Source organism: Jaculus jaculus, chromosome 9 (assembly GCF_020740685.1).
Source record: "Jaculus jaculus isolate mJacJac1 chromosome 9, mJacJac1.mat.Y.cur, whole genome shotgun sequence".
In the NCBI taxonomy this organism is placed as follows: Eukaryota; Metazoa; Chordata; class Mammalia; order Rodentia; family Dipodidae; genus Jaculus; species Jaculus jaculus.
In genome coordinates this window covers 76,079,255-76,323,888 of record NC_059110.1, presented here as the reverse complement: position 1 = coordinate 76,323,888, position 244,634 = coordinate 76,079,255, and the positions used below count along the sequence as shown (strand labels likewise).

Here is a 244,634-nt window from a genome sequence, read left to right as displayed (position 1 = left end):
CTGAGATGGGAGGATTGTGTGTACCAGTTCAGCATAGGCCATTATACAGTAAGGTTTTGCTTAGAGTTTTTAAATAGAAAAGCACACACATTTCTCAGAGAATGTTTTAACCCAGAAAAGACCAAATGTACCCTTCTTGTTGTGCTTAATTGGTCCAAATACTTCTGTGCTATTAGTATTTTCTCATTTATAAGATGAATAGTACTGTTATTAGCAGGGGACCAAACTGCATACAAGGTAGTTTTTTCACTCTGGGTTCAGCAAGCTCTTTTCAGAGACATAGCCTAATTGGGCACTTTTTTTTCTGGTATCTTGCTGTTTCTCAGTTGTGTGAGTGTGGCACAATCTTTATTATAGCTCTAGCTATGGTTTTAAGTAACCAAACTGTTAGCCAACATTTAGGATTTTCTGGGAACTTGTGATTTATTTCTGTGAGAAATAGTTACATTTCAGCTAAATGGGATGTGTAAGATCCCAAGGACCAGATCTTGTGGAATTCTTAAACTTTGAACTGGTTTTCCCAGACATAAGTTTGTTTTTACCATTTACTGACTTTGTAAAAAAAATCTCTAGAAAGTTTCTTATGTGTATTTTCTTATTTGTACTCGGGGGCTAAGAAGTCTAGCTTCACTTGGTAAAAGAATATTTTGTACTTTTAATAGAACATTCATTGTGCTGGTTAAAACAAACAAACAAACAAAAAAGCCTTGGGTGGACAATGTATTCCTTAGTAATTTACAATTTATGCTCCAGCAACTAGAGGTATTCTGTGGGTCAAGGAAAACTTGAAGTAATTTGTGTCCATTTAGTACCTGAAAAGTTTGCAGAAATATATATTCTTTTTCAAGGTGTGAAGGATACAGTTTCTGATTAGCTTTAATGTTTGTACAGAACTGTGTTCATCACTGTAACATCATGGTACAATGTTTAATTTTAATACAATATTTAGGTTTTTAACGAGCTTATGCTTTTTAACTGTGCTTTTTAACATAGCTGCTCAGGGATTAAATCAGATGGAAACCATTGTGACTCCACAAATTACTACAAATTAATGATTATCTTGAGCTGCAGGGATAGTACACTTAAACTCAAGCTTTCGTAAGAGTGCTAAATATTTCACAATTTTATTGCAATACAACATTCAACCAGTAGAATCCATATCTGGATGAATAATTAGCTCCACGAGCAGCTTCATGTAAACAGATGTGCTCCCAACAGCTTTGTATGCCTCAAGTATTTGTCTTCTCTGGTTTGTAATCATGGAGTGTCAAACAACTAAACATCTCATGACAAGAGGAAGTACTACAAACACAGGCCTTAGGCGAAAACCTTAATGCTGCATCTCTGCTAACTGTAAAGAGGTCCCAGAATAGAAGCAAAACATTTCCTGTGACAAATCCGTGCAAACCATCTCACCAGGAACTGCCTGGAACTGTGGCCACACACTTCTAAGATGCCATTCCTTGAGCACTTAAGCTACACTGTACCTGCAAGGAAACCAGTTAATGTTGTATTTGATCAGAATGCTATAATGCAGAAAAAGGAAATCAAGTTGATTCAAACCTATGCTGGAATTCTGAGACTGGTCTTAGATACTACTGAAAGCATCAGTTCTTGTAATTTGAACTTGACTATCAAATTCATTAAAAAAAAATTGTAAGTCACCCATGTGGCTTCTTTGTTGGGGCTCCCCTATTTGTAGCAATCTGTTTAATATTGAATATTAGTCACCGCCATTAATTAGTAAGACTTTGTATCCTGGGAATTAGGAATTCTTGATCCTTAACCTAACTGATGTGTAAGCCATGGCTTCTTGCCCTAAGGGAAATGCACAGTTGGAGGATATCAGTTGCCAAAAAGAATAACTGATCCTGCCCTACAGGATCTCTGGTGGAGAGGCAAGCTTGCCAGGTAAACCAGCAGTGCTAAAGGGAGAATGCACACCACCAGGTACACACAGGCCTGAACAAGGAAAGTAAAAAGCCTTCAGGAGACAGAGGTAGTAGGATCACCATGAGTTCGAGGCCGCCCTGAGACTATATAGTCTTATACATAGTGAATTCCGAGTCAGCCTGGACTAGAGTGAAACCCTATCTCGCAAAACAAAATACAATAAAAACCTTCAGGGCCGGGCATAGTGGTGCAAGCCAGTGGTAGTAGGCTGGAGAGATGGCTCAGAAGTTAAGTACACTTCCTATGCAAGCACAAGAGCCTGAGGGTGGCTGAAATTGTTCGAGTCTGCAAATCCCACATAAACAGCTGGGTGTGATACAAACACCCGTACATCCTGACCCACAAAGGAGAAAACGGAATAGCCCATGCTCACAAAAGCAGCAAGCTCTGGTATCAATATAAGACTTCTCGCGGGTGTGGTGGCGCACGCCTGAAATCCCAGCACTTGGGAGGCATAGGTAGGAGGATCACTTTGAGTTCAAGACCACCCTGAGACTACATAATGAATTCCAGGTCAGCCTGGGCTAGACAGAGACCCTGTCTCTGGAGCCCCAGGCAGGGTCCCTCCAAGGGACGTGACCTTGGAGTCTGATCTGGAGGAAGTTGAAGGGAGTCTTGAGTGCGTTTCACAAAACTAATCGGTGGCCCAGCTAGAGAACCTCACGGGGAAAGCGGGGAAAAGAGCAGCTACAATTCGAGGCCTTCCTCCCCGGGACCGCCCTGGCGGTTCCCAGCAGAGGGCGCCATGCCCGGTGCCTGCGGCGCGCCGGCGTCGGAAGCGCTGCTCTGAGGAGGGCGGGGCTTCCGGCGGCGCGCGAGGTCGCAGGGCTCCTCGGCCTGGGTCGTCTTTCCGTCGGCACGTGTCCGCCGCGTCCGGGATGCTGCCTCTGCTGCGCTGCGTGCCCCGAGCCCTGGGCGCCGCTGTCACCGGCCTCAGGGCCGCGGCACCCGTGTCCGCGCAGCCGCTGCGGCAGCTGCTGCAGCCCAGGCTCCGGCCGTGCCTGCGACCCTTCGGGCTGCTGTGCGTGCGCGCGGGGTCGGCGCGGCGGTCCGGCCTCCTGCAGCCTCCCGCGCCTTGTGCCTGCGGCTGCGGCGCGCTGCACACCGACGGTGAGGTTCGCGCGCGCTCGCGCCGCCCGGGTGCGGGGCCGACGGGGAGCCCTGATCGCAAGGGGGACAGTCAGGACCGGATCGCTTTGCCATTGATTGATGACCCCCCCTCCCCGCGTGATCACGTTCCTTCTCTGTCCGCCGTAGGTTTTCTTAAGAGGCAGGGTTCCTTACTCTATGGAACGTAGCTCTGGGCTGGAGTGATGGCTTAGCGGTTAAAGGTGCTTGCCGGCAAAGCCAAAAGATCTACGTTCGATACCCCAGGACCCACGTGAGGGAGCTGCACAACGTGACACATGTGCCCGGAGTTCGTTTGCAGTGCCCACTCTCGCTCTCCCTCTTTCTCTCTGCTTGAAAATACTTTAGAAAAAGAAAGAAAGAAAAGAATGTAGCTCTGAGAAGGCCCAGAGTCGTAATTTGAAATCATGGCTCTGTTGGCAAGTGGAAAAGAGTAGAGTATTCTTTTGCTTTATAAGGAAAGGTGATAAATTCACTACGAGAGTTAACTTTTCCAGAATCGAGCTTAGCCTCTAACTACTAAATAGATCATGGCTTTTTTACAGAGGAAACTGGAGCTTTAAGGCATGAGTCGGACTAAGGCTCCAGAGCAACCACAGTAGCAGAAATTAGTCCAATTCCATGTTAGACCGACTGGCGCCTCTCTTTCTGAGGTACTTGGATTTTCTTTTTAGGAGACAAAGCTTTTGTTGAATTTCTGACTGATGAAATTAAGGAAGAAAAGAAAATTCAGAAGCATAAAGCTCTTCCAAAGATGTCTGGAGGTTGGGAGCTGGAAGTGAATGGGACAGAAGCTAAATTAGTGCGGAAAGTTGCTGGTGAAAAGTAAGTACTTGTCTAGGGAACTGAAGGGAGGGCTCCAGGAGACCCATGACCCTGCAGGATCTTTCCTGGGTCATCCTCAAATACTTTGTTTCTTTGCAAAGAGAGAACCCTAAGTTCTAGGTAGCGACATTTACTGAGTACAAATTTACTGTGCCTTGGTTGCTAAGGAGACAAGTAGTGGCTTAAATATGTAGAGGAGTCTTAGAATGGTAAAGATAGTCATTTGGCTTTTGATGAGGAATGCTATCCCTGACTAAATTCAGATACAAGAATTTAATAAATTTCAAAGTGCTGACGAAATCAATTTGATTTCTGGTTTAGTTCTGATAAAACAGGCCCCTTTGGAGTAATACAGGTGAGACTGAAATATAAGTAACAGAATGAAGTTACATTGTATTTATAAGGCCATCAGAAAGCTGGAGAGACATGAACCAAATCCTGTTACCCACTGCCTGCCTCGAACTTTTCTTTACCTCCCTCCCCGATCCTAGGCAGGGACTTGCTCTAGCCCAAGCTGACCTGGAACTCACTCTGTAGCCCCAGGCTGGCCTTGAACTCACATCCATCCTCCTACATCTATCTCATGAGTGCTGGGATTAAAGGCATGGGCAATCTCGCCCAGCATCTTCATAGTGTCTTTTGACATGTTTTTTGTTTGTCTCTTACCATAACAAAATACCAGAGAAAAGCTACTTTGCCAGCATGTGCAGGGTACCATGGGCATGAAATCTCAGCAGTAGGAAGCAGATATGGAAGAATAGAAAATTCAAGGCTTTCTCAGGCTGCATAGTGAAGTGAGACACTACCTCAAAGGTAAACAGTTTTTGAAACCTGGGCCTGATGATGTACACCTTTAATCCCAGCATTCAAGAGGCAGAGGTAGAAGGATCACTGAGTCCTAGGCCAGTCTGGGCTAGAGTGAGACCCTACCTCAAAAAAATAAAAAGGCAAGGCTGGAGAGATGGCTTAGTGGTTAAGGTGCCTGTGCAGCCTAAAGACTGATACCCATGTAAGCCAGATGCGCAAGGTGGGGCATGCATCTGGCATGTTTGCAATGGCTACAGACCCATTATCTCTCTCAACTAAAAAAGGAAACATTCTCCAGGCATGTTTTGTTGGATCCTCCTACCTTGGCCTCCCAAGTGCTGGGATTAAAAGTTTAAAAGTGCTTGCCTTATCATGAGAGTGGATCTTGAATACAATAAACAGTTAATGCTTTGGGATGTGTTTTTTTTTTGTTGTTGTTGTTCATTTTTAATTATTTGAGAGCAACAGACAAAGAAAGAGAATGGGCGCTCCCGGGCATCCAGCCACTGCAGTTGAACTCCAGATGCATGGGCCACCTTGTGCTAAGCCATCTCTCCAGCTACAGAGGGTGTTATTTTTAAGAAACAATTGCCTAACCAAAAGTTGCAAAGATTTGAGCCTACTGGATTGGTTTGTTTTTTTTTTTGAGAGCGACAGACACATAGAGGGAGAGAGAGAATGGGCGCGCCAGGGTTTCCAGCCTCTGCAAACGAACTCCAGACGCGTGCGCCCCCTTGTGCATCTGGCTAACGTGGGACCTGGGAAACCAAGCCTCGAACTGGGGTCCTTAGGTTTCACAGGCAAGAGCTTAACCGCTAAGCCATCTCTCCAGCCCTGTTTTTTTTTGAGGTAATGTCTCACCCTAGTTCAGGCTGACCTGGATTTCATTCTGTACTCTCAGGGTGGCCTCCCAAATGCTCTTGATTTTTTTTTTTTTTTTGAGAACGACAGAGAGAAAGAGGCAGATAGAGAAGAGGGAGGGAGAGAATTGGTGCACCAGGGCCTCTAGCCACTGCAAACAAACTCCAGAAACATGCACCCCCCCTGTGCATCTGGCTTACATGGATCCTGAGGATTCAAGCCTTGAACCTGGGCTCTTAGGCTTCACAGGCAAGCGCTTAACTGCTAAGCCATCTCTCTAGCTCTGATTTGTTTTTTTGAGGCAGGGCCTCACTCTAGCCCAAGCTGGCCTCTCACATGCTGGGATTAAGGGCCTGAGTCACCATACCTGGTGAGTTTGTGTATTTGTTTAGCTGTTCTGTTGAGGTTTATGATTCATGTGCATTATTTAGTGAGTTTTTCGTCATACATATGTCTCTTGTATATTCTGTTACTTCACCTACACCATTGGGTTAGGGTTTTTTTGAGGTATGGTTTCCCTGACCTGAAATTCATTCTATAATCCCAGGCTGGCTTTGAACTCAATGTAATTCTCCTACCTCTGCCTTCCTAGTGCTGGGATTAAAAGCAGGTGCCACCATGCCCGGGCTCTAGGGGCTTTTTGTTGTTGTTTTAGTCAGTTTAAGCCATTGTAAATAATGTTCTGATAAGTGATCCCTGCAGTTCTGTGCCCAGGGCTTTGTTTGGTCAGCATAGCTGCAGATTAGACCTGTTCTGGTTTTTTTGTTTTGTTTTGTTTTGTTTTGTTTTTGATAGTTCAGCCTGTGTCTGAGTGGCTTCTTGGCATGGTAGCTGGTTTAGCTATTTTTATTTATTTGAGAGAGATAATGGGTGCATCAGGTCCTCTAGTAACTGCACATGAGCTCCAGAAGCATGTGCTACCATGTTCATCTGGGTTATGTTGGTACCGGGTCCTTAGGCTTTGCAAACAAGTATCTTAACTCCTGAGCCATCTCTCCTGTCCCCAGCCCAGCATTTCTATTTCCAAATCTTTTGGGTTTTTTTTTTTTTTTTTTTCAAGGTAGGGTTTTACTCTTGTCCCAAGTGCTGGGATTAAAGGTCTGCGACACTACAACCGGCTTTCTCCGTCCAAATCTTTTTTTTTTTGGAATTTTATCTCCAAGTTTAGGAGTTTAATTTGTTAGGTGAGGCATTTTACAACTTCATGAAAGAGCTGGTGATACAGTTTACAGTAGATCATCTGCTTAGCATACATGCATAAGGCCCTGGTTTTGAGTTCCATGATTCCCCCGCCCCAAACAAAAAAAGAAAAGAAAGCCAGTCATGGTCATGGTGGCACATGCCTTTAATCCCAGTACGGGAGGCAGAGGTAGGAGGATCACCGCGAGTTCAAGGCCACCCTGAGACTCCATAGTGAATTCCAGGTCAGACTGGGCTACAATGAGACCCTACCTCAGAAAACCAAAAGAAAAGAAAGAAAGAAAGAAAGAAAATGTTGCTAGTTGTGTTTCTGTCCTGTTTTGTGATTATATAGAGTGAACCTTCCAGCCTGAGAAAGACAGGATTAGAAGGGAAGGTGTAAATTGGGCATGGTGGCGCATACCTTTAATCCAGAGGTAGGAGGACCACCTTGAGTTAAGGCCACCCTGAGATTATATAGTGAATTCCAGGTCAGCCTGAGCTAGAGTGAGACCCTACCTCAAAACACGCACAAATACACACAAAAAATGAATCTTCCTCAGCATGTTCCTTGTCAGGCCTTTTGCTTGGGCGGATTCTTCTCAGCTGCTCACCTCCTCCCACCCCCAGGAGTTCCCTAGAACCTTGCAGTGCTGGGCCTGTGGCCATATTCCCAGAGCATATTTAACTTCAACAGTTGATACACAGTAGGCTCACTTCAAGCTTGAAGCTCTACTGATAATGGAAGTACACAGCCAGCTAGATAGATAGTGTTTCAGTGTACCTTTAGTTAAAATATGCCATAACTCTTCGGTTTTCTCTTGTCTTTTTAGGATCACAGTCACTTTCAACATTAACAACAGCATCCCACCAACATTTGATGGCGAGGAGGGGCCTTCACAAGGGCAGAAGACTGAAGAGCAGGAGGTAAGCTCATGACAGGTTAGGCAGCCATTTGTGAAGATTAAGAGGGAAAAGGCAGAAGGGAGGGGAGTAGAACTCCTCTTTAGTTCTTTTTAAAATTCTTCTAATGCTAGGAGGCAGCAAAGACCAGCCACCTGGGAACTTGATGAGCTGCACAATCAATCAGTAGTTTGGATCTTTAGCCCCAGAGTACTTTGCCACCTACATGCTTAAGTTCTCTTGCTGAGCTTGTCTTAATGAAAAGGGACTGCAACATTTCATCCTGTTCTGTGGTAGGGGATGTTTAATATTGTATCTTACTATCATTTGAAATGATTGTAGCCTGAGAAACATTCCTAATCTGTCACAAGTAGACAGCAAACAGCAGCCATTTTACCAAGATGGGAACACCGGAGACATGGGTGGCTAGATGACTTTTCATTTGCAATTATTGGCCCTTCTTGGCTGGATCAAGATGGCACCTTTAAGCATTTTAGGAAGTGGTGTGGCTGGCCTGGAAAACCAACCAACATGAGGGCCATAGGGTTCCCAGGCCCTCTGGCTAAGCAGGCATCAGTACTGTCCTATGACCTGGTGTGGAGAGCAGTCTTTGGGTGCTTCTGTCTTGGTTACCCTGGACTGACATCTGTTTGACCTTGGCCTCAGTCTATCCTTAGGATGGCTACAATGGGGAGGAGGTCTTAAAGCTTTAGGCTACCACTGCAGCATAAGGAAGCAGTAAGTACCCGGCCCAGAAAGGTTAAGGGACAGGTATAGATCTCAGTTAACCGTGGCTAGACTTAAGAATTCTTCATTCTAAACTTAGTGTGTGTGTTTTTTTGTTTGTTTGTTTTTCAAGTTAGGGTCTCACTCTAGCCCAGGCTAACCTGGAATTCACTATGGAGTCTCAGGGTGTCCTCGAACTCACAGCGATCCTCCTACTTCTGCCTCCCAAGCACTAGGATTAAAGGCATACATCACCACACCCAGCTTTCAGTGTGTTCTTTTTAAAGATAGGATGATACTAAGTGAGGTAACCCAGGCCCAGAAAGATAGGATAACACAAGTCACAGTGTAAAGATGCTAAGCTTCTTATTTGGAACACTGCATAAGACTATATAAATAATATTCTAATGGTGGCCATCAGACATTCTGAACTACTCAAGGCCATTGGTCCTTTCAACACTGGCATTTGCTAACTTGTTCTTGTTTCCCCAGCCGGAACTGACGTCAACTCCTAATTTTGTGGTTGAAGTTATAAAGAACGATGGGGGAAAGGCCCTTGTACTGGACTGTCACTATCCGGAGGATGAGGTTTGTAGGGTGGGGTACCTCCTGGGACTTTTATGGTCTATGTTAGTAGATGCTTTAAGACTTTCTAGACCATGGCAGAGGAGACTTACTCTAGAAAGCTTCACGTACCCTACCTTCTGGATCTTAGATTGGACAAGAAGAAGAGGCCGAGAGTGACATTTTCTCTATCAAGGAAGTTAGCTTTCAGGCCGCTGGTGACTCAGAATGGAAGGATACTAATTACACACTCAATACTGATTCTCTGGACTGGGTGAGTGCTGGATAGGATGGAGAGGGGTGGTGTAGCTGGGGCTTTACAGGAAGGACAAGTTCAAGGAGAGGAAAAAGCATTTTGATTAGTAAGCATCATATATAGCTGGTTGTCTTTTGAAACAGTAAATGTTCTTCCTAGGCTCTGTATGACCACCTAATGGATTTCCTTGCGGACCGAGGGATAGACAACACATTTGCAGATGAGTTGGTAGAGCTCAGCACAGCCCTGGAGCACCAGGAATACATCACCTTTCTGGAGGACCTCAAAAGTTTTGTCAAGAGCCAGTAGGACTGTCAGAGGCACTGAAGACCTTACTTTTATGGCAAGCTTGAGCCAGTGAACAAAACCTACCCTGATACCAGTATGTGCTTTGAAATGGTTGTCATCCTATTATCATGGAAAAAAATATATACAACTGGTTTAAATTATTACTCCTATGCTGTCATTACTATTCATTTAGAACTTTTTCCTGTACAAATCTGTTATTTCTAGATTTTTATATAACATGATGGATAATAAAATTAGCTTCATCTCCTCCAAGATAGTTTGACTTTTTTTTAATTTCCCATTACCCTGCATCAAAACACCAACAGCAGAAATGTTTGACAAGTTTTAATACAAAATAAATTATAAATAAAAGACTTGAGCTGGCCATCAGGAGGCAGAGGGAGGATTGCCAAGAGTTTGAGGCCACCCTGAGACTATAGTAAATTCCAGGTTAGCCTGGGCTACAGTAAGACCCTACTTTGAAAAACAAAAAGAGGGGGAGCTTGTATATACAAGGCCTCTACCCAAAAGTAATGAGTTGTTGCCATCTTAGTAGAGTGATGTGAGTCCAGTCTGACTTTTTAGAGGATCGTGACCCAAGTATCACAAGCCTAGATTAAAAAGAATAAGAGCATGAATGTAGTTACAAAATGTTAGGTCAACATATGGCTAAAAGTTTTGATAATGACATTTACACTACAAGCAGAATTCTAAACGTCAGATGGTGTCACTTGAATTTAGATAACATTTATCAAGGAATCTCTGTGTTGCAAACAACCACCTCTAAAGCCATCCACAGCAATGCAAGTGACCAGGGCTGGAGAGATGGCTCAATGGTTAGAAGAATTTGTTCACAAAGCCTTGATGGCCTGGGTTCAATTTCCTAGAACCTACGTAAAGCCAGATGCATAAAGAGGTGCTTCTGGAGTGGTTTCCAGGAGCAAGAGTCCCCGTGGCACCCCTTCTCTTTCCTCTCAATGCTCAATGCAAATAAATAATAAAATATTTTAAAGAAAATTAGGGACCAGGAAGACCAACACTTGACAGGTTGGACCTTTTCTGACACACAAGTAAGACTTTTTCAACTTAAGATTTTAACTAGCAAAGGGGAAATTAATTGAGACCCACTCCATGTATCTTCCCTTGATCTGTAATACGCTGGCAAGTATGAGCATGAAACTGATTCCTTGATAGCTCCACTACAAGGCTAAGGAATCCTGTGGCTCTCTGCCTCCCGAGTGCTGGGACTAAAGGCATGTGCCACTGCATATGGCTCATTTGATTTTGAGAATAAGGTCAATGTAGCCAATTCTCGCCTTGAACCCTTTCTTCAGCCGCTATAGTACTAGGATTACAGACATGTACCACTACATACCTAGCCAACTTACACTTTTCTATGAAGTAAATTGCTCAGAAAATACATTAAGCCTCTGCCTGCTTTTAAGACATTATTCCTACAAAGGTGGGAACAAAACCAACTGCTGATACATGCTTCATATTGCCTAGGTACCACAGGAGGCTTACCGGACAGCTCATGAGAAGACTGGGCTTGTCTTCTACTCCATCAGTGACTGAAAATTCAGGGGTGTGGGAGCAGTGTACACTGTGCTCATTGACATTCTCCTCTAAATAGGCACGAAGCTTCGGCTCTGTCAACTCTCTATACTAAAAAAAAAGTTCAATCACAAACTAATATTTTTTTTTAAGTTTTTTTTTTTATTTATTTGAGAGTGACAGAGAGAAAGAGGCAGGCAGAGAGAATGGGCACGCCAGGGCTTCCAGCAAATGAACTCTAGACGCATGCGCCCCTTGTGCATCTGGCTAACGTGGGTCCTGGGGAATACAGCCTCAAACCGGGGTCCTTAGGCTTCACAGGCAAGCACTGAACCGCTAAGCCATCTCTCCAGCCCCACAAACTAATCTTAATTACTTCATAATCAACATGTTGAAAATCTTGAATCCTCCTGTTAATCAGTGTAATAGGCTTACTTGGAGCTTTACAAATACTGTTAGGGCTGGAAACAACTCAGTTTGTAGACTGCTGAGCATGCACAAAGTGGGGGCTTAGTCCCCAGCATCACATAATGGCATAGTGGCTCACACCTGCAATCCTAGAAGTAGAGGCAGGAGGATCAGAAGTTTAAGGTCATCCTAAACTACTAGCAAGTTTGAGATCAGTCTGGGTAACATGAAGCACTGTCTCAAAAAAGTAAAAAGAACCAGGCAATAGAGCACAGCACTTGGGAGGTAGAGGTATGAGCATAGCCATGAGTTCAAGGCCAGCCTGGAACTAGAGTGAGACCCTATCTCAAAAAAAAAAAAAAAAAAAAAAAGCTGGGTGTGGTGGCACACACCTTTAATCCCAGCACTGTGGAGGCAGAGGTAGGAGGACTGCCGTGAGTTCAGGGCCACCCTGAGACTCCATAGTGAATTCCAGGTCACCCCGGACTAGAGTGAGACCCTACCTCAAAAAACAAACAAACAAAAAAAACCTGTTACAGCTAAAGTCTCTTAATTTCCTTTTTCCATTTATCCACATTAATCCATGTTCTCTGTTGCTGTGACAAATACCAACTTGCTATCCATAGTAGAAAGTACATTCGGAGCCAGTAGGCTTTCTTCCTTCTGAGTTTGCTTCCACCAGCTACTATATCTTTTTTAAAAGCAGCAGCACTGTCTACACCTATCTATTTATATTAATTAAACTTGCTACTGTAACTGATTTAATTACATATTATGCAAAAATAATAGCATATAGGGGAATGAAAATAAAGTTTCTTTCTTTCTTTTTTTTTTTTTTTTTTGGTTTTTCGAGGTAGGGTCTCACTCTAGCTCAGGCTGACCTGGAATTACTATGGAGTCTCAGGGTGGCCTCGAACTCACAGCAATCCTCCTACCTCTGCCTCCCGAGTGCTTAAAGTTTCATTTTTATGATAAGTAGAAAGTTTACGAAACACAACAAAAAAAAGGCAATTAGCCAGGTGTGGTGGGCCATGCCTTTAATCTCAGCCCTTGGGATCCTGAGGTTGGAGCTCAAGGCCACCCTGAGACTGCAGAGTGGGTCAGCCTGGACTACAGCAAGACTCTACCTCAAATGAAAACAAGACAAAAATAAGGCTTCTGAATTAAGGAAAACAGGGAGAAAAATCCTAAAGTTACATAGCTTCTTATACATGACTTCACTATGTAGTGCAAACTGGTCTGTTTATGTAGCTGAAGCTGAGTTCAAACTTGCAATCCTGCTTCAGCCAAGATTACAGGCATGTGCCATCAAGCCCGTCAAGCCTGACCAATCTTACAGAAACAAAACTGGAAACTGAGCTTTTCAGAGTTATCCAAAACATACCATAAAGTGTTTTGTTTTTATAATTTGCTACCTTAACCAGCTAGTTTATAAACTAACAAACAAACAATATCCATGTGAGAAAAGAGATGTCCTGTACTTAATGATCAATGAAGCTTACATTCTGAATGCTGGTGTATCTTTGTATAGTTTTTTTGTTTGTTTTTTGTTTTTCGAGGTAGGGTCTTGCTTCCCAAGATGTTGGGAAGTCCTACCTGTATGCTCCTGCCTCCATGGTGTGCCCTCTGAAACCACAAGCCAAACTAAAAACTGTTGTCTCATGTTTTGAGAGTGACAAGTAACTAACAAATATTTTGAGAGAGACAAGTAACTAATACCATCAGCTTCAACCCACCACTGGAGGGTCTTCAGAAAGCACACAGATATATGTCAGAAAAGATGGCACAAAATTCTTATATGTGGAACACTTACATGCAATGGGATGTACAGGCCACACTGACATAGGACCACACCACTTGTTATTCTCAGGTTGTACCTAGAAATAGAACGTTGATCCCAGATCATGGTGGCTACGAGACCTGACTCTCCAAACCCTTTCATGCAATGTCATAGGCTGAAGGGGAATCCCACTCACCTTGTAGTAGGGCATGAGAACCAATAATACTAAAAAGGTTTTTAAAAATTCTTACTTTGTACATACAGGGCAGATGAGGGCATTTGCTTCCCACTCAGCCAGCAAGATGCTGAGACATTTTTCATCAAACTGTATGCTCTTCTCGTACTCGTTGATAATGGACGTTTCTAAAAGGCAAAAGACCTGGAGTTGCCCTGTACTTACAGCAGGTCTATTATTTTTGTTTTACAAATGAACATGAAGCTTAGCCAAGACAAGGCTATGTGGAATAAAATGCCCACTTTATAAGATGCTAAATCATGTACTCTATACACTGCTGCAGACACCTCAAGGACTGGATGCTCAGAAAAAGGAATCTGAACAATCAATAATGAATGGATGCGAGAAATGGAACTTGAGTAGAACAAGACACCTGACCATATACTGCAACAAGTAGACTATAAAACTAATTCAAAGAGACAGGTCTCTATGTTTCCCTGGCTGGCTTGAAACTACTGGGCCCAAGCATCATTCTGCATGCATTCCCTCCTGAATGAGCATCCCAAATAGCTGCTAATATAGCATATGCTACAGAGCTCAGCTTAACTTAAGAGAGGCAGGATCAATAAACATGGGAACAGGATTCACAAAGTTAAATTTGCTGCCCAACTCCACCATTTAATAATTATGTGAGCTGTATGAGAATGCTTTTTTCTATTCTATCTTTTCTAGTAGTCAAAAAGGAAGAAACTATTATGGAACAGGTTATTGGTACAAAACAGAGAACTCTAGAATCTCTTATGGCTGTGAAGACTGAAGTCAAAACAGATTTCTTGGGCTGGAAAGATGGCTAAGCAGTTAAGGCGCTTGCCTGCAAAGCCTAACAGCCCTGGTTCAATTCCCCAGTACCCATGTAAGCCATATGCACAGAACAGCACACGTGTCTGGAGTTTGTTTGTAGTGGATGAAAGCCCTGGGATGCCCATTCTCACTCTCTCTCACACTCTCTGTCTCTGTACTTACAAATAAATAAAATAAACAGACTTAGGGACACTTGACTGAAACTGAAGGTAGAAAAAAAGGAATTAAGAACTCATCCTAGTGCTCAGGATATAGCTTAGTGTTTGCCTCCTTACAAAGGCCCTGGGTTCAACCCCAGAATTGGGTCCTGATTCAAGGAAAGGCCAGCCTTAGAGTTTAGAGGAGCTAAATATAGGTAGGAAGGACTACCCCTTGGAGTTACCTTCATCAGCCAGATCCTGTTGGATTTCCTCCAGCACATCTAGGTCCAGTGGCAACCCCAACTATTAAAGAAAGCATAGAGCTGACGATCATGTAAGGCTCTGGGTTCAATTCCCCAGCAGGCAGAAGACAGGAGACACTTAAAGTCCCAAGTACTAGCTGTAACAAGTCCAGGGATGGCTTGAAGATTCCATATTTACCTGACAAAATCAGTACAGTCTTCCTGCAGAATCAGTTGACAATGGGGTAATGTGGTCACACTAAGCTATCAGCAAATGACCAAACTACCTAGCAACAGAATAACGGCACCAAATTTAGGGGACAGAATACAGGGTAGCACTTAAGTAAGTGTACTTCTAAGGTGACCACAGGGAAATACCTACTCTTTATAAAGCTCAGTTTCAGTCTCTGAGGGGGCTAGTGTGAGCACTGGTTGTCATTCGTACAGCCAAATTTTTAGCATACTGCAGGACATATGTGTGACACAGAAAGAGTCATTTTTATATAGTACATTGACGGTTTCAACGTTGTGTCATGTTTTGCTGCACTGTCCTTACAATCTTCTCTATTCTGTACATGTGGCAGCTAAAGCTCAAAGCAGCAGAGTGAGGCCGTGAGCCAGCTACAAAACCAGACTTAGCTCTCCAAATTCCTGCTCTCCAATCCAGATACTTCCCTGACACTGAAATGGTCTCCTTTCTACACTCAGCTCTAAACTCTGACTGAGATTGGAAATAGAATGTTCCTGGAGACATTTTTAGAAGAAAGGTTGCTGACACATGCCTACTGAGTCAATATTTCCAAGGGAGGAAGCAAAAATTGAAATTTCTTACTTTTGTTTCCTAAGTGACTAATGTTAAAGGATACAGCAGGCCTGATTTAGCAGAACCATCAATATAAAAAGTTTTAACATAAGCCGGGCATGGTGGCGCATGCCCTTAATCCCGGCACTTGGGAGGCAGAGGTAGGAGGAGTGCCGTGAGTTCAAGGCCACCCTGAGAATACATAATGAATTCCAAGTCAGCCCAATCTAGAGTGAAACCCTACCTTGAAAAAAAAAAAAAAGTTCTAACATGAATGGCACAAGAGCCTAGGCCAAAGGCTGTAGAATTCTGCTGGGACTGCAAAGTGGGTAGGTTTAAAGAACTTGGATAAACAGAAACAAAGAGGACACCAGGAGTCATTATACTGTGGTCCCCTCTCTGAAAACATATATTGTAGACTGACCTGAGCCAAAGCCTCTGGACAGTTCTCCACTGACTGCAAATAATTCCACTCTTCCTCCATCACTTCTTGTACTAGCAGCCTGTGTGAAGCTCTCCCTGGCATGCTGTTTCCAGTCTGGCGGTACTTGTTCAGAAGCCTGTCCCGGCTGTTTCTCATTCTCTCCAAACATCCCTTTGGGGAGGGGAGGTAATATAAAAGATGGGGAGGAAGGCTGTTAATTCCACAAATATAAAAGAAAAAACTTAGTTGGAAAACACTAAAGAGCACCATAGTGCTGAGAGGACAGAGGAGTGCTCAGCACTGAAACAATCACACCTTTCAAGGCTCAAGGTATATTATGGAAGAGGTGGCAGAAAGAATGTAAGAGCCAAAGAAGGGTAGAACTCCTTACAATGCACTCTTCCAGACACAAAATGGCCTGGATATCCATGAACACACAGTACCTGACATTACCTATACAAGACGATCATAATGGGAGGAAAGATGGTAACATCAAAAAAAAAAAAAAAATGAGGACTTCTGGTTAACATGGCAGCATAGGAACCACGCCAAAGCAACCTAGGGGAGAAAAAGAAATGCAAAATATACTCTTCTACGAAAACGTGAAGTGTATGAGAAATTACCAATGGCAGCAGAGAAGTGGGAGAGATCCAGCACATCTAGAGCCCATTCAGGCAGGCAGAAGCAGCACTAGCAGAGGCAGCACCAGGTCCATGGGGCCACAGCTGCAAGGCTTGGCTTGAGCCACAGGAAGAGCCGGGTGATGGGATTTTCCACTCACACCACAGCTCCTCAGCGCCTCACAACTTCAAGAAATGTGAAAGTGGGTAGGGGGAGGGAGGGTATTACCATGGGATATTTTTTATAATCATGGAAAATGTTAATAAAAATTGTGAAAAGAAAAAAAAAAAGAAATGTGAAAGGAGGACCACAACAAACAACAGAAGAGCAGATCACGAGGTAGAGGATCACATGGACCAGCAGGAGAACTTGAGCACCATCTAGAGCCTCCCCTCCTCCACTGCCAGCGCAAGCAACAGGGACCTGGGGAAGGGAGATCACAGCATCCAGCACTAGTGACCAGAGCAGATATCCAGCGACCCAGCCAGCCTACTTGAACCCACAGTGCAGGATCCTTCAATTTTTTTGCCTCTAAGAAACTTACCTTTCTATAAAGGGTGAACATTATCTTAGGGTAAAGGTTGGAAAATATAGTTTCAAGCAAATGGGCCTAGATAACAAGCAGGGGTTGCTATCCTAATATCTGACAAGGTAGACATCAGTCCAACATTAGTTAGGAAAGATAAAAAAGGACACTTTAGTGCCTGACACTACCTACACAAGACCATCATAAGAGGAGGAAAAGATCATGACATCAAAACAAAAAAGAGACTGATTGAGATGGGTAGGGGATACGATGGAGAATGGAATTTCAAAGGGGAAAGTGGGGGTGGGGAGGGAGGTATTACCATGGGATGTCTTTTATAATCATGGAAAATATTAATAAAAATTGAGAAAACAAACAAATAAAATTAAAATTTAAAAAAGGACACTTTATATTGATTAAAGGCACACTCCAACAGGAGAACATTACAATACTAAATATATATGCACCTAACATGGGGCTCCTAACTTCATCAAGCAAACACTATTAGAACTAAGGTCACATATAACACCAAACACAGTGGTAGTGGGTGACTTCACCACCTCACTCCCATCAACTGACAGCTCATACCAGCAAAAAAATAAACACAGTGACATCTGGATTAAATGAGGTCACAGAAGGAATGGACCTAACAGACATACACAGGACATTTCATGTAAATGCTGCAGAAAACATATTCTTTTCAGCAGCACATGGAACATTCTCAAATTTTTTATTAACATTTTCCATGATTATAAAAATAACCCATGATAATACCCTCCCTCACCCCAATTCCCCTTTGAAATTCCATTCTCCATCATATCTCCTCCCCATCTCAATCAGTCTCTCTTTTATTTTGATGTCATGATCTTTTCCTCCTCTCATGATGGCCTTGTGTAGGCAGTGTCAGGAACTGTGAGGTCATGGATATCCAGACCATTTTATGTCTGGAGGGAGCACGTTGTAAGTAGTCTTACCATTCCTTTAGCTCTTATATTCTTTTTTTTTTTTAATTAATTTATTTATTTATTTGAGAGCGACAGACACAGAGAGAAAGACAGATGGAGAGAGAGAGAATGGGTGCGCCAGGGCTTCCAGCCTCTGCAAACAAACTCCAGATGCGAGCGCCCCCTTGTGCATCTGGCTAACGTGGAACCTGGGGAACTGAGCCTTGAACCGGGGTCCTTAGGCTTCACAGGCAAGTGCTTAACCGCTAAGCCATCTCTCCAGCCCCTAGCTCTTATATTCTTTCCATCACCTCTTCTGCATTAGACCCTGAGCCTTGGAAGATGTGATCGAGATGTTACTCAGTACTCCAGTCACTTCTTCCCAGCACTATGATACCTTCTGAGTCGTCCCAAGGTCACTGCCATCTGAAAAGAGAAGATTCTCTACCCAAAGTAAGAGTAGCATTAATATAAGGGTATGAATATTAAGAGAAGTGCCTACTGGGCAGTTTGATAAGCATAGTATATATATTTAGCCAGACAGTAGCAGATGTTACACCCCTAGGGCTCATGACTACCCCTGTTTTAAGTTTTCAGTATCAGCGATGTATTCCCTCCCACGGAGTGGGCCTCCAGTCCAATTAGAGAGAAGAGACACAAAGTAAAAAAATTAGAGATGAAAAAGGCAGCATCACAACAGATACAAGAGAAATTCAAAACATCATAGGGACATAATATTAAAACAAATACTCCACAAAGTATAAAAATCTGAAAGAAGTAGATGATTTCTTTGATTTATATGACCTACATAAATTAAATAGGGAAGAGATTAATCACTTAAATAGACCTATAACAAGTATGAAGATCCAAGCAGTTATCAAAATACAACCAACTTGGGCTGGATAGAAGGCTTATCAGTTAATCACTTGCCTGTGAAGCAAGTTCGAGGCTTGATTCCCCAGGACCCACAAGAGCCAGATGCATAAGAGGGTGCAGGCGTCTGGAGTTCATTTGCAGTGGCTAGAGGCCCTGGCATGCCAATTCTCTATCTCTCTGCCTCTTTCTCTCTCTGTTTGTCACTCCCAAATAAATAAATAAAAATGAACAACAACAACAAAAAATCTAAAAAAAAAAAATAAACAACCAACTAAAAAGAGTCCAGGCCCAGATGGATTCACTGGTGAATTTTACCAGACCTTCAGGGAAGAACTAACACCACTGCTTCTTAAAATTTTCCATAAAATAGAAAAATAGGGAATCCTACTAAACTCCTTCTATGAAGCCAGTATCACCCTGATACCAAAACCAGGCAAAGATAGAACAAAAAAAGAAAATTACAGAACAATCTCCGTCATGAACATAGATGCAAAAATTCTCAACAAAATATTGGCAAACAGAATACAAGAATATATCAGAAAGATCATTCACCCTGACCAAGTAGGCTTTATCCCAGAGATGCAGGGATGGTTCAACATATGCAAATCAACAAATGTAATACATTATATAAATGACTGAAGGACAAAAATCACATGATCATCTCATTAGACACAGAAAAAGCATTTGAAAAAATCCAACATCCCTTCATGATTAAAGTCCTATAGAGAGTGGGAATAAAAGGAACATATCTCAATATAATAAAGGCTATTTATGACAAGCCTACAGCCAACATATTACTAAATGAGGAAAAACTGGAAGCTTTTCCACTAAAATCAGGAACAAGACAAGGGTGTCCACTGTCCCCACATTCATTTAATTTAGTACTGGAAGTCTCAGCCTTAGCAATAAGAGAAGAGACACACATAAAGGGATACAAATTGGAAAGGAAGAGATCAAGTTATTATTTGCAGATGACATGATTCTAGACATAAAGGACCCTAAAGACTCTACCAGCAAACTGTTAGAGCTGATAAACACCTACAGCCATGCAGCAGGATACAAATAAATACACAGAAATCAGTAGCATTCCTATATGTTAACAACAAACACACAGAGGATGAAATCAGATGATCACTCCCATTCACAACTGCATCAAAAATAAATAAATAAATAAAATACCTTGTAATAAACCTAACCAAGAAGCAAAGGATCTCTACAATGTAAACTTCTCAATGAAAACACTCAAGCAAGAAATTGCAGAAGACACTAGGAAATGCAAATGCATCCCTTATTCCTGGATCAGAAGAATCAAAATTGTGAAAATGTCAATCTTACCAAAAGCAGTCTACACATTTAATGCAATCCCCATCAAAATTCCAATGGCAGGTGTTGGGGATTTAGTTCGGTGGATGAGCACTTCCCTAGAAAGCGCAAGGCCCTGGGTTTGGTCCTCAGCACCGATTAAAAAAAAACAATCCCTGGCATTCTTCACGGAAATAGAAAAAACAATCCAAAAATTCACTGGAAGCATAAAAACCCTGAAATATCTAAAATAATTATGAGCAACATAAATAAGGCTGGAGGTATCACCATACCTGATTTAAACCTATAGTACAGAGCCATAGTTAGAAAAAACAACATGGTACTGACACAAAAACAGACATGTAGATCAACGGAACAGAATAGAGGACCCAGATGTAAGTCCAGGTAGCTATAGCCACATGATATTCAATAAAAATGCCAAAAATACTCAGTAAAGAAAAGCCTCTTCAGCAAATGGTGCTGGCAAAACTGGATATGTATCTGTAGAAGGATGAAAATAGATTCTTCTCTCTATGCACAAGAATTAAGTCCAAATGGACTAAAGACCTTAACATCAGACCTGAAACTGCTAGAGGAAAAAGTAGGGGAAACCCTTCAACATATTGGTCTTGGCAAAGACTTTCTGAATATAACCCCAATTGCTCAGGCAAGAAAATATAACACAGATTAACCGCTAAGAACTCAGGAAATTACAAAGACTTTGTATGGCAAAGGACACTTTGAATAAAGCAAAGAGGCAACCTACAGAATGGGAAAAAATCTTTGCCAGCTATACATCTGAAAGAGGATTAATATTTAGAATATACAAAGAACTCAAAAAATTAAGTAAGAAGAAATCAAACAAGCAATTTAAAAAGTGGGCTGTAGCTCGGCATGGTGGCACACACCTTTAATCCCAGCACTCGGGAGGCAGAGGTTAGAGGATCACCATGAGTTCGAGGCTACCCTAAGACTATATAGTGAATTCCAGGTCAGCCTGGACCACAGTGAGATCCTACCTCTAAAAACAAACAAACAAACAAACAAAAGGGCTATGGAACTAAATAGCAATTTCCCAAAAGAGAAGAAATACAGATGGCATCTAAGGATCTAAAAAAATGTTCTACATCCCTAGTCATCAGGGAAATGCAGATTAAAACTACGTTGAGATTCCATCTCACTCCTGTCAGATTGGCTACCATCAGGAAAACAAATGACCACAAATGCTGGCATGATATGGAAAAAGAGAAATCCTTCTACATGTTTAGTGAGAATGCAATCTGGTCCAACTATTGTGGAAATCAGTGTGGAGGTTCCTAAGACAGCTAAAAATAGATCTACCATATGACCCAGCTATACCACTCCTAGGCATATATCCTAAGGATTCATTTCATTATCTTAGAAATTCTTTCTCAATCATGTTTATTGCCACTCAATTAGCTGGGATATGGAACCAACCTAAATGTCCCTCAACTGATGAGTGGATAATGAAGATATGGCACATTTATACAATGGAGTACTACTCAGCAGTAAAGAAAACAGAAATCATGAAATCTGCAGGAAAAGGGATGGATCTGGAAAGGATTATACTAAGTGAGGTAACCCAGGCCCAGAAAGCCAAGCGTCACATGTTCTCTCTCTCTTATGTGGATTCTAGCTACAGAAGACTGGACTTCTGTGTGAGTAGGAAGAAAACTCAATAGCAAAGACCAGTAAGCTAAAAAGGAGATTGTGGTGGTTTAGTTCAGGTGTCCCTCCATAAACTTAGGTGTTCTGAATGCTAGGTTCCCAGCTGATGGAGATTTGGGAATTAATGCCTCCTGGAGGCAGTGTATTGTTGGGAGCAGGCTTATGGGTATTATAGCAAGTTTCCCCATGCCAGTGTTTGGCACACTCTTTTGTTGCTATTGTCCACCTCATGTTGGCCAGGGGGTGATGTCCACCCTCTGCTCATGCCATCATTTTCCCCTGCCATCCTGGAGCTTCCCCTCAAGCCTGTAACCCAAAATAAACCTCTGTTTCCCATAAACTACTCTTGGGTGGTTGATTTCTACCAGTAATGTGAACCTGATGGCAACAGAGATATAAAGGGAAAAGAAAAGAAGGGCATACTTAATAGTATTGTATATATGTAAGTAGAAGAATAGATTAATAGGTGTGAAAAGGCCCAAGTGAGGTCAAGGGAAGAGATTGAGTAAAGGAAAGGTGGAGGGAGGGCTAATCAAAATCTGAGAGGATATAAATAAATCATATGGAAACCTACTTTTTTGGACAATGGAACACTAAGGAGCCACAGATTGTTACTATAAAATTTATAGTGCCAGGGATGGGATACCTTCCAACGAATTATTGGCCAGGGAGGTCCCTGATGACCCCAAAACATTATAGGCCATTGGCAAGGCTCTTGGTTTCCTACCAGGAATAGATGGTAAGACCCTATTGCTGAAGACTCCACATACTTGGCCTGCAAGTCCACTGAGAAATCCTGCTTGAACTGAGCTGGTAACCTCCTCCATGTAGACAAGCTGACAAAAAGCTGGAAGAAGCCATTCTGTATGCAGTTCAATGGGAGAGAAAGAAATCACCAGTGAAGATATTCAACAGTGGGCACTACAAGCCTTAAATTTTGCCAGCCAGGCCAAATGAGCCAATGGGTGCAATCGTAGCACGTCTGTCATGCCCTCTAATTGGACTGGGTCCCGCTCCATGACAGGGAATACATCTCTGATACTGAAAACCTGAAACGGGTATTCATGAGCCCTAAGGGTGTAACGTCTGCTGCTGTCTGGTAAATGGGTATGCTATGCTCACCAAACTGCCCAGTAAGCACTTCTCTTAATGTTCTTACCTGTATGTTAATGCTACTCTCACTTTTTGTAGAGAACTTTCTCTTTTCAGATGGCAGTGTCTTTAAGATGACTCAGAAAGCACCATGCTGTTAGAAAGAGGTGACAGGAGTGCTTAGCACTGCAACATCTCTATCACACCTTCCAAGGCTCAGGGTCCATTGTGGAAGAGGTGGTGGAAAGAATGTAAGAGCCAAAGAAAGGGTAGGACTTCTTACAACATGCTGTCTGCAGATACAAAATGGTCTGGATATCCATGACCTCACAGTGCCTGATACTACCCACACAAGACCATCATAATAGAAGGAAAAGATCATGACATCAAAATAAAAGAGATGAGTGAGAGGGGGAGTGGATATGATGGAGAATGGAGTTTCAAAGGGGAAACAGGGGGGGGTGGAGGGAAGGCATTATCATGGGATATTGTTTACAATCATGGAAGTTGTTAATAAATATAAATAAATAAAAATGAGACTGATTGAGAGGGGGAAGGGATATGATGAGGTGTGAAAGGGAATGTGGGGGGGATTACCATGGTTTACTGTCTATGACTGTAGAAGTTGTCAATAAAGTAAAATAATAAAAAAAAAAAACTTCATATTCCATTTAAGTCCTTATCTGCAAATAGGTACAATTACAATGCTTTTTTTTTTTTGTTGTTTTTTGGTTTGTTTGTTTTATCAAGGTAGGGTCTCACTCTAGCCCAGGCTGACCTGGAATTCACTATGCATTCTCAGGGTGGCCTTTAACTCACAGTGATCCTCCTACCTCTGCCTCCTAAGTGCTAGCATTAAAGGCATGCACCACCATGCTCGGCTTTGTTGCCTTTTATAATTATTTTTTTTTTTATTATTTATGAGAGAGAGAAAAAAACAAAGGGCGAGAATTGGTGTACCAAGGCCTCTATCCACTGCAAATGAAGTCCAGATGCATGTATGACCTTGTACATCTGACTTGTGTGAGTACAGGGAAATCGAACTTGGGTCTTTAGGCTTTGGAGACAATTGCCTTAACAACGAAGCCATCTCTCCGGCCTTACAATGCTTTCTTCATGTATATTCATATCACCATATTTCAGATTTCATCTTTTTTTTTTTATTTTAGAAAGAACTGGCACAACAGGGCCTAAACCACTGAAACTGAACTCCAGATGCTTGCACCACTTAGTGGGCATGTGCAACCTTGCATGTGCCTTACCTTTTTGCTTCTGGCTTACATGGGATCTGGAGAATAGCACATGGGTCCTTAGGCTTTGCAGGCAAGCACCTTAACCACCTACCCATCTCTCTAGCCCAGATTTCATCTTTTGATGCAAACTTCCTTAATCCTTGAGTGCATACTATCTCAGCATATAGAGACCAATTTGAGATTATATATATATATAAAATTTTGCAAATTCTTTCTCCTGTACATATGGCTGTAATGATGGCCTTCCTGAACAAAAGTATTTCTTTCTCAACCCAGGGTAATTTTTGTCCCTTAGGAGACATATGACAATTTCTGGGGGCATTTTTGATTGTCACAACTCTGACTGTAGAACTGTTGGCATCTAGTATGTAGAGGTCAACAATGATATACAATACATAGAACAATATATATTTGCAGTACAATATATAGAACACAGCTCCATAACAAAGAATTTTCATCAAAATGGGGGCTAGTGTGATGCTCAGCAGTGAAGGTACTTGTGTGCAAAGCCTGCCAGCCTGGGGTTTGATTTCACAGCACCCACTTAAAGATGGATATAAAGCTGGATGCAAAGTGGAGCATAAGCCAGGCATGGTAGCACACGCCTTTAATCCCGGCACTTGGGAGGCAGAGGTAGGAGGATCTCCAAGAGTACTAGGTCACCTTGAGATTACATAGTAAATTCTAGGGCAGCCTGAGCTAAAGTGAGACCCTGCCTTGAAAAACAAAAGCAAACAAACAAAAAAAACTGGAGCATGCATCTGTGATACCAATGCACCTTCACGATGGGAGGCACAGCCAGGAAAATCCCAAGCACCAATGCAGCTCATCTGCAGCAGCAAGATTTTTTCATAGACAGTGTAATACCTTGTCCTCTGGTGGTCCTCTGACCTCGTTCATGGCACATGCACACAATGTTCAATTTTTTTAAATGCCAAAATCCACAGTTGAGAAACCCTGCTACAAAGGCATTAAGTTATTTTCCTAGTATATGCCCATCACTTTAGCAACTGAAGAAACAAGACAGTATTTCTTTTGTTTTAAATGCTTTTATTAATGATTTGAGGGAGAGGATGGGCACGGCTTTTGCTACTGCAAATAAACTCCATGTACACGTGCCACTCTGTGCATCTGGCTTTAACCTTGGGTTCTGAGGAACTGAGACCTTGCTGGCAGGCTTTGCAAGCAAGTGCCTTTAACCACTGAGCTATGTCCCCAGCCAAAAACATTTCTTACTAGTATTATTCTGACTTTAAAAGAGGCCAGAACTGAGGTGAAGTAACTGTAATCCCAGCCTTATGACTCCTTTCTAAGATAGAAATAACTTCTTTGGGCTGGAGAGATGGCTTAGTAGTTAAGGTGTTTGCCTATGAAGCCAAAGGACCCAGATTCAATTCCCCATGTAAGCCAGATGCACTGGAGCTCATTTATAGTGGCTGAAGGCCTTGGTGTGCCTATTCTCTCTCTCTGCCCCTTTCTGTCTCCCTCCCTTCCTCCCTCCCCCGCAAGATAAAATAAAATTTAAAACAGAAATAACTTATTTTTTTTTTTCAAGGTAAGGTGTCACTCTAGCCCAGGCTGATCTGGAACTCAGTTTGTAGCTCCAGACTGGCATCGAACCCACAGCGATCCTCCTACCTCAAACTCCGGAGTGCTGGAATTAAAAGCATGTGCCTTTGCAGAACTAACTTCCTTTTAAAATTTCTATCAATTTATTTAGTGGTACACGTTAATGGGTGTATATGTATTGGTGCGCCCAGGCCTCTTCCCCCTGAAAAGGAACGCCAACAACTTGCATTGCACCACGGCTGGCTTATGTGAATGACTTGGAAATTGAACCTGGGGCCTGCAGGCTTTGCAAGCAAACGCCTTTAACCACTGAGCCATCTTCGCTAGCCCCAGTATAGAAATAATTTTTCATCTCACATGGCATATGTATACAAAATGGTTCACTCGGTGGGCGGGTAGTCTTATCTTAAGATGCAGGGAATGCGGTCATATTTCAAATTTGAAATAAACTCGAACACAAAAACAAAACTTCCTAGGATTGGCCCACCTGGGTTAACCCACACTCAAAGGACCAAAAGACCCGGAAGCGGCGTGGCGATGGCCAGACGCCAGGAGGCTTGCATTCGAGTCCACTTTAATAGCCAAGTAGTCGCTGCTAACATCTGCTTTTGAAGCACTGAGAAGGCGAAGACACAGAGGGAGTTATTGGGACGGATTAGTGGACTGTCTGTGGCCCAAGACCCGCACTCACCTGCCTGAAAGACTCTTTCCATGGCGGAGAGCCCACAAGTTTGTACAGCAAGCGGTGAGGAGATCCTGAAGGCTCAGCCATCCCTTAGCCAGACTTCGCCTAAGCCCCGCCCCTGGGGGCGCGCACAGGACCCTGGGAGTTGTAGTTTCTGGTTGTTGCTTCCACTTTAAGTCCTAGAGAATTCGGAGAAGTGTCCTAGGAGCAAATCCATCACGAAGACAGATCTGAGCTCTTAGGCCTGGTCCTCCCCCAGAGTGCTTCCGAGGAGGTCTGCTCGATGATTGGCTACAGATAATTGGTACAGACGTCCGCGGATTGGTTGCCTTCAGCGGGCGGGCTGAGCAACTGGAGAGGGAAGCAGTTGAGCCAAGATGGCGGCTGCCGAGGGTCCTGTGGCTGATGGTGAGCTGTGGCAGACCTGGCTTCCTAACCACGTCGTCTTCTTGCGGCTCCGGGAGGGCCTGAAAAGCCAGAGTCCAAGCGAAGTTGAGAAGGCATCGCCTTCATCCTCGTCCACGCTACCGCCTCAGCCACCGCAGTTACTGACGAGAAACCTGGTGTTCGGCCTCGGAGGCGAGCTCTTCCTGTGGGACGCCCAAGACAGCTCCTTCTTGGTGGTTCGTCTTCGGGGACTCGGCGGCGGCCGGGAAGAACCGCCCCTCTCCCAGTACCAGGTACGGCCTTGCCACGTCGGAAGTGACCCTTAGCTGGCACCTCAACTCGTTTTTTTCCCATCTTGTCTGCTATTATTCTAGTGCATTGGGTGTGCTTTTGGGACTACTAAGCAGATGTCCTTTTGGGAACATCCCACTTCGCGAAGAAAAGGCCTTCCATCTCATTAATATTTTACATATTCATTTATTTGGGGGAGAGAGGCAGATAGAGAGAGAATGGGCGCGCCAGGTCCTCCAGCCACTATAAATGAGTTCCAGACGCAAGCATCACCTTGTGCATCTGACTTATCTAGGTACTGGGGAATCAAACTTGGGTCCTTAAGCTTCGCAGGTAAGCAGCTTAACCGCTAAGTTATCCCTCCAGCCCCATCTCATTTAAAAAATATATATATATTTATTACAAGCTGAGAGAAATAGAGAATGCTAGGACCACCAGCTACTGCAAACGAGTCCAGACACATGTGCCACTTTCTACATCTGACTTTACGTGGGTACTTGGGGAATCAAACCCTCTTCTTAGGGCTTTGCAGGCAAGCGCTTCAACCGGTGAGCTATCTCTCCAGCCCCTTCCCTCTTATTTTTCTTTTCCACATCCTCGCCAGCATTTATGGTTATTTGTTTTCATGATGGTGTTGTGCCAAGACCCCTGACCAGGAGCCAAGTCACCCAGGAGTCACCCAGAGAACCGCCACAGAAGCCTAGACACTCGAATGCAAAAGCAACAGGTTTCTTTATTGCAACCCTAGCCCTGGGCTCCATCCCCACAGTCCAGCACAGCGGTAGTGAGGGACAGAGCCCCTTTCTTTTGGGGGAAGGGGTTCATATAGGAATTCGAACAAAGAAATAGGGGATAAATACATGATTGGTTGATTTAAACAGTTCTGATTGGCTTGGGGTTTCAGCGGGCAAAGTTGGGGGCCAGAGCTAGGGGCACTCCAGGCAGATGAAGTCATCTCCATTGTCCTTGAAGTGGAGATTCCTCAGTTTCTTATCTAAGCAGGTGGTCAGGAGGCCCCCACCTCCCCCAGTGGAGTGTTTCTGCAGTGTCCTTGAAGTGGAGATTCCTCAGAAACATTAGGGGGCAAGGCAGCAATTAAACCAGCAAAGTTTACAGAAGCAAAAGGTCAGCACATTGGCCGGCTAGTTCTCTAAGTCAGGCCTGGGCTTTTTTTTTTTTAAACTTAAAACGGTTATATTTGGGCTCACAATGGTAGCCAATCTAACAGGAGTGAGAGGGAATCTCAACATAGTGTTAATTTGCATTTCCCTGATGACTAGGGATGTAAAACATTTTCTTAGATGTTTATATGCCATCCCTATTTCTTTTGAGAGCTCTCTATTTAGTTCCATAGCCTATTTTTTTAATTGGGTTGTTTGATTTCTTATTATTTTGAGTTCTTTATATGTCCTACATACTAATCCTCTTTCAGATGTATAGCTGGCAAAGATTTTCTCCCATTCTGTAGGTTTCCTCTTTGCTCTATTCACAGTGTCTTTTGCCATAAAAAAGCTTTGTAATTTCATGAGGTCCCAGTGGTTAATCAGTGGTTTTATTACCTGAACAATTGGGCTTATGTTCACAAAGTCCTTGCCAGTACCAGTATGTTGAAGATTTTCCCCTGCATTTTCCGCTAGCAGTTTCAGAGTTTCAGGTCTGATATTAAGGTCTTTGATCCATTTGGACTTAATTCTTGTGCATGGAGAGAGAGAAAGATCTATTTTCATCCTTCTACAGATACATATCCAGTTTTGCCAGCACCATTTGCTGAAGAGGCTGTCTTTTCTCCACTGAGTATTTTTCGCATTATTATCGAATATCAGGTGGCTATAGCTACCTGGACTTACATCTGGGTCCTCTATTCTGTTCCATTGATCTACATGTCTGTTTTTGTGCCAGTACCATGTTGTTTTTCTAACTATGGCTCTGTATTATAGGTTAAAATCCGGTATGGTGATAACACCAGCCTTATTTTTGTTGCTCAAAATCGTTTTAGATATTTGAGGTTTTTTTTTTAATTCCAAATGAATTTTGGATTGTTTTTTCCATTTCCGTGAAGAATAGCTTTGGAATTTTGATGGGGATTGCATTAAATGTGTAGATTGCTTTTGGAAAGATTGTCATTTTTACAATATTGGTTCTTCTGATCCAAGAACAAGGGATGTCTTTGCATTTCCTAATGTCTTCTGCAATTTCTCGCTTGAGTGTTTTAAAGTATTCCTTATAGGGATTCTTCCTTGTTTAGGTTTATTCCAACATACTTTTTTTTTTTATGTAATTGTGACTGGGAATGATTCTCTGATTTCATCCTCTGTGTGTTTATTAAATAAAAGTGGGAACAGTGGAAACCCTTGTCTTGTTCCTGATTTTAGTGGAAAAGCTTCCACTTTTTCCTCATTTAGTAATATGTTGGCTGTAGGCTTGTCATAAATAGCCTTTATTATATTGAGTTATGTTCCTTCCATTCCCAGTCTCTGAAGGACTTTTATCATGAAGGGATGTTGGATTTTATCAAATGCTTTTTCTGCATCTAATGAGGTGATCATGTGATTTTTGTCCTTCAGTCCATTTATATTATATATTACATTTACTGATTTGTGTATGTTGAACCATCCATGCATCTCTGGTCAGGATGAATGGTTTTCCTGATAAATTCTTGTATTCTGCTTGCCAGTATTTTGTTGAGAATTTTGCATCTATGTTCATGAGGAAGATTGGTCTATAATTTTCTTTTTTTGTTCTATTTTTGCCTGTTATTGGTATCAGGGTGATGCTGGCTTCATAGAAGGAGTTTGGTAGGATTCCTTTTATTTCTTTTTGTTTTGTTTTGTTTTGGGGGGGGTGTTGAGGTAGGGTCTTACTCTACTAGCTCAGGCTGACTGGAATTCACTCTGTAGTCTCAGGTTGGCCTTGAACTCATCGCAATCCTCCTACCTCTGCCTCCCAAGTGCTAGGATTAAAGGCATGCACCACCATTCCTGGTGGATTCCTTCTTTTTCTATTTTATGGAAAAGCTAAAAAACATTGTTATTAGTTCTATTAAAGTCTGGTAAAATTCACCAGTGAATCCATCTGGGCCTGGGGTTTTTTTTTAGTGGGGAGATTTTTGTAGATAATTTTTTTGTTCATTTTTATTTATTTAAGAGTGACAGAAAGAGAGAAAAAAAGAGGGGGAGAGAGAGAGAGAGAGAGAGAGAGAGGGAGAGAGGGAGAGAGAATGGGAGCGGCAGGGATTCTAGCCACTGCAAGCACTTAACCGCTAAGCCATCACTCCAGCCCTAGTGGGGAGATTTATTGTTTTTACTTTTTTTTATTTATTTGAGGGCAACAGGCAGAGAGAGAGAGAGAGAATGGGCGCACCAGGCCTCCAGCCACTGCAAATGAACTCTTAGACGCGTGCGCCCCCTTGTGCATCTGGCTAACATGGGTCCTGGGGAATCGAGCTTCGAACTGGGGGTCCTTAGGCTTCACAGGCAAGCACTTAACCACTAAGCCATCTCTCCAGCCCTAGTGGGGAGATTTTTGATAACTGCTTAGATCTCCATACTTGTTATAGGTCTATTTAAGTGGTTGATTTAATATAGGTAGGTCATATAAATCAAGGAAATCATCCATTTCTTTCAGAGTTTCAAACTTAATGGAGTATATGTTCTTATAGTATGTCCCTATGATTTTTAAAAATTTCTCTGGTATCTGTTGTGATGGTACCTTTTTATCTCGAATTTTATTAATTTGTGTCTCTTCTCCCTTTCTTCTGGTTAGATTTGCTAAAGGCTTATCAATTTTGTTTATCCTTTCAAAGAACCAACACTTTGTTTCATTGATTCTTTGAATTATTATTTTTATGTTTCTATTCCATTAATATCTGCCATAGTCTTTATTATTTCTTCTGGTCTACTAATTTTTGGTTTGCCTTGTTCTTCTTTTTCCAAGTTTTTAAGGTGAAGCATTAAGTTGTTTACTTGTGATCTTTCTAATTTCTTAATATATGCACTTAAAGCTATAAATTTCCCTCTTAGGACTGCCTTCATTATGTCCCAAAGGTTTTGGTATGTTGTGTTCTCATTATCATTTGACTCTTATGAATTTTTTGATTTCCTTCTTGATTTCATCATTGACCTATCCATCATTTAGTAGTGCATTATTTAGTTTACATGATTTTGTGTATGCTTTATAGCTTTTCTTGCTATTGATTTGTAGTTTGATCCCATTGTGATCAGATAAAATGTGAGGAATTATTTCAATTTTCCTGGATTTGTTAAGATTTGTTTTGTGTCCTAATATGTGGCCTATTTTAGAGAATGTTCCATGTGCTGCTGAAAAGAATGTGTATTTTGCAGCATTTGGATGAAATGTCTTGTATATATCTGTTAGGTCCATTTGTTCTATGACCTCATTTAATCCAGATGCATCTTTATTTTTTGCCAGGACGACCTGTCAATTGATGAGAGTGGGGTGTTGAAGTCACCTACTACAACTGTGTTTGGTGTTATCTGTGACCATAGTTCTAATAGCATTTGTTTGATGAAGTTAGGAACCCCCACATTAGGTGCATATATGTTTGGAGTGTAATGTTACTCTGTTGCAGTGTGCCTTCAGTAAATATAAAGTGACCTTCCTTATCTTTTCTAACTAATGTTGGGCTGAAGTCTACCTTATCAGATATCAAGATAGCAACTCCTGCTTGTTTCCTAGGCCCATTTGCTTGAAATACTGTTTTCCCACCTTTCACCCTAAGATAGTGTCCATCCTTTGTAGAAAGGTGAGTTTCTTGGAGGCAACAGATTGAAGGATCCTGCTGTTTAACCCAGTCTGCAAACCTATGTCTTTTGGTTGGGGCATTGAGGCCATTGATATTAACAGTTATTATTGATATATTTTATTATTATTGATGTATTATTTTGCCATTTTTCTTGTTTTGTAGTTCTTCCAGTTTTACCTTTGCTGCCTTGTATTAACTAGTATTTGAGTATGGCTTGTTTTTTCCAGGTTCTTTATATTTGTTCTTTTCTTTCTATTCAGCATGTAGGATCCTTTCAAGTATTTTCTGTAGAATAGGTTTTGTCTTCAAATATTCCTTTAGCCTGCTTTTGTTATGGAATGTCCTTATTTCTCCTTCTATTTGAATGGATAACTTTGCAGGATAAAGTAACCTTGGTTGACAGTTGTTATCTTTCAGAACATGGAATACATCATTCCAATCCCTTCTGGTTTTTAACGTTTGTGTTGAGTATACTGTGATCCTGATGGGCTTGCCTTTGAATATAACTTGATTTTTCTCTCTAACTCCTTTCAATATATTTTCTTTGGTTTGTATGTTTGGTAGTTTAGTTATAATATGGTGCAGATTATAATATGGCGCAGAGAGGTTTTTTCCAGGTTTTGTCTAGTTGGTGTTCTAGAGGTTTCCTGTATCTGTATTGGCGTGTGTTTCCCAATTTGGGGGAAGTTTTTCTTCTGTGATTTTGTTGAAAATACCTACTATGCTTTTGGAGTGAAATTCTTCTCCTACTATACCCTGAATTCTTATGTTTGATCTTTTCTTAGTGTCCCGAATATCTTGAAATTCGCATTCATACTTTCCTATTAGTTTGTCTTTCTCTTTGTTGGACTGTATTAGCTCTGCCACCTGGTCTTCTAGTTTAGATATTCTGACCTCCCCTACATCCATCCTACTGGTGAGATTTTCTACAGAGTTTTTTATTTCATTAACTGTGTTCTTCATTGCTAGTAATTCTGGCTGGTTTTTCTTTATTATTTTTATTTCCTTATTTATGTCTTGTATTGACTTTCTTATTTCATTAAATTGGTTTCCTGTGTCTTCTTTCATTTCCTTGATTTCCTCTTTTATTTCTCTGAACACATTTATAATCATTCTTTTGAAATCTCAGGCATTTGCTCTAAATTATTCTCACTGGGGGTCATTTTTGATGCATTAATACTTTTTGGTGGATTTATATTGTTTTGATTTTTTTGTTTCTTGGGTTATAATGTATATATTTTTGCATCTTAGATTAATTTAATGCTGGGGCATTTTAATTATCTGCAGTCAGTCTGATGTTATATAACTTCAGTGTATAAGCTTAATTTACTAGGTGTGGCTCTAAAGACTCTCACAGTACCTACACAAGTGACCCTGGATATTGGGTTTGCCTGCTATGAGAGTATTCAAGTAGGCTGAGTGGAACTAAATACAGGCAGATTCTAAAATTTAAGTAAACAATTACACATTTAGTGAAAAACAGCGCAGAGTATTTGTGCAACTCTAGATATTATGACAACCAGATCCTCTAACAAAGTCACAGTCCCTTAGAAAAAAAATTGAATTATGCCAGGCATGGTGGTGCACGCCTTTAATCCCAGCACTTGGGAGGCAGAGGTAGGAGGATCGCCCTGAGTTCAAGGCCGCCCTGAGACTACATAGTGAATTCCAGGTCAGCCTGGGCTACAGTGAGACCCTATCTTCAAAAAACAAAACAAACAAACCAAAAAATCTGAAGCATAACTGGTTTTTTCAGTAATTCATTTATAGGTTCATTTAAATTAACCATTTTGACCAATTTGCTTTAATTTTCAGAGGTTGCTTTGCATAAATCCACCCCTCTTTGAAATTTATCAAGTCTTGTTAAGTCCAACACAACATCATGTAGCACTTATAGGAATAAAAGGACTTATGGTATTGGAATTACCTAAAAGATGGGGGAAGAATTCTGAATTCGAAGGCGGAAAAACAACAGTGAATTGTAGGTAAGTTGTTTTTCTGTTTCGTGTTTACCTGTGTAAGTTTCAACACGTAATTAAAATTGCTCAGTGCCAGGCGTGGTGGTGCACCCCTTTAATCCCAACATGTGGAAGGCAGTGGTAGGGGGATCGCCATGAGTTCGAGGCCACCCTGAGACTACATAGTGAATTCCAGGTTAGAATTCCCTGGCTAGAACGAGACCCTACATTAAAAAAAAAACAAAACAAACAAACAAAAAAAACTCTTTATGTACTTTTATTCTGCCTGGAGTTTTACATTGTTGTCTCATTGGGGAAGCTCTTCTTTCAGTTTGGTAGATTCACAATTTTTCTTTTCTTTTTTTCTTTTTTTTGTTTTTGCATGAAAGGTGTGCATGTGTGAGTATACATATGTTTGCATATGTAGAGGCAGAGGTTGACATTGGGTGTCCCCCTCCACCATAGTATTGAGATAGGGTCTCACTGAACCCAGAGCTCACAAACTCAACTAATCTAACTAGTCAGCTTGCCACAAGGATCCACCTGCCTCTGCTGTCCAAGGGTATACCTCCATGCCTGGCATTTATGTGGGAGGTGGGGAACTGAGCTAAGATTCTCATGCTCTCAGGGCAAGTTCTTTTTCCCATTGAGCCATCTCCCCAGTCTCAAGGTTTTTTCTTAACTTTTTATTTTTTATTATTGATCACTTCTATAACTACAGACAATAAACCATGATAATTCCCACCCCATTTTTCCCTTTACCACTCCACTCTCCATCATATTCCCTCCCACATTCAATCACTCTCTCTTTTATTTTGATGACATATTTTCCTCATTTTGTACTGGTCTCATGTAGGTAGTGCCAGACACTGCAAGGTCATGGTTATCCAGACCATTTTGTGTCTGGAAGAGTCCTATCCTTCCTTTGGCTCTTACGTTCTTCCTGCCACTTCTTCTACAATGGATCCTGAGCCTTGGTAGGTGTGATAGAGATGTTTCAGTGCTGAGTACTCCTCTGTCACGTCTCAACACTGTGATGCCTTTTGAGTCATCTTAACAGGTCACCACCATCTGAAAAGAAAAGCTTGTCTAACCAACAGTGAGAGTAGCATTAATGTATGGGTATGAACATTAAGAAAAGTGCCAAGAGCTGGGCGTGGTGGCACACGGCCTTAATCCCAACACTCAGGAGGCAGAGGTAGGAGGATTGCCATGAGTTCAAGGCCAAGTGTTTGCTGGGCAATTTGGTGATCATTATGTATACGTTTAGCCAGACACAGACTGGCATTACACCATTAGGGCTCGTGACCATCACAGGTTTTCAGTATCAGGCATGTATTCCCTCCTGCAGAGTAGACCTCCAGACAATTAGAGAGCGGTTGGTTTCTCTCATAACAGACATGCCAGTATTGCACCCTTTGGCTCATTTGGCCTGGCTGGCCAAACTTAAGGCTTTCAGTATCCACTGTTGTTTATCTCCACTGATGACTTCTGTTCCATGGAACTGCTTGCAGTGTAGCTTTTTCCAGCTTTCTGTCAGCTGGTCAACAGGGAGGAGGTTTTCAGCTCAGCTCCAGGAAAAATTTTCAGTGTCCTTGCAGCCCAAACATGTGGAGATTTCAGCAATAGGGTCTTACCATCTATTCCTGGTAGGAAACCAAAGCCTCAGCAATGGCCTGTAATGTTTTGGGGGCATCGGGGACCTCCCTGGCCAACAGCTCAGTGGAAGGTATCCCATCCCTGGCACTGAAAATTTTGTAGTAATAATCTATGGCTTCTGGATGAGCCATTGTCCAAAAAAGTAGGTTTCCATATGACTTATTCATACTCTTAGATTTTGATTAACCCTCTCCCCACCCTTCCTTTCCTCAATCTCTTTCAAAATTTTTGAAAATTAATTTATGTGGTATGGGGTGCACACATGATATTCACACACCACTTTGCACCTGGCTTTACATGGGTTCTGGGGAATTGATCCTGAGCTCATAGGGTTTTCAAGGAAGTGCCTTTAGCCACTAAGCAATATTACCAAGCCTTCAACTTTCTTAGGTTTTTTTTTTGAAGCAGACTCTCACTGTAGCCCAGGCAGGCCTCAGACTCACAGCCATTTTCCTACCTCAACCTCCCAGGTGCTAAGATGAAGGTGTGTGCTGCTATGCCCATTAGCATTTTTAAAATATCCTTTTATTATTTGAGACAGAGTGAGTTGGGCCTCCTGCCACTGCAAATGAACACAGGTGCTTGGGCCATTTTGTGCATCTAGCTTTATATGGTCCTGAGTAATCAATCCAGGCCATCAGGACTTGAAGCAAGTACCTTTAACTGCTGAGCCATCTCTCCAGTGCTGTTTTTATGAAATATATTTAATTTATTGGAGTGAGTAAACATGGGTATGCTAGGACCTCTGCCACTGCAAACAAACTCCTCCAGGTGTATGCACCACTTTGTATGTCTGGCTTTACATGGGTACCAGGGAATCAAACCCATGCCACCAGGCTTGCAAGCAAGTGCCTTTAACTGCTGAGCTATTTCTCCCACCCCACCACCACTTTTTTTGTTTGTTTGCTTTTTTGAGGTAGGATCTTGCTCTAGTTCATTCTGACTTAGAATTCACTATGTAGTCTCAGGTTGTCCTCAAACTCACAGTGATCCTCTTACCTTGGCCTCCTGAATCCTGGGATTAAAGGCACGTGCCACCAGGCTTGACCCAATTTTATTTTTAAAATATTTTCTTTATTTGAGAGAGAAAGAGGTGAACAGAGAGAAAGAATGGGTGTACCAGGACTTCAGCCACTGCAAACAAACTCCAGACACATATGACACCTTGTGTATCTGGCTTACGTGGTTACTGAGGAGTCAAACCTGGGTCCTTAGACTTCACAAGCAAGTGCCTTAACTGCTAAGCCATCTCTCCAGCCCCCATTTTTTTTAAAGTATATATTGGGCTACAGAGATGTCTCAGTAGTTAAGAACACTTTGTATAAGCATGAGGGACTAAGAGACCATTGAAATTTTGTCCCCAGGACCTTCATAAAGAGCTGGCCATGGTCATGTACCTCTTTAACCCAATCATGTAGGGGAGCAGAGAACCAAGAGTTCCTGGAGCTCATAAAAAAAGAGCAAGCTCCAGGATCAGTGAGAGATTGGCTCAAAAAGAACTGGTAAAGAACAACAAAGTAGGTACCCAGTGTTCTGTTTCAGCCATCATAGGCAAGCACACTCTGCCACATGTAAGCACACGGCATACTGCATGACCACATTCATGTGCATACACCACAAACCACATTACACAGGCACACAGCAAGATCTTTTGGAGGCAGGTCCTCACTCTAGCTCAGGTTTACTAAGAACTCTATAGCCCCAGGCTGGCCTTGAACTCATGGTGATCCTCCTCAGCCTCTTAAGTGCTGGGGATAAAGGCATGTGCCACCACACGTGTGCAACTAACAAAGTCCCCCCTTCCCCTCTGCCAGGTAGTCTTTAGCCAGGCTGACCTGGAATTCACTGTGTACTTTCTCAGGCTAGTGTCAGACTCACAAAGATCCTCCTCCTCTGCCTCCCGAGTGCTGGGATTAAAGGCATGCACCACTACGCCCAGCAAAACCCACTTTTAATCTACCCGAATTCCTTAATATTTTTCTAAACTTGTTTCCTGATTTTCAAAATAATCATGATGGTATCTGCCCTTGCTTCCTTACTCTATTAGTAAAAGAATTAAATAAGACACCATATCAAAGAACTATTTATTTATTTGTATTTTTTGGGTTTCTGAGGTAGGGTCTCACTGTAGCCCAGGCTCACCTGGAATTCACTATGTTGTCTCAGTCTGGCCTCGAACTCACAGTGATCCTCCTACTGGGATTAAAGGTGTGTGCCACCATACCTTGTTCTCAAAGAATTATTTATATGTGGTAGTATATGCCTATAATCCCAGAATTCAGGAGGCTGAGACAGGAGGATTACTGTGAGTTTGAGGCCAGCCTAAGGTACATGCAAGACCCTATCTTAAAGCAAAATCCAAACAGGAAAAAACTGTATATAATATGCTGCTTCAGGACTGGAGAGATGACTTAGCAGTTCAGACACTTACCTGCAAAGCCAAAGGGCCTGTGTTAGATTTTTCAGGTCCCACATCAGCCAGATGCACAAAGGAGAAGCAAGTGCAAGGTCGCACATACCACTAGATTTCACAAGTGTCTGGAGTGTGATTGCAGTGGCTGAGTCCCTGGCATTCCATTTCTCTCCTCTGTCTCTCAGTCTCTTTCTCAGTCTCTCTTTCTCTTTCTCTCTCTCTCTTTCTCTCTAAAATAAAAAACAATTTTAAAAATATGCTACTATAATTTAGAAAATATTTTAACTTTAATTCCTTGATCAATCTCAATCTTTGATAGGATTTTTGTTCTCAGCAAAATTTAAGAGAAAGAAATTTGGCAGAAAGAAAACCTATAAATGCTAAAATAGATTTTCCTTTAGGATTTTTATCCAAGTTCTATTAATCTTTTCAAAAATTATCTTTATTGTAGTATCACTCCAGTTGCTGAAAGATTTTTCACTAGTTCTACCTCTCTGACTCTGAAGCATGCTGCCTGGTATCCAAGTGAAATACTAGATCCCCACATAGTATTGTTAACATCAGACAATGTAATAAGGTAAGGCTTATATTTATATCCTTTGTACTTTTGTGACTGGAAAGCTGTTCTTGTTTGCCCATTTGCTGATTAATAACTAATGTAACACCAAGTAAGTCAACTAGGTGTTAGAATGCTTTTAGCTTCTATAAACCATTCTCAATGATAAGAACTAAATGCCCTTACTTGGGTTCCTTAATTACTACTATTCCTTATCAACTGTCTTTCTACCTCCAGTCTCCAAATCTGACCTTTAAGTGCTATTGCAGTAATATTGCCTAAATTCTTCACCACTTTGACAATAATGTAGCACAAGGAAAGAAGATTTGAATTCATAGTGCTCCAATGACATTTCTATTGTCTTTGAAATCTAGCCCAGGCTGAGCTGGAATTCACTTCATAGTCTCAGGGTGGCCTTGAGCTCACAGCAATCTTCCTACTTCTGCCTCCCTATTGCTGGGATTTAAGGCATGCACCTTTTGAAATCTTGAGTTGTTTTTTTTTTGGTGGGGGGGGGGGAAGGCAGAGAGAATGGATGTACCAGAGCCTTTCAGCCGCTGTGAATGAACTCCAGACTGTGTGCCCGTTGTGTGCATGTGTGACATTGCACACTTGTGTCACTGCATCTGGCTACATGGGACCTGGAGATTTGAACAGCAGTTCTTAGGCTTGGCAGTCTAGCACCTTCATTGCTAAGCCATTTCTCGGGCCCTTAAACTTTTGCTGTGCAAAAGAGCCCAGTTTCCAATCTGTAGAAAGGGCAAGTTTGAGTTGATAATTTCTAACATAATTTTTTCTTTTTTCTTTTTTCTTTTTTTTTGTATTGACCATCAGACATACTAGGCAAGCACTCTACCCCTACCTTCCCAGCTAATTTTTTTAAATTAAATTACTATATTTATTTAGAAAAGGCACCCACGTGGCTAGAGATCCCATGTGGAAGTCCTAAGAAAACCATGGTGGTGTATTTTTGTTTGTTTATGATTACCAAACCCAGGGCCTTGCACTTGCTAGGAAGTATTCCACTAAGCTAAAATTCCTCAGACCCTGTTTGGTTTTTTAATCTCATAATTAAAACAATTTTTTTTGTTTATTTTATTTATTTATTTGAGAGCAACAGAGAGAGAGAGAGAGAGAGAGAGTGAATGAATGAGAATGGGTACACCAGGGCCTCTAGCCACTGCAAACGAACTCCAGACACGTGCGCCCCTTGTGCATCTGGCTAACGTGGGTCCTAGGGAATCGAGCCTTGAACCAGGGTCTTTAGGCTTCACAGGCAAGTGCTTAATTGCTAAGCCATCTCTCCAACGCTTTAATCTCATAATTTTAATACTATATGATTTTCAAAAAGTTAGAAATAGTGATTAATATGAATGTACAGAAACATATCAAACATTTATTAACTTATTGGTAAAGGAAGTAGAGGGTGCAAAACTTACGTCCAAAGGCAGAAGCAATAAAAACCAGCAGTCCAGATATCAAAAACTTGTTCATTTCAGTGGTCATAAAGTATTTCCCAATTCACTTAAGCTCAAAAACAATGACACCAAAAAAAAAAAAAAATTCCCAAAGATCATTCATAGAGACTAAGGAATGTTTGTGTAGCAGACAGCCTCAGGTCGCTGAGATGAACTTCTAAACCTGGCACAGTTAAGGAGGAAGGGATATTTATTGAAGTTTACAGATCCAGAGTAGTTCCATAATAGCTGAGGAAACAGGCCTGCTTTCACATGTCAAAGCAAAAAGAGGGAAGCCCAAGGCAAAAAACTCAAAAGCTACACTACACATAAATACTCTTAGGAACTCCTGGCAGAACTTAGGCATTTTGTATATCTTTAGGTTCCACCATACCTTAGGGCTGGAACCCTAAGATCTGCCCAGTGACACCTCCTCCAGCCAGGTGGCTGGAAATCTAAGAAGTTTTTTGGGTGGTGGGGCAGGGTTCAAGGTTGGGTCTTACTCTAGCCCAGGCTGACCTTGAATTCACTCTGTAGTCTCAGGGTGGTCTTGAACTAATGGCGATCCTCCTACCTCTGCCACCACTCCAGCTTCCAAGAAGTTTTAAATAAACTCCTAAATAAATGGGGGGCATCTATTCAAACTGCCACATTCCTCCCCTGGTCCCCAATAGATTCATAACCATCTCATATTATAAATTGTATTCAGTCCACATTTAAAAAATTTTACAGTCTGTACTAACTTTGGATAGTCCACAAGTCCCAAATCTCTGAGATTTAAGATTTTCTCTTAGCTGTGAGAATTGTAAAATCAAACAAATTTTATACTTTCACTCTATAAAGGCACAGAATAAATATAAATAAATATATAAATATATATATGAATAAATATAATTTAGCTATTATAAGGTATATCACTCAACAACCATCAAGCAAACATCAAAATTTTTTAGTTTAGGTCCAATGTAGCCAGTGACTGAGAGTCTCTGGATTTTCCAATCCTTTCTCCCCCCCCCCTCTCCCCCCCCCCCCCCCCTCCTGCAATCCAGCTGGGCTGAGTCATTGGATTGTAGATGTGAGCTGCTACACTTAGCTTAATTTATAATTCTAAAGCCCCTTCCAAGCTTTCTCTATATTCTGTGAATAAATGCTGTTCTATTGTTAGTTTAATTTCTAGATTTGCCTTATGTTAAGTTTATTGGGAGGGCTCAACAAAGGTATAAATACCTTCAGGTTAACTTTGCCTAATCACTTCTCCTTTTAAAAAATAATTTGTTTATTTGCAAGCAGAGGGAAAGAGAAAATGGGTGTGCTAAGGCTCTTGCCACTGAAAACAAACTCCAGAGGCATATACCATTTTGTGCATCTGGCTTTACATGGGTACTGGGAAATTGAACCCTGGCCATCAGGCTTTGCAAGCTAGCGACTTTTAACTGCTGAGTCATCTCTGCAGTCCCTCTAATCACTTTATTGTTTGTTTTTGTTTTTGTTTGGTTTTTTGAGGCAGGTTCTTACTATACCCTAGGCCAACCTTGAACTCATAGTGATACTCTTGCCTCAACCACCCAAATGCTGAGATTGCATGTGTAAGTTACTATGCTGGGCTCAAAAGAGAATTTAAGTGCTGGTTTTGTTTATTGCCAGAATTTACTCTCTACGTGAGCCCCAGACACCCACTAAGGTGATTGTACTTTCAGAGACTGAAGAGGAAAGTTTAATACTCAATAAAGGGTAAGTTTCTATTTGTGACAAAAAAAAAAAAAAAACCACTTCATTTATCATTATAAATGCAGTTTTAACAGTCATTGCAAGGATTTCCAGAGGTGAGTTTTAACATGCTTTGGATAATATGGCAAGTACGCAGAGTAAATAAGTAGTTGGTTACAACTCTGAATGTTAATTACTAGCTTTTTCTCTTGTTGGGGAAGTTCTAAAATATGAATGGCAGAAATTAATTTTTCTTTTTGTTTTTTTGAGGTTGGGTCTCACTCGAGCCCAGGATGACCTGGAATTCACTGTGTAGTCTCAGGGTGGCCTGGAACTCAAGGCAATCCTCCTACCTCTGCCTCCTGAGTGCTGAGATTAAAGGTGTGTGCCACCCTGCTGAACCAAAACTTGATTCTTTATAACTTGGATAAGTGCAAATCCTGGTTTGTTTGTTTGTTTTGGTTTTTCAAGGTAGGGTCTTACTCTAGCCCAGGCTGACCTGCAGTTCCCTATGTAGTCTCAGGGTGGCCTTGAACTCATGGCGACCTTCCTACCTCTGCCTCCCAAGGGCTGGGATTAAAGGCATGCACAACCAAGCCTGACTTTTTTTTTTTTTTTTTTTTTTTGAGGTAAAGAGTAAGGAAGGTGGCTCACTGAATAAAGCACTAGCAAGTGAGTTCTAGAGTTCCCACTACACCTGACTGGCCAACAGTTGTTTCTTTTTTTAAAAAGAAAAAATTTATTTATTTATTTGAGAGTGACAGACACAGAGAGAAAGAGGCAGATATTGAGAGAGAATGGGCGCGCCAGGGCCTTTAGGCACTGCAAACAAACTCCAGATGTCTGCGCCCCCTTGTGCCTCTGGCTAACGTGGATCCTGGGGAATTGAGCCTCGAACCCGGGTCCTTAGGCTTCACGGGCAAGCACTTAGCCGCTAAGTCATCTCTCCAGCCCCATCATTTATTTGTTTGTTTTGTTTTGTTTTTGTTTTTTATGTACAAGAATGTTTATTACAACACTGCTTGAAATAGTAAAATAGTAAAAACAAAAAACCAACATTTCCCCCCCCCAAAAAAAAAAAAACTATTGCTTATTGTAGAGGGAGCAGGCTTGGAAGGGGACTGGAACCCCAAACTTTTTCACTATCATAGGCAGCTATTACTTTTATTTGAAAAGGGCAGGCATGTGCACCCACCAGCCTTTTTGTCCTCAGGAGGAGCCCCTTTGCCCCTACAGTACAGCCCAACATCCAGCCAGAGGGAGTATGCGTCCAAGCAGCCAGCCAAAACCACCTGTCTTACCCCCATCCTGGTGGCACACTCCCACCTCCAGCCAGTCAGCATGTGCCAGGCCAGAGTGCAACAGTTTTTAACATGGGTACTGAGGATCAAACTCAGGTCCTCATGCTTGCACAGAGTACTTTACCAACTGTGCTATCTCCCCAGCCTGATGCTAGGCTTTTTTTTTTTTTTTTTCTGTTCTCGTACTTAGAAAAAGGGCACGCTCCTGTGCTGTGACCACTAGAGAGTCATCCTTAGAAGTTACAAGCTTCATTCCTCTGGCTTCTTTATTATCCTTTCTAGTGATGACCACACTAGTCACACCTAGTGTGTTCATGTAGACTGAAACTTGTTGCAGTGTTACTGTTACTTTCCTGTTACTTCCATGTCTCTAGTGGTCATATATAACTGTCTTGTTTAGTTTTTCTTGTTCTAAACTTTATTTCTTTAATGTTTTATAAGTAGTTATTCTATATTCAGTAGTTTTAATATCTGAAGGTCTTGGTGGTGGTGGTGGCATTTAAATGTATATTTGTTAGCCAGGCATGGTGGCACACGCCTTTAATCCCAGCACTTGGGAGGCAGAAGTAAGAGCTCACTGTGAGTTCAAGGCCACCCTGAGACTACATAGTGAATTCTAGGTCAGCCTGGGCTAGAGTGACAGCCTACCTCAGAAAAACACCAAAAAAAATGTATATTTGTTATTTCCTGACCTTATTAGTGCTGACCTCTTAACTGTGAACTTATATTTATTCAATCATAATGTTTGGAAATACATCCTGAATTGGGCTATATTTCCTCAGAATGGATTTGCTTCTGCTTGGAGCTTGGGATTGCATCTTACATGGATGTGACTACTTTATTCTTCTTTGGTTCTTAAACCAGTTACAAGACAAAAAGTCCAGTACATCTGTCTCCATGATGGGAAAATTACTGCCTCTGGGATTGATATTATTCTTGAGTTAGTACATTTTCTCTTGGGCAGTATGTTCCCAGAGGGGTTTTTGTTGTTGTTGTTGTTTCTTTGAGGTAGAGTTTCACTCTAGCCCAGGCTGATCTGTAATTCACTATGTAGTCTCAGGATGGCCTTGAATTCATGGCAATCCTCCTACCTCTGCCTCCTGAGTGCTGAGATTAAAGGCATGTGCCACCATGCCCAGCTTTTTTTTTTTTTTTTTTTAGATAGGGTTCATCACTAGCCCAGGCTGAATTGTAATTCACTATGTAGTCTTAGGGTAGCCTTGAACTCATGGTGATCCTCCTACCTTTTCTTCCCAAGTGCTGGGATTAAAGGCATGTATCATCATGCCTGGCTTTTTTTTTTCCCAGAGATTTTTTTTTATATATTTTATTTATTTGCAAGCAGAGAGGTGGAGACAAGAGAGTGTGTTTATATGTGCACTAGAACCTTTAGCCACTGCAGACAAACTCCAGATTCATACACCACTTTGTGCATCTGGATTAATATGAGAACTGGGAATCGAACCCAGGCCATTGGGCTTTGCAGGCAAGTGCCTTAACCACTAACCTACCTCCCCAGTCCCTAGAGTTTTGTTTTTTTTTTAAGTTACTTCATCAGACTTTTGTTTTTTTCTGGGCATTGTTGCACATGCCTTTATGAGAGAGAGAGAGAGAGAGAGTTAGAGTTGGCACACCGGAGCCTCTGGCCACTGCAGTTGACGTGTGCGCCGTCTGTGTGCACGTACAACCTTGTGCACTTGTGTCACCTTGTGCATCTGGCTTACATGTGATCTGGAGAGTCAAATGTGGGTCCTTTGGCTTTGTAGGCAAGCACCATCTCTCCAGCCCAACTTTATTTTTTTAATATTTTATTTATTAGAGAGAAAGGCAGATAGAGAGAGTGGGCCTGCCAGGATCTCCAGCCCCTGCAAACAAACTCCAGACACATGTGCCACCTTGTTCATCTGGCTTACATGGGCACTGGGAAATCAAACCTGGGTCCTTAGGTTTCTCAGGCAAGTACCTTAACTGCTAAGCCATCCAGGCAACATGAGATTTTTTTTTTTTTTTAATAGGCACAACATCAAGGTGAGAGGCAACAGAGCAAATGCAGTGTTAAAACAGCTCTGCTGTCAGTCAACTTACCTGGGTTCTAATCTAAGATCTATTACTTGCCTGATACAGTATCTAGACAAGTTTTCCAATTGTGCCAAGCTTCATTTCCATGCGTATCGAAAAATTGCATTGTTCATTTCTTAGGATTATTGAACAGAATCAATATGATAATGTATAAAAAATGCATAGCGCCCAGCACTCGGCAGGCAGAGGTAGGAGGATCACAGTGAATTCGAGGCCACCCTGAGCTAGAGTGAAACCCTCCCTCAAAAAAAAAAAAGTGCATAGCAGGCTGAGGGTACAACTTAGTAGTAGAGTGTTTGCTTAGAATTCATGAAGCTCTGAGTTTAATGCCCAGCACCACAAATAAAGTGCTTAATATTAAGCTTAGCTTAAGTATGAGTACTTACTGATACTTACTGCCTGTCTGTCTCTGAAATAATCTCACACGAGCCTACTCACTTATGTAGCCCTGGCTGGCCTCACTTCTTTTTCTTTTGGTTTTTCAAGGTAGAATTTTGCACTAGCCCAAGCTAACTTGAAATTCACTATGTAGTCTCAAGGTAGCCTTGAACTCACAATGATTCTCCTTCCTCTACCTCCCAGCTGCTGGCATTAAAGGTGTCTACCAACACGCCCAGCTCTCATGCTTTTTTTGTTTGATTTTATTTTTTAATGTGGATTCTTATATTTCACTACCTCTTCTAGAAGGTACTTATGAATGTGCTAAGCTTCTCTTTGAACTAAGGGAATCACCTAAGACTGCACAATGCAAATAAACTAGTAGGGACAATCTAACCAGAAAGATAATAACTTAATCTTGGACTACCTTACCAGAGGTTATGGCACTGGGCAAAATGTAAATACCTTTAAGCTCCTGTTTCTTCATGTAGGAATATTTTCCTGTAGACATAATTAAGGTAAAGGGTAGGAAGTGATCCCTGAAGCTATTGGCTACAGCATGGATGATAATCTAGAGTGAATATATAAATTATCTGCCGATATATGCATGAACGTGGCAGTAAAGTAGAAGTAAGGTTTTTTTGTTGTTTGTTTGTTTTTTGAGGTAGGGTCTCACTCTAGCTCAGGCTAGCCTTGAATTCACTATGGAGTCTCAGGGTGGCCTTGAACTCATGGTGATCCTCCTACCTCTGACTCCCAAGTGCTGGGATTAAAGTCATGCACCACTACACTCGGCTTAGAAGTAGGTTTTTTTCCCATTGTATTCCAACCTTTTTAAAAAATTATTTATTTGATACTGACTTGTTTGTGCACATTCGTATATATGTTTGTTTATATGAGTGCAGTCATGTACATTTTGGCTTCAAACTTTTGGCAAACCTCTTGCCTCAGCCCTTTGAGTACTAGGATGACATGCAAGAGCCACCATACCTGACTCCTGTCATCATTAGATATAATATTTATTAAGGTTCATTTTTAAAATATTTTGTTTATTTACTTATTTGAGAGAGAGAGAAAGAGGCAGATAGAGTAGAAAATAGGCACACCAGAGCCTCCAGCCACTGCACATGAACTCCAGACACATATGCCAATTTATGCATCTGGCTTATGTGGATACTAGGGAATTGGACCTAGGCCCTTAGGCTTTGCAGGGAAGCACCTTAACCACTAAGCAATCTATCCAGCCCTCAGTTAAGTTTTTATTGCTTTTGTTTATGTTACTTTATTTTTTTGAAGGGTCTCACTCTAGCCCAGGCTGACCTGGAATTTACTATGTCGTTTCAGGATAGCCTCGAACTCATGGCAGTTCTCCTACCTCTGCCTCCCGAGTGCTGGAATTGAAGGTGTGCACCACCACACCCAGCTTATTTTATTTTCATTTATTTATTTATTTACTTATTTGAGAGAGAGAGAGAGAGAGAGAGCGAGAGCGAGAGAGAGCATGCCAGAGCCTCCAGCCACTGTAAATGAATTCCAGATGCATGTACCACCTTGTACATCTGGCTTTATGTGGGTCCTGAGCAATCCAACCTAGGACCTTTAGCTTTGTAGGCAAGTGCCTTAACCACTAAGCCATCTCTTCAGCCCTTGAGAGGTTTTTTGCTTACTTTTTTTTTTTTTTTTTTTTTTTTTTGAGGTAGGGTCTCACTCTAGCCCAGGCTACCCTGGAATTCACCATGTTGTCTCAGGATGGCCTCAAACTCATGGCAATCCTACTACCTCTCCTTCCCAAGTGCTGGGATTAAAGGCATGTGCCACCATGCCTGTTGAGAGGTCCTTCTCCCTGTTCCCCCTCCCCCCCAGGGTCTCACTGTAGCTCAGGCTGACCTGGAATTCACTATGTAGTCTTAGGCTGGCCTGGAAGTCACAAAAATACTCCTATCTCTCTGCCTTCTGTTTTGTGGGATTAAAGGCATCTGTCACCACACCGAGCTTCTCCAGAGTTTTTGTACATCTCATTAAACTTCTGTTTGTTTCCATTATCTTGATTTTTTTTTTTTTTTAGTTTTATTCTATTTGTGATTTATTGTTCTTTTGTTTTGTTTTGTTTTGTTTAGGGTCTTACTGTAGCTCAGGCTGACCTCAAATTCACTATGTAGTCTCAGGGTGGCCCCAAACTCACAGTGATCCTCCTACCTCTGCCTCCCCAGTGCTGGGCTTAAAGGCATACACCATCACATCTGGCTGAGTAATTGTTCTTATCTTTTGATTCCATATACCTTTCTGTGTCATAAACTAAGGTATACTATTTATTCTACCTTGCAGTGATAATAACTGTTTAAACTATATGGAGCTTTTTTTGATCCCGTGAGCTAGGGTCTCACCCTATAACTGGTCTAGGAACTCTTAATGATCCTTCTGTCTCTGCCTCCCAAGTGCTGGGATTAAAGATGTGCACCACCAAGCCCACCTTGCCCCACTGTATTTTCTTTAACATAATGTTTTGTCAGGTGTGATGGCTTATGCCTGCCCCAGTACCCAATGGGGTTGGTTGAGACAAAATTGAGAGCTTGCAGCCAACCAGAGCTATATAGTAAGATGCTATCTCGAAACCAGCAACATGTAGGAGCTCAGGCTTTTAATCCCAGCACTTCAGGAGGCTGAGGCAAGAGGATTGCCATTAGTTCAAGGCCTGCCTGACTTAGAGTGTATGACCCTAACTCCATAAAACTAAAACTGACAAATCATTTCCTGAGTTTGTGTTACATGTTTATTTATTCTGTTTATTATTTGTCTCTCACTGTAAAGAGCATGACCTTTGTTTAATTTGTTGATATATTATTATTCTCAGAACCTAGAACAGTGCCTGGCACATAGAAGTGGTTAGTAAATAGTTGTGGAACAAATTGTGCTGCTCATCCTGCTTTCATGTGTTTTCTTATTTCTATGTGAATGTATACATGTGTGTGTTGTGTGTATGTGTATATATATATATATATATAGAGAGAGAGAGAGAGAGAGAGATTGTATATCTGTTTAACCTTTCAAAATTGAAGTAGCACCAAGTAATTTATTTTTTTTAATTTACTTATTATTTATTTTAATATTTCAAGGCAGAGTCTCACTGTAGCCCACACTGACCTGGAACTTTTTTCTTTTTTCTTGTTTTTGGAGATAGGTTTTTCACCCTAGCTCAGGCTGACCTGGAATTCACTATGTAGTCTCAAGCTGGTCTCAAACTCACAGCGATCCTCCTACTTCTGTTTCCCCAGTGCTAGGATTAAAGGTGTACACTACCACACCCAGTTCTGGAACTCATTCTTTATCCCCAGGCTTACCTCAAACTCATGTCTAACTCCTACCTCCAGCCTCCCAGTTTGCTAGGATTAAACCCATGTGCCACCACACGAGGTTAGCACCAAATAATTTTATGGCCTGCTTTTTGTTTCCCCCTGAAGTACTGTTTCACTCTAGCCCAGGCTGACCTGGAAGTCGCTCTTACTTCAGCCTCCCCTGAAATTAAAGACTTGTGCCACCATGCCCATCTGGCTGCTTCTTCTACATACTTTGATGAGAATTCCAAGTCAGCATCTTAATCGCTTTGCTTGCTTCCTTTGACACTGTTGCAGTCAGTTTAGCATTGCTGGCAGAAATCACCCAACCAAGAGCAGCTTTTGGGGAAAAGGGGGATTATTTTGGCCTACAGACTGGAGGGGAAGCTCCACTATGGCAGGGGAAAATGATAGCATGAGCAGAGGGTAGACTTCAAGCCCTGGCCAGCATCAGGTGAACAATAGCAACAGGAGTGTGTGCCATATGCTGGCAAGGGGAAACTGGCTGTAACACCCATAAGCCCACACCCAAAAATACACTGCCTCCAGGAGGTGTTAAGTCCCAAATCTCCATCAGCTAGGAACCTAGAATTCAGAACACCTTAGTGTATGGGGGACACATGAATCAAACCACCACAGATACCGATTCTATACATACTCATTTCTTATTAGTAGAGATTCGTTTTTGTTTTCAACAGATTTTTCTTTGCTTTTTCAAATCTTTTTGCAGAAGGGCATATACAGCATCTCTAGGAGAAACAGCAGTTGCATTTGACTTTGGGCCATTGACAGCAGTCCCAAAGAATATATTTGGACAAAAAGGCAAAGATGAAGTAGTGGCATACCCTCTGTATATCTTATATGAGAATGGGGAGACCTTCCTTACCTATGTGAGTCTGTTACACAGGTAAGTTGAGGTAGTGACCACCTGAAATGAAATTTCCATGTATTCCAGCAAAGATTGTCATGATTGGACATTTTTGAGTTTGTGGAAGTAAGCAGCCTTTAGACATTTGGTTTGCACAATTTGGAGAAATTTGAACCTATCATTTGACTTTGATTTCCTTATGGTATTTGGATAATTTGTATAGTTTAAGATAGGACCACATCTGGTTCACAAAGTTTAGTTAACTGAAAAAGAATTGCTTATCTTACTTGAACAAGGCACCGTGGTGATGATTAGGTATAATCCTTGTGTCTTACGTCCCAAGTATGGGTTAAGGCATGCATATACATGAACATACACTCACCCATTCCACAGTACCTGGGACACAGTAGGAACCCAAAGATCATTTTGACTGGAGAAGTTAAGGGTATTTTCAGAGAAGGACTGATGTAATGTGGAACTTAACAGTTGAAGCAAGATTAAATGAAGTATCAAGGAAGGTTAGACCATTTTAGACCTAAGGGTAGTAGGGTATGCAAATAAGCAAGTACAACTGCTTTTCAAGGTTCGGTGATTAGACATCTTTGTCTAGGGCAGAGGATTCGTGTAAGGACCATTGAATAATGAAGCTGGGATTATCTGCTGAGAGAAAATTGGATGGAATTACATACCTAGCTAATAAACATGGGTTCTAGCCTATAAGAATAGGGTAGTAATAGCCAGTGATAATTTCTGAGCAGGAGAATGATAGTTAGGGATTAGACTGGGCAGAGAGTTATTCAAAGACACTCTTGAGGAATTGAACTTATAGACTAGGGGAGTTTGAACTAGGGTGGTGTTAGTGCACATGAAAAGTTAAATCAAATAGACACTACAAAGGAAGGATCAATAAGTTACTTTTTCTGCAAGGTAGGGTCTCACTCTAGCCCAGGCTGACTTGGAATTCACTATGTAGTCTTGAATTCATGGTCAACCACCTACCTCTGCCACCTCCCGAGGGCTGGAATTAAAGGCATGCGCCACCATGCCTGGCTTCAGTAAGTTATTTTGAAATAAGGGCATGAACCATTAATAGACAGGTTAGGGATGCAGGTAATATGAGAAGATTTATTTTTATTAATGACCAATGTAAGTTTTAAAACAAATATTACATGAACATTTAGAAATAGATGTTAGAATAAATAAAAGTAGCCAGGCATGGTGGTGCATGCCTTTAATCCCAGCACTTGGGAAGCAGGGGTAGGAGGATCACTGTGAGTTCAAGGCCACCCAGAGACTACATAGTGAATTCTAGGTCAGCCTGTACTAGAATGAAACTCTACCTTGGGTCAGGGGGTGGGGAGAAATACAGTACAGTGAGAGACAGTGACAAAAAGGTATAAATAGAGATATGAGAATCATCTGTCACGATGAAAGAGTAAACACAATGAGAATTTGAGGAACAAAAACAAAACAAAGCCCCCAAATCCAGAATGTCTTAAGACATTGCAAATGTCTCCTCAAGGGCAAATTATTTCTTAGAATCACTAGATTAGGAATATAAATGGGAAAACATAAAAGTCAAGACACTGGGATTATACTAAATAGTAAAGTTGTGACTGAAGGAAGAGAAAAATAATAAGAGCATGATTATCTTGTGTCAACATTTTCTAGACATTTCCATTCTTTCTTTAGCCCTGGGAATATCGGAAAGCTGCTGGGCCCGTTGCCTATGCATCCTGCAGCTGAAGACAACTACGGTTATGATGCTTGTGCTATACTCTGCTTACCCTGTGTTCCCAACATCTTGGTGATCGCAACAGAATCAGGAATGCTATATCATTGTGTTGTGCTCGAGGGGGAAGAAGATGATGATCAAACAGTAGGTGACAAGCTAGTGTTCTCATTTGTGTAGTATATTTCATCTTTTTTTTTTTCCTAAGGTAGGGTTTCACTCTAGCCCAGGCTGACCTGGAAATGTTTCATATTTCTAATATCAGGTGTATTTCTAGACCAATTTGAATGCATAGTACAATGAATTTTAGTTTACATGTGACAACTCTGATATTTTGGTAATTAACCATTTAAAAACAATGGAATAGGGCTGGAGAGATGGCTTAGCAATTAAGGCACTTGCCTGTGAAGCATAAGGACTCATGTTCAACTCTCCAGGTCCCACATAAGCCAGATGCACAGTGATACAAGTGTGCAAGGTCACACAAGTGCACAAGGGGGCACACACATTAGAAGTTTGATTGCAGTGGTTGAAGGCCCTGGCATGCCAGTTCTCTCCCTCTGCTCCCCCCAACCTTGCATAAAAAAAATAATAATGGGAGCTGGGTGTGGTGGTGCACACCTTTAATCCCAGCACTCAGGAGGTAGAGGTAGGAGGATCACTGAGTTTGAGGCCACCCTGAAAATTCCAGGTCAGCCTGGGCCAGAGTGAGACCCTACCTGGAAAAACAAAAACAAATAATAATAATGGAATACACTTAGAAGTCTAAAGGGAAAGAAGTTAGAAGTTGCCAAGTTTATTTGGTTACCAACCTGCGTATTTGTTTCTGAATTCTGTCAGAAGAGTTTCACACCAAACCGTCTGCCATTAAGGTGAATCCTACCAGTAGTCTCTTCAGACTACACTTATTTATATTCTTGGCTTCTGAGGCAAGTCCTCAATATATAATTGATACTGGTCTTGAACACAGGATATGGCCCATACTAGACAGCCTCTAACTTGAGATCCTCCTGTTTCAGCCTCCCCAGTCAGTGCTGGGATTACAGGTGTGCATGCCAGCCACCACTGTGCCCAGTTTCCCAACCATTTATTAACATTACTATTAGTTGTGTTTCTGACTGTTGCAGTCTGGTTCGCATTGCTGGTAGAAATCACCCAACCAAGAGAAGCTTCTGGGAAAAAGAGATTTATTTTGGCTTACAGGCTTGAGGGGAAGCTCCACGATGGCAGGGGAAAATGATGGCATGAGCAGAAGGTGGACGTCACCCCCTGGCCAACATAAGATGGACCACAGCAACAGGAGGGTGTGCCAAACACTGGCATGGGGAACCTGGCTATAAAGCCCTTAAGCCCGCCCCTAACAATACACTCCCTCCAGGAGGCATTAATTCCCAAATCTCCATCAGCTGGGAACCTAGCATTCAGAACACCTAAGTTTATGGGGGACACCTGAATCAAACCACCACACTGACCTTTATATTGTCCTTGGTTACAAATATAAAGAACCTTTGAGTCAGTGGACGACTTCCCAGAATTTTTTTTTTAACTTTAACAATGTCATTGTGCACTATTAGGAGGTGGAATTAAAAATAATTTGAAAATGTTGTTTGAGGGTTAGAGAGATGGCTCAGTAATTGAAGATGCTTGCTTGCAAAGGCCAACCATCTGGGTTCTATTCCCTAGTACCCACATAAAGCCAGATACAAAAAGTGATGCAAGTGGCCTAGAGAGATGGCTTAGCAGTTAAGGCATTTGCCTGCAAAGCCAAAGGACCTAGTTCCATTCCTCAGAACCCATGTAAAGCCAGATGCACATGGAGGCACATGTGTGTGGAATTCATTTACAACAGCTGGAGGCCTTGGCATGCCCATTCTCTTTCTGTCCATCTTCCTCTTTCTCTCAAATAAATAAAAAATGTCTTTTAAAAAAAGTGATGCATGGATCTGGAGTTCGGTTGTAGTGCAAGAGGCTCAGGCATACCCATATTTTATCTGTCTCTGTGTTTATCACTCTCAAATAAATAAAACTCTTTGAGCCAGTCATGGTGGTACATGCCTTCAATCCCAAATGCAGAGGTAAGATCACCATGTGAGTTCAAGGCCAGCCTGGGACTAGCATGAGTGCAAGTTAGCATATGCTACAGTGAGACCCAACCTCGGGGGTAAAAAACAAATACAAATATAATTGTGTGTGTGTGTGTGTGTGTAATGTTTGACTTAGAGTTTTTGCTTTTGTGTTTGATTGTGTACCTTTTCAAATGAATATGCAAAGGCAAAATAATGATACCCTTTTTTTTTTTTTTTTTTTTTTTTTACAGTCAGAAAAGTCCTGGGATTCTAGGGTTGACCTCATTCCTTCTCTGTATGTATTTGAATGTGTTGAGCTGGAGCTTGCCCTGAAACTGGCATCTGGAGAGGATGATCCCTTTGGTTCTGACTTTTCTTGTCCAATTGAACTTCACAGAGGTAGAGTATTCACTAAATTATCTGTTGTATTCATACCAATATTATCACAGGCTATTGCATGCAATTTATTTGTTTTATGGTTTCATCCTTTTAAAAGGTTGACTGGGTGCACTGTACCGTATATCAAGTTTTAACATACTGATCTTCAGTGTGGATTCATCTCTGGGACTCAGTGACAGACAGCAGCTCCAGGTTGAGGGGAAAAACCCTGTCTCAAGGAAAAATATGGATAAGCCATAAGAGAAAAATAACCTGATTTTCTCCTCTGTTCTTCACACTTGAGGTGTATAAATTTGCACAGACATGCATACATCACACATATACTCTATACACATGTACACAAAAACAAACCATTGTCTTCATATATTATTGCTTTGGTTTTTTATTTTTGCTGGTGTGTGTTGCATGCCCAAGTATGTGCCCATGTAGCACCCCAAGCACTTGCCTCTGTGGTGGCCAGAGCAGAACAGAAGTCCCATTCCTCACGCTTTGGCCCATAAGCATTTAAGCCAGAGTTGCTTATTGGTCCTGGAGTTTCTTGTTTTATTCATGAGCCCCAGGTCTCTGCTCTCCTATGGGGCTATGGCCATACCCAACTGTTTATATAGGTCCTTGCAATCAAACTTGGGCCTCCTCAGGCCCTTGGGCTTGCACAGAAAGTGCTCTTGACTGCTAAGCCATCTCTCTAACCTGTCTTGTTATACTTGCACTCAGTTAGAATGATATCCTCTCAAATCTCTACTTGTTCGTTTTTGTTTTTTCGATTTTTCGAGGTAGGGTCTCACTTTAGCCCAGACTGACCTGGAATTCACTATGTAGTCTCCAGGTGGCCTCAAACTCTTGGCAATCCTCCTACGAAGTACTGGGATTAAAGGTGTGTGCTGCCATCAGGCTTAATCTCTATTTTTTCCTTTCCTTATTTGGTGGTGCTGAGAATCAAATCCAGGACCACCCATATTTACAAGGCAACTCAGACATACTCAGCCACTAAGCTCTTTGACTACCTTGGTACCAGATCTATATCTTAACTTATCTCCATTATCTAGGGAGATCGTGGATTGTTAGTACAAAGAATGTATTACTCAGATATACATTGACTGAGTGGAAGGGGTTTGTGACCAGAAATCTGGAGTAGCTTAGTTTTTTTTTTTTATAATTTTTTTTGTTCATTTTTTATTTATTTATTTGAGAGCGACAGACATAGAGAGAAAGACAGAGGGAGAGAGAGAGAATGGGCACGCCAGGGCTTCCAGCCACTGCAAACGAACTCCAGACGCATGCGCCCCCTTGTGCATCTGGCTAACGTGGGACCTGGGGAACCGAGCCTCGAACTGGGGTCCTTAGGCTTCACAGGCAAGCGCTTAACTGCTAAGCCATCTCTCCAGCCCTGGAGTAGCTTAGATTTTAATTCTAATTCTACCATTAATAGACTTTATAGTCTTGGGCATTATTCAGTTTCTCTCATCTTTAGGGATTTTTTGTTTGTTGGTTGGTTTCTTTTTTATTCAAGGTAGGGTTTCACTCTAGCTCAGGCTGACCTGGAATTCACTATGTAGTCTCAGGGTGGCCTCGAACTCATGACGATCCTCCTACCTCTGCCTCCTGGGTGCTGGGATTAAAGGCGTGCACCACCACTCATCTTTAGTTTTGATACATGAAAAAAGACCTAATAGTAGGTTATAGATTCTAGTGTGGTGGCACACATCTATAATCCCAGCACTCGGGGTGCTAAGGCAGGAGGATCCTTGAGTCTGTCTCAAAAGGCAGATAAACAGAATATGACCTCTAAGGTCCCTTCTGAAATGAACATCTTGTCATTTGTATGCCATTCCTCAACTTTGTTTTTAGATTTCCTCCTAGCGTCTTGTCTTTCTCCCAGTATAGAATAAGGAAGTAAAACATATTCATCCTAGAATAACTAGGGGTACCTTTCATGGATTTTTTAAAAAAAATTTTTTTTAAGGTAGGGTCTCACTGGAGCCCAGACTGACCTGGAATTCACTATGTAATCTCAGAACTGCCTTGAACTCACTGTGATACTCCTACTTCTGCCTCCTGAGTGCTGGGATTAAAGGAGTGTGCCACCACATTTATTTGTTTTCTTACTTTTTTTTCTTAAAAATGTTTTTGTTGTTGTTTTGTTTTGTTTCTTTTTTGTTTTTCTTTTTGTTTTTCAAGGTAGATTCTCACTGTGGCCCAGGCTGATCTGGAATTCACTATGTAGTCTCAGGGTGGCCTTGAACTTATGGCAATCCTCCTACCTCTACCTCCAAAGTGCTGGGATTAATGGCATGCGCCACCACACCTGGATCATTTGTTTATTTTCTTTGCAAGGAGAAAAAGAGAATGAATTAAGAATGAGAGGAAATGAATGCACCATGGCTTCTTACCACTGCAAATGAACTACAAATGCATGTGTATCTAGTACAGAGAATAGGATTCCAATCTTGTAGCTTATAGTTTTACCTGATCTGATGACAGCTCATTAGCCAGTTTGTCTTGGTTTGGTAATAATGGCTTCAATTCTTCACTGAAGTATGGCAAACATTTAAACATGAAACATTAAGAAATTCCTTATATTATAAGCCAGCAAATACCACTCACTGGGCATGTCTAATGAAGGCATTTTGAGGGATAGAAACATTACAGATATACAGACAGATCTAGTAAGGTAAAGAAATAAACAACTATTTGGTTTCCTCATAAAGACACAAATCATCCAACCTTTGGTTCATTTTCATGTTTCAAAGAAATTGACTTGTTCATATTTGTTCTTTTTAAAAATTACTTATGTTGGGCTGGAGAGATGGCTTAGCGGTTAAGCGCTTGCCTGTGAAGCCTAAGGACCCCGGTTCGAGGCTCGGTTCCCCAGGTCCCACGTTAGCCAGATGCACAAGGGGGTGCACGCGTCTGGAGTTCGTTTGCAGAGGCTGGAAGCCCTGGCGCGCCCATTCTCTCTCTCTCTCCCTCTATCTGTCTGTATCTGTCATAAATAAATTTTAAAAAAAATTACTTATGTGAAAGAGACAAGAGAATGGGCATGCCAGCACCTTCTACTGCTACAAATGTACTTTAGACATAAGCCTACTTTGTGTAACTGGCTTTATGTGGGTACTAGGGAACAAACTCTGGCTGTCAGGCTTTGCAAGCAAGTACCTTTAACTATCTCTCAAGCCGTTATGTTTGTTCATAAGGCATGCAAGCACTGAAACATACCCAGAATTTTTTTTTAATTTTTGTTCATTTTATTTATTTATTTGAGTGTGATAGAGAGAGAGAAAGAGACACACAGAGAGAGAGAGAGAGAATGGGCATGACAGGGCTTCCAGCCACTGCTAACGAACTCCAGATGCATGTACCCCCTTGTGCATCTGCTAACATGGGTCCTGGGGAATCGAGCCTCGAACCGGGGTCTTAGTCTTCATAGGTAAGCGCTTAACCGCTAAGCCATCTCTCCAGCCCACATACCCCAGGATTTTAACACTTTCCTTCCTCCCTCCCTCCTCCTCCTCCTCCTCCTTCCTTCCTTCTTTCTTTCTTTCTTTCTTTTTGTTTTTTTGAGGTAGGGTCTTGCTATAGCCCAGGCCTAGAATTTTGTAATAAAAGTAAAATGCCTACCAACTAATAAGTGTGTATGGGATTCTACACATTTTCTATTTCAGTGACTTAAATATGAGCTATATGAGCTATTTTTCATAACATAGATCTGTTGCAATATCAAAATTTGTTTTCTGTTGACTTTAACATCAGAAGTATTTTGGGAAACTATTTTAAGCAAAGATCGATCAGATAAGATGATTTGAGGCTTAATTCCTATTTTTGTTTTGGTTTGGTTTTTCAAGGTAGGGTCTCACTCTAACCCAGGCTGACCTGGAATTCATTAGGTGGGTTTGAATAATCCTTTTACCTCTGCCTCCAAAGTGCTGGGATTAAAGGTGTGTGCTACCACGCCCATCAAGGCTTAATTCTTTCTTTATTATTTTTATTTTTTTTTGTTATTTTATTTATTTGAAAGCAAGAGACAGAGAAAGAGGCAGATAGAGAGAGGAAGAGAGAATGGTCGTGCCAGGGCCTATAGCCACTGCAAACAAATTCCAGACACGTGCTCCCCCTTGTGCATCTGGCTAACGTGGGTCCTGGGGAGCTGAGCCTTGAACCGGGGTCCTTAGGCTTCACAGGCAAGCACTTAACTGCTAAGCCATCTCTCCATCCCCAGGCTTAATTCTTAAACTTGGGCACATGAAAGGAAATTTTTCAGTATTTTATTGTTCAAACTAAGGAATTATTCCTGTAGGCCAAGATGGGTTTCTTTGCTTACTTGTGATTGCTTTCATTGCTTTGCTTTTGTTTTTGTTTTTTGGTTTTTTGAGGTAGGGTCTGGCTGTAGCCCAGGCTGACATAGAATGCTCTATATAGTCTCAGGGTGGCCTTGAACTCAAGGCAATCCTCCTACCTCTTCCTCCCAAGTACTGGGATTTAAGGCATGTCCCACCATGCCTGGCATTTTTAAAAAATATTTTTATTCATTTATTTGCAAGCAGAGAGAAGAAGAGAGACAGAATAGGTGTGCCAGGGCCTCCTGTTACTGCAAACAAACTGAAGATGCATGTGCCACACTATACCTCCAGCTCTACATGGGTACTGAGGAATCAAACCCAGGTGGATAGGCTGTGCTGGCAAGAGCCTTGACCACTGAGTCATTGCTCCATCTTTTTTTTTGTTTGTTTTTTGTTTTTTTTTTTTTGTTTGTTTTTCAACTAACTCTAACTCTAGCCCAGGCTGGTCTGGAATTCACTATGTAGTCTCAGGGTAGCCTTGAACTCACAGGTATCCTCCTACCTCTGCTTCTCCAGTGCTGGGATTAAAAGGGTGAGCCATCACACTCTACTAATATTTTTAAATATAATAATAGGAATTCAAGAAGAGCCTAACTTTTTTTCTTGTTTATTTGAGAGAGAAAAGCAGATATAGAGAAAGAATGGATACTTCAGGCCCTCCAGCCACTGCAAATAAACTCCAAACACATGCTCCAGTCAGTGCCTCTGGCTTATGTGGAAATTGAACCTGGGTCCTTAAGCTTTGCCAGCAAGCTGCTTAACTATTAAGCCATCTCTCCAGCCTAACTTATTAATGTGCACTATAATCACAGATATTCTGGAGGCTCAAGTAGGGGGATAATGATATCCAGGCCAGCCTGGATTATATCATATCAAAAGTTCTTTTTTTTTGGCCTGGAGAGGTAGCTTAGTGGATAAGGCGTATGCCTGCAAAGCCTAAGGACCCAGGTTCAGTTCTCCAGGTACCATGTAAGCCAAGTGCACATGGTAGCATATGTGTCTGGAGTTTGTTTGCAGCAGCTGGAGGCCCTGGCATGCCCATTCTCTCTCAAACTCTCTCTCTCTGCCTCTTTCTATCTCAAATAAATAAATAAAATGTTTAAAACTATATCTTTTTTTTAGTATCCATCTTTAAAAAAAATTTTTTTTGTTCATTTTTATTTATTTATTTGAGAGTGACAGAAAGAGGCAGAGAGAGAGAAAGAATTGGCATGCCAGAGCCTCCAGCCACTGCAAACAAACTCCAGACGCGTGCACCCCCTTGTGCATCTGACTAACATGGGTCCTGGGGAATCAAGCCTTGCACCAGTGTCCTTAGGCTTCACAGGCAAGCGCCTAACTGCTAAGCCATCTCTCCAGCCCTAAAACTGTATCTTTAAGAAAAAGATTCGAGAAACAAAAGTTCATTTTTTTAGGGGTAGAGAGATGGATTACAATCAAGGCACTTGTCTATGAATCTAAGGACCTATGTTCAACTCCCCAGATTTCATGTAAGTCCAGTATACAAGGTGACACATGTGCAAGGTCATGCACGCACACCAATTTTCTCCCTTTCTCTCTGTCTATCACGCCTTTACTGCCAGCATTCAGGAGGCAGAGGTAGGAGGATCACGGTGAGTTTGAGGCCACCCTGAGACTCCATTGAATTCCAGGTCAGCCTGTACCAGAGTGAGACCCTACCTTGAAAAACCAAAAAAAAAAAAAGAAAAGAAAAGAAAAAAAAGGTCTCAGGATTATTTTGTTGATGAGTCTGAAAGGAAGTTTGTAAGTTCTTATTTCAAAGCCAGTTAATTAAATAAAAACTGCTCAAAGGCTAGAGAGATGGCTTAGGGGTTAACACACTTGCCTATAAAGTGAAAGAACCCCAGTTTGATTCCCCAATACCCATATAAGTCAGATGCACAAGGTGGTGGATGCATCTGGAGTTTGTTTTCAGTGGCTGGAGGCCCAGCATGGCCATTCTCTCTCTCTCTTACTACCTCATTCTTTCTCTTGCTCTCTCAAATAAATAAATATATTAAAAAAATAGAAAATAGCTGTTTATATGCCAGCATTTTTATTTATTGTTTTAATTTTTCAGGGTAGGGTTTCACTTGAGCTCAGATGACATGGAATTCACTATGCAGTCTCAGGATGGCTTCAAACTCACAGCAGTCCTACCTCTGCCTCCCAGGTGTGGGGATTAAAGGCATGTACCACCATGCCTGTCTTTTTTTTATATTTTGAGACAGGGTCTTACTCTAGCCCAGAATGTCCTGGAGCTATCTATAGCCTAGGCTGGCCTTGAACTCCCAGCAATCCTCCCACTTCAGTCTTCTGCATATTGGGAGCTACCACTTTTAATCATTCATTTTGTTGTTGTTGTTGTTTTTGTGGGGTTTTTAAAATTTTTTTATTTTATTTTATTTTATTTTATTTTATTTTATTTTATTTTATTTTATTTTATTTTATTTTATTTTATTTTTGAGGTAGAGTTTCACTCTAGCCCAGGCTGACTTGGAATTCACTATGGAGTCTCAGGGTGGCCTCAAACTCACGGCAATCCTATTACCTCTACCTCCCAAGTGCTGGAATTAAAGGCGTGCACCAACATGCCTGGCTTAATCGCTCATTTTTAATAACTTTATCTTTTTAAGTATTTATTCACTTATTTGAGAGAGAGAGAGGTGCAGATGGGGGGGGGGTGAAATTGGCGCACCAGGGCCTCCAGTCACTGCAAATGAACACCGAATGCATGCCCACCTTATACATCTGGTTTTACATGGGACCTGGGGAATCCAACCTAAGTCTTCTGGCTTCAGGCAAGCGCCTTAACCACTAAGCCATCTCTCCAGCCCTTTAATAACTTTAAATAAATGTGAAAGGCATAAGTAATTTACCTGAAAACATGAATTCATATAACATAGCATTTAGATTGTGTTTATTTTTAATATTTGTAATATTTGAAAATTGAACACAGATTAGAAACTGAAGATTCCTGACACAGTGGACAACTATAAAAATACCTATTACTTCTGTGAACAAATGTGTATACAAGCTACTGGGGTAAATAATTTTAGATTTTTAAGAGGGGAGGGGTTGAGGTAGAGTTTCGCCCTAGCCCACCCAGGCTGACCTGGAATTCATTATGTAGTCTCAGGGTGGCCTTGAACTCATGATGATCCTCCTACCTCTGCCTCCCAAGTGCTGTGAAAGGCATGTGCCACCACACCCAGCTAATTTTACATTTCTAATGATACTTTTCTGTCATCAATGATTTCCTTTATAGATCCCAAGTGTCCTTCACGATATCATTGTACTCATGAAGCCGGTGTACACAGCGTTGGGCTAACTTGGATTCATAAACTTCACAAGTTTCTTGGATCAGGTAAGTTTAGTAACTTTCTGTAATTTCAGTAGGTTTGTGAGATTCAGCCGAAAAAGTAGTTTGCATATTTAAAAATAAAGACAGTGAAATCAGAAGGTCTTCGGAAAGATCAGCAGAAGTGATAAACCTAAACAGCTAGATGGACCAAAAACTGAACAAAAAGAAAATTATAATTACTACACTCTGAACAAAATGGGATATTATTGCCAGGATCACAGAAGTTTAAAAATTCCTTATAATTAAAAAGTTTTCTTTTTTATTTTGAGAGGGTCTGCTGCTGCTACCAAATAATTTGAAAAGCACTTTGTTCATCTGGCTTTGTGTAGGTACTGGGGAATTGATCCCAGGTTGGCAAGCTTTGCAAGTAAGAGCCTTTAACTGCTGATCCTTCTCTAGCCCTAGAAATTTTAAATTGATTCTAAGGGAATACTATATGCTGGGTAGATAAGCAAGATGAAATGGATAAACTCTTAAGAAATGTACAAGGCTGGAGAGATAGCTTAGTGGATAAGCACTTGCCTGTGAAGTCTAAGGACCCTGGTTCAAGGCTCGATTCCCCAGGACCCATATAAGCCAAATACACAAGGTGGAGTTTGTTTGCAGTGGCTAGAGGCCCTGTTGTGCCCACTCTCTCTCTCTCTCTCGCTGTCTGTTGCTCTCAAATAAATAAGTAAAAATAAAAATAACAACAAAAAAGGAATACACAAACTATGAAAACCAACTTGAAAAAAATTCTTTTTGCTAGGTATGGTGACACATAGCACTTGGGAGACTGAGGTAGGATTGCCCTGAGTTTGAGGCTACAATGAGATCCAACCTAAAAAAAAAAAAATTTTTTTTTTTTTGTCTTTGCAAAGTAGACCTACAGATTGATTAGAAAAGGAGGGAAGCCTGCCCAATAAGCTATGCCCAACACCCAGTGACTTCATGTCTAAAGAATTAATACCTAGGCTGGGTGTGGTGGCACACACCTTTAATCCCAACACTTGGGAGGCAGAGATAGGAGCATCGCTGTGAGTTCAAGGCCACCCCGAGACAAGAATGTTAATTCCAGGATAGCCTGAGCCAGAGTGAAACCCTACCTCGAAAAAAAAAAAAAATTCTTACCAGTTCTTTACAGAAGGGGCCACTTCTTTCTTACCCCAGTCTATGGTGCCAAAACCAGACAGCACACATGAAAACTACTGGCAATTACATCTTACTAATATGGACAAAAATTTTCTCAACAAAATACTAACAAATCCAGCAACACATAAAAAGGATTATAAAGTACAATCAAATGGTATTTATTCCAGAAACTTACTCCAGGAATCTTAACATCAAAAATCACTACTGTGTTGATGTATGACTACAATATATATGAAAAGCCAAATGATCATCTTAGTAGATACAAAAAACATTTAAGAAAAGTTAACAGCTGTTGATGTTAAAAACAATCAACAAGGGCTAGACAGATGGCTTCGTGGTTAAGGTACTTGCTTGTAAAGCCTGAGGACCAGGGATTGATTCCTCAGTGCCCATGTAAAGCCAGATGCAGAAGGTGGTACATGCATCTAGAATTTGTTTGTGGTAGCTAGAAGCCCTAGTGCACCTATTCTTTCTGCCTCTCTCTATGTCTCAAATAAGTAAATAAAATATAAAAATAATCAACAACATTTGGGGATATAGCTCTGTGATCATTTGCCTGCCATGTGCAAGGCCCTGAGTCCATCCCTAGCAGTGAAAAAAGAAAAAAAAAGTTAACAGTTTAGTAATAAAAGGAACTTTCTAAATCATGTTTAATAGTAAAAGACTGAATGTTTGCTATATTGACTTTTTTTTCCCCCTGACATAGGTTCTTGCTCTAGCCCAGGCAAGCCTCGACCTCCCAAGTGCTAGGATTAAAGGCATGTGCCACCATGCCTGGCTTTTATGTTGACTTTTTTTTTGGTTTCTCGAGGTAAGGTCTCACTCTAGCTCAGGCTGACCTGGAATTCACTATGTAGTTTCAAGGTAGCCTTGAACTCATGGCAGTCCACCTACCTCTGCCTCCTGAGTGCTGGGATTAAAAGCGTGCACTACCACACCCAGCTCATATTGACTTTACTGCTAACTTAATTTATCACAAACTTAGTAATTAGAACAAAATTTATTATCTTAGGGCTAGAGAGGTGGCTCAGCAGTTAAGGTACTTGCCTGTAAAGCCTAAGGAAAGACCCAATTCAATTCCTCAGTGCCCACGTAAAGCCAGATGCATTAGGTAGTACATGTGTCTGGAGTTCGTTTGCAATGGTTAGAGGCCTTAGTATGTGTGTATTTTTTCTCTCTCAAATAAATAAATAATTTATTATCTTGCAGTGTGTCAGAAGTCCAGTGAGTCTTACCGAGCTCAGGTTAGCAGAACAGTTTTTTGTTTGTTTGGTTGGTTTTGTTTTTTGTTCTTGTTTGAGGTAGGGTATTCCTCCTGCCCAGGCTGACCTGGAATTCATTATGTAGTCCAGGGTATCCTCCAACACACAATGATCCTCCTACCTCTGCCTCCCAACTGCTGGGATGAAAGGCATGCAACACCACACTCTGCAGCAGATCAGTTTTTCTTTCTGGAGATCATGGTAGACTCTTTATTTCCTATCATTTTATACCTTCTACCATATTCCTAGACTTAACCTCCAATTCCTTCGTCTTAAGAGCCACCAATAGTTGGATTATTTATTCTTTATTTGAGAGAAAGAGAATATGAATGGGCATGCCAGAGCCTCTTGCTGCTGCAAATGAATTCAACATGCAAACACCACATTTTGCATCTAGCTTTAAATGGGTACTGGGAGTCATCAGGCTTTGTAGGTATGCACCTTAACTGCTGAGTCCTCTCTCCAACCCCATCTTTCATTTTAATTTAATTTTATCTTTTCAAATTTTTTTTTACTTTTTTTTTTTTTAATCTATCCAGGCCAGGTATGGTGGCACATGCCTTTATGGTTATTTTTTTTTCATTTTCATTTATTTATTTGAGAGTGAAGGATAGAAAGAGAGAGAGAATGGGCGTGCCAGGGCTTCCAGCCACTGCAAACAAACTCCAGATGTGTGCACCTCTCTATGCATCTGGCTAACATGGGTCTTGGGTAATCATTCCTCGAACCAGGGTCCTTAGGCTTCACAGGCAGTTAAGGCATCTCTCCTGCCCATTTTTTCAAATTTTTATTAACAACTTCCATGATTATAAAAAATATCTCATGGTAATATCCCCACCCCCCACTTTCCCCTTTGAAACTCCATTTCCATCATATCCCCCCCCATCTCAATCAGTCTCTCTCTTATTTTGATGTCATGATCTTTTCCTCCTATTATGATGGTCTTGTATAGGTAGTGTCAGGCACTGTGAGGTCATGGATATCCAGGCCATTTTGTGTCTGGGGGGAGCACATTGTGAGGAGTCCTACCCTTTCTTTGGCTCTTACAGTCTTTCCGCCACCTCTTCCTCATTAGACCCTAGGCCTCGGAAGGTATAATAGAGATATTATAGTACTGAGCACTCCAGTACTTCTTTCCAGCACCATGATACTTTCTGGGTTATCCCCAGGTCACTTCCATCTGAAGAGAGAAGAATCTCTACCAAAAGTGAGAGTAGCGTTAATATAAGGGTTTTAACATTAAGAGAAGTGCTTACTGGGCAGTTTGATAGGCATAGTATATACACTTAGCCAGACAGCAGCTGACATTACACCCCTAGGGTTCATGAATACCCCTAGTTTAAGTTTTCAGTATCAGGGATGTATTCCCTCCTATGGAGTAAGCCTCCAGTCCAGTTAGAGAGCAGTTGGTTTCCACCATGACAGACATGCCACTGTTGTACCTGTTGGCTCATTTGGACTGGCTGGTCAAATATAAGGCTTGCAGTGTCCACTGTTGAGTATCTTCACTGGTGATTTCTCTTTCTCCCATTGAACTGCATGCAGAATGGCTTCTTCCAGCTTTCTGTCAGTTAGTCTACATTGAAGAGGTTATCAACTCAATTCCAGCAGGATTTCTCAGTGACCTTGTGGCCCAATTATGTGCAATCTTTAGCAATAGGGTCTTACCATCTATTCCTGGTGGGAAACCGAGGCCCTTGGCAATGGCTTATAATATTTTGGGACATCAGGGACCTCTGGGGCCAACACCTCACTGGAAGGTATCCCATCCCTTGCACTGAAAATTTTCTAGCAACAATCTATGGCTCCTGAGTGTTTCGTTATGCAAAAAAGTAGGATTCCATATGACTTATTTATATCCTCTTAGATTTTAAAAAATATTTTATTTTTATTTATTTATTTGATGGAAAGGAGAGAGGAGAAAGAGAGAGAATGGGTGTTCTAGGGCTCCAGCCACTGCAAACAAACTCCAGATACATGTGCCCCTTTGTGCATCTGGCTTATGTGGGTCCTTGGGAATCGAACCTGGTTCCTTTGGCTTTGCAGACAAATGCCTAAACTACTAAGCCATCCCTCTAGCCCCTCCTCTTAGATTCTGATTAGCCTTCCCTCTACTCATTCTCTTCCCCTGACCTCACTTGGCCCTTTTCACCCCCATTAATCTATTCTTTTACTTATATTAATACAATACCATCCTACTAAGTACGCCCCTCCCTTCCTTTCTCTTCCCTTTACATTTCTTTTCTAGTTTACTGGCCTTTGCTAGTGATTTTTCTTCCTATTCACAAGAAAGCCCTAGGGTCCACATATGAGGGAGAACATGTGACGCTTGGCTTTCTGGGCCTGAGTTACCTCACTTAGTATAATTCTTTCCAGATCCATCCATTTTCCTGCAAAATTTAATAACTTCATATTTTTTTACTGCTGAGTAGAACTCCATTGTATAAATGTGCCTGTCTTCATTATCCACTCATCAGTTGAGGGACATCTAGGCTGGTTCTATTTCCCAGCTGTTGTGAATTGAGCACCAATAAACTTGGCTGAGCAAGTGTATCTAAGGTAATGAGATGAGTTCTTAGGATATATGCCTAGGAGTGCTATAGTTGGGTCATATGGTAGATCTATTTTTAGCTGTCTCAGGAACCTCCACACTAATTTCCACAGTGGCTGGACCAAATTGCATTTCCACCAACAGTGTAGAAGGGTTCTGCTTTTTCTGCATCCTCGCCAGCATTTATGGTCATTTGTTTTCATGATGGTAGCCAATCTGACAGGAGTGAGATGGAATCTCATCGTAGTTTTAATCTGCATTTCCCTGATAACTGGGAATGTAGAACATTTGTTCAGATGCTTATACGACATCCATGTTTCTTCTTTTGAGAACTGTCTATTTGGTTCCATAGCCCATTTTTTAAAATTATTTATTTATTTATTTGAGAGCAACAGACACAGAGAGAAAGACAGAGGGAGAGCGAGAGAATGGGTGCGCCAGGGCTTCCAGCCTCTGAAAACGAACTCCAGACGCGTGCACCCCCTTGTGCATCTGGCTAATGTGGGACCTGGAGAACCAAGCCTCGAACCGGGGTCCTTAGGCTTCACAGGCAAGCACTTAATCGCTAAGCCATCTCTCCAGCCCCATAGCCCATTTTTTAATTGGCTTGTTTGATTTCTTATTATTTACCTTTTTGAGTTCTTTGTATATCCTAGATATTAATCCTCTATTAGATGTATAGCTGGCAAAGGTTTTCTCCCATTCTGTAGGTTGCCTCTTTGCTTTATTCACAGTGTCCTTTGCTGTAGAAAATCTTTGTAATTTCATGAGGTCTCAGTGGTTAATCTATGGTTTTATTGCCTGAGCAATTGGGGTTATATTCAGAAAGTCTTTGCAAAGACCAATATGTTGAAGGGTTCTCCTACTTTTTCCTCTAGCAGTTTCAGAGTTTCAGGTCTGATGTTAAGGTCTTTAATCCATTTGGACTTAATTCTTGTGCATGGAGAGAGAGAAGAATCTATTTTCATCCTTCTACAGATACGTATCCAGTTTTCCCAGCACCATTTGCTGAAGAGACCGTCTTTTATCCAATGATGTTTTTTGGCATTTTTATTGAATATCAGGTGGCTATAGCTACCCAGACTTAGATCTGGGTCCTCTGTTCTGTTCCATTGATCTACATGTCTGTTTTGTGCCAGTACCATGGTGTTTTTGTTACTGTGCCTCTGTACTATAGGTTAAAATCAGGTGTGATGATACACCCGCCTTATTTTTGTTGCTTAGTATTATTTTAGATGTTTGAGTTTTTTTTGTGATTCCAAATGAATTTTTGGATTTTTTTTTCTATTTCCGTGAAGAATGCCATTGGAATTTTGATGGGGATTGCATTAAATGTGTAAATTGCTCTTGGTAAGATTGTCATTTTCACAGTATTGATTCTTCCGATACAGGAACAAGGGATGTTTTTCCATTTCCTAGTGTCTTTTGCAATTTCTCACTTGAGTGTTTTAAAGTTTCATTGTAGAGATCTTTTACTTCCTTGGTTAGGTTTATTTGAAGGTACTTTATTTTCTTTGATGCAATTGTGAATGGGAGTGATTCTCTGATTTCATCCCCCATGTGTTTGTTGTTAGCATTAGGAAGGCTACTGATTTCTGTATATGTATTTTGTATCCTCCTACATGGCTGTAGGTGTTTATCAGCTCTAACAGTTTGCTGGTAGAGTCTTTAGAGTCCTTTATGTCTAGAATCATGTCATCTGCAAATAATAACTTGATCTCTTCCTTTCCAGTTTGTATCCCTTTATGTGTGTCCCTTCCCTTATTGCTATGGCTAAGATCTTCAGTACTGTATTAAATAAAATTGGGGACAGTGGACACCCTTGTCTTTTGCCTGATTTTAGTGGAAAAGCTTCCAGTTTTTCCCCATATAGTAATATGTTGACTGTAGGCTTGTCACAAATAGCCTTTATTATATTGAGATATATTCCTTTTATTCTCAGTCTCTGTAGGACTTTTATCACGAAGGATATTCGATTTTGTCAAATGCTTTTTCTGCGTCTAATGAGATGATCATGTGATTTTTGTCCTTCAGTCCATTTATATAATGTATTACATTTTACTTGTTGCATATGTTGAACCATCAGTGCATCTCTGGGGTAAAGCCTACTTGGTCAGGGTGAATGATCTTTCTGATATATTCTTGTATTCTGTTTGCCAATATTTTGTTGAGAATTTTTGCATCTATGTTCATGACGGAGATTGTTCTGTAATTTTCTTTTTTTTTTTTTTTTTCTATCTTTGCCTGGTTTTGGTATTAGGGTGATGCTGGCTTCCTTGATGGAGTTTGGTAGGTTTCCTTCTTTTTCTATTTTTGTGGAAAATTTTAAGAAACAGTGGTGATTGTTCTTCCCTGAAGGTCAGGTAAAATTCACCAGTGAATCCATCTGGGCCTGGACTTTTTTTAGTTGGGAGATTTTTGGTAACTTCTTGGATCTCCATACTTGTTATAGGTCTATTTAAGTGATTAACCTCACCTTGATTTAATTTAGGTAGGTCATATTAATCAAGGAAATCACCTATTTCTTTCAGATTATCATACTTAGTGAGTAAATATATGTTTTTATAGTATGTCCCTATGATTTTTTTGAATTTTTCAGGTACTGTTGTGATGTTCCCTTTTACATTTCTAATTTTATTAATTTGTGTCTCTTCTCTTTCTTTTGGTCAGATTTGCTAAGGGTTTATCAATCTTTTTTATCCTTTCAAAGAAAAAACTCTTTGTATCATTGTTTCTTTGGATTGTTTTTTTGGTTCCTGTTTCATTAACTTCTGCCCTAATCTTTATTTTCTGTCTACTGATTTTTGGTTTGCCTTGTTCTTCTTTTTCCAAGGCTTTAAGGTAAAGCATTAGGTCGTTTACTTTCGACCTTTCTAATATCTTTTTTTTTTTAAATTTTTTTTTAATATAGTTATTTGAGAGCAACAGACAGAGAAAGAGGCAGAGAGAGAGAAAGAATGGGCGTGCCAGGGCCTCCAGCCACTGCAAACGAACTCCAGGCGTGTGCGCCCCCTTGTGCATCTGGCTAACATGGGTCCTGGGGAATCAAGCCTCGAACTGGGGTCCTTAGGCTTCATAGGCAAGCGTTTAACCGCTAAGCCATCTCTCCAGCCCCTCTAATTTCTTAATATAGGCACTTAAAGGTATAAATTTACCTCTTAGGACTGCCTTCATTGTGTCCCAGAGATTTTGGTATGTTGTGTTCTCATTATGTATAACCTTGGGTCCATCAGGTTAATCCCGGGTAATGTTCGTGTCTTAATTTTTTGATAATCTCATATATATTCATAATGTGTTTTCTTCATATTCATCCCCATTACCATTTTATCCTCCTCACCCACTCCTTCTATACCTTTTCTTCCCAACTAGTCCCCTTCCTGCTTTCATTTCTTTATTTTTCCCCCTTTGGAACTCACTTAAATTTAATTATGATTGATTGCATAAGCATAGTTGAGGAATGATTTACTGGAGTAAAGTCAACTTTCTATGGCTAAACCACTGAACATAACTTCCCATCCCCTAGCTACTAATTGCCAATAGCTTCTCCGGGAGGAGGTCTTGTGAACCCCTCTATCACCCATGATGCAATGTTGATAGGCTTAGTCTTATGCAGGAAATCACAGGTGTTATGAGTTGATGAGTATAATGCCTAGGTTTTGTCCAGAAGAAAGTGTATCACAGCATTTTCCCCCATTCCCTGGCTCTTACATTCTTTGCACCTCTTCTGCTGTGATATTCTTGAATCTTAGAAGGGGTGATCCAGATGTCTTGTTAAGGGCTAAGCACACAATAGATGCACTTGGTACTTTCACCAGATACGCCTCTCTGCATTGACCTCTGCCCACTGCAGAAAGAAACTCCTGTGATGAAGGCTTAAGAATAGTAGCAGTAGGGCTGGGACATGGCTTAGTATTAAAGGAACTTGCTTACAAAGCCAGCCATCCCAAATTTAATTCCCAGGACACACAGAAGCCAGATGCACAACATGGTGCATACATCTAGAGTTCATTTGCAACAAGAGGCCCTGGCATGCCTATATTCTGTCTCTCTTCTGTCTTCCTCCTTTCCTTGCAAATAATTTTTTAATGTTTTATTTACTTACTTGAGAGACAAAGAAACAGGCAGGAATATAACGAGAATGTGAAATGTCCAGAATAGTCATGTTCATAGCAACAAAACTGGTCAGGCTGATAGAATCTGGAGAGTAACCACTAATGGGTCTAGAGGTTTCTTCTCGTTTGTTGTTGTTTTTCAAGGCAGATTCTGTAGCGCAGACTAACCTGAAACTCACTCTGTAAGCTGCTGGCCTCAAATTCATGACAGTCCTCCTACCTCAGTCTCCCAACTGCTGGAACTAAAGGCGTGCACCAAACCGACCTGGCAAGGTTTCTTTTTGGGAAATGTTTTATGTGCTTGTGGTAATTACAGCAGTTATTTTGTTTACTTATGGCTTAACGGTTAAGGCACTTGCCTGCAAAGCCTAAGGACCCAGGTTCAGTTCCCCGGTGCCCACATAAGCCTGATGCACAAGGTGGCACAGGTGTTGGAGTTTATTTGCAGTGGCTGGAGGCCCTGGCACACCTATTCTCTCTTTCTTTTTTCCCTCTATCTCTGTGTATGTGTTTTTCTCTCTGTGCCTCTTTTACTCACACTGTCTTTCAAATAAATTAATAAGATATTTAAAAAATCAGCATAGCTATGGAAGGAACTAGAAGAAAATAATTGCTGGAGTTGTTCTCAGTGAAACATTTCTGCATTTAGAAACCTGACCAAGGGGCCAGAGAGATGGCTTATCGGTTAAGGTGCTTGCCTGCAAACCCTAAGAACACATCTTTGAATCTCCAGGTCCCACAATGCCAGATGTGCAGTGATGCAGGCATGCAATGTCACACATGCATGCAAGGGGGCACACATGTCTGGCATTTGTACACAGCGTCTGAAAGGCTCTGGTACATCTGTTCTCTCTCTCTCAAAAATTTAAAAAAAAAAAAAAAAAAAGGAAAACCCTGCTTTCTTGAGGGCAGAAGTCTAGATGATTTGAGGGTAAGGGTATTTTTAGGAAGCATCAGTTTTTAAGAAACCTTGACTTGAGGAAAAATTCTCAGTTGCATTGTTATTAAAATAACACTATTCTGCCAGGTGTGGTGGCTCACACCTTTAATCCCAGCACTCAGTAGGCAGAGGTAGGAGGATTGTAGTAAGTTTGAGGCCACCCTGAGACTACATAGTGAATTCCAGATCAGCCTGGGCTAGAGTGAGACCCTACCTCAAAAACCCAATAAAATAAAATAAAATAACACTATCCTGGGGCTGGAGAGATTGCTTAGTGGTTAAGGCATTTGCCTATGAAGCCTAAGGATCCAGATTTTCAGAACCCACATAAGCAAGATGTACATGGTGGTGCATGCTTCTGGAGTTTGTTTGGCTAGATACTCTGGTGCACTCATTCCTTTCCCCCCCCTCTCGTAAATAAATAAGAATAAAATTGTTCATAAAAAATTTAACAGTAGGGTTGGAGAGATGGCTTAGCGGTTAAGCGCTTGCCTGTGAAGCCTAAGGACACCGGTTCGAGGCTCGGTTCCCCAGGTCCCACATTAGCCAGATGCACAAGGGGGCACACGCGTCTGGAGTTCGTTTGCAGAGGCTGGAAGCCCTGGCGCGCCCATTCTCTCTCTCCCTCTACCTGTCTTTCTCTCTGTGTCTGTCACTCTCAAAAAAAAAAAAAATAACAGTATTTTATTTTACTTAAGAGACTTTTCTAATGCCCAGTTAATTTATATCCCTTCTTTCGTAGATGAAGAAGATAAGGATAGTTTACAAGAACTTGCTGCAGAGCAGAAATGTTTTGTAGAGCATATTCTTTGTACAAAGCCACTGCCATGCAGGTAAGGACTCCCTCTGTCTGTATACTCAGGAAACATCTGTTTGTTTCAACAATTCAGATACATACTCTTTACCCATAAGTGCCTTTATCTGATGTTCATCAAAAGATATCCCCACCTTGCTGTCTTAGTCTTTCTATTCTTTTTTTTTTTTCTTAAACTTTATTTATTTGAGAGAAAGAGGCAGAGGAGAGGGAGAGAGGATGGGTGCACCAGGGCCTCCAGCCACTGCAAACGAACTCCAGATGCATGGGGCATATCTGTGCATCTGGCTTATGTGGGTCCTGGAGAGTTGAACTGGGATCCTTTGGTTCTGTAGGCAAGTGCTGTAACTGCTAAGCCATCTCTCCAGCCCCAATCTTTCTGTTCTTGATGCTACATCTGCAAAGGAAACTCCCTTTGTTGCCCACTTAAACTTAGGTTTCTCCTGTTCTTTTCTATGTATGTATATATATGTATGTCTACAAAGGTAGAGCCTCTGTTTCTTAATGTACTCTGTTGTCTTCATGTTTGTTTATTCTCTGTGTAACAAGAGTTTCACTTAGAGGAGGATACTTAATAGGTTGATATTGTATATATGTAATTACAATGATTGTAATGGGGAGGTAATATGATGGAGAATGGAATTTCAAATGGGAAAGTGTGGGGGTGGGGAGGGAGGGAATTACCATGGGATATATTTTATAATCATGGAAAATGTTAATAAAAATTTTTTTAAAAATAATAAAGTCAAAAAAAAAAGAGTGCCACTTAGCAAATACTCAGTAAATATTTGATGAATAGACTCCCAGCTTTCTTCCTGGGATGAGTGAGTAGATGTAGAACCCTTCAGAAAAATGCTAACATGGGAGAAAGAACAGATTTTGGAAAGACAGAGGTGACTTAATAGTGGCAGCTAGTTGTTTGTTTGTTTGTTTGGTGTGTATGGTTTTTTGAGGTAGGGTCTCACTCTAGCCTAGGCTAACCTGGAATTCACTAAGTAGTCTCAGGGTATCCTTGAACTCACAGTGATCCTCCCACCTCTGCCTCCTGAGTGCTGAGATTAAAGGCATGCACCACTACACCCAGCTTTTATTTATTTATTTTGTCGAGGTAGGGTCTCTAGCTCAGGCTGACCTGGAATTCACTATGTAGTCTCAAGGTGGCCTCATACTCACGGTGATCCTCCTACCTCTGCCTTCCGAGTGCCAGGATTAAAAGTGTGTGCCACCACACTTGGCCGAGTTTTATGATCCTCTAAGTTTAGGACTTCTAAGTGGAAAAGTCTAGTAGGCAATTGTGTCTGTAGGTCTGAAGTTTTCAGTGGTTTGGGATAAGCCAGTAGAGGTGTGGGACTTGGAACAGTGATTCTGACCAGGGTTACTCAGGAAAAGTTCTGAAATGGGTAAAAGGGACCTGAGGAAAAAGAAGAGAACAACACTCATGACCAGTGAGTGGAGGCAGAGGAGCCCCAGCCAGGAAGAATACTTGAGTAAAGGGTAGCCAGAGAGTAAAGTTGAACCTGGAGGGAAAGGAGATGTCATTGATGCCAAGGAGGAGCTATTTCCAAAAGGAGGCCATGATGAGCAGTAACGTCCACACTTGGAATATGTTTGTGGGGTTGTAGAACGATAGCCAGCTGCAAGTATGAAAATACAAATAGCCAGGAAGGGAGTGGGTCTGAGGCCACTACATGCCTGTTTGTTTTTCCTAGAAATTGAACCCAGGGCCTTGTGCATGGACACAAGCATTCTACCACCCATTCTTGCCTTCAAATTCTTGATCTCGTACTATTTACATACAATATATACACAGTTTCACTGCATATGAATTTTATACTGATTACATAAAGTTGTTGAAACTCCCAGGTTTGCCCCTCAGTCCCCCGAAAAGGTGAATTGTTTGGAGATATGTAAAGGGAACTAGTATTGTTGGCTACTATTGCTAAAGTTCAAAAGGGAGAATAGATTAGGTAGAGCTGTGTATTGGCATACAGTATAGTTCTCCGTGGAGTTGGCAATGGGAAATGTTTGAATGGAAAAGACATGATCTTTTCTCTAAGCCAAGAAGAAATACATATGGGGATAGTCTGGAATTATTCCATTGATCTTCAGATGTGGCAGGAGGTGGCATTAACATTTAGGGACAGACTATGTGTTATGGGCACAGGTAGAATGTAGTGGAGTATGTTGGTGGGAGCAATTCTCATTTGAGGACCACAGCTCAGTTTCTTCAGTAAATGGAAATGAGAAATAAATAATGCTTTGCACACTGAATGAGGCCTGTGACAAGTGTTGGAGTTGACTTGATTTAAAATGTGAAAGGTTCTAAAGCCCTGTTGATTTAGGTTTCTGGGCAGTTTGTAGGCTCTGAAGTAGACTCACTGAGATAGCTGGGCTTCAAGTGTTACACACGGAGTCCATTTGATTATAACTGTAAAGATGATAATCTGCCTGTTGCAGTCAGGTTGGCATTGCTGGTAGAAATCACCCGACCAAGAGGAGCTTGTGGGAAAAAAGAGGCATGTTTTGGCTTACAGGCTCGAGGGGAAGCTCCATATTGGCAGGGAAAATGATGGCCTGAGCAGAGGGTGGATATTACCCCTGGCCAACATCAGGTAGACAATAGCAACAGGAGAGTGTGCCAAACACTGGCATGGGGACACTGGCTATAACACCTATAAGCCCGCCTCCAACAATACACTCCTTCCAAGTGTTAATTCCCAAATCTCCATAATGTGGGAACCTAGCATTCATAACACCTAAGTTTATGCTGGACACTTGAATCAAACTACCAGTGCCCATGAGGTTGTGGGTTCCTGAGTGACTTGATAAATGACCTCTAGACGGCTAAGTGGCAGATTGGTTTAAACTGATCAGTGTTTCCAAGTCAACAGTGTTTGTAGTGGTAACCACATTGATAGGATACCCTAAGCAGTTGTCTACCCAGGCCTGAAAAGGCTTTGGACCTCAGTCATACCTTTGCAGTTGGTTCTATGCATGTGCTGATTTGTAACTTACCTCTCTCCAGGCAGCCAGCTCCAATTCGAGGATTCTGGATTGTCCCAGACATACTGGGTCCCACAATGATCTGCATCACCAGCACCTATGAATGCCTCACAAGGCCGTTATTGTATGTCCTGCTTTGTATCTCCACACATTCTGCAAAAAACTCACAGTAACTGGTTTGAAGCTGCCTGGTTGGTTGGAAGGGTGGCTATATATGTTTGTTGTTTTTTTGTTTGGCATTTCTAAAGGTTTTTGTTGTTATTAATTTTTTTTAGCAAATAGCTAAGAATGAGAGCTTCTTTTTTTTTTTCTCCCTTCACTTTTTTTTTTTTTTTAATGTTTATCTGAGAGATGGAGAGAGAATATGGTAACGTAAGGACCTATTGCTGTGGCAAACAAACTCCAGATGCATGTGCCAATTTGTGCATCTGGCTTCACATAGGCACTGAGGAATCAAACCTGGGGCAACAGGCTTTGCAAGTAAACACCTTTAACCACTGAGCTCTCTCTCCAGCCCCTGGTGTTTTGTTTCTTGTTTTTTTGGGGTATGTGGTGTGTGTATGAATGTGTTTATAGCAATGCATAAGCCCTGTGTGCATGCATCTAGAGACCCAGAGAACATCCAGTGTCTTCCTATTTCACTCTGCTGCCTTATTCCCATGGTTAAGCCTGGCTGGTACTACCGATTTTCAGTTACAATGGTTGCCCTGGGTTTTTACTTGGATGCTGGCAACAAAGTTCAGATGCTCAGACATTTTCTTTTTTTCTCATGACTCAACCTTCCTTCAGCTGGGATTACAAGCATGGGCCACCACACACAACTTAGAGTTTTTCTCTAAAGTACAGAAAGTAATACTAAACTATTATTATTACTGTGAAATAAGTTTAATGATTAGCATATGTCAGGCTCCAATGTAAGCTATTTTCCTGCTTTCCCTCTGGCATCACCAGAGCTCCCCCTGAGGAGTGTCAATGCAGAGTTTGTGCTTCTATATATAGACTAGCATTAGTTTGCTACCTTTAAAAAGTCACAGCTTGGCCGGGTGTGGTGGTGCACGCCTTTAATCTCAGCACTCAGGAGGCAGAGATAGGATTGCCATGAGTTCGAGGCCACCCTGAGACTCCATAGTGAATTTCAGGTCAGCCTGGGCTACAGTGAGACCCTACCTCTAGGAAAAAAAAAAGCCACAGCCTGGCCAGGCATGGTGGCACACACATTTAATTACCGTGGATTCAAGGTCAGCCTAAGCGAGAACAAGATCTAGCTCAAAAACCAAAGAAGAAGGGAGGGAGGGAAGGGAGGAAAAAGAAGGAAAGGAAGGAAGGAAGATCATACCCTGGCACACGGTTAAGTAGGATGCTGTAAATTCAAGGCCAGCCTAGGCTACAGATTGAGTTCCTTGTGCTGCCTTGTACATTTGGCTTACATGGATCCTGGGGAATTGAACCTGAGTCTTTAGGCTTTGTAGGCAAACACCTTAACTGTTAAGCCATCTCTCTAGCCCCCTTTCTTTTCAAAGAGAACTTTAAGTGGCAGAGTCCAAAGTGCCTTCAGAAATGGCAAGACAGGTAGAGCTTCCAAAGATAACATTTGTAGAAAACACTTAAATTTATTTATTTATTTATTTATTTGAGAGCGACAGACACAGAAAGACAGATGGGGGGGGGGGAGAATGGGCGCGCCAGGGCTTCCAGCCTCTGCAAACGAATTCCAGATGCGTGCGCCCCCTTGTGCATCTGGCTAATGTGGGACCTGGGGAACCGAGCCTTGAACCGGGGTCCTTAGGCTTCACAGGCAAGCGCTTAACCGCTAAGCCATCTCCCCAGCCCTGTAGAAAACATTTGCTCTCATGCTTTTACAAAGTAATACTTTATAGGGGCTGGGGAGATGGCTTAATGGTTAAGCACTTGCCTATGAAGCCTAAGGACCCTGGTTCGAGGCTCGTATTCCCTAGTACCCTTGCAAGCCAGATGCACAAGGTGGCACATTCATCTAGAGTTTGTTTGCAAGTGGCTGGAGGCCCTGATGTGCTTTTTTTTTGAGGTAGGGTCTCACTGTAGCCGAGGCTGACCTGAAATTCACTAGGTAATCTCAGGGCGTCCTTGAACTCATGGTGATCCTCCTATCTCTGCCTCCCAAGTTCTGGAACTAAAGGCGTGCGCCACCACGCCAGGCTTCTCTGTCACTCTTAAATAAATAAAAAAAACAAAAGTAGTACTTTTTAGTTATGTTCTCAAAGTCTGGGGTAAATGTGCTTTATTTTTCTTTTATCATAATAAAGAACTCACTGGTAGACTTTATCTGTTTATTTTTCAGAAGTGCAGTCCATCCAGCATCTCCTCCCCTGTTATGTACCCGAGAAGATGTTGAAGTGGCAGAGTCTCCGCTTCGGATTCTGGCTGAAACGCCAGATTCTTTTGAAAAGCATATTAGAAACATTCTGCAACGTAGTGTGGCCAACCCAGCATTTCTGAAGTATGGGATCATGGGTTCTTTTTTTTTTCTTCTTTGAGGTAGGGTCTCACTATAGCCTAGGTTGACCTGGAATTCACGATGTAGTCTCAAGGTGGCCTCGAACTCACAATAATCCTCCTACTTCTGCCTTCTGAGTGCTGGGATTAAAGGCATGTGCCACCACACCCAGCATGTGTTCTCTTTTTTCTTTAAGATATGAAATGGAGCCTGGAGTTTTATGCTTAGTAGACAAACTCTCCTTTTGTTTATACATATTTAGTTATTTGAGAGAGGTAGAGAGAAAGGGGATGGGTGTGCCAGGTCCTCTTAACACTGAAAACCCACAGGCACACACTATTTGGTATATCTGGCTTTACTTGGGTACTGAGGAATTTAACCTAGGCCAACAGGCTTTACAAGCAAGTGCCTTTTAACTGATGTGCCATATCCACAGCCCTAGACAAGCACTCTTCTACTGAACTATATTCCCACTTTTTCTTACTGTTCAACCCTTTTCATTCTTTTTCTGTACAGTTGGAAGTGACATGTAGTCAGCAAGTGAGGAAAATGGTGCCTGGGAATGTGCTTTTATTTATTAGAGAAGGGGGGAGGGAGAGAATGGGCGTGCCAGGGCCTTCAGACTCTGCAGACAAACTCCAGACACGTGCACCCCTTTGTGCATCTGACTTATGTGGGTCCTGGGGTATCAAACCTAGGTTCTTTGGTTTTGCAGACAAACACCTTAACCACTAAGCCATCCCTCCAGCCCAGAATATGCTTTTAAATAGGGGATAAAGCAGCTGTCACTTGAATTTGTTTTCAGTTAAATTTGGTAAGGAAAATAATTGTAGAAGTTGTTTTTAAGATCTTCTGAAAAGGATTTGGCTCCTCCTCCTGAAGAATGTCTTCAGCTTATCAGCAGAGCCACCCAGGTGTTCAGAGAACAGTACATTCTTAAGCAGGACCTGACCATGGATGAGATTCAACGCAGGTATGTGGAAGCCCTGTGTTTACCCATCACAATTCTGTGGCTGAGACTGTTGCTGCATAATACACTGCACCTGGCCTCTTTTCACACTTCTTTCTTCTTGAAGGGTCAAGTTATTATGTGACCAAAAAAGGAAACAACTAGATGATCTTAATTATTGTCGAGAGGAGAGGTATGTGTGGAAACCAGAGACTGCATCTCACTCTTAGGATGCAATGCTATATCAGACGGCTTCCACATCAAGGTGGACCCCAATAGTTTTTACTCCTTTAGGAAAAGCTTGCGGGAAATGGCTGAACGATTAGCTGACAAATATGAAGAAGCCAAAGAAAAACAAGAAGATATCATGAACAGGTCAGTTAGTAGGTGTAAAACATTCTGTTCCTTACTAGAGTATTTACAATCTTACTACGTACTGGTGCCGCCAGTGGTAATAGACCTTAGCAGATATACACAGACATAAAGAATTGAGTGGATCCTCCCTTCATCTCTGAAGCATATTTCAGAGAACACTATGCTGTTGCCAAATCTATCCTATGGGGTGCCTCCTCAGACAAAACATTTATAAATTCTGAACTTTCTTGTAAGCATGTTTCTGTACTAATCAGCTTAAGCTGTGTTTGCTTCCTTTTTTAAAGGATGAAAAAGGTGCTTCACAGTTTTCACTCTCAGCTCCCAGTTCTCTCTGACAGTGAGAGAGACATGAAGAAAGAATTACAATTGATACCTGATCAACTTCGACATTTGAGCAATGCCATCAAACAGGTATGAATAGGTGCAAGGCAGCCAGATTGTCTTTAAGAACTGCTTATCATAGAAAATAATTTTATAGGCCACCCTGAGACTCCATAGTGAATTCCAGATCAGGCTGGGCTAGAGTAAGACCCTCCCTCGAAAAACCAAAAAAAAAAAAAAAAAATTTATAAAATGTGAAAGGAACAGACTAAGTACTGTAAAAATGTGTGGCAAACCACAGCCAAGATATGTCTTCTGTTTGATACTTGAGGTGACTATGAAAAAAGATTATCAGCAGCGAAAGATGGAAAAATTGCTGAGTCCTCAGAAACCCACCATTACTCTCAGTGCCTATCAGAGAAAATGCATTCAGTCCATCCTGAAGGAGGAGTAAGTAAATGCTTTCTTTCTAGTAAGCAACTATTGTGAAATGTTTTTTCAATGGCAGTATGTCAAAAGCAACTTCAATCTGCCTGGATAAGAATCCTGAGCCTTGGGATTTCTATATGATGGATAGGTCTCACTCTAGCCCACGCTGACCTGGAATTCACTATGTAGTCTCAGGCTGGCTTCAAACTTACAGTGACCTTTCTACGTCAGCTTTCTTAGTGCTGAGATTAAAGGCATGTGTCACCATGCCTGGCCAAGCTATTCAATCCTAGTAAAGCATTTCTTGAGATTATTTCAACCTTAATAGTTTGAATTCTAAAGACATTCTACTAAAGGCTTAATTCATTTTTAAAACTGACTGACATTATGATTTTTACAGGGGTGAACACATAAGGGAAATGGTGAAGCAAATCAATGATATCCGGAATCATATAAACTTCTGATAGCACCAGGAACAGATTCACACCTGATATTAACACAACAGGCTTCATTAAACCTGTATCATAAAATAAAAAGGTAGCCTTCCTAATTTATAAAGAATCATTTTGGACAAACTTTTGGTGTGGTTATTTGTTCTTAATATTTATGTTTGTTGAATAAAATGTTTTTATTTAAAATGTGACTGTGTTTTAAAGTACACAGTTGTATTCAGGAAGGGCCCAAGATTGTTTTCAACAAAGTTGTGAGACACAGGCTTCAGTGACACACACTGCTATATATCAACATTTGAACAAAAAGAAAAGAGGTGAATTTTAAGCAGTAACACTACAGTTTACCTCCAAAGGAAGCCAGAACCCTGCGATACAAAGGAAAAGTCCACACAGTGTACTCAGCAGCAGCTCTTTTAATTTGAACACTTTCTTGAGAACATGTCTTCATTACAGTTAACAAATGGTTACACCTGAGCAGAGCTCAAGATTTACAATTGCAAAGCCCACTGCTGGATCATGTCTTCACAGGCACTATTACCTTTCAGAGCTGAGTTTGGCTGTGCTCTAGGACTACTGAGTGGGTTTGAGGTGCAAGTTTTAGCACCTAAGAGGGAAAAAGAAATATTGTGATATGCAGTATATAAACCTCCACTTTAAGTTATCTTTTTTATACCTGCCAATTAGAGTTCTGAAAGGTAGTATTGTACCTGCCTAGAATGATTGAATGATTGCCAATTAGAAGCCACATTGTAAGGTATGTTACAGTTAAGAGGTAAAACCAGGTTAGACATGCGAGAGAATGGGTGTATAGACTGAACACAGCACAGAAACACTTGTGAAACCAACTGATCTTTCATCTAACAAAGATAAATCCCATCTTCTAGATAAGGTCCAATTTATGCAGAAAGCCAAGTTTAAAGAATTGTTTACTACCTGGTAGTGTTGCTGTAGCTTATTTCACACCAGAAACAGGTTGCTGAGCCTTAGCTTGTTTGTTTTTCTAGGTTATGTTTCTCAACTGAATGGATTCTAATAGCTTCCATTGGCTACAGTACAGACTAAACAGTTCCCCTAATTATGATGCTTTTATTACCTCTGCACTGCCTTCTGGAGAAAAGTGTCTGTAAGATGCTCAGTCTTGGCACACCACTGAATAATTCAGAAAGATCAGGAATTACTCATCCTAACTGACAGTGATTTGAAACAAATTATATAGGACCTCTCCAAGGACTAAGCCTAATCACATTTAATAATAGGTATGTGTTTCCTGTGAACCAAGCAGTACTACATACAAGGGGACTAAACCAAACCAATTTATTATGGTTCATGCATGTCAAGTCTTTAGCGCACTATTTTCATAATTAGTAGACTATAAAAATAACCCGTAGGATGAGGTAATATAGTCCTTTATTATTTATTCTATGGAGAAAGTAGTAAAGATATTTAGGGTAAATTCATGATGACTCATTTATGACAAGGTCAGTCTACTTAAACTTCAAGTTGATGGTGGCTTTAAGTGAACCAAGAGTCTACTTAGCTCACTAATCCACTTAAAAGTTCCTTTGGGTACTGGCTGTTAGACAACACCTATCACAAAAATTACTTGAAAACAATTTTTTTTTTACTTTGAAACCATATATATATATATATATATATATATATATATATATATATATATATAGAATTTAAACAATATGGCTGTCCTGTGGCTGCTCTCAGAATAGTCAGTCTGCAGTAGGCAACACAATCCATTCTCTTGTGATTTCTGTTCTACTTCATAAAACTGGGAAAGAACCTGTTCTGATGTTTTCTCCACATAGGAAAGGAATCTCACCTTTTAGAAAAGAACAAAGCAAGCTGACAGTACACTGACTGGTTTTTCCAACTTCACTGTAAGCATAGTGCTCACACTGGGTCTAACTTATAAAAGAATATATAGAGAGAATAATGTCAAACCACTTTGTCATGTCTGTAACACCACTGATCCAAGCTGAAAATAAGCAGACCTATACATTTTATACTGGATGTTATCAGACACAGCTTTTTTATTAATACTTTTTCCATTGATCCAATAATTAAAAACAGTTTTAAAAAACGTATATGACATCAGCTCACTTTTACTCTAGTACCTGTGGGCCTACAAGATCATCCAGGTATGGAGAAAAAAAAAAAGTGCTTCCAAAGTTTCTTGTGCTTTTCCTTTAAACTCAACTTCCAACATATATATGGCTTCAGCCAAGAGTTCAAATTCTAATTCTGTTCTTGAATTGTTTTTGTTTGCCACATTCTGTGGTTCTTGGGCGAGTTTCAATAGCATTTAAGGTCGTCCAATGAAAGAGAAAATGGTAAAAAAAAAAAAAAAAAAAAAAAAAAGAAAAGAAAAGAAAGAAAACGTACTGAGTGAGGGAAATACAGTCAGTAGCCAACGGGTGGGCCTGCTCTCACACTTCATATTTTAATATAAAATACTCATACAGCACACTACACCTCTGTCTGCTAGCTGAACACTGCTACTGACAGGCTCTAGACAACAGAAAAGAAAAAAATAACTCTTCCCCAGGATTTGAACAGAAAACATAATTCCAAACACTATTGGGAAGTTGCTTTCAGATAGGAAAATGTGTTCCAAACTCTGTTGGAGAAAGCAAGCAAGGAAACAGCACATTTTTCATCACCAAATCGGATCCCACACCTGTTGGAATCAAGTCTGGTGTCCCTTTAGTGTTCCCATTTGAAAGGTCTGGTGGCTGTTCCCTGTGTTGCAGTCTTCTCCCAGCCGACAAGTGTTTCTCCGGAGTCTTCCTTTTGCTGTGAGTTCTGCCTCTTTAGTTAAGAGTTAAATAATAATTAATGTTGCTCTAAAGATGAGTTAAAAACCCAAAGTGCAGGCTGTAATCCTGCTATTACGGTGTCATGTCTCAGGGAGCTGGTTAATGTCTGTCAGTTTGGTATCGTTCAGAATCGCCCGGATTCTTTCCAAGGAGTCTGCTTGCCGGATCCGCTCTAACTGCACCTGAAGAAACAATGGTGACATTAGTGCAAGGAGTTAGCTGAGATGCTGCAGATTAACTCACAGGAGTAGGTACTTCAAAGAAAGGAGACAGAAATATCTCTGAAAAATTCACCATAGCTGCTATGTAACAGATTGGGATAGTGAGCTGTAAGTGCTCAGATGACGAAGATGAACAAGACTTGAACCCTGAGAAGCTGCAGTTCAGATGGGGGAAGAGGAAATGGGCTGACAGTTTTAGCTGGCAAAACCTAAATGTGAGTAGGCCTGGTGGTCGTATACCTTCAATTCCAGCACAGGGAAGCAGAGGTAGGAGGATCACTGAGTTCAAGGCCAGCCTGCAACTACATAATGAAATCCAGGTCAATCTGAGCTAGAGTGAAACCCTATACCTCAAAAAACAACAACAAAATCTACTAAGTGTGACCAGTCATTCAGAGTGCCAAGGGAGTGTGGTAAAGGACAAGGTACTTGAGCCTAACTCCACGTAGGGCAGACATAAGCTTGCCCATGAAAGAAATGAGTCAGGAGAGAAGACAACGATGCTCATCAGAGGAAACATTACATTGTGGAAAGGGAAACATAAGCAGTTTAAAAAGAAGTGTAAGGGAGGAAATGTTTTAAATACAAGTTTATTCCTTTGTGTGGGGGGGGCAGTTTTTCAAGGTAGTCTTGTTCTAGCCCTGGCTGACCTGGAAGTCACTATGTAGTCTGAGGGTGGCCTCAAACTCACAGTGAGTGATCTTCCTACCTCTGCTTCCCTAGTGCTTGGATTAAACGCATGTGTTACACACCCAGTTTAAATTTATTCTCTTAAGACAAAACTGGCAAGGAAAGGGAAGAGGGTGAGGTCTGCGGAACAAAACAGACCAAAGCTCCTAGCTTAGCAGATAACCTGCAGTGGGATGGGACAGTCACAATTGTTGTATCTCAAGCTACTTCAGTGTTCCCTCTCCCAGAGACAGGTAGTGGTTCCCAAAATGCCTCACCTGAAGGGTCTGAGAAAGCTTGACAAAATCTCTCTGGACTTGTTCGCTGACATCTAATTCTGTCTGTAATCTCTGAGCTTTGTTCTTCTCTTCAAACATTAGTTGTTCAACAGTAGCCTAGAAAAGATGAATTTTGAGAGAGGATTAATTCCACAGCAGCAGAGTTCCAAAATTACATAGGAACTTGACTATAGCAATTTGTAAGGGTTTTGTTTGCATGTTTTCTTCTGGTCCTGGGAATTGAACCCAGGGCCTCCTGCATGGTAGAAAAGCATTCTACCAGTGAGCTATATTCCCAACCCTTTCAACTACTAGAGCAGAGAGCTGGATATTTCTGTATGCCATTAGTCTATTATCTCCCTCACTCCCCACCCCTAACTTATATAGCTGAGGACCCTGAACTTCTGGTGCTCTGCTCCATCTCCTGAGTGCTGGGATTACAGAGGTGCACCATCACACCCAATATGTTTTCTCTGCTTGCAAACAAAAATATTATTTTAAAGTTCTGAGTAAATATGCCCCATGAAGTTGCAACTGAGTATGAAAGCCTTTCTAAAGATAAGCAGGTAGGGCTAGAGAGATTGCTTAGCAGTTCAGGAGCGTGCATGTGAAGCCAAAGAACCCAAGTTCGATTCCCCAGGATCCACATAAGCTAGATGCACAAGGAAGCACGTGAGTCTGGATTTCATTTGCAGTGGCTAGACACTGCATCTCCTCTTGCTCTACTTGCAAATTTAAATTTAAAAAAAAAGATTTTAATAGATAAGCCGCTAATGAACAACACAGCCTTAATAGTCTGACCACAGTTAGGCAACTTCCTCCACAGTTAGCCACCAAAACTTTTGTTCTCACTGGACATAATGGAAGTAATCAAAAAATCTGGTTTAGTAAAATTTTACATAGGGTTTGGTATGTTGGTTCTCCAAGATAAGGGCTCGTTCTAGCCCAGGCAGACCTGAAATTCACTCTGTAGTCTCAGGATGGCCTCAAACTCAGTGATCCTCCTACCTCTACCTCCCAAGTGCTGGGATTAAAGGTATGTACCACCACACCCTGCTAATATTTTCAGTGTAGTTTCTCTTTTATTTTTTTCCCCAGGGCTGGGGATTGAACCTAGTGTCTTGTGCATGCTAGGCAAGTGACCAACTGATCTAACACTGAACTATACCCCAACCCTTTTTTTTTGTTCTAGGCAGGCCTGGAGTTCACAATCCTCTTAAGTAGCTGGGATTGCAAGCCTGCATTATCAAACCTAGCTCAAAGTAGTTTCTGAGTGTTACCTAAACTAGGTACAATGTTTGCTAATCTTCTACTGCCTAAGGCTACTAAAGCCTACGACCCATGCCTCCAGAGCTAGCAGAATGAAGACTTGAATCAACATTCAGAGTATGACTGCAAAGCAGCAACATTTTGTCTCTAAATAAATGAGATCTATATAGCATATAGATAGCCTTGTTTTCATTTATTTATTTATTTATTTATTTATTTATTTATTTATTTGAGAGCACAGACACAGAGAGAAAGACAGATAGAGGGAGAGAGAGAGAATGGGCACGCCAGGGCTTCCAGCCTCTGCAAACGAGCTCCAGACACGTGCGCCCCCTTGTGCATCTGGCTAATGTGGGACCTGGGGAACCGAGACTCGAACCGGGGTCCTTAGGCTTCACAGGCAAGCGCTTAACCGCTAAGCCATCTCTCCAGCCCAGCCTTGTTTTTTTAAATAACCAACAAATATAATCACCTTAGCAGCAGTCTCTTTCTTTATCTGTTCTTCCAAGTTGACCTTTATTTCTTGGAGACTCTCGAGCTGTTGTGACTTCTCTCTTAATGTAGATTCCAACTAAGAAATCAAAATGAAAAGCTGAAACTCACAGAAAAGCTGTAGGTCATAGCACACTGCTTAGAGAAACATGTAGCCTAGAGCATCATGCCCTAACTTGGGCCTTGCCCTTGGCTATGCCTGGAATGCCTTCCTAATGTTTAACATGTGGGTTCAGTTTATTCCTCCAGACCTAATCTTTCACTAACCACTTATTAGGTATCTACTGTATTCTAATCCAAAATCCTGGAGATGGAGAAACAAAGGCATAAAAATAGCACATAAGGGCTGGGCAGATGGCTTAGCAGTTAAGGCATTTGCCTGCAAAGCCAAAGGACCAAGGTTCGATTCCCCAGGTCCCACGTAAGCCAGATGCTCAAGGTGGTACATACGTCTGGAGTTCATTTGCAGTGGCTGGAGGCCCTGGTTTGCCCATATTCTTTCTCTCTCTCTCTCTCTCTCTCTCTCTCTCTCTCTCTCTCTCTGTGTGTGTGTGTGTGTGTGTGTGTGTGTGTGTGTGTGTGTTTCCCTCTTGCTCTCTCAAATAAATTTTTAAAAATAGCATTTAATTCTGCTTTAAAAAATCAGGAAGTGTTTTCTAGAAGAAATGATGTTTGGTGTGTGTGTGTGTGTGTTTCACTGGAGATTAAACTTGGATCTTACACATGCTAGGCAAGTGCTGTACCACTGAGCTGTATCTCCAGCTCTCTACATTTTGAGACAGGGTCTCATTTTATCACCCCAACTATCTCTTAAACTTGTTCTATAACTCAATCAGGCCTTGAACTTGGAATACTTTTTTTTATTTTATTTATTTTTCTTTTTTCTTTTTAATTTTTAAATTTTTATTAACATTTTCCATGATTATAAAAAAATATCGCATGGTAATTCCCTCCCTCCCCCACCCCGACACTTTCCCCTTTGAAATTCCATTCTCCATCATATTACCTCACCATCTCAATCATTGTACTTACATATATACAATATCAACCTATTCAGTACCCTCTACTTTTTTTATTTTATTGAGTGAGAAAGGCAGAGAAGACAGAATGGGTGTGCCAGAAAATTCAGCCACTGCAAATGAACTACAGGGAATGTGCACACTCTTGTACACATGTGCAACATGGTATGCTTATATCAATATGTGTCTGGCTTATGTAGGATCTGGAGATTTGAACATTAGTTCTCAGGCAAGCCAAATACTCTTGCCTCAACCTCCTGAAAATTTAGGATTATGGCACTTCACTAACAGGCAAAGACAGCTCATTTGACTCTGAAGTTTTAGTCAGGCATGGTGGTTCACACTTACAATCTCAGCACTTGGGAGGCTGAAGTAGGAAGATCACCATGAATATAAGGACAGCTTGGGCTACTGAGTTAGTACAAGGTCACCCTGGGATAAGTGAAATACTGTCTCAAAAAAAATTTTTTTTTAGGGATGCCTTGTGAGGCAAAGAGATCTCTGCACAAAGGACTATGGGCCTGCTCCTCCCATACATGAAGGGAACCCATGGAAGTGTTTCAAAAAGACTGAAACAGCTTGGTTTCAATTTAAAGAGGCCATAGTTCATAGGCAAGGAAACAAGGACTATTACAATAGGCCAGGTGGACATGCAGTATGAATCAAAATAGTGGCTGTGGAGGGAAAGATGAGATGCATCTGAACCCTGGTTATTTTTCTTTTAGCAGTGCTAAACAAGTTCTCTAATACTGACCCAGAACATTGGGCATCTTTGAGTGCAATCGCTACGGAGACCTCTACAGTAGATGATCCTGGGAAAATAGAAGTATCTGGAAGGCCAGGCAGAGGAAAGCACTTTTCCAAGAACCTTAGCAAACAAATGATGATGAAGGAGTTTAACCCAAAAAGACAGCTGGTCATTTCTTTTGAAAGACAAGGTCTCCTTTGTAGCTCAGGCTAGCATCATCCTCAGATCCTTAGCATCCTGAGTGCTAGGATCATAGGCATGTGCCACCACTTACTTTTCCATCTCAGTGGAAGACAACTGGGCATGTTTGTATAATTAGTAAAGAAGTAGGCACTGGAAAAATGGCTCAGCAGTTAAGGCACCTGCACACATGCGTCTGGAGGAATGGAAGAGGCATATGTCCAGACAAATGAAAGTCAGCCAGGACTACAAGGACATGCTGGCAGCATCAGCATCTGAATACCAGGCCTAATCCAGAATTGGGCAATAGTTGAGTGAAGACAGCAAAGAGGAAGAATTAGGGGACATGAGAGTCTACATAGGATGCCAGCTAAAGAGGGAAATACTAAGATGCAGCTTAGGGAGAAAGAAAGCAAAGTTATGAGGAAGTTGCTGGGGAAAGTGCAGGGACCCGTGGCAGTGAGGACAGACATTGGGGTCAAAGAATGAAAGGCTGGAGTGACATCAGAAGGGCAAGGTATAGCCAGCAGTATGGAAACCTGGGCAGTATAGACATGAAGGCCTTTGATTAAGGTCAAGGCCAGGGAAGAGTGTGGATCATCTGCAAGAGGACTTGAAGCCAGGTCAGGAAATAGTTTGTGGACATGTTTCCATAGCAGTGTTGAACACATCATGTTATAACCATCCCACATCAGGCTACAGATGCACTTTCATCACCTTTATGCTTCTGCTTGTAACATAAGGCCTCACAACATTGCAGTCTCAGTAAACATCCTCTATCATTATCCCTGTAGTCCCACTAGACCAAAGTTTCTTAAAGACAGGGACTGCTTCAGCTATTTTTTATTTCATGTCTCTAGCACAGTAGGATTCCATAAAGGCACTGACTGATAAAAGAATTAAATTCAAACCCATGACTCACCTGTATTTTTTCGACTTTTATTCTTTCTGATTCAGCTTTTAGACTAGAAATGGAAGCTAGGAGAAAAGAAAGAAATATTAGCAAAATTTATTATTTACACATGCTACAAACAAACATACATGCACCAATTTCTGTGTTAAGCTTACATTGGGTGTCTTAAGAATTAAACTTGGGTGAGCAGGCTTTGCAAGCAAGCACCTTTAGCCTCTGAACCATCTTACCAGATCCAAAATTTATTACTTTGCATTTCTTTTCTTAAAATAGCCCCAAAGGATTCAAATGTTATATACTGAGTATGGAGGAAAGAGCTGTTAATGCATCAAAGACCAAGTGTGTATGTTAGTAATAGCCAAAGACAGACCATCTGGACTCCTAAACGGGCAATGAGGTTTTGGGGTTTTTTTTTTTTTTTTTTTTTTTTTTAAATTCCAAATTACTGGATATATCTGAACATGTGGAAAAATAAGCTAGGTTATCTCCTATACTTTTCTGGAAAGTTTTATTTACTAATTCTAAACTACATCACTTTTATCTTCACCTATTTCTTCCTTGCAGTTTTCTATTTCTAGTTGCAGAGTTTCCTCGAGGTTTTCTTTTAAACACTGTTCTGCTTGTATCTGCTCTTTTAGGAAAAGTATTTCAGCCTTCAGCTTCTCTTCCATGTGGTCAGCTGATGTCCGCACATGGATGATGTTCTCACGGTACTTTAACACCAGCTCCCGGAGCACCTGGATTCAAGAAAAGAAGTTGTGAGGGGGAAAGAAACTCAAAATTTTTAACAATCAAAATTTCACATGTTTCAAGTAATTCAAAACTCAAGACTTTGAACTTTAAACTACATACTGCTTTGAAAAACACATGCTTTGTCATATTAACATGTAATCTGTTTCAGCCAAAAATATATTGTGAGCTATATCATTCTACCTCAGAACTTTCATGGGTTGGGGGTATGGCTCTATGGGTAAAGTGCTTGTATTAGCATACACACCTAAATCTCGATTCCTAGTACCCAAGTGAAAATGCTGTGCATGGTGGTATGCACCAGTGATACCAGCACACCAGGGAGGTAAAGGCATAATCCCTGACGTTCACTGGCTAGCTAACCTAACCAGTCTAGCCATTTGGGGGAGCTCTAGGTTTAGCAAGAGACTCAGTCTCAAAGAACTAGGTACAGAGCGATATAGGAAGACATCTAACATCCACCTCACTTTTTTTTCTTTCATAATTTCATTGGTACTAAGGAACAGTACACAGACAGTTCAATTGTAAACAAGTCTTAACACACATACCAAAAATCTAAAGTCTGGGTATTGTTTCTTTAAAGTCATTCCAGTGACACCCTGCTTCAATCTTGGAGGCATTTTTCCTTAAGAGGCTCTCATGTACAAGCATCTTTAGATGCTCACAATCTCTGCTCAATTCCCACTGCTTCACAATATAGTATACATAATGCAAACATAAATTTTTCATATTTCACAGTACATGATCAAAATTATTAGAACACTAGACTACTGTGACCAGAGATGGCACAGAGGCACACAATGCTGACACTGCCGTGAACAAGGAGTGTTGTTGTGGGTTTCGTTTCTTTTGTTTTTAAGGAAATGGCTCTTTAAAAACACAGACTAAAGTGTGGGGGGGGGGATTAACATGGGATTTTTTTATAATCATGGAAAATGCTAATAAAAATTTAAAAAAATAAAAATAAATAAATAAAATTTAAAAAAAAACACAGACTAGGAGTAATTGAAAATATTCAAATGTATTAAATGTACAAAGGTGACTCCAAATTGCCATTTGGTATGCTTTGTACTGTAGGACATAAAACTAACCCCCATCTATGCAACGTTAAGCTGACACCCAAGACAGTCAAAGCCTCCCATAATTCCATACCCACTATTTTATGGTTGTGCCAAAAAAATAAACAACCGGCAAATGATTTTACCTCTTTTCTTTAAAAAAAAAAAGTCATTTACACTTAAAAAATGGGATGGTGGGAGAGGTGGGCTGGAGAGATGGCTTAGCCGTTAAGCACTTGCCTGTGAAGCCTAAGGACCCTGGTTTGAGGCTCAGTTCTCCAGGATCCACATAAGTCAGATGCACAAGGGGCGCATGCATCTGGAGTTCGTTTGCAGTGGCTGGAGACCTTGGTGTGCCCATTCTCTCTCTCTCTCCCTCCCTCCCTCCTTCTTTCTGTCACTCTCAAATAAATAAACAACAACAACAACAACAAAGGGACAAGGCCAGGCATGGGTGACACACACCTTTAATCCCAGCACTCAGGAGGCAAAGGCAGGAGGATCGCCATGAGTTTGAGGCCACCCTGACACTACAAAGTGAATTCCAGGTCAGCCTGGGCTAGAGCGGAGACCCTATCTCAGGCAAAAAAAAAAAAAAGGAAAAAAGAAAAAGAAACATGGTGTGTGGGGACAAGGTGGGATCCCCTCCTTTTAAAAAATGTTTCTAGAGCTACTAAAAAACTTGCATTTACAAAACAATTGATAAAAATATTTCTGTGGCTTATTCCAGAAGGGAGACAGGGAAAAACTGATGAATATGGTGGATGACTGGTCAGACTTGGCTCCTTTCTCTTCCACTTCCTCAGAGGCTGGACCCTCTTCGCTCTTTCAACTCTCCACCCTCCTCAGGTAGGTCTTCTTTAGTCTCCTCCTTAGTCACTCTGGCCTGCTTGCCCTTTGCTCCCCTCTTCCCTTCTGCTTGTACTTTTTTGTCTGAAGATTTATCCTTTCCCACTGCTTTCTATGAGGCCTTGCTTCTACTTTTGCAGGTGCTGGTTTTGTGGACATCCTGGCTGACCTGCACTTGGGCTCATCCTTCACTACACCTTAGGCCCAGCTGACCTTCCTCTTCGGCATCTTGATGGCATATGGGGGTCGGGAGGCGTGCAGATGCTGTGGGCCTAAGCAAGAAAAGCTTCCTGAAGTTACACTGTCTGGCCACCCTAGTGGCTAGGCCACCTCACTTTTAAAATTTTTGTTTATTTTTGTTTATTTATTTGAGAGCAACAAAGACAGTAAAAGGCGGAGAGAGAAAATAGGCGCACCAGGGCCTCCAGCGACTGCAAACAAACTCCAGATGCATGTGCCACCTTGTGCATCTGGCTTACACGGGTCCTGGGGAATGAAACCAGGGTTCTTAGGCTTCACAGGCAAGAGTTTAATTACTAAGCCATCTCTCTAGCCCCACTTTATTTTTAAAAACCTGAGAACAGCTGGGCGTGGTGGCACACACCTTTAATCCCAGTACTCGGGAGGCAGAGGCAGGAGGATTGCTGTGAGTTCGAGGCCAGCCTGAGACTACACAGTGAATTCCAGGGCAGCCTGGGCTAGAGACCCTATCTCGAGGGAAAAAAAAAAAACAAAAACCTGAGAACAAGCTGGACAAGAATGGACAAGCATTCCTATGGCAAGATTGGAGATAGGAGAATCCCTGAGAGCCTGTAGACCCAAACACAGCTATGAACAGTGTGCGCATGCACGCACACATGAGACAGAGATTTAAAAACAACAAAGTCCACAGCTATAACGTAGGAGGGGGAGCAAGACAGTGGTAGAAACGGAGCAAGTACAAGTTGTTACTAATGGGATTCTTTTTCTCCTCTTTTTAAAAAACTTTTCTTTTTTTTTAAATTTATTTATTTGAGAGCGACAGACACAGAGAGAAAGACAGATAGAGGAAGAGAGAGAGAATGGGCACGCCAGGGCCTCCAGCCACTGCAAACGAACTCCAGACGCGTGCGCCCCCTTGTGCATCTGGCTAACGTGGGACCTGGGGAACCGAGCCTCGAACCGGGGTCCTTAGGCTTCACAGGCAAGCGCTTAACCGCTAAGCCATCTTTACAGCCCCAAAACTTTTCTTTTTAAAAAATATTTAGTTACACCCCCACTACCAGCTTGGGGCTACCATCCACAATGAGCTTTTGATCAGAGAAACCTACAAGGTTTCCCAAAACAATGACAGTCTTCTGTCAGAGTACTTGATGACCCACCAAAGGTTAGTGGTAAAACCCTATTGCTGAAGACTCCATATGCAGCTGACACATAAAATGGAACGGCATGGCTGGAAGCCAGGAGAGAGTCAGTCCCCAGACAGTCAGCGTGTCTAGTGCCAGAAGGTGCTACATGGGCAACTGGGGGAAATGACCAATATTTGTCCAAGCAACTCATGGTCTAACCTAATTAGCAACAAATAATCTGATGTGATGCCCACACAAGTGCAATAGTGGCACACAGCCATGGTGGGGAACCAACTGCTCTTGGTTTGGCTAACTGATCCCCTCAGTGGTACGAGACCCATAGCTGGAACTGGAAATAAGTCAGAACCATACCCAAACATAAGCCTATTCTCCAATATCAAGCTACCATCAATCATGGGGTACAAGAGGGCCTACACCTATTAAATGCTCTATCAAAAAAGTGTTATCTCAATTTTCCGGGTGCTAACTTACTCTCTGTTGGAGAATCTGCTTCTCTTTTTCAGATAGATGCAGATCCTAAGGAGAGAGCTGCCCCAACATACCTCAAAAGGGGCCCGACTGAAACTAAGGATAATTGGCAAAACAAGCAAGGGTGCTGTTTTCCTGACGAACCGGATACCAGCACAAAGGGGAAGGAGACCAACACAGAGAAAAATCAACTTCTACCAAATCAGAGAGCCAGAGCCTCAGAGGCCCCCAACACCTTAGCACTGAAGCAGACCAAAAATGAACCCAACATGGCTCAGGGAAATTTTGTGGAAGAGGGGGCGGAAAGAATGTCAGAGTCACATGTTGGGGCATGATATGCAGAGACATTTATCGTACCAATAACTGTGGGCTAACTCCACAATGCACAACCCATTTACATCAACAAGTAGGGTCCATTGGGAGGGGGTAGATCATGGATGAGCCTAAACAATGGTACCAAACTGCCTGTATTTGCTGAAAAGAAAACTAATAAATTAAATTTAAAAAAAAATTAGTTATAGGTTGCAGAGATGGCTTAGTGGGTAAGGCACTTGTCTGGAAAGGCTAATGACCAGAGTACCCACATAAAGCCAGAAGGTGGCATGTGTGTGTACTACACAATGCCACATATACTCTCTCTCTACATATACATACAAACACACACACACTGCAGCATGCATGTGCATCTGCACATACATGTGCATGCACTACACATGACACCACATATCACACACACACACTGGCCTTGGCATGCACGTGCACAGACTGTGTATCTGCATGCAAACATGCACACACTACACATGACACCACATATCACACACCACACATACTCTCTCCACACAAATAAATTTATTTATTTATTTTATTTTTTTGGTTTTTCAAGGTATGGTCTCACTCTGGCTCACTCTGACCTAGAATTCACTATGTAGTCTCAGGGTGGCCTTGAACTCTCGGCGATCCTCCTACCTCTGCCTCCCGAGTGCTGGGATTAAAGGCATGCGTCACCACGCCCAGTCACACAAATATATTTAAAAAATCAGACTAAGGATATATTTACAGGCAGAAGGTAGGTAGGTCTGTGGTACACTAAGGGTGGGAATGAAGGGAATAGGAGTAACGGCTAAAAGGCGGGGGATGCTTTTTGAGGTGATGAAAGTACTCAAAAAGTGTAGAGGTGGACACCTATAATCCCAGCACTAGGAGGCAGGGGCAGCATCTTGAATCTGAGGCTAACCTGCACCACATAGTCAGACTCTCTTTCAAAACAAAAACAAATTTTATAACTGACTGGTAGTAGCTGCATTTACCTGTCACTATATTTTTAAAAACTTGTGCCTTTAAAGATTGAATTACTTGGCATATGAATTTAATAAATTTCAATAAAGCTGGTTTTTTTTTTTACTTTTTATGAGAAACATTGGAGCACCAGGGCCTCTACCCACTGTAACTGAACTCCAAACGCATTTGCCGACCTTGTGTGCATGCATAACCTTGTGGATCTGGCTTACGTGGGTTCTGGGAACCTGGGTCCTTAGGCTTTGCAGGCAAGCACCTTAACTGCTAAACCATCTCTCTAGCCCATAAAGGGGTCTTTAAAAAGTAACTTACATCTATTTCACAAAGACATCAAACACACACATACACACATACGAAGGGCATATACTTGTATGAAAAATTTTTTTCTAGCCGGGCATGGTGGTGCACGCCTTTAATCCCAGCACTTGGTAGGCAGAGATAGGACCACCATGAGTTCAAGGCCACCCTGAGACTATATAGTGAATTCTAGGTCAGCCTGAGCTAGAATGAGACTCTACCTGGAAAAAACAAACAAACAAAAAAATTCTTTCCTTTCTTTCTCTCTCTCTCTCTTTTGTTTGTTTGTTTGTTCGTTTGTTTTTCGAGGTAGGGTGCCAGCACACTCAGCTTCCCAATTTTCTTTTTTTGTTTTTTTGAGGTAGGGTTTCACTCTAGTCTAGGCTGACCTGGAATTCACTATGTAGTCTCAGGGTGGCCTCGAATTCATGGTGATCCTCCTACCTCTGCCTCCCGAGTGCTGGGATTAAAGGCGTGCACCACCACGCCCGATTTCTTTCTTCCTTTCTTTCTTTTTTTAAAGGTGGGGTCTCTGTAGGAGTTTACTATGTAGTCTCAGGCCGGTCTCAAACTCACAGCAATCCTTCTGCCTCCTGAGTGTGAAATTAAAAGGTGTGCACCACCATACAAAACTTGTTTATGTTTTTGATAATGAGGGAAATATATTACCTCTATAGTGTCTGGGAGGATGAAGTCTTCTGCTTGCTGTAATGATGCATGCAGGCTATGCTTGCCTTGGAGGCTGTCATTGTCCTTCTGTAACCTCACCAGCTCTTCTGAAACATGTTCCCGTGATTGCATAAGCACTGCCTGAAACAGAAATTGAAGATGAAAAGTAATTCTAGTTTAGTGGTGGTTCACCAGAGAAAAACAAGGCCAAACAAAATGATGTTTGAAGATGGAGGGGTGCACAATAAAGCTGTGCAAAACTTAGGGAAAAAGCAGCACAAAACCTTTTCTCTTTGATTTGCAGACTTAATATACGTTCCACAAGGAGATGGGCAATAAGACAAAGCATTAAGCTCATTCACCAACTTCTTTCCTCCATCTCATAGAACACAGTAGGACCAGAATTCTGGCTCAGTGGAGTTGATGGGCACAATGAACCTACATCAAATAGAGCATGTATTCAAATCAAATCTTCCATCCTGAGCTGGAAAGATGGCTTAGTGGTTAAGTGCTTGCCTATGAAGCCTAAGGACCCCGGTTCGAGGCTCAATTCCCCAGGTCCCACGTTAGCCAGATGCACAAGTGGGCGCACGCGTCTGGAGTTCGTTTGCAGTGGCTGGAGGCCCTGGTGCGCCTCTTCTCTCTATATATCTGCCTCTTTCTCTCTCTGTTCGTTGCTCTCAAATAAATATATAAAAATAAAACAGAAAAAAATCTTCCATCCTTATGACATACATTCAAGCGTGCCATGTAGTAGGGCAAAACAAAAAAGTAATGTCTCCATCATCCATTATACCCATTACCTACACATCTATTCAAACCCAGGGTAAGCATGAACAGGCCAGCAGTCCCCATGCTGCAAACCATCAAAGAAACCTAAAGCTGAATGTGGTGGAGCCTCCTGTGATCCCAGCATAACGGAGCAGAGGCAAGAGGATCAGGATAGCAAGGCCAACCACAGCTGCATGGCAAATTCACAGCCCGTCTTGGCTATATGAGCTCCTTTCTTTTAAACAAAAGGAACTATGCTCAAATCACACAAGTCTTAGGAATGTTATTCCTTTTGTTTTATGTCTGTTGTTGTTGCTGCTATTGCCTTGGTGTTTTTTTTTTTTTTTGTTTCATGACAGCAAGAGAGGAAGAATTAGGACAACAAGACCTGCAACTACTGAAATCTAACCCCAGATGTGTGCGCCACCTTGTGCGCATATGCAACCTTGCACCTGTGTCACCTTGTTCATCTGCCTTCCGTGGGATGTGGGAGTTGAACATCGGTTGTTAGGCTTTGTAGGCAAGCACATTAACCACTAAACCATCTCCCCAGACCTGTTTTGCTTTGAAACAAAATCTCATTGTAGACCAAGATAACCTGGAATCCTTATAACCCAGCCAGGCCTTAAACTCATATTTCAACACCCTGAATACTGGAATTATAGGTACGAGCCACAATACCTAACTAAGAAGGTCATGCTTAAAATGGGACATTCTTGTATTTCTTTTTCTTTTTAAGTATTTTTATTTATTTACTTGGAAGCAGAGAGACAGAAAGGGAGAAGGGGCATGCCAGGGTTTCTTGCCACTGCAAACAAACTCCAGATGTGCATCTGGTTTTACATGGATACTGGGGAAACTGAACCCAGACCTTTAGGCTTTGCAACCAAATACCTAACCCACTGAGCTATCTCTCCAGCCCATTTTCATATTTCTTTGCTTGATAATGTGTAAAACAATTTTAGATATCATGCATTAATTACAAGTTATATCAAATTATTACAGCTAAGTTAAATTAAAACAAAAGTATTTATGCTAATTTTTAATATAAGTAATTTGCTATAAAAGTTTATATACCCAAATGTATACTACTCACTTGGACAACATTCATTTGGCAGCTACTACTAGATAGCAGGTATTTTCTGACCATCAAGAAGAGAGAGACATAAGAGAGATTTTACCCTGGAAAAGTCTAGTAGAGGAGAAAGACAAGTAAAGCAACAAGTACTTCCAGTGTTACAACGCTTTAACAAAGACTGACTCCTACGGCATAAAAGAGCAAAGTAGTACCCGATTAGAAAAGTGATGTCAGGGACAGGGTTAAAGAGTATTCCCCAGGGCTGGGAGATGGCTTAGTGGTTAAGGCAATTGCCTACAAGGCCTAAAGACCTAGGTTTGTTTCCCAAGGACCCATGAAAGCAAGATGCACAAGGTGGGTGGAGGACCTGGCATGTCCATTCTCTCTGTCTTTCCTCCCCCTTCTCAAATAAATAAATATTTTTTTTAATAAAAAAGGAATACTCCCCAGAGAGGATGACAAACAAGCTATATCTTAAAGGACACATGGGCTGTGGGTGAGAAATCAAGATCGTATACACATCTGGCTATGCTTCAATGGCTATTAGGTTGGGCTTTATGATTACTTCCAAGTCACTTAACAACACCTATTAGGATTATAATACCCTTTTGGATAGGAAAAAAGGAAAGGAACAATATATATGTCTTCCTACTTTCCTTCTTCCCTCCCTCCCTCTCTTCCTCCCAATTTTGGGCTTTTTTTTTTTTTTAAATATACAATTTTAGAGAGAGTGAGAGATACAAAAAGATAGAATGGATGTGCTAGTCGGGCATGGTGGCGTACGCCTTTAATCCCAGCACTCGGGAGGCAGAGGTAGAAGGATCAACGTGAGTTCAAGGCCATACTGAGACTCCATAGTGAATTCCAGGTCAGCCTGGGCTAGAGTGAGACCCTACCTCAAAAAAAAAAAAAAAAAAAAAAAAAAGCAAAACAAAAGAATGGATGTGCTAGGCCTCAGCCACTGCAATTGCACTCCACATACTTGCACCACCTAGCATGCATGTGCGACCTTGCACTTGCCTCACCTTTGTGCATCTGGCTGATGTGTGATCTGGAGAGTTGAACATGAGTCCTTAGGCTTTGCAGGCAAGTTATCTAAAAGACAGCTAAGCTATCTCTCCAGCCCTGGGCTGTTTTGTACAATGAAAAATGAAAGGCTAAACCAAAAATAAATTTAAATAGCTACATGAGGAATAGGCTGGAAATAGGAGAAAAGGAAAGGCAGGAAGAGAATTGATAGCTAAACATATGCACTTAAATTTTAGTTTAGTAATCATGCTAAATATTCAGGGGAAAAAAATAAACACAAACAGGAACAAAGGGAGCTGTATATCAAGTTGGTAATTTTTGGTTTTGTTTTCCAAGGTAGGGTTTCACTCTAGTCCAGGCTGACCTGGAATTCATTCACTATGTAGTCTCAGAGTGGCCTCAAACTCACGGTGATCCTCCTACTTCTGCCTCCCTAGTACTGGGGTTAAAGGCATGCACCATCATGCCTGGCTTATGTTGGTAATTTTTAAACACAATTCCCAAACTAATCTCTTAGCCAGGATGTATTCCAACGGCAGAAACAACTACAAGGAAATAATGAGCATTGCTCAGTGTTCACCTAACAGCAATACTGATATTCTGAAAGGCTTTTGTCCCCCATCTTACCAAGTAATCACACTTAACATCACAAATATTGGAGCCACCAATCATTATTGTACCTTCTTTTATGCTGTGGCCATTGAATCATTTCATCTATGAAGAATTCCTTCCAAAATGTCTGACCTTGATTGCATCATGTGGGAACAATTAGACAGACACATTTTCAAAGTCCCAAGCATCCTATAAGGCAACTAACTAGCCAGGATATTAAAAAAAAAAAAAAAATCAATGCCTAAAAAAGTGGGAGTAAGCTGATCCCAGCACTTGTAGGCTGAGGTAGGAGGATCACCGTGAGTTCAAGGCCACCCTGAGACATCACAGTGAATTTCAGGTCAGCCTGAGATAGAGCAAGACCCTACCTCAAAAAAAAAAAAAAAAAAAAAAGTGGGAGTATTGAACTACATTAAAGAAGACTAAAGTGACATGTCAACAAAATGCAGTATGATCTCTCACTAATTACTGTAAAAAAAGGAAAATGATAACTATAAAAAATAACTCAGGCTGGAGAGATGGCTTAGAGGTTAAGATACTTGCCTACAAAGCCTAAGGACCCAGGTTCAATTCCCCAGTACCCACATAAGGTCAGATGCACAAAGTGGCACATGCATCTGGGAATTCCTTTACAGTGGCTAGAACCCCAAGTGTGTCTATTCTTCTTCCTCTACTTACAAATAGAAAAATAACCAAGGAATTTTTAGGACAAGTTTATTTTTTTGGGGGGGGGGGCTTGATTTTCAAGGTAGGGTCTCACTCTAGCCCAGGCTGACCTAGAATTCACTATGTAGTCTCATGGTGACAATCCTCCTATCTCTGCCTCCTGAGTGCTGGGATTAAAGGCCTGCGCCACCATGTCCAGCTAACAAGTTGTATTTTAAGGATGTAATGAGTATTATGGGGCTCAGGAGATGGATCAGGGGGTAAAATGCTTACTGCTCAAGCTGGAGTCCCTGAGTTCAATCCTCAGACCCTATATAAAATCTGGAAGCCATGGCAGGCTTCTGTAAGCCAGCATGCTGACAGTGGTGGTGTGATGGGAGACGACAGGAGTTTCTCAGAATCAGGTGGTACCCAGCAAAGCGAGAGTGCACAAGGAGAAATCCTACCTAAGATGAGGTGGACAGGACCTACCGGCAAGTTGTCCTCTGACCTTCACATGTGTTCTGTGGCATGTATGCACCTTAAATACAAATGAACATGCAAACACACATACATGTGCATGTGTACACAAACACAATAAAATTTAAAAAAATTAAAATGGGGCTGAAGAGAAGGCTCAGCAGCAGTCAAGACATTTGCCTACAACTAAGGACGCAGGTTTGATTCTCCAGTACCCATAAAGTCAGATGCACAAAGTGGCACATGTGTCTGGACCTCATTGGCAGTGGTTAGAGTCCTTGGTGTGCTCACACACATGCTCTCTCCTTCTCCCTCTCCCTCTCTCTCTTCCTGTCACTTTCATTCTCTCTGTTAAATAAATTAATAAAACATTTTTAAAATTTGTTTTAATCTGTTGGGCGTTGCAGCGCATGCCTTTAATCCCAGCACTCGGAGTTTGAGACCACCCGAGACTACATAGTGAATTCCAGGTCAGCCTGAGCTAGTGTGAGCCCCTACATCAGAAAACCAAAAAAAAATTAAAATGATTATTTTGGGCTGGGTGTGATGGTGCAAGCCTTTAATCCCAGCACTGGAGAGTCAGAGATAGGAGGATAGCTGTGAGTTCAAGGCTATCCTGAGACTACAAAGTAAATTCTAGATAAGCCTGGGCTAGAGGAAAACTCTACCTTGAAAAACCAAAAAACAGGGCTGGGAGATGGCTTAGTGGTTAAGGCATTTGCCTATGAAGCCTAAGGACCCGTGTTTGACTCTCCAGATTCCACGCAAGGCAGACAAACAAACGTGGGGCAAGCACAAGGTCACACATGCCCACTAGGTAGTGCAAGCACCTGGTGTGCAACTGCAGTGGGTGAGGCCCTGGCATACCAATTCTCTGTTTCTCTCTCTCTCCCTCTAATTTTAAACAGAGTGAATATTGTGATCATACAGAACATCTTTGTTTTTAGGATATACATGATGAGATTTTTTTCTTTTCAATTTTATTTTATTAACAACTTCCATGATTATAAAAAAATATCCCATGGTAATACCCTCCCATCCCCCACTTTCCCCTTTAAAATTCTATTCTCCATCATATCCCTTCCACATCTCAATCAGTCTCTCTTTTATTTTGATGTCATGCTCTTTTCCTCCTATACTGTGAGGTCATGGGTACCCAGGCCGTTTTGTGTATGGGGGAAGCATGTTGTAAGGAGTCCGTCCTACCCTTCCTTTGGCTCTTACATTATTTCCGCCACCTCTTCTGCAATAGACGCTGAGTCTTGGAAAGTGTGTCAGACATATTACAATTGAACACTCCTGTCACTTCTTTTTAGCAGCATGATCATGCTGAGATATTTAAGCATATCTACACTTTTATTCCAAATAGTTAATCAGAAATAAAATATACATATATAACATAATTAATATAATATAATGTAATATAAAATAATATGTCTATATGTACACAGCAGGAGACTCATAGAGCAAACATAAGAAAATTTGTAATAGGAGAATTGAAGTGAAACTTTTTCAAAGTTGATTCCATAAACTTTCCTGAATGTATAAAACTTTAAAAGAAGAGAAATAAAATAAATAAAGAGAAATGAAAATAAATAAATAGATAAATAAATAAATAAAAGGAAGAGGTGGAGTTAAGATTCTCAACCCTACCACAGTCATTTTCAACAGAACCATTTTTTAATAGAATCAACCAACAAAGTGTCTCCAAGGCAGAGAGGCTTTAAACGATAACAACAACAACAAAATAAAAAAGTGTAAGGAAACAATTCCATCACATACTGGCAACTCAAAGCACTTTGTTACAATTTAACAAATACATTTTGATTTCTACAATGGTCATTCCTGGAAGAGCTGAGTAAGTTGAAGCTAACATGATCATCACAGAATGAACAATTCTGCCATAACTGACTCAGGGACATCAGATACAGGATTTCAACTTTAAAGAAAATGACAAATGCAGCCAGAATGGTGAAGATAAAGGCCTGAGCCTCAAAACTACTTCACAAAGGCTCCTGCCACCTCTTGTTCATGAAGCTCTCTACCTCCACTGAAGTGATAGCCTTCTGGAAGGTTCCCAGGTCCATGATGCTCATAATATATTTGTTTTTCATAAGCCCAGGGAAATAAGGTTATTCTAAGTAATAAGTGTAATTTTTCAAGAACTCTACCACTGGAACTTGAAAGATCAATTCTTTTAGGTTGCATTTTGAACTGAAAATTAAATATTGGTCTTTCATAGCTTATTCTGCTTAGGTTTCCCAAATCAAAAAAAAAAAAAAAAAAAAACTAAAGGTAAAGGTAAAGCTGAGATTAGTATACGATGACAACAAAGTTGGTTTAAAAAGAAATGGTGTCTAAATAATCACATGATCATCTCATTAGACCCAGAAAAGGCATTTGACAAAATCCAACATCCCTTCATGATAAAAGCCTACAGAGACTGGGAATAGAAGGAACATATCTCAATATAATAAAGGCTATTTATGACAAGACTACAGCCAACATATTACTAAATAGGGAAAAAAATGGAAGCTTTTCCACTACAATCAGGAACAAGACAAGGGTGTCCACTGTCCCCATTTTTATTTAATATAGTACAAGAAGTCTTAGCCATAGCAATAAGGCAAGATACACACATAAAAGGGATACAAATTAGAAGGAAAGAGATTAAGTTATCATTATTTGCAGATAACATGATTCTATACATAAAGGACCCTAAAGACTCTACCAGCAAACTGTTAGAGCTGATAAACACCTACAGCAATATATCAGGATACAAAATACATACACAGAAATCAGTAGCCTTCCTATATGCTAACAACAAACACACAGAGGATGAAATCAGAGAATCAATCAGAGAATCACTCCCATTCACAATTGCATCAAAGAAAATAAAGTACCTTGGAATAAACCTAACCAAGGAAGTAAAGGATCTCTACAATGAAACTTTAAAACACTCAAGTGAGAAATTGCAGAAGACACTAGGAAATGGAAAAACATCCCTTGTTCCTGGATCGGAAAAATCAATATTGTGAAAATGGCAATCTTACCAAAAGCAATCTACACAATTACTGCAATCCGAATCAAAATTCCAATGGATTCTTCACGGAAATAGAAAAAACAATCCAAAAATTCATCTGGAATCACAAAAAACCTCGAATATCTAAAATAATATTGAGTGACAAAAATATGGCTGGTGGTATCACCATACCTGATTTTAACCAGTACTACAGAGCCATAGTAACAAAAACAGCATGGTACTGGCACAAAAGCAGATATGTAGATCAATGGAACAGAATAGAGGACCCAGATGTAAGTCCAGGTAGCTATAGCCACCTGATATTCGATAAAAATGCCAAAAATACTCATTGGAGAAAAGACAGCCTCTTCGGCAAATGGTACTGGGAAAACCGGATATGTATCTGTAGAAGGATGAAAATAGATTCTTCTCTCCATGCACAAGAATTAAGTCCAAATGGACTAAAGACCTTAACATCAGACCTGAAACTGCTAGAGGAAAAAGTAGGGGAAACCCTTCAACATATTGGTCTTGGCAAAGACTTTTCTGAATATAACCCCAATTGCTCAGGTAATAAAACCACAGATTAACCACTGGGACCTCATGAAATTACAAAAATTTTGTACGGCAAAGGATATTGTGAATAAAGTGAAGAGGCAACTTACAGAATGGGAAAAAAATCTTTGCTAGTTATATATTTGATAGAGGATTAATATCTAGGATATACAAAGAACTCAAAAAATTAAATAACAAGAAATCAAACAAGCAATTAAAAATGGGCTATGGAAATAGACAGTTCTCAAAAGAAGAAATACAGGTGGCATATAAGCATCTAAAAAAATGTTCTACATCCCTAGTCATCAGGGAAATGCAGATTAAAACTACTTTGAGATTCCATCTCACTTCTGTCAGATTGGCTACCATCATGAAAACAAATGACCATAAATGCTGGTGAGAATGCAGAAAAAGCAGAACCCTTCTACACTGTTGGTGGAAATGCAATCTGGTCCAGCCATTGTGGAAATCAGTGTGGAGGTTCCTGAGACAGCTAAAAACAGATCTACCATATGACCCAACTATAGCACTCCTAGGCATATATCCTAAGAACTCATCTCATTACCTTAGATACACTTGCTCAACCAGGTTTACTGGTGCTCAATTCACAACTGCTGGGAAATAGAACCAGCCTAGATGTCCTTCAACTGATGAGTGGATAATGAAGAGAGGCACATTTATACAATGGAGTTCGACTCAGCAGTAAAGAAATATGAAGTTATTAAATTTGCAGGAAAATGGATGGATCTGGAAAGGATTATACTAAGTGAGGTAACCCAGGCCCAGAAAGCCAAGTGTCGCATGTTCTCTCTCATATGTGGATCCTAGGTACAGATGATTGGGCTTCCATGTGAGTAGGAAGAAAACTCAGTAGCAAGGGCCAGTAAACTAGAAAAGAATATAAAGGGAAAAGAAAGGAAGGGAAGGGTTACTTAATAGGATGGTATTGTATATATGTAAGTAGAAGAATAGATTAATGGGGGTGAAAAGGCCCAAGTGAGGTCAGGGGAAGAGACTGAGTAAAGGAAAAGGAGGAGGGAGGGCTAATCAAAATCTAAGAGGATATAAATAAATCATATGGAATCCTATCTTTTTGGACAATGGAAGACTCAGGAACCAGATTGTTGCTAGAAAATTTTTAGTGCCAGGGATGGAATACCTTCCAGTAGTTTTTGGCCAGGGAGGTCCCTGATGCCCCCAAAACATTATAGGCCATTGCTGAGGCCCTTGGTTTCCCACCAGGAATCAATGGTAAGACCCAATTGCTGAAGACTCCATATACTTGGGTTGCAAGGCCACTGAGAAATCCTGCTGGAACGGAGCTGTTAACCTCCCCCATGTAGACCAGCTGACAGAAAGCTGGAAGAAGCCATTCTGCATGCAGTTCAGTGGGAGAAAGAGAAATCACCAGTGAAGATACTCCACAGTGGACACTGCAAGCCTTATATTTGGCCAGTCAGGCCAAATGAGCCAATGGGTGCAAATAGTGGCACATCTGTCATGGTGGAACCCAACTGCCCTCTAATTAAACTGGAGGCCCGTTTCATGGGAGGGAATACATCCCTGGTACTGAAAACCTAAAACGGGTAGTCATCAGCCCTAGAGGTGTAACACCTGCTGCTGTCTGGATAAATGTATATACTAGACTTATCAAACTGCCCAGTAAGCACTTCTCTTAATGTTCATACCCTTATATTAATGCTACTCTCATGTTTAGTAGAGAATCTTCTTTTCAGATGGCAGTGACCTTGGGATGACTCAGAAGGTATCATGGTCCTGGAAAGAACTAGCCGAAGTGCTCAATACTGTAATATCTCTATCACACCTTCCAAGGCTCAGGGTCTAATGCGGAAGAGGTGGTGGAAAGAATGTAAGAGCCAAAGGAAGGGTAGGACTCCTTACAATGTGTCCCCCCCAGACACAAAATGGCCAGGATATCCATGGCCTCACAGTCTGACACTACCTACACAAGACCATCATAAGAGGAGGAAAAGATCATGACATCAAAATAAAAGAGAGACTGATTGAGAAGGGGAGGGGATATGATGGAGAATGGAGTTTCAAAGAGGAAAGTGGGGGGAAGGAGGGTATTACCATGGGACATTTTTTATAATCATGGAAGTTGTTAATAAAAATTTGAAAAAAAGAAAAAAGAAATGGTGTCTGTACAGTATCTTATCCACCCACTAATGTTCTATAGAACATTAAAAAATAAACAATAAAATTAAACAATAAAAGAATGTAACAGTAACCACTTGCAGCAGAAATTAAGCTGTATTTATTGTAGATGACCTCAGAATAGAACAAATTGATTCCAGGTCAGCCTGAGCTAGAGCAAGACCCTACACCAGAAAAAAAAAAATTAATTAAATTAAAACAATAAAATAAAATGGTAACTTACCATCTGCTCCTGAACATCTCTCTTTGCCTGGGAAAAGCCTTGTTGTAACTCTTCAAGTAACACCTCAGATGCTTGAGCTCTTAGGACAAGTGCAGAGATCTGAACAACAAAAACAACAAAAAAATGCATACATGGAAAATATACAGTTAGCAAACTGGTTATCAGAAACTAACACTGCCATTTCATTACTGCATGTCTACAACTGGTGTTTTCTACTTCACAGACAGAAACCACTCATGTCTCATTCAACAGATATGTGTGCATCTGCCATATGCCAAGCCTTTCAGATAACCTGGGCATTACTAAAGCCTAAATCCAATGCTGCCACACACCAACAAATAGTAGTAATTAGTCCTTTAAAGGTGAGAACCACACAGACAGGTTAAATAGTATTTTTAAGTGGCTAAAAATATTGAAACCCTGGGGCTGGGCACCTGGCTCAGTGGTTAAAGATTTTTGCAAGCCTGCTCATGACCTGAATTCTATCCTCAGTGCCCATATAAAGCAGGACACAAAGGGGAACATGTGCCTGTAATCCCTACATGCCTGTAGCAACTGGAAGCCAAGCCAGGAGAACTGGGAGGCTGGCAAGTAGCAACAGCAAGAGAGACTCAAGTCTCCAAAAGGTAGAAAGAGAGAACACTCAAGGTTGTCCTCGGATCTCTCCATGCACAACATGGCCCAGGTATGCCATCCACACACAGCATACACAGATATACACACAATACACACACACATATAAATAAATGGCTAAATAAACAATAAAAAAGAAAAATTCTAACAATTGGAAGCTTAATTTTTTAAAAAAGCATACCTGTAAAATAAATGAATGGGAACTAGCCACAAGCATCTAGTGGTAGTGAAAAGTAACACATACACTATTAAAGTTACATAACTCTAAACTCATTTGAATTAGTTTTAATATTCCTGGGCTGGGAACTTTGAAAATTGATGATTCACATACAAAAACTATAATATGAATAGAAATTTTGTCAGGGCTGGGCATGGTGGTGTATGCCTTTAATTCCAGCACTCAGGAGGCAGAAGTAGGTATATCTCTATGAGTCCAATGCCACTCTGAGACTACATAGTGAATTCCAGGTCAGCCTGAGAAAGAAAATTAGACCCTACCTTGAAAAACCAGTAATAATAATTTTGTCTAAACATTTTTACATATTTTTCATTTAATTAATTTGAGAGAGGGGAGAGAGGGAATGGGCACATCAGGACCTCCAGCCTCTGCAGATGAGCTCCAGGTGCTTGCACCACCCAGTGAATCTGGCTTTTACATATATACTGGGGAATCAAACCTGGATCTTTGCAAGCAAGCACCTGAACCACTAACCCATCTCTATAGCCCTTGTCTAAACATTTTAAAAACAACTATTAATTCACAGCAGTTCTTCTACCTGTGCCTCCCAAGTGCTAGGATTAAAGGTGTGTGCTACCATGCCTGGCTTTTATTCAGCTTTTCTAATCTCAATAGCTTGGTTCCTGTCACCTAATATGCCACTATAGAAGTAGAATTCTGACAGTAGCTGTGAATTTGAGACTACCCTGAGACCACATAGTGAATTCCAGGTGAGCCTGGACTAAAGTGAAACCCTACCTCAAAAAAAAGAAAAGAAAAGCTGGATAAAAACACGAAATATGTGCTGAAGAGATGGCTCAGCAAGTGGGAGTGCTAGTCGTGCAAGCAGGAGGGCCTGAGTTCCATACACACACACATATAACCAAGTAAAAAGCCATGCATGGCTATGCATGCCTGAAACCCCAGTGTGGAGGTGAACAGAGCCAAGAGGCTCTATTGCTTGGCAAGTCTCAAGAAAATACAGTGGGAGAGTATTAGATGAGGATACTTGATCTCCTCTGACATCCACACGCATGTGCACAGGGCATGCATATGTATATACACCACATACACACCCACTAAACATAACGTATAATGTATCTTTTGGAGGTACTGGAGAACTAACAAAGCAAAAAGGAATTGCAGAGTAGGAACCAAGACATGTAGAGTAGAACAGTATTTAAAACGGCTCTTTTTAAAAAATTATTTATTTGCATTATGTGTGTATGGGCAGTGGTGCACAAGGGTCTCTTGCCTCTGTGTACAAATGTCAGATGCTTGTATCACTTTTCCACTTTTGGTATCTGCTTTACATACAGACCAGCTTTGTAAATAACCACTTTTAACCATGGAGCCATCTCCCCAGGCCCCCAAACAGTTCTTTAGAAGCAAATGCAGGACTGGGGAGCTGGCTCAATGGTTAAAACACTTGTTAGAAAACCCTGCCAACCCGGGTTCGAGTCCTCCATACCCACGCAAAGTGGTGCATGCATCTAGAGTTTGTTTGAAGTAGCAAGAGGCCCAGGCTTCTCTTCTTTCTCATTCTCTCTCTCCCCTTGCAAATAAATAAACTATTTTTCCAACACCTATAAGCACGTGGCACATGCCTTTAATACCAGCACTTGGGAGGCAGAGGTAGGAGGATTGCCGTGAGTTCAAGGCCATCCTGAGACTATATAGTGAATTACAGGTCAGCCTGGGCTAGAGTGATACCCTACCTCAAAAAAACAAAAATAAAAAAAGCTAGAAGCATATGCAAATTCCAAAGAAAACAGATGTAACAAAGAGCCAAGCAGGGTACTTGAACATCCAAACTAGGGCGCAAAGTAAAGCATTCAGAATCCACCAAGCAAACAACTGGCACTCTGAGTTGGGTCCACATAGGACCACATTTGAGGAAGGGAACAATTAAATAACTTCGTGCTCATAACTATGTAATCTCAACCCCTGTAATGGCATTAAAATAATTCAAGGCTGTGAGTACCACTAGCAGCTTGCCACTCATAAGGAAAACATCATCATCTTGGGCTTTTTAAAAATAATATACAAGCCAGGCGTAGTTGCACTGCCTTTAATCCCAGTACTCAGGAGGCAGAATTAGGAGGATCACCATAAGTTTGAGGCCACTCTGAGACTACATAGTTAATTCCAGGTCAGCCTAGGCCAAAGTGAGGCTCTACCTTGACCACGCCCAAAAATAAATAAATAATAATGTACAACCGTTAAATACACACATAAAGGTATTTTTTAAAATGACAATACAAACAAATCTACAATGAATCTAGATATGTGAGTTATTAGATACTTGACCTATTTGGCTTAAAAGACTAAATACGGGAGGGCCAAATACTTAGAAATAATGGATAATAATAACCAAATGTGAAAAAAAAATCAATTGTCTAAACTAAAATTAGATGGCTAGGTTTATAGGTAAGATATATTTAAAGAAAAAAATAGTAAACTGAAAGACACTTTTCAAGAAAATAACATAAGAAAAATAGTGGAAAATATAGAAGTAAAATTGAATGGCATATAGATGCAGTGAAGTCTAATTGTCAATAAACAGCTGACAAAATAATGGCTATGGAAATGCCTACTGAAACTGAAAAAAGAAAGCTATGCAACAACCTCATAGATGGATACAACACATAAGTACATGTGTCCACCAAAAGATATGTACACGGACATTCATAGATAACTTGCTATTGCCAAAACTAGAAATAGCTAAATGTTTGGATAAACAATTGTATATCCACACAAAAGAAAATTCAAAGCATTTAAAATACTGCCAACATAGAGAACGGTATGGATGAATTTCAGAAATATAATGACAATCCAAATATAAACACAAAAAGCTACATAATGTATGATTGCAGCTATACAAAGTTAGGAAGTGAGTAATAGCCAGATAGTGTTGGAAACTCAGAAGCAAAGTTACCTTTATGTACCATCAAGAAGGGTACATTCTAACCAAGAAGGGCATACATGTACAAGAGATGATATGAACCTTTGTCAGAGTGATGATCACCTTGGTAAAATTTCTCAAGCTATACTCTTGCAATGTGTCACTTTCTAAGTGCATATTTCAGTAAAACAAGCTCCAAAGGAGCCACAATAACCAAGAACTTTCCAACTGTGATTATAAGACATCTAATAAGAAATTCAACCCATTCTCTCTCTCTCCCTCTATCTGTCTTTCTCTGTCTGTCGCTCTAAAATTAATAAATAAAAAATTTTTTTTAAAAAAAAGGGCTGGAGAGATGGCTTAGCGGTTAAGCGCTTGCCTGTGAAGCCTAAGGACCCCGGTTCGAGGCTCGGTTCCCCAGGTCCCACGTTAGCCAGATGCACAAGGGGGCGCACACATCTGGAGTTCGTTTGCAGAGGCTGGAAGCCCTGGCGCACCCATTCTCTCTCTCTCCCTCTATCTGTCTTTCTCTGTCTGTCGCTCTAAAATTAATAAATAAAAAATTTAAAAAAAAAAGAAATTCAAAAAATCCTAAAAAAGATGAATATGACGAAAATATACCTAGCACAATAAAACTCCTAAAATCAAGACAGAAATACCATCTTTAAAGTAGCCAGGGGGCAGGGGATGACATTTTTATTTTCAAAGAAGAGACACCTGACTTCTCATTGAAATAAAAATTACAATAATATATAATATAATGTGTGTATATATATACATGCATATATATATATATATATATATGCATGTATATATATACACACACACTCACACACACACATACACACACACACACATATGGTTGGAGATGACTTAGTGATTAAGGTGCATGACTACAAAGCCAAAGGACCAAGGTTCAATTCCCCCGAACCCATGCAAGACAGATGCACAAGGTGGCACATGCATCTGGAGTTCATTTGCAATAGTGCCCATTCATTCTCTCTCTCTTTCTCTCCACCTTTTCCCCTCTCTCTCGCTCTCAAATTAAATAAATAAAAATTAAAAGGCAGCTGGGCGTGGTGGCGCACACCTTTAATCCCAGCACTCAGGAGGCAGAGGTAGGAGGATTGCCATGAGTTCGAGGTCACCCTGAGACTACATAGTGAATTCCAGGTCAGCCTGGGCCAGAGTGAGATCCTACCTCAAAAACCAAAAACATAAATAAATAAAAGGCTAAAATAACCCAAGATATTTTTTTAAAAAATTCATGGAAGTCAGAAGCAATGGAGTATTAACTTGAAAGAAAACATAACCACTAAGAATTTTACGCCTGACCAAAGTGTTCTACTTGAATGCAAGTGGAAAGAAAAAGGTATCTGTGATAACATAAACAAGAGAACTAAGGCTTCTGCTCTTGCAACAATTTAAAGACTCTGAAAAGCAGTCAAAGCAGCTCAAGCAGAGAGGAAAGCCAAACCAGAAGATGTTATGCACAAAGGAGTGAGGACCCTGGTTTGGTTCTTCTTCTCCCCCCACCCGCCCATTTTTTTTTTCCCTTATTTAACCTTTTGTTGAATTATGTTTTTTTTTTTAATTTTTTATTTATTTATTTGAGAGGGACAGACACAGAGAGAAAGACAGATAGAGGCAGAGAGAGAGAATGGGCGCGCCAGGGCTTCCAGCCACTGCAAACGAACTCCAGACGCGTGCACCCCCTTGTGCATCTGGCTAACGTGGGACCTGGGGAACCGAGCCTCGAACCGGGGTCCTTAGGCTTCACAGGCAAGCACTTAACCGCTAAGCCATCTCTCCAGCCCTGAATTATGTTTTTTAGCCACATTGACCTTAGGGCAGCCTCAGTTGTGAAACTATAGCTGCACAGGAGATAAAATTTCCTGGTCACAGTGCCAGAACAGACTCCCTATGTGCCAGATAGGATAAAGGGTAATGTCAAAGAGGTGAGAAGCTAGAAAAAGTGCCCCTAATTCTGTACATTAGGCAGCAGACTCACCCCTGAGCTCCACTCCACACACAAGGCCAATGCAGCTTAACGAAGGTCTTGAAAGCCGAGCCTGCCTTAGAAAGACTAATACTCAAGGATGAGAAAAGACACCTGGGCCTTGAACACAATCAGGTAGACTACCTCCTATAACAACACAAAACAAAGCACAGCAAAATCACCAACATTTCCTAGACAATTCCAACAGAAATTACAGTCTGAAGATAAAACAGTTACCATTTCCAAGAAGAACGAGGAAAATGTGACTAATTCTCAAGAAGAAAGAAAATTAGCAGATGCCAACCCCATGATGACTCAGGTTGACATTATCAATGACCTTACAGTAGCTATTATAACTGTACTTCATAAAATAAACTCTTGAAATGAATGAAAAATAGCTCATATAAAATGAAATTAAAAGCCGGGTGTGGTGGCACATGCCTTTGATCCCAGCACTCAGGAGGCAGAGGTAGGAGGATTGCATGAGTTCGAGGCTACAGTGAGACTCCATAGTGAATTCCAAGTCAGCCTGAGCTAGGACTGACACCCTACCTCGAAAAACCAAAAAATAAAAATAAAAACATAAAAAGAAGCTAACGAGATGGCTTAGCAATTAAGGAGCTTGCTGGCACAGCCAAAGGACCCAGGTTCAATTCCCCAGTGCCCACATAAAGCCAGATGCACAAGGTGGTACATGCGTCTGGAGTTCATTTGCAGTGGTTAGAGGCCCTGGTGCATCCATTCTCTATTTGTCTGCCCCCCCCTCAAAAATATAAATAAAAAAAAATATATATATATATAAATAAAATATTCTTTTAAAAAAAAAACAAGGTTTACTGGGAGTGTGGCACACACCTTTAATCGCAACACTTGGGAGGCAGAGGCAGGATGATTGCTATGAATTCAAGGCCACCCTGAGACTACATAGTGAATTCCATGTCAGCCTGGGCTAGTGAGACCCTACCTTGAAAAATAAAGAAAATTTAAAAAAGAAAAGAAAAAATGTGCTAAAAACCAGGATTGGCGGGCCGGAGAGATGGCTTAACAGTTAAGCACTTGCCTGTGAAGCTTAAGGATCCTGGTTCGAGGCTCAGTTGCCCAGTACCCACATAAGCCAGATGCACAGGTGGCACATACATCTGGAGTTCATTTGCAGTGGCTGAAGGCCCTGATGTCCCCATTCTCTCTCTCTCTCTCTCTCTCTCTCTCTCACTCACTCTCAAATAAATAAATAAAATTAAAAAAACAAAAACAGGATTGGAGATACAGCTTAATGTTTAAGGCATTTGCCTGCAAAGGCTAAGGACCCATGGTCGACTCTCCAGGTTCCATGTAAGCCAGACGCACAACGTAACACAAGCACAGAAGATCACACATGTGTACAAGATCGCACATGTGCACAAAGTGGCACATGCATCTAAGTTCAATTACAGTGGCTGAAGAATGTAGACTCTTTCAAAGGGGTCTGAGTACTCAAGGAGTGTCCTGTTCTTCAAAGTCTGCTTTATTTCCCCCTGGATTAACAAATTGGCACTCTACCTGGTATTGTGGAGTATAAGAAATGCAGGAAAGAAAGGGTCATTGAGTCTGCAACATGGTCTTGTGTTTTGGAAATGGCCATGGGTAGTGTGAAGCAGGTTTACTGGATGCCTGCATGGAGACCCCATGCGGCCATGAGGATGAACCATGGATTGCAGTGGAGACCCAGTGGAGATACTGGGACCACGAGATGGCTGCTAAGGAAAGCTGCCGGCCTGATGAATTTTTCCAGTACTGTGAGTAGCCTAGCTGAATGGGTGGAATTAGAATGCCAGAGATTTGTTGCTTGTTAGGATTATCAGACTTAGACTTGTCACTAGCTAGAAATATTGGACTTGGAGCTACATAGTTTGGTGTTTGCCCTGTTTTAAATCTTTCATTGGTTGAATATTTCCTTGCTATGCCCAATGCCATCTTTTGCAATGTGAATGTTTATTCTGTGCCATTATGGGCTTGGGGGGGGGGGGCTTTTTGGTATTATGGTATCTTGGACTACTGGGGATGTTTGAACATCATTGGGATTGATAAAAACTATGGGGACGTGGTGGTTTGATTCAGGTGTTCCCCCATAAACTTAAGTGTTCTGAATGCTAGGTTCCCAGCTGATGGAGATTTGGGAATTAACACCTCCTGGAGGGAGTGTATTGTTGGGGATGGGCTTATGGGTGTTATAGCCAATTTACCCATAACAGTGTTTGGCACATTCCCCATTTGCTATTGTCCATCTTATGTAGGCCAGGGGGTGATGTCCACTCTCTACTCATGCCATCATTTTCCCTGCCATCATGGACCATCCTACTCAAGACTGTAAGCCAAAATAAACCTCTTTTTTTCCCTCAAGCTGCTCTGGGTTGGGTGATTTCTACCAGCAATGTGAACCTGACTGCAACAGTCTCTCTAGCCGAGGCTGAACTGGGGCTAACTCTATAGTCCCAGGTTGGCTTTGAACTCATGGTGATCCTCCTACCCCTGCTTCCCAAGTGTTGTGACTGTAAGAATGAACCACCATGCCTGTTTTTTTTTGTTTGTTTGTTTTCTGAGACAGGGTCTCACATAGCCCAGGCTGGTCTAGAACTCACGATATAACTTAGGATGACCTTGAACTTCTGCTCCTTCTGCTGCCTCCTCCAGAGTGCTGATATTCAGAAATGTACAACTACACCTGGCATATGTGGTGCTAGTGGTTGAAACTAGGCTTCATGCACATCAGGGACTATCAGTTGAGCTACATTTCTAGCCAATAATTCATAACTTTCTTGTTAGTGAGCTTATTATAAATGAGACTAGTATAATAAACACAGCAGAGAAAAGGAAAATCAGAGCTCCAAGACAGTAATTAAATTCATTAAATAGGAGCCAGAGAGATGGCTCAAAGGTTAAGGTGCTTGCCTGCAAAGCCTAACAACCAGGGTGTGATGGTGCATGCATCTGGAGTTCGTTTACAGCGGCTAAAGGCCCTGGCATGCCCATTCTCTCACCATCTCTGTGTATCTGTTTCTCTGCTTGTAAATAAATAAATTCATTCACTCATTAACTGATTTTTTTAAACACCCTATAAAACACATAGCACAGAAACATCAGTAAGAACTTTAAATCTGAAAGAAAATACAATTGCCACATATTCGGGGCAAAATATATAAATCTCTACTTTCTGAATTTTTAAACTTAAACAACCCAGTCATTTCTCATAGGTCACATCCTAATGCACCAATTTACCTGGTGGCTGGAGTCCTCGGTGCTCTGCTTGATGAAGTCCTCTAGTTCCTGTTTATCTTTCATTGTCTTTTCTAGCTGGTCGTTAGCTTGCCTTAGCATTATCTGCAGCTTTTTCACCTATAAAATTTAAAAAGTCAATCAGAAGGTAGCAAATTTACTATGGGTGGTGGTGGTGGTGGTAGAACTCAAGGCTTTGTACATAGTAGGCAGGGGTTCTACCAGTGTGCTATATTTATAGACCGAAATTATTCTGTAAATTAAAAAAAGTTCCCAATTCCAAAATCTTTTTTTTTTTTTCTGAGAAACATGATAGATTTGCCAATTGACAATGAAATAACCAAGACAACTGAGCAGTCTTTAGTTTTTTAGTGATCATTTTTTCACATGCATTATCTCATGTGAAAAACTGCTTTTCTACTGGGGCTCTCCAGGCTTTAGCACTGGCCACCTTAGTCTATCCCCTGCCTCTAGTGGACAGTTTCCATGAGCCTCATAAACATTATAATAATAATTTCCCTACTTTAAACCCTCATGCTTCCTAAGTTGACAGGGTTAAATTTCAAACCCTTCAATGATCACCCCTCCTCATTTCTTATCCCAAACATCCCATGCAACTTCTCACACTATTTCAAACTCACCATAAACCAGTCACATGTAACTGTGCTTTCTCATTCTCTTTCATAACCTTATGCATTTTCCCTACTTTTCCTTCCCCAGGTCTCCTAACTTGTACACAGGCTCTAAAACCAGCTCAAGTGTTGCCTTTCTAGAGCCAAAAAAAATTAGCTTGAATGGATACTTTGGTATGCAATACCAAAGCTCCTGATGGACAGTGAATGTCTTACAACTGTATCTGAACTGCCAGGATCCAGCAAAACACCAGGCACTGCTAAGGAATAAATAAAAGTCTACAGAAGCTGGGTGTGGGGTGCACGGCTTTAATCCCAACACTCAGGAGACAGAAGTAGGGGGATTGCCATGAATTCAAGGCCAGCCTGAGACTACATATGGAACTCCAGGTCAGGGTGAGCTAGAGGGAGACACTACCATGAAAAAAAAAAAACAAACACACAAACAAAAAAAGTCTTCAGAAAACACAGAACTCCAAGACGAGCCCATCTCTTGTCATGCTATCAGTAGCCAAGTATATTAATTTTGTAAATTCACCTCTAAACTAATGAAAAAGTGTACAGATGAGGAACTCAATGCCAGAGACGCTTGAAAATATTAGACCTTCATTATAACCAGCTTAAAGCTCATTTGATGAGTAAGGCAATGATCTTCCTAACAACTAAAGAACTGGGGAATAGAACAAAAATATTATCTTCCACTTGCCTGCTGTAACAAGCCTCTTTGTGAAATTATTCTATATAATTTCCTAAATGTTATCAATGTACCCATTGTTCAATACTACATTTGGAAAAGTATTAGACTTGTCAATCTCAGCATACAATTTCTACCACAGCTAAATTTCTTTGATAGATTTGCCAACTGACAATGAAATGAACAAATTATCATCAATCAATTCAAAAAAATTTATACGCCAGCAATAAGCAATGAAAAATAGAAATTCTAACTAATATGATGTTCAACGTAGCTTGTATTCTGTCACAAGCCACAGGAAATTTTATCTCCCTAACCCCTATATCATGAAGGACTATATGTGGATGAGATCATGCCAGCATCACATTCAGGTGTTTGGGCCTAGGGTGGAGGTGGTGTGGGGAAATGAAACCAGGTGGTACTTCTCGAACAGCTGAGCTGATCTATATGGTGTTGGCATGTTAATAGAAGCATAGATTCCCAAATCATTGTCCTACTGTGCTCTCATTGCAAATTAGCTTCCACTGTATATGCTAGATCATATCCTAACTTAACAAGACAGAGGTGTGCTACATAAAGTAAATGGGAAACACAATAATTCTGTATTTCAATGAAAACTCAAAACAGCTCACAAGTTTGGCATACCCAAATGAAACTCACCTGTTCTCTTGTTTCAGCCTCCTGAATCTGAATTCCTTGTAACTGTTTTTCATAATTGGAACACATATCACAACGTCTACCAAGTTTATTTCCAGCATTATGTACCTGAAGGGCACCAAAATTACCTCTTTAATCATAATTCTAAATCACATACTTGAGGAAAAATGTGAATTTTTGCTAATGTTGCTCAGAGCATAGCATAAACAATCTCCTCAGGGCTTATGGGAAGAAGTTATAATACAGGGCCAGACTCTTAAAAAGTCAGCATTCCCAGCACAAGTATGGTATGAGAATAGGGACACAACTTATCACTAAGAGCGACAAAATACATTTCAGAAAAACACAAAGCAAGCAAAAATGTTACACTGTGTATTCATAATCCAAATACTATGTAGCAAAAGGTAAAGAAAGAGAAACAACCTGAGTTCCAAGACAGGTTTACTAAGTCAATAGGAATACTTGAGCAATGACTGATTTTGTGAGTCAACTTTTTTCATCTATTAACTGGGGACACTCATAACCTGGCTGCCTCATTATGATCATAAGGCTCCAAGATAAGGTCTGTGAAAGTGCTGTTATCAGAAAGGAATAGACAAATATACACATAAGCTATTATGCCTGGTTACTGGTAAAGAGGTATACAAGTACATACATAAGCTACCAGTGAGTATGAAAATATTCTGAGGGAAATTATCCTCTTTTTCTCTCCATATTCTGCACCCCTACCTTAAACTAACTCTGCATCAGTTGCTGGTCTGAATTTGCATTTCAGAACTAAAATAAAATTGATTGAATGAATCCTGGAATAAAATGAGATTTTAGAAAACTGAGAACATCCCAAATTCAATCTACTCTATCAGCAACATTACAAGTCAGGCAGATTGTTCCAATTTAGGTAGCGCTCACACTCAAAACCATTAGCTCTATGCCCCTTCTCAGTGACAGTACTACTGAAGAGTCAAAGCAAACAAGGGATGGATGTGTGTTAACATATGCCTACATGGATCCTAGGAAAACCTACTGCATGACCAGAGCTACCTAACATTCTCCAAGGAGAGGAGAAAGCTGAGCATGATGGCTAATGGGCATGGCAATCCCAACACTCCGAAGGTCTAGGCAAGAGGATCAGGAGTTCAAGGTCATCCTCAGCTACATAGCAAGTTCTAAGCCAGTATGGGCTACATGAGACGCCATCTTAAAACAAAACAAAAATGACAGAGGGAGAGGGGCAAGGGAAACAAAGTAAGAATAACTTACCTCTTTCTGCAAGAGATTCCATTCTGTCTCACTGACTAAGCGGTAGCCACTTGGGGAAACATAAGCAGTCTCCATAGCCTGGGTGACACTGGAGAGGAGGGATGCTGTCTCCTCTTGTTCTGGTGTCATTGCCTTAATTGCTCTTTCCTGATCTTTGGTTAACATGAACCCACTTGGCATCTGCAGGGACCCAAGGGAGGCAGTATCAAAGTTCTCAGACACGGAATCTGCTCCAACCAGTGGTCCAAAATCCGACTCATCCAAGTTTCCAGCAGACTTTGCTTTGTAGTTATAGCCTAAAGCTTTGGATTGCAATGAGCCTGAGGTTCCCAAGCTGTCTGTAGACTGAGCTCTCCTGAGTCCGTCTTTAAACATGTCATTATCCGATTTAATGAATGGGTCTCCAGATGGCAGCAGCAAGTCTGCATCTAAGGAATGCACTGACCCATGGGTGCTGTCTAAGTGCTCCTGAAATGTGAGAATATACATTCCCAGTTAGATATCCCCTCAATCTCCAAAGAGGAAAACTACCCTATATATTACATGTGCTTTGTCACATGTTACATATGATGATCTGCTTCAAATAATCACTGACCAACCATGTATCATTTCTTCTCGATGCAGGCACTATTCAGGCACAGGTTACAAATGTAAAGATAAAGATTGACATAAAGAGGTGTACAGTTTGATGAAAAGTAAGTAAATAGGCTATTAAAATATTAGCGTTGATAAAATGAACTGGGCATGGTGGTGCACACCTTTAATCCCAGCACTAGGGAGGCAGAGGTAGGAATATCATGGTGAGTTCAAGGCCAGCCTGGGCTACAGCAAAACCCTAATTCAAAAAAAAAAAAAAAAAAAAAAGAGTAATCTTTTAGCCAGGCATGGTGATAAATGCCATTAATCCCAGCACTCGGGAGGCAGAGGTAGGAAGATCACCATGAATTCGAGGCCAGCCTAAGACTACATAGTGAATTCTAGGTCAGCGTGAGCTAGAGTGAGACCCTACCTCGAAAAAAAAAAACAAACAAAAAGAGAGAAAGAAGGAAGGAAAAAGAAAAGAAAGAAAATTTATTATTATTATGTAGTTTTTTTGAAGTAGGGTCTCACTCTAGCCCAGTCTGACCTGAAATTTACTAGGTAGTCTCAGGCTGGCCTCGAATTCCATAGCAATCATCCTACCTCTGCCTCCCAAGTACTGAGATTAAAGGTGTGTGCCACCACACCTGGCTCTAAGAAATTCCTTTTTTTTTTTTCTTTTTTGCACTCAAGCCATTTTATTAGACTTAAGACATCCACAGACACCCACATCCTTCGCAGCACCGATCTCTCACCTCTACGTTCCCCTCATTGCTCAGAAAATATTATATTTAATAAAATGACAAGCAACATCTAGGAATTGAATGATCTGGTAGCTCAAGCAGAAAATTTAAGCTTAGACATGAGAAGTTGGAGAAGACCATCTGTCATTGAGGGTAACTGTGAGGTGCCTATGGATTACCCAAATAGATAAAACACACTAGACAGATGGACAGAGACATGGGAGCAACCACTCTATAAAAATAACTCAGAGTGTAACACTAAACCATACCATGTAAGACAAGAGGGTCAAGGACAAGTAAGAAACACCAACAGTCAGAGGATGGGCAAAGGAAGAACAGTAGCCAGAATATAAGGGAAGGAGGAAAGATGGTGGATGAGTAGGGGAGAGGTGGGATGGTATGGTTGATTAACATAAGAAATATCAACTTATGGGCTGGACAGATGGCTTAGCTATTAAGGTTCTAGCCTGTGAAGCCTAAGGACCCATGTTCAACTCTCCAGATCCCTGTTAGCCAGACGCATAAAGCTGAAGCAAGTAAGTACAAGGTCACACATGCCCATTAGGTGGTGCAAGCATCTGGAGTTCAACTACAGTGGCTGAAGCCCTAGAATGCCACTTCTCTCTCTCTGGCTCTCTATTTCTCTCTAAAAAATAAATAAAATATCAATTTATTATACCCATAAGAATATTTTTAAATCACTTTAAGAAAAAAGCCATGGAAGCCGGGCGTGGTGGTACATGCCTTTAATCCCAGCACTCCGGAGGCAGAGGTAGGAGGATTGCTGCAAGTTCAAGGCCACCCTGAGACTACAGAGTGAATTCCAGATCAGCCTGAACTAGAGTGAGATCCTACCTTGAAAAATCAGAAAAACCAAAAACTAAAAATAAATAAAAAAGCATGGGGTTAGGGAGATGGTCCAATGGTTAAAGCACTTGCTTACAAAGCCTGCCATCCCAAATACAATCCTCCCCAGCAACAATGTAAATCCAGAAACAAAGTGATGTATGTATCTGTGATCCCAAAGCTCTAACAACAATGGGAGGCAAAGCCAGGATAATTTGATGCTCCTAGGCCACAGGCTGCATTCATTTGCAGTGGCAAGACTCTCAAGGGTGAAGAAGAGCAGACACTAGAGGTTGTCCTCCACTTCCACATAGTACAGTGCCTACATAACTACGTACACACACACACACACACACACACACACACACGTGCGCATGTAAATAATTCTTTAAACCAAAAGGTATATTTCCCAGTCTCTTGTGGTTGGTCAACAAAAGAATACAAACGAAAGCAGGAAGGGGGCTGGAGAGATCGCATAGTGACTAAGGCAGTTGTCTGCAAAGCAAACTGATGCAGGTTCCATTTCTCAGGACCCATGTAAGCCAGATGCACAAGGTGGTGTATGCATCTGGAGTTCGTTTGGCTGAAGGTCCTGGTGCACCCATTCTCCCTCCCCCTCCCCTTTTTTCCCTTTTTCTCTTCAGTAAAAAATTGAAAATTTTCAAAAAGTAAGAAGGATATCTTCTTTATAAATATATTTTATTATTTTTCATTTATTTCAGGGAAACAGAAAAAGACAGAATGGGTGTGCCAGGGCCTCTTTCCACTGTAAACAAACTCCAGACACATGTGCTACTTCGTGCATATGGCTATATGAGGGTACTGGCAAATGGAACTGGGGCCATCAGGCTTTAACAGCAAGCACATTTAACCACTGAGCCATTTCTCCAGCCCTGGGAAAACATGTAAGGGTGACAAAACTTAAAGGAAATTTAAGCAATCTACTTTAATGGGAATATGTTCATAGAACATCATACACTTACAATGTGGCATGTTTTCAAAGTGTAAGTCAGATATGGTGGCAGATGCCTATAACCCCCGCACTTAGGACGTGAAGCCAGGAAGATCAGAAAGCCAGGCTGAGCGATACAGCAAGCTTTTGAGGTCAGACTGAGATGAATGTGTCGGAGAGAAGAGACAGAAAAAGGGAAGAGAAGAAAGAGAGGAAGGGGACAGCAGAGACAGGCAGGGAAAGAAAAGAGAAAGAAAGAACAAAGCAAAAGAGAACATAGAGGAATAGAGGGAAGGAATAATGGAGGGATGGAAAGAAAAAAGGAGAGATCAGAAAGGAGGAAGGGAAGAAGGGAGAGAGGAGAGAAAAGAGAAGGATGGAAGGACATGAAAGAAAAAGAGAGGTGAAGGAAGGAAAAGAGGCAAGAAGGAAGGGGAAAAGGAAGAAGGGAGGAAGGACAAAAAGATAAAAAGGCATAAGGGAAGAGGGAGAAGAAGAGAATGAGAAGAGAGAGAGGAAAGGAAGAAAGAGAGAAAAAAAGAAAAAAGATATTTATGTTACCTTTGGAAGAAAACAGAAGGATGAGGAAAGATATGTACCAGTGTTAGCCAGATGGTTATCTCTGAGGTTATATTTTGTTCTTTTTTTTTAAAAATTTTTTGTGCATTTTTATTTATTTGAGAGAGACAGACAGAGAGAGAAAGAGGCAGATGAGAGTAAGAGAGAATGGGCGCGCCAGGGCCTCCAGCCACTGCAAACAAACTCCAGATGTGTGCGCCCCCTTGTGCATCTGGCTAACGTGGGTCCTGGGGAATCGAGCCTTGAACTGGGATTCTTTGGCTTCACAGGCAAGCACTTAACCACTAAGCCATCTCTCCAGCCCTTTGTTCTTATTTTAAAGATTCTTTTATATTGTATTTATTTATTTATATGAAAGACAGAAAAAGAGATGGGAGTGGGGGAGTTGGTATGCCAGAGCCTCTAGCCACTGCAAATGAACTCCAGATGCATGTGTCACCTTGTGCATCTGGTTTACATGGGCACTAGGGAATCAACCTGGGTATTTAGGCCTCACTGGCAAGTGCCTTAACCACTAAGCCATCTCTCCAGCTCTATGAGGTTATTTTTATATGTATTCTCCTTTCTGTACTTCACAATTTTTCCATACCATTTTCTTATTTTTGTGGGGAAAAGGGAAGCATATTCTGCTTGAGCTAGCCTGGCACACAAAATGAGTTTCAGTCAGCCTGGACTAGAGTGAGACCCTGCCTCCAAAAAAAAAAATAAATTCTAAGTATTCAGTTAAAGATGATATGAGGCCTTACAATTTTGTTTTGTTTTGGTTTTCGAGGTAGGGTCTCAGTCTAGCCCAGGCTGACCTGGAATTCACTATGTAGTCTCAGGGTAGCCCCATAACTCTCAGCGATCCTCCTAACTCTACCTCGGGAGTACTGGGATTAAAGGTGTGCGCCACCACACCCAGCTAGTTCTTATTTTATTTTATTTTATTTTATTTTATTTTATTTTATTTTATTTTATTTTATTTTTAACCACTAAGCCATCTCTCCAGCCCTTTTTTTGTTTTGTTTTGTTTTCCAAGGTAGGGTCTCACTCTAGCTCAGGCTGACCTGGGATTCACTATGTAGTCTCAGGGTGACCTCGAACTCATCCTACCTTAGCCTCCTAAATGCTGGGATTAAAGGCGTGTGCCACCATGCTCAACTGGTCTTACAAATTTTAAATGGTTTTAGTAATGTATTTGGATCTCTAAAACATTTCATGTTAACTCAAATCTATCAGCAAAAGTAAATTATCATGATTCTCAACACAAAACAATTATGCTCAACACTAAAACTGCAAAATATCAGGTCTGAAAGTCCAAAACACATCTTTATTACATTTTATTTTTTATTCATTTATTTATTTGACAGAGAGAAAGGGGGAAGAGAGAGAGAATATGAGAATGGGAGCACCAGGGCCTCCAGCTGTTGCAAATAAACTCAAGATGCATATGCCACCTTATGCATCTGGCTTACATGGGTCCTGGAGAATCAAACCTAGATTCTTTGGCTTTACAGGCAGGCACCTTAACCCATTAATCCATCCCTCCGACCCTCGAGGGAAGTCCAAAACATATTTTTAATGTTATACATGGGGTCAGACAGCTTTATTAAAACAATCAAAAGAAAGAAAAACACTTCATTATAATGAATTCCTCCTTTCTGTTTTCTTGCTTTTGAAAACATTCCTGGACTAATGACTGACTGCATGACGCAAACACCATAAAATATTTGGCTGTGCTCAAAAATTGAGCACTCTCCCAGGAGTCTAACTATTAAAACATGCAGGGCAGAGTCAGGCCAAGCATTCCTCAGTATATGCTTCCAAAACAAAGATATACAAAAACATCATACTTTAGTTTCTACTAAGATTTCAAAAACTGAGCATTCTCCTGGGAGTTCTTAGTGTATGCTTCCAAAGCAAAGATGTAAAAAAACAATATCCTACTATAGTTTCTACTAAGATTTTTTGAAATCTTTTTTAATACCAAGCTATCCATAAACATGAAAATATAAGCCACCAGGAACTGTAAAAATAAAAGTAAGCCAAAATATGATGCTTCTAAAAGTAGAAAAGGCCTTTATTCAGCTTATCTGTAGGTTGTCCGCCAGCTGGGGAGCAAACCAAGACCTCCTATATGCTAAGCAAGTATTATACCACTGAGATATGTCTATAGCTTGTATGGCTATGAAATCATAAGCAGTAGGGATAATCTAAACAAGGCTTATAAGCATGGACAGTAAGCAGACAGGTCTAGCTATAGTGAAATGAAAACAAGGGGTAAAGCTAGAAAAGACATTGTACTAGGAAGGCCTTTGTAGACAAAGCTAGGGACCTTACTTTTTGTCCTAAATGCAACAGGCATTCATTGAAGGAAATAAGCTTTGAAGGATTTTAATACTAAAGCAGAGGGAGGCAAGATTTCCAGACAAACGAACCTACATAACAGGTAAAAAAAAAATGTAGCGTGAGACAAAGACCAATGTGGCTATAAAGAGAATCCTTCTTAACAGAAGTATCATCTCCTGGGAACCAGATCAGTCTCTTCAAGCCCACCTGGATCACCTTGTGGTGCTGGAACTGAGACAATGATCGACCACCTGGACCAGGACTTCCTAAGTATACACATTGTCTTCTCATCAATGTGGCTACATAAATAAAATCTTCTCTCATCTAACCATTACAGAGAAAGACACAGAGACAAAGAGTGAGAGAGAGAGAATCCTTCTTACAAAAGGCCTTCCTCAATGGTCTCAGTAAGTACTTTCTCCTCCATGACACAGGTTACAAGTCAGTGGTGGTTACTTGACTGCAGCCGTAACAAAGGAAATTAATTTGACAATAATGCTGAGAGTACAATGGAATGTAAGGGGACTTTGCCACACAATAGGTGAGAGGTGAGGAGAACCCAGGGGTATCACCTTACATGTTGCACCCCTATACTCCTTCCCAATACCTACAATGTTCCTCCAGGTCTAAGTGGAATCTGTCAAACTTTACCCTCTGTTCTTAGGGCAAAAGACCTCACTGGGTAGGTGGCACACACCTGTCTATCCCAGTACTCAGTAGGATGACACAGGAGTTATCTTGAATTCAAAGCAAGACCATTCCTCAAAAAGAAAAAAAAATTCAATATACCCGTAATATGCATTACATCAAAAGACTTTCTTTGGGGTTTTCAAGGTAGGGTCTCACTCTAGCCCAGGCTGACCTGGAATTCACTATGGAGTCTCAGGGTGGTCTCGAACTCACGGCGATCCTCCTACCTCTGCCTCCCGAGTGCTGGGATTAAAGGCGTGCACCACCACGCCCAGCAAGACTTTTTTTTTTTTTTTTTAACAGCGGTATCTTTAAAGACTTATTCTGGGGCTGGAAAGATGGTTCGGGGGTTAACGACACTTGCTTGCAAAGCCTGAGAGCCTGGTTTTGATTCTCTAGTACCCAGGGTAAAATCATATGCACAAAGTGGCTCATTATGTCTGGAGTTCAACTGTAGTAGAAAGAGGCCCTGGTGTGCCCTTCCTTTCCTTCTGTCTTTCTTTCATACTCTCTCTGTCTTTCTCCCAACTCAGCCTCCTACACATAGCATATACAATGACTTTAATCAGAGATTCACTGTACCTCTTCATTTGATAATGGGGCTGAAGATTCTTCTTGAGTTAAAGCACACACTACTGGTACTTTGACTTCTTCTTCAGTATCTGTTCTTTTGTGATCTTTTCTTGTATTAAGCAGTTGTTGTTCGTCATCCTCCTAGGAGTTAGGAAGACAAAGTGTATCCATTACCCAGGTAATCTGTACTTAACAAGTCACACAGTTTTCTAACCACTCAAGAGAAATAAAAGCAGAGACTTCTATGACAACAGAATACTGGACATTTAAGCTTATTTGTTTTGTGATCACATTAGGGGATCTCTGATCATGACAAACTAAAATGAATACTATAAGCACAAAGTAAGAAACCAGAAAGCAACTTTCAGTAAAGCATACTGGATAAAAGGCAAAACAAACAAACAAAAAATACCAACCTATTTCAAACAATCCAAAAACAAAATCACATAGAATATTTGCTTATAATAGAAAATCAGAAAAAGTTATCATGATATTAACACACCCATTAGACACATGTACAAACGGTGGCACATGTCTGTAACTCCACCCAAGAGGCTAAGGTAGGAGGATTACAAGTTAAATGTCAGCTTAGACTACACAGGTGAGACCCTGTCTCAAAGAAGAAAGGAAAAGATAAAGAAAGGAGGAAGAAGGGAGTGAAGAGCAGGCTTATCATTATTAACATACAAAAGGAATGATTAAAGTGTAGGTTAATGCTTCACTCAATGTGAATACCTGTGGTGTGTAGTGAGGAAGGATAATTACAACACAAGCATGAACAAGATTCCACAGGAGAAGAAAAACAAAGATAGACTTCATCTAAGGGAACCATCAAAGGGTGGGAGTGCACAAAACTGGTAATAATTCAGTTGGATCTTGAAAAATCAGTAAGATAATTTGTCCACTGAGGGGAGACAGATGAGGATTCCAGAGAAACACATTGCAAACACAGAGGCCTGGAAGAGCAGGCCTGTGGAAATATTAAATAATTTGATGTGACTGAAAAGTAGGCAGGCACATGGATAAGAAACTGTCTCAAATTTCAGTATTGCCAATACCTCACTCAGCCTACTTCCTAATGTATGTTATAGGGATGATTATGTGGTGCCTGCCCCACATGAGAATTGTATTGGTTTCTGAGAAATGCTGGAGATCAAGCTTTCTACATAAAGCCTTAGCACCATACTAACACATAGTGAGAGCCCAACAAATGTTAATAAAGGCCTTCAACAACTATCTTACTATAGCTTGAGACTTTTAAAAAATATTTTATTTTATTTATTTATTTATTTATTTATTTGACAGAAAAAGAGGGAGAGACAGAGAGAGAGAAAGAATGGGCACACCAGGGTCTCCAGCCACTGCAAACAAACTCCAGACTTGTGCGCCCCTTGTGCATCTGGCTTACGTGGGTCCTGGGGAATCAAACCTGGGTCCTTTGGCTTTGCAGGCAAACACCTTAACTGCTAAGCCATTCCTCCAGCCCTTAAGACTATTTTAATGAGATAAAGATCTATGCTTTAGAATCGAAAATCCTTAAGCTTATGTATCTTCACGTAAGATGAATAAGTCTAAGTTAAAGAGGAAATAATTCAAAAAAAGAAAACCACAAAACAAAATTTAACCAAAGTCAGAGATAGCAGTTTAAATCTGTCTAAATACCTAGAAAGGCAAAGAACACTTTTACATACATATCTTCCAAAGCCACTATTTGCACACATATACAACATGCCAAAGAATATTAGCTGTGGCAATGACAGACGGTGCAAGGGAGAGATGGCTCTAAATGCCCGCTGTAAGATGATTAAAGCAATCATGATACATTCATATCATGAGTTCACAAAAATGAGATAGAACTCTAATACAAAATATCTCCAGGATATTGCTTATGGGTAAGTTCTGTGGGGGGGGGGGGGGACTCTAAATATATGGTCATCAACAAACAGAACTGATCTAGAAGAGTACTGAGCTGGTAAATAAAGTTACTTCTGGAAAAAGCACTTTGGAAGAAGTCAAGATGGACTTTTTTTTTTCCAGGAGAATAGGAGAACTAGCCAGTACTACTAAGATTTTTTCCAGAAATACATTGTTGCATCCTACCTTCAGAGGGCCATTTCTAAATTGTTTTCTTCCACAGAAGAGGACACTTACAAATCTGAAAAGCAAAACCCTCCAACAGAGCTTTTTTTAAAAAAAAAAAAAGTAAATTGAGACAGAATCTTGCTATGTATACCATGATGCTGGCACCAAACTTATCCTTCTGCCTCAGACTCCTGAGTACTAGGATTACAGCCATATGCCAACAGACTAAGTTAGCTATTATGTTTATCAGAGTGATATCCAAAACAAAAAATGAAAAAAATCCAAGGATGAGAAATGTAACATGGTGGTTTAGCACCTGCCTGGCATGAACAAGGCCCTGGGTTCAACCCCCAGCACTAAAATGAGGAAACAGTGGCATATATCACCTTGCTCCTGTTTGAGTCAATGTCTATCACACAAAAACAATACAACCATATGACACCATTATTAGTAATGTAAATGAGTCCTAAAGACCTGATATTCACCTGGTCTTTCTTCTTCAGTTCTTCAACTTGTCGGAGCTGTTCTGAAGTAAGCACGATCTCCATTCGCTGCATGTCTCTCATCAGTAAACGCTGAGATTCCAGAAACTGGTCATTGGCCTTCTGCCATGTATGTTTTAGCTGGTTGTGTTGTTGTCGCTCTTGCTCCAAGAGATGGCAAACTGTTTAGGAACCGGCCCCCCAATCAAAAACATTGAATTTTAATGATAGACAATTTCATTAGCATAGGGCTACAAGACTAGGTCTGGTCAGTGATCTCTTCTGTCTGTGAATCCGCCTTGATTGACACTAAAGGAGTAATCTATAGTTGAATATGATGGCTATCCTGAGAGCAATCTTCCAAGGAAGGTTCACAGCAACATATGCAAGGAGACTTCTATGCTCAGTAAATTTTAGAAAGCCAAGATTAAATCAAGATTTTAAGGTTTCTTTATTGTAAAACTCTGATCTTAAGGACTTAACTATGCCTATGTTCTCTTGGACAACAATATATAGTATACCATCTAAAAATCTGACACCATACACTGAAAAAAATAATAATAACAGACAGGCATGGTAGTGCATGTCCTTAATCCCAGCACTCGGGAGGCAAAGGCAGTAGATTGCCATGAGTTCAAGGCCACCCTGAGACTACATAGTGAATTTCAGGTCAATCAGAGCTAGAGTGAAACCTTACCTCAAAAAAAAAAAAAAAAAAAGCACTTTGGGAAATACTGTTCTAAAGGCCAAAAGAGTATAGTAACCACTCCTAATGTGTTTAATATATTTTCTGTGTGTTTAATACACTTTGATAAATCTGGCATCCGGGAATCCTTTTTGAGTTCATTCAGTTTTGTTCTAGGGTTGTTTCTTCTTTTTGTATGTGTATATGCATTGTACATGTGTACATTCACGTTCATAAGTACATGCACATGTATGTGCACAGATGTGGAGGCCATAGGTCAGCATCAGGGATCACTTCTGTGGCTATCCACCTTATTTTTTGAGACAGGGTCTCTTTCACTGAACCTGGAGCACAGTGATTAGCTACAGTAAGTCCTAGGGCTCCTCCTGCCTCCACCTCCCCAGTACTGGGTTTACAGGTGTTGCCACTATGCCAGGAATTTACACAGTGATGGATATCCAAACTCAAGATCTCATGCTTTCACAGCAAGTATTTTACTGACTGAGCCATCTCCCTGGCCTCTAGGTCCAGTTTTGACCTTTTAGGACAAGTCAAAGCATCTCTGTAAATCTCGAGTAGCTCTAATACCATCAGCTCAATCATATTACACTAGAGAAAGAATAGGTAGACCATCAATTCACCTACTACTAGCCATCAAAGTAAAAAACCTGAGAGATTTTAACTTCTCACCCTAACACATTCTGCCAAGACACAAACCTAGTTCGGCCACCTTCTAAGTATGACACATTTATCTTCTGGGTTCTAATTTCAAACAACTCCAACAGTAGTTCCTTTTTCTTTCTTCCTACTTTCAGTCTTGCCCTGTCTTTTCTATACTTCCCATTTCTATTAAACTGAACTTCCTAAAATGAAAAATTGATATTCTTACTCTACAGGTTACAATCCTTCAAGGAAGTCAGACAAAACGGACACTTATTGCAAAATCCCATTCATGTAAAAGTCCAGAGAGGATACCTTCTAATGAGTTGTTGGCCAGGGAGGCCCCTGAGGCTCCAAATTATTACAGGCCATTGCCAAGGCCCTTGATTTCCCACTAGGAATAGGTGGTAAGACCCTATTGCTGAAGACTCCACATACTTGGGCTGCAAGGTCACTGAGAAATTCTGCTGGAACTGAGCTGATAACCTCCTCCATGTAGACCAGCTGACAAAAAGCTGGAAGAAGCCATTCTGCAAGCAGTTCAATGGGAGAAAGAGAAATCACCAGTGAAGATAGTCAACAGTGGACACTGCAAGCCTTATATTTGGCCAGCCAGGCCAAATGAGCCAACAGGTGCAATAGTGGAATGTCTGTCATTGTGGAAACCAACTGCCCTCTAATTGGACCGGAGGCCCACTCCATGGGAAGGAATACATCCCTGATACTGAAAAGTTAAAACAGTGGTAGTCATGAGTCCTAGGAGTGTAACATCTGCTGCTGTCTGGCTAAATGTATATACTATGCTTATCAAACTGCTCAGTAAGCACTTCTCTTAATTTTCATACCCTTATATTAATGCTACTCTCACTTCGGGCAGAGAATCTTCTCTTTCCAGATGGCAGTGATCTTGGGATGACTCAGAAGGCATCATGGTGCTGGAAAGAAGTGACAGGAGTGCTCAGTACTGCAATATCTCTATCACACCTTCCAAGGCTCAGAGTCTATTGCAAAAGAGGTGGCAGAAAGAATGTAAGAGCCAAAGGAAGGGTAGGACTCCTTACAACGTGCTTCCCCAGACACAAAATGGCCTGGATATCCATGACCTCACAGTACCTGACACTACCTACATAAGACCATCATAATAGGAGGAAAAGATCATGACATCAAAATAAAAGAGAGACTGATTGAGATGGGGAGGGGATATGATGGAGAATAGAGTTTCAAAAGGAAAGTGGGGGAAGGGAGGGAATTACCATGGGATATATTTTATAATCATGGAAAATGTTAATAAAAATTTAAAAAAAAAAAGGAAAGTGGGGGAAGGGAGGGCATTACCATGGGATATTTTTTATAATCATGGAAGATGTTAATAAAAAAATTTTTTGAAGAAAAAAAAATGTCCAGAGAGTCAGAAAATAGATGATGACTACCAGGAACAGGAGGGAAGGGAGAGCATTTGCATATAGATGCAAGATTTCTTTAGGAAGTAACAAAAATGTTTTGAAATTAGATAGTGGTGGGTAGTACAGAAATTTGTGTATATATTGAAAACTACTCAACTGTAACACTTTGAGAGAATGAATGTGAATTATATCAATAAAGCTGTTTAAAATCTGGCTATTCTGGTGTGTATAAAGCCCTATGTTCAATCCCCAGTGCTGAAAAAAATATAATAAGATTCTTTTTCGGGGGTGGGGGAGGAATGCTCCATGTGATAAAGTCCAACATCTTTAGTATAAAGTCTCCACAATTTGGCCTATGTCCACTACTCCAATATCACATTTTTCCCATTGTCTCTCGCATACTAAATGTGCTGAATTATATTTCAGAGGTGGGGAAGTGGGGAGTCCTCACTGTGTCACCCAAGAACTTCTAGCCCTCCTTCTTCTAACTCCTGAATGTTATGTGTCATCTTGCATGACTGAATTACTTTTCTTACTTAGCTACCAACATGCAAATAGGCTCGAGTTCCATGCTCCCCCCAGGCTACCTAACAAATTAACCATCCTTCCAAATTAGTTAATTAAAATTGAACACCCTTCTTCAGGTGAACTACTGCATCCTTACTGCACACTTCGCAGCACTGCAGCTGTAACAGGCAGTTGCACAAATCTGGTTGAATATGTACTACTCAAGTTTAGCTGCTCAATTTTTATCTCTTCCCTTAAAGACACTATTTTTTGGTATACATCCAAATGTGTACATACCCTTCCTCATTTTTTATTTTTTTATTTTTTGAGGTAGGGTCTCACTCTAGCTCAGGCTGACCTGGAATTCACTATGTATTCTCAAGGTGGCCTCGAACTCATGGCCTCCTTCCTTTGCCTCCCAAGTGCTGAGATTAAAGGTGTGTAACACTACGCCCAGCTCCTCCTTCCTCATTTTAATTAACCTTCTTAACACTTTTCTCAGATATATTAGGAAAGTCTAATAGAATGAAAAACTTACACTACTTTTGGAAGGGTTGAGATACAAAGTTTAAACAGGAATTGTCTTTCTTCTGAACATTCACTGATATTGTAAGTATTCCTGTTACTACAACTGCACATTTGAAAATTGTTTCTTAAAGGTCAAAGATATACTCAAGTTCAGGTTATTTTTTGCAACGTTTTATGCAATTACATATCATTGCATTTTTTATTATTTGGAAAAAAACTAACTCATCTGCAAACCTAAATTATACACATCTCTTTTTCCACAACATTTGAAATACTTAAAAATATTCATCATCACAGGACAAATCCTACATGGTAAAATGTTACTACAGGCTGGAGAGATGGCTCAGAAGTTAAAGGCTCTTGCTTCCAAAGCCTGATGGCCTGGGTTTGATTGGCCAGTACCCATGTAAAGCCAGATGCACAAAGTGGCACATGCATCTGGAGTTCGTTTGCAGTGGCAAGAGGCCCTGGCAAGCACATTCTCATTCATTCATTTTTTTTTCACCTTGCAAATAAATAAAAATATCAAAATGTTACTAGTATAACATGAAACAAATAAAGATATCAAGAAATCCATAAATGTGTATAGGAAAAAAGCCTAGGGCTTTAGCTCAGTTGGTAGAGTGCTTGCCTAACATGCTATAAGCCCTGGGCTTGACCCCAGCACTACATAAGACACGTGTAGTAGTGCACAATGTAATCCTAACACTTGGGAGGCGGGGGCCGAAGGATCAGAAGTTCAAGGTCATCCTTAGCCACAAAAAAATTAGATCTTTACTTTCACTAATCTCTAACTGAAATTTTATAATTTTCTTCTATTGTAAAATGCAAGAAAATAAATTACAGTACCACAAAAATATCTATGACTTGATCAAAAACATCATATTTGACTATAGTTGTTACTGATATCATTATATCTATTACTACTGCAAATATTAAAAATGCTGTCACATCTTGTTATCCAATAAATTGAGAAAAAATAATACATTTATCACTCTATATTAGGTTTTTAATTTGGTGAGTGGGTATTTTTTCTTTTCATTTAATTTTGTTGATGTTCTTGTTACTGTTTGAGACACTATTTATCCCAGGCTGGCCTTGAACTCATGGCAATTCTTCTGCCTCAGCTTCCCAAGTACTGAGACTACAAGCATGAGCCACCATGCCCAACTAAGACTTTATTAAATTTTTATTTATTTACTTGAAAAAGAGAGAGGGAAAGAAAGAAGGAGAGGGAGGGGGAGGAGGGAAGGAGAGACAGAAAGAGAGAATAGGTACACCAGGGCCTCCTGTTACTACAAATGAACTCTAAATGCATGTGCCACTTTGTGCACCTGTCTTTATGTGGATACTGAGGAATCAAACCCAACCTATCAGGCTTTGCAAATAAACACCTTTAACTTCTGAACCATTTCTCTAGCCTCTGGTTTTTAAATTTTTTGATAAGTGTTTTGGGAAATACAGTGTCAACTTGTGTATCAATCAGCAACTTCACTGGTAAAATCAAAATTAGCCCTAAAAACAGACAATACATAAGACCCCCATCCCAGTTTCAACTTTGATAACTTTCATTTTAATTAGGTATGCAGCCACGATTAAAAAAAAAAAAAAAAAAAAGCATTTTGGGCTGGAGGGATGACTTAGCAGTTAAGGCCTGCAAAGCCAAAGGACCCAGGTTTGATTCCCCAGGATCCACATAAGCCAGATGCACAAGGTTGTGCATGCATCTGGAGTTTGTCTACAGTGGCTGGAGGCCCTGGCATGCCCATTTCTTTCTTTCTGTCTCAAACAAATGAATAAAAAGAATTTTTTTTTAAGTATTTTACACAGAAAATTGCTATTCTTATTATCTTCTGAGCAAAGCTTGTGCTAGTGAAGTTACTTCTGGGTTTGTGGAGGAAAGAGAAGACATTAAGTATCCCTTTGAGGGCTGCTTAGTGATTAAAGCACTTGCCTGCAAAGCCAGATGGCACAGGTTCAATTCCCCAGGACCACATAAGACAGATGCACAAGGTGGTACATGCATCTGGAATGTGTCTGCAATGGCTGGAGGACCTGGAGCACCCATTCTCTCTCTCTCTCTCTCTCTCTCTCTCATAAATAAATATCTAACAATCCCTTTGAATTTTCAAACTGAATGCAAGGTTTAATTTGACATCCCAAATATTGCATTCAGATTTCACATTTATTATTTCTATCAGTCAATATGAATTTTATTTAAATAATTCTCTTAGAGAATACAATAAAAATACATAACATGGTGTGGTTGGCACACGTCTTTAATCCTGGCACTCAAGAGGCAGAGGTAGGTAAACTGCTTGGAGTTTGAGGCCAGCCTGAGACTATATAGTGAATTCCAGGTTGGCCTGGGCTACAGCAAGACATTACCTTAAAAAAAAAAATAACACATGTATTTACCTTCATGCAATTCTTTCCTCAGTTTCTCAGCATCTTCCTGTAGAACAGATTTCTGAGTATTCAAAACAGCTACGTACATCTCTAGATCAGTTCTACAAGATTTCTCAGCTTCCAGATAATGATTCAGTTCTTTCACCTGAAAGACGATGCAATTCTATGTAACTGAAATTTACAACTGTAATGGTAAGATTTTTAAAAATATTTACTTGAGAGAGAAAGAGAAAAGTGTTCCAAGGTTTCCTGCTGATGCCATCAAACTCCAGACATGCTACTTTGTGCATCTGGCTTTATGTGGATACTGAAGAACTAAACCCAGGCCACCAGGCTTTGCAAACAAGTGCCTTTAGCCACTGAGCCATCTCTCTAGCCCAATTGTTAGTTTTTAACAATAAATATTTATATTTACTTCTATCTCTATAAAAATCAATAACTACATTTTAACTATAAAATGCTGTGGTGGTTTGAATACATGGTCCCCAATATATTCAGTTTTTTATTATTTGTAGTTTGCATCTGCAGCCACCTGGCTGGAGGCAGTGTCACTGGGTGGATCTTAAGGTGTGGTGGTAGGTTTCAGATTTCAATCTAAAGATATGCAAAGTGTGCCTAGCTGGAGTTCCTAAAGTGTGCTGTGTGGCCTTTGGCTTTTCGCTTGTGCTTCTCTCTCTCTCTGCCTGGACCTGTGAAGGCAGGCCAGCTCCTTTTGCCATTATGGAACTTCCCCTGGATCTGTAAGCTTCAATAAATCCCTTCCTCCATAACTGTGCTCGGTCTGGAAGTTCATCTCAGTGAACCTGAAGCTGTCTGCTACAAATACCATATAAAGTTTAGAAAATAGTTGTTATTCATAATCCTATCTCCTGAGTACATATAAAATTCAGATTACATGTAATAATTTTACACCATGCTTTTCAAAAGGGTACTTACAATTTGCATTTCCAGAAGAATACATGCAGATGCATGTTTTATTTCATACAAGAGATATGTTTTGCATTTTTAAAATAAGAGCTCAGGGCAGGAGAGATAGCTTTGCAGTTAAGGTACTATCTGGCAAAGCCAAAGGACGTAGATTCAATTCCCCAGTAGACACATAAAGCCAGATGTACATGGTAGTGCATGAGTCCGGAGTCTGTTTGCAGTGGCTGGAGGCCCTGGTGTGCCCATTATCAGTCTTTCTCTCTCTCAAATAAATAAATATAAAATAAATCTTAAGCCAGGTGTGGTGGTACACACCTGTAATCTCAGCACTCAGAAGGCAGATGTAGGTGGATCACCGTGAGTTTGAGGCTACTCTGAGACTACATAGTGAATTCTAGATCAGCCTAGGCTACAGTGAGACCCTACCTCAAAAAAAAAAAAAAAAAAACATATATATATATATATATATATATATATATGCATATATGCATATATTCTATATTCTTGGAAATTTGTTTATTTCTGCTTTCTGTTAAGGTGATTCTAAATGCCTGTTACATTTTTTTTTAAAGGAGACACTTTTCACTAGTACATACATTGATGAGAATTAAAAGAAGTCATGGCATGACAACTCATATTGTAATCACAAACTTGAAGAAAGCATAGAATATTTTTTTTAAATCACATCTTTTATAATATACTTACTTTAGGCTGAACAATATTCAAGAATATTAACAGCACATTTTTTGTTTTGTTTTGTTTTTCAAGGTAGGGTCTCACTCTAGGCCAGGCTGACCTGGAATTCACTATGTAGTCTCAGGGTGGCCTCAAACTCATGGCAATCCTCCTACCTCTGCCTCCCGAGTGCTGGGATTAAAGGCGTGCACCACCACGACCGGCTTAACAGCACATTCTTAAAACTGAAAAAATTATAACCAGGCACTCTCCTGCTACCATTGTCCACCTGATGTTGGCCAGGAGGTGATGTCCACATTCTGCTCATGCTGTCAGTTTCCCCTGCCATCATTAAGCTTTCCCTCAAGTCTACAAGCCAAAATAAACCTTTTTCTCACAAGCTGCTCTTGGTCGGGTGATTTCTGCCAGCAATGGGAACCTGACTGCAACAGTAAAGTGGTACCGAGAAGTAGAAATGCTGCTAGATACCTGATATGTGGCTTTGGCCTTTTGGAGCAGATTTTCAAGAGGACTGTGGAAGGATTTGAAACCGTGGCCTAAGAGACACTTTGCAGTCTGTAAGTACAGCTTGATGGACAATTCTGGCAGATTTGAAAGACCTGGATGCAGTAAGAACTATGGACTGTGAGTTTTGGCTTATGAAGGTGAAAAGAACTTTGCTTGGACTGGGCTAGAAACAGTTTGTGTAAGCAGCTTGCTGTTATGTCCAGGTCCTGAGAAGTTGTGCAAGGTTGCTTTGTGTAGAAACAGACTTATGTGAGCAGAGGAATATGTCATAGAAAAAATGAAATCTTTTGGGCCAAAAGTGACTAGAGTTCTTGGACTTGAGGCTACAGAGTTTGATGTTTGCCCTGATTGTTTCAAATCTTGTATTGGTTGAATATTTCTTTGTTATGCCCAGTGACATCTTTTGCAGTGTGAATGTTTATTCTGTGCTATTATGGGTTTTGGGATTTTTTTGTTTGTTTGTTTGTTTGCTTTGGTATTATGGCTCAGTTAAAAGATCTTGGACTTAAACCGGGCGTGGTGGCGCATGCCTTTAATCCCAGCACTCGGGAGGCAGAGGTAGGAGGATCGCCGTGAGTTCGAGGCCACCCTGAGACTACATAGTTAATTCCAGGTCAGCCTGAGCTACAGTGAGACTCTACCTTGAAAAACCAAAAAAAAAAAAAAAAAAAGATCTTGGACTATAGGGATGTTTGAACATCATAGATGGTTATCAGTTTATGGGGGCCAGGGGCAAAATGTAGTGGTTTGATTCAGGTGTCCCTCATAAACTTCGGTGTTCTGAATGCTAGGTTCTCAGCTAATGGAGATTTGGAAACTAATGCCTTCTAGGGGCAGTGTATTGTTGGGGGTGGGCTTTTAGCCAGTTTTCCCTTGCCAGTGTTTGGCACATTCTCCAGTTGCTATTGTCCATCTGATGGCCAGGAGGCAATATCCACCCTCTGCTCAAGCCATTGTTTTCCCCTGCAATGATGGAGCTTCCCCTGAGTCTATAACCCAAAATAAACCTTTTATTTTTCCAAAAAGAAAAAAGAAAAATTATAAGTAGACACCTGCAAAAATCAGGCAAAAAAGACAGGGTGAGAAAAAGCCACTGAAAGTTCTTTCAAGAGAAGGTTTACATGTAACTAGGAGGAGAAAGGATGGAAAAGAACAAGGCCTCTAAGAACCTTACAATAGTGAGCTAGGGCCATCTCCCCAGCCCCCAAATGCTTTTTTGGAGGGGGCTGGGGTTTGAGGTAGGGTTTCACTGTAGTCCAGGCTGACCTGGAATGTACTAAGGGTAGCCTTGAACTCACAGCAATCCTCTTACCTCTGCCTCCCGAGTGCTAGGATTTAAAAGCATGCGCCACCACACCCAGCCCAAATGTGCTTTTTAATCCAACTCAAATGGATCATACCACTGTGGCACATCCTAACAATAGGTGTTCTGGTGACAACAGCATATTTAAATTGTTGGGAATAAGTATGTATTCTTGGCTGTGATGTGTATGTTATCTCTTTTGCTTTTTTGACTACAAAATTTAAAATTTTAACTTCTGAAACAGGCTTACATTTTCTTTACTTATACTACATTCCTATGTGCTTGTTCTTTTGTACTGAAGATTTATTAGTCTCATAAAATAAACTGTTACTACATGGAAGTTGTCAATAAAAAGAAAGAAAGAAAGGGTTGGAAAGGTGGCTTAGTGGTTAAGGCCTGAAAAGCCAAAGGACCCAGATTTAATTTCTTAGTACCTATGAAAAGCCAGATGCATAAGGTGGTGCATGCATGTGGAGTTCGTTTGAAGAGACAACAAGCCCTGACATGTCCATTCTCTCTCAAACAAGTAAATAAGATATTTTAAAAAATTAAAATAGGGCCAGGTGTGGTGGTGCACACCTTTAATCCAAGCACTCAGGAGGCAGAGGTAGGAGGATCACTGTAAGTTTGAGACCACCCTGAGACTTCTAGGTCAGCCTAGGCTAGAGTGAGTGAGACCCTACCTTGAAAATAATAATAATAATAATGATAATTATAATTTAATGGACTCTGATGAGAAGCTCCCACTAGCTTTCATCCAAAAATGAGGCTATACTCATCAAAATCTCTCTGCTTTGGAAATTAAGACATTGCTCAGTGGTTAAGGTACATGCTTGCAAAGCGTAAGGACCCAGGTTTGATTCTCTAGTACCCACATAAAGCCTATGCACAAGGTGGCAATTGTGTCTAAAGTTCGGAAAGAAGCCCTGATGTGCCCATTCTCTATTTGCCTCTTTACCTCTCTCATAATTAAATAATACAATATTTAAAATGTGTCTTGAAAACTTTAAAAAATAAACTTTCTATTCCCACAATCAGGCATGTCCAGCCTTTTAAAATGGCAATATGCCATTGTCATATACAAAGTACATACAAGAAACATGTAACATACAGGCTGAACTATCCAGTGAAGCCCTTTGTGTACAGTATGTGTGGTATGGTGTCTAAAGTGTATACATATGTGTACATATCATATGCACACATGTGGAGGCCACAGAACTTGGGGTGTTTTGCTCTATTGTTCTTCCATGTGGTTCCCCTGTGGTGGAGTCTCTCCCTGAACCTGGGCTGCTGTTTTTTCAGTCACACTGTCTGACCAATGCACCCACTGTCACTCTGTCTCTCTTATTTCTCTGCTTGATGATAAATAAATATATTTTTTAAAAATCAAGTCTGCCAGGCATGGCGGTGTACACCTTTAATCCTAGCACTTGGGAGGCAAAGGTAGGAGGATTACTGTGAGTTCAAGGCAACCCTGAGACTACATAGTGAATTCTAGGTCAGCCTGGGCTAGAGTGAAACCCTGCCTCAAAAAACAAAGACAAGACAAACAAACAAACAACAACAACAAAATCAAGTCTGGAGCTAACATGAGAAAAATAAGTCAAATTAAAACATTTCATACTTGTTAAAAAGTAGTGAGAATTGGGGGCTGGAGAGATGGCTTAGCGGTTAAGCGCTTGCCTGTGAAGCCTAAGGACCCCAGTTCGAGGCTCAGTTCCCCAAGTCCCACGTTAGCCAGATGCACAAGGGGGCGCATGCGTCTGGAGTTCGTTTGCAGAGGCTGGAAGCCCTGGCGTGCCCATTCTCTCTCTCTCCCTCCCTCTGTCTTTCTCTCTGTGTCTGTTGCTCTCAAAATAAATAAAAAATTTAAAAAAAAAAAAAAAGTAATGAGAATTGGGCTGGAGAGATGGCTTAGCATTAAGGCAACTGACTGCAAAGCCTAAGGATCTGGGTTCAATACTCCAGGTCCCATGTAAGCCAGATACACAAGGTGGCGCATGGCTAAAGGCCTTGGTGCACCCATTCTCTCCCTCCTTCCCTCCCTCTCTGCCTCTCTCTCTCTCTCTGTCTGTCTCAAATAAAAAAAATAAATAAATAAAAGGTAATGAGAATTAAGACTGGGGATGCACAAAGAGGTGCATGCATCTGGGTTAGGTTTGCTTATAGCAGAAGCCCTGGCACATCCGTATTTTTTTTTTCCTATTTCTCCTTCAAACAAATTAAAAAAAGTTGGTTTTGTTTTTTGTTTTTGTTTTTGTTTTTTAATTTATGATGGAGAGTTGATGTAGCACTTAGGTACTTGCCTGACAAGCCAAAGGACCCAGGTTTGATTACCCAGGACCCATGTAAGGCAGGTGCACAAGGTGGCACATGCATCTGGGGTTCATTTGCAGTGGCTGGAGGCCCTTGTGTGCTCATTCTCTCTCAAATAAATAAAAATATTTGTTTTTAATTAATGAGAATAAGTCTCGTTACTATTACTGTTTTTGGTGATGTTTTTTGAGGCAGTGAGAGTCTCCCTATGGCCCAGGATGGCCTCAAGATCATGGTGATTTTCCAACTTCAGCCTCCCAACCGCTAGGATTAAAAGTGTGAACCACCACACCTGGCCTTGTAACTTTGTTCCTGTCACTGAACCTGGAGCTGCACAATTCTTAAAATGCATAGTCTAAATGAAGTTTTTCCCTTAGTGATTCCAATTTTGCTCCTGACATTAGGGCAGGTAGATTACAATGTTTCACAACCTTTGAGGCCTCCAGCTCTTTAATCTTGTCTTCAGCTTCAGTCAGTTTATCTTTCAAAGTTGCAATCTCCTTCTCCATGGGCATCACGACAGATCGAAGTTTTTCAGCATCCTCTTGGGCCTGTGGTTACAAAGAAATAAATGTTACAACTAATTGCCTTCCAAAGAAACTCTGGCCCATCCATTTACTAAAACTTAGTATAACAATTATATCATTATTAGCAGTCACAAAATAGCACTTTTCCAGTTTTTAAATGGTACATTGCTATGACAATCAAGTCATAATCAGTTTTCCCAAATATTCAGAATTCTGCAGTGAGTGAAAAATAACTTCATTGTAACCTATTTGACTTCTTCATGAAGATACTGAGGAAGAAACATCTTGTATCTAAGGCAGACTCAAGAGGCCAGTGCGGAAATGCATGCCTGTACTCTGAGCACTCACGAGGGTAGATTAAAGGATTACTAGTGGAGGCCAACCTGGTCTAATAGTAAATTCTAGGTCAAAAATAAATAAATAAATAAAACAGGCCAGGCATTGTGGCACACACCTTTAATCCCAGCACTCGGGAGGCAGAGGTAGGAAGATCACTGTGAGTTTGAGGCCACCCTGAGACTACACAGAAACCCTACCTCAAAAAACAAACAACAACAACAAAAAAAAACCAGAAATCAAAAAGTTGGAACTCGGGCTGGAGAGATGGCTTAGCGGTTAAGCGCTTGCCTGTGAAGCCTAAGGACCCCGGTTCAAGGCTCGGTTCCCCAGATCCCACGTTAGCCAGATGCACAAGGGGGCGCACGCGTCTGGAGTTCGTTTGCAGAGGCTGGAAGCCCTGGCGCGCCCATCCTCTCTCTCTCCCTCTATCTGTCTTTCTCCCTGTGTCTGTCACTCTCAAATAAATAAATAAAAAATGAACAAAAAATATTTAAAAAAAAAAGTTGGAACTCCTCCTACTAATGAAAATAAAAATTAACCTTTTCCCTCAATGCAAAGAGACTCAAACTTATCCTAAATTGTTCAGGACAAAGAAATATATACACCTAATAATATACACCTGGAAAAGAGGGACTCAGATTCACTTTGGTTCTTACAATATTATTATTTATTTTGTATTGAATTATATAATATATAGACAGGACATGCTAGTTAAAAACTTCTTCACCATCAAGGCAAGTTTCAGATGCTTATACAGATCACTAGACAAAACTCAGTGGGAAAAGCATAAAAGGAAAAGAAGCACAGAGTTTATCATAGTCACAAAAGACCTCATACTTCCAGGGCCTGGATGTCACTGTAAACAAACCTTTAAAAAGTAAGATAAAAATGGCAGCAATGTCATTATACTCTAAGGAGTATTTAAAAAAAAATCTGAGCTGGGCATGGTGACGCACGCCTTTAATCCCAGCACTTGGGAGGCAGAGGCAGGAGGATTGCCGTTGAGTTCAAGGCCAGCCAGGGACTACAGAGTGAGTTCCAAATCGGCCTGGACTACAATGAGGCCCTACCTTGAAGAATAAACAAAGCAAAAAAAAAAAAAAGCAAAAAAAAACATGGCAGCAAAGGAGCTGAGTATGGTGGCTCACGCCTTTAATTCCAGCACTTCGGGAGGCAGAGGTAGGAGGTTCACCTTGAGTTCGAGGCCACCCTGAGACTACATAGTAAATTCCAGATCAGCCTGGACTAGAGTGAAACACTACCCCGAGGGGAAAAAAAAAAATGGCAGCAAGGTCATTATTATACTCTAATGAGTATTTAAAAAAAAATCTGAGCAGGGCGTGGTGGCACATGCCTTTAATCCCAGCACTCGGAGGCTGAGGTAGGAGGGTCACTGTGAGTTCAAGGTCACCCTGAGACTATATAGTAAATTCCAAGTTAGCCTGAGCTACAATGAGACCTTACCTCAGAAAACAAACAAAAAAATAATCTGAGAAATTGCACAAAGTAGTGCATGAGTCTGGACTTTGTATGCAGTGGCAAGACTCTAGCAGGCCCAGACTTTGTATCTCTCTGTCTCTGTCTCTATCCCTCCTCACAAAAGCATAAAAATAAAAGTAACAGTTAGGTTTAGTGGCGCACACCTTTAATCCCAGCACCTGAGGCCACCCTGAGAGAGTACATAGTGAATTCCAGGTCAGACTGAGCTAGAGCCAGACCCTACCTCAAAAAAAACTGAAAGAACCAAAAATAATTTTTAAATAAAATAAAAATAACAAAGGGTTATGCCCTCATGGAGTTTACATTGTACTAAGGAATTAGTCACAAGTATTATGTAAGGAAAGGACTTCACATTACTTTGTACTATATTTAGGTCTATGTCCAAATAATTCTCTTAAGAGAAAACATAGAAGAACTTTTAGTTCTACAACAGAATTTGTTAAAGCACTTTGCTTTAAGATTCAAATAATTCTATATGTGAATATATTCCTTCATACCTTTTTCATTTCATTTTCTAAATTTTCTTCCTCTTGACCTTCAGACAACCTTCTTCTTAAATCAGCTATTTCCCGCTCTGCAGATTCTCGATACTGTGCCCACTGTGTTCGTTCCTGCTCCAGCCGAAGGTGAAACTGGTGTTCATAGTCACGAACTGTTTCTATAAAGCATCACGTATTTCATGTCTAAGCATTATGGGGGAAATATCTAGTACACTGAGATTTTTTTTAAGTTATATAAAGAATTTTGCCTAATGTTTAGAAAATCTTAAATTCGCCAAAAAACATTCTAGTGTTTTCTTTCTGTTGTTGTTCTTGTTGTTGCTTTGAGGTAGGGTCTAGCTCTAACCCAGGCTGACCTGGAATTACCTATGTAGTCTTAGGGTATCCTCAAACTCACAGTGATCCTCCTACCTCTGCCCTCCTCCCAAGTGCTGAGATTAAAGGCATGCACTACCACACCCAGCTTCTAGATTTTTGCTTGTTTGTTTGTTTTTGTTTTTTGAGGTAGGGTCTCTGGCCCAGACTGACCTGGAATTCACTATGGAGTCTCAGGGTGGCCTTGAACTCACAGTGATCCTCCTACCTCACCTGGCTTTAGATATTTTTATGTATAGAAATAAGGGCTTTATTACTTCATCATCATTAATCTTCATAAATAAAACTGCCATATATATTTAACCTTCAGAAAAGTTAAGCAAGGTGAAACTCAAATCTAAGGCCAAAAACAAATCTATGTTCTTTCTTCTCACTCTAGCCCAGGCTGACCTGGAATTCATTAGTCTCAGGGTAGCCTCAAACTCATGGTGATCCTACCTCTGCCTACAGAGTGCTGGGATTAAAGGTATGAGCTACTACGCCCGGCCAAAAATCTATGTTTTTAAACAGTATACTGTGGCCCCCAAGACAAATGTGATTGTCATCCTAACTACCTGAAAAAGATTCTAATCCTGGAATATTTTGCTATAACCTAAGATTCTGAGACAAATAGCCGGGGATAGTGGCGATGCCTTTAATCCCAGCACTTGGGAGGCAGAGGTAGGAGGATCCCTGTGAGTTCAAGACTACATAGCGAAGCCTGGACTACAGTGGGACCCTACCTCAAAAAAACAAAAAATAAAAAAATACTGTGTGACAAAGCAGGCATGGTGGTACACACCTTTACTCTTAACACTCTTTAACATGCCTTTAGTCCCAACACTTGGGAGGCAGAGGTAGGATTACCCCAACGCAAGTCCAAGTGAATTCCAGGTCAGCCTGGGCTACAGCAAGACCCTACCTCAAAAACCTAAAAGAAAAAAGGGGGGAGGAGCTAGAGAGATGGATTAGCAGTTAAGATGTTTTCCTGCAAAGCCAAAGGATCCCAGTTTGATTCTCTAGGATCCACGTAAGCCAGATGCACAAGGGGGCACATGCATCTGGAGTGCTTTTGCAGCGGCTGGAGGCCAACGTGTGCGCACACTGTTTCTCTCTCTCTCCCTCTCTCTTTCTCTCTCTCAAATAAATAAATATTAAAATACACATACACACACACAAAAAAAAAAACTGTAACAGATACTGTTGGTGGCCCATTAATTTTTATGCCTTTTTCATTACTAACAAGACCTATATTTTATTTAGAAAATCAATGTACCCAATAAATACTATAATTCCAGGATGAAGATATAGCTTAGTGATAGATTACTTGAATAGCAAGAGTATTATTTTTGGGTTTTATTCCTGACACCACAAAAAATAAAAACTACATTTTCTAATTTCCTTATGGCTATGGTCAACAAAGTGTGAGAAAAAATATATGGTAGAGATTTCTGGAGATTTTTGCTTTTCTGATATAGACTTCAGGTGTAGCCATTCTGCAGCCATGAAGCTAAAAAGAATATAGTGAAAATAAGGAGACAGCCACAAAGGGCCTGCAAGCTGCAGATGTCATAAAACTATCAGAACCTCATTCCTATACTTACCTACAGCTGGACTTCCAGTTTGTGAGAAATCTGAATAAACCATTGTAATCCAATTTGCTAAGACTAGTGTCACCCTTAAGTGATAATCATAGAATCAGAAACAGAGCAAGCCTTTCTTGTTTCCTCATGAATAACACTGTGGCAAAAATGACACACAGATGAAAATATCCACAGGGTAGGAGGTCATCATTATTCCATGTAACTCCAGACAAATGCAAATATCCACACGGTAGGGGGTCATCACTACTCTATGTAATTCCAGAGCACCAAAGATTTATAGGACAATTTACTTCATCTTGTCATTCTCTCAAAAATGCAGGGAGTACATAACTATTTGTACTGAAAGAAGCAAGACACTAGTCTACTACACTTCTTTCAGATCAAGGGTCACAAAGTGGCATTACATGAGGCACCTTTTTGGCTCACTGGCCATTTGTCTGCAAATCCACTGCAGTGAAGACTTATCATGCAAATAAACATTGTTCTTAAACATCCAAACAAAATTTTTAAACCCTCATTTTAAACTCTGCATTAGATATTACAAATGAATTATCTCTGGTGGTTTGAATTAGGTGTCTCCCATAAACTCATGTTTTGAATGCTTAGTTCCCAGTTATTGGCAATTTGGGACTTGGAGCCTTGATAGAGGAGGTATGTTAGGGGTAGGCTTAGAGGTGTTATATAGCCAGCTTCCCCCTTGCCAGTAGTTGGGCAAACTCTCATATTGCAGCATTCCACCTGCTATGGCAAGGTGATATCCAACTTCTGCTTATGCCATCCTTTCCCATGCCATCATGGAGCTTCTGTAAGCAAAATAAACCCTTTCCTCTCACAGGCTGCTTTTGATTGAGTGCTTTGTGCCAGCAACTTGAAGGTGACTGTGATACTCTCTAACACTCACTATAACTCTTCATTATTACAGCTGTAAATAAAGCCAGGTGTGGCATCTCCTTCCTCTCTAATCCTAGCACTTAGGAGGTAGAGGCAGGGGGATAAGAGTTAAAGGTCACCCTCAGCTACAAAATAAGTTCAGAGCTGCCTAAACTATGTAAGACTCTTCAAAAAACAAAACAAAATAAAAAATGAAAATCTGACAATATATAATCTGATAACATCAATTTATGATACTTCCCTTCTATCTAACATCTTGAAAATGAAAGTACATAAAGCCACAAATGGACTTGGGATATTATTTTAAGGCCATTTGAAAATGGCCTCAAGCCTAAGAATTTGGTAATCTTAGAGAGTCAAAAAACTGATCTTTCTTTGACTTTACCTTTCATGACAGCCTGAAGTGAAGCAACTTCTTCTCTCCATTGCCTTTTCACTTCATCTATAGCTTCCTGTTTGGTATTCTCAGAGACCGTGGCAATTGCTTTTATATTCTCCATCTCTGCCTGAGCTTCCCACAGCTGTGTTCGAAGGTGTCCCAAGTCATCTTGTGTAGCTTGTAACACTGCATTTTGCCTCTTCAGATCCTCTGGGAGAAATGCAAAGGACTTTTCATTAATAAGGTTTTCATGATAGCAGACTGCAAAAATAATGAAGAAATGGGATTTTAAAATGTTTACACATATCATGAAACCATTTTAACAGAATTTAAATATGCTTGTATCACAAATCAGTACCTAATGACAGTGATTAAGGTTATGATTTAAGTATCATTTGGGCTCTTCTACCAGTTGGCTACATGAACATGGTAAAATTATTTAACCTCTGGTGTGTCTGTGATTATTTGTAATGGTTAACCTTGTAGGGTTTTTTGTTGTTATTGTTTTTAATTTTTATTTATTGATAAAAAGAGAGAAAGAATGGGCACATCAGGGCCTCTAGCCACTGCAAAAGAACTTCAGACACTTGTGCCACCTTGTGCATCTGGCTTTACATAGGTATTGGGGAACTGAACCTGGGTCTTTTGGCTTTACCGGCAATCGGCAAACACCTTAACCACTAAGCCATCTCTCCAACCCTGTTGTTGTTAAGATATATATATATCTTTTATATATATATATATACACACACACACACACACACACACACACACACATATATATACACATTGCCTCCCAAGTGTGCTGGGATTAAAGGAGTGCGCCACCACATCTGGCTATATTTTTTTATTTGACAGAGAAAGGAGAGAATGAGAGAATGGGCACACCAGGGCCTCCAGTCACTGCAAATGAACTCCAGACACATGCGCTCCCTTGTGTAGCTGGCTAATGTGGGTCCTGGGGAGTTGAGCCTGGGCCCTTTGGCTTTTCAGGTAAGCACCTTAACTGCTAAACAATCACTCCAACCCCCTCAGTTCTTTTCTATATCACAGTACCATCCCTGCCTAAATGCAGGGGTCAAGAAAAACAATGTCAATTAGCAGCTCTAGGTTCAGAGAGTAGGAGACAGGGCAGCAGAACTGCTAAACAGTCACTCAAAACAAATGTTCACACCTCCCCTCTCCTAACTGATTGAAGATCTAGTCAAGATTAATCACTACAAACCAGGCATGATGTCTCACACCTTGAGGTAGGAGGCTCTCTGAGTTTGAGGCCAGTTTGGGCTAGAGTGAGACCTCACCTTAACAAACAACAAAAAAGGGGCTAGAGAGATGGCTTAGCAGTTAAGATGCTTGCCTGCAAAGCCTAAGGACCTAGGTCTGGTTCCTAGTACTCATATAAGCCAGATGCACGAGGTAGCACATGCATCTGGAGGTGGTTTGCAGTGGCTAGCTCTGGTGCACCCATTCTGTCTATCTGCCTCTTTCTCTCAAAATAACAAAACAATAAGAGAAAGAGGCTGGATAAATTGCTCAGTGATTAAAGCATTTGCCTGCAAAGCTTAGGACCCTGGTTCAGATGTACAAGATGGCACAAGTGTCTGGAGTTTATTTGCAGTGGCTGGAGGCTCGAATGCACCCATTCTCTCTCATATAGATAATGCAATATTAAAAAAAAAAAAAAAAGCAGGGCTGGAGAGTGGAGTTTCAGAGGGGAAAGTGGGGGGAGGGAATTACCATGAGATATTGTTTCAATGCTGCAAATGTTTAAGACGACCAATATACTGTAAAAACTAAAAAAAAAAAAAAAAAAAAAAAAAGCATGGTAACACTGACCAGTTCATGGAATGTAAGGAGGAGGAGGAGGAGGAGTTGGAACCATGGCAGAAAATCAGTAGATTACTGAGGACTCTGTAGTTGAAAATTATAATGCAGTGGATAAAATTATCCCAGTTTCTATGAGCCAGCAGCTGGTCTCTCCTCTAGTACCCATCGCTGCTCCTGCTTCTGTTGCTGTGCACCACTCTACACCCACCACCATTAGTACCTTCAGGGCATAGAACAGTGACAGTACAAGGAAGACTTGTCACACAGCCAACAACAATGCTGACAATCCTTTGGTCCAGCAAAGTGGACAGCCACTCATTCTGACTCAGAATCCAGCACCAGGTCTGGCTACAATGGTTACTCAACCAGTATTAAGTCCTGTCCAGGTCATGCAGAACACCAATCATGTGACTAATTCCCCTGTAGCCTTACAACCAATATTCATCACTACCCAGAGATTTCCTGTAAGGAATGTTCGACCTGTACAAAATACAGTGAATTAGGGTGGGATTGTACTGAACATACAGCAAAGCCAAAGAGACAAATTACACTACTCCCAGCCCCATGTACACAGTTAAGCCAACAGTTGGAGCCACACAAGTGTTTTCTCAGATGACCTCAATAAGGCTCACAATGCCTATGAGACCCACCACTACCACCTTTACACCATCATCCTAGCTATGCTCACTATCAGAAGCACCGTCCCACAGTCCCAATCCCAGCAGACCAAGCCCACTTCCAGTCCTTCCACCACCCCCACTGCTACCCAGGCAACCTCATTAGGACAGCTAGCTGTCCAGCCTCCAGGCCAAGCAAACTAGACCTCAAATTCCAAACTAGCTCCCTCCTTCCCCTTTCCACCTGCAGTGAGCATTGCTACTTTTGTCACTGTGAAATGACTTGGAAGTACAGGTTAAAATAGCAAAGTGGCCAAATTGGTGAACACCCTTAACCATCCCTTCCCTGGGCCAGAGATAGTTTCCAACAACAGCCCTGCCCTCAATCTTCACTGAAAGTGACCTCTTCCATCCCAGTGTTTGACCTCCAGGATGGTGGATGGAAAATATATCCATGGTATAATTTCATGTTACTGAAGCTTTAAGTAGTCACATGTTAACTGCTGCCAAGAAAGGGCTGAATACCAGAAGAAAGAAAAAAGTGGCCCCATCTCCTGAGCAGACAGTTCTTGTTACTTCCACACCCTCTTCTATACCTATTTGCCCTCTGTTACCACCTACCAAAGTCCCAGTGCCAAATGAGAATACTGGTGATGCTGTGCAAGCCAAGCTTGTTATGCTACTAGATGACTTTTACTATGAACAGGATGGTGGCAAAGTAGCTCAGCTCACAAGCTTTCCTAAAGTAACAACATCTTTCCAATACACTCATTGTCCCCAAAGAGGAAAATTCCACATTCAATCCATAAACCAAATAAGGAACCATGTAAAATTTGATCAGCACAATGGTAAGGTGGAAGGTCATATTATTTGTCAACACTGTTACTGCCAGTTTTTCAGTTTTCTTTATAGCTCCAGTGCCGTTTGGAAAATGTGTTATAGTCCCTATGCATCTACTACCAAATGCAAGATCTGTGAGTGGGCATTTGAAAGTGAGCCACTATTTCTTCAGAATATGAAGGACACTCATAAACCTAAAGAGATGTTCCTAAATGTTTAGAAGGGTTTTTTTTTTTTTTTGGCTTTTTTCGAGGTAGGGTCTCAATCTAGCTTAGGCTGACCTAGAATTCACTATGTAGTCTCAGGGTGGCCTTGAACTCATGGCGATCCTCCTACCTCTGCCTCCTGAGTGCTGGGATTAAAGGAATGTGCCACTACGCATGGCTTCTTAAAAATATTTAATCCTAGCATTTGTGGGATTAAAGGCATGCACGACTACCTACCACTATAACCCGCCTCACCCCCCCCCCTTTTTTTTTTAAATTTGGTTTTAAGAAGTAGGGCCTCACTCTAGCAGAAGCTGACCTGGAACTCACTGTGTAGTCTTCAGGGTGGCCTCGAACTCATGACGATCCACCTACCTCTGCCTCCCAACTGCTAGAATTAAAGGCATATGCCACCATGCCTGGCTCCCTTTAAAAAAAATAATAAATTTTATTTATTAAATTTATTTGTTTATTAGAGACAAAGAGGGGGGAGAGAAAGGGGGTAATAATGGGCATACCTGGGCCTCTAGCAAAACTGCAAAAGAACTCCAGATGCATGTGCCACCTAGTGCATCTGGCTTACAAAGGACCTGGAGAATCAAACCAGGGTCCTTAGACTTCATAGGTTAACCACTAAGTCATCTCTCCAGGCCTCATCCCATTTATTTTTGTTGTTGTTTATTTTTATTTATTTGAGAATGACAGAAAGAGAAAGAGAGAGAGAGAGAGAGAGAGAGAGAGAATGGGCACACCAGGGCTTCCAGCCACTGCAAATGAACTCCAGACGCATGCGCCCCCTTGTGCATCTGGCTAATGTGGGTCCTGGGGAATCGAGCCTCGAACAGGGATCCTTAGGCTTCACAGGCGAGTGCTTAACTGTTAAGCCATCTCTCCAGCCCCCTCATACCATTTTTTAAAAGGTTTATTTTTATTTATTTATTAGAGAGAATGAGTGTGCCAGGGCCTCTAGCCACTGTAAACAAACTCCTTATGCATCTGGCTTATGTGTCACCCCATTTTTTAATGGTATATTTTTGACTGGAGTGGGATGAAATCTCAATTTAATTTTAATTTCCCTGATGGCTTAAAGATGTTGAATATTTTTTCAAAAATGTATTGAGGGGCTGGAGAGATGGCTTAGTGGTTAAGCGCTTGCCTGTGAAGCCTAAGGACCCCCCGGTTTGAGGCTCAGTTCCCCAGGTCCCACGTTAGCCAGATGCACAAGGGGGCGCACGCGTCTGGAGTTCGTTTGCAGAGGCGGGAAGCCCTGGCGCGCCCATTCCCTCTCTCTCCCTCTATCTGTCTTTCTTTCTGTGTCTGTCGCTCTCAAATAAATAAATAAAATTTTAAAAAATGTATTGAGAATTGCCTTCTCCATTTACTTGCTCCTTTGTTGATTGGATTTTACTAACTGATGATTTTTTTTTGGTCCTTAATTTCTTCAAGTTCTTTACCGATGCTACATATTTAGCTGTCAGATGTTTGGTTGGCAAAGATTTTTCTCCTATTCAGGAGGCTGTTTACTCTGCTGATCATTCCCTTTGCTAGGCTTCTAAAGTTAATGTCATTCTACTTGTCAATCCTTGGACTTGTCTGCTGTGCTATCAGAGTCCTTTTCAAAGAGTCCTATGCAATTGTAGTGTTTTCCCTAGTAATTTTAGTTTACAGTATTACACTAGGTATTTGGTGCATGTTGAGCTATGAATCTAGTTTCATTTTTCTACATGTGGACATCTAGTTTCCCTGGCACCATTTACTGAATAGGCTGTCTTTTACCCAGCATATATTCTTGAGATTTGTGTCAAATTAGGTGAATATAGCTACGTGATTTTATTTCTCTTCAATTGGTCTACATCCGTTTTTGCTGAGAGCATGCTACTTTTGTTGTTACAGCTCTGCAGTAAAACGTGACATAAGTTATGTGACACTTCTACCACTGCTCTTTCTGCTTAGGACTGCTTTGGCTATTTCAGAGTCTTCTGTACTTCCATATGACTTTTGAATTGTTTTCTCCACTTGTCTGAAGAATGATCTGCATTTTTTATGCAGACTGTATTTATTCATAGAATGCTTTTGGTAATATCACCATTTTCAGTGTTTACACTGCCAATCCATAAGCATGGGAAGGCTTTTCACTTTCTAGTATCTTCAATAGTATTTTAAAGCTTTCTACAGTAGGCCTTTCACTTCCTTGGTTACGTTTATTCCTATGTGTTTTGTTATTATTACACATTGATTTTGAAGCTATTTTTAAAATTTCTTTATAGCAAGTTTGTCAATGTTTTATAGGAAAGCAATTAATTTTTATACATTTATTTTGTATCCTGCTACTGCTACTTTGTTGAAATTATGGATCATACCTAAGTGTCTTCTGATAGGATCTTAAGGGCCTTTAAATGTAGGATCTTGCCATCTGAAAATGGGTATAGTTTGACTTCGTCCTTCCCTGTCTGTATCCATTTTATTTCACTGTTTGGCCTTATTCCTCCAAATAAAATTTGAAGCACTACAATTAATAAAAACAAAATGGATGGGCTGGAGAGATGGCTTAGCAGTTAAGGTGCTTGCCTGCAAAGCCAAAGGACCCATGTTCAACTCTCTAGATCACACATCAGCCAGATGCACAAAGGTGAGGCAAGAGCAAGGTCGCACATGCATGCTAGGTGGTGTAAGCATGTGGAATGCAGTTGCAGTGGCTGAGGCCCTAGCACATCCATTCTATATCTCTGTCTCTCTTACTCTCTCTAAAATTATATGTTAAAAAACAAAACCCAAAATTGGGAAGAAGAGAGAGAGGGAGGAAAGAAGGAAAGTAGGAAGACGTATATATTGTTCCTTTCCTTTTTCATATCCAAAAGGGTAGTATAATGCTAATAGGCAATTTAACCTCACAGTAACTTCCCCAGCCCCTATGTCCAAAAAATGATAATATTTTGCTATATCTGCACAAATTTCTCTTAGAAATCAAACATTAAAAATGCCCAGTGCAGCTGGGCGTGATGGCACACACCTTTAATCCTAGTACTAGGGAGGCAGAGATATGAGAATTGCCATGAGTTCAAGGACACTCTGACACTACAGGGTGAATTCCAGGTCAACCTGGGCTAGAGTGAGACTATACCTCAAAAAAACTTAAAAAAAAAATGCCCAGTTCAACAGGATGTGCTTATAGACCTAGCTACTCAGAGGCTGAGGCATGATGATCCCTTGAGCACAGTATTTCAAGTTTAACCAGGGCAATATGCTAAAAGTACACCTCAAAAAAGAGGGGATGGGGATGGAGAGATGGCTTAGTGGTTAAGGTGCTTGTCTGCAAAGCCTAAGTACCCATATTCGACTCTCCAGGTTCCATGTAATACAGATGCACAAAGGTGAGGCAAGCACAAGGTCACACATGCCCACTAGGTAGCACAAGTGTCTGGAGTTCAGTTGCAGTGGCTGAGACCCTAGTGTGTCCCTCCCTCCCCACCTCAAGAAAATAAGAATAAGAATAAAGTGGGGATGGGGAGATGGCTCAGAGGTTAAGGCACTTACCTGCAAAGCCTAACTACTCAAGGAGGGGAGGGGAGGGGAGGGGAGGGGAGGGGAAGGGAGGGGAGGGGAGGGGAGGGGAGGGGAGGGGAGGGGAGGTGCTCATGGCAGGTGGGCAGTCTTGGGCTTGCACCAGGCTGGGTGAATAAGTGTTCATTACAGGCAGGCTGTATTTGGGGACACAACTGGCCAGGATCAGGAGTGGACATGCTCGTGGTGGGAGGGGGTCTTTAGGGTGAGGAAGTACTCATTGTGGGTGGGCCTGTCTGGAGACATATTAGGGCCAGAAGAGATAGTGCTCATCCCATACAGGCAGTCTTGGGTAAGGATGTGCTCATCTCTGGCTGCCCATGGTTAGGGACACATTCACATGAGGAAGTGCTAATCACAGGTGGGCAATCTTGCGGCCTACACTCAGGTTGGGAGAGGAAGTGCTCATCATAGATGGAGGTCTTGGGGCCTCGGAGAGGAAATACTCATACTGGGCTTGTAGTTTTGGGGGGCTGTACTGCAGGGTAAGGAAGTGCTCTTCCAGGGTGGGTTTCAGGCTGGCTCCAGGCAACCAAAAGTTCCTCCAAGCATGGACACAACACATTAGACTGGAACACCCAAGCCTCCAAGCCTGTGGCTGCAGTCCTAGCATCTCCAAGGTCCTGTAGCTGATAGCACAACAAGGTCCAGATGGGGACATGGCCAGGAAGTCATTCTCAGGTAAGCATGTTCCCTTCGGGCCTATCCACAAGGCCTCAGTTCAGAGCAACCTGTCTGTCAGGCCTGGGGCATCAATAGGACCCCAGTGCAGATCACACTCCAAAGACCTCAGACAGTAAATAATATGGGGAGAAACAAGCATTGCCTGCACAGCAAGAGAGCTAAGCAGGCCAGGGCCACATCTTGACCCACCTGGAGGTAACACACACAAGGAAAACCCCACTTAGACCCTAGGTCACCAAGCCCAAACAAGCAGGCAGGCAACCTCCCCACAATCCCCCTTTTAACCAAAGCTGACCTAGTTATACAACTCAGGGGACACAAGAGGAACAATACGGCACTATCAACACAATAAAAAGTTAACTAAAGATGGGAAAACCCCAACTCAAAGCAACCAATGCAAGACATCAACAGATCCCCACCAAGAATACCTAGCCCCTTAATAGAAGCCTCCAATGAAAACAGAAAGGATACTACAGACATAGAATCCCACAATGAAGACATGCTATAACATAATAAACAAAATTAATGAGAATATGAACAACAAATGGTGGAACTGGAAAAAAATCAAAGAACCAACAATCACATAAACAAAATATAAGAGACCCATCAACAACAACACATAGTTCTCATTTCTTGTCTTAACATAATAGAAAAAAATCAGATCTCAATAGACAGTTAAATGACTTGAACTTGAATCAACAAATAGATGACCATAACAATCAGTGTCTAGTAGAAGGTGGAGAAACCTTAATTCTTTTTATTTTTTTAATTTGAGAGAGAGACAGACAGAGAAAGAGGCAGATAGAGAATGGGCATGGCATGGCTTTTGAACTCCAGATCCATTACCACTTTGTGCATGTGGCTTACATGGGCATTGGGCAATCAAACCTAGGTCCTTAGGCTTCGCAGGCAAGCACCTCAATAGCTAAGCCATTGCTCCAGCTGTTAAAATATTTATTTAAGAGAGAGAGAGAGAGAAAGGCAGATAGAGAAAGAATGTCCACACTAGGGCCTCTAGCCACTGAAAACAAACTTCAGAGGTATGTGCCACCATGTGCATCTGGCTTTATGTGGGTACTAGGGAATTGAAGCTGGATCCTTTGGCTTTGCTGGCAAGTGCCTTAACTGCTAAGTCATCTCTCCAGCCCAAACCTTAATTCTTTTTTTGTTTTGTTTTTTGAGGTAGGGTCTCACTCTAGCCCAGGCTGACCTGGAATTCACTATGGAGTCTCAGGGTGGCCTCGAGCTCACAGCAATCCTCCTACCTCTGCCTCCCAAGCACTAGGATTAAAGGTGTGTGCCACCATGCCTGGGCAAACCTTAATTCTTAAACCATGGGCTCTGCCCTGTGGGTCCCTACATCAGATCTGGATTAATCCCCACAGCAATAAGTTGGTCAGGGTGATCCACGAGATCCTTCAACACAATGCATGCCTTTGCTAAGCACTTGGTTATCTGACAGAGCTACTGCTGAAGGCACCACAGGCTGCCACGTCAGAACACCGAGAGAAAACATAGTAACAGAGAGGAAAACCAGTCTTCTCCTGGCAAACACTTGTAGCAGTGCCAAGTGCTATGGGAGCTACTGGGTGACAATGGTCACCAACAAAATGAATCAGCAGGAGACCCTGAAAGCCATGTAATCCACCAGCCAGACAAGAGCTACACACTTGTGCAATAGTGGCACAAAGCCTTTATGTGTAACCAACTGCCCTCCAATTGGACATGAGGCCTGCTCAGTGGGAGAGCTGGTACTGGGAACCAAGTCAGCACCCCACAGTCAAGAAAATCACAATACCCAGAGAGAAGGCCCCAGTGTTCCCAGTACAAGTTGAGTTGATAGCTTCATCAAAATGTCTCTCAAGGCTGGGCATGGTGGCACACACCTTTAATCCCAGCACTCAGGAAGCAGAGGTAGTAGGATCACCATGAGTTTGAGGCCACCTTGAGATTACATAGTGAATTCCAGGTCAGCCTGAGCTACACTGAAACCCTTCCTTGAAAACAAAAACAAAAACAAAAAAAAGATAGAAAGAAAGAAAGAAAATGTCTCTCAAGCTCCTAGGCATATCCTTTAATCAAAACTGCTCTCACTCGTGGCTGGAAAATATGCTTTATTTTGAAGATGGCAGAGAATACTGGGGAGATTCAAGATCCATCAACATAAGAAAAGACAGCCAAAACTTAATTTGATAATAAAATGATCAATGAAACAAAAAGCCAGGGGTTTCTGGCATATGTGTAAAAAAAAGAAAAGAAAAGACAGCCGAATATTTACAAGGAGCTGTGCCACCTCTACCACATCTACAGGGCCCAAAAGAAATCGTGGAGAAAGCAGCAACATGTGTATTGCTCTCAATGCTAGCATGACATCCACAGCCAGGAAAATACCAATAAACACTGTGGTGGCCCAAAACACAATAGAAAGAAATGCATAAGCTACAAAGTCAACACTAACTGATAACATACCCACTAAAGCTCAAGGACTGTTGTAGAAGAGGGGCATGAAGATTGAAAGAGCCACAAGGTAGGTATATACCCTGAGACACACACAGCTCCCCCCAGAGACAGAGGCCCTGATTACCCCACAGTGAACACCAATAACCCTGCCAAGGAGGGCCTTCAGGGAAATGAGGACTGGAAAAGGGACAAGGGACATATTACAACTTATGTTAAATAACTAATTAAGTGGGCTGGAGGAGTAGCTTAGCAGTTAAGGTGTTTGCCTGCAAAGCCAAAGGCCCAGGTTCAATTCCCCAGGACCCACGTCAGTCAGAAGCACAAGGGGTGCACGCTTCTGGAGTTCATTTGCAGTGGCAAAAGGCCCTAGTGTACCCATTCTCTCCCTCTCAAATAAATAAATAGTAAATGAAATATTTTTTTTTTTTTAATTTTTATTAACATTTTCCATGATTATAAAATATATCCCATGGTAATTCCCTCCCTCCCCACCCCCACACTTTCCCGTTTGAAATTCCATTCTCAATCATATTACCTCCCCATTACAATCATTGTAATTACATATATACAATATCAACCTATTAAGTATCCTCCTCCCTTCCTTTCTCCACCCTTTATGTCTCCTTTTCAACTTACTGGCCTCTGCTACTAAGTATTTTCATTCTCACACAGAAGCCCAGTCATCTGTAGCTAGGATCCCCATATGAGGGAGAACATGTGGCGCTTGGCTTTCTGGGCCTGGGTTACCTGACTTAGTATAATACTTTCCAGGTCCATCCATTTTTCTGCAAATTTCATAACTTCATTTTTCTTTACCGCTGAGTAGAACTCCATTGTATAAATGTACCACATCTTCATTATCCACTCATCTGTTGAGGGACATCTAGGCTGGTTCCATTTCCCAGCTATTATAAATTGAGCAGCAATAAACATGGTTGAGCATGTACTTCTAAGGAAATGAGATGAGTCCTTTGGATATATGCCTAGGAGTGCTATAGCTGGGTCATATGGTAGATCAATCTCTAGCTGCTTTAGGAACCTCCACACTGTTTTCCACAATGGCTGGACCAGATTGCATTCCCACCAGCAGTGCAGAAGGGTTCCTTTTTTTCCACATCCCCGCCAACATTTATGATCATTTGTTTTCATGATGGTGGCCAATCTGACAGGAGTGAGATGGAATCTCAATGTAGTTTTAATCTGCATTTCCCTGATGACTAGTGACGTAGAACATTTTTTTAGGTGCTTATATGCCATTCGTATTTCTTCCTTTGAGAACTCTCTATTTAGCTCCTTAGCCCATTTTTTGATTGGCCTGTTTGATTCCTTATTAGTTAACTTTTTGAGTTCTTTGTATATCCTAGATATTAATCCTTTATCAGATATATAGCTGGCGAAGATTTTTTCCCATTCTGTAGGTTGCCTCTTTGCTTTTTTCACTGTGTCCTTTGCGGTGCAAAATCTTTGTAATTTCATTAGGTCCCAGTGGTTAATCTGTGGTTTTATTGCCTGAGCAATTGGGGTTGTATTTAGAAAGTCTTTGCCAAGACCAATATGTTGGAGGGTTTCCCCTACTTTTTCCTCTAGCAGTTTCAAAGTTTCCGGTCTGATGTTAAGGTCTTTAATCCATTTGGACTTAATTCTTGTGCATGGCGAGAGAGAAGAATCTATTTTCATCCTTCTGCAGATATTTATCCAGTTTTCAAAACACCATTTGTTGAAGAGGCTGTCTCTTCTCCAATGAGTATTTTTGGCATTTTTATCGAATATCAGGTGGCTATAGCTACTTGGGCTTACATCTGGGTCCTCTATTCTGTTCCACTGATCTACATGTCTGTTTTTGTGCCAGTACCATGCTGTTTTTGTTACTATGGCTCTGTAGTATAGGTTAAAATCAGGTATGGTGATACCACCAGCCTCTTTTTTGTTGCTCAGTATTATTTTGGATATTCGAGGTTTTTTATGATTCCAAATGAATTTTTGGATTGTTTTTTCTATTTCCATGAAGAAAGCCTTTGGAATTTTGATAGGGATTGCATTAAATGTGTAGATTGCTTTAGGTAAGATTGCCATTTTCACGATATTGATTCTCCCAAGCCAGGAACAAGGGATGTTTCTCCACTTTCTAGTGTCTTCTGCAATTTCTCGCTTGAGTGTCTTAAAGTTCTCATTGTATAGATTCTTTACTTCCTTAGTTAGGTTTATTCCAAGGTATTTTATTTTTTTTGATGCAATTGTGAATGGGAGTGATTCTCTGATTTCATCCTCTGTGTGTTTGTTGTTAGCATATATGAAGGCTACTGATTTCTGTGTATTTATTTTGTATCCTGCTACATTGCTGTAGGTTTTGATTAGCTCTAACAGCTTGCTAGTAGAGTCTTTAGGGTCCTTTATGTATAGAATCATGTCATCTGCAAATAGTGATAACTTGATTTCTTCCTTTCCAATTTGTATCCCTTTTATGTGTGTCTCTTGCCTTATTGCTATGGCTAAGACTTCCAAAACTATATTAAATAGAAGTGGAGACAGTGGACACCCTTGTCTTGTTCCTGATTTTAGTGGAAAAGCTTCCAGTTTTTCCCCATTTAGTAATATGTTGGCTGTAGGCTTGTCATAAATAGCCTTTATTATATTGAGATATGTTCCTTCTATTCCCAGTCTCTGTAGGACTTTTATCATGAAGGGATGTTGGATTTTGTCAAATGCTTTCTCTGCATCTAATGAGATGATCATGTGATTTTTGTCCTTCAACCCATTTATGTAATGTATTACATTTATAGATTTGCGTATGTTGAACCATCCCTGCATCTCTGGGATAAAGCCTACTTGGTCAGGGTGAATGATCTTTTTGATATACTCTTGTATTCTGTTTGCCAATATTTTGTTGAGAATTTTTGCATCTATGTTCATGAGGGAGATTGGTCTGTAATTTTCTTTTTTTGTTCTATCTTTGCCTGGTTTTGGTATCAGGGTGATGCTGGCCTCATAGAAGGAGTTTGGTAGGATTCCTTCTTTTTCTATTTCCTGGAAAAGCTTAAGAAGCAATGGTGTTAGCTCTTCCTTAAAAGTCTGGTAAAATTCAGCAGTGAATCCATCCGGGCCTGGGCTTTTTTTAGTTGGGAGATTATTGATAACTGCTCGGATCTCCATGTTTGTTATAGGTCTATTTAAGTGATTAATCTCATTTTGATTTAATTTAGGTAGGTCATATAGATCAAGGAAATCATCCATTTCTTTCAGATTTTCATACTTTGTGGAGTATATGCTTTTATAGTATGTCCCTATAATTTTTTGAATTTCTCTGGAATCTGTTGTGATGTTACCTTGTTCATCTCTGATTTTATTAATTTGTGTCTCTTCTCTCTTTCTTTTGGTCAGATTTGCTAAGGGTTTATCAATCTTGTTTATCCTTTCAAAGAACCAACTCTTTGTTTCATTAATTCTTTGGATTGTTCTTTTTGTTTCTATTTCATTAATTTCTGCCCTAATCTTTATTATTTCTTCCCGTCTACTACTTTTTGGTTTGCCTTGTTCTTCTTTTTCCAAGGCTTTAAGGCGAAGCATTAGGTCGTTTACTTGCGACCTTTCTAATTTCTTAATATAGGCACTTAAGGCTATAAATTTACCTCTTAGAACTGCCTTCATTGTGTCCCAGAGATTTTGGTATGTTGTGTTCTCATTATCATTTGACTCTATAAATTTTTTGATTTCCTTTTTGATTTCTTCATTGACCCACTCATCATTTAGTAGTGTATTGTTTAGCTTCCATGATTTTGTGTATGCTCTATAGCCTTTCTTGCCACTGATTTGTAGTTTAATTCCATTGTGGTCAGATAGAATGCAAGGAATTATTTCAATTTTCCTGAATTTGTTAAGATTTGCTTTGTGTCCTAATATATGGTCTATTTTAGAGAATGTTCCATGTGCTGCTGAAAAGAATGTATATTCTGCAGCCTTTGGATGAAATGTCCTGTATATATCTGTTAGGTCCATATCTTCTATGACCTCATTTAGTCCAGATGCCTCTCTGTTTATTCTTTCCCTGGATGACCTGTCAATTGATGAGAGTGGGGTGTTAAAGTCACCCACCACCACCGTGTTTGGTGTTATCTGTGACCTTAGTTCTAATAGTGTTTGTTTGACGAATTTGGGAGCCCCCATGTTAGGTGCATATATGTTTAGGATTGTAATGTCCTCCTGTTGGAGTGTGCCCTTAATCAATATAAAGTGACCTTCCTTATCTTTTTTGACTAACTTCGGACTAAAGTCCACCCTGTCTGATATTAGGATAGCAACCCCTGCTTGTTTTCTAGGCCCATTTGCTTGAAACACCGTCTTCCAACCTTTCACCCTAAGATAATGTCTATCCTTTGTAGAAAGGTGAGTTTCTTGAAGACAACAAATTGTAGGATCCTGCTTTTTAACCCAGTCTGCAAATCTATGTCTTTTCGTTGGGGCATTGAGACCGTTGATATTGAGATATTATTGAAAGGTGTGTATTTATGTTTGCCATTTGTGTGTGTGTGTGTGTGTTACTTGTTCTACCTGTGCTCTCTTCTGTTAACTGGTATTTGAGTATGGCTGGTTTTTTCTAGGTTCCTTATATGTGTGCTTTTCCTTTTGTTCAGCATGGAGGATTCTATCAAGTATTTTCTGTAGAGCTGGTTTTGTCTTCAGATATTCCTTTAACCTGCTTTTGTCATGGAATGTCTTTATTTCTCCATCTATTTGGATGGATAACTTTGCAGGATAAAGTAACCTTGGTTGACAGTTGTTATCTTTCAGAACTTGGAATATATCACTCCAGGCCCTTCTGGCTTTAAAAGTTTGTGTTGAATAATCTGCTGTAATCCTGATGGGCTTGCTTTTGTAGGTAACTTGATTTTTCTCTCTAACTGCTTTCAATATTTTTTCTTTGGTTTGTGTGTTTGGAAGTTTGAGTATAATGTGGCGAGGAGAGTTTCTTTCTGGGTTTTGTCTGGCTGGGGTTCTAAAGGCTTCCTGTATCTGTATTGGCACCTCTTTCCCAATTTGGGGGAAATTTTCCTCTATGATTTTGTTGAAGATGCCTACTATGCCTCTGGAGTGGAGTTCTTCTCCTTCTACTATGCCCTGAATTCTTATATTGGATCTTTTCATAGTGTCCCGAATATCTTGAAATTCCCACTCGTACTTTTCTATAAGTTTGTCTTTCTCTTTGTTGGACTGCATTAGGTCTGCCACCTGATCTTCTAGCTTAGATATTCTGTCCTCTCCCTCATCCATCCTACTGGTGAGATTTTCTACAGAGTTTTTTATTTCATTAACTGTGTTCTTCATTGCTAATAATTCTGACTGGTTTTTCTTTATTATTTCTATTTCTCTATTTATGTCTTGTATTGCCTTCTTTATTTCATTAAATTGGTGTCCTGCCTCTTCTTTGATTCCTTTGATTTCCTCTTTGATTTCCTCTTTGATTTCTTCTTTGGTTGTATTCATGTGTTCTTTGACCTCTTTGAACATATTTATAATTATTCTTTTGAACTCTTTCTCAGGCATTTCCTCTAACTCTTTCTCACTGGAGGACATTTCTGATGCATTAATACTTTTAGGTGGATTTATATCGTCTTGCTTTTTAGTGTTTCTTGTGTTATAATGTATATATTTTTGCATCTTGGATTAAGTTAATGCTTGGATTTTCTAGCTAGCTGTGTATTCTTAGCTGTATCAATTGATTTGGTGTAAAATATTTTCAGGGTAGGACCTTAAGGTATTAGGTGTGGCTCTTAAGACTCTCAGAGTATCTACAAAGATGTTCTTAGGGGTTGAGTTTCCCTGCTATAGGAGTATTCAAGCAGGCTGAGTGGAATAATATACTGGTAGATTCTAAAATTTAGCTAAACACTGTACCCATTCCATCAACAACAGCCCCGAGTATGTATGCAAGAGTAGTTATTATAATGACCAGATCCTCTATCAACAAAGAGGTTTAGATTTCTGGTCTGTTGAGGTTTCCAAGTCAGCTTGTGACCAGGTGAGACCCTTCCCTGGTGCAATCCCAGTTACCTTGGGTGATTGTGGTCTCAGTCAAGTTGCTGCCTGGGTCGTCGGGCTGCTGTTCTGATTTCTGGAGCTGGGCACTTGCTTTTCCTACGGGGCAAACTGAGCCGCTGCCGCCTCTGCAGCTGTTGTAGGTGCCTCCGCCGGAGCCCCCACCACTGCTGAAGCTGCCGTTGTCGTGTCCACCGCTGCTGCTCACCCCGAAGCCGCTGCTGTCCTGGGTCCGCTGCTGCTGGGGCCACTGGTACCGGTGCTGGAGCCGCTGAAGTTGCTGCCAAATTCTGCTCCTGCTTGGGTCCCGCCGTCAGCCCAAGTTGGCGTGGCCGGGTCCCGGGCCGCTGCTGTGTTCGCTGGAGCTGGGTTCAGGCGGCAGGGGAGGGGAGGGAGCCGCGGCTGTTCTGGTTGTATCGTGTGCTTTTACCTCGCGGTCTGCTCCTCCCTCCGTTGCTCGCTGCCGCTCTCCCCTCACGTTTCCCGAGTTGCGGAGAGCGCGGTGTGAGGGGAAAATCCCGCACCTGGCTTGTCCTGCGGCTCGAGTCGATAGACCGGCGGTTTTCTGCCGCTCCGCGGTTGCGGCGGGTAGCTGAGCCGCCCCGGAGCCGCTGTTCCCGGCTGTGCAGGCTCTGGATGCTCTATAACTCTTCCACTTCTCCGCTGCCGCCTCAACTTCCTATACACCTCACTTTTTAGTAAAAGTGTGTATTTTGCTGAGTTTATTTTGGTCTTTCCCCCCCCAGGCTGTTTTGGCGTGGTACCTACGCCGCCATCTTAACCGGAAGTCCGTAAATGAAATATTTTTAAAGGAATGAATAAATGGTTGAAGGCTAGAAATAAAAAATCATAGTGTACACTTTTAATCCCAGCACTTGGGAAGCAAAGCTAAGAGGACTGCAGTGAGTTAAAGGCCACTCTGAGACCACATAGTGAATTCCAGGTCATCCTGGACTAGAGTGAGACCCTACCTCAAAAATCCAAACAAAATAATAATAATAATAATAATAATAATAATAATAATAAAAAAATAAATATGCCACACAAAAAAGCATAGTCATAAATATAATATCTATTATTTAGTCAACAATCAGGCATTCAAGTGTAAAGTATAAATTTACTCTTCCCACATAGATACTTCCATTACTCTATACCCATTTTCCTAGTCTTCTGCCATCCTGATAATGTTTCTTTGTCATATATGCCAAATTCCAGACAAATGAGGGTCTAATTCTGGGACCTCCATTCTATAAATAGTCTCTTTGTTTATTCTCACACCAGTACTGTACTGTCTAAACTGACATAGCAGTGCTTACTAATTATTTATTAATATTTCAACTACTCTTATGCTTGATTTTTTTTTCTTTCTTTTTTTTGGTTTTCAAGGTAGGGGCTTACTCTAGTCCAGGCTGACCTGGAATTCACTCTGTAGTCTCAGGGTACCCTCGAACTCACGGCGATCCTCCTACCTCTGCCTCCCATGTGCTGGGATTAAAGGCGTGTGCCACCACGACTGGCATGCTTGAATTTTTACATAAAGAATTAATTAATAAAGTCTAAGATGGTGCTGAGTGTAGTCAGATAATTTACTCTTAGCTGGACATGGGGGCGCACGCCTTTAATCCCAGCGCTTGAGAGGCAGAGGTAGAAGGACTGCCGTGAGTTTGAGGCCATCCTGAGATTACACAGTGAATTCCAGGTCAGCCTGAGCTAGAGTGAAACCCTACCTTGAAAAACCAAAATAAGAACCACCACCAAAAAAAAGATGATTTATTCCAGCAGATATCAAGTTATAATAATCCTCATGGATCCAGTAGCTACTTCCACTAAATATATACCATTACAAATCCTGCCCAGTTCATATGTCCCCCTCACATTTATTAATTTAAAATGAGTTTCATACATATTGTTATTTAACAAACTTCTTGGCAGTTCTTAATTTACAGCAAGATTGAGCAGAATAAAAATATTTCCTACAACTCTATACTCCCATATACCCACAAAACATCCTTCATTACAGTGCCAGATTTATTATGTCTGATGAGCTTATATTATTAGCATTGTCATCTTCTTCAGTGTTCACTCTTGAGTGTTACACATTTTGTGGGTTTTGACAAATGAATAATGGCATGTGTTCATTATTGTACTATCATACAAACACTTTCACTGTCCCCTAAAATCCTTTGCATTCTGCTTATTCATTACTCCCTTCTTCCTGCTTCTATTGTCTCCATAGATTTATCTTTTCTATAATGTCACATAGTTGGAATCACACAATATGTAGACTTTCCAGTTCCCTGTTTTCACTCAGTAACTAATATGCATTGAAAGTGCCAAATGTGGGCTGGAGAGATGGCTTAGCAGTTAAGCACTTGCCTGTGAAGCCTAAGGACACTGATTTGAGGCTTGATTCCCCAGAACCCACATTAGCCAAAGGGGGCGCAAACATCTGGAGTTTGTTTGCAGTGGCTGGAGGCCCTGGTGCACCCATTCTTTCTCTTTCTCTCTGCCTCTTTCTCTATCTGTTGCTCCCAAATAAATAAATAAAAATAAACAAAAAAAAATTTAAAGTTCCAAATGTTCATGGCTAGTATCGTGTTAAAATAAAGTCTTAATTCAAATTCAGAATAGAAGTGGTGTGAGGAGACATCAGCATCCTGCTCCAGGTTACCAGGGGAAATCACTCAATCTTTAAACAGTATAGATGATGCTAAGTATTAACTTTTTATGCATGCTGTTTACCCAGATGACAAAGTTCCTATCTATTACTAGTTTAGTGTTGTTGGGGTTTTTGTTTGTTTTGTTTTGTTTTTGCTTGCTTGTTTTGGTTTAATTTGGTTTTGGTATTTTGAGGAAGGGTCTCACTTTATCCCAGACTGACCTGAACTCACTATGTAGTCTCAGCACAGCCTCCAACTCACAAGGATCCTCCTACCTCTGCCTCCCAAGTACAAGGAATAAAAGTGTGCACCACCAGGCCCAGGTACTAGTTCAAGTGTTTTTATCATAAAAGGGTATTGGATCTTACAAAATATTTTTCTTTTCTGTCTGGGCATGGGCTCACACCTTTCATCCCAGCACTTGGGAGGCAGAGGTAGGAGGACTGCTGTGAGTTCAAGGCCAGCCCAAGACTACATAGTGAATGCCAGATAGCCTGGGCTACAGCAAGACCCTACCTCCAGAAAAAAAAAAAAAATTATTTATCAGTAAGATAATTGCATACTTTTGTTTCCTATCCTCTTAACTTAATTGATTTAATGTTGAATAAACCTTGAATTTCTGCAAAAAATTTTTCACCCAGTCATGATGTGATTCTTTCATAAAAATTTATTATTTATTTATTTGAGTGAGAGAGTGAGTAAATGTAAGTGCACAGGGCCTCATGCTGATGCAAGTTGATTCCAGATACATGTGCTACATTGTGCATCTGGCTTTATGTGGGTACTGGAGAAATGAATCTGGGCCAAGAGGTTTTGCAAGCAAGCATGTTTAACCAGACCATGATCTTTTTTTGTTTTCTTTTTCGAGGTAGGGTTTCACTCTAGCCCAGATTGACCTTGAATTCACTATGTAGTCTAAGGGTGGCCTCGGACTCAAGGCAATCCTCCTACCTCTGCCTCCTGAGCACTTGGATTAAAAGCATGTACCACCACATGCGGCTCATGATTCCTTTTGTGTGTTGCTGAATTTGATTTGTAATACATTGTTGAGAATTTGGACATGTGTATTTTTAAGCAATGCTTTCATATCTGTTATCATGTTTTCTTGGGGGGTATATTTTATTTTATTTGCAAACAAAGAGACAGAAAGAAAGAGAACTTCTGTGATTAAAGAGAGATGCAATATTGTAGGATCAGAGCCAAATTACCTTGGTTACCTTTAGCCCCTTAATAGACACTTTTTGCCCACCACTGTGTCTGACCTAACATACTGGTGACTATCTGTTCAGCAGGTATGACCTTTTTGGAATACAGACCAACAGCTTCCAACAATGTATGACATTTTTTTATTTTTTAAAAAAACTTTTATTTATTTATTTGAGGAAGAGAGAGTGAAAATGGGTGCACCAGGGCCTCTAGCCACTGCAAATGAACACTAGACACACACGCCACTTTGTGCGTATGGCTTATGTGGGTCCTGGGGAATCGAACCCGGGTCCTTTGGCTTTGCAGGCAAGCACCTTAACCACTAAGCCATCTCTCCAGCCTCAATGTATGACTTTCATTTGTTCCGTAACTATAAAACCTTCATGAAATTGTTAAAATGTTAGAACATGGAACTGGAGTAACCTAAATCTGCATTCCCAGCCAATGGTGACTCATTATTTGAGCCCAGAATAAACTATCATCTCTCCTTACCTTAAAGGGAGGGAGGGGGGGAGGGAGAGAGGGAGGGAAAAAGGAAAGAAGGAAGGAAAGGAGGGAGGGAGGGGAAATGGGCATGCCAGGGCTCCCAGCCATTGCAAATGAATTCCAGACCCATGTACCACTTTGTGCATCTAGCTTTGTATGAGTACTGGGGAATCAAACCCAGGTCATCAGGTTTTGCAGGCAAGTGTCGTAAGTGCTGAACCATCTCTCCAGCCTTTTTTTTTTTTAAGACAGGTTCTTACTCTAGTCCAGGCTGACCTGGAGTTCACTCTTTAGTCCCATACTGGCCTTGAACTCACAGAGATCCTACCTCTACCTCCCAGTGCTGAGATTAAAGATATGCACCATCATGTTTGGCATTGTATTTATGTCTGGCTAATATTACTTACACAACATCCAGTGGAGGGAGGAAGGCTGGGCTTATTTTTTTGGTTTTTTTGAGGTAAGGTCTCACTCTAACCCAGGCTGACCTGGAATGCACTATATAGTCCCAAAGTGTCCTCAAACTCATGGTAATCCTCCTACCTCTGCCTCCCAAATGCTGGAATTAAAGGCATGCACCACCACACCTGGCTCTTGTTTGTTTTGTTTTTCAAGGTAGGGTCTCACTCTAGATCAGACTAGCCTCAAACTCATGGTGATTCTCCAACCTCTGCCTCCCAAGTGCTGGGATTAAAGGCATGCACCACTACGCTCAGCTCCAGTTTTGTTTTTATTTTTACAAAACTTTGGAAAAGTGCCAGACATGGTGGCGCATGTCTTTAATCCCAGTACTTTAGAGGCAGAGGTAGGTGGATCACCATGAGTTCGAAGCCACCCTGAGACTACATAGTTAATTCCAGGTTAGCCTGGGCCACAGTGAGACTCTACTTCGAAAAACCAAAATAAATAAATAAATAAACTGGGAAGTGCTGGCACTAATTCTTCCTTCATATTGGATGGTATGAACTATACTCAATAATATTCAGTAATATAGTAGTATGTTCGATAAAAACTTAGTAATTCCTCAAGCAACATGTTACAATCTTTACATAGGGGAAAAATAACCTATGCCTTTCAGGCTGGAGCGATGGTTAAGGAGCTTGCTTGCTTACAAAGTCAAAGGACCTAGGTTTAATTCCCCAGAACCCACAAAAAGCCAGATGTACAAGGTGGTGCATGTGTCTGGAGTTTGTTTGCAGTGGCTAGAAGCCCTAGCGTACCCATTCTCTCCCACCCCTGCCTCTTTCTCTCTTAAGTAAAATAAATAAATAAATAAATAAATAAATAAGTTATTTATAAAAACAAAATACCTTTCCTAAACATCACAATTTTGTGGCTAATTTTATATTACTACACTGGCTATCAAGACCTCTGGTAAAACAATAAGTACTGATAACAATATACAAAGATTCCTCTGAAAACTAAAAGTGAAACCATTACGTGATCCAGGTGTATCACTCCTGGGTTTATACCTGAAAGACAAAATCAGCCTACAAGAGAGATACCTGCTTGCCCATGACTATTACAGCACTGCCCACAATAGCCAAATGAAGGAATCAGTCTGGGTAGCCATCAATAGATGAAGGATAAATGTGGTATACAGACTCAATGGAGTATCACTTAGCCATAAAGAATGGAGTCATGCCATTTGCAGGAAAATTCACAGGACTAGAGGTTATTAAGTGAAATAAGCCAGTCTCAGGAAGATAAATGATGCACATTTTCTCTTATTTGTGGAATTTAGATTTTGTTAGAAAAAACAACATGTGTAGAATGGGGATTACTGGAGAAAAGGGACAAGGGAGCAGGTAACAAGTGGGGTGAATATGATCAAACCAAATATGCGTGCATGAAGTGTCATAGTGAAACCCACTCTTTGTAGGGTTTTATCATTTAATTAGCTAATGTAATGAGTTATATCAATACATGTTCCAATGTTTGAAAAAATCTTGGCACTCAGTATATGCTTTCTTTCCAGTTGGACAGTTTGCTGTCTTGTAGGATCTTATGTCAATTTTGTTTAAATTCCGAAATTAGTGCTATCCATGGGGCTGGGATATACTTCTGTGGTAGAATGCCTACCTAGATTTCAAATGTCATAGCCATAATGAAATTCCTGTTTAAGTATTGTATTCTGTACCTTTTTTTATGCAATGACAAAATGCTTAACATAAACAACTGAAAGGAGGAAGGACTGACTTTGCCTCATGGTGTCAATCCGTCACAGCAGGGGATCACGTGACATAGCAGAGCAGCACACATCATAGGGGTCAAGAAGTAGAGAAAGGAGCCAGGTATGGAGATGCACACCTTTAATCCCAGCACTCGGGAGGCAGAGGTACGAGGACTGCCGCCATGAGTTCGAGGCCAGCCTGAGACTACATAGTGATTCCAGGTCAGCCTGGGCTAGAGCGAGACACTACCTCGAAAAATTAAAATTAAAAAAAAAATTTTTTTTAAGTAGTAGTAGAGAAAGGAGATGGGGAGAAGATAAGGCAAAATGCAGTCCCCAAGAACATACCCTGGTGATCTACTTCTGGGAAGGTCCCACCACCAAACAGTAATGTTACCACAGCACAAAACCATCAAAAGATAATCCATTCATTAGGTCAGATCCTTCATGATCTAATCACCCCTAGAGGTCTCCTTTCTAACCTTCTAGGCATTTTTCAATACAGTCAAGATTACATTAATCCCACAAAATGAAATGGATAGCTGTCTTTCCTATTGCCAGCATACTATATGTAAGACAGGGACTATTTGTTATTTGAGGATTTAACAAAATTAGTCTATATTAATTTCTAAACCTGTAGCATCTTTTTTAGATGAAAATTGCTTTTTGGATTTTGGTTTTTCAAGGTAGGGTCTGTCTCATTCTTGCCCAGGCTGACCTGGTATTCACTATGTAGTCTCAGGGTGACCTCAAACTCACAGCAATCCACCTACCTCTGCCTCCCAAGTGCTGGGATTTGAAGATGTGTGCCACCACACCAGCTTGCTGAGAATTGTATTTTTGGTTCAGCTTTTTCCATGATCACTGGTTTATTCAGGTTTTTCTAACTCAAATTTTCTGTGGAATTAAGCATTTTAATCTAAATTCCCAAAACCTTTTGGCCCAAACAATAATGCTCTTATGCTTTCATAACTCTACTGTGCAAAAAATTATCTTTTCATTTTTTTTTTGGAGGGATTCTCATTTGCTTTGTTTTGGTTTTTAGTTTTAGTTTTTGGTTTTGTAGAAACAAGAACTCATTTTTTTAAATTTTATTTATTTGAGACAGAGAGAAAGAGAATGGACATGCCAAGTAACCACTACAAGCAAACTCTAGATGTATATGCCACCTTGTGCATCTGGCTTATGTGAGACTTGGAGAGTTGAACCTGGGTCCTTAAGCTTCACAGGCAAGTGCCTTAACTGCTAAACCACCTCTCTAGCCTGAAACAAGAACTCATTCTAACCCAGACAGGTCTGGCACTCCTATCATGTGACCCAGGTTGGCCTTAAACTCACAACAATTCTCCTGCCTCAGCTTTCCAAGTACATGGTCTCTTGTCTGAAGCTTTATATAATAGGCTCTTATTCAATGCTCATGACTAACAATATCCAAAACACAAAACAACAGTGCTACAGTGCTAAGCTTTTTTCTGAAGCTGGTTAAAGAAAGAAAGCTCATTTTTAAGTTCAATGACAACAACAGCAACAACAACAACAACAAAAAAAAAAAATCAACAAAACTTTCAGAAATTTATTACTATTCCCAATTGAAGTCAACTGTGGAAAGAATGGGTACTCAGACAAAAACAGGCAGTAAGAAGAGTTAAAAAAACAAAATAGACACAGCTGGGAAGAAAGCTGAAGTAGGTGAAGTGTTCCCATCTCCAAGCATGAGAACGTTAGTTTGATTCCAAGAACCCACATAAAAATGCCAAGCATGATAGCATGCCTGTAATCATAGCAGTGGGAAGTCAGAGACAGGAGATTCCTTGGGCTAATCTCTAGTCAATCCAACCTAATTGGTAAGTTCCAGGTCAATGAAACCCTGTAAACCAAAAGTGATAGGTGTTCTTGGAGAATTATCCTCTAGACTCCACACACACATAAAAATGCATACACTGGGCTGGAGAGATGGCTTAGGGTTTAAGGCGCTTGCCTGTGAAGCCTAAAAGAACTCATTTGAACCTCCAGGTCCCACATTAACAAGACACACAGTGACGCAAGCATGCAATGTCGCATATGCACACAAGGGGGTGCATGTGTGTATTCATTCACATCGCAGCACAAGTGGCCGAAGGCCTGGCACACACGTTCTCTCTCTCTCCTGGACCCCTCTTTCTCTCTCTGCTGAAGGCCCTGGTGTGCCCATTTTCTATCTGTCTCTTCACCTCTCAATCTTAACTAAAAAAAAAAAAACAAAAAACAAAAAACTAATGTTAAAAAATGCATACACTTACACACAATGTACACATGAAAGCACAGACACGTATGTGTAAATACTAGACATGCCATGTCTTTCTTTTTTTTTTTTTTAAAGATTTTATTTACTTATTTATTAGAAACAGAGAGATGGGTGGAGGGGAGAGAGAGAGTGAGAATGGGCACACCAGGGCCTCTAGCCACTGCAGACAAACTCCAGACTCATGCGCCACCATGTGCATCTGGCTTATGTGGGTCCTGGGGAATTGAACCTGGGTCCTTAGGCTTTGCAGGCAAGCGCCTTAACCGCTAAGCCATCTCTCCAGCCCCATGCCATGTCTTTCATCTGCAGTCCTCATTACTCCTTACATTTTCAACTCAGTTATACTGTAAATAAGAGGAAGCACAGCTATTATGGCAGGGGAACAAATTGTCCCTACTGGAAACAATGTTTAGAGTTACCTTGGCCTGGTTTGCTGAAAGATACACACTACCGAGCACACCAAACACATTCTGTATGCTGTTAATACCTGTGACAATCATAACAAACTAGGTTCAAACATGGTGTAGTGGCTCATATCTATAATCTCAATACTGAAGAGGCTGAGACAGGAAATTCATGAATTCAAGGCCAGCCTAGGCTACATAATGAGTCCCAGGTCAGCCTGAGCTAGAGTGAGATCGTGCCTCATGAAAACAAAACCAACAAATTAACAACTAGGTTTCAATTTTACAGTAGGTACAATCATATAAGCTCCTATTTTATAAGAAAGCTTTACATCTGATTTTTACTATGATATGGTAAGCATCCAAGAGAGCAACTAAATAATTAGCACTGGTCATTTATGTAGATGCCCTTTAGGTACACCACCAAAACAATCTCAAAGGATCGTAATTGTGTAAGAAATTGTTTCAACTCTATTTTACTGCCAGCTTAATTTTATTAAGAACTTTAGAATAAAGATAGAATAGTTCAGGGCTAGGGCTAGAGAGATGGCTTAGCAGTTAAGGCATCTGCCTGCCAAAGCCAAAGGACCCAGGTTCAATTCTCCAGGACCCATGTAAGCCAGATGCATAAGGGGGCACATGCATCTGGAATTCGTTTGCAGTGGATAGAGCCCTTGGCACACCCATGCTCATTCTCTCATTCTCTCTCCCCTCCCTCCCTCTTTCTCTCTCTCAAATAAAGAAAAAATATTTTTTAAAAAACAAAGTAATTTAAACATATCAATTATGTTTTCACACTGACACATCAGAAGCTGTTTCAAAGGTATAAAAAATTGTTTTAACAAACAGCAATTAATAATGCATGTCAGAAATGAGAAGTTCTAGCCGGGCGTGGTAGCACACGCCTTTAATCCCAGTACTCAGGAGCAGAGGTAGAAGGAGTGCCATGACTTTGAGGCCACCCTGAGATTACATAGTGAATTCCAGGTCAGCCTGAGCTACAGTGAGACCCTACCTCGAAAAAATGGAAGAAATGGGAAGTTCTGGGGCTGGGGAGATGACTTCATGCATTAAAGTACTGGCCACCCAAGCATATGGACCAGAGTTCAGAAACCTAGCAGCCATGTAAAATGCCAGGGTTGGGGAAACACACCTGTAAATTCCAGAGCACAGGAGGAAGACAGGCTAGGGCTTACTGGCTAGGTAGCCTAGCAGATTGAGTAAACTACGGGTCCAGTATGAAACTGTCTCAAGGAATCAAGTGGAGAGTGACTAAGGAGAATATCCAATGTTAATGTCTGACCTTCACAAGCACACATGTGCATGAGCATTTGCACATATATCACCACGCACATACAAATACAATTACACATGTATACCAAGTACACATACAAATGAAAAAAAGGAGAGATTTTTTTTGACCTTATGTTTTTAGAAGAATTTCCCAGAAAAGTCAATTTTATAATTTCAAGGAAAAAAAGAAAACAAGGGGATGGGGTGATGGTCCGGTGTCTAAAGGCACTTGCTTGCAAAGCCTACCAGTCTGAGTTCAATTTTCCAGGACCCATGTAAAGCCAGATGCACAAAGTGGCACAGAATCTGGAGTTCATTTGCATAGGCAAAGGATCCTGACATGCCCATTTTCTCTCTCTCTCAAATATCTTAAAATTAAAAATAAAAAAAAAAATAAGAGAAGGAGCCAGGCAGGGTGGCACATGCCTTTAATCTCAGCACTTGGGAGGCAGAGGTAGAGGATTGCTGAGTTCAAGGCTACCCTGAGACTACATAGTGAATTCTAGGACAGCCTTAACTAAAGTGAGACTCTACCTTGAAAAACAAAAGAAAGAAAAGGGAAAATCTAAAAGCTCTATTTGGGGACATAGAAACATGGAAAGCAAGTCAAATAAGCTTTGGACAAAATTAACTTCAATTTACTAAACGAAGAATAACTAAAATAAAAACCTATGGAGGGGATGACCTAGCCACAGAGGTGTGAGTATGTGAGATAAAGAGAAAACCATTATCATAATTGGGTTTGAACTTATCAGAGGAAACCTTACCAAAACTTTATACATATGTATTAAATATATAACAGGTTATCTTGACAACATACAAGTGCATGCAGTTTAAGGTGAAAACTTGTCAATACAAGGTAGAAACAAATTTTAACAGGGAGTGAAGGGCCTGGGATATCTCAGTGGTTGAATATTTACCTAGCATACACATGGTCCATCAGATCACTTTTACTTATATGTCTGTATTACTGACATTACTTTACAGCTTCTGTCTTCACCTTCAGCTGTGAAGTGAAAGAACCACATGAACCCAGAAGCCATAAACTGTTACTAAAAAATTCCAGTGCCAGGAATGGGATACCTTCCAGTGAGTTGTTGGCCAGGGAGGTCCCTGATACCCCCAAAACATTACAGGCCATTGCCAAGGCTCATGGTTTCCCACCAGGAACAGATGTTAAGACCCTACTGCTGAAGACTCCACATGCTTGGGCTGCAGGTCACTGAGAAGTCAAGCTGAAGCTCAAATGACAACCTCCTCCCTGTGTACCTACTGACAGCAAGCTGGAAAAAGCTACACTGCATGCAGCCCTATGGGAGACAAAAGTCATAACTGGTGATAAACAACAGTAGACACTGCAAGCCTTAAGATTGGCCAGCAAGACCAAATTAGCCAGCTGGTACAATACTGACATGTCTGTTATAGGGAAACCATAATTGGAATGGAGGCCCACTCTATAGGAGGGAATACATGCCTGGTACTGAGGGGAGTGCTGGAGTCCTGGGAAGTAATGTTTGCTGTTATCTGGCTAAATGCATATATTATGTTAATCAAACTACCCTGTAAGCACTGTTGTTAATGTTCATGCCCATATATTAATACTACTCTCACTTTTAAAAATTTTTTTATTAAATACTTTATTTATTTATTTATTTGAGAGAAACAGAGAGAGAGCGAGAAAGACAGAGAGAGAGAACAAATGAATGAGCATGCCAGGGCCTCCAGCCACTGCAAACAAACTCCAAACACATATACCTCCTTGTGCATCTGGCTTACATTGGTCCTGGGGAATCAAACCTAGGTCCTTTGACTTTGTAGGCAAGTACCTTAACTGCTAAACCATCTCCCCAGCCCTACTCTCACTTTTTGTTAGAGAAGCTTCTCTTTTCAGAAGGTAGTGACCACTGGAATGATTCAAAAGGCACCATAGGACTGCTTACAATGCAATGTTCCAGACACAAAATGGCCTGAATATCCATGACCTTGCAGTACCTGGTACTACCTACACAAGACCCTCATAATAGGATGAAAAGATAGTGACATCTAAATAAAAGAAGGAGCTAGAGAGATGGCTTAGCAGTTAAGTCACCTGCCTGGGTATAAGGACCCATGTTCCACTCTCCAGGTCCCACATAGATGCACAGAGTGACGTGAGTGTGCAAGGTTGCATGCACACAGGGTGGCACACGTGTCTGGAGTTTGATGGCAGTGGCTAGAGGCCCTGGTGTGCCAACTCACATACTCTATTTCTCTCTCATAAAAAAATAAATAAGGCTGAAGAGATGGCTTAGCAGTTAAAGTGCTTGCCTGCAAAGCCAAAGGACCCAGCTTTGATTCCCCAAGACCCACGTAAGTCAAATGCACAAGTTGGCACATGCATCTGGAGTTCATTTGCAGTGGCTGAAGGCCCTGGTGTGCACATTCTCTTTCTCTCACTCTCTTTTTCCCTTCCTCTCCCACTCTCTCTCAAATAAATAAATAAAATAAAATAAAGAGGGACTAATTGAGGGGGGAGGAGATATGATAGAGGGTGGATTTGTGAAATGGAAAGTGGGAGGAGGGAATTCTCATGGCTTATTGTCCATGATTATGAAAGTTATCAATTAAAAAAAATTAAAATTACAAAAAAAAAAAACTTAAAAAGATGGGCATGAGCCAGGCATGGAGCACACACCTTTGATGCCAGCACTTGGGAGACAGAGGTAGGAGGACTGCTATGAGTTCAAGGCTACCCTGAGACTACATGGTGAATTCCAGGTCAGCCTGGCCTAGGGTGAGACCTTACCTCAAAAAAAAAAAAGTAAAAAGAACCACATGACCCTGTTCCTTCTGTATGGTTAGTTAGCACCTAAGTACGATGTCTCCTCATAAGAGGATCTTAACAATATTCACTGATAAGAACTGGACACTTAGACAAATTCTATAAAATGTCAGTTTTACTATAACATAGCTAAAGGTACCACTGGGGTCCTATATTGGTTTGTTAAGGATTGCATTTGCGACCTCTCAGGATGATGCAGTCAACTAGAACTAAGTATCAACACTTAAGATTAGGAAACAAAGTATTAATAATACAAAACTTCAACTTCTTTTTCCATTCCATTGATAACCCTAGCTTTTAAAGATTCTATCATGTGATATAAAAACACATAAAATCAAGGTTTATTCAGTGACAAAATTAACATTGTATTACTAAGAAAGTTAACATTTTTAAGATAGTTGGAGCATAGGAGATGACAGACTTACAAACTTACCCTCTTTAGCCAAATATAGCTCTTTAAATTTTGCTCTCTTTTGATTAAATTCTTGTTCAAGCTGCTGCTGTGCACGTAAAAATTCTGCATTTATTTTTTCCAATTCTGCTACCCGTTGTTGAAGACAAACTGAAAAAAAAAAAAAACAGCATTAGGTAGCAATAATTTTGCTTATAAATTAAGTTATAGTAATATGTATATGTTTCATGTATATTGCTATACATGAAACTAGAATCGAAGCTAAGATTAATTATATTCTAGGAAATTCTAATTTTAATAGAAGCAAGACACTTCTATTAGACTAGAGAATCATATACATTGAAACAGAGCATTGCATATATACAGAAAATAGTCACATACAGCCAATTTTCACAAAACAGCTTCTAAAGCTCTTTTGTATAACTGACAGAATGTTAGTCCACTGCTAGAATTGTTAAATATTGGATTACTGAAGCCATTTATCCCATAACCCATTGGCCATACTGCAGCTTCCTTTTTTTTTGTTATGAGCAAAAATCTAATGATTTCCTGATCAGGGCATCTATAACAGCAGAAATCAACCTTCTAATTTCAAGGTGACCCATTACCATTATACTGAAATCACCACTAAATATAAAATACATTCTGTGTGAACTCTCAAACACTGACATGTTATTTGCTTAATCATACTGTGACCATGATTGGGACACACTTTTTAGGGCTCAAAATGACTGCCTCCTCTGGCCAAGCTTAGGGGCTGTTTTAGCTGAAACACAAACCTTTGGCTCCTCCTTTGCTCCACTAGCAACTCAGTCTCAAGGATATGGCCATAATCCCTTCAGGAGAGACCTATCAGCACCATCCAGGCACAGTCTCATTACCCAGGCCATGGAGGTCCAAGTTCTCTACTACATAATGTATGTATGTGTGGATACATGAATGTATAAATAAAATTTTGGTAGGTATGTGTAGTGTGTGATGTGTATGTTTGTGTATGTGTATAAATCAAGTATGTGTGCAGATGCATGCATCCCATGCACACAGGTGAAGCCAGATGTTGGGTGTCCACTTCTACCATTCTTCTACCTTAATTCCCTGAGACTGAGTTTCATGCCAAACCTGGAGCTCATGAGCTTGCCATGTTTCAGTTAGACTGGCTGGCAAGGGAGCCCCAACAATACTCCTGTCCTCACCATGTTCATCACAATGATTACAGGCATATACAGATATGTCTGGCTTTTTTACATGAGTGCTGGAGATCAAACACTGTCCTCAGGTTTGCACAGCAAGTGTTCTTACCTGCTGAACCATTTCCCACTCTTGCCCACAGTTTTAACCAAGTTCCAGGATTGTCCTGGGGAGTTGAACCTGGTTCCTTTGGCTTTGCAGACAAATGCCTTAACCACTAAGCCATCTCTCCAGCCCTAATATATTTTTTTATTTCTTTATTGAGAGAGAGAGAATAGGCATGCAGGGCCTCCAGCCACTGCAAATGAACTCCAGATACATGCACCCCCTTGTGTATCTGACTTATGTGGGTCCTGAAAAGTCAAACTGGATCCTTTGGCTTTGCAGACAAATGCCTTAACTGCTAAGCCATCTCTCCAGCCCTACATTTTTTTTTAAGCTTCTCTTTTTTAAAACTTTATTTTATGTTCTTTTGTCAGAGAGGTGGGTAGATAGAGAGAATGGGCATGCCAGGGCCTCCAATAGCTGCAAATGAACTCCAGACGTATGTGCCACCTTGTGCATATGGCTTACCTGGGTCCTTGGGAAATTGAACCTGGGTCCTTTGGCTTTGCAGGCAAGCACCTTAAGCAGTAAGCCATCTCTCCAGCCCTCAATGACTACTTTTTATTTTATTTTATTTTATTTTTTATTATGGAGAGGCAGAAAGAGAAAGAGAGAAAAAAAAATGGGTGTCCCAGAGTTGCAAACAAACTCTGGACACATGTGCCACCTTGTGCATCTGGTTTCGTGGGTCCTGGGGAATAGAAGTTCGGTCCTTTGGCTTTCCAGGCAAGTGACTAACTGCTAAGCCATCTCCCCAAGTCCCTCAATGGCTACTTTTAATGCTTGTTGTCTGTAGCAGACAGCTTCAGGTTCCCTGAGATAAACTTCTAGACCAGACACAGTTATGGAGGAAGGGATATTTATTGAAGCTTATAGATCCAGGGGAAGTTCCATAATGGCAGAAGAAGCTGTCTGCTTTCACAGGACCAACCACAGACAGAGAAACACAAGCCAGGGGCTGGAGAGATGGCTTAGGGGTTAAGCGCTTGCCTGTGAAGCCTAAGGACCCCGGCTCAAGGCTCGGTTCCCCAGGACCCATGTTAGCCAGATGCACAAGGGGGCATACACATCTGGAGTTCATTTGCAGTGGCTGGAAGCCCTGGCACGCCCATTCTCTCTCTCTCTCTACCTGCCTCTTTCTCTCTCTGTCTGTTGCTGTCAACTAAATAAATAAAAATGAACAACAACAACAAAAGAAACACAAGGCAAAAAAACAAAAGCCACACAACCCAGCACACTTCAGAAACTCCAACTAGGCACTTTGCATATCTTTAGATTGAAATTTGAAACCCATCACACCTTAAGATATGCCCAGTGACACTGTCTCCAGCCAGGTGGCTACAGATGCAAACTACAAACTAATAAAAAACTGAATATATTGGGGGCCATCTATTCAAACCACCACATTGAACATAAGGGAAAAATTACTATATTACTTACTCAAAATGTATGGATTGAACAACAGCAATACAAGAAGTAAAACATACAATCATAAATAAAAGATCCAGTGACTCATAAGACATTTGAGCCAGAACCTCATACTAATCCTGGAGTCTTATACTGAGCTCTCCTGCAGGACAATAATTACAGGTGTACATGGCCACACAGAACTACTTATGTGAGTTGTGGAGATTCAAACTCAGGCAGTCTTCAGTCCACTCAGGCCCTCATGGCTGGGTAAGTAGCATAATTAATCTCTGAGCCACTGCTACAGCCCTACAACCAACCAACTTTTCTTTGAAGATTTTGCTTAAGAAGAATCCAGAGAGAAGAACCCTGCCTCAAATGAGGTGGATTGGCAAGAATCAACTTGAAAGCAGTCCTCTGACCTCCACACACACACACACATACACCATGGCATGTGCACACCGACATTCACACACATGCACACAAACACACACACACAAGAATTTTGCTCAAGTCAGGAGTGGTGGCACACAACTTTAATACCAGGATTTGGGATGCTGAGATAGGAGAATCATTGAGTTTGAGGTCAGCCCTAAGCTACATAATGAGAAAGAAAAAAGAAGGAGAAGGAAAGAGAAAGAAAAAAAGAGTAGATTACAAAGCCTGATAGGGAGGAGATGGCAGAGGTGGAAAAAATAGCAGTTTAAAAAATAAATAAAGCCAGGTGTGTTGGCACACGCCATTAATCCCAGCACTCGGGAGACAGAGGTAGAAGGATCGCCACGAGTTCAAGGCCACCCTGAGACTACCTGGTGAATCCCAGGTCAGCCTTGGCTACAGTGAGACCCTACCTCAAAAAACCAAAATAAATAAATAAATAAGGAGCCATTGTGGCTCACACCTTCAATACCAGCACTCTGGAGACAGAGGTAGGAACAGCACCATGAGTTCGACGCCAACCTGAGACTACAAAAAAAAATTCCAGGTCAGCCTGAGCTAGTGAGACCCCTTCCTCAAAAATAAATAAATAAATAAGGAGCTTCAGAGATGGCTCAGCGGCTAAGGCACTAGCCTGCAAAGCCTAACACCCTGAGTTTGATTCCCAAATATCCACTTAAAGCCAGATGCACAAAGTGACACAAGTATCTGAAGTTTGTTTGTAGTGACTAGAGGCATTGGCACAACCATTCATTCTCTTTCCCCATCCCACAAATAAATAAAGAAAATATTTTAAAAAAGAAAGCCAGGTGTGATACCTCACACCTTTAGTCCCAGCACTCAGGAGGTAGAGGTAGGAGGATCACTGTGAGTTTGAGGCTACTCTAAGACTGCAGAGTGAATTCCAGGTCAGCCTGGACTAGAGTAAAATCCTACCTCAAAAAAAAAAAAAAAAAAAGCTGGGGTTGGAGTGGGCTAGTGAGATTGCTTAGCAGTCAATGTGCTTGCCTGCAAAGCTGAAAGACTCAAGTTAGATTTCCCAGTACCCACATAATGCCAAATGTACAAGGTAGCAGGTGTGTCTGGAATTCATTTGTAGTGGCTGGAGGCCCTGGCACACCCATTCTCACTCTCTCCTCTTTTTCTTTCTCTCTCTCTCAAATAAATATAGAAATAAAATATTGGGGGGAAAAAAGAAGCTGATCATGGTGGTACATGCCCAGCACTTGGGAGAGAGGTAGGATTGCTATGAATTCAAGGCCAGCCTGGGACTACAGAGTGGGTTCCAGATCAGCCTAAACTAATGTGAGTTGATCATCAAAATTAATACCATCCAGGATTCTGCAATATGTAATTTTCCATGTCTAACTTTTGGTTCTACATTATAAACCGAGTAGCAATATTCACAGGAGAATAGTGTTGCAAAGACTTTAGTGATTCATTCTAATCTGGAGTGTTTCAAATGAATTATAATTCATTAGTAAATTTATTCATGTATGACCTGCCAGTTAAAGATTATGAAATATGGTTGGAGAGATAGCTTAGTGGTTAAGGCGCTTGCCTGCAAAGCCTAAGGACCCAGGTTCAATTCTCCAGGTCCTATGTAAGCCAGATGCACAAGGTGGCACATGTGTCTGGAGTTCACTTGCAGTGGCTAGAGGTCCTGGCATGCCCATTCTCTCTTTAAAGAAAAAAAAAAAAAGGAAAAGGAAAAGGAAAAAAATATGAAATAATAAATATTAACACCACATTTAACATGAGTGTTCTTCATAAAATTTCTATTTCAGATAACCATACATTTAGCCTGGTTAGAAATCTCTTTTTTAAATAAAGTGCTTCTTACTATGGACACAGTGAAAATAGTTTGAAAGCCTAATGCATCCAAGAATTTACTCCTAAACATCACAGACAGGTCAAATGGCTTCCACATCAACACAAATCTGAACCCACTAATCCACAGGACAGCCAAGTCTGTTTTTACTGTGGATAACTAGTAACCTTAAACTAGTAGAAAATATACACTGTGAGACAGAGAGATGTTGCAGCAGCTAGGTGCACTTCCAGTGCAAGCATGAGAGCCTGAGGGGGCCTGAGACCACCAGTTTGAATGCCCGGATCCCATATAAATAGCTGGGCATGGCCTGCACCCTCATCCCGCAGGGTAGCACAGATCCAAGGATTGGAGGCCCCAAGTGCCAGAATCAGTAAAGCGACTCTGGGTCAAATCAAAGACCAGGCAGAGGACAGGTATGGTGGTACATGCCTTTAAGCCAAGCACTTGGGAGGCAGACAGGAGGATCCCTGTGAGTTCTGGGCCACCCTAAGGCTATATAATGAATTCCAGGTCAGCCTGGGCTAGAGTGAGACCCTACCTCAAAAAACAAAAACAAAATAAATAACCATTTTTATTTAAAATGGCCCTAAACAGTTAAGGGGCTTGCCTGAAAAACCTAACAACCCAAGTTTGATTCTCCAGTACACACTTAAAGCCAGATGCACAAAGTGGCATATGTATCGTGGCTGGAGGTCCTGGCAAGACCATTCTGTCTCTCACCCTGTCTCTTTCTGCTTCAAAATAATAATAAAAAGTAACAACTATAACCAGGTGTGGTGACACACCCCCTTAATCCCAGTACTTGGGAAGCAGAAGTAGGAGGATCTCCATGAGTTCGAGGCCACCCTGAGACTACATAGTGAATTCCAGGTCAGCATGAGCTACAGTGAGACCCTACCTTGGAAAACCAAAAAATAAAATAAAAAACTATTAAATAACAATAAAATGTTAGGTTTATCTGGAATCAGAAGGAAAGTTTTCCAATATTAAATATTTCATACCTATCCTCTTTTCTTCTCCATAAAATACCTCCAGTAACTTTTTATTTAGTTTTTTTATTTCTTTATGTGAGAAAGAGGCCTCCAGCCACTGCAAACTAACTCCAGACAGGTGCAGCCCCTTGTGCATGTGGCTAACATGGGTCCTGGGGAACTGAGCCTCGAACCGGGGTCCTTAGGCTTCACAGGCAAGCACTTAGCCGCTAAGCCATCTCTCCAGCCCAGTAACTTTTTTTTAAGTTTATTTTTTTTTATTTATTTATTTGAGACAGAGAATGGGCCTTCAGCCTCCGCAAACAGACATAAGATACCTCGTACATCTGGCTTACATGGGTACTGGGGAATCAAACCTGGGTCCTTTGGTTTTATAGGAAAGCACCTTAACCACTAAGCCATCTCTCTAGCCCTCCAATAACTTTTTTTTAAACATATATTTATTTGAGAGAGTCTGAGGGAGTAAGTATGGGTACCCCAGAACCTTCCACAACAAACTCCAGATGCACGTGCCACTTCTTGTCTGGCTTTATGTGGGACCAAACCCTAGCAGTGAGGCTTAGCAAGCAAGTGCCTTTAACATTTGAGCCATCTCTCCAGCCCCTAACTCCAATAACTTTTAAATTTCTCAGCTTCTAGTTATTCTCCTTTTATACTAAAGGCAGTGAAAATGCCACATATGACACTTACCTAAACACAAGACCAGTCTGAGTCTAGTAGAACAATCTTCCTCCTCCTTCAGGGGATTACACTCTTAATGACCTGTAATGAACTGTCCTAGCTTTATTACTTTGTAATCATTTCTGCTACATCACATTGTTAATGTTAGCTCACAGAAACTACCATTAAGCCAAGGCTCCCCCAGCACTCCATAGCTAGCATAGGTTTAGCCACGCTGCAGGGCTGCTTGCTATTCACAAAGCTTTAAATTAGGAACAAAGACAAAGCTCTTTGGCACATTACCTAAGATCTTAGTAAATTGACACTAAAATATTTGAAAGTCTATTCTATCAAGTCTCATTTCTACATCTTATCCATGATCACAATCACTACAAAGGCCTGAGTAAAAGATAAACTGGGTACAGTGTTTTGGGAGTCAAAGAAATTTGGCATGGATAAAAGCTGAAGTTTTAGCCAAGAAATGGCAGCTACCAGAAGCTGTCACAGCAAGAAACAGGCAATCCACTGGGTCTTCTGGAAGGAGCAAGAGTCTTAATAGCACCTTGATTTCAAACCAATAATACTATTTTACTTGTAGCCTTTTTTCACTCAATAATAAACCTTTTTAAAAATATTTTTATTTTTATTTATGTATTTGACAGAGAAAGAGGGAGAGGGAGAGGGAGGGAGAGAAAGAGAGAATATGGGCGTGCCAGGGCCTCCAGCCACTGCAAATGAACTCCAGACGCATGCGCCCCCCCCCACCTTGTGCATCTGGCTAATGTGGGCCTGGGGAATCAAACCTAGGTCCTTTGGCTTTGCAGGCAAACACCTTAACCACTAAGCCATTCCTCCAGCCCTGAACCTTTTATTTTAAGCCATCCAAGCCTGGCGTGGTGGTGCACGCTTTTAATCCCAGCATCTGGGAGGCAGAGGTAGGATCACCATGAGTTCGAGGCCACCCTAAGACTACATAGTGAATTCCAGGTCACCCTGCGCTAGTGTGAGAACTTACCTTAAAAAAAAAAAAAGTCAGATATGGCCATATACTCCTGTAACCCTGGCCCTGTGGGGCAGGGAAACTAAAGAATTGCTAGGGCTTCTAAATTCAGCTTGACTAAAAATGGAGGTTCCAGGTTCAGTAAGAGACTGTCTTAAGGAAAAGCCAGGATGAGATACAGGAGGATACCTGACGTTACATTTGGCCTGCATATGTGAGTTTCTGTACATACACATGCATATACTATACAGCAGACACACAAAAAGAAAAAAAAGGAAAAGGAGGGATGGAGAGATTCTCAGTGGCTAAGGTGCTTGCCTGCAATACTTAACAACCCTGGTTCAGTTCCTCAGTACCCATGTAAAGCCAAATGCACAAAGTGGCACTTGTACCTGGAGAGTGTTTGTAGTGGCAAGAGGCCCTGATTCACCCATTCTCTGTCTCTCCTTGAAAAAACATAAATAAAATATCAGAAAAGGAAAGAACATAGAAGGCTTTGATAATATATATTATTTTTTCTTCATTATAGTTTTAAAATATTTTTATTTATGAGAGAGAATGGGCACACCAGGGCCTCTAGCCACTGCATACAAACTCCACATGCATGTTCCACCTTGTGCATCTGGCTTACATGGGTACTGGGGAATCAAACCCAGGTCCTTAGGCTTCACAGGCAAATGCCTTAACCACTAAACCATGTCTTCAGCCCCTTATTGTAGTTACTTTTGCAGATTATATTAATTAAATTCCTATGGTTACTGCAACAAAATACCACAAATTTGGTGGCTTAAACACACACACACATACTTTTTTTTGGTTTTTCAAGGTAGGGTCACACTCTAGCTCAGACTGATCTGGAATTCACTATGCACCACCATGCCTGGCTTTTTTGTTTGTTTGTTTGTTTTTGTTTTGTTTTGTTTAATGTAGGTTCCAGGGATCAAACTCAGGCCCTCTCAGGACCTCATGCTTGAGGACAAGCATCCCTACCTACTCTGCCATCTCCCCAGACGCATTTTTCATAGACCTAGTTCACTTTATTTTTATGTATTTATTTATTTTTATTTATTTGGGGATTTTTTTTATGTTTGTCTGTTTGGAGGTTTTTTGAATTTTTTAACTTTATTTTATTTATTTATTTATTTATCTTTGAGGAAGCATCTCACTCTAGCCCTGGCTGACCTAGAACTCACTCTAGTTCCAGGCTGAGCTCAAACACAATAATCCTGCCTCCTGAGTGCTGGGATTAAAGGTGTGAGCCACCACTCCTAGCTCTTATTTTTCTCATACAAAAACCTTATGTTAGGGGGCTGAAAAGATGGATCAGTGGTTAAGAGTTCTTACTGCACAAGCATGAGGACCTGAGGTCAGATCCCAGCAGCTGTGCAAATGGTCACACACACACGCACACACACACACACACATACACCTGTATTCAGCACTGGGAAGGAACAGACAGGAGAAATCTCTAGGACTTGCTGGCTCAAAGTCTAACCAAATCAGTAAGTTCCAGGTTCAGTGAGATGTGATCTCAAAAATAATAATAGTAAAACGGAGAGGGGCTGGGGAGATGGCTCAACAATTAAAGAAGCTTGCTTGCAAAGTCTGCTGATCTAGGTTCAATTTCCTAGTAACCATATAAAGCCAGTTACAAAAAGTGGCTCAAGTATCTTGTGTTCTTTTGCAGAAGCAAGAGACACAGGCATACCCATGTGTGCATGCATAGCATACACTGTGCAAATAAGTAATTAAGGAAGATAGTCAACATAGATCTATGGCCTCTACACACACATGCCCACATGCATACATACATACATCACACAATAAAACCCACTACTCTATTGTAGCCATAGCTGAGGCCTGGATCCTCTGCACAGAGATTCTAGGTATAAGTTTTTACAAAATGGTCACTGAATTCCTGTTGAGGAAACTTAATAAAGATGACTTCTTTCAAGAGACTGGGGTTCAGGTAGATTTAAGCTTTGGAGATGGCATCAAGTGTGGCTTTAGCAAACTTGCTCAAGGTGGTAGTGAGTGCATCCCTTGACCTAGAAGTAGCAGTCACCAATGTCACTATCAGCAGCAATTCCTGGGCATAAGAGCTGAGATGGCCAGTGCCTCTGGGGACAGTCATTCAGTCCACCAATACAGAACTGTACTAGCCTGTTGTCACCTTGCAAGGGACAATATGGGGCATGCAGATCTTGTCCCTCCAGAAGCCTGCCTTTCTACACAGGGACAAAATAGAGGATAGCCAAGACAGAAGCTCCTCAGATGGTAGTAGCTGTCCTTGGAGCACTTAAAAACCAAGACCAACTTGATTACAGTAGTCCTTGAGGGTGACAAATGCCTTGAACCTTGTTTGCTGGCCACCTCAGAGTCTGCTTCTGCACTGGTATGATCATGAAGGCATCTTCTTCAAGGACACCCCAGAAGAGTCAATAATCTTGACTCTTCAATGTACAGAAAAAGAGATCTCTAAGGACTTGTCTTCATTTTCTAGCCCAAGCTGGTAGGACAGGACCTACTCTTTGGTCTTAGCACACCAGCACAGACTGCAGCAGCCTCCCATGGCTAGGCTCTAGAGCATTCCAGACCTTGTGCTGCTCCAAAGAAATATTCCAGCTACTAGGGTATGGTAGTTTCAATGTAAAATGCCCATGCCCCCAAAGCCTCTGTTTAAGATACTTAATACTCAGCTGGTGGCAGTGGCATTGTTTGAGGTTATAGAAACTTTAGGTCTATTCTTAATGTAGAGGAATGACAGTGGGTAGAAAAATATGGAAAACAAGGTCTTAAGGATAAAATTAGCAAATTACAGGTGTCAAAATTCTACAGGTTATGCTTCTTTGACAAATAGTTTATAGAAGAAAAGAAATAGGATATGTCAACCAAATTTTAGAATGGCCCTTATTCTAGATCCTGATTTAAATAAATTCAACATTTAAAACTGAGACAACTTGGATAGAGGTGTACTTCAGTGTTAGAGTATTTGCCTAACAACGTGGGCAAGCAAATGTTACTTTTAACTACCGAGCCATCTCTCCAACCTTTGAATCTATTTGTTGAAATTATTTATATCCATGTACATATGAAACGGAACACACGAGGGTCTCTTGCCAGTACAAATTAACATCAAACACTTGCACCAGTTTTTGCTTTTGGATCACATGGATGAGTGGGGAATTGAACCTGGACCAATTGAACTGCTGAGCCATCTCCCCAGGCCCAGGTGAATTTACATTTTTTATTTTTCTCTTTTTTCATAACTTGATTTGAAAGAGAGATACAGAGAATAGGTACACTAGGGCCTCTTGCCACTGCAAACACACTCTAGACATATGCATGCATGAAACACTTTGCATGTCTGACTTTACTGAAGAATCTAATCCAAGCTGTCATATTTTGTAAGCAAGTGCATGAACAACTGAGCCATTACTCCAGAACTTGTTTTTGTTTTTTGTTTTTTTTTTCATTTGAGACAGAAAGAGGCAGACACAGAGAGTGAGTATAAGCTCTATAGGGCCTCCTGCCACTGGAAATGAACACAAGACACATGCACCGTTTTGTACATCTGGCTTTACATGGGTGCTAGGGAATCTAACCTGGGCTATCAGGCTTTGCAAGCAAGTACCTTTAACCACTGAGCCATCTCTATCTCTCCAACATCCCTTTTTTTTTTTTTTTAGGGGGGAGAGAGAATTGGCATGCCAGGACCTCAGCTGTTGCAACTGAACTCCAGACACCTGTGCCACTTAGTGGGCATGTGCAACCTTGTGCTTGTCTCACCTTTATGTGTCTGGCTTACGTGCAATCTGGAGAGAGATTGAACACAGGTCCTTAGGCTTTGCAGGCAAGTGCCATAATGGCTAAGCCATCTCTACAGCAGCCCCTTTGTTTGGGGGGGTATTTATTTTTCAAGGTAGGGTTTCACTGTAGCTCAGGCTGACCTGGATTTTACTATGTGGTCTCAGGGTGGCCTTGAACTCACAGCGATCCTCCTACCTCTGCCTCCCAAGTACTCGGATTAAAGGTGTGTGTCACCACACCTGGCCCCCTTTGTTTCTTTAAGGCAAGATCTGACTAACCTGGAACTCACTTTGCAGCCCAGATGTGACTCAAACTCAAAGAAATCCTATATCAACCTCCTGAGTGCTGGGATTAAAGGCATGAGCCATCATTATTTTTATCAATGTGCTAGGCCTCAAACCCAGATCCTTGCACATGCTAGACAAGCATTACTAGCTATATCCCCAAATTTTTTTCAAGGCGTGTCTGTGTGTGTGCGTGAGATAGAGTGAGTGAGTGAGTGAGTGAATGAGTGTGTGTGTGTCTGTGTGTGTGTGTGTTTTCAAACAAGGTCTTATGCAATATAAATTGAACTAACAAGGCCAACAGAGGCTGGCCTTGAACCCTAATCCTCCTGTCTCTACTTCCTGAGTGCTGAGATTACAGGCATGCACCACCTTCCCAAATTTATATAGTACTAGAGATTGAACCCTGAGCTTTGTGCACGTTAGGCAAGCACTCTACTAACTGAACAAAACCTCCACCCTCTGAACTTTGTTTTAACTTAAAAAATATTTCCATATACAGCTGAGTGTGGTATTATATACCTGTAATCCCAGCAACTGGAAAGTGGAGAAAGGATCAGGAAATGCAAACCACTCTCCAATACATAGCAAGTTTGAGGCCAGTTTAGGCCACATGAAAGCCTACATTAAAAAAAAAAAAAAAGAGCCGGGCGTGGTGGCGCATGCCTTTAATCCCAGCACTCGGGAGGCAGAGGTAGGAGGATCGCCATGAGTTCGAGGCCACCCTGAGACTACAGAGTTAATTCCAGGTCAGCCTGGACCAGAGTGAGACCCTACCTCACAAAACCAAAAAAAAAAAAAAGAAAGAAAGAAAGAAAGAAAGAGAGAGAAAAAAGAAACACAAAGTACAGGACTGGAGAGATGGCTTAGCAATTAAGGTGCTTGCCTGCTAAGCCTAAGAGCCCAGGTTTGATTCCCCAGTATCCATGTAAGCCAGATGCATAAGGTGGCACATGTGTCTGGAGTTCATTTGCTAGAGGCTCTGGTGTGCCCATTCTCTCTCTCTCCCCCTCTCCCTTCCTCTCTCTCTTTCTCTCTCTCTCTCAATCTCAGATAAATAAATAATATTTTTTAAAAAGGGGGGGGGCCTGGAGGGATGGCTTAGTGGCTAAAGTGTTTGCTTACAAGGGCAAAGGACCCTGGTTCATTTCCCCAGGACCCATGTTAGCCAGATGCACAAGGGGACACACACATCTGGAGTTTGTCTACAATGGCTGAAGACCCTGGCATGTCCATTCTCTCACTCTCCCTCTTTCTCTGTCAAATAAATAAATAAAAATAGCTTTAAAAAAAAAAAAAGCCAGGCATAGTGACCCATACCCCTGCACTTGGGAGGCAAAGGTAGGAGGATTTCTATGAGCTCACCACCACCCTGAGACTACAGAGGGAATTCCAGGTCATCCAGGTCAGCCTGGGCTAGAGCAAGATCCTACCTAGAAAAACCAAAAAAAAAAGTACAAGCCATTGCCAACACTCTTAGTTTCCCACCAGGAATAGATGGTAAGGCCCTATTGTTGAAGACTCCACATGCTTGGGCTGCAAGGTCACTGAGAAATATCGCTGGAGCTGAGCGGAAAACCTCCTCCATATCAACCAGCTAACAGAAAGCTGGAAAAAGCTAAAGCTGCTTGCAGCCCTTTGGGAGAGACAGAAGTCATCAGTGTAAATAAACAACAGTGGACACTGCAAGACTTAAGTTGGGCCAGCCAGGCCAAATGAGCCAACGGTGAAACAGTGGCATGTCTGTTATGGGGGAAACAAACCACTCTCTAATTAGACTGGAGGCCCACTCCACAGGAGGGCATGCCTGGTACTGAAAAGCTATGATAGGGGAGGGTCCTGAGCCCTAGGGTTGTAACATCTACTGGTGTCTGGCTAAATGCATATATTTCTCTTAGTTCATACCTATATATTAATGCTACTCCCAATTTTAGAGAAGCTTCTCTTTTCAGATGGTGGTAACATCAGGGATGACTCAAAAGGTGCTATAGTGCTGAGAAGAAGTAACAGAGTTCTCAGCACTGAAACATCTCTATTACGCCTTCCAAGGCTCAGGGTCCATTGCAGAAGAAGAGGCAGAAAGAATGTAAGAGCCACAGGAAGGGTAGGACTGCTTACAATGTACTCTTACAAACACAAAATAGACTGGATATCCATGACCTCACAGTAGCTGGTACTACCTACACAAGATCATTACAACAGGAGGCAAAGATCATGACATCAAAATAAAAGAGAGACTAATTGGGTGGAGGGGGTATATGATGGAGAATGGAGTTGCAAAGGGAAAGGTAGGGGGAAGAAATTATGGTTTATTGTCTGTAGTTATGAAAATTGTAGATAAAAAATAAAAATAAATAATTTTAAAGACAAACAAAGGGCTAGTGAGGTGACTCAGTGGTTAAGGCACTTGCCTATAAAGCCAAACAACCCAGGTCTGATTTTTCAGTACCCATGTAAAGCCAGATACACAAAGTGGAGTTCGTTTGCAGCAGCTGGAGGCCTTGGCATGCCCATCCACTCTGTCTGTCTCTCTCCTTGCAAATAAATAAACACATAAATAAAGATATTGGGGGAAAATATATTGCTGGGCGTGGTGGTACACACCTTTAATCTCAGCACTCAGGAGGCAGAGGTAAGAGAGTTCAAGGCCACTCTGAGACTACATAGTGAATTCCAGGTCAGCCTGAGCCAGAGTGAGACCCTACTTAAAAAAAAAAAAAACAGCATAAAAACCCAAGCATGGTGGCACACACCTTTGATACTAGCACTCAGGAGGAAGAGGAAGGAGGATCATTTTGAGTTTGAAGCCACTCTGAGACTACCCAACGAATTCCACATCAGCCTGGGATAGAGTGATACCCTATCTTGGGGGGAAAAAACATCCATATAAAGGTGTGTGTGTATGAGAGACAGAGCTATGCAAGGCCCTGAATTTGATGCTTAGCATCATCTCACACAAATCATTTCTACTGCATTCTAGATTATATACACACAATTCATAATGTAGAACTGTTAATAAAAACATAATTACCTTAGGCTGAAGAAATGGCTTAGCAGTTAAGGCACTTACCAGCAAAGCCAAAGGACCAAGGTTCGATTCCGCAGTACCCACATAATATAGATGCACAAAATGGTGCAAGCATCTGGAATTCATTTGCAGTGGCTAGAGGCTCCGGCACACCCATTCTCTCTCTCTCTCAAGCAATTTAAAAAAATTATCTCACGTCTTTTAATATAAAACAGTAATTGGTTTATAATATTATGAAGATTTTACAAGAAAAAAAGCCTAAGCAACACAAACTGTTACAATATGCTTATCATGTTGAATCAACTCCCCCATGTAGTTTTTCATTGTAACACAGATAATGTAAATTGTAGACAATTCTTCATCTCCCTACACTTCTGTTATAGAAATGTTCCATTATAGTTACAAATTCTACACCAGGGATTACTCTATCAGAAGTCCATCATAAATAAATAATAAAAACACAAGGGTTATATTTTATTTACAAGGAAAGTTGGATGCATTTTTTATGAGCGTTTCAGAAATATCAAGGTCATACATAGAGAGGGATTAAAATTGTGATAGATATCCTATCTCCATGTAGATGAAGATATTTTATATTTAAAGGGAACATAAAAATAAATTAATTAATAAATAAATTAATAAAATTAATTTCAAGGAGAGAATACTGATGTCTTTAAGATTTTATTTTTATTTATTTATTTGAGACAGAGGGAAGGGGAGAGAGAGAGAGAAAGAGAAAGAGAGGGAGAATGGGCGCACCAGGGCCTCTAGACCCTGCAAATGAACTCCAGACACATGCACCCCCTTGTGCATCTGGCAAACGTGGGACCTGGAGAACTGAACCAGGGTCCTTAGGCTTCAAAGGCATGCGCCTTAACCACTAAGCCATCTCTCCAGCCCCAGAGGTCTTTTTTTTATTTGTTTGTTTATTTCAAGGTAGGGTCTCACTCTAGCCCAGGCTGACCTAAAATTCACCATGTAGTCTCAGGGTGGCCTCAAATTCACCGTGATCCTCCTACCTCTGCCTTCCAAGTGCTGGGATTAATGGTTAAGAGGAAAATCTTAAAGCTACAAAACAGTTAACAAGTATCACCTATTTATCAGGTAGATTATGGGAAAAAAGGCTCTGGAACTAAACAAGAATTTGAATCCCTGCTTAACCACATAGAAGATGGATTTTTTGCTTCATCTATGAAAACAGTAACTAGTACTATGACTACCTACCCTTCAGGGTCATAGTAAGGACAACACACTCCACAGTTACAAACTGCAGGCAGGAAATCCCAACACTTGGAAGACTGAGTCAAGACTTGATCAGCAGCAGCAGCAGTAACAGCAGCATCTCTCTTTTTGAGTATCAGAAACACTGTATACATTGGCTCAATAAACATTCAAAAAATGCACAAAGCAGCCATGATCATGTCCAAGCACATATGCAGAAATGTTTTCTGACATAGCTAGTAAGAGGCAGTGTTGGATTCAAATACTGGCCCAGCTGGGTGTGGTGGCATATGGCTTTTTTTTTTTTTTTTTTTTTAATTTATTTGAGAGCAACAGATACAGAGAGAAAGACAGATAGAGGGAAAGAGAGAGAATGGGCGCACCAGGGCTTCCAGCCTCTGCAAACGAACTCCAGACGCGTGCGCCCCCTTGTGCATCTGGCTAACGTGGGACCTGGGGAACTGAGCCTCAAACCGGGGTCCTTAGGCTTCATAGGCAAGCACTTAACCGCTAAGCCATCTCTCCAGCCCGGCACATGGCTTTAATCCCAGCACTTGGGAGGCTGAGGTAGGAGGATCGCTGTGAGTTCAAGGCCACCCTGAGACTACATAGTGAATCCCAGGTCAGCCTGGACTAGAGAGTGAGACTCTACCTCAAAAAACAAAAACAAAAACAAATCTGACCTGCCTGGCTCAAGGCCTACTTGGAATTCCATGTGATTACAGGTTTAATTTAACGTAAGACTAATGTGCCACATGGGCAGACATTATAAACAGGCATAATATCATCTGCTAGTAGTATTCTTTTTGTAAACATAGTTACGATATTAAGTTTACATGTTGAAATACAGATAACTATAAATTCTTCTCTACAGTTAACAGCATTATACTATTAGGCTTGAGTGGTTTTTTTTTTTTTTTTTTTTGAGGAGGAGGAGGGCAATCCTCCTACCTCTGCCTTCTGAGTGCTGGGACTACAGGCGTGCATCACCAAGCCTGGCAACAATTTTTTAAATTTCAAAACAATGGAAATACCACCAATTGGATACAGACTAGAAATGCTGCTAAAAAACCTAAGCAGGATTGGCTAGATATAGTGCTGGGGAGGGAGTATAGGAAGATCCCTGGGGGCTTGCTGGTCTAACCAAATAAGTGAGCTTCAGGTTCAGTGAAAGAAAGACCTTGTCTCAAAAAATAAGGTAGGGGGCTAGAGGGATGGTTTAGCAGTTAAGGTGTTTGCCTGCAAAGCCAAAAGATCCTAGTTTGATTCCCTGGGACCCAAATAAGCCAGATACACAAGGTGGTGCCTGCATCTGGAGTTCATTTGCAGTGGCTGGAGGCCCTGGCTTTCCTATTCTGTTTGTGTGTGTGTGTGTGTATGTGTGTGTGTGTCTGTCTGTCTGTGTCTCACAAATAAATAAAATTTTTAAAAATAGCACTAATAAAGGGAGGAATACTTTAGGGATGGCTTAGCAGTTAAGGTACTCAGCTGTGAAGCCTAAGGACCCACGTTTGATTTCCCAGATCTCATGTAAGCCAGACACACAAGATGACACATGCACAAGGTCACGCATATGCACAAGAAGGCACACATGTCTAGAGTTTGACTGCAGTGGCTGAATGCCCTGGCACACCAATTCTCTCTCACACATTAAAAAAAGGAGGAAAAAAAAAAGCCAGGCATGGTGGCACATGCCTTTAATCCCAGCACTCTGGAGGCAGAGGTAGGAAGAAGGCCATGAGTTCGGGCCCACCCTCAGACCACATAGTGAATTCTAGGTCAGCCTGAGCTAGAGTGAGACCCTACCTTGAAAAAACAAAACATACAGAGTAGACACAACAGTCATATTAAAACCATGTAAAGCCGGGTGTGGTGGTGCACACCTTTAATCCCAGCACTCGGGAGGCAGAGGTAGGAGGATTGCCATGAGTTCAAGGCCACCCTGAAACTACATAGTGAATTCCAGGTCAGCCTGAGCTAGAGCAAGACTCTACTTCAAAAACAAAATTTCAGACTAAACCTAAATTCCACACCTAAAATTAGAGATTTTTCAATTTTTTATAAAATCTTAAACAAAAAACTAATTTTCAGGCTAAAATATGTTGTGATAGCTTGCTTAAGCTTATCAAATTTAAGTCATGGGTAAAACATAAAATTGTATTATGTTAATGAAGTTTCTATGATACATAAAATCAATAGCTATCAAGATTAAGCCAAAATCATTGGTTGTCGAATGGTGTCTTTTCTTTCAAGAAAGATTTATTAAAGGTTATATTAAGATTTAGCTAGCTGTTTTGGCTCAGAAAAGACCAGATTCTGCTCTATTGTATGTAACATAACTGTCTCATTTCTGATATTGTAAGTCCAGTGCTTATAACAAAATTAACTCTTAGCACATATTCCCTACTTTAGGGTACAGCCTCATGCTCAAACAGTGGTCCTCATCTGAGAAAAATAATATTCAAGCTCTGTGGTTCTGTTTCCAATGTTCTCTGGGTAGTTGGTACCCACACAGGTATCTAAACTAATCAAAAATGTTTTCAAACACAGGTGCTAAGACTTTATAGTGTCTTACCTGTCCTTTTCTGACAATTTTTAGGTTAAATTAGTTAGTATGTAAATGAATTGGTACTATTTTCAAGACTTATAATAGGTTCTGCCTATATTTATAAATGTTAGATATTTAAGATGTGATACGTGCCTACTTTCTATACCTCATATATACAGTTTATGCTGCCACAGTACAACAAAAATTTTAAAGATTGGACAAAATGATTTTAAAAGCCCTTGTGCCATTCTTTAACTAAATCTATTTCAGTGATCAAATGTGCTCTATATGTACATACATCCAGGATGGTGTAACTTCCTTTCTAAGTGTGTTAATTACCTACGTAGAAGCCAAAATCAACTGAAGTCATTGGAGCAAAAGACGCCAATATTTTGGTCTGTACTTCTACACTGGCCCCTTGGTAAGTCACCTGCCTTCCTGAACAGGGAGGATACGGAGACCCAAACCAAATTGGTGTACAGTCTGAAACAGGAGAGTCACAATTGAGGAGCAATCAGTCCTCCTGACTTCCCAAAGAAGGGAAAACTACTTGGCCAGCAGGACCCTGACTCATCCTAATAGAAAAAAAAAAAAAAAAAAAACCACCAGTAAGCTATAGGGATACTCCTGGGTCCCTAAAGTCTCTTTGGAGAGCCATTAATGACCTCCAAAATTAATCCTTAATTAAATTTTAGCTATCTGCATGGTCTTAAACACTCAGAGAGAAATGTATAACCAAAGATAAAAATACCTTAAATATATGAATGATCTATTAAGTAATACAAGAGCTTTCCAAGAGAGGAAACAAAGATTAACACATCTTTTTCCCATAGTTCTAATTCTATAATGGAAAAAAAAAACTATAGATGTAAAAAGGATTATTTTCAAATCTAGAATATATAAATTCAGAGACCAAAAAATATATTTGTACAGCCTTTAATGGCACACAATAGCTCTCTATTATCAAGGTTAAATGTTGTGTTTACATTTCTGATAACTCTGCTAATATCTCATCTGTTTTACAAACCATGTCGAATACTACTGTACCATTTAATGAATAGTTCTAGAAAACAAAAACTAAACCAGATCATCCTCAGATGGTTCTGAGACGATCCAAGCCTGTCTACCTGGATTCCCTCAACCTCAAAAAGGACCGATTTGCTCTGTGCTGACTTCTCATTAACTCCTTACTTTTATTCTTTCTCCCCAAGGTTCTCTTCCAAGACTATCTTCCTACACTCTGGGGTCTATTAGAATAGTTTCCCTCTCTAGGAGAGACTCTAACTACAAGTCCCCACTTTGTGTCCCATTCAGCAGGAAATAGTAAATGATGTGATGTCTTCGTCCCAGTCCCCTAAAAACAAGAGTGTCCTGTCATGAGAGGGAAAAATAAGAGGGTATAGAATTAGGGTGACTGGATCCCTGAAGGTAAAAAAGAAAGACAAAAAAGTCAGTGGTGGCGCGCACCTTTAATCCCAGCACTCGGGAGGTAGAGGTAGGAGGATTGCCGTAAGTTCGAGGCCACCCTGAGACTCCATAGTGAATTCCAGGTCAGCCTGGGCTACAGTGAGACCCTACCTTGACAAAAGAAAAAAAAAAAGAAAAAAAAATTCTTATCTCTTGCCCAATTCCAAAACACTGTTTTCCCATGTGTACAGAGTCCCTGGCTCTACAAAGGACAGGCCTCAACCTCTTTAATGCCAGTAAAGTTATATCTCTCTGCCTGTCCAGCTCCAAGCTGACAAGAGCTGAATGCCTGCTCAATATTTCCATAATCAGGAACAGTTGTGTCAAGATACCAGCTCTCCTTTGGTACAAAAGGAGTAATCACCCCATGCATAAATATTTCCTCTCCCACTTATTGTTTCCCAGTCTTGATTGCTTCATAGGTATCTCTCTAAAGAAAAAAATCTACCAAACTATCTGCGCCAACTGCCTGCACCAACTGATCTCTGCTATGGGTTTGGCCCTTACTGGACCTAACCCTCATGAACACTGCTACAGGGACAATTGTTAATTCCGTACCATTCAGTCCTTATTGAAACTTGGTCCCTTTGGCTCACTACCCTTCTTTCAGCGGTGAGAGGGCCCCTGATGTTATTTGCTACTCACCTACATCTGTGGGCCCTATATCCTTAACACTCTCATAAGGTTTGTCAAAAAACACGTACCTAGCCGGGCATGGTGGCGCACGCCTTTAATCCCAGCACTCAGGAGGCAGAGGTAGGAGGATTGCCATGAGTTCAAGGCCACCCTGAGACTCCATAGTGAATTCCAGGTCAGCCTGGGCTAGAGTGAGACCCTACCTCGTAAAACCAAAAAAAACCACAAAGGGCATGCCCAAGGTGGTGGGCTGAGTCAGTTTCTAGAGACATATTCAAACATACCCAGACATGTCCCTTTCACAACCCTTAGTGCCTTCTGCCCCAACCAATCAGAGATGTACAACTGTAACTGCTGCTAGCCTAGCCAATCATTTTAAAAGATCACCTACCCTGCCTAAAATTCCCCTAGTTGTGCTTAAAGGAGGCCTGCGTGCAGGGTCACCATTTTGTATGAATGGTTTACCTCCGCATGCTGGCTGATTCTGTAGAATAAACGTTCGTTTTTACATACTATTTGAGTCTGGGGGTCTTTCTTTAGCGATTCTTGTACCCTTACAATAACAATTGGAAATGTTTACCCTGTGCCTTTATATTTAAAGTATATAACTTGTTGGTTGAATTTACAGACTAAGAGACGATCTTAAATTTCAGATGAAACTTGGGACTTTGAAACTATGTTAGGCTAAAGACTGTGGGGACTTTTAAAACTGGACTGAGTACAATTTAAAATGTGAGATGGCTCCTGTCAGATTGGCCACCATCATGAAAACAAATGATCATAAATGTTGGCGGGGATGTGGAAAAAAAGGAACCCTTCTACACTGCTGGTGGGAATGCCATCTGGTCCAGCCATTGTGGAAATCAGTGTGGAGGTTGCTAAAACAGCTAAAGATTGATCTACCATATGACCCAGCTATAGCACTCCTAGGCATATATCCTAAGGACTCATCTCATTTCCTTAGAAGTACGTGCTCAACCATGTTTACTGCTGCTCAATTTATAATAGCTGGGAAATGGAACCAGCCTAGATGTCCCTCAACTGATGAGTGGATAATGAAGATGTGGCACATTTATACAATGGAGTTCTACTCAGCGGTAAAGAAAAATGAAGTTATGAAATTTGCAGAAAAATGGATGGACCTGGAAAGGATTATGCTAAGTGAGGTAACCCAGGCCCAGAAAGCCAAGCGCCACATGTTCTCTCTCATATGTGGATTCTAGCTACAGATGATTGGGCTTCTGTGTGAGAATGAAAATACTTAGTAACAGAGGCCAGTAAGTTAAAAAGGAGACATAAAGGATAGAGAAAGGAAGGGAGGAGGATACTTAATAGGTTGATATTGTATATATGTAATTACAATGATTGTAATGGGGAGGTAATATGATGGAGAATGGAATTTCAAATGGGAAAGTGTGGGGGTGGGGAGGGAGGGAATTACCATGGGATATATTTTATAATCATGGAAAATGTTAATAAAAATTAAAAAATAAAATAAAATAAAATGTGAGATGGTTTTGAATCTACTGGGGACTGAGGTGGAATGTAGTTGTTTGAATAAATATCTACCAATAGATTCACATCAGGGACCTGGAAGCTACCTGCCACACATTCTTCTTGGGCTAGAGATATGGCTTAGCAGTTAAAGTGTTTGCCTGCAAAGCCTAAGGACCCAGGTTCGATCCCCTAATACCCACATAATCCAGAGGCACAAGGTGACACATGTGTGGAGTTTGTTGGCAGTGGCTGCAAGCCCTGATGTGCCTATTCTCTCTCCTTCTGCACCTCTCCCCACACCTCTCTCCCACCCTCTCTCAAAATAAATATACATTTAAATACCCAAGGAGTCACTGGACTTCTTTTTTTCCTCCCCCCCAAAAATTCTTTCTTACAATATACATTTTTGGTATATGCAATATGTATGGTATGTGCATAGTATATGCATGTGTATGCACATGTGCAAATGCAAGGATAGAGCAGAACATGGTACTCTGCTGCCTTATCTCCCAGAGGCAGGGTTCCCTCTCTCTCATTGAACCTGAAGCTTATTGTTTGTTGGCTAGGCTGACTGACCAATAAACCCCAGCAATCTTCCTGACCCTCCTGCCCCTCCAAACACACACTCAGCACTGGGGTCACAGAAGTGCACAGCCATACCTTGCTTTTTACATGGATACCAGAGACCAAACTCATTATCTCTATGCCTGGGCAGCCAACACTCTTACCTACTGAGCAATCTCCCTCGTCCCCTAACATATATCTTTTCTTGTTTGTTTGTTAGTTCTCTTTTTAAACTGGAGGGATTACATAAGGCAACGTCTGTATATAAAAAATGAAGCAAAATCATGGCAAATGATTCAAAAGTATAGTTTACCTTAAATTAAAATCCAAGGATTTTTTTCTCTCTTACTCTCTCTGCCTCTTTCCCTCTCTCAAATAAATAGGGCTGGAGAAATGGCTTAGAGGTTAAGGCATTTGCCTGCAAAGCCAAAGGACCCTGGTTTGATTCCCCAGTACCCATGTAAGCCAGATGCACAAAGGACCACTTGCATCTGGAGACCGTTTGCAGTGGCTGGAGGCCCTGGCGCACCCATTCTTTCGCTCTGCCTTTCTCTCTCTCTGTCTCAAATAAGTAAATAAATTTTTAAAAATACAGATAAATAATTAATTAATATATAATAAATAAATAATTGGCCACCCAGGCCAAATGAGCCAATGGTGCAATAGTGGCACGTCTGTCATGGTGGAAACCAACTGCCCTCCAACTGGACTGGAGGCCTGCTCCATGGGGGGAAAATACATCGCTGATACTGAAAACTTAAAACAGGGGTAGTCATGAACCCTAGGAGTGTAACATCTGCTGATGTCTGGGTAAGTGTATATACTATGCTTATCAAACTGCCCAGTAAGCACTTCTCTTAATAGTTATACCCTTATATTAACGCTACTCTCACTTTGGGTAGACAATCTTCTCTTTTCAGATGGCAGTGACCTTGGGATGACTCAGAAGGTATCATACTTCTGGGAAGAAGTGACTGGAGTACTGAGGAACATCTCGATCACACCTTCCAAGGCTCAGGGTCTAATGCAGAAGAGGTGGCGAAAAGAATGTAAGAGCCAAAGGAAGGGTAAAGCTCCTTCAGACACAAAATGGCCTGGATATCCATGACCTCACCATGCCTGACATTACATACACAAGACCATCATAAAAGGAGGAAAAGATCATGACATCAAAATAAAAGAGAGGGGCTCGAGAGATGGCTTAGCGGTTAAGCGCTTGCCTGTGAAGCCTAAGGACCTCGGTTCAAGGCTCTGTTCCCCAGGTCCCACATTAGCCAGATGCACAAGGGGGCGCATGCGTCTGGAGTTTGTTTGCAGTGGCTGGAAGCCCTGGCGCGCCCATTCTCTCTCTCTCTCCCTCTATCTGTCTTTCTCCCTGTGTCTGTCGCTCTCAAATAAATAAATAAAAAATGAACAAAAAATATTTAAAAAAAATAAGAGAGACTGATTGAGATGGGGAGGGGATATGATGGAGAATGGAATTTCAAAGAGGAAAGGGGTGGGAAGGGAAGGTATTACCATGGGATATTTTTTATACTCATGTAAAATATTAATAAAAATTGAGAAACAAAAAAGAAATAATAATAAAACATTTAAAAAATTATTAAAGGGCTGGAGAGATGGGCTTAGCAGTTAAGGCACTTGCCTACAAAGCTAAAGGACCTTGGTTTGACTCCCCAGGACCCATATAAGCCAGATGCACAAGGTAGCGCACGTGTCTGGAGTTCATTTGCAGTGGCCGGAAGCCCTGGTGTACCCATTCATTCCCTCTTCCTCCCTCCCTCTCCCCACTTTACCTCTCGCTCTCCCTCTGGCACGCATGCCCTCGCTCTTGCTCTGCCTCTTTCCCCCTCTCAAATAAATAAAAATAAAATATTTGTAAAAGTCTGAGGATTTTTTTACACAAAATTTGAGTTCTCAAAGGAAAATAATCACTGACATTTTTTCATTATTAAAATGTGCTACCAACAGGACATGGTGGTGCACACTTTAATCCCAGCACTTGGGAGGCAGAAGTAGGAGGATTGCTGTGAGTTTGGGGCCATCCTGAGACTACATAGTAAATTTCAGGTCAGCCTGGGCTAGCGTGAGACTCTCAAAAAAACCAAAAATGAAAAAATTTAAAATGTACTATCAAAAAGAACAAGGGCTGGAGATATGGCTTAGCAGTTAAGCACTTGCCTGTGAAGCCTAAGGACCCTGGTTCAAAGCTTGATTCTCCAGGACCCATGTTAGCCAGATGCACAAAGGGGGTGCTCATGTATCTGGAGTTCATTTGCAGTGGCTGGAGGCCCTGGCACACTCATTCTCATTCTCTCTCTCTCTGTCGCTCTCAAATAAATAAATAAGAATAAACAAAAAAATTTTTTAAAAAAGATGGGCCAGGGAGATTGCTCAGTGGTTAAGGCACTTCCTTGCAAAACTGTCTGGCCCAGGTTTGATTCCCCAGTACCCATTTAAAGCCAGAGCCACAAAGTAGTGCATGCATTTGTAGTTCATTTGCAACAGCAAGAGGCTCTGGTATGTCCTCTCTTGTACTCGCATTTATTCATCCTCATTCATTTATTCATATTCTCTCTCTCCCCTTGCAAATGAAATAAAAAGAACTTTCAAAAGTTTGTATTTGTATTTCATACATAAACATACCCTAAATTCTTGAAAAAAAGGGAAACCGAGTCAAAAGAGGAAAATATAATGATGTCATATAAGATACTTGCACCAGGCAAGATTTGCCCACTGGTTCAATAATGGTCTGCTATGAGATTAAACAACTGCTCTGCAATTAAATTTTAGACCTGTTCCACCAGGGAGAATTCATGCCTGGTACTGAAAACCTAGTCAAAAGGCTATGGCTGAGAAGGTCCTAGGGCCCTAGGCCCTTCGGTTTGGTTAGCTGGATATGTATCAAATCACCCTCTAAGTCCTTTTATGTTTTATCTGCAAATGAGTACTGTTTTCACCTTTGATCAGAGAAGCATCTTTTTGTACTTGGCAGAGACTACTAGGGAGACTCAAAACTTGACAAAGTGCTGAGAGTGACTGTTGACTGCTCCACACTAAACATTTCTAGCATACCTTCCAAGGCTCAGGAAACATTGCAGAAAGAGTAGAAAGAATGTAAGAGGAGCTGGAGACATGGCTCAGCAGTTAAAGCATTTGCCTGCAAAGCCTAACAACCCAGATTCAATTCCCCAGTACCCATATAGAGCCAGATGCACAAAGTGGCACATGTGTCTGGAGTTTGTTTGCAGTGGCTGGAGAGCCTGGCATGACCATTCTCTCTCTGTCTGTCTCTCTTATCTTGATCTCTCTGCTTGCAAATAAATATATAAGTTTAAATTTAAAAAAAAAAGAGGGCTGGAGAGATGGATGATGGAGGAGGCAGGAAATGAAAAAACAGAGGGAAAAAACACATCAAAGTAGAAGAGGACTAGTTGCAAAGAACTGTTTCAGTGGAAGGTAATGAGAAGGAATTATTGTAAAATATATTATATATGAAAATTGTCAATAAAAAAGTTTAACAAGGGTTGGAGAGATGTGTTAGTGGTTAAAGTTCATGCCTGCGAAGCCTAAGAACACAGGTTCGATTCTCCTGGTCCCATGTAAGCCAGATGCACATAGTGGCACCTGTGTCTGGAGTTCATTTGCAGTGGCTAGAGGCCCTGGCGCACCCATTCTTACTCTCTCTCTAATAAATAAATAAAAATAAAAGCTGGGCATAGTGGTGCACGCCTTTAATCCCAGCACTCAGGAGGCAGAGGTAAGAGGATTGCCATGAGTTTGAGGCCACCCTGAGAATACAGAGTGAATTCCAGGTCAGCCTGGGCTAAAGTGAGACCCTACCTCAAAAAAATAATAATAATAAAAATAAAAGAAGTTTAACAAATAAGCCAGAAGCCGGAGAGATGTCTTAGTGGTTAAGGCACTTGCTTTGAAGTCTAAGGACCCAGGTTCAACTCTCCAGAACCCACATAAGCCAGACGCACAAGGTGACACATGTGCACAAGCTCATGCATGCACACAAGGCAGTGCACACGTCTGGAATTCAACTTCAGTGGCTAGAGGCCCTGAAGCAACAATTCTCTCCTGTCCCTCACTCTCATACAAAAAATAAAATATAAAAAGTTTTTTAAAAATAAAGAAAATAGGGCTGGAGAGATGGCTTAAGCCGTTAAGCGCTTGCCTGTGAAGCCTAAGGACCCCAGTTCGAGGCTCGATTCCCCAGGTCCCACGTTAGCCAGATGCACAAGGGGGCGCACGCGTCTGGAGTTCGTTTGCAGAAGCTGGAAGCCCTGGCGCGCCCATTCTCTCTCTCCCTCTTTCTTTCTCTCTGTATCTGTCACTCTCAAACAAATAAATAAAAATTTTAAAAAAGAAAGACAGACAATCTTAGACACAGTTTTAAAGACAGACAATTGCTTCTGAAATAACAGTAAAAGCAAAAAAATCAAAGACTATATACACACACTATATACACAAGAACAGTTATCTTTTACTGAAAGTCTGATGCAAAGGAATTCTGCAATAGTTCTGTTCTTTTTCGAGGTAGGGTCTCACTCTAGCCCAGACTAACCTGGAATTCACTATGTAGCCCCAGAGTGGCCTTCAACTCGTGGGGATCCTCCTACCTCTGCCTCCTGCTGGGATTAAAGGCTTGCACCACCAAGCCCAGCTTAGTAGTTCTGTTCTTTACACCAGCAGGTCTAAGAAATTCAAGTGTGCTTAAAATTAAGGTGGTCACTATGAGCTGAAGAGAAAAATTAAGTCCCCAAGATGAACATCTAAGCAGACAAGGACACAAAGACTCAACACATAAAATGGGTGCCCATTTACATTAATGTGTAATATAAATTACAGTCAATGCAAACTAAATCTCATCCTATAGTCATAAGATTGAAAGAAAAAAAAAGGAAATAAACTGCACTAAGAATAGCAAAAGTCCCCAAAGCTAATGTTTTCCTAGCCTGTTTCAAGTGCTTAGTCACTTCTGCCTATTTACAAGCAAGACCATTCCATATCTTGGGGGGGGGGGGGAAGGCAGGGAATTTAGAGTCCAGACTGTCATGTCACCTGAACTGCCCTAGACACTCATTTCCATGCCACTAAGGAGAAGGCAGCAGCCATCCAACATACCTACCACCCCAAATCAGAACCACTGGGATCAGGAGCCACTAAGCTTTCTCTGTATTCTGCCTCTGCCTACTACTGTAACAAAGAGGGTTTGTGAAGAGCAAAGTTTTCTTCCCCAACACCAAATACAAAAGGTGAGAATAAAAACGAAGTCTGAAAAACAACCCAGTTCCTTTCTGACAGCCCACCGGAAATGGCTCCCTTCACTTGTACTGGAATAGAAACAGCAAGCTAATTCTTCATAAACCCAGGTGCTGAATGAACCCTTAGGCAAGTAACAAAATCCAAAACCAGAGGTTAACAGACTTTGGAGCACACCTCCCAGAGAGCAGCTAGAGGCTTAAAATCTGATAACATTGTTTCCAGTTCCTCAACCGCAAAAACAGTAAGGTTTTCATGAAAGGTTATTTCAAGAGACTACGCTCAGAAAAAAGGGCAAATTCTGCAAGTACCTTATGTGCCTGGCAAACACTTCATCCCAACCTTCTTCTCACACTTAAAGATGCTAATAAGCGCAAAGTTACAGAAATACATGGTTATACAAATACATCTGGAAGAATCTTCTCAACCAGACAGATCTTGCCAAGGACTCCTTCAAGCACATTTTTTCCACACATAACTGTAGGTAAAAGTAAACAAATAATTCTGGAACAATGTAGTCAAACTCTGAAGCAGAACTTCATCCATTTAAAGGTCATGGAGAGCGCTGACAACCACTTGGGCTTATCTAGGACAGGACTCTTTCCAAGAATGCAAGACAGCTTGACCAGCACCTGTTCTCCCATCTACTCCTAAGGCTGAGGCAGGAGGATAGCTTGCGCTCAGAAATTCCAGACCAACCTGATCAACAAAGTGAGAACCTACTCATCACTTGAAAAGAAGGGGCAGAAGAGAGGGAGAGCAGCACCGCTGTCATTCCTAACACTCTCCAAACAACACTAAGCAATCTGCTTCCACAGGAGTGTTGCCATTTTGGGTGAGAATACCGACGGTCCAAGGCGGCTAAGAAACGTGCCTACATCCTGTGAAAAGACCCTGGGTTCCAGAACACACAGTTAAACCACATTGCTTTACTTAAAGTATGCTTCCCAGTCCAAGGATTGATTTCAACTAGTTTTATATATCACAAAACTGGGCGCAAAAGGGCCAGGGAATAAGCTGGGGGTGTCCAGGGGCGCAGGTGGGGTGAGAGGGCACACGGCCACAACAGAAAGGAAGCCTTCCCTGCCCCCGGAACAAACGTAACACATTTTCCCGATTTCCATCCTCCCCACGAGCAAAACCCACGTGCTAGTGCAGCGCTACCCACAGCAGCTTCCCCTGCACGCTCGCGCGCTTCGCCCAGGTCCCCGCGCCCGCCCCCACCCCAGCGCCAGTGGCCGCCCCGGGCCCCGCCGCCCGCGCGCGCCCCTGCGCCGAAGCCTGCGCGCTCCCGCTCCCTCCGGGCGGGGTGACCCCCGAGGTCTGCGCGCGTCCCTCCCGCCCGAGGTCCCCCCGTGACGCCGCAGGCCGCGCCCGGCCGCCCGCGCGCCTGCCATGGTGGGCGCCTCACCGTCAGGCTGGGGAGCCGGGCCCGGCTGCGCCATGGCCGGGCGGCCGGCCACGGGGAACGGGGATGGGCGGGGAAACGGCGTCCCGGGCTGCCACGGACTCAGCTGGCGGAGGAGGCGTCGACCGAGCCGCCGCCGCCACCGCCGCCCAGGGAGGAACCGCTAAGGCTGGAGCCGCCGGCGCCGCCGCAGCCCCGGGCAGAGACGGACCGGAGCGCCGACCTCCGCCTCCTCATCCTGACAGCGGGAAATAAGCAGTGCGCAGGCGCGGGGAGGGGGGGGGGAAATGGGGTAGGCACGTGACGTCGCCTGCGGGGAGGGGCGGGGCTTCGGGAGGTGTGCTGAGGGAGGGGGTTGGGGAGGAGGCCTAGGGCTGCCTGGGCTCTCCCGAAGGACGCCAATTGGAGAGAAAAGGGAGGAAGGCCTGGAACCACCGGAAAGGCCCAGCCTTGAAGAAGTAAAGCACCGGGGAAGAGCCGTGGTTCCTTTCCCTGGCCTAGCTGTGTGACCTTGGAAGAGTCACTTAACCTGATATGGGCAGAACTGGCACTGTACTCCAGATGCACAGGCCTGTATATTTTCCAGTAAGCCAATATGTCTGCATTGTATGTGCCAGTATAGCGAATGCTGTTGAGGAGTCAGCCGGACACAGCTCTCATGACAGGAGAGGAAAAATAATGTTAAAGTACTGCCTCTACATCTGGACAAGAGAGCCTGCCCTAGGCCCCAGACCTTAATGATTCTTGGCTAAACCCTGTACCATGTTCCTATACCAAGGCAAAGAGTTCATAGAGTATGGCTCTTAAGGACCAAGTCCTGCCTGTGCACCTGTGATCCTAGTGTGCCTTTCCAGATGGCTGGACATTTTCTCTAGGGTAGAGTCTGGGCATTTCCCAAAGTGTCAAAGGGCGGTTGTGTTGAAAGGAGGTGGCAGCACACTTGGACCTTGGAACTGCTATGTATGTCCACAAATCCCTGGTAGTGCAAGACGGGTTAGGAAAGATGGTAAGCCAATAGACCAGGGCCTGTACTCTCTTCACCATCTCATCCAAAAGCGTAGATCCCAGGCTTTCATTTTAACCCTTTCCGGACTGGCGATTTAACCAAGACCTTGAATATGATAGACACTCTACCACTGAGGTTTAGCGCTAACTTTTTTCCTGTTTTTTATTTTGAGACACAATCTACCTAAATTGCCCAGGCTAGCCTTAAACTTGCAACTTTTAAATATCCTGAGCTAGGATTACAGGCCTGGGAATAGAGCACAGAAATCTATCTCAAATGATAAAGACAAAATAGACAAAAAATGAATTTTTGTTTTTTGGGGTTTTTTTTGTTTTTATTTGTTTGAGGTAGGGTTTCACTCTAGCCCAGGCTAACATGGAACTCTGTACTCTTTATTCAATATTTAATTTTTATTTATTAATTTGAGAGAGAGAGAGAGAATGGTGTGCCAGGGCCTTTAGCCACTGCAAACGAATTCCAGATGCATGTGCCCCCTTGCTGGCTGACGTGGGTCCTGGGGAGTCAAACCTGGGTCCTTTGGCTTTACAGGCAAGTGCCTTAACCACTAAACCATCTCTCCTGACCAATTGTACTTTTAGGCTGGCCTCAAACTCACAGTGATCCTCCAACCTCTGCTTCCCAAGTGCTGGTATTAAAGGCATACGCCACCACGCCCAGCCTGACTCCAGTATTCTAAATTCAAATCTGCTCCAGAGTCATCAAAGAAGTTTACATTGAAGTCATAGCAATGTATATTTCTCAAAGTAGAAAAAGGTTATATAATAAGGTTAGCAGTTAATTGGAGCAGCTTATAATTTCAAATAATATAAATCTATTTATACCTTTGCCCTAGATTCTCCCTAACATTAGGGAAGAGCTTATATTAACACTTAAGATTTTGGACAGAGGAAAAATTAATATTCCCAAATGACTGGTATGCCTTTTACAAAGCAAGCAGGACCCCTTCCAACCCACCCCTTCATACCTGACCTCCTGTATGAGTAATTCCTTGCTCAGCAGGAAGACCTTTGGCCTGCATAGAGCAGCCCAGCCATCTGTTCTGTTGAACAAGAGGCAGGGAGGGGCCATAAATATAGCAGATGTTGATGGCCTCCACATAAGGGGCACCTTCCACTGAGTGGCTGACACAATTATTACCATTAATAATCAGACTGGAAGCCAGGCCCTCAAGATCACGGTCACTCAGAAATGATCAGACATCTAGTTTGGACATCCAGAGGTTCAGATGACAAGGATTGAAAGAAGCAATTTTGGGCTGGAGAGACGGCTAAGAGGTTAAGGCACTTGCCTGCAAAGCCAAAGAACCCAGGTTGGATTCCTCAGTACCCACGTAAAGCAAGGTGGTGCATGCATCTGGAGTTAATTTGCAGTAGCTGGAAGCCGTGGTGAGCCCATTCTCTGCCTTTCTCTTTCTCTGTCTGTCTCTATCTATCTATCTCTCAAAATAAAATTAAGAAGCAATTTTGAAATCAGATAGGAGCATCAAGTAATTCCATTCCTAGGTATATAGTCTAGAAAAACACACAGAAAAGCCTTAGCCAGCTGTAAAAGATGTGATTCTTCTTCCCTAACGGAAATTAAGAAATAAAACAGCCGGGGGCTGGAGAGATGGCTTAGCAGTTAAGGCACTTCCCTATGAAGCCAAAGGACCCAGGTTCAATTCCCCAGAACCCACGTAAGCCAGATGCACAAGGGGGTACATGCGTCTGGAGATTGTTTGCTGTGGCTGGAAGCCCTGGCACGCCCATTCTCTCTGCCTCTCTTCTCTCTCTTTCTGCTGGCAAATAAATTAATTAGTTAAAAATTTAAAAAAAAAATAGTCGAAGTAGGGCTGAAGAACTGGCTTAGTGGTTAAGCACTTGCCTGTGAAGCCTAAGCACCCTGGTTCAAGGCTCAATTTCCCCAGGACCCACGTTAGCCAGATGCACAAGGGGGCACAAGCATCTGGAGTTCTGCAGTGGCTGGAGGCCCTGATGTGCCCATTCTCCCTCCCTCCCTCTCCCCCCCCCCCCTCTCTGCCTCTTTCTCTCTGTCTCTCTCTCTCTCAAATAAATAAATAAAAATAAAACAAAAAACAATTAAAAAAAAAACAGTCAAAGTAGCCGGTCATGGTGGTGCTCGCCTTTAGTCCTAGCACTCAGGAGGCAGAGGTAGGAGGATCTCCATGAGTTCAAGGCCACCCTGAGACTACATAGTGAATTCGAGGTCAACCTGGGCTAGAATGAAACCCTACCTTGAAAAAAAAAAAAGAAAGAAAAGAAAGAAAGAAAACATGTACCAGGTGCCAGAAGTTGGAGGTAGAGTTGGAGACAGAAGGATCAGAAGTTCAAAACCATCCTTGGCTAGACTGGGCCATGTGAGATTCTGTCTCAAAAGAAAGGGAGGGAGGGAGGGAGGGAGGGAGGGAGGGAGAAAGGAAAGAAGGCAATGAAATAATTATTAATTATAATACACACATGCCCTGAGAAAAGACATATGAGAATTTTTAAAGATTTTTAAATTTTATTTATTTATTTATTAGAGAGAGAGAGAGAATGGATACACCAGGACCTCTAGACACTGCAAATGAACTCCAGATGCGTGTGCCACCATGTGCATATGGCTTATGTGGGACCTAGGGAATCAAACTTCAATCCTTAGATTTCTCAGAAATGTGCCTTAACTACTAAGCCATCTCTCTAGCCCTTTTTTTCAAAAGCTTTTAAAAAAATTTTATTTATTTATTACATATGAGAATATTCAGAGAATAGTCAGTTCATAACACAATAAATAGGTAAATGGTCCAAATGTTCAGCAACAAAATAGATTTAATTTTATTTTGTTTTTAATTATTTATTCATTTATTTATTTGCAAGCAGAGAGAGAAGAGAGAATAAGCAAGTTAGGGCCTCTAGCCACTGCAAATAAACTCCAGATGCATGCACCACTTGGTGCATCTGGCTTTATGTTCTTACTGGGAAACCAAACCTGAATCATTAGGCTTTACAGGCAAGCACCTTAGCTGCTGAGCCATCTCTCCAACCCCTGTTTGATTTGGTTTGGTTTGGTTTATCAAGATAGGGTCTCACTCTAGCTAGACTAGCCTGAAATTTACTAGGTAGTCTCAGGGTGGCCTCAAACTCATGACAATCCTCTTACCTCTGCCTCCTGAGTGCTGTGATTAAAGGCATGGGCCACCACACCTGGCTGCTTGGGAGGTGTTTTTGAGATTGAATCTCATCATGTAGCCCAGGTTGGCCTCTTAACTCACTATGTAGCTTAGCTTTGCCTTAAACTCTCCACATTCTTGTATCAGCCTTCCAAACATTGGAATCACAGGTGTGTGCTACCACACTCAGGTCCTCACACACTTTATTTTGAAAGAAAATTATAAAATCATTTTCAGTTTATGTAAAATTATAAAACAGACCAAAGAAATTATTGTGAATAAGTAGTAAACCTTAACGATAAGAACAGAACCAGTATTACAGAGTGTTAACAATCAAAAGTGGATAGGATGGGCAGTGCTGGAATTGGGACTGCTGAGGCATCTAGCCACATGGACTGAGCAAACTACTGGGTTCCTTGATTCCCAGGCCTGTAACTGCTATCGAACTGCTGTAACCTAATCCAATAAATTCCCTTTTAATATTAAAAATATGGATAGGTGCTAGGCATGGTGGCTCACGCCTTTAATCCCAGCACTCGTGAAGCAGAGGTAGGAGGATTGCTGTGAGTTCAAGGCCACCCTGAGACTCCATAGTGAATTCCATCCAGGTCAGCCTGGGCTAGAGTGAGACCCTACCTCGAAAAAAAAAGTATATGGATAGGGTTGGAAATAGCATGCACTCTATTTAAAGTGTTCTTTTTCAGAAATATTTTAATTATTTATCTGACAGAGAAAGAGGGGGAGAGAGAATGGGTGCAACAGGGCTTCCAGTCTCTGCAAACGAACTCCAGACACATGCGCCCCCTTGTGCATCTGGCTAACGTGGGACCTGGGAAATAGAACCTAGGTCCTTTGCCTTTGCAGGCAAATGCCTTAACCGCTAAGCCATTCCTCCAGCCCACAAAGATTCTTTTAAAGCCTACCTTGTAGTTCTGGCAATGTGCTATTACATTTATGTAGGGTCCATTTAAACTACTATTTTTTCCTCCATAGCCATGGATTCCACATGTACAGATTCAACCAGCTGCATGTTTGAAAGAAAACTCATCTCTACTGAACTTGAAAAGACCTTTTCTCTTGTCATGATTCCTAAATGGTATTGTATAACAACTACTTATGTAGTATTTATACTATGTTAGTTACTATAAATAAAAGAGCTAAACATGGTGGCTTATGCCTGTAGTTCCAGAAATGAGGAGACTGAGGCAGAACTGCAATAAGTTTGAGGTCAGACTGGCCTACATAGTGAGTTCCAGTTCAACTTGAATTACATTGTGAAACTGTCTCAAAAAAAAAAAAAAAAAATCCAGCCAGGTTGTGGTGGCACATGCCTTTAATCCCAGCACTCAGGAGGCAGAAGTAGGAGGATCACCATGAGTTTGAGGCCAACCTGAGATCCTGAGACTACACAGTGAATTCCAGGTCAGCCTGAGCTAGAGTGAGACCCTACCTCAAAAAACAAAAACAAAACAAAACAAAATCTGGGCTGGAGAGATGGCTTAGCTTTGCATTTGCGTGCAAAGCCAAAGGACCCAGATTTAACTCCCCAGACACATGAAAGCCAGATGCACAAGGGGCCATATATGTATACATCTAGAGTTTGTTTGTAGCAGCTGCAGGCCCTGAACACCCATTCTCTATCTGCCTCTTTATCTCTCTGTGTCTCAAATAAGTAAATAAAAATAATTTGTGTACAGAAGGCTTACATACTATGTGTTTAGACTTCATCACTGTGGCAGATACCTGGAATGGTTTAAAGTGCTAGTTTTGGGGCTGGAGAGATGGCTTAGCGGTTAAGCGCTTGCCTGTGAAGCCTAAGGACCCCGGTTCGAGGCTTGGTTCCCCAGATCCCACGTTAGCCAGATGCACAAGGGGGCACACGCGTCTGGAGTTCGTTTGCAGAGGCTGGAAGCCCTGGTGCGCCCATTCTCTCTCTCTCCCTCTGTCTGTCTTTCTCTCTGTGTCTGTCACTCTCAAATAAATAAATAAATTAATTAATTAAAAAAAAACATTTAAAGTGCTAGTTTTGGCTCATGGCTTCAGAGGTCTCAGCATGCAGTTGCTGTTCAAGGCCACCCTGAAACTACATAGTGAATTACATGTCAGTCTAAGCTAGAGTGAGACCTCAAAAAAGAAAAAAATCAATAAAAACAAACTAAGTGAGGAAGGGGCTAGGAATAGGTTTGTTTTCTTATTTTCCAAGCTGGAGAGATGGCACAGCAGTTAAAGGTGGTTGCTTGCAAAATCTGATAACCCAGGTGTGATTCCCCAGTTCCCACATAAAGCCAAACACACAAAGTGGTACATGTGTCTAGAGTGGCTTTGCAGTGATAATAGGCTATGATGTGTCTATTCACTATCTCTGTCTCTCTCTCAAATAAATAAAGCATCAAAGAAATTGTTGCTGTGTGTGTTATGTATGTGTGTGCCACAGTGCACATGTAGAGGTCAGAGGACAACTTTCCTGTATTAGTATTCATTGTTCACTGCTGTGTTCTCCAGGCTAGCTGGTCAACAAGCTTCCAGAAAATTCCTCTGCCTCTGCTTTCCATCTTGCCACAGGGGTGCTTGGATTACAGAATCCCACCATGGTTTCTGGCTTTTATATGGAGCCTGGGATACAGACTCAGGCGCTCAAGCCCATGTGGAAAGCACTTTTTCCAGAAAGCCATCTTCCTAGCCCAAAGTATATCCTTCTACCTCCCAAGTTCTGGGATTAAAGGCATGTGCCAACACACCTGCCTAAAAGTTGACTTTTAATATAAGAAACACAATCCTCCTACCTCTGCCTCCCAGATGCTGGGACTAAAAGTGTGCACCACCACACCCCTCTAATTTTTTGTTGTTGTTGTTGTTGTTTTTCTTTTTTTTTAAAATATATTTTAATGAAATTTTATTAACTGCATTTAATTAATGGTATTTTAAATTTTTATTTATTTATTTATTTGAGAGCGACAGACACAGAGAGAAAGACAGATAGAGGGAGAGAGAGAGAATGGGCGTGCCAGGGCTTCCAGCCTCTGCAAACGAACTCCAGACGCGTGTGCCCCCTTGTGCATCTGGCTAACGTGGGACCTGGGGAACTGAGCCTCGAACCGGGGTCCTTAGGCTTCACAGGCAAGCACTTAACCGCTAAGCCATCTCTCCAGCCCTGTTGTTGTTGTTTTTCAAGGTAGGACCTTGCTTTAGCCCAGACTGACCTGGAATGCACTATGTAGTCTCAGGGTGGCCCAAAACTCATAGCAATCCTCCTACCTCTGCCTCCCAAGTGCTGGGATTAGAGGCATGTGCCACTATGCCTGGTTGGGCCTAGTTTTTGTTCTTGTTGTTTTAATTAATTTTTTAAATATTTTGTTTTTATTTATTTATTTATTTGACAGAGAAAGAGGGAGAAAGAGAGAGAATGGACGCACCAGAGCCTCTAGCCATTGCAAATGAATTACAGATGCATGTACCCCCTTGTGCATATGGCTAATGTGAGTCCTAGGGAATAAAACCTGGGTCCTTTGGCTTTGCAGGCAAGTACTTTAACTGCTAAGCAATCCCTCCAGCCCTAATTTATTTTTATTTAATTATTTATTTTTATTTTTTGAGGTAGGGTCCTGCTCCTGTCCAGGCTAACCTGGAATTCACTATGTAGTCTCAGGGTGGCCTTGAACTCATCCTCCTACCTCTGCCTCCCAAGTGCTGGGATTAAAGGCATGTGCTACCATGCCTGGCTCATAATTTATTTATTTTTATTGACAGTTTCCATAATTATAGACAATATCCCATGGTAATTCCTTCCTCCCCCACCCCCCGCTTTCCCCTTGGAAACTCCACTCTCCATCATATCCCCTTCCCACTCTCAATCAGTCTTTCTTTTATTTTGATGTCATGATCTTTTCCTCCTATTATGATGGTCTTGTGTAGGTAGTGTCAGGCACTGTGAGGTCATGGATATCCATTTGGTGTCTCGAGGAGCATGTTGTTAGGACTCCTACCCTTCCTTTGGCTCTTACATTCCTTTTGCCACCTCTTCCTCAACAGACCCTGAGCGTTGGAAGATGCGATAGAGATTTTGCAGCGCTGAGCACTCCTCTGTCACTTCTCTCAGCACCATGGTGCCTTCTGAGTCATCCCAAGGTCACTGCCTTCTGAAAAAGAGGAGCATCTCTCACCCAAAGTGAGAGTAGCATTAATATATGGGTATGAACATTAAGAGAAGTGCTACTAGGAAGTTTGGTGAGCATAGCATATACATTCAGCCAGACATCAGCAGACATTACACCTCTAGGACTCATGACTACACCTGTTGTAGGTATTCAGTATCAAGGATGTATTCCCTCTCATGGAGCAGGCCTCCAGTCCAATTAGAGATAGGTTGGTTTTCCCCATAACAGACATTCCACTCTATAGTTGGTTTTTTTTTTTTAAGTATTTTTTAAAATTTATTTGAGAGTGAAGAAAGAGGCAGAGAGAGAGAGAGAAAGAAAGAGAGAGAATGGGGGGTGCCAGGATCTCTGGCCACTGCAGAGGAACTCCAGGCCCATGTGTCCCCTTCTGCATCTGGCTTTCATGAGGAATCAAACCTGGATCCTTAGGCTTTGCAGTCAAGTGCCTTAACCACTAAACCATCTCTGCATCCTAGGAAATACACATTTTGGAGCCAGGTATGGGGGCGCACACCTTTAATCCCATCACTTGGGAGGCAGAGGTAGGAGGATCATTGTGCGTTTGAGGCCACCCTGCGACTACATAGTGAATTCCAGGTCAGCCTGGACTAGAGTGAAACCCTACCTCAAAAAAAAAAAAAAAGGGCTGGAGAGATGGCTTAGCAGTTAAGCGCTTGCCTGTGAAGCCTAAGGACCCCGGTTCGAGGCTCGGTTCCCCAGGTCCCACGTTAGCCAGATGCACAAGGGGGCGCACGCGTCTGGAGTTCGTTTGCAGAGGCTGGAAGCCCTGGCGCGCCCATTCTCTCTCTTTCCCTCTATCTGTCTTTCTCTCTGTGTCTGTCTCTCTCAAATAAATAAATAAATAAATAAATAAATAAAGTACACATTTTGATGCAGTTAAGTTGAAAAAGATTTAGGGATATTGACCAATTACAAACTTAAAAATGAGGAAATTTGAACTGGTCTAGTAGCATGTGCCTATAATCCCAGCTACTCAGAATTGCAAGTGCAAGCCAGCCCCAGCAACTTCACTGCAGTTATGCCCTTTGTGATGGTTTGATTCTGATGTCCCCCATAAACTTAGGTGTTGTTAGGTTCCCAGCTGATGGAGATTTGGGAATTAATGCCTCCTGGAGGCAGTGTATTGTTGAGGGTGGGTTTATGGGTGTTATAGTCAGTTTCCCCATGCCAGTGTTTGGCACACTCTGCTGTTGTTCTTAGCCACCTTATGTTGGCCAGGGGATAATGTCCAGTCTCTGCTCGTGCTACCATTTTCCATCATGGAGCTTCCCCCTCAAGCCTGTAAGCCAAAATAAACCTCTTTTTCCCAAAAGCTGCTCTTGGTCCAGTGATTTCTGCCAGCAATGTAAACCTTACTGCAACAGCCAAGGGGTACCAGGAGTGGGATTGATACTAGACTCCTGACTGTGTGGCTTTGGCCCTTTGGAGCTGATTTTCAAGAGGAATATGGAAGGACTTGAAACCTTGGCCCAAGAGACACCTTGCAGAGCTGTAAGTACAGCTTGATGAACTATTCTGGTCAGAGTTGAAAGACCTGAATGCAGTAAGAACTGTGGACTGTGAGGTTTGGCTTATGAGAGTGAGAAAGAGCTTTGCTTGGGCTGGAGTAGCAATTTGTGTGAAAAACTTGCTGTTATGCCCATGTCCTGAGAAATTGTGCAGGGTTGCTTTGAGTAGAAATGAACTGGTATGGGCAGAGGGATATGGCAAAGAAGGAAAAATCTTTGGGTGAACTGCTACCTGTTCAGCTGCAATTGAGAGATTGCAACCTTTGAGATTGGGCCAGCTGACCTGCAACTGGGGCAACAGGAAGAATGTCGACTCTTTTGAAGGGGCCTGAGTGCTCAAGGAGTGTCCTGTTCTTCAAAGTCTGCTTCATTCTCCCTCCCCCGAATTAACAAATTGGCACCCTACCTGGTGTTGTGGAATATAAGAAATGTAGGAAAGAGAGGGTCATTGAATTTGCAACACGGGCCGGGTGTGGTGGCGCATGCCTTTAATCCCAGCACTCAGGAGGCAGAGGTAGGAGGATCGCCGTGAGTTCAAGGCCACCCTGAGATGACAGAGTTAATTCCAGGTCAGCCTGGACCAGAGTGAGACCCTACCTCGAAACAAACAAACAAACAAACAAAAAAAAAAAAAAACGATAAAAGAATTTGCAACACAGAAATGGCCCATGAACTGTGAGTAGTCTACCTGGAGTGGCAGAATTGGAACTCCAGAAACTTATTGCTGGTTTGAGTTATTGGACTTGGAGCAACAGAGTTTGGTGTTTGCCCTGTTTAAATCATGTATTGCTTGAGTATTTCTTTTCTATGCCCAATGCCATCTTTTGAAGTGTGACTTTCTTCTGTGCCATAATGGGCTTTTTGAGGTTACTTTTTGGTACTATGGCTCAGTTAAAAGATCTTGGGCTATTAGGATGTATGAATATCAATGGAATTGATAAAAACTATGGGGATTTCTAAAGTTGGATAAATGAATTGCATTTTATATCATGGATGGTTATCAGTTTATAGGGGCCAGGGGCAGAATGTGGTGGTTTGAGTCAGGTGTCCCCCATAAACTTAGGTGTTCTGAATGCTAGATTTCCAGCTGATGGAGATTTGGGAATTAACACCTCCTGGAGGCGGTGTATTGTTGGGGGTGGGCTTATGGGTGTTATAGCCAGTTTTCCCATGCCAGTGTTTGGCAGATTTTCCTGTTGCTGTTGTCCACCGTATGTTGGCCAGAGGGTGATATCCATCCTCTGCTCATGCTATCATTTTCCATGACATCGTGGAGCTTCCCCCTCAAGCCTATAAGCCAAAATAAGCCTCTTTTTCCCCAAAGCTGCCCTTGGTTGGCAATGTGAACCTGAAGCAACACCCTTGAACAGGTCACATCAGCAGGGTTGCTGGTATTATTCTGGGCACCATTATTAGCAAGACAGTGTTGACCAACTTTAGAAAGGTAAGTCCCAGGGCTGGAGAGATGGCCCTGACACACCTATTCTCTCTCTCTCTCTCTCTCTCTCTCTCCCTCCCTCACTATTTCTGTTTATCTCTCTCGGTACCTGCCTATTTCTTTATATCTCTCCCTCTCTCAAACAAATAAAAATAAAATATTTTAAAAAATTAAAAAAACAGAAAGTTAAGTACCCAAAAATGAGGAATCAAAAAACTATTCTGGGCCAGAAAAACATGGAGATTCCAAGAAAGTTATATTCAAAGGAAAAAGGGATAACAGAGCCATGAAGAATGCCCTCAGGGCTAGAGGAATGGTTTAGCCATTAAAGGGATTTGCCTACAAAGCCAAAGGACCTAGGTTCAATCCCCCAGGACCCATGTAAGCCAGATGCACAAGGGGCACATGCATCTGGAGTTCGTTTGCAGTGGTTGGAGGCCCTGAGTGCCATTCTCTATCTGCTTCTTTCTCCTCCTCCTCCTCTCTCTCTCTCTCTGTCTCTCTCTCTCTCTCTCTCTCTCTCTCTCTCTCTCGTAAATAAATAAATAAAAATAACTCAAAAAGAATGTCCTTAAATCCTGGAAGACAATGGGTACATATTCTTACAGTTTGAAGCTAGAATAATCTTCTACTCTTTTTGGGCAACTAGTTCAGTCTGTAAAGTGCTTGCTTCCCAAGCATGAGGGCCTGAGTTTGACCACCAGTACCCACATAAATATGCAAGGTGTAATCCCAGTGCTGAGAAGGTAGAAGCAGGCAGATCCCCAGGGTTTACTGGCCAGCCAGCCAGGCCTAATTTGGTGAACTCAAGGCCAGAAAGATCCTATCTCAAATGGACAAATTCCTGAAGGTGGTACCTGAGGTTATCCTCTGGACTCCACATTCACATGAAAACAGACACACACACACACACACACACACACACACAAATTTAAACAAAAGTAAAGAAAGCCTTCAACTCAACCTTTGGAAGAAGTTTTCTCAGAGGAAGAGGCTGCCTTTCAGGGAATGAACTCCTTGTTATTGGAAGAGTGCAAAGAGAGCTAACTAGCTGCTGGTTAGATGTGTCAGAGAGGTGATTCTTGCTACAGTTGAGGTATTAACCCGAACTATCTTTTCATTGTCTGTTGAGTTCCAAGAATTCATAATGCTAATGACATTTTTTGCTGCATTTAAGTTTACAAGGTACTTTTGCATACATGTTACCTTATTTTAACCCCTAACAACAACGCAAAAGATGGACAGACATGGCAAAAGCAACCCCAATCGTCTTGAATAAATTCCACTACAAAATCTTTTCCCATGATTGCCATTAAGTACAAATATGGCTGTTAGAGCAGTTGTCCCAACTCCAGGTTCAGTTGATAGCACTCCTCCTGTTGGTTTTCCCTCCCCTCTGGATCCTAGAGTCTCCAAGGTAAGAAGGTGATCAGCAAGTAGGAACAGAGCAGCATACCTCCCTGACCTTCAAGAGGACTGGTTATGGGGCTAGGAACAGAATCAGAAACTCCCCTAGGGTCCTTGTCTGCTCCCAGGCACACACAGGCCTGCAAGTCACAAATGAGTACTGGTTTCCTCATGAAGACTCGACAAGAGAGCCCGGCAGAATTAAAAACCCATACAATCCTTCTTCAGGGTGATCCTCTAGCCTGGCCTCTTCTCTCCATTTTCTCCTAGTCCACTTGGCCACAAGCAGCTACTTTCTTTCTGGAATCTAGATAAGGAAAAAAGCTGTTTGCTATCACTGTTTCAGTCCACCTTTGCCCCCATGTCTCCTAGCAAGGAGCCTGTAGCAGGGGGCCCCAATTGGAAGAATGATCTCTCTCTCTCTCTTTCCCTTTCTCTTAAGCTTTTTGTTTGTTTGTTTTTGTTTATCTGAGTTATTTTTTGCTTTGTTTTTTTCAAGGTAGGGTTTCACTGTAGTGACCTGGAATTCACTGTGTAATCTCTGGGTGGCCTTGAGCTTCTGGCAATCCTCCTACCTCTGCCTACCGAGTGCTGGGATTAAAGGCATGCACCACCATGCCCGGCTAATATGCATGTATGACAGAGGAGAATGGGTACACCAGGGCCTCCAGATGTATGCACCATCTTGTGCATCTGGCTCACGTGGGTCCTGGGGAATTGAACCGAGGTCCTTTGGCTTTGCAGGTAAATGCCTTAACCGCTAAGCCATCTATTCAGCCCTCTAGAGCTTTGAATGAGAAGACCTGGAAATTCTGGCAGATTACCTGTTTACCCCAAACAATTTTTTTGTTTGTTTGTTTTTCGAGGTAGGGTCTCACTCTGGTCCAAGTTGACCTGGAATTAACTCTGTCATCTCAGGGTGGCCTTGAACTCATGGCAATCCTCCTTCCTCTGCCTCCCGAGTGCTGGGATTAAAGGCGTGCGCCACCACGCCCGGCTAAATTTTGTTTTTGTTTGGGGTCACACTCTGGGGAATTGAGCCGTGAACTGGGGTCCTTAGGCTTCACAGGCAAGTGCTTAACCACTAAGCCATCTCACCCAAGACTGGGGTTGCACTCTGTAACCCAGGCTGCCCTCAAACTCAAAGCAATGCTCCTGCTACAGCTTCCCAGTTGTTGACATGAAAGGTATAAGTCATCATGTCTAGTCCAAAGCACATTATTTAACCTCTTTGAGCCCCTACTTACTAATCTCTAAACTAAGAATAATGGCATAGCTTTATGGTACACCAGGAAACTGTAGAGATCAAATACCTTATCCCTAATACATATGCTATACAAATGTATGCTTCCTCCCTTCATTCCCTTTTTTATTTGTTTCCTCTCAAAAAGTAGTGTTAAAGCTAGGTGTGGTAGTGCATGCCTTTAATTCCAGCACTCAGGAGGCAGGGCTAGGAAGACTGCCTTGAGTTCAAGGCCACCCTGAGACTACTTAGTGAATTTCAGGTCATCCTGAGCTAGAGCAAGACCCTACCTTGAAAAAAAACAAATTAACAACAACAGAAACAGAAGAAAAAGAAGGAAAGAAAGAAAGAAAGAAAGAAAGAAAGAAAGAAAGAAAGAAAGAAAGAAAGAAAGAAAGAAAGAGAGAAGTTTCTAGCCTATAGAATAGAAGCCAGGGTGAAAGAAGTCAGTCTGTGAAAGAATTCCTAGGTTCAAGGGAGGAAATCATCAATATTTGCAAAAGTGTAACTAACCTGTCCCATTTAAAGAAGATAACATTCTGAGGCTAACAGGTCAAGTTTCTTGGCTTTAGGCAAATATTACATCACATTGGTTATCTTTTCATGATCAGAGATTTTTATTCCAGTGCTATGTTAGCTATTTATTAATAATTCAAAGAGGGTGCTGGAGAGATAGCTCAGTGGTTAAAGGATCTTGCTTACAAAGCCTGCCAGTCTGGGTTTGATTCTCTAGTACCAATGTAAAGCCAAATGCATGAAGTGGCACATGGATCTGGAGTTCATTTGCAGTGATGGTTAAGGCACTTGCTTGAAAAATCAAAACACCTAGGTTCAATTTCCCAGGAACCATGTATGTCAGATGGCACATGTGTCTGAAGGCCCTGGTTTGCCCATTTTCTCTCTCTTTCTCTGCTTCTCTCCCTCTCAAATAAATAAATTTTAGCCAGGTGTGGTGGTGCACGCCTTTAATCCCAGCATGCAGGAGGCAGGAGTAGGAGGATTGCCATGAGTTTGAGGCCACCATGAGACTACATAGTGAATAACAGGTCAGCCTTCTAGAGCAAACCCCTACCTCAAAAAACCAAAATAAATAAATAAAATTAATTAATTAATTTAAAAAAATAGCCAAGCATGATGGCACACACCTTTAATACCAGTGCTCAGAGGGGAGGCAGAGGTAGGAGAATTGCCTTGAGTTCAAGGCCTCCCTGAGACTACATAGTGAATTCCAGGTCAGTCTGGGCTAGAGCAAAGCAAAGCCCTACCTCGAAACCACCCTCCCCCCAAAAAAAGGAGGCTGGGCATGGTGGAGCATGCCTTTAAACCAACCCAGCACTTAGGAATCTGAGAGTCATCATGAGTTGAAGGCCAGCCTGGAGCTATAGAGTGAATTCCAGGTCAGCCAAGGCTGAAGTGAGACCCTCCCTTGAAAAAAAAAAAGAACAATAATAATTTTTAAAAATCATGCAGAGGGGCATTACTCCTTGAAGTGTGTTGTTTGCTAAGTAGACAAGTACTTTCAGAGTTTCTGGGTGCTACTTGGAATTGCTTTTGTATCACATCACCACATAGTAGCAAAATGACCAGTAAATAAAAAAGGTTGGCATTTGCTAGTACATACTATCCATTACCCTGTCTTGATTTATTAAATCCTCTTAAGAACATTATGATGGGGTTGGAGAGATGGCTTAGCGGTTAAGGCGTTTGCCTGTAAAGCCAAAGGACCCAGGTTCAATTCCCCAGGACCTACGTCAGCCAAATGCACAAGAGGGTACATGCATCTGGAGTTCATTTGCAGTGGCTACAGGCCCTGGCATGCCCATTCTGTTTCTCTCTCTCTCCCTCCCTCTTTCCCTTTCAAATAAATAAATAAAAGTGAAATATTTAAAAAAAGAACATTATGATGAGCTGGGTGTAGTTAGTGGCATGTGACTGTAATCCAAACACAAGTTTATTGCCTTAGTAATATAGTGAGACTGTCTCATATATATGTATATGTGTATATATAGATATATATTAAAATGGGAATATTAGTTGTGATGAACCTGTTGTTAGTCCTATTTTGTAGATGACAAGAAAAAAGTAGCTAAGCAACTTATCTAACATCACAAAGGGAGTAAGTGGTAGACTCATGTTGCCTGAGTCCATGTACGTAACCACCATGCTACATATCCAGGTAGCTGTATGCCTCTTTTTCTACTGGGCCTGATAACAAGTCCTGAGGTAGTGCAGAGGGAAGGACCAGGCCTGCTGGTTCCTCCCTAGGGGCTGAGGGGATGATGAGCGTCGGACGACTCAGAAACCTCTCCTGGCCACCAGAGAAAAACCACACTGAGTCGGGAGTCTTTTGGATGCAGGAACTCCCAGAAACAACTCGTTTTATTACTCTGAGCAGTTGCCTATATCATGTTGGGGACAAAGGTGGAGAGTTTAGGATGGGGGAAGAGGTAAGGGCCAATAGTAAACTGTAACTATTGAAATGGTAATTACAATTGACACACGGAAGTAGCAGGCCAGAAGCCATTAGGCATCTTACTGAGTCCTAGCTGGCCAGAGACAGGTCGCCAAAGTTTAGCTAGGCTCAGGAAGTTCCACTAGGCCTCACGCCTGGGCCTTTTAGGGCCCAACAAAGTCCCAGAGAATAAGGACAGCGTTATTTATCTAGCATCACGTGTTAGTGAATAGTTATTGAATAAGTGAACAATACTAAAAGTATGCAAAGCAAATTATGATATCTTGGTGGCAATTTAACTTTATTTGGTCACCATGGTGCTCAACTATTAATAAAATTTACTGACCACTTACTATGCATTCTAGAATTTTTTTTTTTTTTTTTTTTTTTGTATTTTTATAGGGAGGGTCTCACTCTAGCTCTGGCTGACCTGGAATTCACTATGTAGTCTCAGGCTGACCTCAAACTCATGGCATCCTCCTACCTCTGCCTCCCTAGTGCTGGGATTAAAGGCATGTACCACCATGCTCAGATCTAAATCTTTTAGGGGACAGGATCTACCAAGGTAGACTACCCTGACCTTGAAGTCAAGATCCTCCTGCCTCTGCCACTCCCCAAGGCTGGGATTAAAGGTGTCTGCCCAACCCACACCCAGCTGACAAAAAACAACTGGGGCTAGGGGTCAGGCAGATAGCTTCCGGGAAAAGTGATTGCCATGCAAACATGAGGACCTGAGTTTGGATCCCCAGCACCCATGAAAAACCTAGCTGTGGCAATAAGCACCTGTAATCCCAGTGTAAGCGAGGTGGAGATAGGTGTATCCTTAGGGCTTGTTGGCTGATTAGTGTAGCCAATTCAGTGAACTAGTGAGAGACCTAGTCTCAAAAATTAAAGTGAGTCAGGCATGGTGGCATACATTTTTTTTTTTAAAGAACTGCTTCTTTTTTTGTTTATTTATTTGAGAGCAACAGACAGAGAGAGAAAGAGGGAGAGGGAGAGAGAGAATGGGTGCTCCAGGGCCTCCAGCCACTGCAAATGTCCTCCAGATGCATGTGCCACCTTATGCATCTGGCTTATGTGGGTCCTGGGGAATTGAGCCTTGATCTGGGGTCCTTGGGCTTCACAGAAAAGCATTTAACCACTAAGCCATCTCCCCAGCCCCAGTGGCAGACATTTTTAATCTCAGCACTGAGGTAGGAGATCACTGTGAGTTTGATGCCAGCCTGAGACTACATAGTGAATTCCAGGTCAGCCTGGGCTAGAGCACGATCCTACTTCAAAAAAATAAAAAAATTAACAAGCTAAAAGGATGGTTTAGCAGTTGAGGCATTGGCCTGCAGGGTCAGAGGACCCAGATTCAATTCCCCAGGACCCATGTAAACTAGATGCACAAGGTGGTGCATGCATCTGGTATTTTTTTGCAGTGGCTTAGAGGCCCTGGAGTGCCCATTCTCTCTGTCTTTCTCACTCTCTCTGTCTCTCTGTGTGAATGTGTTTCTCTCAAATAAAAAAAAAAAAAAAGAAATGAACCAGGTGTGATGGTGCATGCCTTTAATCCCAGTACTCGGGAAGCAGAGGCAGGAGGATTGCCATGAGTTCGAGGCATTCTGAGACTACATAGTGAATTCCAGGTGAGCCTGGGCCAGAGTGAGACCCTACCATGAAAAAAAAAAAGAATTTGGTTCCCCCCCCCACAAAAAATTGAGGTAAGAGGCAATTGAGGAAGATAGCCAACATTGATCTCTGGCCTCTACATCCATGCACTCATATATGTACCCACAGACAGATGAACCCACAAATACACATGCAAATGTATCACATACACATCTATGCTTTTTAAATTTTTTATTAATTATTTTTAGAGAGAGAATGGGCATGGCAGTGCCTCTAGCCACTACAAACTCTAGATGCATGCACTACCTTGTGTATCTGGCTTTAGGTGGGTACTGGGGAATTGAACCTAGGTCCTTAGGATTTGCAAGCAAGTGTCTTAAGTGCTGAGCCATCTCTCAGCCCTGCTGTTTGAGGCCAGCCTTGGACTACAGAGTGAGTGCCAGGTTAGCCTGGGCTAGAGCAAGACCCTACTGGAAGACAAAAAACACACACACACAAAGAATTTTTTATTAACACCCAAAGAAACCTTGTGTCTATTACAGTCACGCTGGTCCCCTTTCACCATAGCTTTAGCATCTACTAGTTTGCTTTTCACATATATGAATGTTTCCATTTTGTATAAATGACATTTTGCATAAATGAAATAGGACCAGATGTTGTCTTTTGTGCCTGGCTTCTTTCACTAAACATTGTTTTCAAAGTTCATCTTATTGTAGCATGTATCAGTATTTGGTTTACTTTTTGGCCAGATAGTGCTACATTGTGGGGGGGGTGTGGAGAAGGGAGTGTATCACATTTGATTTACCCATTTGTTGCGGTTTGGATATGAAGTATCCCCCAAAATGGTTTATGTGAAGGCTTGCTCTGTAATGCTGAGAGGTGGGGCTTTCAGTCATGAGGGCTCTGACTTAATCAAAGGATTAATCTATTTATTCATATTCATAATTTTATTTATTTATTTATTTATTTGAAAGAGAGCGAGAGAGAAAGTGGGTGCACCAGGGCCACTAGCCAGTGCAAATGAACTCCAGACATATGCCACCTTGTGCAACTGGCTTAAGTGGATTCTGGGTCCTTAGGCTTTGCAGGCAAGTACCTTAACTGCTAAGTCATCTCTCTAGCCTACATATTTATAATTTTTTAAAATATTTTTATGGTTTTATTTATTTATTTATTAGATACAGAGGAAAAGAGAGAGACAGAGAGATAATGAGCACACCAGGGCCTACAGCCACTGCAAAAGACTCCAGATGCATGCACCACCATGTGCATCTGGCTTTTGTGGGTGCTGGGGAATCAAGTCTGGATCCTTAGTCTTTATAAGAAAGCACCTTAACCACTAAGCTGACTCTTTAGCCCAGCATCTAGCTTTTATGTGGGTACTGGGAGTTGGCAGGCTTTGCAAGCAAGCACCTTTAACCTCTGAGCCATCTTCCCAGCCCATGTATACAAGTTTTTTTTGAGGGGGTAGGGTCTCACTCTAGCCCCAGATGACCTGTCACTCACACTGTAGTCTCAGGTTGGCCTTGAACTCATGACAGTCCTCCTACCTCTGCCTCCTGAGTGCTCAAATTAAAGGCATATGCTACTATGCCCAATGTGTACAGATTCTTATGTGGACATACATTTTCATATAACTTGGTGTAGCAGGTAGCTTATCATTGCTGGGACAAAGCACCCAACAAGAAGCATCTTGTGGAAGGAAAGGGTTTGCTTCCAGTTTACAGTTTCAAAGAGAAGTTTCATCATAGACAGGAAAGCACGGCAAGACCAGACAGCCAGTGTCACATTGTCACTTTATCAGGGAAGAAGGAGAAAGAGTGAGCTAGTTAGCACTGGCAAGCAGGGTTGAACTATAAAATTCCAGTGCCTATCCCCAATGAAACACCTCTTCTAGCAGTGCTCCACCTCCCAAAGGCTCCACCAACTGAGGATTAAGTATGAGGCTTAATCACAATCACATGAGGCTATGTGGTACATTTTACTTTCAAACCACCACATTATGCTTATTTTTCTTATGGCTATGTGGGGTATTTTATATTCAAACCACCATACTTGCCTATATAAGTAGACTATAGTATAATATTACATATAAACATACACATAAAGTAGAATTGGCCAGGCATGGTGGTGCACTCCTTTAATCCCAATACTCAGGAGGTAGAGGTAGAAGGATTGCTGTGAGTTCAAGGCCAGCCTGAGACTACATAGTGAATTCCAGGTCAGCCTGGGCTAAAGTGAGACCCTACCTCAAAAAAAAAAAAAAAAATAAAGTATAATTGCTGGGTCACATGGTAACCATGTTGAATGTTTTGAAGAACTACTAAACTATTTCTCCAAGTTATCTGTACCATTTGCTGATTCTACTAGCAACATAAAAGGTTGCAATTTAAAAAATATATATATTTGCAAGCAGAGAGATGTAGAAAGAAGAAACAGACAGAATGGGCACCACCAGGGCCTCCAGTCACTGCAAACAAACTCCAGATGCATGCACTACTTAGTACATCTGGCTGTACATTGGGTACTAGGGAATCAAACCTGGGTCATTAGGTTTTGCAGATAGGCGCCTTACCCTCTGAACCATCCCTCCAGTCCCCAAAGGTTGCAAATTTTGACCAACACTTAATTTTATGACAATATTCATATGTGTACATAATATATTTTTATAATGATCCCCTCCCATTACCTTCATTTGCCTCCCCCTTGCAACAAACTCCCTCTTCTTTCCAATTATTTCCTCTTCCATTTTGCTGCATTTTTGCCCTCCTTGATCCAAAACAGAATATCAATGGGCCAAATTATTGTTACAGGTCTTACTATGAGGTCATAAATGCAACAGCCAATTCATGTCCAGAAGACAGCATTCCAAAGCACTCTTCCACATCCTCTGGTTCTTTCCTGGGCTTCATGCAGAGTGGGAGTCAATACAGAAATGTCTCATTTAACACTGAGCACTCAACAGTCACTTATCCTTAGCATTTTGATGAGTTTTGAGTTTCCCCACTAGTCACTTCCAACTACAAAACCAAGTTTCTCTGAGCAAAATCAAGAACAGCATTAATATGTAGGCATAAACAAATATTTAGAGGGTAATTTAATAGACACAGCATATCTATTTAGCCAACAACAGTAGTAGCTTCTTCCCTACGACCTTCCTAGCCATAGATTTTTTTACTAGATTTTCAGTATCAGGCATGAATTCCCTCTTGTGATGTAGGCCTCAGACCAATTAGAGAGCAGTTGGTTACCCTCATAACAGTCATGCCACACACATCTTGCCTGATCAATTGTATAGCTCATAAGCTCCTCTGCTAATTAAGACTGTCTGGCTTTTCTCTCCAGAAGCCTAATTAGCACTATGACAACTAAGTGGCAGGAAGGAGACTTCCAATTCAGTTCTAGTTTTGATTTCTCAGTGTCCTGCAACTGGGCCATGCAATATCTTCAGCAATAGGGTCTGGTCATTTAGTTCCAGTGGGCAATCAAGAGCATTGGAAATATTCTGATTTGTTTAGGGGAATTTCAGGGACTCCCTGACCAACAAGCCACTGGGAAGTATCTAATCCCTGGCACTGGGAGTTTCCTATACTGACCCATGAAGGGTTCCAATGTACCTCTGCCCAAACTCTCTCTCTCTTTGTATTATTTATTTATTATTTTTGTTTTTTCAAGGTATGGTCTCGCTTTAGCCCAGGCTGATCTGGAATTCACTATGTAGTCTCAGGGTGGTCTCGAATTCATAGCAGTCTTCCTACTTCTGCCTCCAAAGTGCTGGAATTAAGGGTATGTGCCACCACATCCAGCTTAATTATGGTTTTTTTTTTTTTAACTGGGTAACAAAGTAGGTTTCCATATGACTTTTTTTTTTTCAAGGCAGTATCTCATTCTAGTTCAGGCTGACCTGAAACTCACTCTGTAGATCCATGCTGGCCTTGAACTCATGGTGCACCTCCTACCTCAGCCTCCTGAGTACCAGGATTAAAGGTGTGCACCACCATGCCCAGCTTCCATTGAGTTTTTCATAACGTCTAATTTTGCTTAATCCTTCCCCCTTCCCTGCTCCCCTCTATCCTCTTCCCTTTACTCTTGAAAATATATGTATATATCTTAGAGAGAGTGAAAGAGAGAGAGAGAATTGGCATGCCAGGGCCTCAACCACTGCAGTCGAACTTCAGACACTTGTGCCACTAGTGACCCTGTGCTTATTTGACCACTGTGTATCTGGATGATGTGGGATCTGGAGAGTTAAACATGGGTCCTTAGGCTTCACAGGCAAGTGCCTTAATCCCTAAGCCATCTCTCCATCCCCCCACAAAATATATTAAAATATTTATTTATTTATTTGTAAACATAGAGAAAAAGACAGAGGGAGACAGAGAGAATGGGAACATCAAGGCCTCTTGCCACTGCAAACAAACTCCAGATGTATATGTCACTTGGTGCATCTGGCTTTATGTGGGTACTGGGGAATTGAACTCATCATTATGCATTGCAAGTAAGCACCTTAACCACTGAGAAATCTATCTAGCCCTGAAAATTTTATTCATTTATTTATTTGAAAGAAGATACACACACACACACACACACAGAGAGAGAGAGAGAGAGAGAGAGAGAGAGAGAGAGAGAGAGAGAATGGAAATGCCAGGGCCTCTTGCTGCTGCAAATGAACTCCAGATGCATGAACCTCTGTGTGCATATGGCTTTATATGGGTACTAGAGAATTGAACCCAGAAGAGTGGATTTTTGTAAGCAACCACCTTTAAACATTGAGCCGTCCCTCTAGTACACCCTCCCATTTCTTTTTTTTTTTAATCTTTAAATTTTTATTAACATTTTCCATGATTATAAAAAAAATCCCATGGTAATTCCCTCCCTCCCCACCCCCACACTATCCCCTTTGAAATTCCATTCTCCATCATATTACCTCCCCATTACAATCATTGTACTTACATATATACAATATCAACCTATTAAGTATCCTCCTCCCTTCCTTTCTCTTCCCTTTATGTCTCCTTTTTAACTTACTGGCCTCTGCTACCAAGTATTTTCCTTCTCATGCAGAAGCCAAATCATCTGTAGCTAGGATTCACATATGAGAGAGAACATGTGGCGCTTGGCTTTCTGGGCCTGGGTTACCTCACTTAGTATAATCCTTTCCAGGTCCATCCATTTTTCTGCAAATTTCATAACTTCATTTTTCTTTACCACTGAGTAGAACTCCATTGTATAAATGTGCCACATCTTCATTATCCATTCATCAGTTGAGGGACAGCCAGGCTGGCTCCATTTCCCAGCTATTATAAATTGAGCAGCAATAAACATGGTAGAGCATGTACTTCTAAGGAAATGAGATGAGTCCTTTGGATATATGCCGAGGAGTGCTATAGCTGGGTAATATGGTAGATCAATCTTTAGCTCTTTTAGGAACCTCCACACTGTTTTCCACAATGGCTGGACCAGATTGCATTCCCACCAGCAGTGCAGAAGGGTTCCTCTTTTTCCACATCCACACCAACATTTATGATCATTTGTTTTCATGATGGTGGCCAATCTGACAGGAGTGAGATAGAATCTCAATGTAGTTTTAACCTGCATTTCCCTGATGACTAGTGATGTAGAACATTTTTTAGATGCTTATATGCCATTCATATTTCTTCCTTTGAGAATGCTCTATTTAGCTCCATAGCCCATTTTTTGATTGGCTTGTTTGATTCCTTATTATTTAACTTTTTGAGTTCTTTGTATATCCTAGGTATTAATCCTCTATCAGATATATAGCTGGCGAAGATTTTTTCCCATTCTGTAGGTTGCCTCTCTGCTTTTTTCACTGTGTCCTTTGCAGTGCAAAATCTTTGTAATTTCATGAGGTCCCAGTGATTAATCTGTGGTTTTATTGCCTGAGCAATTGGGGTTGTATTCAGAAAGTCTTTGCCAAGACCAATATGTTCTTCTTCTTTTGTTTGTTGAGGTAGGGTCTTCCTCTAGACTAGGCTAACTTTGAACTCACTGTAGTAGTAGGCTGGCCTCAAACTCACAGTGATCCTCCTAACTCTGCCTCCCAACTGCAGGAATTAAAGGTATGCCCCACCATGCCTGACTATTCATTTGTTCTTTATATATGTGTGTGTATGTAAATATTGCTGTGTAAGAGATAAAATACAGGGTCTGGAGAGAGTGTTCAGTGGTTAAGGTGCTTGCTTGCAAAGCCTATTGGCTTAGGGTTCAGTTCCCCAGTTTTCATGTAAAGTCAGATGCACAAAGTGTTGCATGTGTCTGATTTGTTTGCAGTGGAAGGAGGCCCTGGGATGTCCATACTCTCCTTTCTCTCCTCACCCCTCTGTCTGCCTCTTTCTCTGTGTCTCTCTTAAAATCATAAATAAAATATTTAAAAGAGAAACACCAGAGTCTGTGCATGCCAGATGTGGTGGCTTGAATGTAAAATGTTCACCATAGCCTACTTAATCCCCAGCTGGTGGAACCTTTGGGAAGTGGAGTCTTGCTGGAGAAGGTGTGTTGCTGGGGGATGGACCTTGGCATTGACTGAGTATTCAGACCTAGCTGTCTCAGACTGCTCACACCCTGTGGCTGTGACAAGATGTGAGCCAGATGTCTGTTCTGCCATGATTTCCCCACCTTCAAAGCCATTAGTCAAAATAAATCCTTTCCTCCTATAAGCTGCTTCTGGTCGAGTGTTTTGTCCCAGCATTGAGACAGTAACTGCTAGAGAAAAAATGGTACCAGGAATAGGGTCATTGCTGTGATGAACCTGACCATGTGGTGTTTGGTCTTTGGGGATGGATATGAGGGATAATATGAAGGATTTTGAACATTGGGCTAGAGAAACCTTGCAGTGCTTTCTGTAAGCAAAGCTTGATGGGTCATTCTGGTGAGACTCTGAAAGACCTAAATGTAGAGAGAAATGTGGGCTATGAATGCATGGCTTTCAGAAGTTCCAGAAGGGAGCTGGGCATGGTGCTGTACACCTTTAATCCCAGCACTTGGGAGGCAGAGATAGGAAGATCCCCATGAGTTTGAGGCCAGCCTGAAACTACATAGAGAATTCTAGCTCAGCCTGGGCTAGAGCAAGAACCCCTACCTTGAAAAATCAAAACAAACAAACAAACAAAAAGCCAAAACAAAAAAAAATTTAAAAAAAAACTAAAGAATGAGATTCACAAGCTGTCATACCTGAACCATAATAAAATGATACAGGCATTCAACATTCTCAATTCCAGGTGGGCACAGAGTTTGTGGTGAAGGAGGGGCTACATGGAAGCAGCTGACACAGGTGTGGGCACAGGCAACTTTAGAGTGGCTGGCACTACCTACACAACACCTGAATAACAGCAGACAAAAATGATGACATCAAAGTATAAGAGAAGCCAGGTGTGGTGGCTCATGCCTTTAATCCTGGCACTTGGGAAGCAGCAGTAGGAGGATTACCCTGAGTTCAAGACCACCCTGAGACTACATAGTGAATTCTAGCCCAGGCTCACCTAGAGTAACACCATACTTTGAAAACCCAAAAACAAAACTAAACAAGAATATGCCTGGACCAGTGTGAGACCCTACCTTGAAAAACAAAAATAAAATAAAAATAAAAAAATAAAAGAATAGAGGGACTTAGATCACATTCCAAGGTGGCTTTTAATTCCAATTTGCCTGGCAGGGCCTGGGGTGGGGGTATTCAGTTTATACCTGTCACCTAGCTTCTAGCTGTCCTACCCCTTCCACTTTAAACAGTGTTTGGGATAGGCCAAAATGGCATACAGTAGTTGGGGCTGAGGAGTAGCTGAAGTGGTAAAGTTTTTGCCATGCAAGCATGAGGACCTGAGCTCAGATACCCAAATCATAGTGTCTCATGCCTGTAATTCTAGGATTCAGGAGGCAGAAACAGGCAGATCCCCAGGGCAAGCTGGTTAGCTTGTCTAGCTGAGTCAGTGAACTCCAGATCCAATGAGAAAGCTTGTCTTAATAAATAAGGTACAGGTGATTAAGGAAGACACTGACGTTGACCCCTTCTTCTGCTTCTATGTGCACACACACATACCCCTACCACAAGCTTGCGCACTTGTGCACAAGAAAACCACACACACACACATGCAAGGGATTTGGAATGAACCCCTACCTTGAAACCCGCCCCCCCCAAAAAAAAATATAAGAGAGACTACTTAGAAGAGATTCAGTGGAGGGGGAATTTGGGATGGGGAAAAGGGGATGGTGGGAGGAGATTATGATCATGGTATATCGTCTATATGGATGGAGGTTGTCAATATAAAGTTAAAAAAGAAAGGAAGGAAGAAAGGAAAGAAGGAAGGAAGGACAGACACATGTATGGACTAAAAAAGTCAGAATAGTCTGGTAGTGTTGCAAGTTCATAGGACACTTGTGGCCATACATTGAGAGTGAGTTTAGTCAGAATGCTGAGGTGGTATTTTTTCCCCCATAACTTCCTTTTGGAGGCAGAGCTACAGAATAAGAAGACAGTTTGAGTTAACTAGATATAAGGAACATTTATTCCTTTTTTTTCCTTTTTCCAGTGCTGGGGATTGAATCCAGGGACTCCTTGGCAAGTACTCTATCATTGAACTACATCCCAGCTATGTCCTTTTTTTTTTTTGGCTTATGATTTTTTTTCTTTTTCTTTTTTTATAATTTTTTTAACAGCTTCCATGATTATAAACAATATCCCATGGTAATGCCCTCCCTCTCCCACTTTCCCCTTTGAAACTCCATTCTCCATCACATCCCATTCCCATCTCAATCATTCTCTCTTTTATTTTGATGTCATGGTCTTTTCCTCCTATTATGATGGTCTTGTGTAGGTAGTGTCAGGGACTATGAGGCCATGGATATCCAGGCCATTTTGTGTCTGCAGGGAGCACGTAGTAAGAGTCCTACCCTTGCTACTGATATTTTGAATCCCTTTCTTTCTTGTTTGTTTTTGTTTTTTTCCAGGTAGGGTTTTGCTCTAGCCCAGGCTTACCTTGAATTCACTATGGAGTCTCAAGGTGGCCTTGAACTCCTACCTCTGCCTCTGCCTCAGAGTGCTTGAATTAAGGGTGTGTACCACCACATCCAGCTCTTGAACCTCTTTCCTATGTATTGAAACTTTTTTCTTTCTTTCCCTTTCTTCCCTCCATCCTTTCTTTCTCTTTCTTTTTGTTTGTTTGTTTGTGTTTTCAATGTAGCGTCTCACTCTAGCCCAGACTGACCTGGACCTCACTATGTAATCTCAGGGTAGCCTTTAACTCATGGTGATCCTCCTACCTCTGACTCCCAAGTGCTTGGATTAAAGGCGTTTGCCACCACACCCAGCTGCTCTTTCATTTTCTTTCTTGCTTCCCTGCCTTCCTTTTCTCTCTCTCTCTCTCTCTCTCTTTCTCTCTCTCTCTCAGACAGGGCCTCCTTCTGTAGCCCAGGCTGTCTTGAACTCACTATGTAGACCAAACTGGCCTTGAACTCAGAGATGAACAAGGTAACATCACAACAGATTCCAGAGAAATTCAAAAAATCATAGGGATATACTATAAAAGCATATACTCCACAAAGTATGAAAATCTGAAAGAAATGGATGATTCCCTTGATCTATATGACCTACCTAAATTAAATCAAAATGAGATTAATCACTTAAATAGACCTATAACAAACATGGAGATCCGAACAGTTATCAATAATCTCCCAACTAAAAAAAGCCCAGGCCCGGATGGATTCACTGCTGAATTTTACCAGACTTTTAAGGAAGAGGTAACACCATTGCTTCTTAAGCTTTTCCAGGAAATAGAAAAAGAAGTAATTCTACCAAACTCCTTCTATGAGGCCAGCATCACCCTGATACCAAAACCAGGCAAAGATAGAACAAAAAAAGAAAATTACAGACCAATCTCCCTCATGAACATAGATGCAAAAATTCTCAACAAAATATTGGCAAACAGAATACAAGAGTATATCAAAAAGATCATTCACCCTGACCAAGTAGGCTTTATCCCAGAGATGCAGGGATGGTTCAACATATGCAAATCTATAAATGTAATACATTACATAAACGGGTTGAAGGACAAAAATCACATGATCATCTCATTAGACACAGAGAAAGCATTTGACAAAATCCAACATCCCTTCATGATAAAAGTCCTACAGAGACTGGGAATAGAAGGAACTATTCCAATATAATAAAGGCTATTTATGACAAGCCTACAGCCACCATATTACTAAATGGGGAAAAACTGGAAGCTTTTCCACTAAAATCAGGAACAAGACAAGGGTGTCCACTGTCCCCACTTTTCTTCTCTCTGTCCGTCCACAAGAATTAAGTCCAAATGGATTAAAGACCTTAACATCAGACCTGAAACTCTGAAACTGCTAGAGGAAAAAGCTGGGGAAACCCTTCAACATATCGGTCTTGGCAAAGACTTCCTGAATATAACCCCAATTGCTCAGGTAATAAAACCACAGATTAACCGCTGGGACCTCATGAAATTACAAAGATTTTGTATGGCAAAGGACACTGTGAATAAAGCAAAGAGGCAACCTACAGAATGGGAAAAAATCTTTGCAGCTATATATCTGATAGAGGACTAATATCTAAGATATACAAACAACTCAAAAAATTAAATAATAAGAAATCAAACAAGCCAATTAAAAAATGGGCTATAGAACTAAATAGAGAGTTATCAAAAGAAGAATTACAGGTGGCGTATAAGCATCTAAAAAAAATGTTCTACATCCCTAGTCATCAGGAGAATGCAGAATAAAACTACATTGAGATTCCATTTCACTCCTATCAGATTGGCTACCATCATCAAAACAAATGACCATAAATGCTGGCAAGGATGTGAAAAAAGAAGTACCCTTCTACACTGTTGATGGGAATGCAATCTGGTCCAGCCATTGTGGAAATCAGTGTGGAGGTTCCTAAAACAGCTAAAAATTGATCTACCATATGACCCAGCTATAGCATTCCTAGGCATATATCCTAAGGACTCATATCATTTCCTTAGAAGTACATGCTCAACCATGTTTATTGCTGCTCAATTCATAATAGCTGCTAATGGAACCAGCCTAGATGTCCCTCAACTGATGAGTGATTAATGAAAATATGGTACATTTATACAATGGAGTTCTACTCAGTGGTAAGGAAAAATGAAGTTATGAAATTCACAAGAAAATGATGGATCTGGAAAGGATTATACTAAGTGAGGTAACCCAGGCCCAGAAAGCCAAGTGTCACATGTTCTCTCTCATATGTGGATCCTAGCTACAGAGGATCTGACTTACGTGTGAGTAGGAAGAAAACTCAGTAGCAAAGGCCAATAAACTAGAAAAGAAATATAAAGGGAAGAGAAGGAAGGGAGGGGGGTACTTAATAGGATGATATTGTGTATATATATAAGTAGAAGAGTAGATTAATGGGGGTGAAAAGGCCCAAAATGAGGCCAGGGGAAGATAGTGAGTAAAGGAAAGGTGAAGGGAGGGCTAATCAAAATCTAAGAGGATATAAATAAATCATATGGAATCCTACTTTTTTAGACAATGGAACACTCAGGAGCCATAGATTGTTCCTAGAAAATATTTCATTGCCAGGAATGGGATATCTTGCAGTGAGTTGTTGGCCAGTGAGGTCCCTGATGCCCCCAAAACATTATAGGCCATTGATGAGGCCCTTGGTTTTCCACCAGGAATAGATGGTAAGACCCTATTGCTGAAGACTCCACATACTTGGCCTGCAAGGCCACTGAGAAATCCTTCTGGAACTGAGCGGATAACCTCCTCCATGTAGACCAGCTGATGGAAAGCTGGAAGAAGCCATTCTGCATGCAGTTCAATGTGAGAAAGAGAAATCACCAGTGAGATATTCAGTAGTGAACACTGGAAGCCTTATATTTGGACAGCCACGACAAATGAGCCAACAGGTGCAATGGTGGCATGTCTGTTATAAGGGAAAGTAACCATTTTCTAATTGGATTGGAGGCCTGCTCCATGGGAGGGAATACATCCCTGATACTGAAAACCTACAACAGTGGGTAGCCATGAGCCCTAGGGTGTAACATCTGCTGGTGTCTGGCTAAATGTATAGACTATACTCACCAATCTGCCCAGTAAGCACTTTTCTTAAAGTTCATACCCCTATATTAATGGTACTCTCACCTTTTGTTAAAGAAGCTTCTCTTTTCAGATGGTATTGACTTTGGGATGACTCAGAAGGCACCATGGCTCTGAGAAGAAGGGACAGAAGAGTGCTCAGCACTGAAATATCTCTATCACATCTTCCAAAGTCCATTGTGGAAGAGGTGGCAAAAAGAATGTAAGAGCCAAAAGAAGGGTAGGACTCCTTACAACATGGTCCTCCAGACACAAAATGGCCTGGATATCCATGACCTCACAGTGCCTGACACTACCTACACAAGACCATCACAATAGGAGGAAAAGATGGTGACATCAAAACAAAAGAAAGAATTGAGAGGGGTAGGGAATATGATGGAGAGTGGAATTTCAAAGAGGAAAATGGAGGGAAGGGGTTATTACCTACAATTATGGAAATAGTCAATTAGAAATAAATAAATAAATAATGGATTTCTCACACCCAACCAGAGAACTTCATGGCTCAGCCTCGCCTACTGTAACCATGTCCGGAGCACTCCCATGGGCCCACAGTGGCACAAGCATTCAATGCAAGGACTACTGTATTGAGCACCATGGCAACAGTGCCCTACCGGATGTGGGTTGTCTCCCTGAGGATGAAGGAGTGAGCAGCTCTCTCCAGCCTCACAGGCCAGGCAGAGGAAGTGTAGCAGAAGCACTCTGCCATTTAAGGACACGCTGAGCCATGAAAGCCAGTTCTCCTCTTGGAACGAGTATAATCCTGGCGTTCTCAGCTGTCTAGATCTCCAGGCTGTCAACAGGGCATAAGCCTGCCTGTGTACTCAGCCATGGCACAGATGGTAGACACTGCTGTGAATTGAGAGCTGCTTGTCTGTACACTCGCATTCTGAAGGAGCTGGTGAGGTGGGCCTGCCTCCAGCAAAAGGGTGTCACCCTCCCCACATCCCACTGGTGGTGAGCAAGCTCCAGTCTAAGCCTCGAGGTCCTTTAGGAGCCTTAACACCCCTCTGCCTCAACCTATAGGTGCCCACCAGAGCCAAAAAACATACACAAAGCAGTTTACTCAGTATGTAGAGCAGGACTTCTCACAGGAAAGATTACCAAACTCATCAGAGTTTGGGTCACTCTGTGAGGCCAGTGTCACATGGCAGCACAAAGTATGTCTAGAATGCTGTTGGACATCTGGTGCTGTAGGCACATTGTCATCTAACCAATGGCAAAAAGAGCAGCTAAAATGTTTAAGCAAAACAACATACAGGGGTAAACACAAACCCAGAGTATCAAAACCCCATTAAAAATAAGCAAATGCTCTCAATAGACCCCTCTCGATAAAAGAACTACAAAGCACCAACAAGTATGTGGAAAGCTTTCAGCATTATTGGGCACCAAAGTGCTAGTGAGCTGTGATGTCAGGAAGCAAAATGACAAATGCTGGCTAGGATGAGAGGAGAAAGAGGCCCTTATCCCCTGTGAGTAGGGATGTGAATTAGGAGTAGCCACTATGAATCATGGTGTAGAAGTGACAAAGAAAAAAAAACTAGGGCTGGAGAGATGGCTTAGCAGTTAAGACACTTGCCTGCAAAGACAAAGGATTCTAGTTCGACTCTCCAGGACCTATGTAAGCCAGATGCACAAGGGGCCACATGCATCTAGAGTTCATTTACAGTGACTGAATACTGCCCATCCCCCACCCTCTCCTTTTTCCTCTCCCTCCCTCCCTCCCTCTTTCTCTGAAATAAATGAATAAATAAAATATATTTTTTAAAGCCTAAACTTAAAACTACTATATCCCCACCAATCCCACTCCTGGGTATACACCGAAAGGAAATTAAAGCATCACCAGAGAGACCCCTGCTTGCTCACGCTTACTGAGGCACTATTCACAACAGTGAAGATACAGAATTAACCTAGAGGCCCATGAGCACATAACTGCAGAAAATGTGGTACATATACACACTGGGAAGTGTTCAGCCACAAAAAATAATGAAATCCTGTCATTTGCAGCAAAATGGACGGAACTGGAGCAAAGTATGTTAAATAAACAGGCCAGACACAGAATTCTAAATACCATATGTTCTCTCTCAGATGTGGAAGTTTCATTTTTTAAAAAGCCACAGTACTTTTCTACAATAACATTTTAATAAAAATTACATATGTCAAAATTGTTAGGGTAGTAAAAATGACAGGATGTCCAAAGAATTATTGATGCAAGAACATTAAGTTTGACTTAAAGGACACATATTAGTGATCTAGGAATATTTACATTTATGTACATATTTGCATATAACATATACAGTCTTAATAATACATGCTTAATAAAAAATTATGAAAGCATTTTAAGGATGTTCCTAAGTTACTTAAAATTTGTTTTGAATGCATATACTTTATTACATACCATTGGCAATTGTTCTTGCATTTCAAAGATCTTTTGCCATCATGCTTGATGTTAGTCTTTGGTGAAAACATGGTTGCACTGTAGAAAAAACTCATAAATAAATATGTATATTTATGTATGTAAAAAAAAACAGGGGGGCTGGAGAGATGGCTTAGCGGTTAAGCGCTTGCCTGTGAAGCTAAGGACCCTGGTTCGAGGCTCGGTTCCCCAGGTCTCACGTTAGCCAGATGCACAAGGGGGCGCACGTGTCTGGAGTTCGTTTGCAGAGGCTGGAAGCCCTGGCGCGCCCATTCTCTCTCTCTCCCTCTGTCTTTCTCTCTGTGTCTGTTGCTCTCAAATAAATAAAATTAAAAACAAAAAACAGGGGTAGTCATGAACCCTAACATCTAACATCTGATGCTGTCTGGCTAAATGTGTATACTATACTTATCAAACTGCCCAGTAAGCACTTCTGTTAATGTCCACACCCTTATATTAATGCTACTCTCACTTTTGGTAAAGAATCTTCTCTTTTCAGATGGTAGTGACCTTTGGATGACTCAGAGGTATCATGGTGCCGGAAAGAAGTGACTGGAGTGCTCAGTACTGTAATATCTCTATCACATCTTCCAAGGCTCAGGGTCTAACGTGGAAGAGGTGGCAGAAAGAATGTAAGAGCCAAAGGAAGGGTAGGGCTCTTTCAACGTGCTTCCCCCTGACACAACATGGCCTGGATATCCATGGCCTCACAGTGCCTGACACTACCTGCTACTACAAGACCATCATCATAGGAGGAAAAGATCATGACATCAAAATAAAAGAGAGACTGAGATTGGGAGGGGATATGATGGATAATGGAGTTTCAAAGGGGAGAGTGGGGGGAGGGAGAGTATTACAATGGGGCATTTTTTATAATTATGGAAGTTGTTAATAAAAATTTAAAAAGAAGCCAGGCGTGGTGGCGCACGCCTTTAATCACAGCACTTGGGAGGCAGAGGTAGGAGGATCGCCATGAGTTCAAGGCCACCCTGAGACTACAGAGTTAATTCTAGGTCAGCCTGGACCAGAGTGAGACCCTACCTCGAAAAACAAAACAAACAAACAAACAAACAAAACAAATTATATATATATATATACACACACACACACACATATATATAAAAGATATATTTTGTAATCTAAATGAACAAATACAATTTGTCATAACAGATATATTTTATGACTTTTATCATTATCCTAAACTTGTGGTTAAGGATTACATTCCTGTGAGGTTAAACAACAGAAAGTCTCTTGTATTCTAACAGATGCATATCTCCTGGGTCCTGTTTACTTCCTTCTCCCTGAAAACCAGTAAATACTTTGAGTGGAACTATTACTACAAACACAGAGAAGCAAGCATGTGTGGTTTAATCATACAATAGATCTTTGGTGACACTTGACTAGTCTCCCACAGTGCCAACCTATTTTTCCTCCTTGCCAAGACAATACTAAACAGAAGAACACTTGCATTCGCAAAGAATTTGGGTATAAAATGTATTCTTGCCAGGCTTCTTGTCAAATATTACTGTGGCCTATAATTTTTTTAACTTCTTATTGATAGCTTCCATAAATAGAAACAATATACCATGATCATACTCCTCTCCCACCCTCCCTTTTGCCTGCTTCTGACTTGCTTTAACTAAGATTGGATTAAAGTGGGGTTTTTTTGGTGGGCTTTTTAAATTTTATTTTAGTTTATTTTTTTGTTTTTTGTTTTTTTGAGGTAGGGTTTCACTCTAGCCCAGTCTGCCATGGAATTCACTATGTAGTCTCAGAGTGCCCTCAAACTCTCAGCAATCCTCCCACCTCTGCCTCTCAAATGCTGGGATTAAAGTCGTATGCCACCATGCCTGGCTTGTTTTTTGTTTTTTTTAAGAAAGTGGGCAAGGACTACAGAAAGGGCAGGGCAGCGTGGTGCAGGATTTATTTATTTTTTTTTTAATTTTTATTTATTTATTTGAGAGCGACAGAGACAGAGAGAAGGACAGATAGAGGGAGAGAGACAATGGGCACGCCAGGGCTTCCAGCCTCTGCAAATGAACTCCAGATGTGTGCGCCCCCTTGTGCATCTGGCTAACATGGGACGTGGGGAACCAAGCCTCGAACTGGCGTCCTTAGGCTTCACAGGCAAGCGCTTAACCGCTAAGCCATCTCTCCAGCCCTGTTTTTTTTTTAATATTAACTTTTTATTGAAAACTTCCAGAGATATATGAATATATCATAATCATAATCTCCTCCAACAACCACCCCTTTTCTCCCTTTTAAATCCTCCACTGAATCTCTTCTTCCCAACTAATCTTTCTTCTATTTTCTTTTTTTGGTTTTTTGAGGTAGGGTCTCACTCTAGTCCAGGCTGACCTGGAATTCACTATGGAGTCTCAGGGTGGCCTTAAACTCATGGTGAATCCTCCTACCTCTGCCTCCTGAGTGCTGGGATTAAAGGTGTGTGCTACCATGCCCGGCTTTTTAAAATTATTTTGTAAGCAGAGATTGATAAAGAGAAGGCAGTGAATGGGCACGGGTATGCCAGGGCCTCTAGCTGCCACAAACGAACTCCAAATACATACCCCACATTGCACATCTGACTTTACGTCAGTACTGGGGAATTGAATTCGGGTTGTTATATTTGCAGGCAAGTGCCTTAACTGCTAAACTATCTCTCCAGCCCTTTCTTCTATTATTTAAAAATATTTTTATTTATTCAAGAAAGAGACAGAGAGAGGCAGATATAGATAGATGATAGATAGATGAAGAGAATGGGCACAACAGGGCCTCCAGCTACTGCAAATGAATACCAGACACATGTGCCACCTTGTGTATCTGGCCTACATGGGTACTGGAGAATTGAACATGTGTCTTTAGGCTTCACAGGCAAGCACCTTAACCACTGAGCTATCTCTCCAGTCCCTTTCTTCTATTTTGATGTCATGATTTTTCCCTTTGCTTTTTATTTTATTTATTTATTTGACAGAAAGAGAGAGAGTGAGTATGGGTGCACCAGGGCTTCCTACAATTATAAATGAACACCAGATACATGAGCCACTTTGTGCATCTGGCTTTAAATGGATACTGAGAAACTGAACTCAAACCACTAGGCTTTGCAAGCACCTTTAACTCCTGACCCATCTCTCCATCCCTGTTTTTTATTTTTCAAGGTAGGGTCTCACTGTACCTCAGGCTGACCTGGAATTCACTATGTAATCTCAGGGTGGCCTCGAATTCATGGCGCTTCCCTTACCTCTGCCTCCTGAGTGCTGGGATTAAAGGCGTGTGCCACCACGCCTGGCTTTGTTTTGTTTTTTTGAGGTAAGGTTTCCATCTAGTCCAAGCTAATTTGGAATTCATTATGTAGTCTCAGGCTGGCTTTGAACTCACAGCAATCCTCTTACCTCAGCCTCCCAAGTGCTAGGATTAAAGGCATGTGCCACCATGTCCGACCCTGTTTTTGTTTGTTATTTTTTGAGACAGGGTCTCATGTATCCCATGCTGCCCTGGAACTTGCTATGTAGCCAAAGATGATCTTGAACTTCTGATCCTCTTGCTTCCACCTCCCCAGTCAGGCATGTGCCACCAGCTTTATGTAGTGCCAGAGATCAAACCCAACTGAACTATATCCCCAGCCCTGGATTAAAGTATTGATTCTTACAAATTCACGTCTCTATTTCTGGCAGTTATACTTCGTGTTTCTTTTTCCCACTGCATTGATTAGATCCTTCTGACCATTAGCGGTGAAATGACTATGGTTATCCTTTTAATTGAGTGGCTGGGCCTTCCTTCAGTGACCATTGTAAATCTATTCTCCAACATAGCCATAACCCTGGACTGTGGAAGAGGTGTAAATGAGTGGAATCTGTCATGTTAATCAACTTTCTCCTTGAACTTTCTTTGGCCCACTATTCTTCCTCTCTGCCTGCAGTAATCCTACTTTGCTTAGATCTCCTACATTCATTTGGTTTCTGAAGTCATATAGCTAATTAATGACTGCCAAGTCTATCCTCTTCAGGATAGTCCACAGCTGCTGCATACTGTGCATTTGGTTATTGCTCTAATTTACAGTGCTAGAAGACAGTGTTGAGACTTTTCTAAATCACTTAGACAAAAAAGATAGAACTTCAATTAAATTCAATGTTCAATTAATAGAAATAGTTTTTGACTGATTATCTTGAACTATAAAACATTTAAAAATAACTTTAAAAGGCCAGGTGTGGATGCATGCATGCCTTTAATCCCAGCACTTGAGAAGCAGAGGTAGGAGGATCACTGCACATTCAAGACCACTACCCTGAGACTATATAGTGCATTCCAGGTCAGCCTGGGTTAGTGTATGACCCTACCATGAAAAAGCAATAAATAAATAAACACTTTTAAAATAGGTTGGAGAGATGGCCCAGCAGTTAAGGCAGTTGCTTTAAAAGAATGACCTGGATTGGTTCCCCAGTACACACATAAAGCTAGATGCACAAAGTAGCACATACATTTGGAATTTGTTTACAGTGGCTGGAGGTGTTTGTGTGCACATATTCCCTCTCTCTCACAAATAAACAAATAAATAAAACTTTTAAGTTATTTTCAAGCAGACATATGTATGTGTACATATATATATATACACACACATATATCACCTAGTACTTTAAAGCAATTATTTTTATTTATTTATTTATTTTGGTTTTTCGAGGTAGGGTCTCACTCTGGCCCAGGCTGTCCTGGAATTCACTATGTAGTCTCAGGGTGGGCCTTGAACTCACAACGATCCTCCTACCTCTGCCTTCCGAGTACTGGGATTAAAGCCATGTGCCACCATACCTAGCTTATTTTTATTTATTTATTTTTTGACAGAGAGGCAGAGAGAGAGAGAATGGACATGCCAGGGCCTCTTGCCACTGCAAACAAACTCCAGATGCATGTGCTACCTTGTACATCTGGCTTTATGTGGGTCCTGGGGAATCAAACCTGGGTGCTTTGGCTTTGCTGAGTCCTTTGGCTTTGCAGGCAAGCACCTTAACTGTTAAGCCGTATCTTCAACCCTCGCTTAGTACTTTTTTTTTGGGGGGGGGAGCTTTTCGAGGTAGGGTCTCACTCTACCTCAGGCTGGTCTGGAATTCACTATGTAGTCTCAGGATGGCCTCGAACTCACAGTGATCCTCCTACCTCTGCCTCCTGAGTGCTGGGTTTAAAGGTGTGTGCCACTATGCCCTGCCCCACTTAGTACTTTTTACAAGTGTTATTAGGGATCAAACTGAGGGCCTCCAGTATGCTAGGCAAGTGCTCTACCACTAAGCTATAGTCCCCAAGCCTAGTAAATTGCTTTACTACTTTTAAAAAATATTTTTATTGGTAGGGGTGGGTGCACATCAGAGTCTTCTACCACTGCAAATGAATGCCAGATGCTTGTATTACTTTTTGTCTCTGGCTTTATATTGGTTCTGAAAAATTGAACCTGGGCCAGCAGCATGTTTAACTGCTGAGCCATTTCCCTAGCCCTGTAAATTGCTTTATAATTAAACATATGCATCAATATTTTTTCAATTCACTTCTTATGGGTTATATTAATTTTTGTGTTGCTGTAACCACAATTCCTGACAGTAAAAGTTCAAGGAGGAAAGATTTATCTGGGTTTATGATTGCAGAGGGTTCACACCATCATGGCAGGGAAGGCATGGAGGATCTGCTCAGTTCATGGCAGTGGGAACATGTAACCAAGGCTGTTCACACCATGGCAAACCAGGAAGCACAGTGCATCACAGGAATCAGGGGCCTCTAATGACATACATTCTAAGAGTTCCACAGCTTTCCAAAACAGAACCACCAGCCGGAGAACAAGCATTCAAATCATGAGTCATTGTAGGATACATCAGGTGGAGGAACCACAAGGTGTGAAACCCCTGGAAGGGTGAATGAAGAACTGTGCAGGACCAAAAAGAAGACTAGCATGGCTGGAGCTCTATACAGAGAATGGATCTGTAGGACATAAGAATAGGTCTGGGCTGGAGAGATGGCGTAGTGGTTAAGGCGTTTGCCTACAAAGCCAAAGGATCCCAGCTCGATTCTCCAGGACCCACATAAGCCAGATGCACAAGGGGGCTCACACATCTGGAGTTCGTTTGCAGTGGCTGGAGGCCCAGGAGTGCCCATTCTCTCTCTCTTCTTCCCCCTCTCTCTCCCCCTCCCTCCCTCCCTTCTCCTGTTTCTCTCTCATAAATAAATAAATAAATAAATAAATAAATAAATAAATAAATAAATAAATAAATAAATTCATTAAAAAATATACTTTCTATTAAAAAAGAGAAGAAGAAGAGAGGGACTGAAGACAGGTGTGGTGGTACATGCCTTTAATCCCAGCACTCGGGTGGTAGAAGTAGGAGGATCATCGTGAGTTCAAGGCCACCCTGAGATTACATAGT

General features: G+C 41.4%; 4 protein-coding genes across 5 annotated transcripts; 2 read left to right on the top strand and 2 right to left on the bottom strand.

Moving 5' to 3' along the window:
• The first annotated feature begins 2,820 nt into the window (after positions 1-2,820).
• Positions 2,821-9,763, top strand: LOC101600081 (complement C1q binding protein). Its single transcript, XM_004666894.2, has 6 exons — positions 2,821-3,063; positions 3,756-3,906; positions 7,587-7,680; positions 8,875-8,970; positions 9,098-9,220; positions 9,362-9,763. Exons 1-6 carry the CDS (start codon positions 2,832-2,834, stop codon positions 9,509-9,511), a joined length of 846 nt encoding a protein of 281 aa, XP_004666951.1. The 5' UTR covers positions 2,821-2,831; the 3' UTR covers positions 9,512-9,763.
• Positions 9,764-9,853: 90 nt separating this feature from the next.
• Rpain (RPA interacting protein) lies at positions 9,854-26,761 on the bottom strand. The gene is made up of 7 exons (XM_004666866.2): positions 26,440-26,761; positions 15,877-16,047; positions 14,651-14,711; positions 13,484-13,595; positions 13,266-13,329; positions 11,015-11,155; positions 9,854-10,101 (listed from the first exon to the last, which is right to left on the bottom strand). Exons 1-7 carry the CDS (start codon positions 26,518-26,520, stop codon positions 10,072-10,074), a joined length of 660 nt encoding a protein of 219 aa, XP_004666923.2. The 5' UTR covers positions 26,521-26,761; the 3' UTR covers positions 9,854-10,071.
• Nup88 (nucleoporin 88) lies at positions 26,652-80,414 on the top strand. 2 transcript variants are annotated; one of them, XM_045158874.1, is made up of 17 exons: positions 26,656-27,113; positions 33,689-33,858; positions 38,355-38,480; positions 41,561-41,647; positions 49,444-49,620; positions 51,274-51,460; positions 53,631-53,778; positions 61,384-61,482; positions 72,218-72,308; positions 75,315-75,416; positions 77,610-77,768; positions 78,613-78,738; positions 78,842-78,907; positions 79,009-79,089; positions 79,374-79,500; positions 79,742-79,860; positions 80,240-80,414. In XM_045158874.1, exons 1-17 carry the CDS (start codon positions 26,811-26,813, stop codon positions 80,301-80,303), a joined length of 2,232 nt encoding a protein of 743 aa, XP_045014809.1. In that variant the 5' UTR covers positions 26,656-26,810; the 3' UTR covers positions 80,304-80,414. The 2 variants fall into 2 exon arrangements, with proteins under 2 accessions (XP_045014810.1, XP_045014809.1); XM_045158875.1 differs by lacking the exon at positions 79,742-79,860 and having other exon boundaries at positions 26,652-27,113.
• Positions 80,415-81,971: 1,557 nt separating this feature from the next.
• Positions 81,972-205,816, bottom strand: Rabep1 (rabaptin, RAB GTPase binding effector protein 1). Its single transcript, XM_045158502.1, has 18 exons — positions 205,707-205,816; positions 176,367-176,495; positions 146,388-146,591; positions 143,151-143,311; positions 140,719-140,838; positions 134,548-134,683; positions 128,350-128,528; positions 125,792-125,923; positions 118,490-118,957; positions 117,233-117,337; positions 115,250-115,366; positions 106,241-106,339; positions 95,648-95,788; positions 89,459-89,648; positions 88,921-88,976; positions 86,032-86,130; positions 84,291-84,407; positions 81,972-83,304 (listed from the first exon to the last, which is right to left on the bottom strand). Exons 1-18 carry the CDS (start codon positions 205,738-205,740, stop codon positions 83,203-83,205), a joined length of 2,589 nt encoding a protein of 862 aa, XP_045014437.1. The 5' UTR covers positions 205,741-205,816; the 3' UTR covers positions 81,972-83,202.
• Between the last annotated feature and the right edge of the window lie 38,818 nt (positions 205,817-244,634).

Excerpts from the sequence above, each read along its gene's own strand:
- LOC101600081 (XM_004666894.2), top strand. The coding sequence starts at position 2,832 with ATGCTGCCTCTGCTGCGCTGCGTGCCCCGAGCCCTGGGCGCCGCTGTC. Across the intron at positions 8,971-9,097 it reads GTCACTATCCGGAGGATGAG|ATTGGACAAGAAGAAGAGGC; the intron begins GTTTGTAGGGTG and ends TCTGGATCTTAG. Across the intron at positions 9,221-9,361 it reads ATACTGATTCTCTGGACTGG|GCTCTGTATGACCACCTAAT; the intron begins GTGAGTGCTGGA and ends TGTTCTTCCTAG.
- Rpain (XM_004666866.2), bottom strand. The coding sequence starts at position 26,520 with ATGGCTGAGCCTTCAGGATCTCCTCACCGCTTGCTGTACAAACTTGTG. Across the intron at positions 14,712-15,876 it reads GTCCAGAGGCTTTGGCTCAG|TTGGGGTTGCCACTGGACCT; the intron begins GTCAGTCTACAA and ends TTTCTTTAATAG. Across the intron at positions 13,596-14,650 it reads ACAGGATCTGGCTGATGAAG|AAACGTCCATTATCAACGAG; the intron begins GTAACTCCAAGG and ends TTTGCCTTTTAG.
- Nup88 (XM_045158874.1), top strand. The coding sequence starts at position 26,811 with ATGGCGGCTGCCGAGGGTCCTGTGGCTGATGGTGAGCTGTGGCAGACC. Across the intron at positions 51,461-53,630 it reads AAGAAGATGATGATCAAACA|TCAGAAAAGTCCTGGGATTC; the intron begins GTAGGTGACAAG and ends TTTTTTTTACAG. Across the intron at positions 78,908-79,008 it reads AATTATTGTCGAGAGGAGAG|GAAAAGCTTGCGGGAAATGG; the intron begins GTATGTGTGGAA and ends TTACTCCTTTAG.
- Rabep1 (XM_045158502.1), bottom strand. The coding sequence starts at position 205,740 with ATGGCGCAGCCGGGCCCGGCTCCCCAGCCTGACG. Across the intron at positions 84,408-86,031 it reads AGAAAGAGACTGCTGCTAAG|GCTACTGTTGAACAACTAAT; the intron begins GTGATTATATTT and ends CATCTTTTCTAG. Across the intron at positions 83,305-84,290 it reads AGCTTTCTCAGACCCTTCAG|GTGCAGTTAGAGCGGATCCG; the intron begins GTGAGGCATTTT and ends TTGTTTCTTCAG.